Here is a 226,423-nt window from a genome sequence, read left to right on the forward strand (position 1 = left end):
CACAGATGACATGACGCCTGCCCGAACCCTTTGCTGACGGCTTGACGATTTCCAAGGGACGAAATTGTGACTTTCTTCATTTACATAGCATTAACGAGTTGACGTGTGACGAGTCAATCGTCAAGTGGGGTCGGATTAAAACTCAAAGTTCGTGAAGTTAGCTAAGCGCTCCGGAAAAGCGCACGATTCGTTGGTGCCATTCGCGACAGCTAAACTCGAAGACACTACATCTTCATGGTTCAGCTTGACGATTCAATTTTTCGCGTAGCCAAGGTTTTTCTTTCGATCCCGCGACCATCACGCCGAGCTCGCGCCTCCCCATTTGCGGGAAAATCATATTCGCTTCACATGGCATCCTTCGTCCCATTGTTGGATTGCATATCGTCGGAATTTTCCAGTTCATCCTCGATACGATAGCGTTGTTTGTCGGTTTCCGAATTGACGAGCAAGGATCCTGGGGGATCTGAGTCGATCGGGGCGTGACTTGAAACGATCCGCCAAGATCCTAGACGACGCCATACGGTCCATGACGAATCGCAGGATCAGCAGCGTACATCCATAGAAACAATTCAGAGCATTGCCCGATCTGCTCTGCTCGTTGGCCGGCGGTGTGACTGGATAGTTGGTTTGTTGAACGGCTGGCTGACTGGTGCTTGGTTGGTTGTCTGTTGCTCGACTCGCCGGCTCGGACAGCGGCTCTAACTAGCGGCTCCGAGCTTGTGCTCTGTCGATGCCAGAATGCTTGCCAGTGCCGGTGACCGTCAGCTAGGGGAAGCCGACAAGGGCATGGCCTTTATGAATGGAAGCAGACGACACGTTATCCATCCGCTGATGCCGATGGAGAAGAGAAAAGGCGACAGTTCAGAACGCGCCGCTGCTCAAGTACTTTTCAGGAGTCGCACCCTGTGGAAACGATGCGTTTCCTCAGAAATATTCATGTAGACAAATCGCCCTCCGGAGGCCGTTGATGAGAAAGGGCAGCGAAGACCCGAAGAGAGAAGAGGCTTCCTCCGAGGGAGACAAAACCCGCGAGCTCCCACGCCGTCATCGTGCCTTACCCGGCGAGCATTCTATCGAGAGCATTTCAACGTTCGATCGAAGTGACTCGGGTGCGAACGCTCGTGGAACCTATCCGCAAATTCCTCGTTATTTCGCAAATTGAATATCGCTGCGTTGAAACTCAGAATTTGTTTTCGCGACGGTTCTTCCAAGTCGCTGAATTTCGCGTTCATCTCTTGCGAAGTCGGGGCTTCTGGAATTCGATGGATCCAACTGACGAGGTCCGTTGCTCCGTCTCGATCCCTCCGTTTCCGGAGTGCGGACGAAGAGGACCGCGTCGTATTGTCCTCTGCGTGAAATTGAAACAATCGATTCGTCGAGAATGCATCCTCGAATAATGATGATGATAATAATAATTAATGAATAATTATTCTCCGGGTGGCTCGAAAATCGGACACGTTCGGAGTCCACTCGCCGTGGAAAGATTAGAAACGCGAGTGGGCGATTGACGGCCCGTCTGGGTCACTTGTTCGAGCGCTTCATTAATCAGGCTATCATAGGAATCCATACTGGTCGTTCGATGATCGTCGAGGACCGTAATGGAACCCGGGAGCCCTCCAGGGTAGCAGCCAGCGTTCGAGGTTGAACACTATTTTATTTACTGCTGGTTCAGTTGTTATTATTGTTGACACGCTGCCACGTTGAGGGTTACCTCCACTGAGCAGCTCGCGGCGCGACATAGTTCAATGCGTGGCGGCGTTTGTTCGGTGACGATATCGCAACGCTCCGAGGTCAGCGACATTTTGACCGTGCAGTGCTTTTGACACGACTCTGTGCTGGATCATCGCCAGCGTGATCGTCATCATAGCATCCGCCCGATCGGTCAGTATCAGTGTCTCCGGGGTCGCTTCCGCTAAGTAAATGAAGTTCGATCATCAGAATCGCATCTGACTAGTCATCACTGACGAAGAATTCAATCAAACACGATATCGGCACGGCTCCTGTCAGAGAAGAGCAGCGGGTACATCGACGTATCGATCGGCCGGAGAGCTTGGAGGGGGGGGGATTTCTCAGAACCGCTTGCTCGAGAGCGATGGAAATCCAATGTTTCGTCTCACTCGATTCCTCTCCTTCCAGATGGATTCCAAAGTGACGGATTGCGACGGTTAAATCGTTTTGTGAGGCATTTCGAACCAGTGATTTACGATGACAGAGAATTGCACGAACGGCATCAGCGAGTGCGTCGAAGTACGGATGTGGCTCTGCATCTGCGCTTCAAATCGCACAATAGAGTCTTCCATCTGCGGCTCAAAAGAGACACCTCAGCGTTTATGAATGACCTCTCCATCGAAGACCACGAAGGTCGAAAACTCGACGTTGACACCGACAACCTCTATTCGGGAGAAATCGTCGGTGAGAAGGAGAGTTACGTTTTCGGCAGTATCCACGATGGAGTCTTCCAGGTAAGTACGTCAGTACGCGCTGCGTATTTTCTCGATCGATCTCCGATGTCGAGCTGGAGTCCACACTCCTCGCCCGCGACTCATGATTTTACTATGTGATGCATGATGAGGATTTGATTGAAATCAGGGTCGGATCGAGTCGGAGGACAAGGAACATTATTACGTTGAGCGGGCTGCGTATCACCGACCGAAGATCCACGAGGCCGAGAGCAGTGACGGCATCAAGTCGAGCGAAAAATCAGGCGCTCAGCTGGGTCCGGAGTATCATTCCATTATGTATGCAGCTTCCAACGTCGAACTGCCTGACCACTCGAAGGACAGTCAAGGGAGTGAGTGTTTCCATCATCTCTTATTCCTTCTCCCACTCACTCATTCACTCACTCGGTTGGAGATTTCCATTGTCATGGATCGCGGCGGACAGCGACGTCGCGCTTGCGCGACGCAGCAGACTCCGAGTGGCGATCGGGAGAGACCGAGAGATAATCAAATCCGATGCATATTAACCCGAAGGAATTCTGACAGCTTGCGGCGCGACCGACGCTTCGACAAGGAAGTGGATGGAGAAGATAGCCAACTCGGCCGTGGTCGACGATCGGAAAGACGACGCCAAGAGCCAGCGCCGGAAGAGGCACGAACCCGAAATTCCGCATTTCGATGAGTTCAGGAACGAGGACGACGAGGACTTCGAGGGATCGTTGCTCCTCGACGAGCCGGGCAAGAAACGTCGTTCGGCCGCTAGGACCAGTTATGGAGTCGGCAGCCAACAGCGATACTATTACAGCGAAAGTCCACTCAACAAGTATACGCGCGCACCGCATGCTACGCTCGCTAGCAGTGCCAATCGACGCGTAAGTATTTCTTCACAGGACATGAACTACCCAGCTGTTAAATCAAGGCCTTGCCCAGTGTTATCTGTTCCAAAACTTGTCTCGAATCGAACCTTCCGAATCTCGAATTCTATCTTCCGTTTCTTTTCTGCATATTAATCACAGCACCGAAGCGATATGACGGACTTACGGGTGGATATCGGGCTCTTTTGTGGTGATAACGATGGAATGGAGCTGGTCGTTAGTCTGTCCGAGGCTGACATGAGTTCTCCGATTTTTTCCAGGTCTGCAACCTATTCGTGCAGACGGATACGTTTCTATGGGAGCACATAATGTCAACAGGCAAGGACAGCGCGAAAGCTCGCGAGGAGATATCGTCCCTGATTGCGCAACACGTAGAAGCGGCCTCCCGTATTTACAAGAACACAGACTTCAACGGAATCAAAGACATCAAATTCGCGGTTCAGAGGATTCGAATCAACGACACAACTGCCTGCCACGGCCCGAATAGATATACAAATCCGTTCTGTGCTGCGAATCTAGATGCATCGAATTTTCTCAATTTGAATTCATTGGCGAATCACGATGATTTCTGCCTCGCGTATGTCTGGACTTTCCGAGATTTTCAACACGGCACTCTCGGCCTTGCCTGGGTTGCTTCCGTAAACGGGGCGTCGGGAGGCATCTGTGAAAAATACAAAACCTACTCAGAAAACAACAATGGACGGAGCGAGAACGTACGGCGGTCTCTGAACACCGGCATCATCACGTTTCTCAACCATAACGCCAAAATCCCTCTGAAAGTTTCCGAAATCACGTTTGCTCACGAGATTGGTCACAACTTCGGCTCGCCGCACGATTTCCCGTCGCGCTGCGTCCCCGGAGGACACAACGGAAACTACATCATGTATGCATCGGCCACTCAAGGCCACCAGGCCAACAACCAGAAATTCTCAGACTGCTCAGTAGCGAATATTTCGAATGTTCTCCACGCGATCTTCAAAGGCGAGCAGAAAGACAACTGCTTCCAAGAGTACCAGGGACCATTTTGCGGGAATAAAATCGTCGAAGCCAACGAGGAGTGCGATTGCGGCTACGACGAACGGGAATGCGACGAGTCGTGCTGCTTCGCGCGGGAGAACAGCGAGCGCCAGAAAGGTTGCACCCGACGGACGTTTGCGCACTGTTCGCCGAGTGAAGGACCGTGCTGCAACCTTCGGTGTGAGTTCGAGAACTCCGGCAAACCGTGCAGACTGGAGACCGACTGCACGGAGGTGTCGTACTGCAAGGGCAACTCGGCCAGTTGTCCGGCGCCGACTCACAAGCTCAACAAGACCGAGTGCAACAACGGAACTCAGGTGTGCTGGAACGGCGAATGCTCCGGCAGCATCTGCAACAAATACAATCTCGAGGAGTGCTTCCTGGTCGAAGCCAAAACACCCGATCCCGACAAGTTGTGCGAAGTGGCATGCCAGGAGTGGAACAAGTCGGAAACGTGTCGGAGCACGTTCGAGATCGAGTCCATGCGTCACATCAGTGGCATCAAGCTTCGTCCCGGTTCTCCGTGCAATGATTTCCACGGCTATTGTGACGTATTCCAGAAGTGTCGGAACGTCGATGCCGAGGGTCCTCTCGCTCGACTCAAACGACTGTTGTTCAATAAGCAGAGCCTCCATTCAGTACGCCAGTGGGTGGCATTGAATTGGTGGGCCGTGTCGCTCATGATGGTCTCGTTGATCATCACCATGTCGTGTTTCATTCGCTGTTGCGCTGTACATACGCCGAGCTCGAATCCACGAATGCCTCCAGCGCTCCGGATAACGGATACTTTGAGGCGCCCAGGGGACACTTTCAAACGAAGGGTAAGCATCCGCAGAAGGTATATCTGAGAGCCCAAAAGCGCGACCGGGACCGAATTCCATTGTCTTGGGCGGAGCCTCTCAATGAGGTCGCTGGAAAATTGAAAAAAAAAAAAATACCAACATGTGGCTCGAGATAAGATCTCAAACATCCACAGCCGATATTCTCCCCGCTGAAAACCCGAGAGTACGTGTTGATCCTCATCCGTTCTTTCCTTTTCCAGAAACGTTACGTGCCCCCCATAGAGCAAAACGGACCTCCGCCACCTTATCCAGGTGTTGGGGGAGCGGTGGTGGCCCCCTCCGCGCCGCCAGGGCCATCGGTGGCTCCTGGAAGTGCACAGAACGTTGCACCTTCAGGGCCATCTCACGGCTACGGCCAGGGACGAGGCCACTACAACCGCTCTCAGCAACAGCAGCAGCAGCAACAGCTACAGCCACAAAATCAACAGAAGCCTCAATCGGGAGGACAGAAAAGCAAAAAGGCCAACAAAGGACATAGTGTCGAGATGCAGCTGCATCACGCCAATAATGCTAGTAGAAATCCAAGGGTGAGTTCCTGACCCTCTCCCTGGGCCGCGATCGTTCAAGATTGTCTCTCTGGAATTCCCATCATCGGTCTCCAGAAAATGGCGTCTCGAAGAAGTCCGCACAGCTGATAACTATCGTCGGTTCCGATTACAGGTATGACAGGACGCCCACCACTGTGAAGCGGTTGTGACTCAGAAACCTCCTCCCATCGGCCGTGGAAGTCACGCTCATCACGCACCGTCGGGGTTGCCGAACGGTCAACGATACAACTTGCAGTGTCAGGGCCCTCTCATTGTGAGTCTGCCTCCGCCGGTGAGCCAAAGAGATCGGCCGCCGAAAGACCGACCGAAGATCCCTGTCGTGAAGGTCGCACAGCCCTTACGACAGAGTTGGACGCAAGCCCGAGTCTCGAACAAAGAGACTCACGATAAACGCGTTCAGGTCGATCCCTCGGAGAGTTTCGAGAGAGTTCAGCCCCTGCACGTGCATGTCGGAAACCCGATGCAGCCCACAGAAGAAACGCAGAGCGAGATTTTCTGGGATTTTTAACTCGAGAGATGAAATGACGAAATTGGGGCGCGTTCTCCTGAAAAAGCGGGACTTGCGATTCGAACTCGAAGTTACCTATCCGATTAAATTATGTGAGGAGAAGAGGAACAGATGGAGCAACCGGTTCGCAGTAGTGAGGAAGGATGGAAATGGTATGGCATTAGGCTATTTGTGTATATGATCGTCGGGACGAATGCCGTCGGGGACGCTCGAGCCAAATGCTAGCGTCTGTACATCCTTATCATGTATATAAATACACAATGACGAGAGGAATCGCGTCAACAAAATACTTACAAACAACAGTATGGCGGCACAATGAACGATGCCGACTCCACAATCGAACGTATTGGGGACCGTATCACGAATCTAGTGGCAGAAACATATGTGCGGGGAGAAAAACCGGAAGGGTGTTGCAACGGCAGGACTCGGCCTTGCCTCCGTTTAGTTACTTTTTGATGCGAATTACGAGTCGCCCAGGGTCTGATCTCGAACTTAGAGCCCTGTGAACTCGGCGAATCCTATTCCGCTGTAAGATATGGGGATGCCTTCTGTATATAGTAGAACCGCGAACGAAACAATTTTCAATTCAAACTACTCCGAGAAGCATGAGGAGCATGTCTCGCAGATCGAGCAGCGTGACATCAAACGAGTTCTGGAAACTCCGTGAGCAAGGGCGAGAATGATTTACGCGTCGTCTATCGAGCGGACAGATCGGACTGTCGGAGTCAGTGTCATGCGGCATCACTGTTTGAAACGCCGGCCTCTCCCAGAGATTAGCTTTCTGGTCTAGTTGATGATAGAGAAAAGAAAAATGAGAGAATGGAGCTGTTGAGATGCAAGCGTGAACTGAGACGTAGAATGCGTAACGATGTAAGTGATTAACGTGAATGGAAATCTGTGGATTTTTTACAACAAGATAGAGAACGCCTGGATCCAACCAATGCCAAGTCATAGGCTATTGCAGAGACGATGAGGTGCATCGAATCATCGGGAGTGTTCAATAAAACTTATGTCTTGTATCTATGCTTTTTCTCTTCGACGACATACATACAGTCGGACTTCCGAAGCGAGAGTCACTGCCTACAGAACGCTAGTGTCTCGCGAGCGGCAGAGGGGTAGGGGAGGAATCGAAATTATTCGTTCGGTCAAACAAAGCACATCACAGTTTTCTCTCCAAGTCGATACAGTGCAATCTGCAGCTCATGCGCATTCTTCTCAACTCGGAAATCGCTCGGACGTTCCTTGGGCACTGTACCGATCGATTGAAGACAGAACAAGCGTGTATTCCCGTGACTTTGAATTATAAAGTCGTAAACGCCGACGAATAGTGTAACTCAAGGGCTGCGTCAGACAGTAGCTCGGAAGGCGTGCGGGAGTACGCAATGAGCTTCCCTCGACCACATAGAACGTTCGGAAAATGACCGTCGTTTCTTCCACAGCTCAGATGGATCCGGAGTCGACTGTTTAGATGGATTCCAAGTCCACCTGTTTGAATCTGGATGGATCTCCTGCTGTTTACACCTCTGACGCGAACAGGAACGAGGAAGCGGGAGCGTTCCAATGTTGAGACAGACCTACGTCTTGCGGTGTCGGAGACATGGACCTGGCAATTGACAAGATATATGGAAAAAACTTGGATGATCCGTTCGTGTGGAATAATGTTTACTCTGGACCAACTACTCCTAAGCCTTTTGCGCCACTGCTAATTCGAAACCCAGAGCCCTTCTCATCACTCAACACCGATCCCAGCTTTGGAACATTCTGGTCCTCCCGAGTAACAAACTCACTCGATGCGGCCTCCTTTCTCCCAAGCCCACCAGCAACACGAAATACCGAGCCCACAGCGAGAAGTAATCGATTCCTACGTCGCGTCGGGGCTCGTTGGAGAGAATGCACAGGAGAACCTCAATTATATCAAGTCCGCGAAAAAAAAAGTCGATTCTATCAGCTTTTTGATGTCGAAAATGGTGGATTCAAGGGAGGCTTCGATAATTTCGCTCGGAACATGTGTTATACATGTATAAACAGCTGTGTTTTTGACAGCTCTATCGGATGTCAAGATAAGTATTTGATGGATTCGGTCATGGGTACGGAATGCGTTTATTCGGAAGAATCGGAGAGCCTCCGTCTAGGTCTGTGCGATTCTGTCCCGTCTGAAACCTGGATCTCAGTATTGGAGGCTCCCCGACGAAGAGACTCAGGAAATTCAGGACGATGCTATCGACGCTCTCGGCGACTGCAAAATTGATTGAATCGTTCTTTAGTTTACTGAGTACAACGCCGTACCACAAAGCCTCGTATGTTTAGCAGCCCGCATTCCGAAAGAATCGCTATGAGTATTCGATATGGTGTCCCTCATTCCGGAGAGGGACCACAATTACTCATGATTCATCAATCGTCCCCCGTGAGGATTCTTCATGAATTCATCCGCTCTCATCGGGGGAACAACTCACTGAACTCCTTGATCTGATTCACGGCAGCATCGGCGGCTGCGGATGACAAAACAGTGCTTAGGTGTATGTATCGTCAACGTAATATCGAGGTGCCAATATCAATGAGAAAAGGACGAAAAGCGAGAGCATCACCCTGATTAGGCTTCTGATCGAGTTATCGTCGAGAGATACGCTGCGGGGAGTCTGGGCTGTCACACTGAGAGCGACGAGAAGCAGGAAAACGCAGATCGCCAGATACTTCATGCCGATGCCTTCTCAGAGGGGTTCGACTTGTGATTGCTTCAATTTCTCTGTACTCGTCGATACCCAGAGTAGTGGGCCTCTAGAGCGCTTCCATGATGAGTTCCATCGGAGAATTTTCCGTCTGGGGTTCTTCTGGGGAAATTTCAATCTCCGGCATCGTAAAACTCCATCCAATTCTGAATCAGCGATTCGAAAGAGCTCCTCAGTGAAGATTCTCCTGGCGTCGACTCACCGAGATTGTTCACTCCAGCGAAGTTGGAGAAGCTCAGTAGGTTCCCTCGACCGGGTCGGACTATTGAAAGTGATCCGTCCGCCTTCTGCAGAGTCGCTAGTGTTCCGAGTGTCATTGTTTAGATAAAGATGATACTCTTGTGTTCCGAGCTCCAGCGTCATCAGGAACGAGGAAGTAGAGCTGCAAGTTTGAAGTTTCCGGAGCCGGATTCGATATAGCCCATTCGCTCCCGGAGCCGTATCTCGATCACATCTGTTGAAACAACTCCATTCGAACCTTCGAGAATGACGGACGAGCGCTCGCGGATTCATATTCCACGACGGAGAATCCTGGGTGTCGGGCCTGACACACCGCAGGGAGTTCCTCTGATTTTTCTTTCGAACACTGGAAATGATCCTCCAGCCCCGGGCCGTAGGATTTCTAACGCGCATGCCGGCGTTCGAGTGCAGAGCCGTTTCGAGCGCAGAGCCGTTCCGAGCGCAATAGTCAATTCCCGAGAATGACCCGCTTCGATATGAGTTCGTTACGTGACTCCATCAGCACAATCATCTGGAAATCTAGAATCATCCCGCGACCAGATTCGGGAGCCTCCTCTACCAATCGATCTCCGACTATTGCCTGATAATGGCGTAAATGTAGGAGAGAGGGACAGAAGTTCTTCGATGGATCGCGTCTCTGGGAGGAGTGCTCCTCGAAGATCACGTCGAGCGAAAGGTGATCTTCCGAGCAGAATTTTCGCGGTCAGCGCGGCGTTCCTCACGCGGCATTTAATCCCCTTACGTCCCTCTGTCCCTAGTTATAGGCGTCTTCCGTGACGCGTGAATGTCGGAATGCGTGCAAAAAAATTTATTGGATAGATTTGAGAGGTCTGACGATCGACGCTGCTCGCGTCTCCTGAACCGCATATCTGGGCTCCAAATCGATTTCAACCCCTGAGTTGCTCCTGGGAGCATTCAGATAGTGACGAACAGGCTGAGGAAGGTCAGGATAACCGTTTCGATGACCTCGAGGGCTGAAAGAATCGATTGTTCTTTCTTAGTCACTGGAACTCTCGGAGCGAAACGTCGACCGCAGGGTAGATGATGGTACTCACCGAATTCCATGAGTTGATCGATGAAAGCTTCCGTGACTGCGGAGGAGAAAACTTTCTCAGATCCCAGCTAATTTCGAGAACAACGAATGAAGTCGACTTATTGTGGCTAGAGGAGAGGGGGGGGGGCGTCAGGACGTCTTACAGCGGAATCCGTCAACGATAGACCGAACAGTCTGAGCTATCATCTGAGCGTCGGCGGGCATCACACTCATGGCGATGGACAGGAGAAGGAGGCATGCCGTCAGGTACTTCATAATGCTGTGATTCTCGGAAGGATTCGAGTTGTGTCTGAACAACGCTTTCGAAAGCCTTTCTATACTCGAAGCCGATACTGTCGAATAAGGCTGAGATAATAAGGAGTTTGAGGTGCGCAAACTGGCCGCAAATTGGTACCATTGAGATAAGGAAACTAATAATGAGCTCGTTTGTGGGAATGCCGCTTCTTTATGGCAACGGACCTCGCTCGAGGCGATACACGGCACCGCAGGTTGTCGGAAATCGAGAGCGATATACGAACTTGGAGAATCGAGGTAATTCTTACCGCCTCAATACATGTGGTATTGAGGGATATCCAAGATCGGGATACGTTCCCGGGAGCCTTCTCGAGCCCTCTCGCTTCCTCACCTCGGTTCCCAATCTGTGTTCATGTCTCCTGTCCACCCGATTGCGCTGTCCGAACGTATAGCAAGTACTCACAAGGTCTCAGCGGAGCGGAGAATGATTTGAGAATGAATGCCCGGGACCGTGTCAGCACTTTCTCAGTCGAGAAATTCGAAATAACAAAATGATAAGTACTGGAATGGGAAGCGGATGATTTTCTGTTTGGATGGACGAATCCTAATTACGTACCACCTGATAACTTATTGGGCCTCTCCCCGCCTTTTGATCGGGCTTGTCGAGAGATATCATCTTGATTACGCGTTAGTCTCATGAATGAGACGGAGGTTCGGTGAAGGCTGACTCAACACGAGAGCATGAGATGACCTCAAGCTGACTCATTGTCAGGGAGAAGGAGTTGACGGGGTGACTGTTTCCAAGTCTGTTCGTGATTAGAGTGAGGTCAAGAGCCGGAGAGAGCCGGGTCAGCATCGGGCCAGTGATGAGGGCATGATTACCGAATCCGACGCGATTCCGATTGGAATGGCGTTTCTATATTCCCAATTCCGAAACCTCTCGTCGTCGGATGAAGTTGATGTATGGAATTAGAGACATCGAGAGCGATTCGAGAGGAAGGGGGCCGTGACCCCCCTCCGGAATCTTCATCCGCTGAAGCATACGAGCAAGTCACCACTTTGGACCTTTGCCCAACCCCCAAAGTCGGTCTGCCCCCCCGAACCCGAAAAATTCTGGGTACGCTCTTTGACACACCTTCTCTCGAACATGCGATCCGGTCGTATGGGTCAACCGGTCCCGAATTAGCGCTGAAGTGACAATGCTTCAATTGCAAAATCGAATCGATTATTTGTTCTACAAGCGACCCCGCCGTCGTGGTTGCCTGAATGGGAGCGGACTTTCGTGAACGGAATACGGAGAGCCCAGTGTATATCGCTCCTTCCGATACGATGGAGGACCCAAAATCTCAAAATTGGGCACCCTATAGCCTCTTCGATGGACAGCCGAGGAACAGCTCGTAGGGTGTCGTCATGTACGTCATCCTTTCAAGCAAAATACGTTCAACGCCAGTGAAAGATGTATCTGTAGCCGAAGGACAGATCATCGTCGCGAGCTGTATGGGCATGTGGGCTTTGTTGAAAGTGCGCTCACTCATCCTAAGTCTCCCGCGATAGAAATATTTGCCACGGATTCTACTGCGAGTGCCATCCCGATGTGAGGCTCCAGAAAGGAAAAATACATCCGGAAAATCCCTCGGATCGGTCTTCCTCATTTTGCATTCTTCGAGTCCCGGACTAGATCAGATACGCTGTTTCCGACTCAGTAGTTTACACGCCTCGTGTCTGCGAATGTCGTTCATTCATCTTTCAGCAACGCTTTGGGCAATTATTACTGATCCGGCATTGCCGGCGGCAGCCCTCGGCAGATACTTTCAAAATGATCAGAGCTGACATTCAAGTCTCGACTGGAGGCAACGGCTCTCGAATAAGCCGATCAAAATACCGCGATCAGCAGTAGCGCTAGGGCGCCCACCATGATGTGCGCAGCCGCGGCGGCGCCGTCTATCGCGTTAAAAGAGTAACTAAATTGTAGCAGAGAAGATTTTCTAATGATCTGACGTTCGCTGATCCGAACGATCTTGTTTTTCGAGGCGAATTCAGATTCTTTCCAGAATCGCATGGGTAAGTTCAGACAGGAAATGAGCTCTCTGTCATTCGCCAGTTTCTATTGCTCATCTGAGCTAAATTATTGGTCATTACTGAATACTCATAAGAGATTCTGCAGATGCCAGACGCAGCGCCGCGGGTAATGAGATCACTGATGCAGGCGTGCTCATCTCGAGGGGTCGTATCAGAAGAAAGTGAAGTTCCGATTCGTTCCGAACCTGAGCATTGCAAAGAATAGCGCGTCCCGGGGACATCAACGATTCGCGGCCAGGCTCATGGTGTGGAAATGGGGCGTCTGAGGGCAGCCGCACGCTTTTCGAGACTCTCGACACCGCTATAGAGCGGTTCGGGTATACGGTGAAGATGCGGAAGGTTGGGTGAGTCCCGATTGAGTCATGTTTCTGTATACTGTTCTTGCGTGTATAAGGGGTTTCTGCTCGGACTGGGACACGTCTTCTCCAAAACACGACGAAATTTTGTTCCTAAAGGTCCACAAATGGAAATACGCAGACAACGACGTTGGGAGCAGCCTAATCACGTTTTGAATCACCTATTCGGCTGTTTCTGTGCTCTTCATTTCCCCACGATCCGGGAGGCCATATGAATCACTTATGGTTCAGATCAGCTCCTACAGGAACTGCCACGTCCGGAGCGCGATGATGCCATCCAATTCTCTCCTCGCCTCGTGTTGCGATGTCCGAGATCATGTTAAATCGGAAGAGGAATCGGAAGAGCTTTGGGTGAATGAGCTGACGTGTTATCCGCTGCCGGGAAGGCACCAGTGCGGACGATCCACGAATATTTTTGTGGCCCGCCATTTGGATTCGCTCGGTGTGATGCTCGCTCTCGAGCTGGAGTCTACGCTGACGCTCCTCCGAGGAGACTGGCTTCACTCTCTCAGCGCGATACAACGATGGCATCTTTCGATTGGGGCTCGGGAGTGTTTCCTACCGTTGTGAGCTGTGCCGAACGGGATCGATGCTCCAGAGAAGCACTAGAGCCCCACAACAGGAGCTTAATGCACCAACGAGTTTCCGCCGCAGGGGTGAATTCTCCGCCTGAGGATACAGAATTGAGAGCGAGATCTGCGACGGTGTCGCGTTTCTTGAGCTCAATACCTCGTTCTGGGCTCCGGGATGAACTGAGTGACATCTTTGCTGATATTGATCCTCGAACTGTATCGCAGTATTCTGCTCCCTGGAAGGTTCTATCGTCGAATGTGATCGGAGCTTGAATGTCGAAGAACGTCTCCTGCAGGAGTAGAGCTCGAGTTCCATTGATTGAAGTAATGAAGGACCGATTGAAGTCGCATCTTGCCGCTGGGTAGCGAGATCGACGTGAGGTGTCCGGTATACGAGACTGTCCGATCTATCGCATTGGACATGGTATCGCCTACAGCGAAGCCAGAATTCAGCGACCCGCTCGTGGAGTAAGTTATGTTTAGGGTAATTTATTCATCCAAATGCATGTTCCATGTACGTCACAAGTTGACACATCAGCCTTCCATGATAGGCGCTGCGCTGTTTCGCAGACCCTCAGTCTCCTTCTCCCGTTTTTCCAGGATAGGTTTGTTTTTTCACACGATCGAGAGGTTCTACGTTCCTTCTCGGAGGCCCAATCTCGAGAGGGGATCTTCGGCCGTGTGGTATGCGTCGTTGCCTTCGAAGATAACATGCTCCACGGTCTCTTCGAATGTTTGGAATATGGGACAGGTGTCCTCGTTGGTTCTCCCCTGATTTTCGATTCCCCGGTTCTCGATTCCCCGATTTTCTTGGCCGCTGTTTCAGCGGGGTCTTTCAGCGGCCCCAAATCACCGTCACAGAACTGAATACATGCCCTGATCGGTCTCTCTATGCTATATGAACCCGATCCGTGCCATGAACTCGGGAGGCTTCGACCTTTAGAGGCATCCTCGTCCGACGTGGTTTTAATCATTTCATCTGTCAATGGTTTTTGAGTTATCTGAAGGGTCAAGTTCAGTATACAAGGTAACGAAGTCTCCGCTCTGGTCTCGCATGCTTGCGAGTACAAATCAAAACCCTCTCGGTGAACGTACCCAACGAGCGAAATTTCATTGGATTCTAGCTCATCTACCAGTTTGATGAGTCTGTCGTCGAGATTCCTATATTCATCGAAACTAGTTATTCCTCAGCCATTCTCGAAGCTTCCTTTAATTACGCTGGAGCCTTCACACTGGGGGATTTGACGATCAAGTCGTATCAACTCGGTCCAGAAAGAATGGTGAACAACAACAATATTAAGTCCGAGAAGGATAGCCGAGAATAAGGCTAAATCGGGCGGGCGGCGGATCTGCTCATTCCAATTTCCAATAGTGCATTCGAGTCATCTTTCCATGGAATGAGGAAAAAAAGCCAATCGAGTCTTTCATAAAAAGAAGCCTTGTACTGCATATCCGCCGTGATTAAAATAGAGGACTCGATCGACGAACTACATCTTATTCAGCGCTGTACTTGGGCCGAGTTGTCACATTTAGCTCTCACAAACTCATTGAACTCACATCAGGTCTTCAAACTTGGGAATGCTCATTCACTTTCAAATTGACGCTGTAATACACTGACGTCCCTCTCGACGGCGAATTCTCCATCCCGTTCGACCGGCTGTAGCTCTCTGTAGAACTGTAAGGGTCTGTGAAACCCGGACGGTATACAAGCCGTATTGAAATAAACATCAGATACAGATTCTTCTGTCACACGCAATCCTTGCGTCCTCATTCCTGAGAAGCACCTTCCCTACCAGCCCTTGACCCTCGGAGATCATCTCAACATTGTGCCGAAACTACTCTGAACCCCGGACAGCGAACTTCTGCCGACTGAGCACCTGCTCTGTGAGCTAACGCCCACTGGGATCCTCACGGATTCCCAACACATCGAAGTTTCGCCTCGGAGTTTTTATCTGACTTAACTTATCTGTCGCATCACAATGTTCTGGGCATTACAACGCTTGGGTGCTCTACCTATGTTGTACATAGAAAGGTTGCTCTCCCTTATCGACCTATGGTCGTCGCGAAGCACGTCGGAATATAGACTAAAAGATCGTGCTGCTGCGACCTATTCACGGGCACACTCAAACAAATGAGAACAGTTTCCACGAGCTCCAGGAATCGAAACGAGACTCCGTCCCAAAAAGCAGCAGGGTGCGACCGCTTGATCAGTTTCTCGACTGTCGACAAGGAGACTTTCAATTCCGAACCGGCTAGATCGAGATCTTCGAACCATGTGATGTGAGAAGTTATGAATTCGTATCGAATCGACATCGCCTCGGCTTCGAATGGGTCGGAGGGGCGACATGCGCGGAAGAATTCCGCCGACACCGTCGCCTGACAATATCTTGACGTTGGGTCCGTCGTGATGTGATTGCGGAGCTTCGCGGACAATTTTCGCAGGGCATGCTTCGCATTATCATTGTTACCCTCGTGAACGCTAGATACGTCGAGCCATTGTATGAGTACGTTCAGATCGTCCATGAGGAGATGCGATCGCATGTCGGGACCCTCATACGAGGTCAGAATCTACATCAGGAGGCAGGCTTATTTCATCAATTGGGTGATTTGAGCATTCAGATGGTGATGAACAGACTGAGGAGCTTCTAGAGGATGGGCTCGAAGATTTCGTGCACTGGAAGAATACGCCGAATCATTTTTCTCCATCTAAATCCGCCGTCTCCCTTCAAATATCGCTGAGTGATTTCCTCTGCGCGAGGAGATTCCCTGCGCAATCGGAGGATCATATTTGTAGAGTTTCTGGATCTGGTCGATTGGAGCGTCGGATCCCGCGGATGAGGGAACAATACTCATGCAAGGGCCGGCCCCTTCCGATGATTCCCAGTCGAAACGCGGGGAGCCACGGGGGGAAGAACTCGGAGACAGAAAATCTGGCATATCAGCCCGGATCGCATTGAAAATCCTCATCACAAAGTCAGACACTATCTGCGGGCATCACCGTCACAGCGACGAGGAAGGCGCAGAACGCGAAATAAATGTTGCTCCATTTCCCGGTGAGATGCGAGCTGTGGTTCCTCTACCTGTCTAAACTCTCGATGGTCTTTTTATGTCTCCAAGCGATATTGACAAATATTTCTCGGATGATAACGTGTTTTACGGGAACAGGCTTACGCAAATCGGTGCCCATAGAGATGCGGGACATAAATGATCATGAGGCACTTCGAGGGATTTCGCTTGTAAACAGTAAGGCGTCCCCTCTATTGGCGTATCATCACTGCCGTATTAATGAGTGGGGCAGCTCCGACTTCCGAAAATAGTAGCCTCCTTTCCCTCGAATCTGGAACTAGGAACAGTGCGGTGAACTTCGACCCACCCGGTGACTCCAAAGAGCGTCTCGAGGGCGGTTTCTGGGCTCCAAGTGCAGCTCGCGCCTCATCGAAAAATTTCGCCTCGAACCAGAAGTGTGAGCCCTTCCCTTGGCGTCTTATTCCGTGTTATCGTGGCGTCCGCTGCTTGTCTAATTGTGAAAAGGTGGTAGCGAGGAACTCCGATGCTATTTAGGAGTGGACGCTCCCGCATAGAGATCTTAAGCTCTCGACCCCAAATATTCATCAATGATGAGACCTCGAGTTGAGAGAGACGGAGTTCCCAGATGGATATGGGCGGACCCCAAGCAGCGAATCTGGAAGATGAAGAACGCGCGGGCTCCAGCGGCTCAGCAGTGATGCACCTGCGTTTCCAAAAACCCAGTCCTTGTGACGTTTGGTCACCGCTAAGAGCAATTCGATGGAACTCGAGTACCTAAGTGCAAAGGACATTCGTCCCATAACTAAGAGACCCGCAATCCCGCGGGTCGTAGACGAACATTACGCTTGGTATCGCTCGGAGGCTCCGCTGAGCTGAATGATGATCGTTGGACTTTTCCTCGGACTTCCCGTCGTCCTCAAAATTATGAGGTCGGGGTTGGTCCCTTCATACCCCGAGACCACCATCAAGTCGCCCCTACGAGCGTTCGAGAGGGGTCATGCTCGTAATTCGTCAGCATGCATTCCGCGAATTCCGGGAAACCTATTCTTTCGCCTCTTGCCCGTAATCCCGTCGGCTTGGGATGGTGGTCTGCTTTCTTTCGGAACCAAAGGCGGGCTTGTCGAATCGAATCCAGAGACTCCTCCCTGACCCGCCTCCGCGGCTGCATTCCGAGCGGATCGTTGTCGCGCTTAAATCCTTGGGGGCATTCGGGGGGTCCTTGGGGGTAGCGCTTGCACGCCTCGTTGAGCGGACAGACCCATGCGTTGGACTTACCTAGCATCTACAAAGAATCTCTCCGAGGGTTACAACGAGGGATATCCATGGACGATGAGAGCGGATTTACCAATTCGGGCAGTGTCGGGAGTCCCTGATGTGCCGCGACATTAGTTATGGGCGATCTCGCGATCTGGCTTTCGGCAGCAGCGTTTCTATGGATCGTCGTAAGGTTCCTCAATTGGAGCTACAAACCGCGAGCCTGGCCGCTTACAAACGTGTTTTTTCGCGTCGAAACATAGTTACGCATACTTCCTCAGTACATAAACATTGCTTTGGCGGATCCAGCCGGTGCCGGTGGCACGTTTCGGGTCTTTCTGTTGGCGAGAATCGCGCTGGGAACCTACCTATGGACTCCCAGGCTATTCTCAGAGGATCGAGCTTTCCAGGGTGAATGGATGAGGGAAGGGGAGACCCGAGTCCACCGGGGAGAGATAGAATCATCATCTGAGTAGTAAGCATAGGGAGCTTCCATGAAGCGGTGCTGGAGATTGATGCCCTCGGTCGTATGCGTCCCAGCGACATTACAGAAACGACTCGTCGCGTCGGTCCCACAACCACGAGTGTCCTACTTTCCAAGATCAGGTGAAACTGATCCACAATGGTGCGGAGGTACCTCCCAGAGATTAGACACCAGCATTCGCGGGGCCAAGCTCCGCATGTCACCGGGTTTTAGTAGCAGGTTTTGATACTTGTTAACTCGCGGTAGCCGGAATCTCAATCCTCGAAATCGCGCCCTCCCGCTGTACCTCGGTTTCTGGCCGATTCCTCCTGTTCACTGAACTTTCGCAGTTCCTACAGGCCGCCTCTGACCCGTTTCGGTGTGACGGCAATAAGTTCCGAACGGCATCTCACTGAATTTTTTGCTCCGGTCTCCAAAGCGCCTTCAACGGAGTCTCGAGGGTTTGTTTGATGCGGGATAGATATGTAGATATCCAGGCCGCCTGCGGTTCCTCCGAAACTCCGAGTCTCAGCAAGACGAGTGACGTCTTCGCCTCGATTTCCAAACGATCACTCGCGGTGAGGTCGAGAAATAGAAGACTTCGAGGGCGAAGCAGTTTCCCGAATATTGCCGGCCACCAACTTCTGAAGCAAGATTATCTCCTTTACAGGATTGAGCACGGTCCTATCAGAGGCTGGATGCGAGTTCGGGACCTCGGACGAGATCTTTTTCGAAACTTGAATCCTCCTTCTCATGAAGGAGCCTTGTTTGAAGGTCCTCTCTATGACCGCGCTTATGCACCCCACGAAGAAAATAATCGAGACGGCTTTATACAGAGCCATCATGTCACTGGTCCCGAGAACAGAACCCTCCCTGAGCTCGAGCGCGGCACCATAAATCTCCGTCAGGATTCTTTTAGGCTCAGTCCAAATATTTTCACCCTTCTTTAATGTCATTCTTGCCTTCAACTCGTATCCGTGGTCCCGAGTATTCTCCTTGAAGAAGTACGACGACTTGAGCGAGAGTAGACCATGAGTCTGCACAGTCTCAAGCGATTCGAGACGCAGCCACGGTTTCGACCACGCTGCGCGGTCTATCTTACAGAACTTGGTGGTTTTGCTGTAGGTCGCCAGGGGAATGAAGACTCGCCTCAGGAGGGAACTCACGTCCACATCGCAGTACGGGCGCTTGTCCACCAAGCCGAGACGAAATTCTTCGCGGATGAAGACGGGACTTTGCGCGAAGAAAGGTCTAGTCAAGGTTCTGGTGCGGAGGCTTTTCGGGACTTCGCCGGATGCGGCCCGAACCATTTCAGAAATCTGATCGCTCGTTTCGAGTTGAGTGAACGCAGACGTGATTTCGTTTTTATAGAGGTTCACGACCACGACTTGAAGCATGAAGTAGGTCACTATAAGCATCAGCATGCGCGAGTCGGAGCGGCGCTGCGTTTTCGGCGGCAACTTCACTTCGAAGGCCGTCAGCAGCGATAAGCATATTGAGCCAGCAAGGTTCGCAGCCGCTCTCATATCGGGGCACGTCACGAGACAACTGACGGTCGTCATCGCGAGGATGACAGCCAACCAGAGATCGAGGCTGAACACCTGCCCGAAGAGAGACGCCTGCGGGTGGTAATTCCGTACGGGAATGACACATTTCACCACCTCGGATGAAAGCGCAAAAGACGAATCGGACTCTGTCCAGTCGCTGACCAGAACCTTCGTCAACGAAACGCGAGAACTGTTCACTCTCGTCCTGAAGACGAAGAACACTGTTAAAACATCGTATGAATCAGTTTTCCGCTGGCTATGGGCGGGCCTTCTGACTTGATTTTCTAAACGATATAACTTCTCCAACTTGGCGAGTCGGCGGCTGTACCTTTCGACACCGAGCATCGCCGTTTTCCTTGATTCCAAGGGCGAGAACCTCACTCCCTCGTTCGGAGCCAGCGCTTCAGAGTGGATCATCACGAAATCCGGTTCGGTAACTTCCTGAGTCATCATTTGTCCGTTCGGCATTACGAAGACAGACGTACTGTCCGCGCATGCTGCGCTGGCTTCATCCGCACACAAAGTGAACAGGACACGGTTCGACAAGCCCTTTGGTGACCAGAAGTCCTTGGACAGATCGCATTTCAAACGAATGACGCTAATGGAACGAAGTATCAAAAGCGTCATTTTGAAGTTGCACTCGTTTTTCACCTCGTAGGTGACGAGCGACGATGAGAAAGTTGCGGGTCGGTAGTAGTCTTGCATGCAAACTGAATCTGCGAATACAGTCGTCGAAGCTTCCGGGAGCCCAAGTTCTTCCGACGCTCGAGACACGATCAGACGCGCCACAGAAGCGTTCACTCGACGATTTCCTTGGATCGGAAGAAAAGAAGTCGGCTCGGCATAGCTCAGAAGGAGGAGAAAAATGATCTCCATGTGAAAACTACCTCGGGATGCCGCGGATGATGATGGAAATCAGGGGACGCACTCATGAGCTTGCGGCTGACCTCGCTCGTACGTATGCGAAGTCTGTAGGCCGGGTAAGTCTTTGTGGAGGAATTTTCGGGCGGGCTCTACTCTAACTCCACGATCCCTCTCCCGCTCGACTGCCGCACAGTGGTCGGAAACCACGGAAAATCATAACTTCTGAACGGCTGGACCGATTTCGCTGAAATTTTTATGGTGGGTTATTGGGCCTAAAACGCAACTTTTGAGAATATAACTGGGTCTGGGTTTGACCCCGGTGACCCCGAGAATCGAAATTTTTTCACTAAATCGGCGATTGCGGCTAAACGGCTGAACCGATTTCGGATTTCTTGGTGGCGTTGGAAAGCTGAGTGAATTTCGCATCTTTTTGTCCATTGAGAGTTTGACCTATGACCTTTCGTGAGCGAGCTAGCGGCCGATTCTTAGAAGCGCCGATATCTCCACGAAAATGCTTCGTTTTTTCTCGCAAAAAACGATTCGGTGTGGAATTGGATGATCTACCCATTTCTGACGATATTACAATCATTTAGTAAAGAGGAAAAAAAATATTTTTTTTCAAGTCAAAAATCACGTTTTTTTGCAGTTTTTTCACGAAAATGCCCCACCCCTCTAGGTCCGTAGACCCACCAACATTTTTTTATGATGCCCCTTACGCCCCCGCATCCCATGAAGGTCATGTTGGGCACCCCTTCCGGGATTATCTACCTTTAAATCCGGAAAAACCCTTTAAATGGCAATTTTTCATAGAGAAAAAATTCTCAAAATTAATTTCAGGGCTAAAAATTCGCTGGATCGGCTTTATTCTTGTAGAAAACCGCGCAAATCAACTCAGAACTTCGAATTCGCCGCCAGCGACGCCATCTTTGGTGCCGCCGCGGCGGCTACATAAACACCGCGCGGGACAATCGATTCGCCATACGTGTTAGTGCTTGTGCTGTCCAACGGCCGAATACTCTTGCGATGAAGTCGTACATGCTTGTGATACCCTACGGGGATCTTATGGACTTCTTCCTATCTAATCAATTCGACCTGGACCTCATCATGGAAGATATCCAGCATGGGTACCACATGATTCATCAAGACGATTTCAAGGAGCTCCCGGGACTCATCGACGTCAACGTTCACGAGCAGATACTTCTTCAAACAATCCTGGTACTTCTTCCCGAGCTTGATTCTGCAGCGACCGGTTGCTTTCCACCTCTTCGTGAAGTTCGGCAAGATGATCTTGCTCAAGTGTGCTCTGAACTCCTTGAAATCGTCTTGATGAATCATGTGGGACCGATGCTGGATATCTTCCATGATGAGGTCCAGGTCGAATTGATTAGATAGGAAGAAGTCCATAAGATCCCCGTAGGGTATCACAAGCATGTACGACTTCATCGCAAGAGTTTCCGGCCCTTGAACTGCACAAGCACTAACACGTGTGGCGAATCGACTGTCCCGCGCGTTGTTCATGAGGCCGCCGAATGGCGCCAAAGATGGCGTCGCTGGCGGCACCAAAGATGGCGTCGCTGGCGGCGAATTCGAAGTTCTGAGTTGATTTGCGCGGTTTTCTACAAGAATAAAGCCGATCCAGCGAATTCTTAGCCCTGAAATTAATTTTAAGAATTTTTTCTCTATGAAAAATTGCCATTTAAAGGGTTTTTCCGGATTTAAAGGTAGATAATCCCGGAAGGGGTGCCCAACATGACCTTCATGGGATGCGGGGGCGTGGGGGGCATCATAAAAAAATGTTGGTGGGTCTACGGACCTAGAGGGGTGGGGCATTTTCGTGAAAAAACTGCAAAAAAACGTGATTTTTGACTTGAAAAAAAAATATTTTTTTTCGTCTTTACTAAATGATTGTAATATCGTCAGAAATGGGTAGATCATCCAATTCCACACCGAATCGTTTTTTTGCGAGAAAAAAACGAAGCATTTTTCGTGGAGATATCGGCGCTTCTAAGAATCGGCCGCTAGCTCGCTTACGAAAGGTCATAGGTCAAACTCTCAAGGGACAAAAAGATGCGAAATTCACTCAGCTTTCCAACGCCACCAAGATATCCAAAATCGGTTCTGCCGTTGAGTCGCAATCGCCGATTTAGTGAAAAAATTTCGATTCTCGGGGTCACCGGGGTCAAACCCAGACCCAGTTATATCCTCAAAAGTTGCGTTTTAGGCCCAATAACCCACCATAAAAATTTCAGCGAAATCGGTCCAGCCGTTCAGAAGTTATGATTTTCCGTGGTTTCCGACCACTGTGTGCCGCCGCGAACCCGGAGCCGGTATGCTCCGGGTCGATGTTACGTATATTGCGGACACAATTAGGCGGCCATCACGAATGCGCTCAGTCTAGACTGGATAGCGGTCAGAATCAGCTAGTTTCGGGGAAATTCCCGGGGAGAATAAAGTTAGACAACATGATCCGTCAATGATCAAGGATCGTCCTCAGGGTGAGGCGTTCAGGAGATGATCGACATCACCCCTGCACATCCCGTCCGCTTTGCTTTATTCAATCGTTGAGGCCGAGTTCCAGCCGCCAGCGCTGGTCAACTATCGCGCATCCTGTATTCACTGCGCGTTTTCCGGGCTCCGTGAAAGAGGTGTCCCGCCCGGCGCTCTCGGTTCTAGGCCGGTTCTCCCCCCGCGGCTTACACGTGCTGGAATGCCTCCGCGATTCTCATCGGAGCTGGGTGGACGTGCCCACCCTTGAACAGTACGACGTGAAGGTCCGATCTCGGAACCACGACATCATTTCTACTCGGTAATTGTCCTGTGTGCCGCGATGACACTCCGCTCGAATAACTTAATTACTTTGAGGTAAGTTGGCAGCCTCTACGGTGGCTCCCCCCTGCCCAGAGCTCATGTTCGTAAGTTCAATTTTCTCGACTTCCAATTTCACAATTCAGCAGCATAGTCTCGCCAGATGGGGAGATGGTCGAATGTGGCGAGGCCACTGGCGCATCCTACGTACATTGAGCTTAAGTAACGAGAATCGATTGGCCTCGTCGACTGTAATCCCGAATAGCCCCCTTGCGCGACATCGCTCTCTAATTTACTCCTTGCTCGCACTCTCGTCGACATTGCTGACTCCAGGTCGCTTTCAATAAGCCTCAGTCGCATCGTTAGTCTGTGCCAATTTCGGCGAGCTGCCCGGAAATCCTGTCGCTGACTCCGTATGGTTGTACCTCGCAGCGTAAATTAAATTCGCGAACGGAGCAACTTTGTTTCTCTTTGGACAGGTGTCTGTCGCGGTTCGCAATTCCCTACAGCAGACTCAAGGCTCAACCATATGTACACGCTCGAATGCTTGTATTATGAATCGCGCCGATTGCCGAGAGAGAGAGAGAGAGAGAGCATCAATCGCTATGTCTATGGAGCTCATTCTCCTCGCCTCTCTCCGGGTCCCTGCGCATTCAAATGCAAAACAATGGGATGCTGGGGCTCCGCACCAATATTATGCGCGTTGCGCGGGCATCTCGATTGGCGAAAGAAATTGATGCACGATTATTTTTCACCAATCCTTTTTGGGTCAGAAACGTTCAGATAAGCTACTGACGACCTAACTTTCCGCTAGAGTTCCATCCACACGTGGACAGTCGACGCCGGACCGCCTTCCAATGAGTCGCGTACGAGAGATTCACGCATACGAGAGACTGATCTCGATTTTTCGCCGGAATATATCTGATTCCAGAGAAGTGCCCTTTCATTGACGACGACAGTTTCCGTCAAGCGAAGTTAGAACGGGTTTCAAATCATAGGACGTTCTCGGAGCTGCACGGAAGGCGGTCGGTGCTCGCGAGAAGCGCGGCAAATCGCCTCCGGCTCCGAAAAGGGTCAAGATGACCTTGTCTTGAGTCAGCTGTCATCAACATGCTCTGAATTTGCCACGAAATACATTGTAAAAGATTGAACTGCTGAAGTGCCCAGATATTCCCGGATATCGTTCACGGCACAGAGGGAGGAGGAAGCTACAGAGCCTGACGAGACGTAAGGCACAACGTTGACGACACTGAGAACAAATGTTGCGGAGAGCATGATCGGCTGCAGACTGAAGGAAGGAGCCTTGTAGATGAAGACTCAGGAGAATCGTCGATCGTTGTGGACAAGTTTCCCGAGATATCCTGGCATCGGTGTGGGACCCCCTCGATTCGGTTATATGTAGAGGAGCGGTAAGAGAACCGAGCGTTCCAGGTCCTCGACATCCGAGATAGGGAGCTAAGCTGACCGAAAGCTCCGAATGCAGGGCCCCCCGCAAGAAGGTGCGTCTCATCAGACGGGACAGCCTTAGGCTCCGGAAAATCTGTATTCTCAGTCATCCCCACCCCACTATGCTCAAGAATTTGCATAGTCCGAAGCATCCGTCCCTGCATGGAGTAGAAGTAGAGGACCGCCAGGGCGACACTATAAGTCGAATTGATCAAATACCGATCCCTCTACCTCTTGTGTGAGAGTCGCGCGGGAAACTGAAGGAGAAATTGGTTGAGTTGCTGAAGCGGATGCTGGGAGCGCCCGTTGATACGACGCACAGTGGGGCCAAATCGAATTTTAGGTGGACAAAAGTCCATGGAATCGATCCCGGAATTTCGATCGGTTATGGGTTTGAAAATGTTCTTAAGACTCTGAAAGTCGCGGGGGAACCATGATTATCGCATTTTCCGCATCCCCCAGCCACCCTGGCACCTGCGAGGATAAAATTGATTTTTTTATTTTTACGACGATTTTCATGAATTTCTCCCCCCAATCGGTGATGCTCGGAAATGAACATACTTCGTGCCCTCGCATTGGGGGAAAATTTCGGTGACTTCCCTTTTGACCGAAAACCATTTGACCGAATCCGATCGACCAATCAATCGGATTCGGTCAATCGGTTTCGGTCGATCGGATTCGGTCAGATGGTTTTCGGTCAAAAGGACGGTAACCATTATTTCTTGCGCTCAGTTCCCACCCTGATCTCGCAATCCCGCATGATTCCGGTCAAGTCAGCCGATTCTGGACTTGCTGGGAAGACTTTTTCGCCGAGACGAAAAAGTTCGGAAATTCGTTAAGTTCTCGATGTCAGAAATGCGGTGTCCCCACGTGTCTCCCCTCTGTTTTCTTTTCTTTTGGGGAGTTTCGGACCTCTACTGGCCGCAGGAAAAAAACTGAGGCGCGAAACCCAGCGGTTCTCGAATACTGTCCAGCCAAAGTTGGGAGCTGATCTCGTGGATCGGGACTATTCTCATGTAGTTTTTCGTATCTAAATCAGCACCAGCAGTTGGGAAACATTGTCGCTCTCTTTTCGCTCGCCACTTAACCCATTCTCCTTTTTGCACGCGGAGCAGAATCCCTGCCAATTGGTCAGATTTTAATGAGTTTCGCTGGAGGACATCCTCTCGGTATTAAGGACATTGACATGGGCGGCTGAGATGAACTCGTGGCAGTGAATCGGCATCTCCGTGGCAATGAGTAAAAACGGTGCCGCTCTTCGCGGCTCCTGAGGTAGATAGAGTGATAAACAGCATCAATTGAATATACGAGATCCCCGAATTTAGAATCTCGATTCCGGAGGCTTTCGGAGCCCCGTACCACTTCTGTCGAAATGTACATACTATGGGGTCGGAACAACCGCGTCTCTTCATCATTCCTTTTTCCTCAGTATGAACGCTCCATTTATCGCTGGCTCACTCGTCCTTCTCGCTCAGCGAATTTGATGGTAACCTAGAAGGCACCTAGAAGACACCTTGTGGGAGTCTGGAGTTGACGAGGGATGATATCTGGGTGGGTAAAGGATTAAAGAGAGGAAATAGACGTTCGCGAAAGGTCATAGGATCTCGCTCATCAAAGGAGGATCTAGAGAGCCGTATTTTGTTTCAATTAGCGCTGCCTCTTATCTGCCGGGCTCACGACGGAAATCTGATCATTCTACAATTCCCAACCACCCCGACGCGTGATCTCCCGGAGCGGTCATCTGAGCGAGCTCCTGGCCCTATTTCGGATCGTCGTCTTCCATCGAGCAGGACGAATGAGCTGTACTGACTTGAGAGCCATCGTGGGCGACGGAGGAAGAACAGACTTCCCTGCCGCAGGAACATTCGTGACTGAGGCAATCTCCTCAAGATACCTTATTCTGAATCGAACACCATGATCTCCAATATTTATCGGTCAGATCGGGAGCACTCGTGGGGAATCGAACGGAGTGAGACACCAATTCATATCGGCTCGCGCGGTGAATAGCTCCATGAGGCCCAGCAATCTCTCCCGGCACCAAAAAACTTGGCCTGTCGGTGAGTCCTTCGAATTTTTACAGCTATTGGAAAAGCAGTCAGGAGATCAGCAGCATGAATTCTGTGAAGGATATCGAGGATTCTTTCGTGGGTCGGGTCCGATTGAGCTCTTGTTGATCGTGTGCGAGCAATCAATTCCTGGCTAGTCCTTTTCTCCAAGGATCGAATTTCCCTCTTTATATGCCGGGGAACAGAAATCGTGGTCGATATGAATCGGAGAAGAATTCGATCCTCCCGCGAACTCGTGGATAATTCTGGCATTTGAAATGGCTAGGAATCTCATATGCATGGTGTTTGAAAGAATACAATCAAATTTTCTTTCGCGCTAATCCTCAGAACATATCCCCCAAAGCTATTAATGGAAGACAAACATTCTGAACAACGTATCGCATCGTCGTCCCGTAATGGTGTCGCGGACCGGATCTGCGTCGGGTCGAATGCCATCTGTTCATCGTCGCATCGGATGGCATTTCAATCATGGCGAGAAAGAAACAGAGTCGATGGAAGGATAGAAATTACGATTTCACGAGTTCTCATCTTTGTCGGCATGTTTTTATCATGATTTAATCTAGCCCGACAGCTTCACCGCTCCCCACAAATGCACGAGTACTCCACTCATCGGAAGCTCTCTCATGTCTCTGAGATCGAAAATAAATTCTAGGAAAATTTCAATTATTTTTTCGGCAGACCGCGGCGAGAGTACTTGCTACGTTCAACGTGGACGCTAGAAAAGGTCCGAACCAACGGGCATGCACCTAATTATTGTCGGGCATCTTCGAAGCTTCCCATTGACGGGCATCGTTCGAAAGTCGAATCTCGAGGCATCAAGTCGAAACACACGGGCACGCATTGGGGTCGTCTGAACCATTCAGAGGCTCTTTTCTCAATTAGAGCGAATATGTTGTCGAGTGTGACCCATGGAGCAACTCCGACGGTTACCGGAGGGATACGCTGCGTGCTGCTCATATCCCGCGAGGACTTCCTCCTATATGTGTAAGAGAATTCTATATGTGTAAGAGAATTCTGTAGGGGAATCCCCCGCACCTCTGATTGACGGAAAACCGTTCGTTAGTCGAATTTTCGCACCTACGTTAGTCGAAGCAGATCCGTCAATTGAGAAGGATTCGTGCGTGATTTTCTTCATTGAGGTTGGAGTTTACATCATGTGCTTAGATGCCGACAGGAACTGCTGGCGGTCCCTGGGAATATTGGTCAGATAACCTGCATGATCCCATTGAGTGGGTCGTCCTGCTCGAGAACGAAATGCATGTTGTTCGGAACAAAATTAATTCGCGTTCCCCGTCGCTCCCGCGGACGGTACTGCTGTACGCAATAGAGCTCATCAATCTGCCACACGTCAGGATAATATTGTTTTGCCTCTCCGTGCCTGCTCAAGGGCCAGAGGGAGGACAATCAGCAACATCGTCCATCCTTCTCGGCCCCTCGATGCGAATGCGCTTCGCTCGTCAGAAATGCCCGCCACGAGCGGTGAAGGAGTGGAAACATATACAAGTAGGTACTAGGGTAAGGTTCGGTGTGTCTGACGCGACTGGAATCATGACCGGCTACTGTCCTCCAGATTCTTAATCCGCAATTGGCTGAGATTCGGAGAAAATGACGGTTGGCCCTTCCACGAGGCAAGCTGAGGAGAAGCATCTCCAGTTTTGACCAAACCCGTCCTGCTGAGACAGAAGAGCAGAAGGTGTGAAGGAGCGGATCTCCTCTCCGAGATGATGGAAAATGCGGGTGTCGAGCCCGGACTTGAACATCCCTACGCACCGGTAGTATCTGCGAGCTCTGCAAGGATTGCGGAGGACAATAGAATCGACAACAAACGCATTACGAACTCATTGACGAAGTACTCTCCGAATCGTCCTAGGTAGGTTATATCCCTGATGGCAAGGCTGAGGTGTAGGAAATGACGGTGAGTCGTTGGACGGTTATTCTCAGTCTTGGAGCGCCGCTTCTGCTCCAAGTCCTTCAGCAACATTTGTGCTTCGCGCATGAACCGCACCCCGCGGACATGGACGCGCCCTAGGTCGTGTAGTTCTCAGTATTGACCCTCAATCAAGGAGGAGCTCTCAAACTTCATGGGCTTCATGGGAAACTGCGGTGCGAAGGCCGCCAGAGAGATCCCATGTGAGCGAAGTGAACAAACAGCTTTCTGACATTCCAGCTATTGACGGAGATAACCCCAGAAGCCATCAACAGGAGCGAGGAGTTATTCAGGACTCCGGAGATGGAGTCAGAGAGCTCTGAAGACAACTCAGGAGGACGAGGAAGGTTAGACCCATTCAGAAGAGTTCAGCTGGCGAGTCGCATCCGGTGGAACAGTATTTCGGGGGAATCGAGCGGTTCCGAAAATTGCTCGAGAAACCTCTCAATCACCCTGACTGAGGGGAGTCATCTGGAGATAACACTCTGAACTACTCCCCTCCCGGTTCATCAATCGTTCGCGCAAGCTCCGCCGACAGCATGCCTGCTAGAGAGGAGGTCCAAGGAGCTGCAAACAGGCTTCAGGCTACGAGATATTCTGCCAAGCAGCTCCGTCTGGACGAGGACTCTTGTGCTTCGGCTGTGAATGTCTGTGGAAATCTGCTGCGAGACGAGGAATCATGCTCGCAAAAGACGTCCTCCGGCTTGAATGGATGCTAAGGGAGAGGCAGATGAGAGCCGATCGGGGCAGCAAATCCTCGGAAATCATCGGAGAATCTCATCTCATTGCTCCAGCCGACAGGAGTGCAATGCTTCAAAGGAAGTCCGTGTCTCCCGAACAACATTCAGCTCGAGACAGGGCTTCTTTATTCACGTTCCGTCCTCGGGAACGCGGTACTGTACAGGAATCGTTCGAGACTATATTAAATTCAAGATATTGCAACGTGGTATCCAGGTCGTTCCTTCCTTTTCGTTTTTTGGCCCGAAGGAACGCAGCTCCCGTTTTCCGCCTCGGATCTCGAGGAGCCCCTACTCTTCTGGCGATTCGTCAATCATCTGCGGAGAAGAACACTGTGAGTGAGCGACCGACCTATGATGCCGTCCTTATCAAGTATGAAGTAAATAAATCGCGGGATATCTAAATTTCGTAACCTGCGGCATTTGATGCTCTTGATGCAGCTGTGACTGCTGGTCTTCCGATGCTCTGTCCAGTGACGTCTCGTCCCCTTCTGGAGAGGGCCTGACACCTTTCGGTGATCCTGGGACCGGAGTATCCGACGATTTCTGAGTATCGGCCTCCATTTCCTGATCAGAGTCCTTCACCGAAGGACCTGAAGGAACAGGGGAGCTCGCTGGAAAAAATGCATGAAGTCTCATTCTGGATCTCAGTCGAGTCTCGAGATGATCTCTCCGTTTCTTCAAGGCGCTGAATGCGTTGGTGGGCAGCTCAGGTGGAGGGAAAAAATACTAAACGTGATCTCATCAGGGAGTTCATCCAGCCGTGGAACTCACATCTTGAAGCGTCGTTCAAGGAAGTTGTAGAATTTGCGTTGCTCAAGCTCGGTGGAGCTGGGGCGAGAGGTCTTTGTTTTCGCGCGCCATTGAAGTGGAAACAATAACAACATTTGAAAGCCAGGAACTCGAACTCTTCCTTCAGAGCCATTCCATTATGCCCTGAGCACTTTTTGCAGATGAGAGCGTATCTGGAGAGGCGTTTGAAAAAGACTTCGGTCATGTCCTCCAAATATTCGGACCTGAGTCGTCATCGAAATCGTCCGCTGTCGAGATGAGCTTACCGATTATTCGGGCCTTCACCGACGATGTAGTCGATCATTTTCTCGACAGTCCCGCGATCTTGAGGCAGAATCGGGCGAGCTGTCTTCGGTAGGTATGGACTCCGATTCGGGAGTTGCATAGAATCTGATGAGAATAATTCGTTGAATTAGTTCTCATTCCATGGGGGGAGGCGGGGAGTGATGCTCTCGCGATCGTACGACTTGGTCTGCTGCGGAAGCCGATATCTCGTCGAATCGGAATCGTATCATGATACTCACTTCGGAGGGGTGGCTGGAATTGATTATGCCGCAGAGGCGTGAAGGGTGCTGAACTCGGACCCATGGGAGTACCTCGTTGAGCTGCCATGGCTCCCATAGGGGTACCGACCGTGCGACGTCGGATATCAATACCTTCAATAGGAAAGGCTTATCAATTCTCATCCAGAGTGATTTTCCCGGTGGCCCAGACCTACGTATGACTGCAATGCGCGAGCAATAGGGAGTCATACAGACCACAGGCGTTGAGTCAGCATCGAAACACCCTCAGAAAAATAAATATCCACAAAACCACTAAATGAGATGAAGAAAAGTTATTCGATAAAGTTTCAGAGCATTCGGAAAGAAACTTTAGTCAAAGCCAACTACCATTCTCAAGCGAATTTCTTTGGGCAGCAGGGATTTTAGTCAGTGGCGTCTCACCGCTCTGTTGAAGAACCGTTTGCATCGCTCGCTGTTGCTCAGCCTGCGCTTTTCGCATCCTCGTTTCGCTGTCGAATTTTTCCAAGATCTCCTGAGCCTAAGGGAAACAATTATTCACGGCGGTCGGGGGATTGTTTTTTTCGGAACGAACGAGTAATTAAGAAAAAAATCCATCCGAGAAAAACGACCGCACCTTCTTGTATGAGATGGTTTCCTTGACTTTATCGATTAGTGATTTTTTCTCCTTTATGAGCGCGTTTAGCTCGCCTTTCTTCCGTTCGAGCCGCGAGTTGTAGTAATATTGAAGCAATTTCTTACTGCCTGTAATTAGGAGATTTTACTGAGAGCATTCGACCTAACTGGTGGAACGCTGCGAAAGTGTTCCCGCGTGAAGGGGTTTCGGATATCTTGCGCTCGGAGAAATGTAGTCTGATCTGATGTCGCGCGGACCACTCACCCATTAAGACGAATGGGGCCAGAATCACGGGAGCCAAGCAAATCAAACTCGACTCTAATGTGTGATCGAAGTAGAAATAAGCCACAACTCCTCCGATAATTATCAGACTCCAACCGTAGAACAGCATTGCGCCTGGAAAGACTAGGAATCAGTTGGCTGCACAGAAATCGTGCCGGGAAAATTCCCCCGGGAATTAGTTGGTGGAGATGAGAGTCTATTAGAGTATCACTCCCGCGGTGAAAATCGTGAGAGCGAATTCCAAGGCCAAGAGACGAGGAAGTCTCTTATTCGGGACACCCACCAATGATTTTCTTCATGGCATGCTCAGTCGCTTCGTTGAACTCATGAATCTGGAAGATCTTCTTCTCTAGGGCCTCTAATTGTTGCTCCAATGTGGGGGGCTCCTTCTGCGAACGAAAGACCAGAAGACAGATTAGAGGCATCGAATTCCATCCAATACGCCGTCATAGAGGTGGATGTTCGGACCCTCGAGAAGATTCTATTATAAATAATCTCTGGAAAGCTCGAGAGCGGCAACCGAATTTCTTCATCTAGATGTACCCTCGACTGAGCTGAAAGACTCTTCCGGTATCGCCCCGTGAGAAATATGTTAGGTTATTCCCTGACGAGTCGGGCTAATACCGCGCCGTGTGAATAGCTTCCGGCTCGGAATAGCCGAGAAATTCCCACAGGTTTCCGAGTATAGGAGCGTGGAGAAAATGAAGTTCAAGCGTTGTCCAACCTTAGACTGGCCCACGATATCGCAATAATCAACCATGCCGGTTGTGAAGTATCGATATTGGAATCGATACTGTCACACGCGACGGCATCGCGGCGTTTTCATAATATTCTCAGGCTCATCGACACCGATCTCTTGAGCCCATCAACATGGGCGTGGAAAGAGGTCACAGCTCTCAAGCCTCTCCGGTCGGTCCTCAGTGCAGAGTATTTTCGCAACAATGATGGCGAACCCTCCCCTCTAGCGATAGATCAGAAGAGGATCACGCCCGATTTTTTTCCTCTTCCGGCGACACGAGCGCAGATGGAAAATGATATTCTGGCCAGCTATAGAATGATTCACCGACCTCGGCAGGAAATCCGCAACTCGCGGCGTCTCGTCGACTATGACAGCGTCGGAGACTTTTGATCTGACAGAATCGGGACCATGAAGACCCTTCAGCCCACGGATTTTTTTTCAACTTACTCTGAACTTCGAGATAATCGCCCCCATGATGATTATCCGATCGGGCCGCGATCGGAAGTCGAGGCCAAATCCACGAGGTTTTTGCCGTCCACAGATGAAACGCGGGATCCTGTGCCTCACTGGAAACGTCAGCAGGTGCGCCGGTCGGTCTCACCTGGCGGCTGAACTTCCGAGCGGCAGCCTGTCAGATTCTTTTCGAGTGACGTACGATTGCTTGGTCGGAAGGACGAACTGAGCAAAAACGAAGGTTCACAGAGCAACGAGACACCGGATTTTTCGGTCCGCAGCAGCTCGGCTCAAAAATTCGATCCGACGTTGATTCACTTCTTAACGTAGCAGAAAGACAACAAGCACTGATGAGGAGCAGCAGTTACCGCAAAACACTGGTCCTCCTGCTGGCGGTGCTGCTGATGTAGCCGTCGGTCATCATCATGGATCGGAGAAGCGGCTGCTTGATCGTCAACACTACACTCGTACGAACAAAAGTCCACGTTTTATCGGAAGATCTCATTTTACGGAACGGATGCTCATCGACTTCAGAATCATTATCCGTTTCGGCGAGAGAGGAGCCGCTATCGAGCAGAAAAATGGATAATGACCCCAATACTCCCGGGAAATAGTCGGGGAAACTGTCCGCGCTCGCTGGTTGTGCCTTCTCGAAAACAAAGGACACACAGCGGAAGCAAGCTGTGTCTGGGTGTCGATCCATCAGATCGGAACCGCGGCTGACCACACCATCTGGGTACTTCATCTGACCGGGCCGGCATTAGTTCCTCGACGAGCCGAAGATCCACCTATTGGCCGAATGCGCTGCTTGCGTTTTTCGAACCGCGCCATCGGATCTGTATAATGGACAACGCCATCCGAAACACCTCCTTTGCAAACAAACTTGATCGGTGTCCCTCAATTTCGCTGGGGTGCCTAGCTTGTTCAGAGGGTGTCTAATTGCAATGAATTCGCTGCTGGCAACAGGGCGCTTCCTTCTCGGACAGTCGCTGTGGGCTCGAGCGGCGAATGAACCCAGGCCGAGGACGAGCGTATCGCAAAGACGTGTTACCGTTCGCCTCCGGTGACCTACTAGGTTACATGATTTTGCGCAGATCCGCATGAAACATCTTTTCCGGAGAGCGTTCAGATGTTCCATGAGACTGAAAGGTCGGAATGCGCCGATATCTCTGAGAACATCGAGGCCTACCTGGAGCCTCCAAAATTCTTCTCTAATGTCTTGCGCCGCTATAAGAAGCAAGCTCCACCTGAAATTCTACGAAGTTTCAACCCTCCAGCAGAGATCATCGTCGACAGCGTCCGGCGAACACCCGTCTGCAAGCTCTTTGCACACTGAACTTCACTCTCTGAGACAGTCTATCCGGCGCCGACCCATCGCGATTCCCCCTGTTGGTCAGGGACGTATGCGCGACGTACACCGTTCCCTCCTCTCTCGTAAAGCCGTCTCTCCATCCCGGGAAATCGCCCTTGTGATCTGGAGTCGTCAACAAATATTTTACTCGCATACAAATCGAGAAGGCGGTTCGCGGACTGTCAACCACCGAAAGGATCTCCAGCTGTAGGTGGGAAATCGTGCAACCATCAACGACCTATACCGATCAGGTCTCTCCCCGTCCCGGGGCACTATTCGAGCCGAATCTTTCGGAGTGACACAAGGCTCCGTTAGCCTAGTGCGACGTTCATCTGAGTGTATTTATCCTCCCAAGAGAGCGCGGCGCCAATATTCCAGCGATTCTACCCACTCCTGGAGCCGACCCAAGACATCATGGCTCAAGTGACGGTCCGAGAGATCAAGGTACCGAAGGACATCGACAAATGGTTGAAGAGTAGAGCTTATGACGACTATCTACAATTTGTCCTGGCGATGAATAAAGCGACTCGCGGACTGAACGCCGGGTAAGTCAGACAACGATCATGTGTGTCAGGGAGGATGAGGCTAGACGGCTACCTCGAGATCGTTTCTATCCGTGGGATTCGTCTCTGAAAGCGGCACCGAATCCATCTCTGTGCCTTGATACCTCGAACTCATCAACACTCCGGGAATTTCACGAGATCTAATAGACTACCCATAACTAAGAGGGCCATACGGAGACTTCATTTCATCGAGTCTTGAGGCTCCTCACTTAATACAATTGGGGTCGTGTGGTTCGTTATCGACAACATGATTGATGAAAGACTGGTACCCTAATCTTCCAGATCAGAGATGACCGTCAGCGAAAATGTCAATAAGCTTCTGGACCTCCTTGCGGAGCTCGACAAACTGATCGACGAGACCCCACCGATCTCACAGCCAGCGCGTTTCGGAAACGCGGCTTACAGACAATGGTATCAGAAGTTCGCAGACCGGAGAGTCGAGTCCATCGAAAAAGTGCTCCCCGAGAGCCTGAAGTCACGGGCGTCAGAGTTGGCAGCGTATTATCTGGACTCGTTTGGTGAGTGCAGGGGCGCAAACCTTACTGAATTCGAGAGCTTTCCTTTCCGGGTGGGGAATCGAGTTGTAACCGACATGAAAATGTCGCTTCCAGGTAATCAAACCCGAATCGATTATGGTACCGGTCATGAGATGAATTTCGCAGTTTTTCTCATGTGTTTGTTCAAGATCGGATTCTTCACTGAATCTGATGCCCCAGCGGTGGTTTGTAAAATCTTCACCCGGTGAGTGGGTTGGTACTTTTCAGTGAATCCCCGATCTCTACGCTAGGATCATATTCATAGCGTTTCCCTTCTCGGATTAAATCTTACGCGGGGCTCGTTCTCACAGGTACATGCGATTAGTGCGAAAGCTGCAAACCGTCTACAGGATGGAACCGGCTGGAAGTCATGGTGTGAGTAATTCTTCGATTCAGGATTCCAAGCCTGACGGTTGGCGACTCGAACCTACCCGAAATCGTCTATCTGATGCTGGACAATTCACCAGAGTGTTTTGAAACAATTCCAGGTCTGGTCACTGGACGATTATCAATTCCTCCCGTTTGTTTGGGGTTCATCACAGTTGGTCATCGATCCACCTGATAAACCTAATCCTGAGATCTCTGAGCCATGTCAGTTTCTGAACGAAGACATCCCTGAGAGGTGAGCACCAGACCGTCTGGATATGCGGCGGATGTGTCCATGAGCTCCACAATCTCCCCTAGAGAAGGAACGAGCGATAATGAAGAATATGCCTAATTCCTCCAGGTATGCCGATGACTACCTATTCATGGCCTGCATCGCCTACATCAATTCGGTAAAGAAGGGTCCTTTCTTCGAGCACTCGAACCAACTGTATAATGCCTCGGGTACCCCTTCCTGGCAAAGATTGAATGAGGGTGAGACCTTGATCAACATCGGGAATATGATGGCGTGACCACGAATCCCGTGCGCCCCTTACGTTCTCAGAATTCGTATAGAACCGGCGACGTATGTTCCCCAGACTCAAAACTCCTCCCCTCTCCCTCTCCAGGCCTCATTCGGATGTACAAGAATGAAGTACTCTGCAAGTTTCCCATAGTCCAGCACATGGTCTTCGGTGAGCTCGTTTCCGTGGACCCAGCTCCTCCCAGGTAGTGAGGCGTCCGAGGCTGCTCGATTTCAAAGCATCCTGAAGAAATTCTCCACAGATTCTCGCTTACCCCTCTTTCCCTCGAGGCGGCCGCAATCCGGCGAGGCACTCTGTCCCGTTTCGTTATTTACTGTTGATAGGTATTGGGCCGACACATGTTGGAGTTTGGCCAGGCAACAGCCACGCCAAGAATCGCCGAGCGAAGTGAGAATAAAGGAACCAAGACTTGATCCGGGAGGTCACTATTTTGCCGAAGATCATCTCGAAATCGGATATCTATGGCGAGATCCTGAGGCTAACGAAGATCAATGACAGAAAGGAATTCTCGGGAAAGGAATGCAGGATTCGATGCGGAATCTGTCAACAAAGCTTGGGATTTAGTTTATTATTCTTTTTGAATCGTCGAGCTTGGACGCCATAGCCTCCTCCTGTTTCACCAATCGGGCCATCTTCCCTTTTAGAACACCGTATCTAGCACCCTTGTGCGCGGTTCGGCCCCCGCAACTTCTCCATAGGTTTTCGTCGATTGGATTCGAGTGGGGTTCATCGCACACCGTCACCCCTTCTCCGGCCGTATCACCGATTTCTATCGATTCGCAGAAACTTGCACCGGGTCGCAATGTTGTGCCTTTGGTGAAACTTCCCATATATAGACTCTTATTGATTGAAGCTAGGTGCGCTTTGAAGGAATCCGACTCCGACGGACAACTGGTTCCCGCGTTCCTGGTTTTCTTCATCTTCTTCGTCCTTCTCTTTACCGGTTTCACTGCTCCGTCTCGGCCGGGCGCTGAACCCGCATCTCTCGTTGTGCGTTTCGTCGTCGTTTTCCTCCCCTGACTGGAATCTCCAACTACGACATTTTTGGCAGTCTGATTGAAAACTTTCGCCCACCAAGGCTCGATCAGGCTAGCTGCCGGGTTGAGGCCCAATCCATTGCGATCTAGCTGAACCTGTGGATAAATTAAAGAGTCTTGTCTAACCGGCAGGCTCTCATTTTGCCGAGATAAATCTGAACACTCAAGATGAATAACTCGAGGACCCACCTTGGGCTTGATCGCCTCCGAAATTCCTTGATTTGATTTCCCTAATCCTTCGCCTTCTTTCCAACCCATACCTTGCAGCAACGCTTTGGCGTCCATTATGCTGCGCTCGAGCTCCTGAGAGCTATTCTCCGAAGACTCGATTTAGATCTTCCAAGTTTCAGTTTGGAATTCGTAGACGAAGAACTTTTCGCGGCTGTCACCGGGTCAATGCCTGCCAGTCCCGGAGATGCGTGTTCGGAACTTTCATGGTACGATGATTCCCTCACAAATCACTTTCTAAGCCAGAAGGCGGTTTCCAGCGATCCCAGGCTGATAATGCGTTCCTCCGAGCGTAGAGGTAGCATCCGTCAAGGGCGATTTCGAAAACTTGAACTCGACATGCGTGAAAGCATGTGTTTCTCGCCTTTAGCTCTCACTCAGTGTCTCTACAGTCCATCAAGGAAGAGATTCCGTCTCTCCCTCACTCGTTTTGGCGGGAAATTCGAACCGCCCGATTCTGGAGGTATCAGGCCAGATGGACTCCGGCCGTGTCCCGCGACTTGTACTAGGAACTCTCCTCAAACTCGGGAGACAGGGAATTACTCCGGCAGCCATACAAAGCTTGTAGGGAGTCTTGATGCGCTTATCGGGAATCGTGAAGCTCGATGTCGCTTCGAGCGGGAAACCATCTTCTAAAGTTCGCTATTATTCTTAGCCCTCGGAAAGAATTCAGGGTCAAACATTCCAGAATCAGGATGATTGTCCCTCGATCGGATAATCAATTTCGATCGCGCTACTCCGCTTACGCTCGGTACCCCAACTAATCCCTGTTCTGCATTCAGCTCATAGTTTTGGGCAAGGCAGACCAGGAGTTAGGAGTGAGAGGATGCTCTCTTAATCACAATCCAGCATTCATCAGAGCTGAACATTGGACATGTTTCAGTATGTTAGCCCCGATACTGGTGCAGAGAATTTTCCAAAATGGTATATCAAGCTTCTACCCATGTGCTGAAATTTATTCTTTCCGGGAAGAATACACACTATGTTCTTATGATGTTCTTGTGATCCTCTACGGGTAACCTGTAAAGTGGTGCGCTGCTCCTCGAATCGTAATGGCTCCCGAGGATTTTGTTGATGATGACATTGAAGGCGTCTAGTCCAACATTCCTCAATAGAAGGATGAGACCTCGGCTGACCTGGAGACAGGGGAATCGGCTCGTATATACGAAAGAACTCTATGAATAGGAGTGCAGTTCCATTCGATATTGACCATAGCTCTGATGGAACTCACGTCAGATAGCGAACCGAAGACCTGCTTTATTCCGGCGATCACCTCAACCATTGATTTCCGTCCCGTCAACTGAAAATTCGGGAAGTTGATCAATACCACCTGAGATGCGGAACTTTCCGATTGTGGAGTCGAGACGGCATGCTCCGAGAACCTCTGAGCCAATGCCCCCTCACAATCGTCATAGAAAAATTCGGGGTTGAATTCGATCAGTCGATTCAACGATTGCATGATGGAAACTTTTGGCTCCCTCTTCATCATCCGACGTGTTGTCGCTTCGCAGAAATGCCTTCGGTTTCCCTCGGCGATACCATGAGTTGCTCGGGAGGAAAATTCACACCAATGCCTGACTCATATCGGACGTACCACTTCGGAAAGATCCCTCAGGCTCTCCCGGAGCTCGAAGTCTCCCTTGAACCATTTTTCTATGAGTGACCGAGGATCGTAATATTGAGATCCGTAGCTGTTCAGGAAGACCCGAGCATCATTGGTCTGCACGGGCGCGGCTTGACTGGCACACAGGGCAACGGCGGACACCGCGAGAATCATCCACAGCTTCATCCCTCAGTCTGGAGCCTCGAACGTGTGCAATCCAGCTGGCACGGAGCATGGTTTTATAATCGATGGAGGAGGCTTTGAAGGTTATCTTAAGCCGCTCCGTCTCCGTAGGGGTCTCCGGAACTGCAGCCACGGCTTTAGATTAAGCTTATCGGAAAATAGTCATTCGAATCTACGTAAGCAAGGGCATGTGCGCATTATGCACTCGCCTTCTGCGCGCATTCCCTCGGGGAAGCCCCTCTCAATCGCGAGCTCCGTTGAGGTCCGCCAGAAATCTGCGATTCCCGGGAAGGAGTCACTCCCGCAAGTATTACTCCTGTAATAATTAGGGCATTGTATCTTCTGTCTGCCTAAGCGCAACCTTCGGAGCGGTCGGATCGAAGCGCCAGGCTTTCGATCATTCCCGACGATGAATACGGAAACGTAACTTCGATTCCGCAGACTTAGTCCATAGTCGGAAATTAAAAGTTGGAAGCCTCTTATTCTGGAAAGAGCCGAAGGTTTTTTTCGCCGCGAAGCCTCCTGGGTGTGGAATCTGCAGAGGCGAGCTACCGTTTCCCTGCGTCTTTCGGCTTTCGGGATTGTCTTCTTCTCTTGATATCCGATGGCTCTTTCGAGGCCCAGAGGACCCGGGAATCGGGATAACGCTCATGTGAAGGTCTATAGAATTACTGGACCTTGCGAGAGCTTGGCGGAGAATGCAGATTGCGAGCCATCGAGGCCGATCGGCAAACTCCTAAGCGAGAACTGAAGAGGGTGGGAAGAGGCGACCTCAGCGGATAGTCGTGAAGCTCGAACATCTTGCCTCGAAAGGGTATCGAATCCATCGAATCCTTTGAAACTTTGCGTGTGCCAGTCATGACGAGAACATTGAGGTCACATTATTCCCAATTCCAGCCCCTCCGAAACCCGCAGCGAATGAGCTACTGAAAGTCATATCCGACCGTAGCGCCGGGCTCAACAGCTCGCGACCGTCATCTGAGGTCACTAGGCACTGGATATGCGCTCGCGTCACCCGGAATGAAAAGTTTAGCTCTCGTGAACCTTGAGACCATTGTCCGCATTGTTTTCGGTAGGAGGGTCGAAACTGTTCATCTAGATCTAGATCATTTCAGAGGTCGATAATCGCTGATATCGAATCGATGTTTACACAAGGTGCGCCTTGAGCTCGCCGGGACCTCCGCTGGAATCGAGGGTCGGGGAAATTCCCCAAATGTCGACGGAGATTTTTCTCTGCTAGATGACAAGGACCGCGGGTTTCGCTTCGTCGCACAGTAAGGCCTAACCCGATTTTAGGCGGCAGAAATTATTTCAGTGAGTTTTTTGAATTATTCTCGACGTACGAACTCGTATCAGTCATCAGAGGAAATTTCTGGCTCTGAGCTCCTCGGAAAGCCGCGTATAATAACTTAGCAGGTCCGGCAGGCAGAAGATTTTCGACTTTGATCCGTTTCGTCCTCTCCGCCGAGTCCGAGAAATTTTTCTCTGGTCGTCCCGCTCGAGGTGTCCCTTGAGACGCTTTCAATGGTCCCGGCTCCTCGGGCACGTCTTCTTGTGCGGGTAGCTCAGTGTAGTGCACGATGAAATCAAAGTTTTTGGTGTCGAGCGATTCAGCTTCTTTATCGAAGAAGCGTTCCGCTCTCGAATTATGTCTCCCGAGTTTCCCCTAACTCGGGACACATGCCTGCTGATCTGCTTTCTGATGTGAGATCTGTTGCTTAATTGCTCAATTTCAACATGAGCATGACTCAAAATGAGTTTCTTCAACCCATCGATGCGCTCGTTCTCCCGGGATTTGAAGATTGTCTCCGCAAATGTTCTCCGGGGCACCCAAATTCGAATATCTGAGAACAGCACGCACTCACGTTTGCCAAAACTCGCTGGCTTTTCTTTTTCGGAAATGGAAGGAAGGAGGGTGAAAGAAGATTTTCCACCCCATGAGCCGCCCGGGTCCGCCCTGGTCCATATACTTTTTTGACGGTGAAATTTCATGGAAATCAGGCTTTTTCGCAAAAACAGATGCACTCAGAAAAACTTCTGATTTGCATACTCTCGTCGAATGAGACGCTGAACGTGAAGTTTCAGACTCAATCCTACTCACGATTCGGTGTTTGCTCCTTCCTTGATCGATTCCACGGAAACTCGAGCGTCAGCACGAATCGGAAGAAAAAAGTGACAGTCCGGAGCAAAAAAAAACACCTCTTTCCAGAGTCTCTCCACAGAGATACAAGTGCTTGGTTTCCCACTGGGGTGTGTTCCAAAGGTCCCCATTCTTCCTCCAAAACGCAACGACTGAATTTTCAAGATTTTTCATTTTCAATTTCTGCCGCCTAAAATCGGGTTTGGCCACACTGTGCGTCGTCCGTTGAAATAGGTGAATGGAGTAGAGACTCCGAAGATCCTCTCTGGATCCCAATTTCTTTTCCGGAGACATCGAGCGGAAATATCGTGTGCTTACAGGACATCTCGTCAACGGAATCCTCGAGGCATCATGAGACGTTTCTCACCCAGATACATGTATCTGTGTACCTTAGTGGTTGATCCTGGGGGTTCGCCGGGATTGCTCCAGATCAAGCTGGAGCAGTTCCATCATCAGGCGTAACCGCACGAGTTTTATTATTCCAATGCAGATCCTGCAGAAATTCGTCGCGCCGCCCTGATGCAGCTGCGATAGCTGTATTTCATAAATTCATAACATAACAAAATGGCTTGACGCATTCGCGAACCGAGAGCCTTCTGACACCGGCACTCTCCATTCTTCCCAATAAGGCATCCCTTTCTCGGGAAACAAACCCAGCTTCGCAAACTCGTATCGAGGTTATTGGGATTATTTGTCAAATGTTGGCTGAAGCTGTGTCCGTTTCGGATCACGCGGCACGCGCCCCAAACCGAGGTGAGCATCTTCATGCGATTCGATCCGAGGCCAAATTCTTGACGCAGGTGGAGGGAATGGAGAGGAAAAAGACGCTCCAGTGTATCACATGTGTTTTATTCGCGCATACATTTCTTCATATCTATGCAAGGTCAGAACACACTGGTCGATCCATTCGCAGGAATTTAGAATGTGATCCGTGAGCTCGGACCCGAAACGAGGGAGGCCACCCTGTTCTCGATTCAATGGCTGATACTGATTTCCTCAAAACGGATGATCGCTGCCATACAAGATGCCTCAAAATGAAGCCCAAGAATGAATCAAGTCACCATGGTCACAATGTTCATAATCGTCACACTGTCAACTCTCAATTTAAATTTAAGTCGCAAAATCAGACCCGACGCGGGATGGATTCCCGTAGAAGATAATAAAGGACCACTGAAGAAAAACAAACTCAACATAGACTGATTCGCGGTAGATAGAAGAGAGTCTGACTGACTCATCACTTGTATTAGAATTAGAATAGAGAATCAGTCCAAAGCGAATATGCTTTCAGACGGAAGGGAAAATTCGGAAGGGCGCAGAAGGAAATTACTGATCGATCATGGCGGGCGGATGTGCTTTGGATGATTAGGTGGACTGGTGAGCATAAACTCTGGTTGGCTTCAACAAAATCCACGACCTTCGCTGCTCAACAACATGTCGTTCTGCAATTTTTTCTCTGTCGGTCCTTGCCAGCAAACTCTCATCGCTGCTCCGAAGGTCGTGTATGTTCCTAATTCCGGATTCTGAGAAGGTCGTCCGACTAAGACAGGTACGGAGTGAACACGCTATTGCCCGGAGGCGGCTGAGGGTTTTCCTTCTTCTTCTGCTGAGTCATTGGTTATCTGACTAACATCCATCAACTCAAGAACAGTGTTCCCGAGAGAGCTTTTCCCGGGTGGGGGGGAACATTTGTACCTCCATTCGAAATGGTCAGTCGGAGATGGGGGAGAACCTTCCAAGGGGTCGTTGAGTCTCGCTAACATCGTCTGTCGTTTGATCCGAGCGAGGCGTCGGAAGCATCGCATCTCGGTTTGTAAGTCGAGGCATCTCCTCCGAGTTGAGGTTCCCTTCCCGAGACTTGAATTAATATTTCGTTCCGCGGAATCTCGTTATCCAGAGACATAAATCGTAATCAACACGAGACCTTCGTTACTCGTGCTATTTTAAGTCTCCTCATGACTCGAGACGACGTTGATTTCACGGAGCTCGGAGAAAAAAAATTGAGGATCTCGCATCACATGATAGTACAGCAGAAACCGAAAGGTCTGAAATTACGGATCTGCGGCGCTAAGAATGGAACACTGGCTGCCAGGTTCATGTAGACCGGTCTCGAGTCGCATTCCGTCATCACCGTCTGGAAATAAGGGAAAAGCACATGATGACAGCACAACGTCAGCATAGAATTCGCAGCAGAGGATGGGACTGAGAAAGGGCGATTCGAAAACGTCAAAACTGTGGCAATGACTCACGTTTTCTCTTTTCAGTGTTGTGACAGCGAAAACGACATGCTCATCATCGTTGTTCCCAGGTTGCTCTTTCCGACTGGGATTGGATGTGGCTCTCGTCATAGCTGCTACTGGCGACCCTGTATCAGAGTCGATGAGGTTTCCCAGCGACACCACGATGGTACTGTTCGATCTGCAGAATCAGAATGATTATCTTCTTATTATAACGATTCACCGAGAAAATGGCAACGGGTCGGCATCGTCGGGTCTCTCGAAAGAAGTCTCTCGCAAAATCAGTAAGAACTAATGTGAAGTGCACTTACGCTGACTTATTCGATTCCACACACAACCGTAACCTCACAATCATTTATCGCTGAACACCAAAGAGACAATTCCGAAGATGGGAAAATAATAAACAACAAAGTTCTTCCACTGGTCTCCGTAGGGAAACCCCGAATTATGCAGACTATAGTAATTCAGAGGAAAATTTTCGGCCTCGATATGGCTCTCACTCAGGAACGGATGAATGGAGAAATTTAGGCGAAGAGAGCGAAAAGAATCAAGACGCTGAGAGATCTAGCATCACTCTCATCGGTGTCGCTCGACATGTCAGACGAAGGGAGTGGGGGCGGGCGGTTCCCGGGTGAACCGTAGCAGACTTGGATCGAATCCTCTCTACTGGTGAATGCAGCGATAACTTCTGTTGTGGAGGGCGGACCACATAGCTTTGGAAGCATCTTCGATGCGAACGTACTTCCGTTGGCCGCAGTCGATCTGAATATCCTCAATGCTCTTCGGAACGTTGAGGCTGGCCCAACTTGAATCGCGAGGAGAGTCCAATTGATAACGATCGGATGCGGGAGAGCATTCTGATTGGACTTCCTGGGGCTGATTGGGCAGCTTTTGCGGCAGAGGCGGCGGTGGTAGAGGTGGTGGCAGCTGGCTGATCGTTGCAGTGGTTTCCTGTGGTGCTCTCGGAGACGACTCCCCACTGTCTGGAGACGTGGCACCTTCTCCTGGAACGGGGAGGTGACAGCGTAGTAGTGAGGGTTCTGATTTTCAAAAGGATCAGAGAATCTCAAGCGTCTCGCCAAGCAACGGCGGCTGAATGAATCTGAGGTGTCGAGAACGGAAAGGGGCTCACCTAAAAAATTCCCACTTTCTCGCACGCTTTGTTTGAGAACCTCTTTGACTCCGGAGAGCCGTGAAGCTGGGGAGTCTTTCGCTGGCGTTTCCTGAACGACATCGGCATCTTTAGCAACCGTCTGGGTGGGGACAGGATGGAGAGCACTCTGCAATATCTCCTGCAAAGACATGGAGGGTACTCCAGCTGTTTTTTAATATTAGCCATGATACCCTGAGGTTGGAAACCGAGACTGTCAAACGGTTGGTCCGACTTCTTGTAAGAATGAGAAAGTTTGTCTTCTTCCGTCATCTGCCCTCGTTCGGATGAGCGGCTCGTCTGAATCCCAGTCATCAACTGCACGGAACTCACCGTTGCCATCTGATCTGCGTATTGACCGATATGTTTTTGATCGTCGGAGCAAATTTCAGTCGCGGGATCCGAATAATTGGAATTTCTTATTACGATCGGAGGCGGACGTCGTCTGTTGCTCTCGATCATAACGCCGCCCATAATCGTGCGAGCCACCTTCTCCGCATAGAGCTCCGTCGGCGTTATTCCGGAGCATCCTGGCTGATTCAAGAGCTCACCTAGAAAGCGATCCGTGTTTGAATCGCAAACACTGCCCACTGCCTCGGTCAGAGAGGAAGGAACAAAGAGAACCGGTAGATTGACTTCCAGTGGGGAGGAGGGGGAGAGGTAAGGGCGGAATCGCTGCGAGCAGATGAGCGAGTTTGCGATAGAAGTTTACCGGGCTGGATCGTCTCGGAGAGGAACGTCTGCCAATCCCTCCGAGCAAATTTTGTACTCACTGTTCTTCTCCTCCTCGACTTTCATTTGCTTCAGAGCATCGTCGATAATGCCGTTGACAGCTCGCTGAGCGAACTCTTCGATCATGGCGTCTGCCGTAATGTGTTCTGATTGTTCTACATCGACGATGGCTTCTTTGGCGATTTCCGAGATCGTTCCGAACTCTGTGAGCGATTTTAGAGGACATATATTACATCATTGCGTGTCCAGGCACGACGGCAGAAATTCTTAGCGTCAGCTCGAAAATTGCTTCTACTGACGGTAAATTCCCGGACTCGCCGCGCAGCCGGTGGCAGAGCGCCAGCACAGAGAAAACGTGACGCTGACACCATCTGGCGGATTCTGTGGCCTGCATCACGAGGATTGGATGCGCGGGCAACGGTAGTCTGTGTGGTTTGTGACGGTTCGCTTGATCGATTGCAAACAATTTCCTTTCCTCTATGGCCCAATGATCACGCTTATGGCACAGGAGATCATTCAGCCGACCTTTACGCACCGGAAATACGCTATCTGTCACATAAGGGTGATATTCGGAAAGTGCAATTGTCCCGCTATGACAAACGATTCGAGGCAGAGTGTCGGATCTCCGGGTGGAAATTGGATACTCAATGAATAAATAAATCGGTCAATCGATCAATCAATCCAGGGGAGAATTTAATCAGCCGGAATTGTTTAATAGAATAGCTGTTATTCGCTGCGACCCGCAGAGCTTCAAGTGGGGAATCGGGCCGCTACCCATACCCGACCCGAGGGTGGGTCAATGACACCGCTCAGTCACTAGTTAGCGTACTCACCGAATTCGGCTTCGTCCGACGTCGCGCTCGCTGTCGCAACGGTGAATGTATCGGTCGACGAATCTTGTTCGAGGTCCTCGGAAGAGGCCGGCGGCGTCGCTGAGTCTGAAGGTTCTGACCCCGATGCTTTCTCGAGACTCAATATAAAGTGATAGTTCTTCGGGGTGACCTTCGTGATAATGTCGCAATTATCCTGCAGGAAATAATCATGACTTACAAATTAAGCGAGCTGAAGTCAAATTAATCCGCACCTCGGACGAACATTCATTCCGCTATTTGAGGAGCTCTACGTTGCGATTCTTAAATGGAACCCGACCATGATTTCTTGGATAACTCATCTAGGATCTTAGAAAGCTTCGAACCACGGAAACCCAGCTCGGTGGGATCCCGAATGACTGATGGGAAAAAGACTCCAGATATTCGTCCCCGCAGAGCCCCGACGAGCATTTCCTTTTTCGGAAGCCATCGCCGCACAACCTTAATCCTCCGTAATCCGTTGCTCGATCCCAGATCGATATCTTCGAACAGACAACGGCTTGTCGAAGCCATTGACATGATGTTTTCGCGCCGATCGTGGGAATCCATGAAAATCCGAAGCTCATACATCTGAATGTTATGTCTCACGCTGGAGCCAGCTTCCGTTGGCCAGTTTAACGGAGAAGATGGGACAGCATAGGGAACTCACCGAAAAAAGCACCTAATTCACGAAGCTCGTGTCGAGCTCGCATATTATTATCAGCCGCTATCCTGACCCGAGCATGCAGCTTAGAACGACGAGTGAGATATGTATTGGCCGAACAGCATGTTTACCGCCAGGTCAAGGAGGCTTCGTGAACATCGACTGACCACGCTAAAGCGCACGGCTGTGTGCGATTGGAGAGGGCTACGTAAGCGTTGATAGTCAACTTTGGGCGCTCCTAGACGAACCGGAGCGAAGACCGAGATTTCGAGGTATCTGGGGATGAGCGGCGAATAGCGGCAAACTCTGACATCGTCTGAACGCATCGATCCGCATGCCGTCGAGCGCAAGTATTGGACAGACGAGAAATTCGTCATGCTCTATTGCTCCAGATTATCTCCCGCGAGCTCTCACGGGGCGCCACGCTCAAACCGCTCGCCGGACACGCTGTCCGGGACCGGATGGATTTTCACCGGCCCTCGAAAAGCGTGATTTCTTCGACATCAAGTGCGACAACGATATTCTGAATGGACTTCTGATGCCCTGTCAGTCTGTCTTAATACTTCCGAGACGGCCGAGACTCTTGTGCTCGGCTCTTGTCGGACGACCCGCCGAAGCGCACCCGTGCAAAGCGCCGCAAAACAGCCATCAGCTTTGCGTCACACCAAACTTCATTCGGCATGGGGTCAAAGATGGATCGAATTTCTGGTGAGAAATTTCCTCAACCTGTGCTTCAACCCTACATCGAGATGCTATTCCGTTAGTTGGGGTGAAATCCACCGTAGCAGCGGGCACGGGATTCCCGCAAAGCCTATCACTAAGCCCAATCGGTGAGATGCATCTTTGACCCTCAAGTATTTGGAGCAGGGCCCGGAGCGTGCACATCGGAGCTTTACTGTCGCTTTCGCGCTTCCGTAACGGTACATCCGTCACGATGGACGAACTTCCACTATTTTGGTGTTTATACAAACACAAACTCGTTATGGAACACTGCGACCGATGATCGGCAACTCGCAGTGTAGCGGCTTCTTGGCTCGCTTAGTTCACGCAACAGTTGTTTCGCGATCCGACGCGGCGGAAACCACTCGTTGAAGTTTTTAGGGGATTATTGTCGTCAGCTTTTCCGACGGAGGGAATTCCGACGGTCACGAGAAAACATATTCAACAGTCAAATGTACAGAACGAGTCGAGACACGGCAGAGCTCGAAGTTTGTGATCAATGCCGGCCCGAATTCGACGAGTTAAGCTTGAGATACATCCGTATTCGTGAGTACTTAGTCGGTTTCGCTCGGGCCGAAGGAAGACAGCTCCGGGGGAACTCGCGCTTGGTGTAGTAAGAGCTTTTATTCATTTCTCTCGTACTCCATGGTTTCCATTGACCGATCGATGCCTCGGGACAAATTACTCAAGTTCAGAGGAATATTCTGGAGAGAAGGGTTCCGCGGTTGGGGTCGTTCGTTGAGTCGTAGGGTCGAGGTTCCACAGCGAACACGCGTGTTGTGCCGAAAACAGTTTCGCAATTCTCCAAAGTTTTTCCATCTTGGAGCAGTTTCCGCTCGTAGGTGATTTTGTCTGGTTTCGCTTGCATCGAAAACTAAAGACCACTCTAGGGAAACTTCCATGGGCATCAGTCCGCCACCCAGATTTCGCTCAGTTTGCGAAAAAGCAAGCCGTGAAATCTTCCGAGCGGGTCCTTGCATTTTTCTGAGCGTGCAAGCCTTACACCAATGCTTCCAGAAATAACGAACAGAATAATGAATAGAACAGATACCACTTCACGAAACGCCTTTGAAAGCGACGAACCGAAAACATCCGTTACGTTCCACCGTATCATCTAGCGCTCCACACACTTATGTACAGATCCGGATGTCAACTCCAGCGTGGTTGCAGGGTATCGTGTCTGTGCCACGTGATGCGAGCTCGGGTTTCGAGCCTCTCGCTCGCAGCAGCGAGCTCACTGAGGGTAATCATCAACCAAATCACGGTTACTATCCAGTATACGATGCGAGCACCGACGAGGAAAATCGTCCCATTCAGAGCGAAGCGTCCGAGATCGTCGAGGAGGTACGCAACCAAATCCATGTTGAGAAACATTGCACCCGGTCACAGATGACCACCGGTAACGTCAGTCCGTCTGACCGTCCGTGTACGCCAGCGACACGTCCTCGATGGATGGATGGATGGATGGATGGATGAATGAGTCAATTGATCGAGCGAGACGGAACCCCCGGTACGGGACCGCTACCCGTTTCTGGAAGCTTCAGATTCGAAGCTCGATGCCAGCAGCGAGAAAGACTTCTGTTCGGGGGAGAGACATCCCAAGGTTGTGTCGAGAGGCAGGGTAAACGAACTTCTCGGCAGCTCAAGTGGCATTTCTTTCGCTCCCCCTCTGAAATTGTCCACCGTTCCATTCACGAAAACTTGACGGCAGAACGAGGGGCGCCAATCGTTCTGGAACTCCTCAAGGACTAGTTGACAAACTTCGCGGGATAATCAAATTGCGGATCAACAAGCATTCCACGCAAATTCAGGCAAGGGCTGAGTTCCGCTCGAGGCTCGGACGTTTTTGCTTGTCGGATTCCACGCTCGTCCCGCGGTTTCCCACCAATCCATCTCCGGCAACGAATGAGATGCGAGCTTCCGCTAGTGCTCAAGTGATGGATAGACAATTGATCTTCTGCCTTCTGTTCACTCCAAAGTAAACCGCGCGGCCTCATTGATGACAGGGAAGTGTTGGAGGCGGGGGACGTGGCTTTCTTGAGACTTTGAGACTCAAGCGGCCGACTACTCCAACGGAGCGAAAAAAACTCGGACAGACCGGAGTTGCCGGAATATTCCGGCGCGAAGGGGAAGCATGGAAGATTGAAAGGGACAGCTTTTATTCAGGCTGCCGAGGATGAGATCTGAAACTTTTGTGTGTCGGCGGAATGCTTGTAATTCCGTCAGACACATGACGACCTGTTACAAGACCCAGCCCGACCTGCTACGCGGATACATTGTTACGTCGAAGCAAAGCGCTGTCGGGAAAGTTATGCGCCCTAATGAGATCCGAGGCTGCTGATTCGAAATCTCCGAATCAGAGAGAAAAGTTGCACAAATTGATCGTCCCATCCTCGCAGGGACTAGAGCGCCGGAGCCGGGAACGCCATAGAAACGAACGAGCGAGAGCGCGCATGGGAAACATGACACGTGTACCTTGCTCTTTTATGAAATCCATCGCGATACTCTTTCGTCAAGCGCAAACGCCTTGTTTTTGCTGCGAGGTTCGGATCCTCGGAGAAAATTAAACTTCTCTGCTCCCAAGACAGCAATTCCATGCGGGAACCAATGAGGAACCCAAGGTTAGCGCTCTGTCGACTCCTCCGAGCGTATGAAGAGGCTCCTGTCACCATCGGCAAGAGCTTGAACCCATGAACGGGACGGATATAGGACGTTCTCGGTAGAAGACCCTGCGAACACAGTCTGTCCTCACCAGTCTCGATTCCGAGCGGCCGTGTACCCTGCGGGAAATTAAATCCCGAATTCTCGGAGCAGACTGCCTTCCGAGGAGCGGAGGAGGAGGGGGGGCAAAAGATCGAAGCCAGATTCCCCGACAAGCCTCAGTCTCGCGGAAGGCTCTTGATGAATCGCCTTGTCGTCGCCGGAATAACTAGCGGCTGTTCGGCGAGGTCTGATTTTCATGCAACACGCTGGGGACGGTAGTTGTGGCTAGATACGCTAAGGAGTAGCTACCGATCCCCCGTGGAGAAATCCAAAGCTCACTAGCTACCTCACTACCGTAATCGACTAAACGCTAATACGAGGCATCACGCGAGGCGCCCGCCCGACATACGAGATATGCTATCTATATACTCACGCTCTCAAGATCTACGTAATCGTTATCCAGAAATCGTCGTCGGCGGATTCTGGTGTTCCTGAATGGCCTCCGCGTCGGGGGTGCATGCGACGAAGCGTAGATAACCGGAATGTAGTCTTCTGTGGATTCAAAACAATCTCGTTAGAGGACATGCCGAGGAGCTCCTTCTGCCCATTTCTTCGTCGAGCAGCGCTGAGTTTTTTATCGTCCCAAACACATAGAGCGTGGAACAGCTGGCTGTAGCTTAATAACGTCCGAAGCAGAGAGAATCCCGACGCGACGTTCGATTCCCATTCCGGTGGGGGCACCACCTGCTGCTGCCTTCCCTCCCGGAAACTACGTTTCGAGAGCAGAGGACAACCTTGCAGGACGATTCTAAGGACCTGGGGAGCTGCCCGCCGGCTCGATTTTTCGACCATCGATATTACATAAGAGGGAGCTAAACGCGAGGCTCCCGCGCACCAGCTGCTTGCCGTTTGGGGCTCCTATTTCGCTCGAAGAAGGTTCTTGCCGACCCCCTGATACTATGTTTGGCACGTGCAGAGCCTGAGTTTTATGCAGGAGGCGCTCAAACGCAGTCATGATCGGAGCGCGTGCTTTTACGCTCCCCCAGCTGACTTGGAGAAGACGAGCGGGTGGCTTCACGCACCTCCGACGCTCAATAAGCGAGGCGGCGGCGAGTCGCATTCACTCAGATTATGTCAGACGAGGCCATAAACGAGCCACATGCAAATAGGTACCTATCGAAGACAAGCATTGTGTTCGTGTTTTATTTAAGAGCGGAAAATTGAGGTCCCTTTCCGTCAAACGCAACAAAAATCGTTCGGAGCACGCCATGAACCCTCGGCGCATCGCACGCCGACCTCTCCCCGTGTGGCTGTAAGAGCGCCCGGACAACCCCGCATTGGTTTAGTGATGCTCGAGTGGAGTCGAGACTACGAGAGGATTACGCAATCCAACTCCACGGAGAGCTCGAGTTCTCTATCTTGCTCGACCCTCGTTCCTACAGTGAGTCTCCCGCCTTCGTCTGCTCTTGCTGAGGGCTGTTAATAAGAAGAACTCACGGAGACAATGAGATCTGCGAGCACTGTCGCAGCGGGCGCAACATAGGCAACGAGAAAGGGCAACAAAGAGTTAGCAGGCTGGCAGGGTCAGTAGAGCCCGAAGTTTTCCCTGAGCACGGTGAACCGTGAAGTGACTCGAGCCTCCCCCTAAATTCCGTCAAGGTGGCGAGCTCAAGGAACTGTGCATAACCCGTGGGTTGACTGCCCAGAACGAGAGCGAGTGTTCCCCTTGGTGGAATTCTGAGAGGGAAACAGTGGCATTGGCACACATTGCTCCGATCCTATGGTCCCGGACTTTAGTCAGAGAAGCATGGGAACGGAGACTTTTCTCAAAAGAGACATTTTTCCGGCCTCGGACCTCCTGGAGAGAGCTCTGAATCGCTCGCCCTTTGCTCGGAGTGTCTGACGTGCTTCTCCCCTGGAAAATTCCATGATAGAGCCTAGAGCAAACCCCGCCAACATCGACGAACGCGTGGAGAGTACCATAGACGATAGCAGCTGCTAATCCTTGCCTACACGCGCATATTATTCATGAAATCTTCCCATAAATAATCGTTAGGGAGCGGGCCGGCGCATTTGTTGTCGCAACCTTTTGGTCCAGCGCCGTTTCCGGTGTTCGCGACGCACAACGATCGAATCGAGAGCAGACATGAGCGGCAGGGAACCGATGATCAGATACGTTCTCGAATTGGAGCTCGAGGGCCTATTTCCGAACCGGCAGACGCACAGTCCGGTTCAAAGGGAGGGAAGGCAATCGAATCCACGAAATGCTTGACGCAATTTCCTCTTGGTAACTTTGCCCCCGATTCCGTCATTGAAATATACCGGTCGATTTTCGCCGGCTCCTTTTTTGACGGATAGGTCACTCAGGTCAGAGGAACGACCATCGACCGTTTTGCGGGGATTCGTCCGTGGAGGCTCAGAGCAGCTCCTCCTCCTAGAACTATTCTAAATTGACAATTTCCATCTTTCGCCTTCCAGGTTCCGATGCCTGGTCTCGGCAGACTCTCGGAAAAAATCACATGGAGTCATCGTCAGGAGCTGCGTAACTCAGGAGTAGCTATCAGACGAGACGCGATGCTTCCCCGGGAGAAACGTCGCGATCACCAAACAAAAAGGAGGATCGTGATTATCACACAAGCGCTGAAGCTTTCATTTATCCCGGACCGTCCATCGGGGAGTGAAGGAATTCCCCGGGCGAAATTGCGACGCGCATCGCACGTTCGGGAAATTAATACACACAGCAGAGACCAATAGCGAGAGGAAGCGGCAAGGTAGCGGCAGCATCACTCGTTACCTCATTGGTCCGCATAGGGATGCTCCGAAGACTTCGTCTTCCCGGTGGACGTTCACGGGAAGATGAAGGAAGCAACATGGTGGTCAGCCATTCCACTGTTTGGTTGTTTGCTGAGCAGGCAATCGCCCGGAGACGTCTTCGGGGATTCCGAGGGGCGATTCGATATACTGGGGACCGACAGAGAGGCTGTGTTGTTTTCTCGGTCTCACTGAGTTTGGATGCGCTCCCACTCAGTCTGGTTCTCGGACGTCGCTCGAGCGTCCTCCGGACTGGATAACTGCATCAAGCTCCAGCCTCCTACTCTCAACGCGACGAGTGGGGGGAATGCTGTTTCTCCACGAATTGAATAAACTCCCGATCCGCGAGGAAGTCTGCCGCATTCGTCGGTAGGCGGTCCCATTCGGCACGGCTGCCCCGGAACCGACCGAAGAACTCATTGCGAGCGGACTCGGAGAGCTGATTGCGAGCGCTTAAAAAAGTTATTGCCAGCTCTCCGAACGAGCTGACTGCGATGACTCGGAGACCCGCTCCGAATACGAGGTTCTAATATACGAATCTATCCATCCTCGAACGGAGGATTTACGATGTGGGCAGCCTGAGCCTCCCGTAGGTTTTTATTTTTATACAAGAGGTGTCGACGGCGAGAGTGCGAGTTCATTTTGATGGAAGTAAATGTTCGCTGTCGAGAGCTTAGTCGGTCGGAGATGCAAGTTACGACTAGAAGAGGCGCCTCCGTCCCGTGGAGCTACGTCGTAGAGATCATTGCTCCATTCATCACCGCTATATTTCAATTATTACCATAACATTATGTATTTTTATTAGGATTAAGGATTCGATGCGGAATGTTTCGAGTATTCACAGAGGCCGCTCGGACCTACGCCCAAAAGAGACTCGCAATGCCCGAGAGATTCGAGAACCGAGAACCGACGGCTAATAAGAGGCGTCCATGCACCCGAGCTTGAGCTCTCATCATACCACTCGGATTGACAAACAAACCCTGGCTTCAGCGCAAGTCTGAACTACACCCAACTGCGGTGAAGTGGTACATTCACCTGTAGGGAAACCGTGCGGGGGTGGCCTGAAATCCGTATGTATTTCGAGTCGCAGCTTAACATTAGTGGTGCACCCAGAGTCGCTTGTTATTCATTGTTTCATTCCCTCCTACCAGATATTCTCAATGGAAGGAAGATACTTTGAGAGAATGAAAACCCTCAATGAGTCTCATAGAAGAATTGTTCAGAATCGCAGTCTGATGGCACATCCGTTCCCGGACGAGCCCCTGGAAAACGATTCCGAAGGGAACTGGAAATCCGTGACGATCGAAGGCCCGGCTGTGTCGATTCCTGTCTTCCCTTGCAGCCTCGAAACTCTCCCGGTGCTATGCAACAGCACGGCTCTAACGAACCTGAATCCCTTCTGTCTCCAACCCGTCTCCTACCCTGCTGAATCCAAGTCCAGGTCATCCTTCAGAAGGGATCTCGCCTGTCTTCCTTGTCGAATAAGCTGCAGCGACTTCGAATAAAAGTCCGGATGTTTTCGTCTCGTCCTTGAGGATATGTACGAGTTGAGCTGAGCTGAATGAAACGTCAAACGTTCCACGAGAAGCTTCGGGTGGGAGACACTTCGGCGGGAGCTCCTCAGCCTCCAAGTGTTACTTCGTTCAGATGAATTCCATCGGGGAGATCCGGAAACGCTCCGATCTCGAGCCTCTGCACACATTCATCTTGTCTCAGGAGCAGGGCCTAGGGGTTCATAAGAATCGGGCGCACACCGTCGATACCGCATTTGAAAAGCGTTATGCACACAAGAAAATTCAGCTCGAAAATTGGAATCGAACGGAAATATGTCAGCCCCGCAAACTCGACGGAGACCAGCTCATCTTGACGACAGGGGAAGCTCTCCGGGCGAGAATTTCGAGTGACGTTGAATCGCGCTCCGGGTGAGAGCTCCTCAAGCAGATGTATTGAATTCAGAATCTGCTTGAAGTCTTGCGCATGAGGAACGTCTGAGGAATAAGTTGGGGAGCCGACTTCGTGCACTCGAATATTAGCCGTCCTCTTTGGACGAGTTCCTCGTGCGAAGCGCTCTCGGGTACATCTACGGGGGATGAATCAATTGGAATGTCTTCAGAATCATTCTCCGAGGAAACGGTTCGCAGAATCGATACTTGGGATTTTCCTCAGAGAGGAGCGAAAGGAAACTCCCGGAATGACGCGGGCGAGCCCGTGAGAAACGAATCGAGCCTTGCATCCGCGATGAGAAAATCTCGTTATATCGATTCAATTCAGGGATGGGGTCACGAGCGCCAGGAAAGTCGAGCCATAGTCGCCGCAAGGGAGGGACGGAGAAATGCTCATTGGAAAAAGTAATTACTATTGCCGTCCGTATGTAAATGTCGTCCGCTCATATTCCCCGCGCCATCTCGACGGTCGCAGCAATTTGGTCCGCCTCGGCCCTGGGTTTCGAACCTCCCTCTTCGATGGGTTGGCGTGATGAGATGATCGAGACCACCGCGAAGGAAGGCACCGAAATCGCACGTATGACGCCGACGGAGAGCTGCAGAGGACTTCGAACTCTACCCTATCGCGAAGAGATGGTCGAGAGTCTAAACTTCAGATTCTCATAGTGCGGATGAGGCCTTTGAGGTGAGGGCTCGAGATTAAAAATAGGTACTCTTCGCACAGCTTCAGAAAAATCTTCAAATAGCGCGTCCTCCTCGGGTCCGTTGTCGACCGGGACGGTTCGGATGAATTCTCTCTCCCAATCCATATCGGGGATTCCGAAAGCCCTGCTGGTCATTGCCAAGAGACCGTTCCGAGAAAGGCATCACGGACTGCTGCAACCTAAAGTGTGACCTTCTAGCCTTTCCATGACGCTCATTGATTTTGATCTCTGAAATTTCCTCGGATCTGTTCGGTCAATTGGTCAAGCTCTCGGGCGCGGTTCCGCCCCGGACGGAGCGTAGGGTGAGACCACAGTGGAGCTGCTCTGGACGATCTATTTCGAAAGAAAAGCTTCGTTTGTTCGCGAACAGCGAATGGTTCCCGGTGAGCGTCGCTAACAAGCAGCGACCGTGACTGCCCTCCGAAGTCTAATCTCAGAAGCCGAATAAGCCGCTTCGGAGTCATGGGGCATGCGCTCCGCCTCTCGGGAATTTCACAGCGCGGATTTCCCTTTCGATTGCGGGGCATTCCACTTCCGATCGAGAGATCAAATGACGGCTCACATTGTTGCCGCGTACCGTCGCGAACGAATTGATAAATTGATGCTGAATGCGTTCCTGAGCCGACGCGCTCCAGAAGGTTCTGCCCGGTCTAATTGAGGCGTCGGCCGAAGGGAGACCCTAGTGCGGATAAGTCTTGTGGTTGCGATTCCGCCTCTCGGAAGCCTGCCCCGCCGTGGTGATCTCATTGTGCTGGATGGAGTCATCAGGGCCTGGGGGATGCTGCAGCGGAAGACAATCGTCGTGGAGAGCCATGGGCAGAACAACGACAAGGGAACATGATCCTTTGTCTCGGGCATAAGCGCGATATTGAACTTCCGAGCCCTTCCTGGCAATATCGAAAGGACGGGAATCTTTTGCTTCGGGGTCCAGGCATGATGATGATTGACCTTGCAGCGAACCCTCACAATCGTGTCTGAATGAACTCGATCGAATTGAAAATTGAGTTCCCGCCCTAAGCTCGGTAATCGTCTGCCAGAGAATCTATGAGATGTGTATCGACCCCGACCCTTCGGTCACGTCCCGCACCAAGAAACTGCCGGCCTCGTCGGTCATGCTTGTGAAGGAACTCACATCAGCTGAGCTGATAGAGAGCCGCAGCCCTTGGACGATGGATGCCAGTGGCTCTGACAACATTCAATACCCGACCACGGTATCAGACTCTTTGAAGAATGGGTCCCTGGGACCCATTCTGGGAGACAGATTTTCCTGAGTAAACTTCTCTCGCTGGAACGTCAAAGATCCTGATCTCGTCCTGGAAGTTCTCCGAATCTGCTTTACGTTCCGGAACCCAGAAAAATTGAGTCTGTCGAATGTCCAGGATGGGGAACAACCGGACGGGTTCCGTTTGAGCCGATCGTGCCTTGTTCCTCGTCACAACGAATCGACTGCGCCCGGCTCCTGCTTCAAGTCACCACAGTGTTGCGAGTGCCATCCAGGCGGTCGCTGCTTTGCAGCTGTGCTTGTCCACTTCTGTGATCCACTGGTTTATTTATGCCTTTCCTTCCCGGAGCGCTTCCCTTGGGAACAGTGGCTGGTGTTGGCCATGAATTATTCTACTGTTCTGACTGCTCTGCTACGTTTCCCCTCCACGTAATGGCGACCCCGAGACACAGTGCGCATTTGAGTTGCCCGCTATCCTCGCTAGGAGTTACGTCTCATACTCGCGTGAGTTTCTCGGCTCTCAAGCGGGTACTCGAGAGAGACATCGGAATCTCCGAGCGCTCCTTCCGATTCACCTCCCCCTTGAGCAGATCTCACTCGAAAGTACGACGCGGAATCCCTTGCCGGGAAACGTGATTGAATGTACGTCGGGGAGGCGCTATTCGTGCGAGGAAAAATTCTGCTTCGAGGAGAATCGAGTTTATATCCTTTGTATTGTTTGCGATGACAAGCTTAATGACAACAAGACTCCTTAGTTATGTTGCGGGACGAAGCGAACCGATGACAAGCAGGAGGACGATCTACTTAATGATGCAGGCGGCGCCTACGAGGACGGCTATGATATTGGCCGGGATAAGAATACATCGAGAGCATCATAAAGTACGATTTGCCGAAAGACAGCAAGAACACTGACCGCGAACAGCGGGAGGAATGGGGACTCGTTAGCCTCGGATTTCTCGCGTCGTGATTCAAAAGGAGCTGAGTCGACGAGTCCGCATCAGACGGAAGACCGTCATTATTTGAATAATAATCCCTGCAGTTCGGGGGAGATTCTTTAAGTATCGGACAATTGAGCAAGTGCTCCAATGAACTTTACTCCGAGTGGTACTGCGATGAGCTGCCCTCCTGCGAATCGCGTTCGAGCGGCTGGAATCGGAAGAACAGATCTCGACCTTTTCCGCAAATTGGACTTGAAACGAAGCTTCGAGGGGATTTAGCTTCCAGTTATTTCGCTCGCTCTTGATTTTTGTGCTCAAACGAGCTTGCCGAGTAGTGAATAGAAGTAAGCGGAAACATTGAAGAGTCTGGAGCTCCGGAAGGTGGCAAAAACGGTGCTCGACGCCTGCGGCTCAGAGACTTGATCCATGGCTCAGAGCAACGTTCAAGAAGTTTTTCATCACATGCGCTTTCCGGAACTCCACCTCTGAGATCCTTTCGCCATCGAAACGCCGCGCCGCCGCCCCGCGACTCTCCAACACAGAGATAATATCGACGCAATTTTGTTCCGAGTGCGTGAATCTCCATCGAAGCTAGAGCAGTCGGACACTATCGACGGGGCGTAAGGTACGATCTTATGACTTCCGCAACGAGAAGGAACTGAAATCGATCCTTATGCTGGGAGAGGCAATGATGTCGTCCTCTAAGCCATAGAGAGACTTTCTCGGAAGACGGCTGATTTTGAGATCACTCAATCAGCATAGCGGCGGCGGACGGAGAGATGTCGGGGGAGTATCACTAGGTTCGGGGAAATATCGGGCCGTGTCACGCGAACGAGTCCTGATTCAACTCGACTCTCGGAATTCCGCTCTCGAGACCCGTCCATCGGGAATCACTGCCCCGCGTCAGAGAATGCGATCAACTTTCCTGACAATGGGGGCTTGGATCGGAAGAAGACGTCCCACAGAACTCAGCGAAGTTTTCAAGGCCTCCGTTGAATGCCTCCGGAACGGGGCGAAAAAATTTTCATCGACGTTCTCGGAGCGCGAAAAGCCCAATCATCATCTCCTTTTCCCGTGCGGGAAGGGATTTTGTCTCGACGGAAAATATCCACCTGCTTGTTCAACTCGCTCAGTGGGTTTTCCTTCCCAGCGGCTCAGAGGGATCTTGGCGAGACAGGGCCCTGCTTCCGCCTCTTGGAGCTTGACGGAAATCCTCACCAAGAGAAATTGTCAGGGATCTACGCCTCGCCCAGGTTCCGGCCACGGGATTCGAAGACACGTCAGCAGCTGAGTGGAAACGTCGCCAATATATAACAAGCAAGTGACTGCCGTCCTTCCAACAAGAGCCTCTAGCTCGCATCGGGCTTACTGGTGCTCATCCCTCTCTGCTCTCTGCCCACACAGACCAATTAGGCCATCGAGCGCAGGACTCTACAAGGTGGTCCACTCCGTCGACGGATAGAGGATCGAGGCTCTGTGCTGGAGAAGAAGATTTCTACAGCCGAATATTCTCTCTTCGCGAACCGCCTGCGGTGGGGGGGCGAAACGGATTTCCTACCTCGAATATCGAACAGGAGGAGGCGAAATCGAGACCGTTTTGTGTGATCGAATAGTTCAGGAAATTCCACTCGATCCAGGGATCTGCCGCAGCGGAAACGCCTACAACTTTATTTTCTCCCAATCTTCCAATGAGAACAGTTCGCTCTGACTTGGGCATCTTCCATCGAGGGCCATTCAACCCAAAGAGTTAAATTGCCCCGTCTCCCTCTTGACTCCTATTTCACAAGGGAGTCGGGAGATGTGGCCAACGGTCCGCCTTATAGCCGTGTGCCCGGTGGCCTTACGACGGCTTCGAGTGGTAAATTGTGCGACCCATAAAAAAAACTCCGACCCGCGTCTCTAAGGTCCTCGGCATAGCTGGTCGACCTAGAGAGCTCCCCCGCTTCGACCTTTCCAAGGTGACATTTCGAGAACTCAGAGACCCAGAGTCCGCCGAGGACAGCCTGATTCAGGGGTGGGAGGAGCACGGGCAAGATCGCGATCCTCAGGGAAGCCTTCATATTTCGGATCGGTTTCGACCAACCCCCTGAATGGGTCCCGCATGCGTGCCCCCATGTGCGGCTAACTATCCGCGATCGGTACTGGACCAGGGCTCGGCTTCTTTCGCCTTCTCTGGGATTCGAATCAGAAGAACAGGAACGAACTCCCGAGCATACAGACGGCACTGCTCAAAGTTCAACCCCCACGCGAATTTGTTTGTTCAGCGGGTCCCTCCACGCGAGCTTCCGATCGGGAACAGATGGAACTGAACTCGGGTCGGGGTTGGCTCTTGGAGCTCCTGAATCCGCTCCAAGCGGGTTCTATCGACGGTCTTATTGGAAACGTCTACTGCCCGTTCGCTTCTACAAGAGGCTGACGCGACGCCGACGGCTCGTCCCGAGGAGAAGGAGAGACTTCACGCTTTGACAACGTTACGGATCCGCCTGCAGAGTCGTCATTGGGGGCCTGCCTCGTCGCGGTCTGTTTTCGAAGAGCTTCTCTCCACAGGTCCCTCACCATAGATATGGGAATCGATCTCATCGAGTCCTTTTCGTTCCTCTCCGATCATTCGGAGCATAACAGTCAGCCCATGGTAGATATGACTGTGAGACTAAGAGACTTTCGCATGCACATAGAGGAAACCGTCTAGATCACCGGTCCCAGAAAGTCCTAAGTAAGAGTAATCGCATTTGATTGTGAGAGACTTTCGCATGAAGCGGAAGAATGTTCGACCGGGCGCGTGGGGTCAGACTGAATCAATGACGAAGCGAGTCGAGTGACGAGATCGTCCATGTTGAATCGTCCAGAATGAAGTCGTCGTCGCAATAAAGTCTGAGGTGATTCTCTACCTCACCTCATCAAGCGGGAAAATACCTCCAGCACTACTCGCTGTCCCGTCTCATCAGAGGCCGTTTGGGGCGTTTCGAGCCGTCCCCAGACGCTCTCGCGCTAAAACGTTTTAGTTGTCATGGTAGGACGTGGCTCCCAGGACCAAGTGGCGGCCCGGAGTTTTTCCTAATCCTCCCTCATGTCTAGTTGATTCAACCTCGGGCTTTGCTCATCCGAGACGAGACATAGACTGCTGTACGTGTAGCACAAAACGATCCTTCTCGCGTGATCAGAGTGATTCTCCGCAGCGGGCGGGTTCCACAGAACCGTAGGAACTTAGAAAACCGAGTGAGAAATATCGAGTTCGCTTAATCGTGGCGAATCTCTTTCCCGGCGGAGTTCAATCAAGGCTCCCAGGATGAACCTCCCACATGACCTGCTCCCGAGCACCTGTCTCTGATGGATCTCGATCCGCACGAACAGAATTTGCTTAGAAAGGGATTTGCGGAACTCATTATGGACGTACCCATCGTGGCGCTGAGCCGCTCTCATTACTCGTCGAGAGAAGCGGAGACCTTGTTCGGCTCGGCCCGTATCGCAGAACGAGGTTTGCCAGCTTTCAATTTGGATCAGGCACCGATCGGGCCACATGTTTGGTTACGACGACCATGTAAGCAGGATCGGGTGGGAGAACTCGGCTGCTCGACAGACGTGATCCCCTCAGGCGGCGAGCTCAGGACTCAAATAGGTATTCCGAGGGAGCCGAGCCGGATAGCAGTTCTCGACGCGAATGGTCTTTCGAAATTAAATATGACGAACGCGCAGGGAAACTCCCACCGGATCTGGGGAAGTCTGCTCCGCAGGCCGTGGACGGATGGCAGTGACCTTTCCACTCGGACGGAGACAGTCCGACCGGCAGGACCGGCCACGACGTCTCATCTTTCGAAAAAGATGAGACACTGGACGTGGTGAGTAGACAACGACTGAGCTCCCAACAGAAGGCATAAGCAATCATTATTTCTCATCGAAGAAGTTCCGCAGTTTGTCGTTTCTCAGTCGGAAAAAATAGCGGATTCCAGTCATGAGATCGTATCGTTGCTTAAGTTCTACGACGGGCACATCGGCGTCGTAGCGGGAAAACTCGCTCTCCGTCACCGATACGGGAACCCGGAATCTCCGTCGAATACATCGTCCCACGTTGACAGAGACGGCAGCTTCGCTCGTACCACGAGCCGACCATGTACATAGGTCTACATCGCGACGCGCCGGCATAAGTTTCAGTGGATGCCAAGTTTATCGACACGAATCAAAAGGGAGGTTCGCGAGAGTTCGTCGACGGCGTTCCTCCCGGTGTTCCAGAGCGTGCCTGTTGGAAATGTCGAGACCCGGGAACCTACAATTTCATCCGGAAGCGAATGCTCCACGCACACCACGGAAATTCCAAGCTCGTGGTCACGGCAAGAGCGAAGTGCACGGTTTCGAAACCTTTCGCTGTTTTTCTCCATGTTGTTTCGGGTCGTAAGTACGTGAACAGAATCCGGGTTTCGCATATTCTCCTCGACTTGATATCAGGAGCGAATCAGTGTTCGTCACATCGGAATCTTTGGAAGCCCCGGTTTTTCCTCAACGTAGGTATCCGAACTGAAAGTTCAGGTCTCGGTGGCGCATTCCTGGAGCCTGTTGGAGCATTATAAATGCGCGGAGGTGGATCAGGACATTCAGAGGAGGGACTCGTAAACTGTGTGGTCGAAGCTGAGCAGTGAGCAGCGCTTTAGTATGGAAAGCACTCGATCGTAGACAGGCGCCCGGCTTGTGCCTCGTTTACACAAAGTAAGAGTTGCGCAGCTGTGCTCCACGCAACGTAGAGCAAATAACTTGAACTCTATCGAACAGCTTCAGTGGGGCCACGTGAGAGCAACGAGCACGCTATGAGTTCATGATAATTCGTGCCGGGAATTCGGACTCGATCATATTCGATAGAGACGAACACGCTGTACGAATATCTGTCCATCGATGATTATTCTTTGTTTGCCCACGGCTTTCTATCAGGCCATGGATGGGGAAGTCGGATCGTTCGAGTTTTCGCGGAAATCACGTTCATCGTCACTCGATAAGGTCTTCCGTCGGAGAGTATTGGGATCCTTCAAAGGGAATGAGATTCCGAGAATGAGAATGAAGTCTCTGAATATTTTACGGGGATCCACACGCTACAATTTTGAGGATCCCTCGTGTTCTTCGTGCCTCTAATCCGGCGCTCTTGTCCGCCAGCTAGGACTCTAATAGTGGATTCCACGTCCTTTGCTCGTCCTGCCCGGCAACACGGGAGCCGGTGTTTGATCTAATCCGTGCAGACTGGTTTCAGAGATCCAAACACCTCCCAGAAGTCTGAGGGAAACACGTTATAAGAGTTTCGAGTCCCGGGTTGCGCGGGGAACGAGGAATCAGAATCCTCCTCGTTCAAGCAAACAATTCCGCGATCGAGGTCTATTTCGATTCGGGTGTTTATTCAGCTGCAACAATCCCGAGCCCCTCGCCCTACGGGAAGAATATGACGGCTCGTTGAAGCCGTCTCGACATCGACTCCCTTCGGACAACGTTTCAACGTTGGCGAATCGGCCAATCGCTAATGCATATGTACATATCTAGACCGCTTGCTGAAGCCTTGAAGATTAGAGTTGGCGAGCGTGTTTGCGTGTGTAGGTCCGTGTGCAAGGTGTTCCTCGGTGCTCCGAGCGCAAACAAGCCACCAGCCGATCAGCCAAGCGACCAACCCGGTGCCCGGTCGTCGTTCTCTCGCTAGAGCAGCTTCGGAGTGACTAGTGGTTCAGTGGGCGCGGCGTCCCGGCTTAAACCTGAGTTCGCTTTCCTTTATTTTCGTCTAATGACTTGAGGCACTTGGACAGGATTTTTATTAGTTATGTCTGCCAGAATCGAGTTTTCGCGAAAGTCCCAACTTCCGCATTAATGGAGTCCGGTTTTTGCCCTGGCACCCGTAACTCACGCTCTCAACGAGCGTTGCACTACGCCGCTCTGTTCGGACGAAAGAAGGAGAATTGCTCCCCGTTCCTCGACTCGATCAGCTTAGCGGAAGTCAATCATGAAAATAGAGAGATAATTCGGACCCAAAGTTCAGACGAAATTCTCGTTTCACTGTTCCTCTGGTGCCTGAGCTATTAGCGAAGTGTATAATCCCATTGCACAGGGCGAACGATCGACGCCTACCTCGACCGAAGTTGACCCACCACGGCATCAAATTCCCTGACTCTTCAGCGAACTATGTACATGAGCACCGAATGGGACCAGCTTCCGCCGGCGGCGGAGTATATTATGTCCGAATAAATAGTCTCGCGTCACATTCTTCTCTACGTCGGTCGGCATGAGCTGCCGATGGGCACGAACGGAGAGGAATTGCTGAAAAAAGACGCGAAATCGAATAGAGCAGAATGGATTCACCTACTTATTTGCTCCATTGGATTCGTGTTCTGAGGCATTTGCGTACAAAAGAGATCCCGACTTCCCACCCAGTCGGGCAGACTCCCTCCGTGCCGTTCAGCTCGGAAGATTTTCCGAGTCTTTTCCCGTCTCCCTTTTCAACGTTCCTGAGTGCTGGCAAGCATGCTCTACGGACGGCTCTGGATCTGGATGGAGTCGATCCGCGTCGAAGAGTGTATGAAGCTTAAAAATTTCCGCAACAACTTCTCCCCCGCGGCGTTCCATCGTCTCGCTTGGTCGAGAGCGTGGACGCTCGGAGGCTTGCGAGTTTCTGTCGGTGGTGCGTTCGATCGGCGAAGGATTCGCTCGCAGCACTCCGAGTCGGATGTTACGACGTGATCGCTCCGACAGCTGTTAGTCCGGAAGTTCGTCCGAGAAAGAATAGGTCGAAGGTCCTCTAGTTTCCGTCGTTGATCTTGTTACCGCAATTGACAACCCTGATCGAGCTCTCCACGCTCTCAAGGAGCATTCCTATTCATCCAAATCGCGTCGTGAGCGCTGGAGTGATCGCAGTCATTCCGAAAGCTCCGAAAAACATGAACGAAAGCCTACCATCGATCGATCGACGATCCGCGCGGCGCTCGGGCAAGCCATGTAATTACGATCAGACATCGTTCTATGACATTCTTCCGTCTGTTCGTCCGTCAATTCAGAGCGTTTTGTCCGCTGATGCTCGGCACGCTTCTCTCGCGCAACGACATAACGAATTAGCAGCCATTAGATAATCGGGCTTTTCCATCTTTTTCGGTTCCCTATGGAAAAACGTATCAGGGGAGACTTGGCCGGATCGCGGCGGGAAAACCAGAGGCATCATCGATCCCTCAAGAAAGCTCGCGGCGGTCAATATGATTTTCCCCGTCCGCCTCGAAACGACCACAGAGATATTTGGGCACGGTCATATTGTTCTTGGCAGAAAAAGAAGAAAATATCGGATCATCGGCGAGAATTCAAAAGAGAAGAAGCCAAAAGTGCTCCGACGAGCGGTTGTTTGTCGGGAGCTCGCGCCGTCGAATTCTTTCCATGGTCTTGAAGTGCTCGCGAAAACTTACCAATACAAACCACACGGCCGATTTAAGAATTCACACGGATGTCTACCGAAGCGCTCCGGACAGCGGAAGTATTTCCGGTGATGAGCAATTGAACCACGACCACAGGCTAGACCCACGGTTCGAACTTGTCTCCGACTACAGTTCTCGCGGTAGGACTCACTTCCGAAGCTTGAGAAATAGCGAACTATGAGCACGACGGGAAAAACTCACACCTCACGGCGGAGCACCAAGCGGGAAAACTCCGCGCACCTCCTCCAGCGACAGCCGTCGGGATCGGAAAAGCGCGCTTGCCAGGATAACCTAGGAGTCCGGACACAACAAACTCTTCGCGCGTGGAAAGGACTCCTGAGAGAGATCCTCCGCCAACAAGAGGGAGGGTATGTCGAGGGGCACGCACGAAGGTGAGTAGCTCGAAAGTCGCTCTGTTTGTCCACTCGCCCGCACGTCTGGGGGAGGGTACGAGGCACGATTTGTTGTCCTTCACAGGTACGAAGAGGTCACGCCGTCTCGATAGTGGGCTACGCTTGTTTATTGTAGAAGCCCGGCTGATCTTCTGCCCGAATATAGTCCGTCGTCAAAGAGGCTCGGCTCTTCTGAAGCTCCGAGCGAGAGTCCGCTCTTGCGAATCCCTCCGGGGAGTCTCATGGCCCGCCATTCGGAGGTGCGCCGAGCTCTAAACGAACGAAATTCAATTTTGCATTCTCGTCGCCTCGGATGACGTTGGCCGTAACATTATTTGATTGTGACGTTGTTGAAAGCTCGGTACTCGGCAGCATATTTACCATCCGATAATAGCTCCTTTTTTTCTTTTCAAACATCCCATTTAAGCCTCCATTTGATCAAGATTATACGGAGACCCTCAGTGAAAGATCTTGACAGCCCCGTCTAGTGAGCCGATGAAAAAGAAAGTTCTTGCTCGTACGCATCGGATGAGCGTTTAGGGAACGACTTTCGTTTTTTTTCGCGCTATAAATGAAAGAATAATAATTTTAGGAGTTAGCGTTCTGATCCGCAGCATCGGCGGCGCCGTCGGTCGGAGTTTTACGTCCGACGGAGCTCTAGCTGCCGGGCCCTCATCATCGCCACAATCGTCAAGTAGCGGAGTGAGATATCCCGTGACTCCTTCCATGTGGTTTTGGCAATGAAACCGATGACTTGGACCTCGAGGCTACTCACAGTGTCCGATTTGTCCAAGGAGATTTCGGATTTTTTCCCATATGTCAATGTCTGTTATCTTCCGGCACGGCGATCTGATCGTTGCCTACGGTCGGCATACCGCCGAATGGTGAGATGGAATGCATTCTCCCGCCTCCTCCCTTGGTCAGAGCCGCTCTGAAATGCCTCCGCTCCGAAATGCACATGTTGGGTAATTTTGTAATTTTTCAGCCGTTTCAGAAGCAGATGATTACCGGAGGCGGGCGCCTATGCCAATCGGCGTGATATCGACTAATGAGATGACTCGTTCCACTTAACACAAATTGAAATCATTTCCGCCGTGTGGTCGATACTTTCGCCATCTGTATCAAAAACTGTTCGTGCCCCTGACTTCGAGCGGAAATGAAAGAATCGGGCATTGTAATTTCCTCCGAGCTATGAATGTCGCGGATTGGAAAACAAAAATTTATGATCTCAGAAACAGCAATCGCTCGTTGACCAATCCATCAATCTTCAGGCGAGACGTGCCGACGCGTATCAGCCGTCCCAGACAATGACTTCCGAAAGGGATAATCATTGGCGCAAGTGGTAACTGTCGCGCACTTCATCTATCCTCGATCATAGTTCGCCACATCAATTTATCTCGGGACGTCTCCGAAAATTGAATATTCGGAATCCGAGGCAGTCGGTCGATTGTATGCTCATCTGTCTCACTTTCGAGCAATCGGAAGTCTCCGTAAACCGGGCTTCCAGCCCCTGCCCGCATAGCGTATATTCCCCAAGCGGTTCCTCTCCTGTATTGGAGAAACTTCTCCGCTCTCACATAGAATTCGTGGGTGAAAAGGAGGAGTCGCGAGGAAGCCGAGAGGGCCTGTCAGAATCGACCGCGGAGCAAAGTACGCGTCCCACTTCGATATCCCATCCGGCGTTATCTACTCGCTTCGGCCTGAATCGACGCCGAAGGATCTGCGCGTCAGCGTTCCTTTGCCTCAGGCTCTCTCTGGGTTCGAGTTCACGGTCCGAGACTCCGAAGAGCGCTCCTGTCAGGACCGTCTCTATTCCGAAAGTCAGGTCGAACGTGGCCCATCCGGGAGTTGGGGAAGTTTCCCTCATATCCGGTCTCTTCTTGTTTTTGACCATACACTTTCCGAGCGGATCTCTCACAAGCGGATTCGAATGTACACGTAACCGGGATTTGACCCGATCAATGGTCCCTCCCTCATTGTATTATTATTATCTCCCTTCAAGCCGTCTATTCCAACGTAGCGACGCTGAGTGAGGTACTCTCTCGGCGGAGTCTTCGGTTTCCCCCGACTCGAGGTATGACACGATTTCGGACTTGAACGATTTTCGAGCGGGCGCGGACAAAACTAAGTCTGACTGGCGCAAAGGGAGCCGATGGAGGAGCGCGGAATGAAGATGAATCTAGAGAGTAATTGTCTCCGGAACGAACAGATTGGCTTCGTTCTTCACATTTCCGCCACTACACCGCCATTCACGAGCACGTCCGAAATTCTCGATTGCTGGACTCCGGCACCGAGACACATGTGGTCGTACCAATGTTCCGCACGCGCAGACGCTCTATGTTTGCCGCGATGCGTTCGCCCTCGCTCCGTTTGCAAAGCGACAAGCCTCAGCCAGGGAGGAGTGTGCGGATTAAGATACCGAGTCCGCGAGAAGCTGATTTTTTCCACTCGACGGTACAGATCCATCTATCCATCTACATTCAGTACAGACAAACAGGCGGATGAGCTAGTGACTGGCCGACGATCCGCTCCAGTAACGGTTCGAGCGTTCGGACTCTGTGACTTGTGGAAGTTCTCTGACGCACAGCCTCCTGTTGGAATTCCAGGGCGAGCGGACAACGCGACAAGGAGCACTCGCCATTTGGTGTTTTTGTGAGAAGTTCATCGAGCAAGCAGGGAAGAAAGCAAAATGTTTCGGAAGAACGCAAGAGATGCCGGTATCAAATTCAGATTCAAAAGTCAACAATCCGAAGGTGAGGTCGGTGATGAGGAGCATGAGCGCTCTCTCTCACGCGGCTTCCAACTCTTGTGCTCAGATATTCACCCACCGCATCAACAGAACGGAATCCCACGCAGACAAAGAACCTCGTGTAGTGTTACAAAGATATCGAATACAGAGAAGCAGCAACGGAGCGCGCTCAAAAATCAAATCTCAATGGGGCGATAATCCAAAAATAGCTGACCGGTGATATTCGATGGCTACCGAGAGCGGCTCGAATAACTTCCAAACAGCCCAAAGTTAGCCGACCCAGGGCGTGGAAATTCGAGTGGAGTATTTTCAATTTTTAGAATCCAAGTAGAGAGTTCACGAAGCCGCACGAGACTTCTGAAACGATTCCGTGATCAACGTTATGCAGTGGTCCTTCAGATCTATCGGAATGGAAGACTGAAGTCGGCCTAGCATATTCGACTTGAATTGACCTCCCGCACGCCTGGAGAGAGTAATTATGCCGGTGCGGTCGGGTCACACCTCGGCGACATGTTCTCTTATCGAATGATTTAATTGACCCTCGATAAATTGAAAGAGGATGGTTTAATCAATCAATCGGCAGGCGGAAGAAAACTCTGAATGAACTTATATTCCAGAGCAGCGGATCGAAGAGTCGAGAGCCGTCCTCGAGAAATATCCTCATCGACTTCCGGTAAGAGATGGAGCGATAAGACCGTTGCGAATTTAGTCATTGTTTGGCCCACAGGTCTAGTTTCCATTCGATCTCTTATCGGTGCGGATGATCCTGCATCGCAGCCGTGATAAGCGGTAATAGCCCGACTGATAGCATCAGTCAACGATCAGCACGACCTGGAGCATCTGGGAGATGTGTGCACTGATCGTTCCAAAAAAAAATCTCTCAATAGACCAACTTCCCTCCGCATACTTCTTGAGAAAAGAATCAGTAGGTGCCCCTCTGTTTCCGAATAAAGCTCCGAGCAGTGAATGTGTTGGAAAGTCCCAGAAAATCGCGGAGAATCGGGAAGTTCGCAGCCCAAGCAATAAAATCCTGAGACAATCAAGTTGGGATCGTTCCCCGTTCTTCGTACCTCGGAGACACCAAAGGCCTCGGGCCGAACAATACGTGCTGGCAAGCTGTTTGTACGTAGTTAGATGCTCTCCCTAACAAAGAGTTCTGCAGAGTAGGTGATTGTGGAGCGAGCACCCAACTCTAATCAAGTGCCTGCTATTGACAAACAGAAAGTCCTCGTACCCGACGATATTGCAGTGGCGCAATTCATGTGGATCGTTCGTAGACGCATCGCTCTCAGCCCTGAGAGGGCATTGTTCCTGTTCGTCGGCCGTGTCATGCCACCGTCCAGGTATTCGGACTCGCATTTTGACATTTGCTTTGAGCCTTCCTGTCAATATTACCTTTGGGAGCTCCGTTTCTCATAGATGTTCTCACCTCCCTCCCTGGGCGATGCTCAGACCTACCCACTGCCCGCTGTTTCGCCCCGTCAACGTTCCTCTCACCGAAGGGGTGATGATGATGAACACTTGAACGAACGTCACGTGCGGCGATCGATCCGAACAGGGATGCGCAAATGTAAACAAATCCGCGAATATATCCAATTCTCTTTCAGTATGAGCATGGGTGAGCTGTACGCCCAGTATAAGGACGACGACGGATTCCTGTATTTGACCTACAGTGGGGAAAACACCTTCGGCGCGTGAACGATCTCGGTCAGCGAGAGGAGCTCGTTTTTGGACAGATCGAAATGACTCTGTGATTTCAGCTCGACAACATGGTGTCGGCATTGATTCGTAGGAAACTCTTCGCAAGATTTACTCTGAATAAACTCGGGGAGAGACCAGGAAATGGTTTGATCGATACGGTCTGGTGTCTCGTTCTACTACACAATGTTAATTAAATGATAAGCGATGACTCCGACGCGCCTCGACCGTCTGGAAGCTCACAAATAAAATTATAGATCGTCATCAGACGATCGCATCGTGACACTCACCATTAGTTCGGCTGTCGTTAGCGCCGCCGCCGCTACTGCTGCCACCATCGCCTTGAGCCGCTTCGTCTCCTTGGCAGGCCGTCGAGTCTTCACGAAGACGTTCGGCCTGACTCTCGCTGCTTTCCTTTTTGATGTAACCGTAATAAAAGTAGACGTTTTCTTGCCCTATAGCGGGTGGAATGGCTGGCCCGTACGGAGGGGGTGGGAGTTCGCCGTTGACGATTATTCGCTCGACTTCGCTCGCTGGAATCCACAGGCCTGATGAGTCGAACGGCATGAAAGGAGAAGAGAACGCCTTTCTTAAGATCACGAGTAATAACTTCAGTAACAACACACATATCTGAGTGTGAGCCGCTGCAAAACGGGAACGCCGACTTGATGAGCACGTAGGGAATCGCCCGATCACGAACAGCAGTGCGGCGGCACCGCTGAGCCCTTTACGCCGAGACGGCCGATGTGCTACCGGATATGTACCTGATGAAATTATTATTCTACACGTTGATTGCGATTCACTGCTGATCAGTGAATCTGCTGTCAATGATATGGGCGCGGACGAAAGTATTGATATCAAAAGTTTTTTTAACCTGATCAATGATAAAAATGAACAATAATAATGATTTATTATCGTCGCTTTCGGCCTCCCGGGCGGTGAGAGGCTCTTTGAAGTGGAGCGGGCCGACAGAGCCGCTGGATCGGCACGCCGCCGAACAGAAGATCTTCCGACGTGAAATTTCCTCGGAAGATGGAGTTTGCTTTCTCTGAAGAAGCGACGCTGGAGAGCTTCCGAGATTCAGATCGAGGGAGCAAATCTCTAATTCGTTCAATATGATGGGAGATAGACGAGCTGCTCGGCTTCGAACCCGGTTGTGTAGGGTTGTGATTCTTATGAAAGCGCTCATGGAGTTTTGATCCGACCACGAAGTTTCGCTCCGGGAGAACCCCTTGATAATAATCATTACGGATCGATTTAGGTAGGTATGAGACTAGGACGAATTCAACATTGATCGAAGCTCGATTCGTTTCATCAGAGCCCACGCTGAAGCGGCCTATGCGGACCGGAGCTGACACAACAATTAGGATCAACGGGTACTTTGAAGAGATCCGCGACCAGGCTCCGATGAGATCCAAATGAGACTCCTAATATTGACACCATCGACTCCGATTCACGCACCTCAATCTCTACGCGGAACGGATCTGCGCAGAAAGAAAATAAACACTTCGCGAAGTTCGGCGAACGAGTCTGGTCTGCCCAGAAAATTTCGCTCGTCAGCGGCTTCTTCGCGAGTGCTACCGTCGACGAGCGGTGGGTCGGTCGGTTGGGTGGGTGCTTGATTCCGCTGCTGCTGCCGCCAATGTTGCTATTCAGATGCTTCGCAAGGCGTGCAACGAGCGATGCGCTGCCGTGTTCATTACTATGATGCAATCCTCAGTGTGGTTGAGAGGTTTTCGCTCATTGTTGTTTCCGGCTGGCTAGCCGTCTGTCGGTCGTCCCGCTCGTCCGTCTGTCCGCGGAAAGCTAAAACTCGACCGATACTAATCTGGCGCGGTGGCGACCGCCGAATTGAAAGCGGTGAATTTCTCGAATGGTATTCGATCCAAAGGTTCCTCCTCGTTTAATAGTCGTCTATTCATTATTCGGAATGAATCCGGCACGGCCGGCCGGCCGACCGGCGACTCGAGCGGAGATGATCGACGGCCTACCTGAGGCGCGTGTCCCCCTGAGGACGATAATGACAAGTCTGTGATGGGAATACACATAACGGTGCCCGAAGTACCTGGCTCGATGCCAACTTCGGGGACGTGGAGTAACGGAACCGAGGGTTCGCTCATAGCGGTTCATCCTCCGGAAAGCCTTAAAATCAGTCGCGCGCTATCTTAGCCTGAACTTCCGAATCTTCGCTGCGACATCACAACATTGATCCGTCCAGCGAAAGCTTCTGCCATAAAGTATGTGATCGGAGGAATTCCTCAAGAAGGACCGGCAGCGTCGACAAGCAATCTGCGGCGGCTTTGCTAGCGGGTCGACACTCGCCGCGTCTTAATCATGCACTTATGCCGCTTTCATTGAATGCCCAAGACAGGAGCGTTCGATTCGTTCGTTAGCCCCGCGCGACCGCGAAAACGGTGCATTTCCGTTCGGGCAAAAGGGAAAACGTCGCCGATGCGAGCGGCCGGCTACGACATCGGTCCATCGAATGGATCGACCGGGCGAAGGGACCAACGGATGGCGTTCGGATGGTACTACTTGATTTTTAACGTCGATCGGCACAACTGCGATCGATGTTACGGTCATTGTAGTCGCCTTAGCGGCGGTGGCAGCGGTTTCGGTAGCTGCCGCGGCGGCACCAAGAGGAGTGGTTCTGCTCTCTTGTCTTGGTTTCGTTCGAGGGAAAGTGGCACCGGGGGCTTTTGGATCGCCGGTGGTGAGGGCATCGGACCGTTAGCGTAAAATCGAGACGAAAACAACCAAATCCGAACCAGTTAGCCCCCTGTGTGGTCAAGCAGCTCTCTTCTTATCTTCGTACCGTGCTTCGCGGTGACTGCGAACGACGGGACCTGCGGTGTGCGACTCGAGGAGGTGCGCACATGGAGGAGGACCGAAGCTAGTGTTCTGTGTTCGAAATTTTCTGTTTTCTATCGTCCACTCCCCCACCCCTCGGAGGAGGATAAATCTCCTGCACAAGCCGACAGTGGTACTCCGCCACCATGTCGCTCCAACTGCTACTCTACCCATTGGATAAACTCCTCTTCTACGCTGTGAATGGAATTACTGAGCTCGTGTACCGTTTCGGTCTGGGTGGGATGGCCCAGTTCCATCTGCCTCTGTTACATGTGGCGTTCTTCGCCGTGTGCTTCATCCGACCGGAACTTCGTGATTATAACGTGCGCCGAGAACACATCGAAACGGACTATAGACACTTACGTGCGTCCTACGATTACGTCATCGTCGGAGGCGGTATATCGGGCTGTCTAGCGGCCAACCGTCTCTCGCGACACCACACCGTCCTCCTGGTGCATGGACCAGGAGCGCTGCCAAACATCGCCACGAGAGTCCCGCTTTTGAACTCATTGAATCAGGGCGAAGCTTCTCACGACTTCGAATACAAGGCCGAACCTTCGTCGATTCCGCTGCAGTGGCTCTCGGGAGGCATAACCTACAATAGCGGTAAAACTCTCGGCGGTTCATCGATTCTGGGCGCACTCATTTATTCCTTGGGAAGGAAAGCCGATTTCGCCGAGTGGGCGAGCACGTTCGGCATCCAGGGCTTCGACCACGACACCTTAACCCATTACGTCAAACGCCACACTCGGGGTCAGGGCGACACGCGAGGTTTGCCGCTCTACGGAGACAGAGGGGAGTTCCTGGTCGACTACTCAGAAACCCCCAAGTACTACACGAAATACAAGCACGCTTTTCTCAAGGCAGCGACGTACGTGACCGGAACTCGCGTCGTCAGAGACCACAACGAAGAGTGGCTGGGCTTCGGCTCGGCGCTCCAGCTCGTGGAAAAGCACTCGGGATACCTCAGCTCACCTGTGCGCGCACTGATCGAGGGCATTTCAAAAGATCAAGAGCGACGAGGCAGACTCCACATCATTCTCGAGTCCATGGTGGAGAGAATCGGAATCGTACGCAAATTCGACGGAGGTCTCGCGGCCAGAGGTGTCATCGTGAAGATGAACGACGGCCAACGGAAATATTTTTTCGCGCGGAAGAAAGTTGTGCTCGCGGCGGGTGCTGTCCGAACACCTCAGATTCTCATGCTCAGCGGCATTGGACCGATGGATGAACTGAACAAATGGCAGATTCCGGTCGTGCTCAACCGCGAGGGGGTCGGACGCAATCTGCACGATCATTACGACCTGGGAACGTCGTCGGTCATGTTCCCGAGGGGAAAAGGCTACGCGGACGTCGCGCCCACGGAACTCTTGCAGTTCTTCTTGTCTTCTACGGGGGCGATTCGCAACAGCTACGGAGTCAACTCGCTAGGCTTCTTCAAGAGCAGGAACATTTCATACAGTACTTGTCTCAGCCAGGAAACGTGCCAACCAGATTTTGAGATTTTCCTGCACACGGTCAGTGTCAATCATCCGATCGGCGGAGCAACGCTACGTGCGGCTGGAATCGGAACACCGGATCTTGAGAAGTATTACTACAGACAGGGTGGAGGTAACACCGTCGTCCAGAAAGACGGAATCCTCATGACGCCGACGCTCCTGCATCCGGTGACGCGGGGTCGCATCAAGCTGCGCGACCTCATGATCGAGTCTAATCCGAGGATTTTCCTCGACGTTCTGGACAACGAACGTGACGTCCAGATGGCCGCTGAGCTCTACCTGACCGTTAGGAAGATCGGTCTCACCGCGTTCGGTCCATTCGGCGGCCAATGGATGGACGTGCGACAAGAGGGCTGCACGGGCCCCGACGATTCGTTCGAGTACGCCCGGTGTGCGGTCAAGAGATTCTTGAAAACCGCGTGGCATCTCGCCGGTACAGCGCGCCTGGGTCACCCGAGCGACCCCCTGGCTGTTGTGGACTCGAACTTCAACCTGATCGGCGTGGAGAATCTCTCAGTCATCGACGCATCGATCATGCCAGCTCCCGTGAGCGGGCACATGCTGGCCACGATCGCCGCCTATGTCGAGAAATTCTGCGACATGGCGAATAGAGGTATTATTTAGTCTAGGGATCTCTAGGTTTCGGGGCTCTGAGAATCCCAAACAAAGGCGTCTCACGACCGAAGCTCATCTGAACTGCCATGATCAAGTAGTTATCGAATTCATGTAATTTATTATTCAAAATCAATCATCGATCATCTGTACATTGTTCGAATAAAGGAGCGCTCCCATACAACGATACACTGGCAGTCTTCCATATCTTCCTCGATCCACGAATCGATCAGCATTCGAACGTAGACATTGTTTCTCTTCTACTCCGGCACGAAGCCGTTAAACAAACCGTGAAGATATTCAACGGAATGCCTTCAGCCGTCATCCCGGTAATTGGAAAAGGAATCCTCAGTTTGCAGAATCATAGAGACTCCGTTCCCGCTGATTGAACTAAACGGATCAGCGCATTATACGGAATCGGTCGAGCGGACCGAGAAAACCACCAGAGGGATTATACTGTTATACAATACGACACTTCCGGGGAACGAATTTTCGCGGAACGAATCCCCTCGTCTACAGTGTGCGACTTCGGATGTTCTCTTCCTTCTGTTCGCTAGTTCTTTAATAATTAAGAGGCACGATAGGCCCTCGGTAAGTCTTGATCCGTCGATTTTCGGAGCATTACGTATACTTCCTAAGATACCTGATTAAGTCCAAACAGGATGAGTTTTCTGATGCCGTCTCAGACGGAAGACACATTGTTCCTTGTCGACCACCATCAGCTCGCCGCAAACCGATCGACGAGGGTTTCGCGATTTCGTGTAAGTTCTATCGAAGAACGAAGCGAAACCGTTCAACAGTTCAACGGCGTGAAGTTAAAGCGTAACGATCCGCCAAAGAGGGCGATGGGAACGTGGAAAACGCAAATTCAGGGTTAAGGAGATCCAGTGTTGTCGATCTGGCTGAGGTTCACGGCGAAGGAGCGGCGATTCCCCCAGTGGTTCACGGCGCCCCGAACGTAATCCATATATTTCTCGTTTCTGAGCGTTTCCCACCACGAAAGTAGCGGCGAGCCGGCGGGGAAGCCGGCGGGGGAGCCGACCCAAGACGGGCGCGTCCCGACTTCCGTTCGCTTCAATGAGGTCGATAACACGTTGTTACGATAAGGCGTAATTTTGATACTGTTTTCAGTTCTCGCCGCAGGTTTTCGGTCTTGTTGCTGTATCTTCGTCATTGAAGGCTTCTTGAAGTGGCGGGACATTTGTCTGCGCGTAACGGCGACGCATCCTTGGTCCGTTTTATATCGCGCGCATCGCAGCGGAACCCGTGCCCGGCCGATGATCCAATGCGATAATGCGTTATTTAATGCAAAGTACCTGAGTTACCGGCTTGGTCATCGCCAAGAAGCCGGATCGTGTCCGCCTCGCGGTGATCTGCCGACGAAGACGCGAGGGGAAGACGCAATATCAAGATACGCGACCCAGAACTGGGAGAAAGTTATGATCGCCGCGCCCGACTTCGACACTTGCAGTGTTTCGGAAGCGGCCGTTTGGTCAATGAACTTCGCTACCGAATCAACAAATGCCGCACCATTTTTTCTCCGAAAGACACTTGTCCGCGTCCCCAGGCTAGCTTGCCGGACAAGTCAGTCCCGCCAGTCAACTGTCCAATGAGCTTTCGATGCTTCAGTCCAGCGCTCGTTGGTCGGTCTGCCTGTCCGTTCGTGCATCCTTACATCGTCTATTCGCAATCCAGATCGGACCGCGATAAGAAAACTTTTTCTTTTTTTTTTTCTATTAAAGTCGAATTATGACTGTCTGACATGCGTCAGGGAGAAAAATCGAAGACGTGGACTCGATGATATTCCGGATGCCTACCTGCCAGGAATATCTCACGAGCCGTGTCCGACTTTCGTCTCCTATGACTCCCGCGAAAAAGTTAATTTTGATCCGCATTTTCAGCTCCAGGAGCATCACGATTACTGTAATGAGTGTCAGTGATTTGGAAGCGTGAGCACTATTCAGCAGTGATTGAGTCGAAGCGCGAAGCTTAACCAATTAGGCTTCCTTCTTGAAATTTCAATTGCTCCCTCAGATTGGGCCGAAGACTGCCGAGAAGCACAAGCAGCTCCTCGTCCGCCCCTTAGATGTCTGTCTGTCTGTCCCTCTCTTTCTCTTTTCATTGAAAGATACATCGACCAGTGGTATCTTTATTTCACGGAGTTGTTGAAAAGTCCGAATCAGCGCGTCACTGTCAGTCGCGATGACATAACCTTCTCTGACTTACGACTGACGATGGTACATCGAAGCGAAGAAATTTGAGAGAGGGGGTCCGTTTGCTGTCGACTATGGATTGAGATGTTCACTCGGGAGTCATACTCAATCATGGGAGAAGCTGAGAACCACAGAAGCCTGATACGGCTGAAATACTAACCGTTGACGTACACGCCCGTGGCTGGAATTGACGGGAATCCGTTTGTGCGGTGATGGGCTTGGGCATCTGAAAAAACGAGCGTCAGAAGTTAGCGAAAGCTGTAACGGGACGAAGGTCTTCCTTTTCGGGGCGACTCCGACCGCGGCCCTCAGCTTTACTGTGGGCTCCATCCGATTATTTGGGAACGCCTTTTTTTCGGCACACTGCGGCCAGAATCCGACATTGAAGGGATCCCAATCGGCCTCTGAATGGGACGTATTCGCCGGCTGTAAGCGAAGGAGGGTTTCGAATCGATAATATTCGACCCACAAAAAAATCTTGTTACACGTGTGAAAATAAAAGTTTCGTTGCTGCAGTGGTCTCCTGCGCGGGGTATTCTTCCTTTCCGTCTCGACGAGATTCTCACGCGAGCGCAAACAGCGCGAGCTTTCGGCTCCGGGAACCGCTCACGCGAATGGCAAGATCATTCCCCGAAAGGAGGAACTGATCTTTCAGACATCGTGATGAATGATATAATTCGCATCGCTGGTCAGAACACTGTCCATTTAGAGTGACTTTATTCGATCGAGGCTCCTGACGTTGTTCTCCGTGAGATGTCGCGTCGATAAACCCCCCGGAATGGGATAAGAAGAGCTTTCGAAGGCAAATTTCCGAGCTCCGGTTCAGCGATCGATGCGAACGGGAGACATGCGATCGACGCGAAAAGTATCGGCTGTGAGTATAGGGTGTGGTGCGTGGGAAAATTTCGGGTTCCGTGATCGAGTTCCGCAAAATACGATATATCGTGCTTACGATTCCCATTGTCTTCTGTCCACAATCTTTTATCTACTGAGACGTTGTGAAGGAAAACACGCCGACATCGTCTGACGAAGGGGGGGAGCTCCCTTTTCTATTTCACTTTCGTCTGAATTCCCTACGGTTTTTTCATTCCTTTGAAAAGCTCAATTCGATTTCCTGGGAGTCGTTCGAGGTAAGGACGACGTGTCGAAAGGATCGGCTGCCAAAAAGGAATGCTCGATGATCTACACCGCGGATGATAGTTATTTGATCTCAAAACTAGACCGATCCCTGCCATCGTGGATAGAAGTTCCCGATCGGAGCGTCGGGATATTCATTGGAGAACGTGGCTATCGCGTGGTCGAATATGGGGAAATGCTCGGAATAACACCCGGCGCGTTCCAGTTGGGTTTACCAGATTGACGAAGATCCTGGCACTGTCCGATGTGCAAATTAATACGCAGCCCATAAAGATAGCGGAGGGATTCCTCGATCTTTTTAACTCGCGGAATGGTCTATGGTCTATGCCAGGAACGGGCGGTTGTACAGCGGACACCTTGACGAAAAGCGGTCTAGGGAAGCGGGCGCGTTCAAATAATTGACCCCGGAATCAGTGCAGCATGATAGTAGCGGAAAATTGGTCTCTCCTTGGTCGTACCTAGCTGGATATTATATGCATGTATTTCGGAATCTGATTGAAACGGCGGAGATTTTGTATTTTCGGAATAATCGTGTGGAGGATGCCTCCCTCCAAATCTTCAAGAGCCCTCTACTTTGGGATCCGCGCGGTGCCGCAGCTCCGCGAAGGGCAGAGCCTCGGATACCTCCACGGGGGTACCTCGACTCGGGTCAGAGTTCCCGGAAGATGGGCAATCGTTCCGCAGCTCTAGTCCGGGACTTTCTCCGGAGCTGCGGGAAATGGGACGAGGGAGCACTATTCGCTTATTTCAATGCATTTACTTAATCAGCCGTGGAATTTTCCGCCTTGAAATGGCTCATGAATCACAAACTCAGCATTGGGAATCATCTGCATAATCTATTAGATAATTTTCTTATAGACAAAACTCAGCAAAGACTTCGGAGGGATATCTGCCTTTCGGGGCCCAGATCGGCGGGTTGATGGCATGTCGCTCGCCAGTGGCCAATATCGAGGCAATGATTCAGATATTTTGAACTGGCGCTCCCCCTCGAAAACGCGGCATCTGGCTAGCGTTTTCTGACGGTTTTGCTCCGCTTTTTACCCTCAAGTCCCGATGTGCAGCCTAGAGGACTCGCATGTTAGCATGAACTGTACCTACAATGCGGAATCTAGCATTCGTGACATATTCCAGGACTGTACGATTTGGAGTCGACGTGACCATTCGCCGAACAGAGAAAGGTGAGTGATTCTCACGGCAGCGAACTGAGGAACTCGGGGTGCCGAAGAACCGAGCGCCGAGGGAGAGCTTATTGGGAACATCGCCATTTCGCCTGAGGCTCTATGATTCGCGAGGAAAAGAAGCTCGTCAGATGAAAGATTGCCGAGGGCATTCACAGTGGATGATTTCTATTGAAGAAAAGAAATCGGAAGCCTCATCAGAGATGTACCGCTTTCTAAAATCTTTGCCCGCTAACTCACCTGCTCCGTCCGATGACTTCGAGCGCCCTAGGCTCTTTTGGTAATTGACGAAACTTTCATGCTTCCGATTATTGTAGTAAGCCCCTTGTGCAGAATTACTGTTGTTATACCGCTGCTGACGCTGGTAATGCTGATGCGGAACGTTTCTGTTATCTGTGCCGTTGCTCTGATTATCTCGGTGCCGATTGTACACCGGAGCACCGGTTCTGCCATGGAAACTTTCGTTTAGATCCTCATCGTGCAAATCAGCAGTATCTTCCGATGTTGTGGACGAAGAGATGTCGAACACATCCTCTGGAATACAATAAAGAGTGATAGAATGTAATTTCTGAGTCCAGAAATCTAAGGGACGTCCGGATGTCCGCCATGGATAAAATAAACCAATTCGCCGGAAAAGGTGATCTATCGGAAAGAAACTCAAACCAGTTGGAGCAGAGCCAAAAACAGCCGAAATCCTCCCATGCAGTCTACGCGGTGGCCGCTGGGAGCCGCTCGGTTCTCGGCCGCAGGATGCAAAACTTTGATATACCAAAACTTTTGTTTTATTGCCAGTTGTCTAAACGTCGCGGAAGCAGACCGCACCGTATCGTGTGCTGGGTTATTACGCTACATAGCGTTGGGTCGCTACGGAAAGTAATGTCAGCTTCGTACCGTTTCCGAAAGTGAGAGCCGAGGAGTGACAGAACTATTTCTTCGTTTTTCCACCCGAAGGACGACATTATCCGTAGACGATGAGTCAGTCTCCCGGATCTGATGTCCTGATATCCGCCGGAATCGATCAAACCGAAGCTTTCCGGAAAGAGCATCAGTGTAGTCGAGGAAAAAGAAAATTCTGGGCTCCGAAGTTCATGCACGTTCAGCTATGCTTGGGATTTCCCTCGAATGCGGGTCTCGATCAGCTCCGCGTAGCCGAAAGCCGACGCTGCCCTTGTGTGGTCAATGAGTGAGTCCATCCGACTCAGAAATGACGCTTAATAGCAGGCAGCGGATATATGCTTTCACCGGAACGTGAGCTCATACATACATCACCTCTGAGCACCTAATTGTGCGAGCTCTCCCTGAGTTATGTTTGCCCTCTTCTATGTAGAAACCCCGCAGAGGACGCTCTCGAAGCAGCAGCGCCTCTGGAAGAAACGGCAGCGGCTACAGCAGAACGAGCATCGTTAATTCGAGGGAGAGACAAGTCACGGTCAGGAAGCCAAACCTATAAAACAAACCAACAGGTTCTCGCGTGCCCGGCATGCTAAGCGCTCTCTCGCGAAGATTTTCGGAACCCTGGGCTCTCATCGGTACCTCTCGAGCGGGTCGAACTGCAGCAACGACAGATGACGATCACGGGTCGTCAATTCTCGTTTGATTGTTTTGACGACTCGTCAGGTGATTATCTTTCGTCGTTCGAACGTTTCCTTCTGAGACGAGTGAATCTCACTTCATGCAGATGCCACTCGGTAACAGGAACCGCGACAGCAAGCGCTGATCGCCGATGGAAACAACAAATTGACTGAGCATTGGGAGCGGATTGGTCCAGATCGAATCAGTTCCTGGATCGTGTGTTATTCTTTTTCTTTTGTTGACAGCTTCTACTTTACACTCGTCCGCTCACATGACGGATTCGACAGGTTTGTTCCCATTCTTCGCGAAAACCCCTTGCCTTGTTCATACATCAATGGCCGTGATCAACGAAATCCTGTTCTACTTCCGAGTTCTCGTCGATTCGTCCTTTCCCCCTTTAATTTGACAACATCCACGTCTCGATGTAACGTTCCGTCCGGGATGGACCGCATATCCTTCCAAAAAGCCATCAACGATATGCGGCGGAGGGACGGCTGCAATTAAAGGCCACAAAGAAGACATATGCTCTGATTGCATCGCGCTGCCGGTCACCGATGTGAAGACGCGCAGCCTGCCCTGCCGCCGACTCGTTAACGGAACGATCCTGAACCATCAAATCCACGGTAACAGTATTCGTTCAGGAGAGCGAAAAACAGATGAGGTTATTTGTGTAGGGAATCTGAGCGGACATGCTAAATTTAAAAAGAATCGCTATTAATAGAAAGCGACAATAAGGGTCCTTCTTGTCCGGGCATGTCCTGACGTCGACAAAAGCTTCCTTCTAGCTTATAGTCGTCGGCTCACTCTATTCTCGAGTCTTCTTCGATTCTACCATTGCTCCCTCTCGCACTCGCTGCCTCGACCGCCCTCTCCCCTGTGAGAAATTATGTCCGAGTGATTGGACAAGGTTTTTTCGTTTCCCAGGATGAATACATGAGGCGACACCTTTTTTTGTGTTCTGAACTCGGAAACGCTTCATAAACCGATCCCTTCCTCGAACGAGAACATCAATCAGCTGCGCGAGCAGGTTTTTGCCTGATTACGTCGCCGAGGCGGACAGATCACACGCGACTCCGCAGCGATGCCTGATGGGCTAGGTGAGAGTCGAAAAAATCAAACAAATCGAAAAATCTCTAATTCCTTCGGAGACAGAAAAATTAGCTAGGCGCTCGATGTGGCAAAGCTGCCGAGTTCCGATTCAGACAGAAGCCCACCCCGATCAAGGTCGAGATGTCGAGAAGCTCTCGAGTCAACGCGCGAGACCCTCGAAGGTCCTCTACCTCCAGAGAGCTTCCTCTAACTTCCATTTCGACTTTCCACCCCTACCTCCATTCACGCAAATTCTCAGCAATCGGGTGGGGTTTTGGATTGTATTTCCCTGCGAAACAGCTCCCCGTTCACTTTCACTGATTTATGTGGCGATCGGGGTTCGAAATAAGGCTCAATCCGTTTATGTATTGACCGAGCGTTCGTAAATGTAGACGGCAGCCGAAGAGCTCACCGGCTGCCGATGCTACCGGCGCATCGCTAGCGAGAGGACACTCAATGACATGCGAGATGCCATCGTTGCTCGTGCCGTTGTCACCAAAACGACCACAACCGTAGCCGCCGACGATGCCGCTGTGAGCAATGGGACAGTGCGAAGTCGATGGCCGGATAGGCTGTCCTGGGACAAGCTCTAATTAGTAGAGTAAACTCGGTTGTTGTCAAAAGTGAAAGGGTGATATTTGGATTCCGGAAGGTCTTGGTCTGCCCGGAAATCCCGGTCCTTGTCTCTGGGTGAAGTTCCAGGAACTCCTGAGTCCCCGAAAACTCTAGACTTGGTACAGAATCTTGATCTGGCTCAAAGTCCACAAGGCGGGCTCTCGATAAAATGCTCCGAATTCCCCCTTCTCTTTGGAAGAAGGCCCGAGCCGAGCAGTCTCTCAGCAGTTATCCAGGCCGGGCCGGAGCCGATACGTCCATAATTAAGCATAAGTATCGTGGAAAATTCACTCCCGAAAGCTCCAGAGCCCGAAGGAAGGAAGCATTCCTCCTGCATCAAAACAGACAAGGATCGCTGATCGACGATGCCGATATCGCTCGTGTGCTCCATTGCTGATGACGCGCGATCTCGCTTCTCCGTCAAAGGTTCGTAGCCGAGACCGCAATGTCATCCTCAGGCGGTAGATGACAATGTTCGGTTAAGAATTCGTTCTCAACGCTACTCAAGGCTGACTTCACTAATATCACGGGTCGCCGTCATCGCCAGCTTCGGCATGAATCAAATTGCTGCTCAAGGGAAGCCATTCGAAGACAAAACACATGTCGATCTTATCTTATCGCCGCATACGAACATGGGACAGACACAGAATTCGTCTAATCACATTTTTATCAGGAATCATCGCTCGTCACCTAAGAGGATGGATCGCGAGAAATGTTTGGCATCCCTCACGTGAGCGGTCTCGTGAAATCGATCCGAAAGTGCTTGCCCTCCAAACGTCTAGAAGAACCATAATCGTTTGGTGCATCCTGTAGAGCGGATCAGCAGTCCATGATTTCATGGATTCGGACAGAGTACGACATGTACCGATTTTTCTTGGGTTCTCCGCGAGCCCGTTGAATGGACCTCCGCGCGATTCGGCAAACAGCGAGAGCTTGACTTTCGGTGCGCGATCCTTGAGCACGACCCACGTGGTCGCCCGTTCGTTCGACCGAGCGACGGACCGGCTCGCCGTTGAGGGGTCTCTAGCAACTCACCGATCTCTACAGGCTTCCAGCGAATCCTCCGAGTCTTGTTCTTGCCTCCCATCTGTATTGTGAACTCAGAATTGGAGCGAACTTGCAAACACTCGCGGAGATGATGGAAAACGAAAGAGAGTACACAGTCGGAGCACCACAAACACTCACACACCGGAGTCACAAAGTCAGAGAAGCGTTGCTGAGCCTAGTGGCCGTCTATTCAATATATCCAGCTGCCTGCCTAACCGCTTGCCTGGCCGTTGGTCGCTAGGGTGGAGGTTCACTCTCTTGACGACTGGCGCCTGGCTGTTGGCTGGCTGCTTGGTACGTTCCTTCGATTCGCGCACAGTCTGAAGAGAAGCTGCAGAGGAGGCGACCTGGAGGCGAGTGGAGAAAGAGCGAAACCAAACAAAAGGCCTCATGGATTTCTAAAGATAAAGCTCTTGATAATTTCACGGTCTTCCGCCGCGACGCTGATTGACACAGCCGAAAGATGTGAATGCAGGTGATGTTTGATGCTTCGCCACAGAGATCGAGAGAATCGGTGCGACACGAAAGCTCCAGAAACTCATTCTTCGGGTCAACTCCAGTTAGCCCTCCATCTGCTACGAACGACTCCAGGTCCAATCGTATTCGTTTAGCTTTTCTGCTGCGGAGATTCCGAAATCCTCCGACGGGGAAGCCGGCCACAAAGCATTCCTCCAGGGATTGGACTCGACTCAAAGGCCGGATCTTCATCGTAATCATTCGAATTAAAGGAAGAAATTAAGGATTCCGGTCCCGGAGATAGTGTGCTGCTTTCGGATTCTAGCAGTTCGAATATTCAAGCTTCGAATCCGAGCTATATTCTAACAACACTCCAGGTATGTCAGATGTGTTCGCGACGGTACCGATATTGGGAGCCGCGACAGCCATCCCCGAGTTTGGCTTGGAAAAGATTCCATGTCTCAACCCGTCGATCCGAGGAACCGCGAGAGATGTGAGTCAACAAAGATTGGGAGTCTCCCCGTGCTCTTCCACGGATACGTCAGCGGACGGAGTATCGTTCCGCCTTCCTTCCCCCCTTAGACATCTATTTTCTTGAAGATTACCATCCTGCATCGCGCCTCTCCTCCCGTCGAGGCTGTAAAAAACTTACGAATAACAAACGAGCTCGGCAATCGGGAACTCCGCTCACCTCCTCTCCCGTCTGAACTTGACCGAGGGCCAAGGTCCACGAAAGTCGATTCGTCAGAACGATCTGGGAATGTCGCGAGGGATTTTGAATTTCAAGCTCCCGTCTTCCGAGAGTGACCTTCTTCACCTCCAGGCTCGGGCTCTGAACGGACCTGCGAGCCCTAGGCGCCTGGAAATTCAAACTCAGCCCTCAAGTCCGGCGAGCGAAGACCCCACCGCTCGTTGAGGAAAATAAAATATCATCGGTCAGTTTAGGGAACGCTGAGCTCGCTCGAACGGAAGACCATGTGAAATCATCAGGTCAACCCCGTTAGGTCTCCGATCAGATCCATGACAGCCTCATTTAACGGACCCCAACGGAGGCCTATCGGTCGAAATGTCCGGAGCGACGTGAAGTTACGATGTTCCATGTGTTTCTGCCCTCTGATATTCGGAAAATAGAGTCTCCGACGGAAAGAACAGCGTAAATCGCCGGGAGAGAGCCAAAGCTGTTGTAGAAGTTCACAATGTGATTGTCGGAGGCTTCCAGGAAGATACGGAAATTGATTCGAGCGTCAGATAAGATCTGGGGAGTCAGATTTAGGCATCGGATCCTCTGAAGTCTGCCATGAGTCATCATGTTCCTCGATTTGATCAAGGTGTGATCGCACGGAATGGATTTGGACTCTCTTCGGCCTCTCAGAATCGGCTTTCCACATCACTATCCCGGCCATATAGAACTCGCCGAATGTTCGACATTTCGAAATGCACAACATCCTTGCGAGTCATTCCACTTCGAGCACTTCGAGCTCTCCATCTCAGGCGAATCTTCGACCAGATCGATGGCGACCACTAGGATGGATATACTCATCTACGTCTTGGAAACGATGATGCCCGAGGAAGTGAAGAAGCTGTATGCCGCGGAGGAACGGCACCGGGAGGCGCTGAGAGTCAAGACTGTGAAGCTAGAACCAGTCGGTAAAGAGTCGGATAGCAGCTCGATCGATACATCAGTTCGACCCGTGCGACAGAGCTCTCGGATACGGCAAAGGAAAATAATTGCCGCCCTGAAGCAGCAGTGCAAGAAGGACGACGGAGCAAATAAGAGATACCTCAATCAGTGTCGGGAACGGCGGTGAAACGAATCATACGGCCGGATCTGGAGAGCTTCATCTTATCGCCCGCATGGCAGAGGGATCTGAGGCGATACCAGCTGCAGAGTCGTTCGAATCGGGTTGTCAATAAACTGGTCTCCTGCAGACGAGCCGACCTCGAAAACTGTTGTCTTTAACTTCCCGATGGGGGAGAATTCGAAAGATGGATCGAGATAATCGCAAGATCGTGCCGTTTCGAATTTCGAATCGATAATGGGAACTCTATCGGTTGAGAGCTTCGAGTGTACTCCTGCAGCCAATGAATGAGAAATGATCTGTGTTGGAGTAAAACCGTTCTCCCCTTTATTACATACCGGGTTGGAGCTCAGCCGACATCCTTGCGACTTCCCCACATGCCCTACAAACATTCTCAGTAGCTCGGGATAACATGGGATCTTGCTCGGACACTAGCTTCGTGGGGTCCGGACTCTTTGGCAACGAGTTGTCCTGAGAGTGTCGTCCAAGTACTTCCACATTAAAATTCGCTGACCACGGCTCTTCAAAAAATATCGTCCACAACTAAAGCTTCACAACAGAGCACCCGAGTCATGGGAGAATAAAGTGCCTTGATCGATGGTCCGGACGTATTGAGTCGTTAAATGAGATTTCCCGGGACTCCGCTATTTTCGAAGTTGGTTGTTGCTGGTGCCGGCTCGAACTCCGTCGAGCTTATCGAAGTGCTTCTTGGCGTTCCGGATGTTCAGAAGAACAGATTCCGAAGCTGCGAAATGAATGAAAGAGAGCGACTTGGACGCTTTCCTGCCATCCTCGTTCATGCAACTCACCGGGTGGAGAACGGAGATGATATAGAGTACTCCGAAAATAATCTTCGAGAACTTCAGCAATACTCACGCGTGCTCGTATCCGACATGATGACCATGACGTATGTGTTCTGGGTAAACATTTCAATGAACGCCGCGAAAGATGAATTTCGTACTTCCATTGAGTGGAATTGAGACGCCAGCTTCGAACAGCTCAGCTTGAATTGCTTGATGATGTTCGATACCTGGAGAGCATTGGGCATCAGAGCATTGATACGAAACCTGAGTAGTTCGAATTCGCATGTGAACGCAGGAGATCAATCTGGTGGAGCCTCTGATTTCATGATCTCACCTTCTCGAATCTGTGGATATCTTGATGCTCCCTTTGTTGTTGATGAGAAATTATCTGAGAAATTCCAAGACGACTTGACTCAGGGTCCTGCTTAGGCTTCTGTTATCTCCAATCGGAGTACATCCTACTCATCTTCTAGGAACCAAAAAATCGGTCGCGGAGATACATGTAGAACTCACTAAGAACGTAGCTTTCTCGAACAAGAGGACCTCATCGGCGTTGATGATCTGAGTGAATTTGTTGAGACTTCTCTCGAGTTTCTCTACGTTGGGTACTAGCGTATAGACGATCGAGGACCAGGCCTGCAAAGAGAAATAATTTTCATCCACGCACGTGACTCCGATTCGCGGATCAACGTGTAACGGTACAGATCTCGCTCCGGAGCGGACTTCAGTATCATTCGGAAATCGTCGGAAACTCACCTTATACAGAGTCTCATCCCAGATTGATGTTGGGAAACAAATAGGTTCTATAGGTCGGGACAAATTTTTCAATGTCGAAACTCTGCCATCAAAAACCTGCAGAATAGATCATGAACGGTGAGACGCAGTTCTCGAGCACTTGACCGCACGCATTCGAGACCCACACCTGTCGAGCTTCACACTTACACTCTGTCGATCTTTCTCCGAAATTAAATCCATTTTGTGCACAAGACAAAAAACTTTCGCCGACGGGCTGTTCGACAGAATCGCTTCGAGACAGCTCTGGTAATATTCATGATCCTGGAATCGCGGAAATCCGAGAATGTCACCGAAATACTTCCCGCAGTTTCCTGTGATCCTCATGATGGGATGTTCCACTCATCAGGGATCCTGTATGAATCTAGAATCGCATCGCCGAAATTCTCACCTTCTCACACTCCATGGAGGATACATCGAATACGTATATGAGAACCTGAGGAAGGAATTTCGGGTTTACCGCGAACCGACCTGATTGACTTGAGTCGTGGAGCGGATTCGGAGGGACTCACCTCAACACTCGAGAAAATCGTGTCGCGTTGAGCTTGGAAGTAATTCTCCATGAAGACTTCCTGCCCTCCACAATCCCAGAGGTTCAAAACTAAGTTCCCCAGAAACCGCACATGAGCGTGTTCGACGTCGACTGCAAGGCAGACATACTTCAGGCGACTCTTCTACGAGGAACGTTCCTTTGATTTCAAAGATTCACTCAAGCGAGTATCACTTTCGACCCCCGGCTCACTCACTCGTTGGTCCCAGACGTCTCGTGTCCCTTGCGATATAGTTGGCGAATATGATGGATCGCATGCTGGTCTTCCCAGACCCCGACTTCCCCATGAGGAGAACCTGCAGGATTCAAGGATCAGGATAAGCATGAGCTTCACGATCGGAGGGAAAACGGGAAGCCTCCCTCCTCGAAATCTCTTCTTCTGATGCTTTCCGAAATTTATGCATCACGAGAATTCAGAAACATTTATCGCCGCCACGGATTGTCCTGCCTTCTCTCCGGAGCTCCGAGGCCTTCAGCGAGAATGGGATCCTCCGACCTCCCTCATGGAATCAGGCTAAAGCCGGATTCGACTGGGAAGTCGTATCTCGAGCGTTCGATCTGTCAACTCAGTTTCCAGACACTGGTCAATTTCGAGATAGACGACGCTCGTGATTCGACATGCTCAGAGTCACTTACCTTCTTCTTCATCTCGGAAGCAGGGGACCGTTGACTATCAGAGATTTGGATCGAGTTCTATAACATCGAAGTTCTTATAAAATTTCGAACTCTCATACGCCTTCCACCGAGCAGAATCACATGGCACTAAATGCCGAGCGGTCCGAATAAGACCGCCATTCGGAAGGGGTGTCTTGTACCAAGAGTCTCGATTCAGGGAGCACTGCCGGACCCGGCTCCTCGCTGTAAGCGACGAAAGGGTCTAGTAGCGATTCTTCTCGGGTCGATAATTAATCGAGGGAGCGGGAACTTCAGCTCGATCGGGGCTTCGGCTTGACGAGTTTTGGATTGCCGATGAACTCATAGGTTAGGCATTCATTCATCCCGTCCGACTCCAAATTCGAGATTTGGTCGAGCTCTCGTGTATCGCGATTCGATCGAGCGCTTCAGAGCTGAATGAATAACCGATACATTTATTGCTGGAAACTCTCGCTTGCGCATCGCGGAAGCGTGAAACGAGTCGATGTACCCCCTATAACTGTGTATTTCGCGCGGGTTCGCGCGAGAGAAGGGGGAGAACATCCCCTTTCATCCGACACCCAGGCATCTGGAGCTTACGATACTCCGAGAAGGAGAGCGATCACGAATTCAGGTCGCTCGATTGGATGGGCACATCGAATCCGCGCAGGACTAGATATGATTGCAAGAATTTGGGCAGCTTGCATCGAAGGATCAAAAATACCGAACATTCTCTGGGTTCTCTCTCTAACTCCGCGCGACAGCCAATCTGGATTGCGATCCTCCGATCCCGAGCTCCTGTCGAACCTCAGAGCTCGATGTCTTCTCGAAATTCTGGGAGGAGAAGTTTCCCGTAGTCTGAGTGAGAGAAACTCCTGGTTTCGCGAAATCTCCTACTCGTGACGAGCAAACGAGTTAGCGGTTCGGGAGGTCCCTCGCCGCATTAGCGAGGGGCCTTTCCGTAAATTCTCTTTCAGCGAGATAAATAATATGATCGAGAGTTACATCATAGAGATGCGAGGCACGGCTCTCACGAACCTCCAGAGCCTCGGTACGGATATGGCTACGATCGGGGAGCGTTCGGGGTGAGTCCTTATTGATACCCGAGCGTCTCCTCTGCTGTCTGCCCTTCTTCTCTAATTCGACTCATTCATAAGAAGACGCAAGTGAATCGGACGGAACATTCACTCTTCGGTTGAATCAAGTTCTCAAAAGTTCGAAGTGCGCGCTCGCCCCGCTTGTCTGCTCTCACGCTCCGAGTAGAGAGACCGTCGCCAGAAGAGCCGTCTAAAATACATACTGCACACTGAGTGGCTGCGGCCGACCAGACACACTACTTACTGACTGGACACCGCAGCGCCGTCTGGCCGATCACTTTGGAACCTCTTAGAGAAGACACTCCGTGTTTGCAGCCAGTCGGTGGTCTATCGGTCAAAGGGGAATCCAGAGAACAGCGAATCTAGTTTGTCACGAGTCTAGTCTTATTGTGTGTGAGTGATTTTTCTGTTGATAGCGGAAAAACCGTAGGCATCATGTTGAGAAGTGGCTCCCGACTCACCAAGGCTTTGATCTCGCGGAAACTCGAGGTTAGTGCGTTTTTTCGAAGGTCGTCTCTTTCTCTACGATCAGGTGATTGGCCGTCCCTCCCTATTCTGATTGTCAGAGTAACACCTCTGTCATCCATATTTGACGCGCTTAGCCCGTACGGAAATCGGTGGGGAGGTTCTGAATTTTGAGGGGACCAGAATGGCGATGATCAACCGGGCTGTAAAGCGACCGGGGTCTCCGACTCTCCGTGACGGTGCATGTATCCGGTGCAGTGTCTCCACATACGACCGTCACAGTGGCTTCCTTCATTGTTTCTCTATAATCCCAGTCTAATGTCAGCATTCAATACATAAGGTTATGGACCGGAGACTCTGTCATCTGTTGATACCCGCGCTGTCCTGAGCTCTGAATTCAGTGACCTTCCGTAATGAGCCATTGGAACAGCGACAACCGATGGCCCTCGCGCGAAATTCCCATAACCGCGCGCCCGGTGGCGATACCGTCGGATATCTTTCAATTGGTTAGAACAGAACGCTTCGCGATGTTCTCGACTATCGATAGTACCAAGGTGATATTCGAGTGTTTGGATGCTCTCCAGCCTTGGCCTTGTTGAAGCTTAGCAAAGATTCAGGAACTCCTTTCGTGAACGAGCGGGCGCTGCGCGCTTCATGCAGCCTGCGACTTTTGGTGCGGTCTGAGGAAACAAGACTCTAATCGGTCCTGTGTGAGGACGAATTTCTGAAGTTTGAATGTAGCATCTCACAAAACGAGAGATTTCTCTGCTGAGACTCAAGTCGGGTATTTGATCCGTTCACATCGTCGCGTATGCCGTCACAGACCGAAATGACAAAATATTATGGCATCATATAATACATAGCTGAGCTCTCTGGGAACGACACTATGACTCAAACCGGGTCGATCACACCGGTGGAGCTCCCAAAGCTGTACGACCCTGGAAAGGGTTGCTTCCGCTTCTACGACATAATTGCTTTCTGGATAGTGATCCTTGAACTCGTTCAGTGAGGGGTGTGAGACATGAGCGGGACGCTCATATCGCTGAATACCGTACTCGTTGTCCCAAGTCATTGAATGAGTAGACGCCCCCCGCTCCCTGCGCGCCTCTCCGTCGCAAGCTCTCTGACCCAAAATCTGATTCGGCGGATTCTTTTGAAGATTTGGCGATCCGGAAAGTATCGGGGTGCCGGCTCTAAAGTCTGATTCCACCCCACAGAACGAAGCGGTATGCATCGCCTCCACGCGCCAGCTGAATCTGCTAGAGAGCGACTCGATGAGCATTTTGAAGGAAAATGGCGTCAAGGTCCCCAAGTGAGTATCTTAACCTTCGCTCGAGTTTCTATCGGATGAGTATCAGTATCGCCCAAGATGCTTCTGGGGTCTCATCAATCGACTTGCTCCGGGACGGAAGGGACTGTTTTAGTCGACGAGAACTTCGACCCGGCATAGAAATTACGTCACGCGACTCTTACGATGCCTTACACGTCAGATAACGTCCTTGCATGAAACGTGAGCTCGAAGTATGATTCCCCATGGTATGGGACGAGGGTTTTTGGCGCGGAGCCGGACCTCAGACTCATGCGGGACGGTTTCTCCAGAGCCAGTCATACATCGTCATGCCGTCAGCGGTATAGGAATTAGATCTGGGGCAGGGGCTAACGGTCAGACCCGTCTAATCGAGGTTCCACGGGCGGCTCGTCACTGAATTCGGGCCATGTCTCTGAAGATCTTCCCCAAGCTGCCGTATAGCTTTTCCTCTGATCTTCTAATCTCTTCTCATGGAGATCCCGGAGCTTTGGTGGAGGGGAGCGAGTCGTTCACGTCTTCGATCGCCCATACTTGATTGATTCGAGTCCGAAAAAATTCAGAAAACTAATCTCTCACGGATTCCAGCTTCGGAGTGGCCACCACTGCATTGGAAGCCCGTAAGATCGCCGAATCTTTGAAGGCGAAGGACTTTGTTATCAAAGCCCTCGTGCTCACGGGAGGCCGAGGTAAAGGACACTTCGATTCTGGACTTAAGGTTCGTGTTCTCATCCCACTCGATCGGTCGCGAGATCCTTGCGAGCTCTTAGTTTTCTAGTCCAGCAGATCGAGGCGATCCTCGGATCCACGAGATCATCCAATGATATTTTCTCGTCAATCGACAGGGTGGAGTTCGGACCGTTTTCACCCCCGAAGAAGCTGAAAAGCTCTCTGCTCAGATGATAGGTCACAAACTCATCACGAAACAAACCGGCGAAAAAGGAATTCTAGTCAATAAGGCAAGTACTGTCGTGTCGTGCCGCTGAGCGAGAATGTATCTCTGGCCGATCGGAAGTCTTGTTGGGGCTCCCTGTTTTGAACTGGGCTTACCGATTGCAGGTCATGGTGAGCGAACGTCTCTACAACCGCCGAGAATATTATTTCGCCATCATGATGGAACGTAGCGTAAACGGACCCATGATTGTCGCCTCGTCTCAAGGAGGTGTCAATATCGAGGAGGTCGCGAAAGAGAACCCTGACGCCATCCTAACACTGCCTCTGAAATATGGAATCAAGAAAGATGAGGTTCGCGACTTCTGCCATCGGCTCGGCTTCGAAGGCCAAAGTCTAGAAGAAGCTGTCGTCATGGTTGAGAAGCTTTACGACGTCTTCTGCAAATATGACGCAACCATGATCGAGATCAACCCGATGGTGGAAGACAACAATGGAACTGTTTACTGCCTCGATGCGAAATGCCGCTTCGATGACAACGCAGAGTACCGACAAAAGGTATGTTGATGACTTGACCGCCAGTCGGGACCGAAGCTGTATGGGTCGAATCCAGGCATACGCCGGAATGTCCCAGGAGGGTAATCACTTGACTGATTTTCCAGGTCTTGTTCGGTCTTCGTGATTGGGGGCAGCAGGATCCCCGCGAGAAGCAAGCGGCCGACTCAAATCTCAACTTCATTCCTCTCGATGGAGACATCGGGTGTCTAGTCAATGGAGCTGGACTCGCCATGGCAACGATGGACATCATCAAACTGCATGGGGGCAGTCCTGCAAATTTCCTCGACGTGGGTGGAGGCGCCACCGCCCAACAGGTAATAGACTATTTCCAATCCTGAGGAGTTCCCCATTGTACCGACGAATGCCTGTGAGCATAACTTGGACGGACCTCTTACTCGATCCTGAGCGGAATCCCTAAATTTTGCTTCCAGGTCACCGAGGCTTTTAAACTCATCACCAGCGACGAAAAGGTGCAAGCCATCCTCGTGAACATTTTCGGAGGAATCATGCGCTGTGACGTGATTGCAGAGGGAGTCATCAAAGCCGCTGAGACTTTGCAACTGAGAATACCGATTGTTTGCCGGCTTCAAGGCACCCAGGTAGAGTTTTGCCTCCGCGTCTATCCCATGGGGACTTTCGTATCCGAGCACCACGGCAGATTTCTGATGTTGCCCTTTATTCCAGGTCGACGATGCCAAGGCTCTGATAGCTGCCTCGAAATTGAAGATCATCGCATGTGACAATTTGGATGAAGCTGCCAAGATGGCTGTCAAGCTTTCCCAGATCGTCGGACTTGCTAGGAGCGCCGAGATCGACGTCAAATTCGAATTGCCCTTGTAGGTAGTGAGAATGAAGTTTCGAGTCGAAAGGACTCGAGACAACCAAACGAATGAGTCTCGATGCCTACAGGAATACAGAACTGGTGTTCCAAGGGTGACCGCTCTGCAGAGCGAGATTCATCATCGAAGCTCCGTCTCAATTTTCATCTCGAAGTACCATGGATGCATTGGAGGTTCCCAAAGGATTGCGAACACGTTTTACACTTTTCAATAGTGAGAGTTGTCGACTGTCGTTTTTCGAGAATGCATCTGGAAGTGTCAGGCCGTGAAGCGTCGTTAAAGTTTCCGTTGTGGTCTTCAGAATTTCCCGCGCACTCCATATCGTCGATAATTCGTTCCTGGTCTGCGATATGACGCATCTGTTACTATTACAGTTATCGAGCGTTGAAACCAAATATTTAAAAACAAAAACAAGTCCTGCAGATGATAAGAAAGACAATTTTTTCTCGATGTGTTTTCCAGTGAATGACAATAAATGAGGCTAATGCTGCTTGAAGAAAAACGACCTGTATGCTGTTTTTACTCATTCGATGATCGCTGATCTGTAGGGTTGTGCATTCTACGCATTTACGTGCATATATGCACATCTCAACGGCTTCAGGATCTTCACATATGCTGCAATTCCAGGCTTGTCCCGCATTTCGAGCGTTTTCCACGGCTTCTCCGTGCTTGTTGCCTTCCTCTCGTGAATCAATGGAAAGATGGGACTGATGCCTCGTCAATGGAACGGGTCATCAGTTTTCATGCATATTTTCCTGCATATCTCACTCTTTTTCGTGCTTAAAACGCACAGGCCCAGTGATCAGTCTTGACGAGTAAGGAAGGAATCGAAGAGCAGAAATATGCCCACAACAGATGACAGGGAAGGAGAATATATCGGGGGCTTTTATTAATTCTCCACCGACGAACCATTTACAAAAGTTTCGCATCTCAGAGTTTGAAGAGCGAAGTATCGATCACCAAAGGCACGGATACACCAGCGTGGCATCGATATTGGAAAAAACAACTATGTCTCCTTCGCAACTAGATTCTGAATTAACTTGGAGCGTCTCTCGAACTAGCGCTGCAATACGCGACAGCCCATTTCAGATTTGTCAGCATGAATTTCAGCGCCTTCGTCCATTCTTCCTCGGTGTTGAGCTGGTACTTGATCGAGAAAGCCTTCTCGGAATTGTTATCACGAATTTTCCCATCCAACATGCTGTACGGAAGACTGAAGTTTTTGTTGCGCTGCTCCACTTCCTGCTTGAACTGAGACAAACACTCCAAGAAGGCCACCATGCCCAAATCAAACTTGACGTCGTATATGAAACGCAGACCCCCCGTGTGATATAGCGGTAGTTTCTCAGTTCCTTTCTCACTGACCACCTCGATATATGATCTGTCTCCGAAGGGCACCAAGCGATGCTTCCCAAAGGAGAAACTCAGCCGTTTTGCCAGTGAGTTCATCAGGAGCACGGTCTGTCCCCACGCAATGTTGATCTCCTTCCAATCGACTGGGATATCGGGGAGTTTCCCTAGTCGGAATCCGTTGATGGTCCCGAAGTGACCGTCGTGCCATATGTGGAACGTCGCGTTGAAGACATTCGTCTTCGCCAACAGATCAAGCTGAGCCTGTGCGTACGCTAATTGATTTTCGACGGAGATTTTCTCATCGCTGGCGCAAATCCACTGACGTTTGAGATCCATGTATTCCTTGAAATGTTTCTTCTCGTCTTCTTCCAGCCGTTTCTTATCCTGCAAGAGTAGGTCTCGCTTGTGAAAGACAGCGGCGCGCTCGCTCTCAACTTTGTGGAGGGTCTCGATCAGTTCCTTCTCCTCGGCCTGGAGTTTGGCGAGATCCGCTCGTAGATCTTCGATGCTCTCCTCGTCGTTGTCGCTCCTCTCGCTGAGGTATCTCTTGTAGTCTTTCACCTGCGGAGACCGGGTTCACGTTTAATTCACATGCATTGGCGAGGATGACGAGACCCGGCTGAGCTGATTCAGAAATGATAAAGAGGGGTTGGACTCACTTCGCTCTCGGCCGTGCTGAGTTCTTTCTCCATGTGGTCTATTAACGTATCGGTACATTCTTCGCACAGAGGATGCTCCACTTCTGATTGGTCGGTGAGGACGTCGAATAAGCGAGCTGTCATCTCAAAATGTTGCGAAAATTTACCTGGTTCCTTATGTACATTGTCTCCTACCACGACGGTGTAATTTTCGCTCTCGACCACTCGCAGGGGTGCCGTCAGCTTTCTACAAACAGTGTCGTCATCCGTGGACGGCTCGGGCAATACCAGCGGCTCATCCTGCGACGAGGGCTTCAGAAGAACAACGGGAGCTGCGATTTCTGTACATAATCGAGCGTCAACAGTCCGGAACGATTCGTCCAATTTCAGTGGCATCGAACAACGCTGGCAAGTGAAGCTGACGTCGGTCGTTTGCGATGCCTCAGCCATTTTGACCGGATTGCGAGAATATGCTGTTTGGCGAACTCTATTGAGCAGGCTCGAGACCCTAGCTCTAGAATCGTATGACGTTTCTTAAGCGATTCTCCAACAGATATTCCAGATCGCTTCGAACGAGACTCTCAGCTCGGTAGTCCGGCGCGAGAGCTTCAACGACGTGTTCGGGTGAAAACTCTGAGCTCCTGTTGCTCTTCAGACAGACCGTCGCATCACCGACTTCCACAAAATAATAAGTCAGATCGGCTTTCGAGGTCCTGACGAAGTCGGTCAGCAAACTCTGAGCTTTGCGAAGGTTTATGCCCAGCTCGGCGGATAGATTCTTCGCAGTAACTGTGTCTCCGCCGTCGACCACTTTGGACTCGATGTAATGTAGGAAGGCGGCGTCTTTCATCGGAGTTTCAGCCACATATCTGTGGGAAGGACACCAGAGCTTGAATTAAAGACCTCTCCATAACCATGGCTGGGGAAAATCAGAGACTACTCCCCGCGTCTATTTTCCTCTACGGTACTTTCACTCTAATGCGAGCTCGAATATTAAGGAAATATCTACGACTCATGAACTCATCTGGATTATCTGCGGAACCCCCATTCAACGGTTTCATGGATAAAAATATCGGGTACTTACAGTCGAAGATCAGTTGAAATTTCTCGTCTCTACAGCTGACGCAAGTACTCCTCTGATGTTTATGAAGATGCCTTGTCGAGGTCATGGAGGTACACTCTCTCGGCGTCTAGAGCTCAAGCATGCCTGCTTATTCCGAGAACCAACTCCGCATTTCTAACCCCCAAGCGGTTTCAAGATAGAGATTCGATACAGATACGATTGTTTGTCAAACTTGATCAAAACAGCAGGACCTAGAGAGGAGTTATCCCAGACATGCCCCAATATACTCCCGTATCCGGTACCGCTCACAGACTCCGCACGCGGGTTCGGCGACTCGACGTCCCAGACCCCGAAACTCTCTCAGACCTTCTCTGAGCGATTGACTGTGATAGCGGGTCCGAAAGTCCGGAGAGTACGGGTATCGATCGGTGAGATCACTCTCGGTGCGGGGCGAAGTAGTATGCGCGCTTCATACGGGGATATATCCAGAATCTTGAACTTCCGACGGGCAATAAGCCAGGCGAGGACTCCGCGAGAACCTATCCGATATCCTCCGCCTCCGACCCTCCGTGTCGGTCCGCCGGCTGAATTCTATCAACGTCCACTCCCCCTGCCCTCTGTCAGAGCTGCCGTCGTGCGTCATCGCGTCCTTTCCTTATTCTCCTGATTTGGATTCTCTCTACCGACCTCCAACTTCTTGTCAGACCCAAGAAACCCGAACCCAGATTCCAGGAATATTAACTCGTAAAGCAGTACTCGTCCCGATCCTGTATACCCGCACCAGCATTCAAAGACATGTGGCGTTCGCTTGCTACTGACCGATAGATTTTGGGATCTCATTTGCGCGGCTTATGGCACGCTACGGTACTCGCGGAGGACCTTGCGCTGGCAAGGGTTTCTCGATAACTTTTCCCGATCTGTTTGTCGGAACGGTTTTGGATTTCTCCGATATTGTTTTGCATCTTTGGTGCGGCTACGAGCCCCAAACGCAGCGTCGGAGCGCAGAGGGCTGGGAAGGAATTCTGTTGGGCAACCGCCGCGCCGTAGGCTCTCGCAGAGGAACTCAGCTGCTCAAGCAATGTCTCTGATATTCCGAACCCCAGGTTCACCTCGCTCTCGAAAATCGAGTTCGCCAGATATGATTTCCGAGAACGGCGAGAACGGAGGCCTAGAGAGCCCTGGAGATTTTAGGGCCCCTCTCTGTGACAGAGAAAACAATTTTCCACTGTCCAAGTTTGACGGAGAGAACGTCTGTGACTTCACGCTGGGGACCGAGCGATCTGATCGGTTGTGCGTGAATCGGACGATCGGCAGACACGGCATGTCCGGCTATTCTGTCTTTGATGGCGGACGGATATGTCGAGCAGTTATTTCGCCTTGTATTGAAGATTCATTCACGGTGGGGTCGGTCCGATGTCTTGAATACATGAATATGAAGCAGGGAAATGCGAAGCCGATCGCAAAACGTCCTTGAAGACTTGCCCTCGATGCTCATCATGGAATATGATACATATCGATCCGCTGCCGAAGTTTCGACGGATCCGAGTGTTCGGATGAACGAGTGGCATGGAACTCTGTAGCAGTTCGAGTACAGGACGCTATCATCGCCATTAATGGCATGCATTGCCGTGACGGTCTAATGGGCTCTCTCATTGATACTCTGTTCTATATGGGTTCTATATGGTTGTAGATTGCATCTTCGACACCTCTCAGCACGTTCGACATTTATCTATTTTACAATCAGAGCACCGAACGCCTTCTTTTCTGTTGCCTGAGAGAATAATTTTCGAACCTATACGGCTCGGTCGTTGCCTCGGCAAGTACGGCGGTGATTCCAATGCAAAAGCTCAGGTGGCTAAATATTTTTCGAAGTACGAAAAGCTACACAAGGTCCTGCTGAAGCTTCATGCTCGCCAACGGGTCAGCGTCACGCGGCAGACGTCTCGCTGCTCTCCAGATAGACAGGTTCTCACAAGAGGTTTCTAAATCCATTTGGGACGAGGTTCAAGCCCTCTGACTATCACACCCGTCATGAGCGACCTACTGTTCTGTGAGCGGAGAGTTCCGGTAGGCTGCTGCACTGATTCAGTCGGTTATCATACGAAGGCAGCGAGCGAGTGCATTTCATGGGAATTATTCGACTCGTCAGATATCTCTTGTCAGACACATTGTGAGCCTTTCTTAATTCGGGAGGCGAGACCTAAGGATGTCTTCTCTATCGACTGTGACTCGGCTCCGGCACTGATAATGTTCGTGGAATTCTTGGATCGATCCTCGAACGTCTCTAGAGCTCATTGTTATTGATAGAATTCGCATCTGAGCCGGCGGACCCTGCAGAGAGTAGGTCCGAGGTAATCTGAATCCAATGATGTGGATGACTGATCGTTACTTGATCTCGAGATGATTGCAGACATGCATATTATGTACTGGAATATTGGGCAGGAATGATCCCTCCGGAGGCGTCGCCGCGGCGAATGCGGCCCGCAATCTCGCTGAGGACATCTGATGCTGCCCGGGCCGTCATGTGCTTCAGCAGCTCTCAGAACTGACGTTCCAGATGAACTATCTCAAGTTCGAGGTTTTCCCATTCTCAGCAGATTTCAATCTATCGGATGAATTCCTTCGCCTCGCGATCGTCCAGGTGGGTTGGATGAGAGAACCTGAACACCAAACTCCTCATTCTTCAAAATGCTCTTCGGCGATGTAGAACATCGGAATTGCCGCCCTCTTTCAGATGTTCTACCATATAGAACATAGATGTATTATTAGATGTATATATTTCCAATGGAAATTAGTTCTTTCCTCGGGGCCCGTATCGCTTGAACATTCGCAGTCTATCGAAATTTGAATGGAGAGTGGAAACGAGCTCGAAGAAAGACCGGTCGCTCTAAGCCAAAGCTCTCCGATGATTCAGGTCGATCCATTCATAGACAAGAAGCGGATTCAAAACTCCGTGAAGATGTACGGGGCGCTCTCGCAGGCAGCGTCTGCGATTCAAGCCATGACCAAGCACAGGTCAGAGTGACGTAGACGCTCTCCGAAAGTTCTATCGTGAACGCTCGTCGTGGAAAACAGAGTTAAGTTTTTGCTCTCTGCAGATTAGCCGTCGTTTCCGTTGATGACGTTCCTTTCGGAATAAAATTGGAAAACGGAACCTTCCTAGGAATCATGGGAATGTTCCAGCGAGGAGTGAGGAACTTCATTCAGACTATGTATCCCGAAGCCCCTCCATTAATGGGTTTTCCTTATCCCAAGCACCCTGAATGAACACTTTCCACCATTCATATTCAGGAAATCGACGTCTTCATGGGTCCTGCTCTGCAAAATAACGACCGTTTCCCGATCGTGGAATCTTCGGTCCTCTCCGTCTCCACATACAATCTTTTGACGTGGTCCCCTGGAAAGGTCTGGTTCCCTCTCTGATCTATGGGATGTCACCACCTTGGGACTCTCCACCGGGGAGTCTCCAGTCAGATTGAAATCCTCCTGTCTGAGCTCCCTGGTTTCATAGATGATAGATCCCTTCAACTTCGTGTCAGCCTTCGATGCAGAAGTTTGGGCTTCCCTGATGATCACTTCCTTGCTGCTCGTGCTCTTCAGCTGGGTCGTTGACAGGTAGGACTCCCCATGGAAAATTATTCTCCTGAGCCCCAGGTGAAAATTATGATCGGCTTGGGGTGCTCTCTTCGGGCTCATTGGGGAGTCAGATGCCCCAAAGCGACACGGGAACATGCCGCTCTCCCCAGGTACATGACGCCTTGGAGGACGGAGCCTCAACTGTCCTTGTCGTTCTACATGTGGGAGTTTTTCACGTACTTCTTTCCTGAATGTAAGCGAGAGCCCTTTAGAATCCTCCGGTTGGAGGACAGAGTCCAACGCTCCTTGGACTTTCCGACGTACGTGCTTGAATTGCAGGCTCGAACGCACAACGAGCGAGCTGGTTCAGAATGTGTCAGATAGCTTTTTGGATCGCTTTCTCTACTCTCTTCATGATAAACCTGAGCAGCGCTCTCACCTCAGCAATGACGATCAAGGACGCAGGAGATACTGTGACGGAGTACGCCGACATCCTTCGATTTCCTAGAGCTCAGATTTTCGCTGAAGCACAATCGTGGCTGACGCAGATCTTCACGGTGAGAGCACGTCTTGAGAAAACCTACTACGAATTTAATACGTCTTGTCGAAGCGAGAAAGTGTCTCATCAGATATAGAAGAACGTATTCTGAGAATTCTTCACGCTTCCACTTTCTTTGGTTCCAGCACCCTCAGAATGAGCTCTATCGGAAACTTAGTTCAAGACTGAGTCCTGTCCGCGGACTTCTGAGGAACAGAAGTAGGGCACACCAGGCTGTTGTCGCAACAGAAGCCAAGCAAGGAGTGATCGTTGCGAGTCCGACACTGTGTAAAGCTCTCATCCTGAACGAAAAAATGGCAACGGGGAGGTGCCCAAGCGTGGCGATATCATCCGGGAGTGCGGGTCTGATGAGCGGTTCCGTATTCATTTCTCGAAGACTACCGAGGAATCTACGTTCTATGATTAATAAGGGGTTAGTTGCCCGCCGGTTTTCCCGACTCGGTCCAGGACGCAAGCAAAATACACAAATACCAGTCCATATATTTCATGCTTAAGTAGAGGCGGCTCTTGTGGAATAATACATGAGTTTACCGGAGCCGGCGCCATACGTTTGTGTGATGAACCGGGCGATTGGATTGAAAGTTCTTCATGCATTGACTGGGAGATTTTCAGGACGGACTAGGGGAAAATCGTATGTTCGCTCCACAATCACGAAATCCATTCCAGGGTGTTGATATCATCAGAAGCGTTCCTCCTCCAACAACACATCAAGTGGACTCTCAGAGACGTGGAAGAATGCCTCCGACATTCGAATGCAGAGGATTGGCAGAAAATAGAGTCGCTTTCAATGACCGATACACAAGGATGTTTTTTCTTGTGGTCGATAGGCTTATCCGCGGCGACGGCGGTGTTCGCCATCGAGAAAATCTCGAAGCAATCGGAGTGAGGAACGATTCACTGCGGAACTCTCAGACCCCACCTCCTGAAGGACACATCGCGCCTCAGTTCAGATCGGGAAGTCTTTGTTTGAACACTGAACACCATAAAAGACCATTCCATAATATAATTCATCATATCTCGATCTCTACAGAACGACCAGGGACCGTTCTGAGCGGACCGAGCCGAAACGCGACGCGGGGCGGCGACTCGGTCGCCCCCGGATCCAGCTTCGCCTGTGTTTGCGGGGTTCATGAGTTCTCCGCCGGCGCACGGAGAAATGTGGAGCGGAGCCGGGGAGATGCCGAGCCCGGGTCGTATCGAGGCGTCCGTATGATATCGGTCGCGAAATCGAAGATCAGCGAGACGGTCGCGAAATCGGTGAGACGGACGCGATGGTTTGAAATTACCGTGATATTTTGTGTGTTCATAATTCGACGCTTGAAGAATGACCCGTGAAGAATTCATCGTAGACCTTGTTCCTCTGACGCGGCATGGGAAAGAGCCCCGGACCTGCATCGAAGGGCCTTTTTGAACCTTAATGCGATGCAGGAATAGTGTATTCCTTGTTGGAGAAATGCAATGAATGATTCCTCAACTTAAAAACCCGTAGATTCAAATCCTCTCTATATATAAAAGACTAAATAAAGGGCATTGGTCAATTCAATGAATGCTTGTTCCCCGAACGATTGCGACCTCCTGTCCTGAGTATGAGATCATAAGAAATGGACTACGGCGTTCTTTCCGTGTCAACCTGAAGACTGGAGGATAGACCGCCTGAGGAATCTCGAGCCCCACGTCTCCCCGCGAGGGAGGAACCCAGACAAGTAATCTTGCTAGAGCCGTGTGACAGAAATCCGAGAGAATGCCGCCGACAGGATTCAATGGATCTGGAGAACCCGCTGAACTCAGTATCGTGTACGTAAGCACTGAGAGACTCGTTGTGAGGTGCATCTCGGGGCGCCCTCCCGTTAGTGCTCTCATTCGAGGGATCCTCTTTGATCGATCAATTGATGTTGTCCCGCGGCAGAAAGCGCAGTGTTGCTGGCCGAGGGATCATCCAATATCCATCGTCGCTTCGCCGAGACTGAATTGATGCAAGTCACGATGAACATTAGCGTTGGCGACAGGGTGTCGGTTCCGAGTCCATTCTCCATCGCTAGCTATCTAGTATGGCTATAATGGACCCCGTAGTCTTCCCGTATCAAACCAACTTAAATGCAACGGATAAACTCCTGCGTTTCGCTGCAACAAATGTAAGCACGTTCTCCCGGTGTTTCCGGTCCAGATAGATTCGAAAACCAGCTCCGGGAGAATATAGCGAACATCAGCGCGCGTTCCTTTCCTAGCTCCCGCCCTTCCTTCATGTGGAACGATTAGGGAACCGTATCCTACTCAGGGGATCCTCCAAAGGATTCGCTGAATCATTCGCAGCTCTCCTCGGTTGCAAGTGAGTTTGTCGGAGATATCGATATCTTATTCGTGGACGGTGAACCAATAGACAATTTACAGTGTCACGGTCGTCCTCGCCGGGAATCTCGAGCACGGGATTCGTCTCGAGAATGGAACATTCACCGGTATCATGGGAGAATTCCAAAAAAGGGTGAGTTTCTTTTCGCAAGCTCCCCATTTAGTTCCCCCTCTTCGGTACGCGGAGACATTCGTTCCCGAGATTTCCCCTTCGCCTTTAGCGCGTGGATGTATTTTTGGGACCCGCCATCATGAATGAAGAAAGATTCGACTTGGTCGAACCTTTGACTATGACTGTCTCATCCTACCGATTCCTGACGTGGAGACCTCTGAAGGCAAGGATCTGAAACCGATTCTCGACATCATGTGGAGATTTGAGGCGCCTGATTCCCCATGTTGAATGCCATGAGCTATGACCGTAGAACTAAGAGGGATAGTGTCGTATCAGATACCCGACGTTGTTCCCAGGTCGTACATCCCTTCTGTACTCTATCTGCCTTCTCAGTCGGGGTTTGGTCGGCTATACTGATCACAATACTTCTCCTGGCTGTGTTTTGCTGCGTCATTGACAGGTAATGGTTGTCTCATCTCTTTATCAAATCGCCCACGAAGAGTTCCACTGTCCGAAAATTCCGTCTCCTCCCGCGCAGATATTTCACTTCGCCGTGTCATTCGTCGGAGCGATGCTTGCCAGCATCTTTGTTCCACTTCGTATGGACCTTCTTCGAACGACTCTTCCCCCGAGGTCAGTCCTGTCTTTAGATCGTGAAAGATTTCCAAAACTCCGCTCTTCCTGGGGAGTGAAGTGGGAGGGTGGAAGATTCCATGGGGAAGATCTCTTATCAATCACACTAAATCCAGACGCGTACCCGCGCCAAGATGACTGGTTCCGTATTTCTCTGGCGACCTACCTCATGACTTTCTCGGTCGTCCTCATGAATTACTTGAGCAGCAAGCTGACGTCCATTATGACCATGAGGGACACCGAGGATTTCGTAAAAAATTTGCAAGATATCAAGCGGTTCCCAGACGTTGGGATCTATGCTGAAGCGGAGTCCTCTTTCGCGCGGATGCTCACGGTGCGTCCCTACGCTTTCCGAGATGAAGAGAATCAGGGAGCGATCCAGGTCGTGAAGGTACCGATTATTCGATTATCCATTTCAGGACCCAAAAAGTGATATCCTCCGCGAATTGAGTCCGAGACTTATTGAAGTAAAAGGCATATTCAGACCAAACCCCGCTCTCTTTAGGATGGTGACCGAGGTCCAAGATAGGGAGAAAGTTATAATTTGCACATTTGAGCTCAGTGAGGCGTTGATTATACGTGCGGGAAATAATTCTGGAACTTGTCCGCAAGTGATGACGACGACCGAAAGCTCCGGCATGACCGCCAGTTCGATTCTCGTGTCGCGTGAGTTGCCGTTAGAGGTGCGCGAGAAGTTGAGATCCGTGTAAGTGCTAAGCGACCGCGATCGGGTATCTGTTTCAATCCGGCAATGCGATTCATTTTGCATTCTATTGCAGAGCATTGCTAGCTCGGGAAGCATCTATGCATCAGAAGATGACGGAGTACATATTGAGAGCTAAAGAAAAGTGCGACGCGAATAACAAAATCGATGCCCTCAAGGATATCGGACGCGGCAAGCTCCGAGACTTTCTTGGTCGTGTTGTGATTTTCACCATCGGCATAGCAGTCTCAGTCGGAGCTCTGGTATCCGAGATAGCTTCCAGAGGATTTCATAATTATTCATGACACGGTGAAAGAAATTCATCGACAGGAGTCGGTTCCTCCCCGGCGAGAACTTTCTCCTTTTCCGTGACGATGTTCGGCCCCTGCCACGAAAGATTTCCTGACCAACGGGAGACAAGACCCCCTTCATCGTTCAATGGGATCGGATCGCAGCGATCATCTTATCTTCGACGGAATCCACTGATGACGAGAGGGCTCAGTGAGATGTGAGATTGCGAACAGTTTGCACTTCCGGCAAAGTTGAATCCGTTTAGAAGAGCAACGGCCCTCTGGTTTATGATATGACACCACATACTGCTGCTGTGATTGTACATACTTAGCTCCTCCTGCAGTTCTGAGAAAATTAATAAAGATTCGCGCGTCTCAGAAATTGGGAGCATCAGGCTGATTCCGTGATTTCCGGGGTCTCGTTCAGTAGGTACATCTTCCCTCCTTTGAGTATGACTCGCTGGAGGAAGGGAGAAGATGGACTTATCTTTAATTGAGCAACGCGATGGAAACAGACTAAAATGCATGAATCAAGGCTATTCTGTCGCTGAATAATTTGTCGCCCGCGTACCGGTATACCAACGAAAGGAATCCATGAGGGAGGTTCATGTCTCTCCGGCAGTTCGGAGTGATGGTAGATACTAATGCAAGAGTCTTACATACGAGCGTGTCAAGGGTGACCGATTTCGTGACCAATCGGGGACGGCATTAACGACCATCGTTGATAAACGATCGAGGACCCTGATGAGCTGACGGCCGGAACGACCGAATCTAGCTCACGGAAATGTATTTCCCTGCACGAATAATTGGCGAGCTATGGGAGGGATTTCTTCGATCCTCTCCAAATGAAGTCCCGATTCCGAAAGAGGACCGACCGAGAGTGGGTCGAGTGAATGTCCGAAAAAACAACCCTAGAACGGTACAGGACCTTCGGAATGGTGCGAGGGAATATCGAGCACAAACGTGATTTTGAGAGACACTCGTTTCCTAGCCGATGCTAGGGCGGGTGGTTAATAGGCCAGGACATACAGGTCTCAGCTTGGAAACATCGGAGCGATCTAATCGAGGTGCGGTTGAAAAGATGAGACACAGGAGCATGTGATCCTCAAATGCGAAGACCCTGGAAGCTGAGGGTATCATACGGGAAAGACCGCGCTTTCGCGAATAAAGCCCTGCAGAGATGACATCCGACGCAGAAGCATTGTAGGAAGACTTGACGGCCCAGACAGACGAATCGCAAAGCCGCGATTGTCTACGACCAGCTTGGCCATCGCCCCTAGGGTCTCTCCCAATATTCGAAATGTCATTGTAGATGAGGGAGGTTTAATTAAGAGTCACTCATCAATCGATGGACCTGATGTAGTGGAAACTCCCTCGATATCACCCCTCGTCTCTCGATCGATCGGACGTCTACGGGTCGAGATGGGCTTTCTCAGTTCCCACTACCCGCCGAAAGATCTTATTGTGAACGCTCCGGATGGAGTTCCACTTCTTGACTCCGTCACGGTGAGGATCGAGTTGATCACTACTCCGAAGGAAAGTCTGCCGCCCGGATGACAAGAGCATCCTGGGCGCTACGGACTTTGGGTACGGATTCCCTGCATTAGTGGCGACATCCGCGGAAGACATCCCCGACGCTATACGACTCGAAGATGGAATGTCCACTGGATTGATGAGGATGACTCAGGACGGGGCGAGTCCCACCCGATGCTCGGCCGAGGCGAATGAGCTCGAATGACCCGAAATTTCTAGCTGAGCGGCATTCGTGTGACCCACCCTGAGGCGCCATTGTGTCTGTCGGAGCGACCCTCCGAGGCTGCTCCTAGATGGGAAGCTCGAGACGCTATTCTCCGAGAGATAATCTTCCAGCAAAGAGAAAGCGGTGGGAGCTAATTGAGTCCCAAGTCGCAGGGAATGGACCTTTTCTGAGGACTCTGCATTGTGACTTATATATTCTTACATGCCTCTCCTCTTTGAGTGAGTACGTGAGCGGCAGCTCGGAGGAGACTGATTGTCGTGGTTCTAACAATCAAGAGATTGAATCGGAACTGTTGCTCGGCCACCTTCCCCCGGTCCACTTCTGTCCGGAAATGCGGCTCTGGGCTCATCGTCAGGGCTGTTTTGTCGCGGAGAAAAATCGCCGAAATCGCGACACAATCGCGGTGGATTCACGGGAAACCGCGAAAAACCACATAAACTGCTCGGAATCGCGGGAAATGTCAATTTTCACTCGAAATTGCTTGGAAGAGCGGCTCTCCAGAACAACCATGCTTGGCGAGCTCCTCCCTCGTCGCGGATCTTTATCTAGCTGTATTTCCAAACTCGGGACAGAACTCGAGCGTTAACTGAGAGCTCTGCGGGCCCCGTGGAGTTTCGGAGCTCATTCGATAGCCGTAACTCAATTCATTGATCGAAATACGTTTCCCGTCATTCCCCGAGAAAAGGGGAATCTATGATAAAATCTGAGAATGACGAAAATCGCGGAGTTCGCTGAATACTGACGAAAATCACGGTTTCCGCGACTTCCGCGATTTTCTTACAGCCCTACTCACCGTATATGCATGCGTGTGGCGTTCCTGGCCTCCACGATGATCTATGAAGACTCCATCGACACTTACAAAGGAGACATCCTGCTATTACCGAATGACCAAATCTATGGCGAGCGTGCGTCGAGTCTCACCCGAATATTTACCCTGAGTTTTGTAAAAATCTCCGGTCAGCTTGATTGTGAGAGGTTCAACCTCCTGCGCGGATGATCGCTACTGGAAATCGGCTCGAATATATGGCTCTATGACTATCGTGAAATTTACAGACATTTATGTACCGTGACCCGTGACCACCTCGCTCAACCGACCTATATACACCAGTTTCTTACTGCAAGCGAGCGGCTTCGGATTCTATTCTATAGTATCATGATAATTCACTGATTTTGTCGTAAAACCGACTGTATGAATTTCGAGCCCGGATGCCTGAGCTTCGTCGTTGGCTTCGTCGTCCCAAAGCAAGGATCACAGTCATCAGCGTTCGACGGAGTCTCGTCTGCTACCTCACAGAATCTTCCCTAGTGGAACTGGGAAGGTCCTGGTGCCGTGGCTTACTGATCATTCCATGGAGCAGAGTCAAGGAGGCTGAGAATCCTCCACCGCGCAGAAGTCCGGCTCCCAACCCGCCCGTTCGCAAGAAAATGCATGATTGAACGGAAGAGATAAATACGTATCGACACTTAGCAGCCGCACTTGTTGTTTTTCGAATCACGGCTTGTGGGAAGAGGCTGTTCGCGCCAAAACTTGCCAGTGTTTGTGCTGCTCTGTCTGGAATCGAGTTTTCCATCTCGTCAAGTAGGAACGCTGGAACAGATCTTCCGATGGCTCCGAAGCACGCGGCGATGCTCTCCTGCGGAGCTCTTGCGGTGAGTCAGATTCGGAATTAGAGCCTCCGCAAGACACCGGAGTGACTCTGCCGAAGCATGAAAGTGCTCTGCTGGAAAGAAAAGGAGTGTGTTCAGAATGATGCGTGACTGAAACCTTCATTCTTAATCGCTTTCAGAAAATGCAAAAGGAAGAAGAAGTCAAGGAGCCGATCCTGCAGGTCGTGGTGAGTATTGGTCCTGGGACGGAAGCAGGCAGGATCTTCGGGTGGTTCCCTCAGACGACTCACTTGGAGTTCTGAGGCACCTTGTTCTGTTGGCGGGCCCTCAACATAGATGTCCAGGGGAATTTCCAATCGATTCATGCTTACTATCATCTCAACTCCTACTGCGAGACCTCGGCGACTTCTTCTTCAATGCTCGGACTTCGTCATCTTTGATTAATCGATGAGCGCTTAGATCTGGTGCGATCCTGACACTGACCGAGGAGCTACCATTTCTCTTTCAGGATCTAAAGCCGGTGAAGGACTGCCGCTTGAGAGCTTATCTCTGGGATGGTGTTGAACAGTTCAATTGTGAGTGAATTCTGCGGTTACCACAAATTCGATGAGTTCGCCCAATCTTGGTCATGAGTTGCGCTATTGACACCATATTGCAGATGGCATGATTTCATCTCAAGCGATACCCCCCATTCAAGACAAGCTCAAGCCGAACTGTCTCATCAAAGTGAAGACATTCAGCCTCACGATCACAAAAGACAGGTCAGCCTTACACATCTATGTAGTTTGGGCGAATGTGACATGCGGAGCACGGAATCGACTCTCTCGGTTGTCGGTCGATAATCTATACGGGAGTCTAATGAATCTCTCTCCTCCGCAGACCCATAATAATTTTGATGGAGTGCGAAGTTGTTGCTCTAGCCGAAGATGTCGGCGACGAGCTCTTGAAACCGACAGAAAGTCAGAAGAGAGGTAATTTCTTACAATTCAATATCGAGGTGGCGGGTGATATGACTGGCAGTATTCTCAGACAGTCACGTGACTGACCCAGTCCTTGCAGAGAACTCGAACAGCTCGCAAAGCAATCAATCAACACCTGCGAAAGTACCACGAGTCCTGTCCCAGGGGAGCCCGTCGTCCAGGATGAATATCACACCCATCATCGCGCTGAATCCCTTCCAAAGTCGGTGCACGATTCGCGGTCGCGTCACAAGCAAGGGAGATATCAAAACATGGGAGAAGGCGAGCAGCCGTGGGAAATTATTCTCGTTTGAAGTTCTGGATGACAGCGGCGAGATTCGCATCACAGCCTTCAACGAGCAGTGCGACAAATTCTACGACTACATCGAGGTCAAAAAAGTATTTTACATCTCCGGATTCCAATGCAAATCGGCAAACAAACAATTTAGGACGACCAACAACGAGTACGAGCTCACTCTCGGGAAATTCTCGAATGTGGAGCTCTGCACAGAGGTGTGCGATGATCTTCCGGAGCAGGTTTTCTCTTTTGTGAAGATTTCTGATATCGAGACCATGCCCGACGATCAGATTATCGACGTTTGCGGAATCCTCAAAGGCGTCGGCGACATCCAAACGATCAATCGGAAATCTGACGGCAAACCATTCACGAAGCGCGAGGCCTTCATAGTGGATACCTCCAACAAGGTCGTCTCGCTCACCCTCTGGAATGACGCGATCAGTAAAATTGATCGTACGGATCACCCAGTCGTCCTGATCTCGAAAGCGCGGATCTCAACATTCAATGGCGGTTTGAGCATCGCCACCAGCACGGGATCGTCTGTAGAAATCGATCCCGACATCGACCGTGCCAGGGAGCTCCGAGCCTGGTGGAAGAATGAAGGCGAACGCCAGGAATTCGAAAGCCTCCGGGGTTCCGGTGGAACATCCGACTACTCCGCGGAATATGTGGATTTCGAGGCTATGACCAAACGTGGCGAGCACTTATCGGGAGTTACCGACAAGCCGCTGTATCTCTGGAACCGTGCCACTATAACGATGTTCAACAAAGAAACCTCCATGTACAAGGCGTGCCCCAATGAGAACTGCATGAAGAAAGCTCAGGATCAAGGCGATGGAAATTACTCCTGTGAGAAATGCGCAACGTCTGGACCGAATTTCAAATGGAGGCTTGTCCTGAAAATGGCCGTGGCGGATGCAACGAAACAGCTTTGGTGCACGGCTTTCAATGAGGTAGGGCAGTTTTCACCATACAGGTTGTCTGAGGTGTTCTCCGCATATGCTCTACAACCGAATCGGAGCATGAAGACGAAGAAGCCGTCGTGCGTTCCGAAACCGATGTTTTCCGATGAGATATAAATCCATCGCTTCCCTCCGCAGAAAGCTGAACAGATACTCGGGGTGACTGCCGCCACACTCGGCGATTATTCCGAGAACAATCCTGACGAGATGGACAAGATTTTCGCCGATGCTATGTTCAAACAATTCCACTTCAAGTTTAGAGGTCGGATGGAGGTTTACCAGGTGAGTGATTCCGTAGGCTCCCCATCGACAAGCGAGCGTCAGCTCCTCAAAATTCCTAAACAGCGCCCGATAACCATTTCCTTCCTCCCCAGGATGAACGTCGCTTCAATACAGCGGTTATCGACGTGAAAGAAGTCAAACTCGTTGACGACTGCCGTCATTTGGCGAACGATATCGGCGCTTTGGCAAAGTTCCTGTGAACGGAATGGATACCCGCGGAACTCCTCGAATGAAGGTGGTGCTGGACTCCTCCTCTTCACATGATATCCAATCGAAGTTCAGATGATAGCCTCAGGAATTCTATATTTCCGATAATCGTCGCATTTGTGAACCCAATACTGTACAATAAACGATTTGAGAGCTCCCTCAGAGCCAGCTTTGAAGCACAGAGATGGCGAACGAAAATTTCTGTGGAGCTACGTTTCTAAATTGAGTAAATTGCCCCTATCGCCGAAGTTTTGTGAATGTGGACGCGATTTGAGAGAAAGTCCCCTGCTTCTCCCCATTACGATATTCTGTGCTGTTACATGATCATTCCGATAGTGGAGTTATTTGAGAGAATAAACACGCTTGACCCTCTCGTCTAATTTAATTTTATTGTCATCCTTTTTATCCTCTTCCAGTCGCTGTGTATTGACTCATCATGGAATTCAGTATGTTGGCTATATTCAAGCTATGACTCTATGCTACGGTAAAGATACCCATGAGTATACCCGTTGATTGGGCTGTATTCTCCTCGAACCGACTCGCATTTTCCTGCTTTTTTAAGGCCCTAATTGGCGCTCCCTGACCGTCAATAATTTATTTTAGTCTTCGTTCTCGATCGCCTATCTGTCTTGAACACTAGAGGAATCTAGGATACGTAGGCAGCGTGTACACGTCGATGAGAGGGAAGCTGCGACGATTCGGAGTAAGTTGACGTGAAATTTCAGGAAGCCGAGGCCGGGTCGAGATTCGAAATCACCGGCGATCTGAACTCACGCACGCAGACTAGTGATTCTTACATTCATCGCTAATAACGGAAACGCTTTTATCTGATCTCTCATGGAGTGCATTTAGCTTCGTGAGTGAAATGATGAACAGAACGTTATAAATATGAACATGGAATCAGATTCACATCGAGGTCGGCGTCATATAGTCCTACCTCTCATTACGGAGAAATTTCACCTGCGTAAACGATGTGAGTCGCCTCATACCATCGGGGCTTAGCTTCTCCCTCGGGAACCGAATCCGAGTCACGTAAAATTCACGTCACTTATCGCGGAGGGTGGCCGAAAAACCGCTCTCGAGTCTAACAGCATTCTCGCTTGTAAGGATAAGGGCTTGGCCCTCCCTCGATCCCGTGCGGGGTTCTCACCGTGAAGTCTTCAATTTTGAGCTACTCAATCAGTCAATCTTCGAGTCTAGGTCTACACATGAGTTGACGAAAATGATACTGGATCACCGCATTCACCATCGTCTATATAAATTCCAATGACCCAAACTCCATCAAAATCTCACTAGTCCCTTGGTTTTCCAAGGCAGCGTCGACATCTCACTTTTCTTTTTTTCACTGCTGACTCTTGAGGGAACTGCCCCCGTCTTGCCTAACTTCGAATCTCCCGTCTCTCAAGCAATACTTCGCGTCGGAATTCCTGATAGAAGACTCGAGTTTCTGTTCGCTGACGAGCTTACTAACTATCCCGATCTCGATGGGGCTCAGATGAGTCAGGAACTCCGATACGCTAAGCAGCTCGTATGACATAGAGGAGAGGAGTAGCATCAAAGGTCTATAGATCTCGAAGAAGAGAATATAACAACATTGGTCAATCAACGTAGGGCACTGAGGTAACCGGTTTTCACCTGAACAGCATGAGAACTATTTATAACCGAATTCGGCTCGCTCGCGATCTCTCCACTCGTCATTGACTCGTCCCAAAGACGACGAATCCATCAGCTACATAAGTTTCTCACTGGATACTCCCATAGAATTCGAGGAATGAGTTCCCGGTCTCTTGAATCAACCATCTCCGCACTATTCCCCGTGCCGTCTTGTGTCTCTGTAAGTTGGTTGGCGACTCCATCAAGAGAATGGAACGTCGCTCCATAACGAATGCAATCTGAAGCTAACGTACAGTCAGTAGCGTATCCACCTCGGGGCTGTATGGGCTACTATAGCCCCCCTCCCCCAGGACATTGTTTCTTCATGGTAAAGTTTAGGAGCGGGTCGCCATATTGGATTCTTACGGATCGGAAACCAGCCCCCCCCCCTCCCAGGAAAAATTCTGCGTACGCTCCTGCGTACAGTCCAGTCAACCACAGTGCAAGTCATTGCTGGAATCGTATCACTGCTGCATGGGATACCTTTCGCTACATCGGAGAGCCGAAAGCGACCTCCCGATGCAGAACGAACGGCCTCGGATGCATGTCCCGGCTCATAATCGAGGTGTCATCGCCTTCCTTATCGAGAAATTCGCTGGATAAGATAGGGGTGATTGATTCCGGTCTCCAAGATCGGATCAAGCCTGGTGAAGCGTTCTGCTCCGGTTAATCTTCGTCCCGTAATTACATTCGTGTGACACATTGGTTTTGGGCAGCATTCTTGTGAATTACGGGTTGCTTGAAGAACAGATGCTTCCACTGCACCACACGTGTGTATGGTCTCATTAGTTTTGGGCAAGAATATGTACAACAAAAATGCCTAATTAGTAGTAGTTGAGAATCTGGAACCTCAGTTTATGATGCGCGTAATCTCACTATGCGTCCCTCTCGCAGTCCGAGGAATGGGTAAATGGATGAGTTGTTTGTCATTGAAATTCTTTTCCCGTAATCAGAGAGTGAATTCAGCTTCTCGTAACTGTCGCCGCGCTCGTCAATGCCGTCATAAGACGTGAGGGGGATGGAGAGGAGTGCGCGGTCGACAAATATCTCACTTTTGAATCTCACTATAGGTTTCGAGACTTCTCAGGGCACGGCTAGGTATCCGCCCTGAGTTTGTGACTTAGTATCGGCAGCTTGTTGAGTCGGTTGATTTCCCAGGTTTTGCTTCGACAAAGAGCGAGCCATCGGACTTGAAGGGACCCCATGAGGAGCCAGATGAGCGGCTCCCGCGGCGCCTTCGGCGGGGTGGTCGGTTTCGAACGCCATGAACCCGTTTTGTTCGCCCTGACCGGTCGCTGTATAATGGGTCGAAATGAAGGCCGCTAGAACGATCAGGCAGCACAGGGAATACCCAAGAAATGTCATTTGAGTCCCTGGAAAGAGCGGGGTCAATTATCGAACGCATCGGCATCGGCGAGAAAATACGAACCGAAGCAGTCCGGAACCGCTCTCAGCTAATTCAAGATAAAGTCCCATCCCTCTCATGCTTCGATGAGCCTTTCAAGTTTGAGCTCTACTCACCATATTGGGTGATGATGAAGCCCCCGATGACAGCGCCGCTCGCTCGGCCGAATCCGTGGTGAAGTCCTTGGAGGACTCCAGTCGCGGATGTTCGGAGACCCGTGGGAGTCGCGGCTCCGACGTACGACACACACGCTGCCCAGACCGCAGAATGCGTTACACCCTGAAGGAGCTCGAACGGGAGAATCAACCAGGGATTCGATACGTACGCCAAATAGAGAAATCGGAGAACGTTCCCGGTCAAACCGAAACACAAGACTTTCTGATGACCCCACTTGCGAATGAATTTATAGCTGAAGAAAAACGCCCCGATTTCAGAAATGTGGTTCACAACGGAAGCGAGACCGAACAAAGTGGGAGTTCCGTCTAAATCCTGCAAATGCCAGAAAAGGAAAGTGAACACAAGCCCGATCCCGAAACCCATACACCAGGCGGCCAGCAGGAATGTCGCATAACGCGGAGTGGCAACGGTGTGTAGAACGGACATGATTTGCGGCAGGTGTCGCATATGGTGAGCGAAGACGTTGCTCTGAAACATCGAGAACAGCCCGATCAAAGTTATGAGACTCAGTGGAGGTGTCCACGTTGCGAATCTGCCCAATCCTTGGCTTAGGTCGTTTTAATCGATTGGAGGGTCCCTATCCGTCTCTAGAGAGGTGAAGCTCACTTTAGCTGGTTCCGGTTCCGCATGCTGTTGGTCAGTAGTGATCTGATCGGCGGTCGGTATTCCTGGAGCGATATCCTCAATCGTGATCTCATTAGAGAAACCCCTCTGAGAATTTTTCACTTTGACGCTGCCTGCTCTGAGCTGTTTCATTTGGACGTCGGATTGATCCCCTTGTTCTGCAGGGAATAGAAAATCGTACTTTTCATCCTGGGCCGCTCCCCCATAACCTACAAGCGACAAGGAGCAGTTTCTGATCATGTTCACTGGATCGCTCGCGGAAAGGAAAGGGACAATTCTTACCTGGGTTCTCAGATTCGTAGTCAAAGCGGAACTGAGTGGCCACAACGAAGGCGCAACCCATGAGGACGCTGAACGTGGCGAAGCACACGTTGTAGTTGCGCTCTCGGTCGGAGGGCTTTGCGCAAGGATGGGCCGAGAACGACGTGGAACGATCCAACGCGATTCCCAAGAATAACATGGCGACAGCCCATCCGATCGATCCGAACATCCTCTGTCGTCCATAATCGTCGGGTCGGTCCGCCAGATAAGTCAGCGTAACCTGGAATTTCGATTTCGGATTTAGTCATTCCCGGTCCACAACAGAAGGAGGGGTCTCGAAGCTCCTTCTGACCCCGGTGCTCTCGGTCGCTGCGCCGTCCATGCCTTCTCGACGTAATCGGTCAGCGAACACTTGCGTTCAGCTCGAGAGATCCATAGAAGTTCCGAGATGCTCACTTGAGCTCCGCAAAAAGCGAGTAATTTTTGTCAACACCCCTCGTCAGCCGCGAGGTTCTAGAGACAGAAGGGCTCCGGCTCCGGGGAGCTTCTCAGTCTCTTTGATGTTTTTCGGCAACGAGGCAAATCTCGAGGAATCCCGACGAGATGGGCATAAACAAATTAGACGCCTGCTCTCCAAACGCAGGTTTTTCCTTTGAAGTTGCGGCGAGTCCGAAGACCCCGCTGGAGTCCGGGGAGCGGAGCGGGCCGCGAATCAGAAAAAAAAAGAAGAGCTCGGCTTGCGGAGGCATCCAGAGGTTTCCGACAGACGGTCGCGTCGTGCGAGCCATACAGATGGCCAGCTTATGTTTGTGCTCGTTCAAGGTCTCTAGAGAGACTGAAACTCGGGCGGCTGCAGACGTGGCATGTCGTTTCAGGATAAAATAGCATATCAAATATTATTTGCCATGCCTGTGTTTCCCGGAGAGAGCTATTTCGAGCCGAGAGAGCAAACCGAGCTCGTTGAGGCGAACAAACATCAAGTGGCCTCGCATTCCGAGAGGTATTTCTTCCTGTCTAATGTTACCTTTCCGATCGCACTCGCATTCGACACAATGGATATCGATGCGGGCAAGGAGGCCACGAGATCTTCCGCGGGGAACACTTCCGGCCTTCCGGAAAGGTCGACCGGCTCGGAGCTCCGGAGAAATAGAGTAAGGCCTCTCGGGGGAACTTTGAAAGGTGGGCGGGTCATTCGACCGACAGAAAGAATAGGGCGAAGTCGGATGCACTCACCGAGTCGGCCAGTGTGATGGCTGGTGAAGAGAAGAACTCGCCGAGGATCACCAGAAGTATCATGAGGAAGAAAGCCGCCTGCACGTCCTCTAGACGGTAGACAACAGAAGAGAATGGGGGCGAAACATAAGTTTCATGCTTCTCCTTATTGTAGTTGAGCGTGTACTCCACGGTATTGGGCGATTTGCCGATCACGTAATTCGGTGGGAGCTGCTGCGCGGGTCGTCGCCGGTTGTGCAGAGGAGTACGAGCTCCTTGGGGCGGAGGAGGACCTGGTCTGCGATGGTTCCAATGCTGAGGAGGACCTCCCCGCTTGTCTCTCGGACGAGGTTCCTCTCCCGTGTATGTAGAGTCCTAGAGCGAGAGAAGAGGATAAAAAGGAACTCCGAACCAACCAATCTAGCTACACACCACAACCTACGTAAGCGTGGGCTCACGGTGATCTGTGCATTCATCGATCAGACCCCGATCACAATAGACTGATCGACCCGGAATCGACTGTTCGAAACCACAAATTATGACTCAGGATCTGGTTCTGCATCGGCAGCATCGATGTGTCAGTGTGGCTGATGAGGGAATATCACTCCCTCGGTTTGATCTTGAGCGGAAGCAGGAGCCTGAGTAACGACCTCAACGATTTGATGGTCGAATCATTGTCCGTAGGAGGCACAAGGGGAAAGCAGAAGCAGACCGCGGGCGCTTCTCGGCATTATCGCATCCTCCAGGCGAATCCTCCGTTTTCTCCCCGCTACTCCACCGCTTGATCATCTGGGCAATCTCATTCAGGCATCGTCACTTGTTGAATCAAAGGGCGGCCGACAAATGAATCAAAACCGGGAGAAGACCTCTCGCTTCCCCAATCGTGTTTACGGCCGGAAAAAGCCGACCCATTTTCTCTAGACTGTCGCACGCGAAATAATGAGCTCGGACTTCTCCGGGCGAGATACGAACATGAATAGCGAGGGCGTAAACTTCTACGAAGGTGTTTCACTGACGTTTTTTCGACGGAGCTGCGGAATTACAAATCTGGAAGCTGACTGTCCGAACAATGCTTCGATGGCTCCATTGTTCATTAAAGGCAAAAGCCGTGATTGTTGAATTGACCATGCTTCAGGTGCACGTCGGAGGTCACATCCGGATATACCTGACAGTAATCTCCGGGAGAATCCCCCAGGAGGGATCTCGATCGGAGAAGCCCGCCAGCAAACTTCGCCAGGAATCATCGGCGAGAGCTTGGTGAAAGCTCGCGGGTGGACTCAGTTCGAGCTGTATTTCTAATGGCTTCGTGAAGAATATGTTCTACTCACCACAAGATCCTCAACATCGGGGTCGTCATTCAGCCAGAAAGTAGTCATTGTTTCCCTTTTGGGTCGAATATTGACAGCTTCGGTCTCGGACAAGTCGATTTCATTCGTGTTGGGTGGGTAGAGTAAATGGTGGGTTCTATTGAATGTGATACACGACGTCGCGGCGGGCTGCACAACATTGAACGACATCGTGAACAGGAGCCACGATGCCAGGGAACAGAGTAGAATCATTTTACCCTTTCTGTATTTTTCGGCGACCCCGGCCCAGAACGGTGAAGACAGGTATTCGATGAGTGGTCTTATCCCTGAAGGAGAAAGAGGGAGAGACGTTGGTAGCACGACTTCTCGAGAAACCTTTCAGAATACTTCCCTCAGTCTGTTCCTGAACCACCGGGTCACGGAATATTCGGGATGGGGGGGGGATCAATGCGTCCCGCCCTGTAGAATGTGCGATCGGTGAAAAGAGTAATCCCGTAATCGTCCCACCAGAGAAGCTTTGGAGCGGGTCAAAGGAAATAACTCGGGGTCCCTGACATTGCCCCATGACACCTCCACCCCCTCATGACTTCCCCGTCGGAGACCCGATTCTGCCATTTGAGAAAACGATAAATCAAACGCATTCCCTTACCCATTAGGATGCCACACTGCAGCGCGTTCATTCCCAGTTGCTTGAAGTAGACGCCGAGCAGGGGGAAAAGGGAACCGAAAGCCGCGAAGAAGAAGAGATAGAACAGCTTTGACACTAGTAATTCGCGGCTGTCCCTTAGAATCGGTGCCATCCATTGCTTCAGGAGTCCCGCGATACCCGACGGTGCATCCTGAGCAGCAGTCTGTGCTGCACCGTATTGCGTTTGCTGCTGGCTCAGGGGAGGCGTCTGAGTGTCTCCAAGTTGCTGCTGCAGCGGTTGCTGCTGCTGCTGGTACACTGGCTCCATTTGGATCTGACGGATTCTCACTGTTTCGGAGAGTTTGCGTCCGAGGGCTCGTTCACCTGAACGCGCACTCGATATCGAATCTCACTATAGGTCCCTCCACCACAATCTCACTATTGTGGCCAGGCGATATTTTTCGTCAGCGATGCGAAGCACCTCCAACAAGTGGTAGAGTTTCGTGTCTAAGGCATCGGGGTGAAGCACTCGGTGTCTAACTGCTTTCCATCGGTAGAATCCTCATCGTGAGCAGAGCGAAGAGTAGCTTCCGACGTCAATTTAATCTCACTAGTTTCGTTGTATCGCTCCCCCAATGCAAATGCTCGCGCCTTCCTTCACAACCTTCGGCTCCTCAACGGGGTCATTCTAGGGCATCTGCCCACAATCCTGTGAATGAAAATAACACTTTCTCAGGGAACATCATAGCCGGAGCGGAAGCTGCCCAATGCCTAGAGACAAACGTGCATCGAACGTCGTTGGCGCTCGACCTCGCTGAGGTTCAAGGCGTTCGCAATCCCGACTCCTTCAGAAGTTTGAAGTCTCCCGGCGCCTCCTGATCGATTCTGGAAACCGTTCGGATTCCGGGGAGGTTCTCGCCATCTCCAGCGAGGAAATTCGGCCGCTCTGATCGCCATTCAAAAACTACATCAGGTAAACTCACCCGAGACATTGTGCTCAATGATGCTGTGAGCTCCTTCAGAGCTGCGGCTGAGGTTCGCGCACGCGCGAGGGTCCCCGTACCGTAACTCTCATCCCCACGTTTGACACCCTTTCAGCGCGCCATGTTTGACGAGCTTTTGAAGAGCGAAATGCAAATTCTAGGTTGTCTCCAGGAAGGGATTCCTCGAATATGATTGCGATCTCGGGCGGTCTGAACTCCGCCTCTTCCCGACAAACAGAAAAGGTTGTTTCGTTTTACAAAGCAAAATCGTCAATGATAATATTTCTCGCCGCCCATGTGGACTGCCTCGTCGCGATCTCCGTCGCGTGCACTCGGCTCATAGATAGGGTTTTATATGCGCGAGCGTCACGCTCCGATCGCTAGAAACAGGGGATGTTTCGCGCAACTCGTCTCCATCGAGCGAGCGAGAAAGAGAAAGGAGGATAGATTTTGACAGCGGTGGCAGCCCGGCTTTCCGTGTGTTAGGCGAATTTCTTCTGAGATTTAATCAGCTGGAATTAGGAATGGGGATTGAGAGCGTTGGGCGAGTCAACAAATGGTGCTTTAAAATCTTGTGGACCGCGAGTTTCTGATCTCTCCGTCCCGTGCTCTAGGATTCGGGACGCTGATGGAGCGAGAATACACACCGCTCAGTCCGCACTGTGCGCGAGCACTGTCGGACAAAATCTACGAGCGGCGAAAGGCGGCTTCGCTCGAGATAGAAAAGTAGGTGGATCTCTGACAGCTCTAGCTGCCTGTCAGGTGATCGACTGGCAGAGTTTGGGTCGAGGATTTAGAGACGTAACATAGACGCAGCCCTATTGATATACTGACGGGATTGATGAGTTATCTCGTTGTTCGAAATCGGATAGAATCCGTTAATCGACTCAATTTCCGATGAAGCCCAAAGGATAATAGGGGAGCGTGACGGGGCCCTGAATCCCATCCCCTCAATGGGAGTTCTCTGAACAGTCAGAGGAGGAGTAGCTTTCGAACCAGAACGAGGACGTCACGTGTTCTCGCAAACATTCGTGGCGACGTTAGCCGGCACGCGATCGTCGCCCTGGAGATACGGATCCCCAGAGTGATGAGTCTGGTTGCCGCTGCGATTCCTAAACGGTCCGGGAACGATTCTAGGTCTACAAAAGAGTTCTTGACGCGCAACAATACCCCGCCTATACGCAAAATGCTGAAAATCCTCGGTCAAGATTTCGCACTCTCGCCGAACTCGAACTCCCGAAAAGGTGGACTCCTCGGCATATCCGCGGTGGCCATACAACTCAAACATCGATGCCCGGAATTTTTAGACGAAATGATAACCCCTGTGCTCGCTTGTCTCAGCGATCCGGATCACAGAGTCAAGTGAGTCCAGTCCTCGATGATAGATTCGCTCTCTTGAGGCTTCATTCAATTTTCTCCGCAAGAAACGTCAATCTTACCAACCGCAAACCTCAGGTACCATGCGTGCGAGTCGCTTTACAACATCGTAAAAGTGGCGCGAGGTGGATGTCTGCCTTACTTCACGCACATTTTCGATGCCTTGGCTCGCCTAGCGACAGATCAAGAGGGCTCGGTGAGATCAGGTGCCGAAGCCCTGGATCGCCTCATGAAGGACATAGTTTCGGAGAGTCCGGCCTTCGATTTGGTATCGTTCATGACCATGCTCAGAGAACGCATAATGACGCAGAGCACTGCGGCCCGCCAATTCCTCGTCGGATGGGTGAGTTCCTCGATTCGATCCCGTGTGGGCGAATATTAATTTTCGCCTTTTTCATTCCTTCATTGATTCATTCAGCCTGGGACTAATTCCGAAGAAGTTGTCTCAAGCTCGGAATTCCGGATTTCTAGATCTCCGCCATGAACTCTATGCCAGACATCGACATGTTGGTTTTCCTGCCGGAGATCCTCCATGGGTTATTCGAGATACTGGCGGATCCGGCACTCCAACGGAACTGTCAGAGTACCCTGGACAGCTTTCTCGAGACAATCAAGAAGAATCCACAGAGCACAAGGTATCAACGAGAACCTCCGACCATGCTGCGGAAAATCGCCAATCGAGAAGAATCTCGCTGAGCGCAGATTTTCTTTGTTCAAGCTTCGTCGATATGACAGCGACCCTCATCGACCACTCCCAGTCCAGCGTGGAAGTTGTTCAACTTACGGCTCTCCAGTGGCTCGAGCAATTCGTGACGTTGAGCGGCCGAAGTCTCCTGCCCCTGACTTCGGGAATTCTCACTGCCGTTCTCCCCACGCTCCCTAACAGATACGGTAATCCATGTCTACCTCTGCCCCGGAGCTCTGACACTGTTTCATGCGATTCAGGTCGAAGTCAAAGGATGTTCCCCGTGAGAGCACCGCGCGGACTCTGGAAAATTTCGACGTTTTGCAGAAAGTCAGCGAGAGATCTCCAGATGCGCTACGAACATAAACGAGAGAATGCTCGAACTGGTGACCGCCGAGGGCGAGGACTTCGACGCAGATCTCGGACCTGTGATTTCTGTTCTCCGAGAGTTCCTCGACCACGACTCCACGCAGACTCGCATGGCAGTGCTCCGTTGGATTTTGCATCTGTACTGCAAGCTCCCTGCTAAGATGCAAAATCATATGGACGCGGTCTTTCCGATATTGCTCAATGTAAGCTCTCGGTGACGATGATTGCTGGTCCGGTATTCATTCGATTGGTGCAGGGACCCAAAACTTCGATGCGTTTCAGGTACTCTCGGACGAGGCCGATGAGGTTGTGTTACTCGATTTGGAAGTGCTCTCGGAGATGTCTAAAAAAGAAACGACGAACGATGAGAAAGACTACTTTCAACAATTCATGAACTCTTTGCTCGATCTCTTCAGGAACGATCAGAAGTGAGTACGAACTGCGAGCTCCAGCTCCCTGAGACTGTCATGGTGCTCGGACCCGGACTCGTCCACGATGCTCTTCATTCATTGTACTCACTCATTGCACCCAATACGCAGGTTGCTCGAGAGACGCGGCTCATTCATCATACGACAGTTGTGTGTTTTCTTGCCGCCCGAGGACATCTATCGCTCTATGGGAATACTCCTCGAGAAAGAAGAAGATCTCCGTTTCAGTGAGCACATGGTGAAAACTCTGAACACCATTTTGCTCACAACTTCGGAATTGTTCTCACTGCGAACATCTCTGAAGCAACTAGATACGGAAGTGAGTCCGCATCAGATTTCCAGACGGAAGCGTGCATTCACATCGAAGCTATGTAGTGATCGTATCTCGGGAGGATTTCCGCTGAGCACCTCTCTGATTTTCTCAAACTCTCTTACAGCCGAGGAAAGAGCTTTTTGTCTGTCTGTACAGAGTCTGGTGTCATCATCCGCTGGCTGTCGTTTCTTTGTGTCTATTGTCACAGCATTACACACACGCGTGTGAGCTGCTCCAAAGATTCGCTGAAATCGAAGTCACTTCAGACTTTCTTGTCGAAGTCGACAAACTGGTTCAGCTCGTGGAGTCTCCAATTTTCACGTGTGAGTTCCTTAACAAAACTTTCGTCCACTGTCCACACTCGTGCTCTCGAGCGAGATCCCAACATTGCATCTCTTTTTATCGAAATTCTTCTTTCCACAAGTTCTCCGACTTCAGCTTCTCGAGCCGGAAAAAAATCAAGATCTCGTGAAAGCTTTATATGGTCTGCTGATGCTCTTGCCGCAGAGCGAGGCTTTCCTCCTGCTCCGGACCCGGCTCATGTGCATACCGAATCAGAACTTGACTTCGCGGTCTTTCAAGGGGGAACCTCCAAGGTGAGATGGAACTGGGATTCGCGCAGATTTGAACCGGACCGGCACACTCGATACCAGGAGACATGTGAAGCTACGAAATCGCGCTTTTCGATTTCAGCTCGGAGGGCGGTCCGGATTTCAAAGAATTATTGTCGATATTCGAGGGAATTCAACAGCGGAAGAAGGAAAGGGAATCGAGGCGCCAGAAGCACAAACTTAGTCACAAACTCCTCGCACCATGAGGCGACGATTGGGACCAATATCTCAGTCTCCCCTTTTTGGTCCATTCAAATCCGCAAGAGACTTCTCTGTGATTCTTCTCTCCTCTGCCCGAGAATAAATCCCGATGATCTGACTCTACCGATGCCGATCGGCGGCAGCATAGGCGGAAGTCTGCCGTCATCATTCTTAAGACTCGGTCTTTTATGTCGAGAAAAAGGGCTATGTGGGAAGGCTGCCTTGAGCCCCGCTAATGTATGTTTAGAACAATGAATAAATTGGACAATGTGACACAGTCTTTGGGACTCCGATAGTTTTTTCTCTGTCGAGAAGGAGAAAGTCGAATTTTTCAACTGGTGACTTCTTCACAATTTCACAAGTCTCGAGCATCGCGCACGTCCGTCAAGTCCAAGAATGCATTCATCCGATCAACGGCGGGAAGCAGCTGACTTCTGTCTTCTCTGGCGATTCGACTTCGAACAGAATCCCTGGCTTGCGAAATCCGTAAATCCCTCTTCAGTCCTTCTTCTGCACCTCGACGAGACTCGCAATGAGTCTAGGAAGAGCCTACGTGTCTCTCCTCAACCTGGAAGTTCCCCCCAGTTCCTAGGTCGGTCGTTCAAGCGTGTGGATGTGAGAATCTTGTCGATTTGCTTGAAACTTGAGAGATCTCATTGGTGACGATCAATGTTCATCTCGTTCTTCTCGTTCCCATTGAATGAACCTGTACTCTAATAATTGCTATGAGCTGATAGTTCCGCAATGTCAGTCGACCGTTTTCGTTTGCTGAATGATTTGAAGCTCCAGCTCCGAAAGGAGTTCTCCGAAATCACGGCCACTTCGGCTACCAATGTTTTCCCCGAATCCTCGGAGTCCTTCAACGGCCTGGATCCACAACATCAATTCATGGTATGGCTCTCAGCCTTACGGACGTGAAAATATTCGTGGGGAGCGAAAAGAAAGGAATCAGAAGCGCCGTCCATGTTCTCCTCCACAGATCCTGGCTTATATGGAGGCGCGTTTCCATCTGCTCGAGGCTCTCTCCTTGATGAGTACAGTGAGTGGGAGAGCTTGTTCTAGCTCAGGATCGATCTATTTCAATTCAGAATAACCTTAAGCTCCATCGAGAATTATGTCCTTCAAGCTCGTGAAACGCAGACTACGGCTGGAAGATGTCGACTTCATTCTGGAGAACGGCAGCCTCCCGATCGTGACCCACCATGACGTCCAAGCGGTCTGTCCATGCGCGGTATTCATCGAAGAATTTATGGCAATTTTGAGTGATTCTGCTCCGACGTATGTATCCTCTGAACTCTCGATCGCTAACGAAGGTGACTCGTTTGCTCTGATAGGCTCGGAAGCCACCTGACGTGCGCAGCGGTACTGTGATATCTGGTCTCGCGGGGATACTCAACAGGATCAGACCTTTGGTGAAGAACATCATCAACGATCACCCGAGACGATTGAATCTGTACGCCTACCGTTTGACACAGGTGGCGTTCAAAGGTGAAAATTCTATGCCTGATTTCGTGTATGTATCTCTTGGGTGATTATCCGCAGTCCATGACCTCCTGTGCTCAATTCACTCGGGATGCTCCATTCCAATCTGTGAATCCATCTAGGTCGCATACGGGAACGAATGATTCGCATGGAGAGGGCTGTGTTCGGTCTGATCCTCGGGAGGCATTTCAAGAAAGAGGCATCGCACAAGTGTCCTAGGATCGTTCAATGGTTGGCGATCACTTCCAAGGTGCTTAGGCGACCGCTCGTGTCAAGATATAAATTATTGGATCCTCCAGACAGCGATGGGGAGAGAGACAGAGATATATGTATGTATTCAGAGTATTTTCGTCACGATTTGAGCAAGAGGAAAATCCGTGTTCCAGGACATTCTGGAATCTCACTTGGGGCAATTATCTATTTGCGACCAACTCCGTCTTAAATACATCATCGATCTATCCGAGCGATGGTCGCGGATTTTCGGAGTTCGAGCTGAGAATTTCAAAGTCCACTTCAGCGTTTTTCCGCAGTCGCTACGTGAGGATTCTGTCGGATCGACTCTGAGGAAGGGCATGGTCAGTACAGAGGTACCCATGACGAGGAAAAATAATTCAAAATCACAATCTGAGGAGGGATCACAGACAGCTGACGAAGGGGGGAGCGGGGAGGCGGTGGGGGGTAACGAGCTCTGCATCTTCATGATAAATTCCGAATTCAAATATTGACGTTTTTTTTTTCGTTGTTCAGATTTCACTCGGAGCCGCTGACGTCGCAAAGGTCTGTGAAGAACTTTTCGAACAACTTCTCCTCCTCATGAGTCGGGTTCGTGTTCTCGTCCCGGATAAATCTTCATTAGGATGTTTCGCATCAGAAGTAGAGCTATTCGTCATTCCGCCGAATTTGCATTTTCCAGCTGATTCGCCCTGCGCCAGAGCAGCGATCTGAATTGCTGGAGGTCTCTTTGAGACACGCACAAGGAAGAGTCAAAAAGGTGGGGCTCACAAAAAAGGCGGGGATACCGGAAGACGGATGAAAACGCCTCAATCTCATATCGATCTCCCATCACTAGTTCATAGAATCTTCGGAGCAGAGATTCAACATCGATTCAGTCGTTCAGCTGTGGAAGGACTTACCGCTCCTGCCACCCTGTATATGTGAGCTTCTCTGATTTTCGAAAATCACTGCGATACGACGCCGATATCTCTCGGCGGAACGACACCCGACTTCTCGTCGATGCTCCGAGATTTTCTACGACTAGCCCTCCTTCCCATTCACAGATGCGCTCATCGCGCGTCTGAAGCGTGACAAACGCCTCCCAAACAACGATCGTTACAGGCTCTTGATTTTTCTCAAGAATGCAAGATTGCCGATACTTGAAGTTGAGAAATTTTTCCGGAACATCTACAACACCAACGGTGAGCGATCAAGTCGAGCCAACCTAGTGTATGGATTCGATTTTCGCTCTCATCCCATTCAAGTTTGACGCTCTATTCCCGTGTGCAGTCGATACGTCTTCACAATGGACCACGATCAGGGCTGGCCATCTTCGAAGGGTCTACAGGAATGAGAAAAGTAGTCAGCTCCGTTGCGCCAAGTTCGACAGGTTGTGTTCTGAGCTCAGATGGTTCAAGGGTAGATATCATAATAAATTCGCGATCGAGCGACTCGGTTCGAGTTGGCGGGACTTTACCGCGATTCCTTCGTCTCTCGAAGATATTGCGTGTGGCAACGCGGGAGCGACTACGATACGAGGAAAGTCCTCGTGAAGATTCGCAAGGGACAACAGGACAATCGGGAGACCGGTCTTTGGTGTTCCGGGGAGGATTTCCAGAACCTGCTCAAATCTCCGGGAAGTGTGTCGAACGCTGACTCAGCAAGGTTGATCGAATGGAATTCACTTCTGCTCTACGAATACCTTCCACGAGCATCTTGTTGGGGGCTGCGAGGGGCTCTGGTTGATCCAACTGATATCATCTGCTGATTTCCAGGTCTCTTTGTGCAACACTCGGATGCTTCCAAGGATCTGAGGTACCATTCTATTCACCGCTGGGATACTATTTCAACACGAAGGCCCTCTCAATTCGAAGCTCCAAGGCGGATTATCGAAGCGGTGAGCTTTGGGTGAAAATATTCCTCTCCGGGGGAATCGGACTCTATATTCTCGAGATGACGGAAGCTGGAGCGCGCTAGTCGATAAGCTCACGCTCTGCGACGAGAAGCCCAGAAATGGATTAAGAGCTGATTTCTATTTCAGATTCATCCTCAGAAGATTCTCTGTCTTGGTGAACCTGAAGACCCAGATCGGAATCTTCATCGCGCGATGACTTTTCGGCAATTCATTAAATTTCCTCTCAACCCTCTGATGACGCATCGGGTCTCCTCGAGTCGATCAGCTCCTGTATTCTGCCTATATGAGCCAGTTTAGAGATCCGCCGCGAGGATGCCGACCTCGTTGAAGTTTTTCTGCAACGTCCTAATTCTCTGATTCTCTGGATTACAACCGGGGACGAGGATCCGGGTTCATTTTCGATCTGCATAAAATTTTCGAATTTTGCATGAACGAGGAAAATAAACCATCCAAACGGGTCAGTTCGAATACGTTTTATCGGGACAACATCAAGTCTACCAAGCAGCTACATGTACAGCCCGCGGAACTCGTACCACCGTCGAGATTTTTGTCATGTTCGTGTCTCAAGTCTTCGATTCCGCTTTCACAAACACTCGATAAATAGAAACACACTAATAATCGATTGAAGATATGCAGCTGCCTCTGGACATCTCCGATCATTGCTTTTTGAAAAAAGACAGAAGCGACGCCTGCCCCCGCGCGGGTGTCAGGGCTACAGACGCTGGTTTGGCCGTAGATTTATTCTTGACTGGAGGTTCACTCTCTGGTTCGCTGTCTGTTTCGCTAACCATTTCCTTGACGGTCTTGGTTTCGAGGAAACCATCTTCACTCTCGAAGGTATGCGTTACCTCCTTGAGTACTCGACGCCTCCGTTTTTTATGCTCTTCTTGACCGTTAGGCTTATGGTTCTGGGCGTTCGATTTCGTCTCGGAGTCGGACGGTGAATCTTTGCCGGATACTGCGTGCTTTTCCGCTTCATTCTTTGAAGTCCTCACCTTCGAGGATGGTTTCGGATCGATCTGCTTGCTAGCTTCCGCGTCCGATTTGCGATCTCGGCTCGGCTTGAGGTTTTTTTTCTTCGTTTTCTTCGCGGTTCTTTCCGGGCTCCCGGACGTCTGTGTATCCATTCGGTCGTCTGTCCCGTCCTCGGGCGCGTTTGTCTCAGATTTGTTTCCATCGCCTCCGCTAGCTTCACTGTCACTGTCCAGAATAGCGACACGTTTCAACTTCTTCGCTTTACTGCGAGACGGTTTCTTGATCGATTCCTCATCGCTGCTACCCTCGTCTCGCTTGCGTTTATTTTCGGTGGACAAGCGTTGACTTTTTGAAGCTTCTCCCTTACCCGAGGCAGATCGCTCTGTTCGGTCGATTCCGGTCTCTGCCGTCGAGACCACTTTGTTCGACTTTTTGTCCACGGCAGACCCATCTCTCACTGCCTTCTTCTGTACCGCCGATTCGGCTTTCGGAGATTTCTTCGGCTCGGCTTTCACATTCCCTGAATCCTTCTTCTGCTCAGCCCTTGCTCCCGTTATCTCCCCATCCTTCTTGCCAGGAGCTTTCTTCCCTGCTTCGGGTGAATCAGCAGCAGGAGGAGCTTCCTTTTTGATAAGTTCCTTGTCATTTCCGTTGGATTTCCCTTTCGGCTCTTCGGCCTTTGGTTTCTTCTGGAACATACTCGTGAGTGTTTTTTTCTCCGTTGGGGATTTCTTGGGAGCCGTCGTGTTGTTCTGCGCAGTTTTGCTGCTGAAGAACTCAGTGGTGGTAGCTTTCTTCTCGGCCTTTAACTCGCTCAAGCCGCAGCTCTGCCCGAGTTTCCTCGGAACTGCTTCTGACTTGATGACCGAGCGAGGTCGATTCTGTAGCAGGGACAGGTATCGGGAGTTTCGCTCGCTGATTGAGAGATTCCCCTCGGGAAGTTTTTGATAGCCATGAGAAGACCAGATCGAAGCGCTGGGTGGAATCAGCTGTTTCTGGTCTTCGGACGATTTCGACTCATGCAGGTGAAGCTCGAAATTTCCATCGATCTCACCGCTTGTCACCGAGAGAACGGCGATCCGAGGGAAAGATCGTTTCACTGTGGTCACACTGATATTCAATTCTGCGGCGATGGATGCAACATTGCACAGGTCTTTGATTTCTTTCACCTTCTCAACGACAGTCTCGTCTGGGGCAGTCATAGCTGAGCAAGCTTCGAGCCGGAATCGATGTCGCTCCGCGGTCTTCGAGGAATCCTCGGAATTCAAGCTCGGCGAACCGATCAGATTGGTCAGAGATTCCGTCCGAATCACCGCAGCTCGTCCCTGATGAGTTTCGCGGTAGAACGAAGCAGCCCTTGGCGCCTCCTGGATGGCGCGCTCCGGAGAGATCGGGCGGCAACTTTCGAAAACTCTTCCCTAGGGGATGTGCTCATCCGCTCGAGCTCACCGAGTCGATTATGAGCTTCCCTCAACCTCGAGCGTCTGGGAGAGGCTATTCTCGATGAAGCCGGATGTGCACTTGCAGCCGACGAGTGACTGATCCGGAATGCGGCCGCCCTAAGCGAAGAAGAGCGTCTGCGAGCAGAAGAGCATGCCGGGTGGCGGGAGCGCAACAACAATAGATCCTTCTTTCCCCCTCGGTGTTCGAATTTCGATATTTTCTCGAGGAACATTCGAATTCCTCCATTGGCTCTGGTTCCATATCTGTTTTGTGGACTATCCTTGTTCGATTGTGGGAATACGAGTTTCTCTATCAAGGTGAGCAATCTCATCAGACGTCAGACATCAAAGAGATGCAGGCCTGGAACTAGCGCCTGATCATGCCAAGTGACATGGATCACGCATTCGAATGGCGGACAGATTAGAGTGTCTGTGATTCCGCCGAAGAATTCGTGAGACTTCATTCTGAATGACTCTAAGAGAGTGTCACTCTCAATTTCCAGATGGTCAGCTGGGCGCAAATTCAATCACAGCTCCGTGATCAGAGTAATCCAGTTGTTTTCTTCGACATCACGATAGGAACTACCGTAGGTTTCGGGTACCTTTATCCTCGCGGATTTGCGGGACTTGCAGGAAATTCGATTGCGTGGGAAAAATTCCGGATCAAGCATTTCCGAAGTTCCACCTCGACTCTCTATTGTCATGGATTTTTTCCAGGAGGTTGGTCGAATGATCATCGAATTATACGCAGATGTGGTGCCGAAGACAGTCGAAAATTTCAGACAGTTCTGCACCGGTGAATACAGAAGAGACGGTGTACCGCAAGGCTACAAGGGATGTGGATTCCATCGAGTTATCAAGGACTTCATGATCCAGGGCGGCGACTTCGTCAATGTGAGTCCTATCTCTGAATGACCCCCCGTTCGGAAGAACGGCTCACGTATCCATCCGGTTGTGGATACGTTTTTTCTCTTGAAAAGAACAAGCTCCGCTTCGCATTGCAGAACGATGGTACGGGAATTATGAGCATTTACTCCGGTGTGAAATTCGCCGATGAAAACTTCACGCTAAAACACGATTCAGCTGGTCTCTTGTCCATGGTATGAATTTTCAGCTCCCTCCTTTTGTGACGTCCTCTTCCGATGAAGAATTGTTCCGTCGGTCTCAAACATTATCTTATGCTCGCGAGAATATTTCAGGCAAACAGCGGGAAGGACTCGAATGGCTGTCAGTTCTTCATAACGTGTGCGAAGTCTGATTTCTTGGACGGCAAGCACGTAGTTTTCGGTGAGTCCTCCTTCGCCAGCAATCAGCCTCGTCCCGTTGCACATTCCTGGCGGGGAGCTTAAGCGAAATTCTGAATATTTCTATTTCTCCCTGCTACCAGGTCGAGTGATCGATGGTCTGCTCGTGATGCGAAAAATTGAGAACGTTCCAACTGGAGCCAACAACAAACCTAAAATACCGGTTTTCATCTCACAATCCGGTCAGATGTAATGGCATCCGGGTCGGACCCTCCAGCGGAGGCGGACTCATCGATCCTCGCCAAGAAAGACGGATCGTCCGATCCCCCTTGTATTTTTGTCCATATCGATACAATACTGATCTGTCAAATAAAACCTGCGCGCGATGAAATGAAAATCCCCACTCCAGATCGAGAAGCAGTGATAATTCAGTGACAGTTCGTTTGTTGCAGTTTTTATTGAATCAATCAGTTAGCTCATACATATAAAGTTCTATCCATTCGAAATATTCATGTTTCGCATTTATTCCGGATCCGGATATGTACAACCTCCGCCTTGCACCGCCATACAATCAAGGAGGATATAATCCTCAATTACACATTGCCGGGCGGAAGATCCTTGATTATCACTGTGTCGCTCGTGAGTTGCAAACTTTCCGTGAACCTCGAGAGGTCGAGCGATTCCGGGGGAAAGTTTTCCCGATAGCTTGAGGTCCGACAAACCTACCGCGGAATACGACCTTCAGATCGTAAATTCACTTCTCTGCTGTGGCTTTCATGTCGTGATATCGGTTCACGTGGTCGTTCATGTAATCACGTCTAGGCGATGAATATTCGCACTTCGCGCATCGATAAGGTTTGCTATTGTGAGATCGCAGGTGACGCGCGAGATGAGTCTTGTCCAAAAATGTTTTTCCGCATAATTGGCAAATGTGGTTCCGGTCTTGAGGGTGAGCCCGAATATGAGCTTCCATCACGCTGCACGACCCGGACTTGAATTCGCAGCCGAGAGGGCAAGACATCGTTCTCCGAAGGTGAATCCTACGATGCATCGCTAGGTGATGCTCGTAGCGAGTTCGGAACGCGCATCGGTCGCACTTCAGATACCGCTCCCCTTGGTGGATGCGCATATGGGAGTCCAGAGCGATTTTCACCGCGAAAGCTCTGCGGCAATGCTCACAGGCGTAGGGTTTCTCGATGTTATGCGACTTGCAGTGCTCAACGAGCTGAGCCTTGAACCGACATCGGTACGAGCAGAGATCACACGTAAACGGCCGATCAGTCAGATGTTTGCGACGGTGGCGGACAAGACTGGAAATTCTCTCCGTTTTCACATCACAGACGTCGCAGCGGTACGGAGGGCTCCTCGGAAAATGAACTTTCTTCAAGTGGTCGGTGAATTGGCGCTTCCAGAAGCAGACGAAGCCGCAGAGAGAGCACTTGTAACTGATCTGCTTGAGGTGGACCTTCACTGAAACGTGAAAGCTCCAATTATTCCAATTTATTCAGGATGGGAAGGGGTTCGCCGGGGAAGTTGAAAGAAAAATGGCCAGCATACCCGTGTGGTGGTAGATGAGGGCCGTTCTCAGTTTTCCGCGGGCTACGAAGGAGCATTTCCCACATTGAAGAGCGTCTGCGGTCTCGTTCGAGCCAACAACAGCTGCTTCATCGTCGGAGTCGTTCGAGTCTCCACCGAGCTCCTCAACAAGAGCGGAACCGTTTGAAGGATTGGTATCTGCAAGTCACGGCTTTGACATCATTGATCGATCGTATCTAAATCTACGAGGAATAGACGCCTGAACAGTCCAGTTTTCTTGGGAACTCACCATCGTCACTGTTGTCTTCGTCGTCGACGGAATCCGTTCCGTCTTTGGAGTCGTCTTGTCGCGCGATCGAATCTATTGCGGCATTCACTGCCATCGTTTCCAACTTCATCCGAGCAGCGATTGGGTCGAACTCCGGGGCGGTCAGACTCCTGTTGTTTTTCAGCTCTTCGAAAACACCCAGGATTATAGGTAGGAGCTCATTGGCCTGTATCCGCTTGGCCGCTTGGGAGAGAATCTGTTCGGCGATCGAATCGTTCCACTCGACGAAAGTCATTAGGATCCGGAGAAACTTGACGCGTTTCTCAAACCGGAGACAAACCCAGGAGACGATCAAACTGGCAAGACTTGCATCGTGGGGAATGCTGAGTCTGTGGTCTTGGAGGAGCTCTTCTAATTTGTGGAATTCCAGGTAAAGTAGATTCGGCCGAATTCGTTCGAAGTTGTTCTCGATGAAAGTGCAGGCCGCTTGATGAAGGTCCGGAACATAGAGTTTGATTGCTGTGTCCCGAAAACACAGAGCGTTATCGCTCGACAGCGAACCGATGAGGATTTCGGCAATGAATGATTTCATTCTGAACAATAAGAGGAAGTTGGCGATTTGAAGAACCTCGAGTGCGTTCGCGGGTTCGACCAGTATGGATCCGGTATAGAAGTAATTGAGAACGCTCTGGAACGACTTGGATCCTATCGGACTGAGGGGGATGACCAAGTGCTCGGTCGAAACCCGATGTGATTTGAGGACTGACTCGAAATATGGACTCGATGCGGCTAGGACGAGTTTGTGTGCGTGATACTCTTCATTGTTGATCACCAGCGTTACATCACAGAACTTTCCCGTTTCACGAAACTTCTTGAATTTGTCCAAAATTTCCCGCGGCAATTGCTCATCTTTGAATAGAACTGGCTTGAAGCCCATCATTGCAGCCGCAGTGATCGCTAGCCGCTGCAGCGACAGCTGCAGTCGCACCAGCAGCTACGAAAACAACGTCCAACTACGTATCGAGATTCGGAACTCGGAAGGTCCGAAGGAGCGCAAGGGCGGTCGCCAGACTCCCGCTGCCCTCACCAGGTTTCGCCCCTCGCTGGTTCGCCCAGGCGCCAACATATCCCGCCCGCTGTCCGATTCCCGATAGCGGAGGAAGTACCGCACTCTGAAGTTCTGTCGGGTGTTTGGGTCAGGGAACGAAGGCGAGAAAACGTCTGCCAGGGATTGTCGAGCAGTCAAATCCCTCTGAGGAATTCTCAGTGTCGTCCACGACGAAGGCATCCGCGAAGGTTTTCATATGCCTGATTATAAATGTGCTCATGCTCACCGCATGAGCCGGGACCTCGACACGTTTTTCTGACAGGATAAAAAAGTAACCGGTGCGGTGGTCTCCGACGTAATTTATCCTTCCTACGCATTATTGCGTCGTCGGACCTGGTGTCGTGCGTGCGTCAGAAATGAGGTCTAAAAGCTACAAGAGTACAATATAGTACAATTTAACTTCATCCTCCATTCACTAAAATATTTTATTAGATCAACGATTTCAAATTTCAAATGTGCACGCTGAATCCGTACTTTCAGCATTACTGACAGGATGCGCTACGGAATCGTCGCATCGATTTCCGGACAAGGGGCGCTCGGACAGACAGCGACGATCTTATGGTAGGTTGATTCGAGCACTTCAATGTCGTTGAGCGAGGCTTCCTCGTAGACGATATGTCCCTTGTCGAACCGACGGCTCTCCTCTTTGACGGCGATGGGAACGATGTCAAGCGAACCTTTTTTCCTCCCAATCACATATATTCCGCCGGGGAATTCGCCTCCCACCTCGGAGTTCAAGGAAAGGAGAGTTCTGCCGTCCGTCTCATTCACGGTGACCCAACTCAGCGCTTTCTGCGCAGCACCGAAGTTGTCTATCAGCACCTCGATGTGATCCCGTTCTTCGTGCCAGTCTCCCTCGAAGAAAAAGCGGCACACGCCATTCCGGAGAGTACCCGGGATGATGTGGTCGCTCCGTTTGACGCGACCGATGTTGATCGAGCCGTTCGAATCGGTGAAACTGACAGCGTTGTCAGTGATACTTCTCGTTGAAGGGACCCAACTCAGGTAGCACGTGCGTGATTCTACTTGAAAGAGGGTGCTTTTGCGAGGGGACGCCATTCTTCCGACCTCTCACCGCGTCACTCGAATTATTCGAAAATCAGATATCTTCCGCACTCGAGTCGACAGAACGCCACCGATCCACCGCTGACTCCATCCACGGCAGGGAGTGCCAGTGCAAGCGCGCGTTCAATGCCATGAGTCATTCCTCGACTCACGAAAGTAAAGGCTCAGGCGCGGGAATTATTCAGTCGAGCACTCGCGATGCCAGCGCCCCCGCCGGGAAGGTTCGGCCCGATAATTTGCGAAAGGGTTTCGCTTTCTTGCAGCAGATGTCTGACCGGCTTCGAGTTCTCAAGCTGAGGCAGGACAAGAACTGCGAAGTTTGAGGTCACTCGTCGACTCGATTTCCCATCGGCCCTATCGACCTTGACTCCCATGGCGGAATGGCATTCCGTGCCCGAGTCGGAAGAGGCATCGCTCAAGAAGAGTTCATCATCTCTTGATTTATTCTATCCGCCGGCTCTGTGGAGGGATCCCGTCATTCGATGTTGACGATAGAGCGTCGAGTCGCGAGTCATACAAAGTCGCGCCAGGTCGATACGTCACTGATATTCGGAGTTCCGCGCGCTATTCAGACTCTCTCCCCTCCAGCTGTTGAGAAAAACAAGAAGGGGAAAACCGGCTGACTGAGGGACGGAACTGCGCTGCGATTACTAGTTCCAAGCTCTTGCTAGAAAAATCCCCGAGCGGTCCCCGAGTCTCAGAGGTAGATGGGGACAACGCAGTTGCGGATCGGACAGACTTCAAGCGGAGTGATGCTCATTGCAAAGGAACAGATCGTCTGAGATCCGTAGAGTTAAATCTGTTCGAGCAACAGAAACAAGACGCGAGCTTCGAGCGGACGTTACGTGATGAGCAATCAAGACGTTCATTTTGTTCGAATTCGACTTCAACTTGAAGCGGGCTGCGAGCTGACACCGGACATCGACTACAGCTCTGAGAAAGTGAGTCCAGGCCGAGTTGTTGAAGGATTTCGGAATGGATGTTGTTCGATGAATGCATCCGACTCCGATAATCACTTCGGACTTGCTTTCATTTATAGAGTCGACGAGACGAGCTCCAGACCATCGGTCTGCCACGATTGCAACTGAAAAAAACTGACCCGACGAAAGCTGCGATCGAGCGGAGAGGCCGGCGACAGTTCCAGGGAATAGAAATCGAAACCGTGAGTCGACATTCCGTTCGGATGAGCTCCATGCTCAGCGTTCGAAGAGACGAAGAACGAAAAAAAAACATTTCCCTCCATGACATCGGTGAATGTTTCGTCTCTAACCGTTTCCCCACTCTTTTCGAAGGTCCCCACCGAGATGGCCGGGAGTGAATCGAAAGATTCTGGAGGCGACACGGAATCCATTTATTTCTTCAGTGGAAACCACTGTGTTGAAATGACAAAAGGGATTATTCATCTATTCAAGGAAGACAAAAAGACTCCGATCGACAGGTTGGTAAATTATTGAGCCAGTCCCGCTTACTTACTGGGAGCCTTAGAGCGAATTCTCTTTCCTCGGTAAAGCCTCGAGATTGCGGGAAAGGAGACCCAAGCTCCGGTTAAACACGCTCCTCAATTGATTTCAGCTCAAATCGGTCGCTCATGCTCTGCATGTTGGCCGTGCCGACCTACGTCCCTCTGCACGACTTGCTTCAGTTCATGTCACCCTTCTCGCCCCAAATAGAACACATACGAGTGATACGGGACTCGAAACCCAGTGCTTACATGGTTTTGCTCAAGTTCCGGTCTCAGAAGGCGACAGACGAATTCTTCGGGAGTTTCAACGGAAAAGCTTTCAATTCGATCGAGGGTGATATCTGTCATTTGGTCTACGTAGCTAAGGTGAGCTCTCTCCGCTTCCAACGAAAGGAGAGAAGCTTCGACAGGGAATTCGGGTTGAGGTCGAGATTCTTCGCCGACCGGGCCCATCTCGCATCGCTGAGGATTCGGGATGCCCGGATATACACACATATATCGAATACAGAGATCATAACGCAATGTTGAATCGATGCTCTCGTTGGCGAGTCCGGATGGGTCTCTCAAAATAGGCTCAACTTCCCCAGGTAGAGGTGATCAAAGGAGAAGACGACGAGAGGAGTGCAGATGTTCCTCTGACCGGTCATACTGAGCTCCCCACGTGTCCGGTTTGCTTGGAGAGGATGGACGAGAGTATCGAAGGCATTCTCACGATCTTGTGCAATCACTCGTTCCACGATGTCTGTCTGGCGAAATGGCAAGGAGATTCGACATGTCCGGTTTGCAGGTACGGACTCTTTGACCGTCGTCAGAGACAACTTCCGGATGGATAATCCAGAGCTTCACCCATTATATAATACGATCTCCCGCGGCAGGTATACTCAGACACCTCAGCAAGACGCTGGAAACTGTTGTCAGACTTGCGGAGCTACAGAGAACCTGTGGATTTGTTTGGTTTGCGGCCACATCGGTTGCGGACGTTATGTGTCGGGACACGCCCATACGCACTTCACTGAAACGGCGCACACGTACGCTATGCAAGTCGAGAACGGTTCCGTTTGGGATTACGCTGGCGATAACTACGTGCATAGACTGGTGCAGAACAAAACAGATGGTTGGTGTGACGGCGATATCGTTTCAACCTGTTATTAGCAATTGATCGCGATATCGCTATTCCTGCTCTGACGGTCATCGATGCTCAACTCCTTGACCTTCTCGCCAGGCAAGCTGGTTCAATTGGAGACGCAGAGCGAAGGCATGGACGAGAAAGTGGACTCCGTTCAATTGGAATACACGTACATGCTGACCTCGCAGCTGGAGAAGCAGAGACGCTTCTTCGAGGACGCACTAGAGCAACAGGCGAAGGACACGCTCCGACAGATCAACGAACTCAAAGAGAAGACGAGAATAGCTATCGATGAGAGAAAGGAGCTCGAAAGCAAGATGACACAGGTGTGTATCTACGACTCTATTCTGCTCGGAATATCTGAGAACAACTTTTGCACGAAATCGGTCCGGCCAGAATTTTTCTCATCGAGCTGAGGCAATTCATCTCTCTGAGTGAGACGAGCGTTCAACGACCTTGAATGTGAGCAGAAATAATAACTTTCGGGGCTCTCCCGACTCATCGGATCTAATTATTGCCATCAGGTGACGAAGGAGCGTGACTCGCTACGGAAGAAGCTGGACACGGTGTCCTCACAGTGTACGAAACTTAAGAAGGATCTCGCCGAAGAAAAAGAGTTGAGTTCCTGTCTGCTGCAGGATCAGCGGAAGTGGCAAACGAGGATGGATCAGATTTCTTCACAGATGTCGAAGTCGAAAGATGAATCCGACGCAAGGGTACTTATTTTGAAATTCGAGTTTTCCCCCAGCAAGAACCGGATATCATGAGACGCCTTACTCCTTGACATCCCTTCGCTATGAGCAGCCCAAGATACTTAGACAATGCCCGCCATGCCGCGCGTTTGGCGTGCCATCCGACCATCTGATTTTTTGCGCCAGATGGTCGGAAGTGGTCGCATTCTGGCCGGCTTTCGAATTATTCAACTAGGTAGTTTGACGCGCTCCTCTATTTTAGTTCTCAATTTGTCGACCGGTTTTCAGATTCGGGATCTCGAGGAGCAGCTGCGCGATGTGATGTTCTTCCTGGAAGCAAAGTCGAAGATCGACAAGCAGCCCGACGAGCTTCGTGAGGAACTGCAGGAAGCCAGTATCGTCGTACCCAGGAGTCCGGCTCCGGAGGGTCCGGGGGCGCGAGCTCGGAGCCGCAAAAAGAAATAATATCTTCGTTGTGGCTTTTTAAATCGAGTCTCATCGGACTTCGCCTTGTTGAGAGTTCAGGGAAGAACAGATGAACCATGTGAAAAATACTGTATTGATTTCTGTTGTATATTATTATTTACAGACACTTGACAATATGGAAAGGGGGATAGGGTGTTCGAAGAATATATTTAATGAGAGAAAACCCTATTCAAAGATTTCACGGTGGTTCAAAAACGTCAACTCGAGGGAGCGTCAATCGCATTTCCTCTCTGGATAGTATATACAATTGCAGAATAAAACGTGAAATGCAAGCGATGTCCTCACTGGTCAATGTCATGAATCACGGCTGCCTCGTGGAGCTCATCTGGCTGAGATAGTTGCCCGGTCAATGGATTTCCTCCCAATCATACTTCTGATCGTCGATTGCTGAACACTTCGCCAGGAACAGTCGATCTCGATCGATCTGAAGGCACCGGATGACGCCGTCTCGGGTGTGCTTCATCTGCTTGGTGTTCGGATCGTAGGTCCAAGGACCGTTTACAGTTCCTAATTTGCAGTAAGTGAGAAACATGTTCTCTTTGTTGGCATCGACGCACCGCTCGCCGACTCCTAGTTGGCCCTCTTCGTTCAGCCGGAACAGCTGATTGCCGCCCCCACCGTGACAGCCGGAGACACCTACATTCGTCGGTGGATGCGCTCGCATCGAGTCGAGACAACCGTCTTCAGATACAGGTTTTATGTGGCCCCAACGATTGTTGCGTGGAAGATAGGGGAAATGTTTGAGGACGTCGTAGGCGATCTCCTTCATGAACCACGAGAACGGCCGGCACTGAAGGCGTTTACGGAGTTCTAGCTGCTGCGTGAGGTTACCCGCGTCGTAGTCGCGTGCCATCGGCTCTCTGGTATAGAAGTACTCCTTGTACTCGTCGAACCAGACCTCGACGACGCGCTTGTAGTTTATGACGATCAGGGGACCTTTGCGTTTCTTGCCCAGATCACCAAACGAGTACGGCATGAAGCCACGGTAAACGTGACCGACACGCGAACAGGGCACCCAGAGAATCTGACCTCCACACTGCCAGAGCTTGAACGACAGCTCAAAGTTTTCGCCTCCCCACACGAGCAGCCCCGGGTCATAGCCCCCGAGCTCCAGGAAATACTCGCGGTTCATGGCGAATAAGCCACCGGCATGGGTCGGTGACTTGTACGGCTCCGAATGCTTCGTCCTGCGCTTAACTTCCTCTTCGGGTATCTCAATTTCCTTGTACAGCATGCCCCATTCGAAGATGCCTCGGAAATGCTGTTTTCCGTGGTAGACGGGACGATACTCGAAATTTTCGTGGTCGATTCCGTCGATTACGGGTACAGTCATCGTTTTCGGGTTCGCTTTGATCGGAGCGAGAAGAGGCGGGAGCCAGTTGGCTCCAACCTCACAATGCGCGTCCAGGAATAGAATAACCTCCCCCGTCGCCACTTCGGCTCCGTAGGATCTCGAACGTATCAGACCTTGACGTGATTTGTTCCGGACGAGTCGAACGAGTCCTTTAGGGAAATTTCGAGCGATATAATTTTCTAACTCTTCTCTGAGGTTGAGCTTATCGCTGAAGTCGTCCACGAGAACGACTTCGTGCAGGAATTGTCGCGGGCTTCGATTGATCACAGAGTGCACGGTCCGCATGAGCACGGAGAGACCCTCATTGTGGAACACGACGATCACTGATGTTCCCGGCAGGTCTTCGGGGTAATGCCAGTACTTGCACTCGTCGAGTCGCAAGTCCGGAATGGTTCGATTCGGGGAAATTTCATTCGACACAACCATGTTCATGCCATATTGATTCTTGAGCTTCTGCTGCTCGACCGATCTCCCACTGATGACATACGCGGCGCCACCTTCTCCAGGACCCACTTTCTTGGGCATGGACATCTCGAAGTTGCCCAGAACATCGTCGCGGAAAACAGGCAGCTCGTTCGGGTTTCCCTTGAACTTCACCGGCTCCGGAATCTCGGGAGCATCGACTGCGGCGACATCATTTTGGAGCGACTGGGCGAAGTCAGGCCGCACGAACTTAGGCGGCTCGGGGTTGGGGAAGAAGAAAACAACGACGAAGAATAGACAGGCGATTATCAATAGCGAAACTTTGACGAAGCGACCGAGTCTCGGCGTCATGCTGTTGACACGTCACAACGATTGGAAACCGCATGTAGCTAGTCTCTATGGTCTCCTCTCGAACTTCGCACAAGTCAACGAGGCAGCTGGATAAAGTTGACACTGAGGACGTTCCCCCCTCCGCGGATGACTTCGAAGAGTTCCGTCGATACAGGTGTCACTTCGAATTTCTCGATCACTCAGCTGACTTCCCCCTCGCTAGTATCCGAGTCACGGCAGAGATCTTATCGTGAAGATGTGCCGCTGCGAAATTCGTAGAGAAAGAGAGGAAATTTCGGTAATGGAGAGGGAGCACCATACAGCATTGCTTTTTTAACAGCTCCAACGCCGCCGCCGTCAAAAGCCCGTCTGTTTGCGTTTATCCCCGTCGTCGCACACCACAGCCGCCACCATGGACATCATTCGTGGATCGTGGACAGTTGTCCTGCAGACGATGGCAGCTGGCATACAGCCGGCAGGCGGCGCGGAGCGTTTCCGTACCGCTCAGAAGATGTACTAAAGGATGGCATACACCTCAGTGAGCTTTGCCGTCCCCTCTAGATCGTCGGCATCTGTGATTGAAACACGCTCCCGTGGCAATCAGTCCCCCGAGATTGCGTGCCGATTATAGAGAATGGCACACTCTCTTTCTTCTGAGTGAGAGGAGTGTGCGTATCCCGCCAGGAAAGCCCACACATGCGAAATCGATCGCGTGCGTGTTGTTTACAAATCTTTGCCGGGAAATCTCCGACATCCGTATCTATGCAGGTCGAGAATTCTGGACTCTGAACGGCTCGCGTCGATTGCCGTGGATCCTTACGCGGATCTCCGGCGATTCCCGATGGAGAGCTCATAGGGACGTCGCGTCGGTACGCTCGATCATCTCGGCTCATCGGAAACCACTGCCAACCGTCAAATGTCGGACAATTAATTGAACTAGCCTTTGAGCCTTCAAAGCTAGGTAGATGCCCCGCCCCTCTGACTTATCCTGTCGAACCCCCAACGTCTGAGTTCCCGAATGAGACGTATAATCATCACAATTGTCAAGATTCGGAATGACTCAAGGAGAAGGACGACACTCGAGATGGCTCGGGCGGTCAGTAGGCGAATGAAGGCCGTATTAGATCACTCTTACTTAGTTAGCCAAAGCAGCCGAGATGGGACCATTGAGTTAGAAAAAAACGATTGCGGAGAACGACCTTTCCGTCACGCGAACGCTTTGACGAAACGGATTGAGCTCGTTAGACGAGCTCTTACTGTGTTGGAAGAGTCTGGCTGCGGGAACAGGAGAGGAGATCAGGGTAGGAACCTTTCTTAAAAGGACTGAATTCCGGAGATTGAGTCTTTTTTTCTTCTGACGAAGAATTTTCGATAGGGAGAAGAGCATCATCCCTCGTTTCTCAGTACACTCTTGCGTGTAGAGGAGTCGACCATAGCGAAATAGTTTCCTCACGAAGCCGGGTCAAGAGCTGGCCTTATCCGAATAGGGAAGTCCTATCGACGTGGTCTTCTCTTCTTCGGCATCTGAACAAAGTGGAGAAAGAAATTTCCGTTCCGGGTATCGGGACGAAAACTCATACTTCATCCTCCTCCTGATCCTTCCTCACAGGAGGCTTCGATTCCAGCACAATCAAGGACGACAGCTATTCTCGAAGATTCCTGAAAAATTAATCGACACCAATGCGATCAGCGACCTCATCATTCGAATTGGTAGAATTAATAATCAAGAACCGAATGGGAATCCCGACAAGAACCAAAGTTTTGGATTGTCGAATCAGAAGCGATTAATTACTTCATCAAGTTCCCGCTTCACTTCACGACACATGAAGGGATCGAAGAGCCCGCACTGATCGGAGTCGAAATATCCGAGGTGTTGAACGCTCTCAGAGCTAACCCCGTAGGCTCCGAAGGGTGAATAGGACTCGAAAACCATTTAGTGAGCCTCAAAAGTGTTTGCTGCGTGCATGCTGTGAGGAAAATCCCCGTCCCGGTCTCCGCCTAAGTTGGCTCCGGCTGTTCCATGAACACAGCCCAGGACGATATTCGGATAACAACAACAATGACTGGTCCGAGCTTGATGAGGGTCTGAGTATCGAAGAGGGTTTCCGGGGAATTACGGAGGACCGGAGGAAGGCGGACTTTGCTGGGCGTGGAACGAGGCCCGAGAGAATTGAGGTCTGACAGAGATCTTTTGTCACACAAGACAAGAGTTGCGTTTGCAAAGCCGATGCGACGCTTGCTCGCCTCTGCGGTTGCTTCGTGTACTGCCGTTACTCTCTTTTCCGAAATCTAGAATTGCACCCGAATGAACCTTTACAACACCCGTCTCGGGGATGCGACGATTCCATAGGCCAGCCGCGCACCGCTCAACTTCTGAGGTTCGCCACCAGTTACCCTTGCGGGAAAGGGTCTTCCGGTCCCGGGTGTGCTCCCAACTCCGAGACCGCCAACCATCCGAAGGCTCGGGGTCGTCGACTCGTTCGGGCTCCAGGTACCCATTTTTAATCTATGATATCCGCATGCGCATCTGCTAATGGTTCGCCTATGTGTAGCGGCTGTTTCTGATCTCCGTCTTTCCATTCGCTTAGTGCTCTCTTGGAAGTTCCTTACAATACGATTCGAGCCTGGAAGCAGGGAATTCTCATCGCTCGATTACTAAATGCTTTCAACGAATTCCGTCGACTAGCAGCAATGCATATTGACGCTTCTCGGGCGAAAGTTTTGATTCTCATTGAGTTTGATCTCGACTCTCTTATCTGCAGCAAGCCATGGGAATCTCGGTCAGACCGACGAGCATCGAATACGAGAAGACATGGAATCGGGCTCAATTGAACAACATACCGGGAACAAAAAGTTACGATGAGGCAATGAGATCCATCTCTCGAAAGAATGGCTCTGAATTTTGAACCGCGGACTGCGAATGTCACTGAGCTAGCACTCAGTTTTCATGGCTGAACAAAACTTCTGGGATATCTGAAACCTTGGACGGTCTCAGCCCCGGACTTCCGGTCAGGAAACGCCTGAGAAAATCATTCTCCTTCCGCCTCTCTATCCTATCCTATGGCTCTTCTTGTTGCAGCTGTGGCGAAGGACCGCCCGATGTCTGAAAGATCCTCAGGGAAGATCATCGATATCACTGTGTCCCTCCGAAACACTTGAGTTCCCTTTTCTCTTAGATCCTATGCTCCCATCTCCTCCAACAGCAGCCGCTTGAATCGGCATGCGCATGCTTGAGCGGTATCTCGCCGTCACGTAGGGACACTCCTTCTAGTTTGAAATCCGTTCGTGCTTGAACCTCGGCGCCGTTCCGCTTAGCAGACAGCAGGCGTAGAGGGCGAGGAGGACCTGCGGAGGAAAGAGGAAAGAAATTTTGTTCCGCTCGCCGCTGCGACTGCGGTAAAGTGAGGTTGTTCTGCAGTGTGTGGCGATCCGGCTTTTGCATTTCTCCAGTGCTCTCCGTGCTTCTTTACTGGTTCTTTGGCTTGGATAGAATCGACTGGGTCGGAAGAATGTCCGGGGATAAAGAGCAGGAAGAAATCCCCATCGACAATGGCCTGGAAGAAGATTCGCTCGCTGCGTCTGCGGAGAAAACGTGAGTTGACGAGACAGCTCCGTCGAGTATTGCGATGCCCGGCGGCTCCCGAAAGCCCCCTGTAATTGCTCGAGCATTTTCGTATACTACGAGGGGCAGAATCTGTCGACGTTCGACGCATGCTCGGATGTCCAGAGGCATTCCTGCCGCATGTACGTACTGAACAGAATTATGAAGTGACATTCCCTCTTGAAATCGCCGGCGATCTCGTCGGAGACCGCGGATCCCTCTCAAGACGGAAGTGATGGGACGAGGTATTTTCTGTAAATTCAAGGACAGCAGTATTGACGTTTTCGACGTAGACATTTGAAATCTGCGGATCACAATCCTCTCATGCCATCTTCTGAGAGATATCGATTGCCGCAAAGAAAAGGCGTGCGGGAAGTATCGCGGGAGCATCGATAATAAATGATAACGAAACTAGACCGAATCCAGCTCTGGTGGATAGAAATCATTCTATTTATCGCCATTCGAAGCGATTGGGAATGGTCTTCTCAAAGGGTCGAAACAGATGGTCGATGTGCTTCTGGATTCCGCTGAGAGAAAATTAATCTCTTTTCGGACTCCGGAGAAGTGTTCTGAGCCGTCGCACCACAGAGGAGGAACGCACGCGAAATGTCAGGATTGAGATCGACTTCTAGGACAGCTAGTGTGAGCTTAGGAGTACCAGGCTCTGCGGTCAGACTTTCTATGAATAGTGATTGAGACTCCTCACGTTACAGCTCGTCGAAAGCTTCAGTGGATGAGGATCAAATTGAGAATCTGAAGAAAACCATGGAGCTTCTACGCATGAATCTTGCCGCCCCCTCTGGTCCGGCAAAGAGTATGGCACAGGTCAGTCCGAGATTTTTTTCCAAAGTATCGGCAGCCGAATTCCGATCTGGCTACGGTTGATTTCCGAGATAGTAGTCCGTGATCGAACAAGGCCCGCGGGAAGTAGATGTCGCTATAACGCATGCATCGGAAGCAGAGAGGCACCGAGTAGCAGAGCCTCGCACAGCGAATAGGATAGACCTACATAGCCTCCGATACTTATGGCAGATGATTTCCGGAGGTTTTGGAACCGAAATCCCATTAATGGCACCTCATGGGAGAGAAATACACCGTTTCTCCGTTTGCAGGCGTCCGTGAAAAAATACGATTTTTGGAACACTCAACCGGTACCGAAACTCGATGAAACCATCACCACGAATGAACCGATAGAGAGCAACATATCGAAAGACCAGATACGGAAGGAGCCTTATACTCTGCCCGCCGCTGTGAGTACCCCAATATCCGTGGGTATTCTGGCCCCCGAAGAAGCCTGAACACCTAAATCACACCCGGTGAAATTCTTGACAATTGACAGTTCAAATGGGATGATGTCGATCTGAACAACGACGACCAGCTGAAAGAGCTGTATCAGCTACTGAACGAGAATTACGTGGAAGATGACGACAACATGTTCCGCTTCGACTATGCTCCGGAGTTTCTCAAATGGGCACTGATGCCTCCGGGATGGCTACCCTCTTGGCATGTCGGGGTTAGGGTAGAGAAAAGCAACAAACTCGGTAAGTAATATCTAACGGCTGAGACTTGACAAGCTTATTCGAGCCTAAATCGTGAACTCAGCAAGATTTGTTCTGATTTGCAGTTGGATTCATATCGGCTGTTCCTGCACATATCCGCATTCAAGACAAAACCGTAAAAATGTCGGAAGTGAATTTTCTCTGTGTTCACAAGAAGTTGAGAGCGAAACGTGTGGCTCCCGTATTGATCCGGGAGATCACTCGGCGTTGTAACATCCAGGGGGTTTTCCAAGCGGCTTATACGGCGGGTGTCGTCTTACCCAAGCCTGTGGGCATATGCAGGTGAGTTCTCGACGCGATTTTCGTTTTCTTCGGATGTGTGGCTCGATTAGGAATATCAACGCTGAATATCATCGCTGTTCCAGATACTGGCATCGGTCACTGAATCCGAAGAAGTTAATAGACGTCAAATTTTCGCATCTCACGCGGAACATGACGATGCAAAGAACGCTCAAGCTATATAAATTACCCGATCAGCCAAAAATCGCGGGTTTCCGGTGAGCTCTTCGAGATGTTGATTCCGAAAAACCGCTGGCCATATCCGCATTGAAATCACATGAATCAAGTGAATTGTTGCTTGCAGGAAGTTCAACCCGAAAACGGACGCTAAACAAGCATTCAACTTGTTGAATGAATATCTCAATAAATTCGCGTTAGTCCCAATCTTCACACAGAAAGAGTTCATTCACTGGTTCACACCGAGAGACGGAGTCGTCGAAAGTTTCGTCGTAGCATCGAAAGCCGGAACGGTAAGCCCATGACTGAAGGTCTTTCAAGCCTGTGATTTTTCGGTTGATAACTCGGAGGCTGATCGGTCGTTGGGTTCCGCTGCCTTTCCTGCTAGATGAAGTGTTCTCTAGTCAAAGTTCTCAATCCCCCGTAGGTGACTGATTTCGTGTCATTCTACTCCTTGCCATCTTCTGTGATGCATCATCCGGTCCATTCAACTCTACAAGCTGCTTATTCTTTCTACGCGGTGGCGAATTCCGTGACTCTGTGCGAACTCATGAATGACGCTCTCATTGTTGCCAAGAACGTATGTATCTCGGCGATACGAGCGGTGCGGAATACCTATCAGCCCGTATGATCCACGAATTCCGAATCTACAGATCTTAAGTTCTTTCGACGATTTTCAGCGCGGTTACGATGTTTTCAACGCTTTAGACATGATGGAAAATAAGAGCTTCCTTGAGGAGCTCAAGTTTGGAGTGGGCGACGGGAACCTCCAATATTATTTGTACAATTGGAGATGCCCACCGATGAAGCCAGAAGAGGTCTGTATCAGCTTGTGGGTTCCTCCCTCGACGATACTGCCAGATCGTACCATCTATTGCTCTCATTCTGAACCATGACTCGTTTCCTCCTACAGATCGGCCTCGTGCTGCAATAAATCTACTGGGTACTCGGGTTTTCGCCTTCTCCCGCTCCTAAGCCCATCTCGGAGTCAAGGATCGGGTATTATAAAAATCGTGGCTTCGCTCATGGTTTCTCGAGAGCAAAGTTTACGTTGAGGATTATGAAACCAACATAATGAATAAATCATTATACCTTAGCCAGTGCACTCGATATAATCCCAACTGATAAGGTCCGACAGGATTGGGCAGCCGATCGCGGTCAATAATGTGAGCATCTAGTTTTGCATCAGGTTTATTGGGTAAATTGAATTACGATTCCTCAAGAGCGATGCTCTGTAGCATTCGGAAACGGTTCTATCTCCGAGACGTGGCAGCGCTTCGTGGAGTGTACATTGGCGCGTATAATATACAAACTTGATCGAACGCACTCAATTGGTTCTCAGTCTCGAATTCAGGTGTATATATTTCTCTAATATGTACCATATAAATTTATTATTCCTCACCCTAGTCATTCACGAGGATCCATAACTTCGATTCGCACGCCGAATTTCGAACGTCGGTGACTAATTCCGGAAGAGAAAATCAATACTCAAGGGACATTCTGTATCCCAGACACGATAATCCAGCTCGTGCTGTCATTTACACTCGCACACGATAAACTCAACCCGAGTTTGTTCAAACTCGAAATTCACTGTCCCATCGTTTTTACTCTGTCAATTAACTAGTCAACTAACTAACACTCGGATGATCCTCTCAGTCAATCTACTTCATCTTGCAATTCATCAACTCGATCCACTCTCAAGGTCAGGATGCGAGGAAATGGTTCTCGTCAGGGGAGAGTCCTGTTCCTTTCGCATGATTCCCGCTCCATTCGTGACAGCTTAATCTATTTGCTTGTGGAGGCAGTGTTAGGAAGGCTCGGTTGCATATACTTGGAGAAGAATTTCTTCGGGGCCAAAAACTGAAGTCTGCGCGCGTTCGTGTAAAGTTCAGAAGAAGAGATCAGGCCGAATTCGAGCAGATTGGCTAGATGCAACAAAAAGTTGCCGTACAGATGTTGCGCCATGATCGCGGTGCCGTGCTTTTCCACGAACGTGCTCACAGCATGCGGGATATGGCAGTCGGCCACGGTCCCCAGTCGCATAACGTGGAGGTTCCATAGCTTCATGAGGACTTTCTCCCCTTCGTTCACATCGGTGAAATCGTCGATCATTTTTTGAGTCGTCTCCCTGAGCCACGGGGGATCGTTCTCGCGTTCGCTGTCGTAATCGAACTCTTCAGGTTTGATAGGAATACAAGTATGTGAGTGATAATACGCCCGGTTGTGTCCGACCGTCGCGCCCATCTTCAGCCCGTTATGCAGAAGAATTCCCAGCTCTTCTGGATAATCTTGGAGGAACTCGGACAGGGTTGGCAGTGGTCTCTGGGGCCGACAGACCATGAAGTAGGTGACCGGAGTACGTCTCAAGGGTAACTGGACACCGTTCACCGGTCGGCGGATGAGCCGTTGGGGATTGCCCACGTAACTTCCGTCGAAGGAATCGTTGACCGAAACGTCAATCCGTGCCCCGCCCGTGTATGGAGTGTAATTGAAATTGAATCGTGAGTGGCATAATTTCAGATGTTTCAGAAGTGAGTACAGTCGACGGCAGTCCACGAAACACCACGGACAGCGGAGATCGCCGCGAGCTTCAGTTATTTGTCGGCTGTTATTTTGGAAAATGAATTGGTAGTAAACTCTCGTCTGTCGCCTCTCTTGCATAGGTGCCGGAACCGAGGGTTCTTTTTTGATGAAGCGAGTCTCCCGCATGTTCTCACCGAGCCAAACGATGTTAATGTTGAGGGTGGGAATTTTTTCTGTAGCTGCTTTCGTGCATTTGGCTTTCGAGAACGGCACCCAATCAGTCGAGGTAATGTCTTGTGGCAAATTATCCCTAAAGAAGATCTTGTAGTCGCCCTCGGCCAATTGACAGTCTCCGGCTTCATCGTAGATGGTGAGCTCGCCCGCCAGCGTGTACGAAACGCATTTCCTTTTCGGGCTACTTTCCAACGAAGATTCGGTGTCCGTCGCTTCGGAGTCAGACAGATCTTCGGAATCGACTGAATTTTTCCCGGACATTTTGGAAGGATGCGGTTGGGTGAGCGCGACGACGAAGAGAAGCGAGAAAGTGCATTGTTTCGAAGGGTCTTGGAAGGAATAGAAAGCTTCCTCAGGTATGACGACCTCCCCGAGGAATCCATCTTGGTTGCGTTGTATGTAGCAGGAATGCGTGAAGACCTGCAATCGGAAAGCCGCTTTAGAATCGGACGGTTCTCTTGGACACGGATGGTGCACTAAGAATTGCGTCGATCGCTCCGTACGGGTACGTCTACCGCAATGCCGTCCGAGGATCGGGCTCTCAAATCGACCACAAACCTTTGCTACGTGTCCGTTTTTAGAGTTGTTAGATCTCACAACCGCCATATTCAGCTCGATCCTGTCTTGAATTGACGTGTAGTCTTGGACCCCAGCAACTTGTAGCTTCAGAGAGCCGTGCGTCGGCCTCCTCCTCTTGACGACTTTGTCGAGAAGGTAGTCGACTTTGAAGGTCTCCCGGTGCTCCCGCGATGACGGTCCAATGTGAGACGATTTGGGCATGTACGTCAGAGTTCGCTGGAGGAATAGCGGCTGCAAGCGGATCAGTTCCGTGAGAAAATGCGATGGATCTGAATTTGACGCTGTATGAATGGATATGGAGCTCGCAGTGGCGAAACATCTCCTGGACCACGGGCTTTGACCCGGCCTGCTCGAAAGAACAGAACTCTGGGACTGGAACTGTTCCTACTACATCTAATGTCGCAGCGCTCCCTTCCCAAGAGCGCCGCGTTTGTTGGAATAAATCGGCTCGGGTCATTTCCGACTCAGCCCTGGCAGACCGAAAGTCCTCTCGACTCTCGATCAGCACAGGCATCAAGCTGTCAAGGAGCGTTTCCGAATAACGGCGTTTTGTTCGCGTAGTTTTACCCGTTGCAAATCATTCGGGGGAATGAGGCTGGTAGGGGAGACGATCCCCGATTCATCCCTCGGCGCTCTAACGGGAACTCAATACGATCAGTCATGAGATTCCCCCGGAAATACGAGAGAGATCTCGAGCGGATGCGAATCGTAGCGAAGAGTCTCAGGGTTCTGGGTCATCATCCCAAATCATCCTGCGATCTCGAGATGACAAGACACAGACAGAATATTCCCGCATAGATTTAGCATAGAAAAGCGCTGAAAAAGATTCGCTTCTCCGCTCGATGATCTTCACCGACCAGCCCGAATGATATGTTCTCACCCGTATTCCGTCTTATAGTCAGATCAAAAGCGTCGTATCGGGACTGGTTCCCGATGACGTACCTAACCCATTTGGCGCCCGGAGCAGAGGACGGAAATGCGCCCCTTTGTGTCGAGTTTTTCCGTTATCTGCGCTCAGCTGGTGTGGACAAACATCTCGGTTCCGCGCCCTTCCGAAGTCGGCACCCGGGCCTCGCGTACCGGTCCCCGCTCCTGAGGGAGCGAAACTCGCTCGAGGTTCCGGTGGGGCAAGGGTCCCAGAGAGGGTCAGAGTCTAAATCTTGAATCCAAATCTAGAGTTCAGGGAGCTGTCCGGTCAAGTTCACCTTGGATAGTTTCAAAGTAGTCGAGAGGGTATCGGAGCTCCTTCACCGATTCGAGACGATCTCCAATAATTCGTCGAGAACATGCTCGGAATGCATTCGACGTCCCCAAGAGAACGTTGAGAAGAGACATGGAATCGAGAGTGCCACCGCATGCGAAATCCCATCGGTATCGGAAAGCATCCGGAAAAAAATTCATTATGGGAATCCGCAGCGATTGATTCGCAACGCTCGCGATGGCCGCCGTCGGAGCTCGCTTCGGTCCTGACGTGTTCATCGAAACTCGCTCCTCTATAGAATGTTTCGTCAAATGAGACAGGTGATCCCCATTACTCTATTAGACATTAGCTCATCAGCAGCATCAAGTTCCTTGCACAAATCACAGCTATATCGATTCCATGTCCACGCTGCCGTGAATGGCGTTGCGAAAGAACATAATATTCATACATAGAATGGCTCAACGCGATGGTCCGACGAACACTTGCACACTTCCCTGTCCCACTTCACTATCCAGCTTCACCACGACGAAGGTCGTTATAGTCGAGCAGAAATGCCCTTGAGTCGTGCCAAGTAACCACTACTTTTCTCGCGCAGCCTGTTCGACGCGAGCAACGAAGAATCGGACAGACATAATGATGGACTTTGGCGTTTTCTTCGGAAATAGAAGCAATTTAACTCCCGAGAGACACGAAAATCCCCTAAACCGGCGATACTTATTCTGGTATTAGTTTGCCTCTGTGGAAAGTAGGAGACGCGACAATCTACCTCTCGTACCGCAGGAGATATCGACCAGCTCATTCAGAGATATTCTTCCTACGCGTCAGGGACGGTATTCTGCGCAACATGGAGCGCTCTGCCATTCGAACTCACCAGATGTGCATGCCTGGTTCGTAGAAATCTGTAGATCTGTGTTGGTTCTGAAAATATGGAACCCTCCATGAGAACTTCCGCTGATAATGTCACAGTTCACACTCAGACAAGCTCGCGCGCCGGAAACTCCCGATGGATCGCACTCCAACTGCAATCCTGGGATTGCGCGCGTTCCAAAAGCGAGCAAAGTCCAATGGGCGGATTAGCGCCAAAGCCGTAGCGGCTGGAGCGCAAGCCCAGAACCGAGGGTTCAGAAATTATCGGAGAACTCACTTTCGAAGGCTTGGAGGAATAGTTGGTGCTCCGTGTACTGGTCGGGGATCTTGGCCACTTTCTCGGAGGCCTTCGCCCCGGTCAAAGATTTCTCCCGTTTCGGACGCATTTCGCCTCCTGCAGCGAGTGTCCTCACGGCTCACCATAAACTGATTCCTTCGATTTGACGGTGGGACGAATCGTACACAAAGCGACGTCTGGAGCTACCAGGCATTGAGCCGTTCGCCGTCTGGGAGGGATTCGGGCAGCTCTAGGTATATGTCAGATGCAGCTAGCCGTTCGCTGCCGCGGCGAAAAGCAAACCTCAGAACAAACCTCCCATCCCTTCCGCCGCCGCCACCACCACTACTACCAATACCATCACACCATCAACAGAGTACCAAGCAGTCCGCAGCCGATTCGCAGACATTTGATTGAAAGTAAACAACCGCGGACCATGCACTAGACATGAATTTCGGTTCGTACGCTCGTCTTCTTTGTTCGGCGCATTCTCGTACGCTTTTAGGTATGCGGAGGATAGCGTTCAATTTCACGCTTGTTGAGTTTATAGGAAAAACGTACAAAAAGAACGTAGTGGGGTAGAACTCCACAGGAAAAGGAAAAGGAAGCTGTCAATGGGGGAGGGTAGAGACAGTAGGTGATGATCTTTGCTGAACTTTTGGCTGCGATCGGGCGGTCTCTTCCGCATCTTTTCGGCTCGGATAGCTAGTTTTGGGCCGACTCCAGCCGATTGGAGACAGGCGAGGAGCTCGCTACGCGTTGTGAGTTCAAAAGCCGACCCCAAATCGAACATTATTATGTCGAAAATGTCACCGTCGTTGATGAGCTTTGCCAGTTCGTTCTGGTAGACCAGCATGAGACCATTGAGAACAGCATGAGCCCTATAGGCGTACTGGACGTCGCATTTCAAATAATGTGCCTCGGCGTTCCGCCAGATGGTCTCAACAATGACACTTTCCAATAACTTACAGCTTGCACAGGTGAGTGAGACGTTCCGTTCCTTCGCTGGGTTTGTTTTGTCCGCCTCCTTGTACACCGGAACAGTGGCGTCCACAGGATCTCTCTTGAAGGGGGAGGAGGGGGGTTTGTTCGGGTCCTCGCATGGTGCTGATTTCCGACATGACGACTCGCTCCTATACTTCAGAACTCAGAACTCTCAATCTGGGAGGGGGCTATAGCCCGGTTGTCACCCTTCTGCGGACGCGCCTGCACCAGGACAACGATAGGGACGAACCGGAACAACGATAGGGACGAACCGGGACAACGATAGGGACGAACCGGGACAAAGAGAATAATCGTATACCATTCGATAGTTGGTGCTTCGTGGAATTCCTCGTGTTCTTGATGATTGATGACAGCTTCGCATCGCCTGGTCATAGACATGATCGAGGCTCGGCAATCTCCCACCGGGGTACTGTACCAAGCTCGCTGAACTCCGGTCCAGACGCTGTGCTTGTTCGAGATTCTTTCCCGCACCGAATTCCTCTTCAGTTCCGCCCAGAGGTTTTCAATCGGGTTCAGATCTGGCGATTGCGACGGCCATTTCAGCACGGACACGATTGTACTCGAATCATTCGCGGACTAAATTTCGATGTATGCTTGGGATCGTTTTACTCCTGGAACAACCAATCCTCCCTCATCGTCTCCCGAGCGGAGGGTAACATTTACATTACTCCTACCCATTACCCCTTCCATCTCCAGCTCCCTCCACTCCTATTTCCATTTCGCGTCGCTCCCCCGCATTTTTCACTCGTCCCCCACCTCCCCTTCCGAGCTCAAGTTGGGATTCCTGCCGCATTTTCGGAAGTCTCTGCCATCGTCTAACTACTCGGTGCGCGATTTCCTCGCCTGGCAAAAATGGTCGCCGAGGTCACGGGGAACCGAATCACCCCGGATCCATGTCGCACTTTGGACTTGAGAATCATCGTCCAGAATTTAGGTATCAAACAAGAGTAGACTAATTCGAGAAATTCGAGATCGTAGGATTTTTCAGGATCGATAACTTTTTCTCGAATTCCCAGATCTGAGCGCTGTTCTCGCAGATGGGTCAATTAGGACTCGGTACGCTCCGAGAACAGGTGATTTATTATAAAGAGGATCTGACGATGCACTACTAATATTGAATCGGCTTGGATTTTGGAAATTGAATCAATTGCTCTTTCTTCCTACAACTTTCCTCGCGGATCACTGTGTACACTTTTCCGTATTCGTCCCGACGATTCAACTTCTCGATCCACTTCCGCGTGATGCTGTGGATCAGCGGCAGCCGATCCGTATCGCAGACGAATCAGAATATTCGACAATAAATATGCTTAATGAATAAAAACCGTGTTTCGATAGCGACTCAAAACATTGGCGAACATAGTGGAAGGAACGACCAATACTGAGGTCTTGATCCTCTTCATCAAAAACCGGCCGTCAGATTGTTACAAAGTGCTCAGTCTGAGAGGGTCCCGAAAATTTTCAAAGCTTTTCCGGAGTCTTCCAGATCATTCCATGAACTTCTGAGCATTTTCGAGGGCGCCCGAATTCCGAATATGCTCGCGGCTCGGAGCTCGGAGCCATTTGGAGGGAGTTAGGCTCCGATACCTAAAGCGGATAATGTATTCGTTCTCGTATGTTTCAATATAATTTCCGCCCTGATTGGAGTAGGCGCTCCTTCGAGCTTCCGGCACGGAGAGATGAGAATTTCTGTTTCTCCGGGAAAGAACACACCCTCGAAAAACCGGCAACCGAGTCGATACCTTCGACGATGCCGTCGGAAGTCGGAATGCAGCTCCGCCGCCCTTCCGAAATCCGAGAGAGTCACTGATGACTTCTGCGTGGAGCCCGTTCAGATGGTCCTCTTCCGTCAACCATATTCGCTGCTCTAAACGACTCTTGGAGATCTTCAATCGCTGTCTTCGGTCTCATCTTCGTCGCTGTCAACGTATTTGCTTTTCCGCTTCTTTTTCGGCATCTCTCTCCGGGGGGTTTTCGTTTTTCTCGGTTTCTTTTCAGTCTCCTCGTCGTCGTCATCGTCGTCGAGCAGCTTGTCTCCATTCTTTCCAGCGTGTTCTCTCGCTTTTGTGAACACGGACTGCATGATAATCGAATCCTCGTAAATTAGCGAACCGTCGACGTTGTACTTCTGAGCGTTCGAGCACAGAAGCATGAAGTCCTCTTCGAGATCATCCAGGGACCTGCAACATATCACAACTCGTATACAACCCCGAATATAACGAATCTCGACTACGGGACAAGGAATCCTCGATGGAATCGGAAACTCGTTTTTCGTCACACGGATTGCAGGTGTAGACTCTGAACTCAGAACCCTGGGGAGAATTCAGAGGAAGAATTTCGGGAGTCGCGGAACGCTCGCCGATCACGACGGAAACTATTGGGCGGATTTACTTACTTGTAATAGTCTTCCTTGATGCGTTTCTGCATCTTGTTCAGGTCGATGGGTTTCTTGATGATCTCGTAGTAGTCGGGAAGATCCCTTCTGGGGGGCAATTGCATGAAGCTTTCACTGAGCACGCGGTCGTCTTCGTCTTTATAACTGATGACTGTGTTGAGAATAGTTTTTATTTGTCGTTTGAGAAGAGGACTGATGCTGCTCTTCTCGTCCTTATTCGCTCCACGGCTTTTGCGGGGTCTTTTCCTCGAGGTCGACGCTTCGTCTTCGTCCTCGGATTCGACCTTTCTCCGTTTCTTGCGGCCAGGACGGCCCGAAGATGGGCCGGGCTCATCGTCGAAGTCTTCAACAGAGCCATCTTCGATGGCCTTGAGGAACTGTTTTTCAGTTAAGGCATCGGAATAATCGACTTCTTTGCGAGCCCTTGAGCCTCTGCCGAAGACCCGGTCGTCTTCGTCGTCATGGGTCAACTTTTCGACCTCTTCGTCGTTCAGGACTAGCCACTGCGGCAACTCGTTCTCTTCCATCATGCGAGGCTTGCGCGGGATAACTTTGGCTTCTTCTCGCCGCCTGTCCAGATCCATCTTCTGGAACATGTTAAACTCGTCCTCAGATCGAGCGATCATCTGATTGATGGTTTCGTCGTCGGGAACCTCGTTCTCCTCTTCTTCCTCCTCGTTCTCATCCTGGAGAATGGCTTGCAGGAACTGACGACGCTCACTCCCGGTGGATTTCTGATCGAACATACCAGCCTGGATAACTTTCTCGTCAAGGTTCAACTTGTACTTGGCCGCGGCCAAGATACGTTCTTCCACGGAATTCACGGTGACGAGTCGAAGAACTCTGACTTCGTTCTTCTGACCGATACGATGGGCTCGATCTTGGGCCTGCAGATCTTGATGGGGATTCCAATCGGAATCGAAAATGACCACCGTATCTGCTGTCTGCAAGTTCAACCCAAGACCTCCTGCTCTTGTTGACAGAAGGAACAGGAAATACGGCGATTCGGGAGCGTTGAACTTCGCCAACAATTGACCACGATCTTCTGATTTGGTGGTTCCGTCGAGACGGAGGTAGGAGAACTCTCGGAAACTGAGGTAATCCTCCAGGACTGTCATGCAAGATGTCATTTGACAGAAGACCAGCACTCTGTGGTTGGTCGCTCTGAACTTCGGCAGTATCCGGTCGAGTAGTTCGAATTTTCCAGCGACGCGATAAAGATCCGGACCCGTGATTGGCTGTCCGGAACCGTTGCCGATGTGCTCCGCGAACGACTCTTCGATGTGCGAGAACATGAACGGATGATTACAGATTTTTCGCAGTTGCATGATAGTGTTCATGAGCGTCTTCATGCCGCCCTTGCCCTTCTTATCTTTCTCGGAACCATCCGTGAGCAGAATTCCCTTCTGCATGTGTTTGTAGAGCAGTCTCTGCAACGCGGACATGTCGCACTTGACAACGTACTCGACCTTGTCGGGGAGTTGGTGTTCGACTTCCTTCTTCAGTCTTCGGAGAAGGAAAGGTCGAAGAACTTTGTGAAGACGACGGATGATGAGGATCGTCTCTTCTTCGTTGAGCTCGACTTTCTCACCGGTTGTGGCGAACGGAGCGTTGAACCACTGCTCGAAGGTGTTACAACATTTGAAAATCGACGGTAGCAAGAAATTCAATAAGGCCCACAACTCGGGTAGCTTGTTCTGCAGAGGGGTTCCTGTCAGGAGCAATCGATGAGGCGCAGTGTAATGCGTGTTCAGGACCTGGGTCAGTTTGCAGTGATGGTTCTTCATTCTGTGACCCTCGTCGATGATCATGTACTTCCATTTTATTTTCGAGAGCGTCGCTTTGTCCTTGATGACGTACTCGTAGGTTGTCAACAGCACGTTGAACTTGCCGTTCCGGAGCTGTGCTTGCAACGAACGACGCAGATTCGGGGAGCCCTTGTAAGCAACTTTGAAAACGCTCGGAGCCCACCGATCGAACTCGAGCTGCCAGTTGGAGAGGGTGGAGAGCGGAACAATGACGAGGTAAGGTCCATTGACTTTCTTCTTCTCCATGAGATAGGTGATCAGCGATATCGTCTGAATGGTCTTCCCGAGACCCATTTCATCGGCAAGGATACCGTTGAGGTTGTTGTTGTACAAGGAGACCAGCCATTCGAGACCCGCGACCTGATACTCTTTCAGGCGACCGAACACGAGGAGACTCGATTGCTCGGTGACCGGCTCGTGAATGGCGTGCGCGATGTTGTAGTAGTTCTGGATCTGCGCGGCGGAATTTTTCTCGTATTCGTCGTCGTCTTTGGTGACCGTGACCGGTGCAGGTTCGACCGGAGTTTCGTCGACGGGTTCTGAAACTTGTTGAACTCCGTCGTCGTCGGACGAATCGTCCGTTTCGGCGTCTCGCGGGGCGGCTTCCCACCCCGGATGAGCCTCGAGCCAGGTGTCGATTTCGGTTGCCAAAGGCGCATCTGTTCCACTAAGTTCGGTGCCCGTCGCGGTTTCGATGACGCGCACCCGAACTTCTTGGTTCTGGTCGTCCTTGCCGTCGATGCTCTCCATCTTGGGCTTCTTGGGTTTCTTTAGTTTTTTGAGTTCTTTCTTGTGTTGTACCACCATTTTGGTCAAGTTGTTGATGTACTCGTCGGTCTGCGTCAGCAAGAAAGCCAGACGTTTATCTTTCTTCTGATCGATAAGTTTTCTGTAACCCTCTTCGTCTTCTGCCATCAGACGACGCATACGTTCTTTCTCGAGCCGCTCCTGCTCCTTCTTCTGCTCGCGTTCCGTGTTCTGGTGGTAAGTGATGATCGCCTTATTGATTTTAGATATTTTCTGCTGAACGTTATTCTTATGGAACTCCTTGAAATCCTTCGCGTGCTGAAGGACAGCGGTGAGGTACTCTTGGTGCTTCTGCTTCTTGCGCTTCTCTTGCTCCAATTTCTGCTGTTTCTCGAGCTTTTCGGTGATTCGCGCCTCTCGAAGACCTTGACGCTTCGTTCTTTTGTACAGTTTTGGGTTCAGAGCGGTCTCGAGGGTCGTGTCCTTCCTCATGCATGCTGTCACTTCTGTCCTGAGCTGACGTTGGAAGTTAAGCAGCCTTAGGGCACGGAGCTCGATAAGAGCCTTGACTTTGAGGTCTTCCGGAATCGAGACCGCGGGGATTCGTTTCAGCTCGTTGATTCTGCGGGAAAAAGAAACAGGCGGCTTCATCTTACATCCTCAAGACAATGGTCGGGATCTGGGAAATCCGCATGAACGATCGGGGTGAGGATCCTCGAACTGAGAGAGCTATTTACCTGTGAGCGATGCGTTGCGTTATTCGGTTTTCTCTTTCCTTGAGGAGCTCGAGAGGATCAAGACCTTGCGGCTTGGCGAGCGGAGTTATCCTATTCTGTTTTGGAACCGGCGGTTTCGGCGGTCCCACGCCGGGTCCACCCTGGGACCGCAGAGCCTGCTGACTGAGGTGATCCGGGATCGGCATATTCCGGGCCAACAGACGGTACACTTGAATCTGGGCCCGTAGTTGGGTTTGTTGAAATTGACTTAGCGTTCCCAGAGGCGCCGGCTTCTCCTCTTTCGTCTCTGGAGCTCCATTTTTGTCCCTGTCGTCCGTCATCGGCGTATTGGGAGAATTCGGCCCCGTGGCTGAGGGTGGCCCGACACTCGGAGGTCCTGCCTCCGGAGCGGGCGACACAGCCGGAGCTGCCATTCCGCCTGGAACACTAAAAATCATTCTTCGGTCAGGCATCTATCGATCTTATCCGGACCGATCAGAGTATCCGGCGTCGATCCCCGTTGCATCGAAACGACATTGGATGCTTCTCGATGACCGGAATGCTCGAGACGATTTCTTCTCCAGGCGGCCAGGTATGGGATTCCTCCGCCGGTAGGTGTATGCCTCCTCTGAATGACCATTTGTCTCGACTGATGGAGCACCCGTTCTCCACGACATGTAGTTTAAAATCTCGGAAGTATTCTGAGGCACATTCGAGGCAGTCTGCGGCTATCAAGGCCAAACTCTCTGGGGCAATATCAAGCCAAGTGCGGAGAGTCGATTAAGCAGCAAGCCTGAACTGGTTACAAGGTAATGACTTGAAATCAAATCAAATCCCGTCCCGAGCGACGACCCATTGCGACGAAGGGTAAACCATTGGCGGCTCTGTCGCTTTGGGGCGAAAACTGTCATTCCTCGCGACTTCGGTCTCACTATCTAGCGCAAAGCTTGGCCACTAATAGGAAGCTCACCTTGGGAAACTAAAAACACAAGGACACCGAGTACTTCCACGGAAAAAACACACCGATAATCGACTCGCTGTAGGTTCAGCTCAGAGTTTCAAAATGGCGGCGCTTCGTAAACAGTCATTTTGATGTGGCTCACAACAACGCGGCTGTGGCGGCATCGGCGGCGGCGGGGTTCCCGCTGCATCAGCGCTTAGACTGTGGCGAGCACGCCAATGATGACATTGATCCGTACCGGCAGTTTCAAACGACGAATCTGGAATCGGGCGCTTCTTGGGCTCTTCTCCGATCTCGAAGACTGACAATGAGAGTTCGATTGACTGATTATTATTGATAGTATCGGAATCGTTCAACGCTGGACTTCTCTCCGCTTAGCCTCAGGGAAATTCGATTCAGAGAATCTTCGGGACAGGGGACCCGAAGAGCCTCGGAGTTTTCATTTCAATTATTTCTTATTTCTTATTCATCAACTTTCATCAACATCATAATTCTTTGTAATGGGATAGATTCATGGGAGGTGCATGTGGCGGTCGCGCAGTCCCGGACCGCATAATATGGGGTACTTGACTTAGCACGAGAGCAGATAAACTATGAGCAGATGAACTTTACGCTTGGATATTGGGTCGCTGGCAATTTTCCTAACATCGTATGGCAGGCGGTTCCGGAGCTCGCCAAGTTGATATCAGGGAGATGTACGAGAGAACTGAGAAGAAACGGACGGTCGCTTGATGATATAGGTACATTCTAGCTGCTCTACCGGATTCCGATACCCCAGGGGAGGGGAGAGAAGGCAGAGGGAAGAGGTGGGGGCGTCGAATCCAGGGGAACGCAAGGCAGGACATACGGTGAGTAAAAAGATTGTGTTAAGAGCGAGTAGGTCTTGGACAGATGGGGAATGAGGGTACGGGGAGTTCGACTGAGGGCAGCACGGAGCCCGTTTCCTCGGGCGACAAGAATTGGCTGGAGGACAGAGGTGGAAGGAGGTGCGCACCAAACCGATAGGGAGTAAAGAACCGAGCTGTCTATGAGAGCACGGTAGACACGAAGGAGCGTAAGACGGCCGAAACATCTCGGGTTTCGGTATTTGAAGCCTCAAGGGAGGTTCAATCCCGAGAATGTCCGGGATAGGGAAGCCGAGGGTCATCGGGGTTTTGTCCACGAGGCCCGAAGGAAGATTCGATCCCAAGAATCTTCGGAAATGGGAACCAGAAAGTTTTCGGAGTTTTCATCACACATCGAGGTGCACAGTTCACAAGGGGATTTGATCCCGAGAATCTACGGAATGGTAAGCCCGAAAATTATCGGAGTTAAGTCCACAGAGCCCAAAGGAGGATTATTATTCTTTTTTTCGAGAAGACAGACTTCAACAATTAAATCCCGAGAATCTCCGGAATAGGGGAGCCGAGGATCATCGAACTTCTAACCTCCACAAAGCCCGAAGGAAGATCCGATTCCAAGTATCTCTGGAGTAGGGGAGCCGCGGATCATCGGGGATTTCTACCCGAGTCCACTGAAGGATTCAATCCCGAGAATGATCTGAGGAGCTATGTGGCCATAAGTCCAAATTCGATTCCGTGGAGACCCAGCTTACCCTTTCCACGAAGAAAACCTAACTCTTTAATCCAACCGTCTCTTTCGACGACGAAACGTTACTCCCTCCATCTCCATTTTAGGCGCGTGCCTTTCCTCAAATCTTAGCTGGCACTATCACATAGCAAGCATGGTCAAGTCAGCTTCTAAAAAACTGGGATTTCTCTTCAGAGCCAGACATTATTTTTCTCCCTCTCACCTCCTTTAGCTCTACAAAACCCAAATCCGTCCCTCTCTTGGGTCTCGGGTACAGCCCTTATCTGGGGTGAAGCCGCTCCTCCATTCCTCTCTACTCTGGACTCTATTAAAAAACGTGCTATCCGTCTCATCGGTGATGTCGGTGCCATATCCTTTACTCCCGAATCTTTATCCTCTCGTCGTAAGGTTACTGACCTCTGCCTGTTTTATCGATACTTCCATGGGAAATGCTCAGATGAAATCTCTTCCCTCGTTCCTCGTATTTCGGTCCTATTTCGCCCGTGTAACCAGGAAGGATACCAAGCAGCACCCTTACCCTGTCCGGCTTTTCTCCAATCGCACTGCTGATTTTGCCTCCACATTTTTCCTCCGCACATCCCGTCCATGGGGTGCCCTCCCCCCTCATGACTTACCTTCGACGTATGATCCTGAACTCATCAAATCCAATACTATCCGCTCTCATCCTTCAAGTAAAGAGCCTAAGGTTTTTTTCAGTGGGTATCATATACATGAGCCCCACACTCCAGTTGGATTTTCCACTTCTGTGGGTAGTGCCCCAGTGAACTTTCTCCCTGTGGCTCTTCTACCTTTCCCTTTCACCTCCTCCTCAGTCCCCCCTTCTCGCGCTCGCAGTTCCTCTTGAGAATTATAGGGTCACCCCTTTGCGAGCAGCTCCACCACAAAAAAAAGTTCGATAATCCTTGGGTTCCTTACTCCACAGATTCTTGGTGTCGAATATATCTAAGGAGCTATGTGGCCATAAGACCGATAATTCCCGGGTTCCTCACTCAACAGATTCTTGGAGACGAATATTCCTGGGGAGCCATGAGGCCATAAGTCCGATAATTCTCAGGCTCCTTACTCCGCAGATTCTTGAGTCGAATCTTTCTAAGGTCCTGTGTGGACATGAGACCGATAGTTCTCAGGTCCCTCACTCGACAGATTCTTGGAGTCGAATACTTCTAAGGAGCTATGTTGTATGTATCAATATTCGATGTTCGGAATTATCAGTACATTCTCTGTTCAAACAACAGCAACATCGCTCTGGTTCGACCTAGATATCGTTCCCATGTCAACGAGCGCTGATTCAATTGGAAAGTTCTCGATACCATCACCAACGAGTCGGAATATTCGTAAGGGAATTCGGATTGCTCTGGAGACATCAGAAGCCATAGCCGAGTCTGAGTTGTCGTACTAAGCTTGAATAAAAGTCTGTAAAACCTCCGAGGGCTAATGAATGCGTGTCTTCATTCGAGATACCCGAGTGAGGACGCGACGTCCGAAATTCTCTCCCTCTCGTCCCACAAAGTGTTGTGATCGAACAGATCAGATCGACCAGACAGCGACTCAGTCGACATCACTGAGGCACGCTCGACAACCAGCGTGGTTATGAGATCATTTGAGCTGACCCGATGTTGCCTGACAACCTTTAGGGTGTCGAACGGCCACTGGATATTGATTGATCGTCCGCACGAGCGGGATCTCTGCGAGATATTTGAGACGCACCCCATTGAACGTATGAATCACGGAGATGCGACGGCTCGAAGCCGTGGGAGGGATCCACATCTCGTGGTCTGTAATCGATGATTATCCTGCGACGTTGGGTCAAGAGGCGAATACGCGCCTTCCTGCTCGAGCGTTCTTTTGATCATCGGAGTTTGTAGCATGGGGCATGTCCGATTCTGTTCCGGAAGTGACCTCCCAAGAGCTGTTCGATCAATGAAGAGTGCGCATCTAATTGTAAGTGTTATAGAAGCTTATCCGAAGATAGTCCGTCCGCGAATCGATTGGAAGTTCGCTCGCACTGTTGCGTGGAAATAGACATCGAGTCCCATGCAGCACATGATTATCATCATTTCCACGGGGACCATACCTCCCAGAAGACGAGGAACTAATTGTAAGTCTTAGAAAGTCGGAGGAGAGTTTCCAAAGAAGAAAAAGAAGAAGAAGAGTTGCCGTGTAAGAGGAAAGGTGCACTGTCGAGGGAGGGTGCCCATTCAAATAGCGATCCGTCCGTACTTGCACAGGCGATACAAGAGTTTTCGCTGAAGGGTAAGAAATGAGGTATTCCGATTGGGAACAGAGTTTGCGACACGCAGATTTTTTACGAGATGTATTCTCTAGATGTACCTGCCATCGCTTCGTTCCTCACGCAATGTCCCCCTTCCAGGCCGCTACTCTGAGTACGATATCCGCTCAGCAGCATCGGCGAAATTCGCGCGCCTGTCGAGCGACCGTCTGCCCTGACTTCGTTATTCACCGGCACAAAGATTCATTCGAAAAGGCTAATATGGCGTCATTGTCCTCCATGATAATAATCACGCACAAATTCTGATCCCATTGGGACGCGGGACGGAAATCTTTCTGCGAAAGAGAAGGAAGACGATTGGAAAGACTCAGTTCCGAGCTCCAATCGTCCATCGTGTGGTCACCTATTAAAAGCCTGGCAGCGGTTTCGCGCCGCCACCATTACAACAAGCTTCAGAACCCAGACACGCACCGCTGTCAAGAAGAGGGAGAGGGCGGCCTCTTCACACACCACCACAGTAGTAGTCGTCGTCGGAGAGCATCGCACCGGAAGAAGCGAGCCAAGCAGGCAGGGAGATCGTCGGACGGACGGACCGACTTTTGGCCGAGCAAGCGAGTGAGCGAGCGAGCGACGGACAGGCAGGATCGGGCTATTGAGGCGTCTTTACATTATTACTATCGACGCGCTGAGAGTCATTGCGACCGACGCTCTCTGGCGGCGCAACAAACCCGAGTGTTTTCGACCGTGCGTCGTCGCCGTCGCAGCGACTCGAAGTCGAAATAGCTTCGCACAGTGTAAGTCCGAGAGCATTCTATCCCCCCAAACGAGAAAACTCGTCATGATCCGTATTTATCGTTGTTTCCGCTGCTAGATGTGCTCATCGGGGTTGTTTTTCTCGGACGTAAACCACACCTCACAACGTAGTGACTGTTGCAGGATTCCGAGTGCTATGGTCGACTACATTCAACTGCTGGATGAACTTCGTAAGTTTTCCTCCCGGAATCGAATGCGGCGTGATTCGTACTGAGTTAGTGAGCGGTCCCCGTTGGGTTTGTTGGATGTGGCTTCTCGGTCCGGTGGTGTTACAGAAGCTCGTGTGTCAGAGAAAAAAGGTGTAGATAGAAAGGTACACAGAAAGTTATCAATTACCAGACGGCGTTCAGACATGGTGTCCCTCCCAACATTGAGCATCTGAGCTCATCAGGATTCGATTAGGGGAGAGCCGAGAGGATTCAGTTCTGCTTGCTCCCTCACGAGGGACTGGAGGGAATTCGTTGAAAGCTCCGAACCGACCGAATCCCCCTTTTTCCCGAATTGGAGGAAGACCTCCCGTAGGCGTAGGGTTTCTTAAGAGCGAATCGCTCCCCGGATCCCATTCAGAGTTGAATGAAATCAGGGGAGGGGGGTGCGAGGGAACTGAGGGGGAGAAGAGGGGGGATGTTTCCGTCTTTCTCCTTCCTGCGAAACGCTTCCGCGAGCCGAATGTTGACACGCTAAGGTTGTAGCTTATTCCGTTGTCTCGTTGCAGAGTGACGGACTCCGAAATCCGAGGGACCAGCAGCACCCTGTCTTCTCCAGCCGCGAGTTGCGCCCCTTGTTTCGCGCTAAATTCTCTCCCCAAAATCCCCGATCGGGGGCGCCATGTCTGACGCACATACCTCATCCGACGAAGATGATCTTTATGACGAAGGGGATTACTATTCCCAATCGGCGGATATCGAATCGGAAGCGACCGAAGCCGACATTGAAGCGTATCATTTCGAATGTGTCACACCCGAAGATGTCGACAAGTTGTTTGCAACCGCCGTCAATGATCTCACGGACAAGTTAATACTCCAAGAAGCCGGGGTGGCGAGGATGCTGTTGCACCATTTCCAGTGGAATTGCCAAGAGGTTGTGGAACGTTACAAAAAGAATCCCGCGCAGACGTTGGCGCTAGCACGAATCCGCAGCATCACCGTATCCCCCGACAACAACAACGCTCATTTCTGCCAGACGTGTTTCCAAAATTTACGCTCCGGCGAGTTCCGGTCGCTCGACTGCGGCCATCAGTTCTGCGCCGATTGCTGGACAGCGTTCCTCGAGGTCCAGATCGGTCAGGGCCGCTCAACGGAAATCGCCTGCATGAGCCAAGGCTGCGACATCCTCGCGCCGATGGAGTTCGTACTGCAGCTGATCGCACCGAAAAGCGCACTGCTCGAGGCCCGATACCTACAGTTCTGTCGGAACGATTGGATCCGCACCCATCCCCAGTTGCGCTTCTGTCCCGGTAGGAACTGTCAGGCCGTGATTCGGGTCGAGCAGATCCTAGCTAAACGCGTCAAGTGCTCGTTTTGTCAAACACAATTTTGCTGCCGCTGCGGAGGTGACTACCACGCGCCGGCGGACTGCGAAACGATCAAGAAATGGATCACCAAGTGCGCCGACGACTCCGAGACGGCGAACTACATCTCGGCCCACACGAAGGACTGTCCCATGTGTCACGTGTGCATCGAGAAGAACGGAGGCTGTAACCACATGCAGTGCTCGGGCTGCAAGTACGATTTCTGTTGGATGTGCCTCGGCGACTGGAAGACGCACGGCAGTCAGTATTACGAATGCAGTCGGTACAAGGAGAATCCCAACATTGCGAACGAGTCAGTCAACGCGCAAGCCCGAGAAGCACTCAAGAAGTACTTATTCTACTTCGAGCGGTGGGAGAACCACGCCAAGTCACTTCGGCTCGAAGAAGTCATGAGAGAGAAAATCCAGAACCGCATCAACCAAAAAGTCATGGCCAAGGAAGGGACCTGGATCGATTGGCAGTACTTACTCGACGCCGCGGCCCTTTTGGCCAAGTGTCGGTACACCTTGCAGTACACTTATCCCTACGCCTATTTCCTCGACCCCGGACCGCGGAAGGAGCTTTTCGAGTATCAACAAGCGACCCTCGAGGCTGAAATCGAGAACCTCAGCTGGAAACTCGAGCGCGCGGAAACGACCCAGCGGGGAGAGCTCGGAAACCAGATGGTCATCGCGGAGAAGCGGAGAAGTATTCTGCTCAAAGACTTCCTCAGTCCATGATTTGTGATCTGAAAATAACAAAACAGACGCTACGATCGCACCTATCTAGTCATAACTCAGAACTCAGAACGAGCCACGGTCGCGAATCGACCGCCGCAAGTAAACAATCAGTCGATCTATCTATCTATCTACCTCTTGGCCGGCCAGGCAGTCGGGCCTGTCGACGGGGAGGCAGCAGGACAGGCAGACGCAGCGTCCACCTGTCCGTCGTATGATCTGCAAGAGCGATCCAGTCAAACTCCGCCGAACATCGAGAGTCAATTTTTCCCGAGTCGAACGATTCCCCCTCTGAACTCTCGGCGTGCGGCTCCTACGATCTAATTGCCGACTCAGTACACTTCTGCTGAGATCCATCAACTTCTTGTTTAGAAACGCAGCTTTTTATACTACAAACGGAAGATTTGTGTAAATTGAGGAATGGTCGCTCTCGAGCCATATAAATGTCCTCGGTTCGAAGCAAACGATTATGACAGTCTTGTGTAAATTAAACAATTTGTTCAAATAAAGAGTATACGGACGCGTGTAAGCGCCGAATCGGATTCCACAACCAAAAGCTCTTCACTCTGTAGGCTGGTCGTTGCTCGTCTGACATGGCGGGAGAGCATCGCATGGCAATTTGGCTTGAAACGATGCAAATCGAATTTTCACCGCATGCCCTCCAGAATGGTGCACGTAGTTCGTTCAGGGACGCACGCTATCAATTCTCGCTCGTTTCCTTGCAGGAACTCAAGATTTCGATTCCATCCGGTTCGCCTCATACCGGATGGCTTGCAAAATACGTTACATACAACGAAGATTTTACTGTGAGTTTCTCGAAAGCTGAGGTCTCCCCCCGGTCTACGACGACTGGTTCCGCCGTGGCCTCTCCCGAGAAAATCTGTCGCAAATCAACGATTTCTGTACCTACATTATTTCAGTTAATCAAATCGATATATGGCATATTATCGAAGCTATACGAGAGCAATCGCTCAATCAAGTGACACCGGAGGACCCCGTGGATTTGTCGCGCATTGGTGCCCTCCTAACAACGCTCTATGCACAGGTCAGGAATCGAGAAAATCGCCGAAACCCCGTCGTCCGCCTTGACCATCGATAGAAGGGACGATGTACATACGTATGATGATCTTTCCAGCTTAACAAACGAGTACCAGCAGCAGATAGGGTCGACACGACAATCGTGTCATCCTCTGTATTGAGTTGGCTCAGAGCCACGTTCCCGTTGGCTCCGACGCTTTCGCCAGACGACCCAATCGCACGAACGGGCGCTATCTCAGCGCTGAACGTCAAAGTTTTCATCGCCATGCTTTCCTGTGGGAAAACCGTCGACGTATATCGCTGTGAGTCCCCACCGCGACTGAACGAGTCTATGATTATAGAGTTCGAGGTGACAGATTCGGAATTTCGAGAGAGAGGTATATATTTGTGTTTCAGACATTTTCTCTCTGATCGCGGACTCCAGTGGCTGGCTGCTGCCGTCGCGATTGGTCTTGTTCCTGAAAGCCGCCTTGTGCATTCCGGAATCTCTCCTCGAAAGCCCTTCTTTCGCCTTCGTCGACTCACTACCCGCCCAACTTTTTCCGCCAGAACGGAAGTTCACGATAAACAATTTCCTGCAAGTGGTACTCAGCGACCCGGGTCCACAGTGCTTGCTGTGGTTCCCTCTCATAGCGAAGATCAGCGCGGTCGAAGACGTTATGCACCCCGTAACCTGCGACGGCTGCAGGTCGCCTTATATTTACGGTTTCCGATACAAATGCCAACGCTGCTACAATTATCATCTTTGCCAAGATTGCTTCTGGAAGGGCAAGACGTCGAACCAGCATTCCTTGCAACATCAATGCAAAGAATACGCCTCTTACGTAAGTCCTCTCCAGAGTCCGGAATTTTCCTTGGTAGCGTCCGGATCCCGGCCCATTCCGAGCTCAACTTGACTGTCCTTTGCTCCCGCCGATTCCAGAAACCACCCTCGAAACAATTGGGACATTCTCTGCGCAAATCATTTCGATGTGTTCCCGATAAGAGGGACGCAATTCCTCGGGTTGTGGATCGTCCCGCCGCAACTCTGAACCTCGCACACATAGTGCCACCGATAGAAGGTGCTGCTACTTTGGGCAGGACTGGCACGCTCTACAGCCAAGGCCATTCTTTAGTCCGCGGGTGAGTTCTCAGCTTGGGGCACCTTCCGTCGGACGAAGCCCTCAATCTGTCCGAGAACTCCCATAAATTTCGCTCTTTCAGGGGAAGTCTCCCCCGAGGACTCTATTCGAGCTACGATTCAATTGTCGAGCCCTCATTCATTTCTGACGAATCGCCGGACGAAGAACATTCGCTGATCGCGCGATATTCGCGGCGGTTAGGCGATGCGTCGTCTAACTCCTCTGGACCAATGTACACTTCACTCGGGAACCTTCACATGAGACCAATGAGCATTGTGAGTGTGGAATATTTCCCTTGTTTCCATGGAGCCCCTGTGCGAACCCAACGGTTGCTATCCAAGAGATTCCCTTGCGCGATAGATCATTCACTCGGAGATACATCGTCCGTTAGGAAAAATTAACGTTATTTTATTGTTCAAACTCAGTCAATGATGGATCAGAGCAGACGGATGTTTGATGAACAATCCCGAATCGACAGTTTCGATGAGAAACAAGCCCTCGTGGCTAAGCTTGAAACGAGAAACCGGGAGATGATGAAAGAAATTATGAGACTCCGGAGAGAGGTCAGCTTTTGCTTGATTTGTGTCGCAAGATCTGCCGTAATTGTACGGTCTCAATACCAGATTTTCTTCCTCCCACCGTGAATTAGGTTGACGGAGAATTCCGTCAGGAGCTGGCGGACTCTGGAGATACAGGAACAGCGGCTGGGGGCGCGTCCGAATTGGAGCTGCTGAAAAACGCAAAGGGGACCTTGAAGAACAGCTCGGTCGGCTGCAGAGCTCGCGTCGTGACCTCATCGATCACCTCGATGAGTTGATGCAGATGTTGAGGGTGAGTCATGCGCCATGAGGGAAGTCGGCCTATACCGGAGTTGCTGGGCTTATTTCCTCTGACTCTGACACATTGTCGCCGTCTTATGCTAGACGGCGAGGAAGCTGATCCGATATCGGAGCGAGCATGAGCAGAGTGGCTTTGAAGCTTATTCGTTCAGAGTTGATTGTGAGTTTGCTTAATTATTTTAGCCGTGACTTAGTTTGTGTCGATCCAATGCATGTACTTCCGAACATCTTCGAGACCCGTAAGTGAAGCATTCGCACGATTTTTCTGCGCCAGAGAACAAAGAATGTGACGGAATGAATATATATACTCACAAAAAGGTCGGGAAAGACCTTGGAGCTTAGAATACATCCATATATCACCGGAGGCTAGGCATCGGTTAGATGAGAATATCCTGAATTTTTGCTCCGCAGTTCCAGGACCCTCGGAGTGGTTCGCCTGGATCGTCGATGACATCTCATTCGTCACCCAGCTCCCCCGGTCTATGGCATCGTGCATATGATTACTCTGGAAACTACTTCTGAGACTTTGGAGACTTCTTCAATCGATATCGTGACGGGACAGCGTCTCGGGAATCTGATCGGGAAGGTTCAGATCCGCGGTTCGGCATCTCGTTCATCAACAGTCGATAGTGCCACGGCTGGCAGAGAAGAAGGGAGGAAAATCGAATTCCGCAAATTTCGTGTCCATCGTATTGGCAATGGTGGAGGCCGATCTACAAATCTACGATTGAATCGCCTACAAAGAGTTTCCGCCGACGCCCCTCCGGGAACTTTGCCAACGAGGGGTTCTAGGCAAGAACGGACCAAGAGCCTCTTGCCGTTGATGCGCGCAAGGCTGGAAGTCACATTCCACGAAAGAAGACCATTCAATAACTACTCGAGATCGTCGAACCAATAGAGAAGGGTCATCAGCGTGACTCTCTCCGTACTTCGGAGCCGCCAAATTTTCTGAGAATGTCTCTCCCATGAGCATGGTTCCGTTCTCGTGCTTTCAATGTACCTTTTCTATAATTTCTCACTGTGATGCGACATTATATGATCGATTGTGGATTAGGAAGAGATGCTGATCAGTACGAACCCGACGATCGGGGCCCTGATATCTCGGTATAATTGATAACCAGGATTTATAACATGACTACCAGAACTAATATAACTTAGAGTGCATATACAGCAATTTTCGCAATAACACTACGCAAATCGACGTCCTCGTATGATTGGCTTTGTGACATGAATGAGTGCAATGGATGCAAGGCGAGAGCTTTACGACTGGTACCGAGTGACCCCATGTATGTTTCGAGGACCACAAGGATCGATCGCGATGGATGGAGTTCGATCAGTGAGCCCGGAGGTTTCGACTCGTCGAGTCAACGTCAACAGCATCGTGAAATCTGTGCATTTTCCTGAAGTTGCTGCAACGAAACGCCGCTATGCTCAACGCTAAGATGATATCTTGTGGAATGAAAGACAGGTCTCGAATGAATTTTCTGATGGATATGTGATGCCAATTCGATTTGACAGTCAGGAGCGTGATTCGTTTGCACATATAATATATGGATAAGAGACGAGAGTGCAATGTCTATCAGACTGGAAAACAAAGACGAATAGAGGGAACGTTTTTTCCCCTCGGGACCGTATTCACCTCGGAAAGTTTTACAATAATAAAATTTTCCCCTCCGGAAAGGAAGGCTCTTGTCTTTGCTTCGACTGAACGAAAGCATAGAAGCAGATGGTGTCGACCAAGAGGTGCAGCTCGAATGCTGGCTTGCTGCAAACGAAGAATAACTTCGATATATATATGTATCGTGCATGGTATTCGTCCGAGAGTATTTGTAGGCGAAGATCGATTCCGATCGGTCCCTCTTGTGTTCGGTAGCTTCAAGATCGGACATGTCGGTGGTCTCCGATATCCGACGAGGGCTTTTATCATGAGGATCCCTCTGGAGTTTTGAATTAGCTCCGTCGATGCTGACGATGCCCAGGAGAGAGCTTGAATGGATTGAGCTCTGAGATCTGCCGAAGGGCAGTAGCATGAGGTGGCAAAGTGCCGCCCGGGGCGCATCCCGGGAATGGCGCCCCTTCTCAAGAATTCGATCCACGGATTCCATTCCACTCGCGAAATCTTTGTGGAATTTCCCGTTTTTTTTCAGTTTCCGTGTACTATAGTTGCGCCCCTGAAACTTGTCGGACAAATGGCGCCCGAGGCGGTCCGCCCACTCCGCCTCCCCGCCTTAAAAGCGCCACTGCCGGAGAGCAACTCGCGCGCTATCCGATCCGGCTTGGACTGCTCGTGGTAAATCTAGGCGAGAGCTATCACCAACATCGGCGACGCTTGTGAGTGTTTAGGGTGGATTGCTTCACCTAGGAGTGCGTCTCTTATTTTTTATTTCAGAATCGAGTCGGCTATGGGACTCTCGGCTGCCCTCGCTCATTTTTCGACTTCTCCGAAACAACAGATCGACGCCGTCAGCGACTGTCCAGAGCGTTCGAGGCTTGTTGTGTAGCAGGTAGCAGGGGAGACTCGCATAGCTGGAGGCGATGAGAGTTAATTGTCGTTTCAAGTCACCAGTTGCTAGCAAGTCCGTAGACTTCTGGATGGTGGCGGCCTCGTCAGTCTTAAGCGCAGGATACATCCGATGGGCCCAGTGCAAAATCAATGGAGCCTCGCTCTCGGCTCAGGGAGTTGGACATCCGCGACTTCCGGTATTGACCCGGTGTAAGCCGCATACAAAAATCGCAAAATGTCAGGAGCGAACGTGGGATAGGTGAAATATCGCGAAAAAGCCGAGGAAGGCATTCATGGCATCTAGCCCGGGGCTCTAAGCCCTGATGATCACCCCGCGCACATTTTTACGCACATCCCATAGACTTTGTATACGTACAATTGTACGCCGTACACAGCGTACAGGCGTACAGACCGAACCTCATCTTTTCTTACGCCCTCCTTCTGCGAGAAGAGCTCGCTGCGCCTTTTCGCCCGAAGCAGAGATCATCATCATCATGCTAAGAGCGGCTATGCATGCATGAATCGGAGACCGGAATGAGCTTCAGATCTTGCGCAACATTCTCTCTCGTCCCCGAGGCACGAAAATCCGAAGCGGGGCATCCGATCGCTGAACGTACGGACCGCAATCTAGATTTAGGCAGCCCTCGATCGGTCCGAGATTTCGTCGCTCAGCCCAGCACAAGATGTGAACTTGTCTCGAGAAAAGCGCGCATGCGTGGTACTTACCCTCACCGGATCTGTGGTACGGAGTTTGTTTCTAACGGGCGTTTGAAAACGGCGGGTTCCCAAATCCCTCCTTGTTGTGGAAGGAATATACTGCCGAGGTTTCGACAAGTTTCCCGCGGTCAAATATTTAGCTCATCCTAATCAAATTGAAGTATGTGCGACTCTCAGACTCCGTGACTGCATGCGTCCGAAATTTCGGCCCGATGAGGACAGTTCTCCTCTCTAGGAACGTTACTCGTCTTGGCACTAGATGGAATTAGCTTCCCGCTGATATCGAAGACCCTTGCGGCTCCAACCTCGAAGGAGGTCTTCCGCACAAATCGATATGGCGTGAAGCACCATAATTCCTCTGCCCCGTAATCAGGAGTTCTTATTCCTACTTCTCTCCGCTACAGTCTCGACCCAGCCCCTCTGCAGGCTTCAAAGTGGGTTCGCCAGCGCTCGACTTGTGCTTCAGGAGAAGATGCTTTGAGAGGCAAGAATCCCCCAGTTCGTCAGGCACCAAAGGTTCGTTGGGAGGATTCCCGTCCATCTGATCAGCATGCAGACTCTACACGGTCCGACCGGCGACACTTCCTTATCTACGTGAAGTCCGCGAGCTCGAAACTCGCATGAAGTCCCTCTTTGTTCTTCTCCTGACGGACATCAGGCCCCGCTCTTGTGGCTTGTCGCTTGAAATCCACATGTGTCAAGGAAGTCGTTGACGAGTTCCGTCAGGCGACTCGGATGATCGTTTACAACGAAGTGACTATGCTCGCCATGGAGAATTGCATACAAACTTTTGGTTTGTCCCTCGAATAATCAGATCATCAGCTACAAGCTCTGGGGAGAATTCTTGTTCGGGCTCGGGTACCATCTGGTCCGAATGCGAGAAGAGCCGTCTTGATCCGACGGCTCGAACGCTTGCGCAGAGGCTTCAAATCTTAGAGCTCCGGATTAATGACGGCTGGTTTATTTCAGGACTCGCTCGTCGGAGTCGGGTAGACTCAGGCCGCGAAATGAGTCAATTACATGTGAATATCCTCAAGCTCCTGCAGGTGAGAAACAATCTATCGTGGGGTACCCCATCCAGACCTCCAAGGGCCTCATCCGGTGGAAAACCATGGATGTATTTGCTTAGGAGAGTAAAGACTGATGAATGAACAGAATTCTGATTCTCTCTCTAATGCAGGAGAAGAAAAATGTGAAGATATCGATCACGAAAGCTAAGAAGCTCAGGGACGCGTTAAAGAAGCTCCATGAGGAAACAACAGGTTGTGGACAAGAAAGCTCCACATATTTCGCGGTCTCTCTGCAGCAACAGCAGCAGGTACTACCCGAAACCCATACAGGGTAGATAATAATCGAGCCCCGAATCGAGGACGAGGTAAAATCGATTCCCTTTCCGTAGGAGACATCATCTCTAACAAACGCGCCCGTCCCACATTTCCTGGAGTCGGTGACTAAATACATCCTCGAGAATCATGCGACACAGGCAAGAGCTTAAAGTGATGCGATGCTTTTTCTCCGCCTTGGCTTCGAAGATATCTACGGGGTTCCGCGACCTGCCATGTCGATTATAGCATGAGCTCGGAAACATGCAGACGTTCGTGCTGGGCTCCGTCCTCCGTCTACACACACCGCTCCCAGGAGCGCAGTCCATTCATAACGAGCCGGGATTGATAGAAGAATTATCTCACTCCGCAGGAAGGTCTCCTGCGTAAAAACGGAAATGAACGGCGAGCGAGTCGCCTGAAAGATCTCATGGAAGAGAATGGTGCGCAGATACCCCAGGGCGAGTACTCCGTTCACGATGTCACCTGCGTGCTGAAACGGTAGGCCTCGAGCTCTGTTCGAATGAAATAATACGTGGAGGCGCCTCCGCTCATCGATTTCGAATCTTTCGGCTCGCAGGTGGTTGAGATGCCTCCCGGAGCCCGTGGTGCCTCGATTGCTGCACGACGTTTTCGCTAAATGCGTAGAGTTGGAGTCTTCCCATCATCATCGAACTCAAGCTCTCTTACTCTCGTGTTTGCTTCTCCCAACATTCCATCTCAACACCTTGAAACACGTAGCGGTATTCCTTCAGGTAAGTTTCTCCTGGATTCTCTTCCCCTCTCATTTCCGAGAGGGCAAAGAACTTCAGTGTTGTTCCGTACACCCGGAGGATGGCAAGAATCTCCTCCCACAGGAAATTGCGAAGAACGATAATTGCAACAAAATGACAAGCGCTAATTTGGCGAAAGTGTTGGCACCGTCACTCATGCCGAGGATCGTCAAGGTCGAGACGGATCCGGAATTAGCCAAGAAATTCAGTGATCTCTCAACGGTGGCCATTCAGGTGACTTTGCGACCGCTACAGTAAAGTAAAAGAATCAGAATCCGCCTACATAAGGATATCGGTTCGGCGCGACGGTATTTTGAAACCATTTCCGCGGATGCTGCTGCAGGTACTCATCGACAATGCGTCACTGATAGGGGTCCTACCCCCTGAGTATGAGGCTTTACGTGAATCGAAGAGCAAAGAATTGCTTTCGGAAGATGATCTCAGCGACCACGAAACGGAACGACACTCGAGAAAGAAACTCTTCACCTTCTTGAAGTCGAAGGTGAGTCTCGATCGGGAGTTCATCGAGCAGGGGAATTCCGGAATGTACCGCAAATTCTTATTTCGAGAGTACGATCCTGAGGGAATCCTCCCCACAGGGCACAGCAGGCCATCGCGCTTCGGTCCTCCGGACGCCACAGCTCCAATCGAAGCGCATGCAGATCAGCAAACTCGTCCCCCAATCGTGTCCTCCAAAGATGTCGAAGGTAAGTCTCGAGCTGTCTCGGGATTTTTAAGTCGGATTCGGAGCTCTGATACCCCCTCGAACGTGCTCGAACCAAGAGTTTTCCTATTTCTATTCCCTTGCCCCCGCTTCACAGGCTAAGAAAAACACTCCGCCCCCGCATAAACTCCACGAAATCGTCAGGAACTCGAACAACAGTGCTGTTTTGCGAACGCTCCAGAATCCGTTCAGTAGTCCTCCGTTACAGAACGAGGTACTGTACTCGACGAAGAAATCAAAATAGGGGGCTCATTTTATTCTAATTTCGTTCTCGAATGTGATTCAGATACTCTCAATGCAATTAGCGAGCGACCGCGTGAATAATCGCTCGACTCTTCCGTAGTTCGGATAGGAAAATGGTTTCACTGATCATGATATCGGCAGACTCATGCACTTGTATACTCCCGTTTCACGACGATTTCCCCCTCACTAGTTCTCTCGTTACAACATCGCCGTTGACGTTTGAATGATGTAATTCTCAGAGCCCCATGGAGCTCGTTTAAGATAATGCGCGACTTTAATTAATAAAACCATCGCATCGCGTTTGACAAACGTTTCATTCTTCGTCAACTCGATGTTGTCCAAGCTCTAGCCTAGGCTCCCCGTGCGTGTTCTCGATAGCTTAGCTCTTCTCGGTAGCTTAGCTCCCCTCGATGATCTCTCTGCGTTCGTCCCGAGACCTTTCGTTTGCCTATGGTCCGGGGTTTCTATGCCTGAGTTCTCAAGCTCAATTGGGAGCGGATCTTTCAGGCCGAGGCTGAGCAGCCCACTCCCGAGACAACGACCCGAGTGACGCGTTCAAATTCGCGGAAGATTAACGAGGACGTTAGTAAACTCCTGAACAGGTGGGTCTCTTTCCTCGGAGCTCTTCTTGGCTCGCTCCAGCCCCGGATTGAGATTCAGGCAGCGAATATCTTATCGAACTTCTGTGTGCTCTCCCGAACAGGCGTGAAGCTGGATCGGCAGTCGTGAGAGAAAGTCGTCGCCGACTGGAACGGAACAATGCCTCTATCCGATCTCTACCTGCTCACAGCAGTCAAGTCATGACACGACAGCAACGTCAGAGAACTTCCGTGCGGAGGTGAGAACGCTGGGTTTATTGATCCTCTCCGATCATCATATCCACATTCTCAGTATGAATCAGATGACCCTGGTGCAGGGACGAGGTCTCTAGCAGCTCGACATTCACCCGACGATTCCACGATCGACCGAAAACATCATAATTGCTTGAATCGTCTTCCCGCTTTAGGGCCGCGACAGTCAGAGCTGCGATGAAGTACAGCTACACGCAAACAGTGAACAAGAGAGATGCGGGGTGCGTGATCATGAATCCCCGGTCGGAATACGGGGGTTTTTCATTTGCGCTCCATGTATATGTAGATTGCTGACGATCGCTGAGGAGTGACTGTGACACCAACCATTCGCAGGGGTTCACCGTCGACTTCGGCTAAGACGTCGACGAAAGCTGCCCCTCGAGGGAGTCTTGCAGTCAGGTGCTCTCCCCGGAAACCTCCGAGACTCTCAAGACAGAACGACGCCGCAGGGAGAGGGCTCTCCACGCTTCCTCAGCTAACGATACCAGCTTCTTCTCAGAGTGAAGAGATTTTCATTAATCCGAAAGAAGATGTCCGCGGAGCGGAGAAAGTCCAGCTTCCGAATGTCACGCCCATGGAGACCTCAGAGCCTTCGGATGTGAGTGAATTTCGCTCGCGGGATGGCAGTTTCGTTTGTGGATATGAAGTTCGCTTCGGAATAGGTCTCTACGTAGATATCATCATTCTTCATTCTTCAGGTCGACGTTGCCACGGATATCGTTGCGGCGAGCATCGGGAAGTTGTCGATGACTCAACAGCAATCTCCGCGCCGTTTGAGCCGCACAAGCAGCGGAAGTCGGAAATCGCGGTGCGACGAAGTTCAGAAAATGCAGACTTCCACAACCGACTTGGATGAGATCGATGGGCTGGCGTCCGGAGATAAATCAGAAGATGACGAGGACGATTTCATTCTTCGGATTGTCGACGATGAACAGAGTGCATCTCAAGTGAGTCTCCACGGCGTTTCCCCTCCTTCTTATCACAATGACTCTGCCGCATGGGACTCGAGCGAGGTCGGGCCATCCCGGTTCTTGAAGGCGGTCCGAGAATCCCTGGTGATTTCGCCTGGTGAAGATTTTTTGGGGACCCGACTTGTGGTCCGATCCTATGTATGGCCCCCTCAACCGATGATCTCGATGGGCGGAGTCTGTTTCTCTGCCTGCCTTCTCTGTCTCTCTCATCACCTGGAAGTACAATCTAAATCACAACTCTCCAGGCTAATCTGGACTCCGCGCGGGGCTCAAAAGGAGACGCCGAGTGGAAACCAGCTGATAATTCGGGAACCTGCGTCGACTCAGAAGATGAGGGTCATAACTTCGTTAATGCTGAGGTGTTCATGCGGAGACTGAACGAGTTCAAACCGCCAGAGGTAATTTCCCCGTTTCTACCATTGAAATTGCGGAGCGTCCCCGAGATTTCGGTATTTCTCGCTCTTAGTGTTCCCGAAGTCAGACTGAGAATCGACTGCTTTCAGAGCAATCGAATGCCTTTCACACCGACCGCGCAGTCATCGGACACTCCTATCAGATCCGGTGTCAGAAGTCCAACGTCCGCAAGAGAGTCTGTCATCGCTATCCGGTTCGTATGCAGCGCTCAGCCGGCAACACGAATATCGCAGAGAACAAAGAGCTACAATAACATGGTAAAACTGGACTACGAGCGATAATTAGATCGAAAATCATATGAATGATGATTACAGGACAAGTCGCGCGGGCTTCGTGCGTCGGAATGTGCGAGAGATCGAAAGTACTTTCGCCACGCCGGTGGGATGTGCCGTGCGAACCCGACGTCAGAATACGCCGGGTCCGTCGGGTGCTCTGCGGTGAGTCTCCTCCCATATTCTGAAGAAGCTCAATGCGATGGCGAGTAAGAACCGAGGCTCAGACGAACCCGAGCTCAATTCGCTTCCGATTCCAGTTTGAATTTAGCGAACAACAACGATTTGACTCCGATCACCGAAAGAACTTCCTTGACTCGTAACACCGTCGCTCGCAGACCCTTGACTCCTGCCAATGCCAAACGTACGGTCCGTGCGAAAAACCCCGGAGCAAAAGGAGAGCTCCGCGAGACGATGACCCCTGCGACCGAGACCATCGATATCTAGCCCTAAAAATTCCCGGGAAAACTATCATTCATTCAGTCCATTTGAGAAGTGATACCTATTTTTCTGAGTCTTCTAATTGCGTTTCGAAAAATTGTCCTCATTCGAAGCCTATCGAAGCGATACAATGATTCCGAATCAGCGAATGGGTTTCGTCCACGCTCAGCTGACTCATATATTTGAATAAAGTTCACATTAATCTAAGCGTAAGCCAATATCATGCGTCCTGTGATTATCGTGCCGACCCGCTGCTCGATTAAGAGAGCGTTGCCAGCCATGGCAACTAAGGCAGTTCAAGCGTTGTTGACCGATGAGTGAGAAAACCTTCTTCGGATTCAAATTTCGCGCTCATTTGGTATCAACTCGCAGCGCCGATAGCCACGATGGAAGCATTGACGGGGAGCGATTGCACAGGAGAACTGCCAGCTCCGGAGTACCAACCAATCAATTCCTTAGGTTAGCCTCTTCTTGCATGAGCCGTCAATCAGAGGGACGTGTTCCTTACCCTGCCGCTTGCAAGATCGGGTGCCCTAAGGTTCCGCAGACCGCGTGCGCCCTTTGTTGAAGGGGAATCCCGTCCCTTGCGACTCCAACGTGAAGGTCTCTTATTCGATAAGAGTGTTTACAGCCGGCCTTCAGGGTGGAGCGGGGTAGACCGCCGGGATTTCTTGAGGAATTGATATTCTTACTCAGCAGGGCTCCTAGAGGGATCCTCCCTTAGCAAGAGAGGAGCTTCCCGAGAACCCGAGAGACAATGGTGAATGCCGAGACGAAAATAATCATTATATTCGAGGGACGAAGGTACAACGTGACCGATTATCTCAAGAACCATCCGGGAGGCCCCGAAGCTCTCAAGAAGTTCCATGAGAAGGATGCGACGGAATTCATCAGGAAGCAGGAAGCTCATACGAAAGTTGCTCGCTTCATCAGAACGAAACTCGCAGAAATGGAAGAGACTGCCGACACATGATGCCTCAGTGGTTTTTTAGTATTTCGCGCCGGTAGAGATCTTTGAAAGCCGGAATAAATATTTTTGATAAATTGTTGACAAGATAGTTCGAAGGTCTCGCAATCTATTGCGAGATAAATTCTAATTTAGGCTAAATAAATTCTAAGTTCTAAAGGCTCAAACACCTCTCGTTTCATCCGCTCCGCTCCGTTTCCTGTTTGGAACCGCTTCGAACTCTCCCTGCCTGCCTTTTGAGCCAATGCATCCATGGAGATCCCCAAAGGGTGTCTCTGACTAGGATCATCGAATCCGAGAGGGGTTTTCCGTTACCACTGCCATCTGGAAGCGGGGTACGGTAGTCCAGGTGTTCCTGTAGCCACGATCGTTCGTTGTGGGAGACGCCGAAACCGGGACCTTGGCACGGCGGAAGCGGAAGATGATAAGAGAAGAAGTTCTACCGCGAACATCTGGTGATGTTCCATGTTCCAGGCGTCCTCGGTTTTCGTCGTTCAAGCGAATCCTTGCAGATCACCCACAATCAGACCGGAATTCAACGCGATGAAGTTCCCCTGGAGAAGAGGACCAAAGCCGAGAAATCCGGGATCAGATGAGAAAAATAGATGAGCTCGCTTCTCGAGCGCGAGGGTCTTCTGCGAATTGCCCCCAACCACTGCGGTACTCATGCGAGGAGAGAGGGTCCTAAATGATGCATTGGACCGAAATTGTGTTGGAACAATATTTTTTTTTAATGTAGCTCACATTTCGGTGAATAGAGAAAGACAACATGGATATCGCGACTTGCGACCACAAAAACCAACTCCGAAGAAACGATTAGTCAACTAGTTCACTCCAGCTGGATGAAGAAGCCTCGCGTTCGGTCAAAAGTGCCTTATCTCGGTGTCGGCATTCTCTGACAACGACAAGAAAGCATCGGCGTAAGGGAAGTCGACGTCACACAGCACAAACTCGAGGTCTTGGAACAGCTCCTTGTCGATTGCAACGACATTCAGATCCGGGTAGAGAGACTTCTGTAAGTTCTTGACCAGGTGGGCCTTCCCCTCGGCGAGAACAGCCATGCCCAACTGAACCCACATTATCCGAGCATCTTGCCCGCTCGTAGCCGAAGTGAGGTAAATGCGGAAAAACATACGGCACGACCCACAGCTCATCCGATCCTGGTCGCCATGCCTCAGATGTCGCTCCATCTGACGAATCTCCAAACGAACCAGATTCGCGACGAACCACTCGACGCGACGGAACTCCGTAGCGGCGAAGAACAGAACAATTTTCTGCTGAGATTCCGTTTCCGAGTGATGTTGAAGATACGCCATGACAGCCCCGGCAGATTTCGGAGTTATGAGCAGCATCATCGAGGAGTATCTCGAGTATTTGAGGAAATTCACGCTTTTGAAAGGACCTTTGATCCGAGCCTTCAGGTTCGAAGATACTTGCATCAGGGTCGCATGCGGCCAATCGGATCGATTGGGGTCGTTGTCGCTGTCGGAGGACAGGATCAGAGTATTCCTCTGCCGCAGCTTCTGAGTGACCCCGTCGTCCGGTCCCTGGGTTCTCTTGACGGTCCGACTCTCGCGGCGTACGTCGTCGTCGTCCTTCAGCACATTCCAGCTGCCCTGTCCATTCATGATTCTCTTCAGGTGTTGCCTCAAAATCTTAGTTTGCCAATGACCTTCGTGCAGGAGAAGCTTCAGACTCGATTTGTCAGAAGGCGAGGAGATGATCCACGCGGGAACGATGCTGCTCACGGCTACCTGGTTCACGATGAGGAAGTAGACGTCGCCCAGTTCGAATTCCAAATGTTTGCCGCTCGTTGTCAAGATGAGTCCCCCGCTGGTCGAGCTAATGTAGGCGTGGAGGCTCTGGATCGTTTCGTCGATATTCCAAAACCGGTAGCTATCGACAGCGTACGTCACGATCAGAGGAACAGCCCACTTCAGGAACGACTCCTCTTGCAGCAAATGCGTCGCGATGAAAACGTTCAGGTTCGGCTCTCCGACGTCGAACGCATAGTGGACGAGTCTGTTTCGGATACCTGGGACTCTCACGAGCAGAGTGATCCCTATCATGAAGATCTTCGTCACTGATGCAACATGGTTGAGCATCCGACTCTCGAACAGAAATGTCCCCAGAGTCGAGTACGTCGATGTAACGTTTCGACGGTCCACCCGAGAGCTCAGGAGTCCGTATTCGACTGCGCACAGAACACTTATGGAGAAGCCGACCATCCAGAGGACCAAACGGACGTCTTCACGGCTCAGATAAGCGCATAGAGGCTTCTGACAGAGCGCAACTTTGACGAACTTCAGAGTGAGCAGAGATGCGAGGAACAGGTGGAAATTCAACAGCTCCGTGACAACGCTCTTGGCTATGTTGTATTCCTCGCTCTCCAGCTGAGGGACCGTCCCGGCGCCGCTCGAGATCTCGGGAACCCGATGAGTCTCGTTCAGCTTGAGCAGGGAGGACTTCCATAGTTCGAAGTGGCGTTTTTCACAAGCGTTCCTCGTGGCTGTCGGATTCGAACGTGCGTGTAGCCACACAGCCGCTGTGAGCAGAGCTATCGCGGAGAAATACAACACGACGACGAAAACGAAAAACGATTTCGACGCCGAAGACCGCGGTCGAGAAATACTCGGATAACGGTTGATGTGTTTAGTCGTGTTCAGGGGAACCTTCGGCTCTAGAAATAGCGCCAAGTACAGGATGTCTCCGATTCTTCTATCGAGGCTGTTCCACTGTCTGATAATTTCGCGGACGGATTCGACTCTATAGCCTCCAGGACGTCTGCCTTTGAGAATGGTTTCGACAAGTCGATGAAGCTCCACTTCACCGATCTGGAAATCGATCTGCTGCAGGGCGACCGCAATGATGTTCTCGAAGTCCTCGAATGAAATGTTACCCCGACCGTCGCTGTAGAAGTTCAGAATATCTTTGATCCGATCTTCGCGCGGTCGGCCTGACAGCTTCATGAGGACATCCAGGAACTGGTGGTAGTCGAGGCCTCGGTTTTCGAAACCTCCTCTGAAATGCTCGTCGTAAAGTTTTCTCTGAACCTCCAATTTGAGCGGATATCTGATAGCTTTCGAGAACGCCTTGAAATTCATGAATCCTCTCGTGTCGGCTGTCGCTAGGTTGAAGCCTTTCCTCAATCTCCTATGGTTTCCGGAACCCTGCGGAGGGTTCGAGACGAGAACTGTGATCTGGTTTAGAATTTCCATTCTGAGAACGTCGATATTCTAATATCACATCCGTGCTCTTACATCCGAGCGTGGGATTCGGAACGGATCTAGCCGCTCAAACTCTGCAAACATAGATGGCATCAGTACCGATAATAATAATTATAAAAATAATAGACCGGTCACTCGTTCCAGGAGAAGTCCCTGATATGAGATTGCGAGGAGAAACTCCAGGGTCACGACTGCGCTTCGAAACAACTCTACTCATCGCAATTTCTGATGCCTGAGCACTCTGGGCTCCTCACATTGACCGTTGATCCTCAATCTAGGCTTCAGAGTAGCCTTGGCATCTGGGACTTGAGTAGCTCTCGCGTGGCTCAAGTTTGACGGGGAGATTCCACCATAACGAGAAGAACATGGAGAGCAGACGAGTCCCGCACTGAGATTGTTGACCAAGTGGACGAATGTTGTATACAAAAAACTCAGTGCACGTACATATGGCCTCATATTTCGAAGAGTGCAATGGGTTCCAGTACGACGCTCTGACGTACTTTAGAAGATATAGGCGTAGATGAAAACATCGCGAGAACGGAAATGACAAGTTCGAGTCTCGAAGCGGGGGCGAAATTTGAGCCGAGCGAATTCGAGTTATCCTGAGGGATTCTGTAGCCGGACCTGACTCGACTCATGTTCCGAGCGTTCTCCATCTTCAATCTCAACCACGACTCCTTGGGACAGAATCGGATGGGTTACCTGCGTAGCGCGCCGACTAAAATCAGGTTTCAGATCGACGCTGACGGAGTCAGACCACGTTATTGTCTGCGCAGGGCCTACTCGTGAACTCATGAGCGGAGTCTACATGAGTAAATCGATCACCTGAACATATTGAGGCAAGAACGATTCTTGGTGTGTTTGCGGCTTGTCGGACATCACTCGGTCCCGCGCGACTTATCGACCTCGGAACTACTCATTTGCTCTCTTACATTTCGAAGAGTGCGAAGCACATGACCTGGGTGAGCTCTTTGGGAAATCGATGTGCCACAATCCAAACTGCGACGAGCGTACCTTCCCTCAGGCTGCTCGTTCCACCTCAAGTGCAGTTCAAAGCGAGAGCAAGCTCAGGAGCGGCTGTGCGCGAATCCGTGGTTTCTAGATAACGATGATCACACTTGCCATACCTGACCCCCGCAGCATATCTCGATTTCTCTCCAAATCAATGAAGTAGTCGAGGCTTCAGAGGCTCAGACTTTATCGGACTTTTGTGAATGATAATAAGCAGCACATCCAACCCATCGACAGTCATGCTTAAGAGATTTCGAAACAGAAACCCTGGCTCATCTTACGCCTCTGTCCTTGGTAGATTTGTAGAATCGCCACGATCACGAGGCAGAGGCTGTCAGTTCCAAGTTAGAGGTCGAACTTCCTCCCGTAGATTTGGGGAATGCACTCGACGGCTTCCATGACTACGGTGCCAGTTCACAACCCGGAGTCGGCCGTGCTACTCTTCTACCGTCAAGGGGAAAGTCATCGCTCATAGCGTCATTGATTGAGAAAACCCCATATGAGAGCATCTTCGTTTCTGCCACTCTCCGGAGCAGACTATTCGCTCAACAGCGATTGAGAATCTCGAATCTCTTCGCCATCCACGGGGAGGGGGATCCACCAGCGGAGAGTCCGTTCCCCGAGAGAGACATCGCAATTTCCGGCTTCCTCGGGTGGATTTCAGCGGTTCTACTGGGAGATTCGGCAAGGTGATTTTCCTGGAGCTCCTCCAGGATTCCCTCGGAGTCGCTCGATCAGTCATGGGGACGGAGCGTAAGCCTCGGAGTTTTCCTCCAGATCGTCTCAGCTCACGTCAGGAGATTTTTCTTCCGTGGACAGTTTTTCCTTTGTTTCGAGAAGCGAGAACGGGTTGTGGCCAGTGCTCGCAGCTGAGCCGTTCAGACGAAATCCATGCATAGAACGTCATCTCCGAAAGCCGCTGCGACGCAGAAAATCAAGACCGAACGGAGAGAGGCAACCATTAAACAACAAAGACGACTGCGTCTCAGTCCGTCGTCAGCAGTCAGCACTAATGCCGGGGCCCGTGTTTGCGCCGTCCCTCCGCCTGCTCGGTCGGAGCGAGCGATCGCTCGGGTAGCGAACAGTCGCACAAAACAACACGAGCTTACTCGACAGGGGCCGAGTCGTGCGAACGTCGCCGGCCGGCCAGCGGGCGGACCGGCAGCTATGCCGGTCGGACGGGCGTCTCGCTCGAGCCAGGCGTTAGAGTCTTCTCTCTTGTTTGTGACGGCGTGCGTCGCACCATCCGACGTCATCCAAGGCTACTCGTGGCTTCCCCAAGTGCGCAGGAGAATGCCGCCCGGCCGGCCGGCATCCGTCGATGCCTATGGAGGTCCGTCACTTAACCCAGCAGCCCGCGCGGTCACGCATTCGCTCATTGAGAGAAAGGCCACGTAGTTGGATAAAGAGCTCGTACATGAAATATTTACTTGACTGTTCCATGAGATTAGGAGCAAGGTCTCGCTCCAGACTGGTGATTCGTAGTCATCCGGTTTACGACTGTGGTGAATATTATCTGGGAACGAATGACATTTGGACAATCAGTCTGAGTATTGGATGAATATGGAAGAGCATGAGATGAGAAGCCAAAACAAGAGGAGCGAATCGCGACAGAGGTCGATATTCGATGTTTTCTTCAGCGGTCTCAAGGAGGCCGCGGCAAGTTTCGTTTTCAGAGATGATCTCCAGAGGCGAGTCAGCGAGTCGGTCAGACCGCGCACTTCCATTATAGTGTTTCCGTCATTAGAAGACGCGCCAGGGGGAGTCTCCTATGCGGAATATTCCACTGCGCTCTCAGGATTAGCTTCCTATGAAGTTTCCGGATGAGATTCCCGCATGCTCCCGATTCGGACATTCTCAGGATGGACGGAAAGCCGGGCGATTCTATTCCGGGAAAGACTTGCAAGCTGATGTTCGATGGTGCGGCCCATTACAGAGCCTCAGCTCATCGATTCGTTTCACGATTTGCAACATCTGAATCAAAGACTTCTTTCCTCATTCTTCTTTCGTGTCCTTCATCGCTCGAAATACATATTCATCATTCAGGCAGGACCTGGGGGAATAAAGAGGAGGGATTCGCCTTTATGACAAGGATGTCATGCGGACTCGAAGTCGAATTTTCCAGTTTCCGCGAAGTCTCATTTTGAGGTCCGCAACGGAAGGTTCCCCTTGAGCTCATTTCCAGGGCGGTAGTAGGGATTTATGGCCTTACGCTGTATCCTTGGCGTGATGTTCCCGAGACTAATCAATCGAACTCAACTACGACAATCAAACAGGTTATCGCTCATGATAGTCAGAGATTCCCATTGGAAACCAGTGCGTGTAGCGACGAGCGCTGCGAGCCCTCCTTCGACCCGTTATCGGGAAAGGCTCGACGAGCTGGCTGGAAATTGCGAGTAGATTTGGGTGCCTTCCAAGAATAGAAGAAGGAAGAAAGAGATTTGCGAGCGCGGCGCCTCCTAACGGAACGGCCACGTGCTCGCTCTCCAGACCACGCCGAAGTGGGTCCCGGAATGTCAAAACCAATGGCGTCGCTGAGCGACCCACGATAAGCAATGATTCTCCGACCACGCCACCACGATCACCCGCAGCCCAAGCGACAGCTACTGAATCGATGGAATCGTTCAGCCCGTGGAGCGCACCGATGAATTTATATTATCGAAAGCCGGACGCTGCGAACTTCGTGCTTTTCAAGGCCCGAGCAATCATCACTGGAGAGCACCTCGACAGATCCCAGATGAAGTTCCTCATATGAATAAACAGATGCTCTGAATTTTTCTGTGCGAAGAATTCGGTGCGTGGCAAACAACAAGACTATTTATTTTTTCTGAATTTTTCCTCTCCTCCTCAACTACGGCCTTGACTCGAATGGCGGTGCCGCCGCTTCGGTGGAGGTGGTACATACTTCTGTGGACGACGCTGTTGGTTGGCTCGGGCTGTTTTCGCTGTTGACGACTCGTTTCTGCGTCGTTGCAGCAGAACCAACGACGGCAGCATCACTGAAATCTGGTTCTGCATCAAGTCACTTCTTAAAACTCTCGACGCCTTTCTGTTTTACGTAGTTCTCGTTCTCCGTCGTATCCGACAATAACAACGATTACTCGGGAGTCAGTCAAGAGCTTCTCCCAAAGGAGCTCGGCGGATATCTGTTGGGCGGCATCTATCTCGATCAACGTCACAGAGAATTAAGCATTTCCAATTTCGAGTCCCGCGTCGCAGGTGTCCGTTGAAAGAAATTACGGTGCCCAAGAATGCTTGTTTCATTCTGCGGTGGGAACAATCACGTCTCGTGACGATCGGCCGTTCCCGAGAGATGAACAAGGTTCGCACTGCTGCTGTCCGACTCTTTGAGGGGATCCGGACCACCACTAATGCGATGTTCCGAGGTTATCGGCATCCTCGGAGTCATGACAGAGGGAGTGAATCTACCGAACGGAGAAGCGAAGTTGGCGAGCCTGATGATCGGATCCCGGGCTCCAGTTCCGCCGAGGCTCGTCCTTTTCGGTGTCTTCCCATTGGCCCGTTCCTCCGAACCGTCGTTGCCGAGGATCTTCGGCGAATTTCCGTCAAATCCGTAAGGAGCTCTGTCCTATCGACGGTCGAAGCTCCCGACACATCCCCACAGAGTTGAAGGGATCGCAGAAGATTGCCTCCGACGTAGGTATTTCCTGGTTGATTCGCCCCTCGCCAGGATTTCCATGAGCATTGAGTTGAGGGGCTTCCCAACTTTCTTTCGAAAGATCGGTAAACATCCATGTCCCGCTCGTCATATGAACCTTCAATCACGGAGCGAGAATGGCAATGCTCATCAAGTTCTCGTAGATAACGCAGCATGTGCGACGAGGTCCGCCAGACGGGTCTGAGACGATCGAATCCATATTCCTCGGTCTGCTCTGAATATGAGAGCGGGCAATGCTCTAATGCAGCATATCCGAAGCTGGGGGGACGCAACTCCAAGGGGACATTCGGGATAAATCTATGGGACATGCGGAGTATATTTCCAGAATCTCCGACCGACCCGATATTATGTTTCGAGAAGATCATCTGTATTCTTATAGCCGTATTCTGAGGAAGAACAGCCATGTTGTGCTATGTTTCTGAGAAATCTATATATTCTCAGATATCCGATGATTTTTTTGAGGAACGCGAGCGTTTTCCATGAGGCTGTATGAAGTCGGGTGTGAGAAAACTCCAGGAACCGCTGCTCTAACGTCTCTCTGTCCCGCTTCGACGCTCGGAGAGTGGATAACAATGCGATTACGCTCGAGACGCCGCTAGAATACTCCATCGAGGGTGCTGCGCGGTCAATCGCTGACTACCATCTGGCTAGCACTATCGAGAGCAGGCTTGCCCGGTGCAGCATTCACGGAGGCGTTGTGTATCATGGTTATCAATTCGATTTTTGATTCGTTTACTGAATAGAAATCTAAGCTTATTGACGGTGAAACGCGGACAAAGCCTCCCAGAATATCATCCGGCTGTTTCCTGTTTACGGCCGTCTTAACTTATGATGGATAAACGATAGATAGATAGACGGACAGACAGACGGACGTGCCACTGAAGCCTAGCGACTCGATCGACAGACGTTCGCTAGACGGGCCGCAGTGCAAAGGACACCCGAGACTTTATTTTCGAGGAGTTCCTCCACGGCTCGTGTTACGAGACTATCTCGACCCGATACGAGAGCGGTCACAGCTACTCGAGCGAGCCAAGAACTACTTTCGGGAGCATCTATATTGGACCGTGATCATGATAAATCACGAGACACCTGCGTCTGCAGTACTCGGACTACCGATTTTCCCGAGGTAGCAGAGGTCGCAGGAGTACTTCCCGATCAGTTTCGCGACCTCTAGTGCGCGGGAATGTTCAGAAAGGAGGATCGCCGGGGAACCGGGATTCGTGGAAAGTCTCCGAATCATTTCCCGGTTTCGATTCCTTGGTCTCCATCAAGCCGATGTCCGAGCTCCCGACGATCCCAAACCTTATCTAATCACCAGGTCGATAATAATTCAATCCCTTGATTATTCTAAGGGAAATTTCAATTCCACTAATTTGCATCAAAAAAGGGTCAAGTCGTGTTTTGAGAATCTGGAAAGAGCGTGCGTTTCCGATCAAGTTTTCAGCTTGAAGCGCTTCCGTACTCCAATGTCGACGGGTGAGCGTTCGCAGCCGACGGGAGCGGCAGTCGTGTGTCTCGACGAAAACATCGCAGTTAACGTCGAGTCGTGTCGTTCTCGGAAAACAGAATGCAAATCCGATCAGCATTACGATCAGGAGGCAGGAGCTCTCGCGCCCACCCGTGTCATGCTTGTTTGTTCGCTGGCTCGCCGACCGGTGGCGGACCGGGTGACCCGGGCGCCCGTCTGCTCGTCTGCCTGCTTGCCCGCCTCCCTGTCAGGTTGGTTGGCTCACTCGCTCCTTCCTTCTTTTGCTTCTACCGAGCCGGCTGCAACTAACAATGTCGATTGCTTTGCATAGACCGCGCGGAGCGTGACAACGTACGTGTTGCTGCGTGATGGCGAATATCACGGAGTCTGTCTGCTCAATGGAGCCATCTACGTATTCGTAGATAGATCATGGGCATCAGCATGCATCAAGGCGAGCTTTCCTCGCCGATGCGGTCGACCCGAAAGCAACGATCGGAAAAGGGAGTCGCACTTTTTTTCCGCCACCGCCTTCTACACCTGGCAACCTTGCGAATGGCAGCAATCGGTCACAGACTGAATTTCGTTTCCATCAAATTCTCTTCGAAGCTTCTGCTCCCCGTGATCGGCAGATTCATACCGAGGATGATCGAATATTTGTGGCTCGAAGCATTCATCCTGAAAAGATCGTCAAGACATCCAGTGCGACTCTTCGGCGAACCACTTCTCGGAGCTGCTTGTAGACAGATTACTCGTTACAAGGTTCCAACGGCGAGCCCCCTCGAGAAACAATCGCCCTCGTCGTTGACGACCGACCGCGAGTCATCATCCGTTAAACGACTTTGCAGCTTCTCCCGCAAAACACGCAGCAGGATAGACAATCGAAGGTTTCAAACCTTCCGGAGCGGCAGCTTGCACGAGATAGCTCATTGTTCGGCAGACAGCACTCACAACAGCTGATATGCTCCAAAGTACGTGACGCATCCTTATCGTCATAAGAGCCGTCGGTGGCAAAAGCGGTCTCCTTTGACAAGCGGCATTTTTTTTTCTCGAGTGCCGGCTGCAATTGGACTGCCTGGCTCGACGATCGAATCGGAGCGATAACTCGTCGCGATCCATGTGCACGCGTCCTGTGGTAATCTGAGAAAACATCCACCTGGATCGACGACTCAAGCAGCAGAGAGTACCCGATAATTCGGTGCAGAACCTCGTCCATTGCACTTCCACATTCTGAAGAATTCGAGAACAAACTTGAGGTGCTCTTCTCACGGAACCTCACTATTCAGGTTCACGGATGGCAACGTGTAGAGTCGACGAGACCGATGCTCCGAGCTCTTTCTCGCACTTCGCCGAAATTTCCTCACCCGAGAAGTCCCGCCGCGGACTGTCCGACCTCGGTGAGATAATCGTTCCGCTTGGAGTTTTCGCGTCTTCGGGGAGAACTTGATCTCGCTCGAGCTCCTTAGCGAATCTCGATTTGGAGAGCTTCAACGCGATCGGTGTGCTCAGTCTCAGATCACAGTGAGCGAATAACTTCTGTCGAGCTTACGAGCCACGTCGAGGTCCTTACCGGACGAAATGCCTGGCGTTCCCGCTCTTTTCTACATTTCGAAGATGTGAACCTGGTGCCGACAGTTGCGGAAGCGAAGCGACTCATCGCGGGCCACGTTTCGGCGTTGTTTCGTTCCACCATTGTATCGCTTTGAATCGTGATGACTTCGAATCGCTTCTAGATGAGCATCGGCGTCGCATTCACGGGGGCGTTCAATTCAAGATGGGAAAAATAAGTCAACGAACAGAACAATTAACGTTGACTTTCGGTTGCGGCCTTCACATCAGTCGACAGTTCGCGTCGTTTTTTTTCTCGTTTCTTTCCAGCGACTCGAACGACCGATTTTCCTTGAGTTTTCCTGCCCGCAGAGCTCGAATCGATCCCACCTCGAGCCTCGTCGAGGGGTCGAGTCGATCGCGGAAGCCTGAGCATCGCCCTATCACAGCGCGGTGCCTTGCAATGATTTTCACAGAGTCATCCGCCTCAAACGATAATATGATCCGTTACTTTGAAAAGTCTAAATTTCCAAAATAAAAGCCTCGCATTTCCAAAATCCGCATCCGGATCAAATGGTCACTCATACATTACTCGATTCCGAGTCGGATCCTCAGAGATTATGTCTGACGGGAGACACGCGCCTAAAAGCTTCAATCGAGAAAAATATCTCGAAGAAATTCGCGCCGCCGTAGATCTGCGCGTCCGTGAAACCTGAGTTTGCCCGGAAGGACAGCACTGCGGAAGTGTATACACGTATCGCTTCGCGGTCAATGCTTCCGTATGCTCCCTGTATTTTTCGTAAACATCTCCGAAAGACCGGCGTCGCCCTTGAAGAGCATTTTACGGTGAGTGGAGATTTTCATTACGGGGACCCGCGGAGAAACTCATCCGGAGCTCCCCCAGTCAGAATCCCGGAGTTCCGTCACGTTCCAGCGACAGGATCCCCCTTTTGACTCCGAGCCCGCATCCCGCTCTCTCATCCCCCCTCCCCGCTTTTCGGTCACATCGGACACAGTCTTCCATTGTGGACCTGGATATTCTGAAAAGACGACTTATCGAAGAAGTCATGGAAATATAGAAATGATGATCGACAACGACCGCGTGTGGGGTTTGGTGGACGGCCGTCAAACAGGTCGGATCTCAGGTCGGAGTGGGAACACGATGATACTATTCAAACAAGGTGTGTTCAGACGAAACATTAGTTCAGCTCGCTGGTAGGTGATCATAGACCCGTAGTTTGTGGGTCAACGATGGGCCTTCAGAAGATACAATGGTAACACAAGGATGCAGAAGCGAGCGTTGACGTTGCAGCCACTTTTACCATCGCCGGTTCCAGGATGTCGACGGTCATGCGGCGAGCGGCTTCATGTTGAACGGTGGCGTTACGCTTGGCTCTGCGGAAAAATGGCTCCGTTCGCAGCTCTGCGGAGCCGCCGCCGCCGCCGCGAGCATGGCGGTGCGCTGCCACTTCCAACAAACGACACTTTTCACTTGTCGTTCGCTAAACGGGGAAAATATCATATCACGACAGCAGCGCCGCCATTGTCTGTTTTCAGTTCCTGTCGGATTTCGCGGGGGTTATAATAATTCTTCTCTCCCCTCCCCGCTTGGCTCGCATCGGATTTCAACTTGGTGGGATCTGAGCGGACTGCTATCACCGGCTTCTTCGCCCGTCGCGGATTCCGACGGTGATCGATCCGTCGACGGAGCGCTCGCTTGACTGATTCGGAAACACGCTGCTGCTCATATGTCGATACCGTGCAAGATACGCTTCCCTTCAAGGAATTCCTGTCAAGCCGATATCCTGTAGAGGAAATGACGGGACGTCCATTCTTATATGTACAATGCAGTAATTCGAATTATCTCATTACGTTCCCGGAATGGTTGATGTGATGTCTCTTCGGACGACACGCTGGATCTTCGATCCTGTCGACTTCATCTAGGATGAGGGCACGTCACCTTCAGTCAAACCGGAGTCGAACAGCTCCTCTCGATGACGCGTTCACCTCTCGGGATACCCGTGGACAGACGTCTGGAAAATAAATTCGTTGCGCCGAGCGCCAATTCACCGAGAAGAGAAAAAAAATTGGATTTTCTTGACGCTATCATGCGAGCCACGCCTCCAACCAGAAGTGAATGCAAGCCAGTCGCCTACTACCACTGCTGCTGCCGCTACAAGCAGCTGAGACGAATGAACGGACGGACGGACAAACGAACGAAGAACCCGTTCGCCAGCTTCCTTTGTGCAGTGGGAAAAAGCTCGCGTCAGAGAGGAGCTATATAGAAATTATGGGGAAACTGGAGGAGTTCAGTCCCGGATACTTTTTGCTCCCCGAGACAAACGAAACATCAACCGAACGCAGCCATGTGAGACCTTATACGGAAGCGCGACAGCCGTCAAAAATACTGTTGACTTTCGAATATTTTCGCCTAATGTCGTCAGTCAGTCAGTCAGTCGAACGAACGAACGGACCGGCACGGCGGGCGGGTGGCGATTGTATATCTCTCAGAAAAGAAAACGACACGACTTGGAAGCAATCAACAAGTGTTCGTCAAGAAAGCCCGACACTCAAAGCTATGATCCCCTGTGACTCTGGATAATGATGGAAACGGCGGCGATGATGACAATCACGACGTCGACGACGTCGATGATTATGATGAAGATAATAATATGGAAGTCGAACAAGCGAGCTCCGTGTATGATTTCCAAATATCGTTGTTCCATTGTCATGCAACCGAAGGATAATACTTTTGAAATGTCCACTCAGGTTCCCGCAGAGGCGGATCTAACAAGGTGGAATAGATGGAAGATTTAGGAATGGATGAATGAATGAGGAATAAACGACAAATAGAAATGTTCATCCATTCTGATCTTTTACCGTAGATTTGAGCCGCTAAGTCTATCGAGTTGTTCCCAATGGAGCTTTGCGTCGACGGATGGCATTGGAGGCACCGATCGAAACAGTTGCGGGAACAATGGCACTCCGAGCATCCGATGCGATTCCGGAGAGATGTCGCTGGAATTCGCCCGAAAAGCTGAAAAAAGATGAGTTCCTGCTGAAAAATAGCTGTAATCTTGGGCGAATCGAACGAGACCTTGTCTATCCCCGACACTGAGGCTGTGATCCGCCCGACTCCTCGTCATATGTCGAAGGCTCCGAAATTTCTTCCCGGCCGATGACGCGTCATACAGGGACAGACGAATATCCAAATCAGGAGCAATAGTCCTCCCGGCGCTAAAGTGGATTCATTCATCGACGTTTTGCTGATATTCTAAGCTCCGATTGCTTCCCATGGATATCAAAGGACGTCAAGGAAGCCGACGCCATCGGTGTGACCGCCATATATTCCTGCGAGACGAAGTTCGTGTCGCTGAAGCGACACCCCGTGATCCGAGAAGAAGTAGTACGGTTCCTTCTTCAACAGCGCATTATTTATTGTAATGCTCCGGACTTGCTCTTTCCGTCCTGTTGTTTATGTTGACGCCGCAAGCTCCGTCCATTTGTAGCTTGGACACTTCGCCGAACGCTGCCTGTTGTTCAGCAGCGGTCGACCAACCAGCGAGGAGCCGGTTGGTCCCCCGACCGACCGTCTTCTCGTTCGTCAGTCGATTCCTTCGGTCGTCCGTCGGTTGGGTGTCTTGGTCTGTCTTGTAAAAGAGAATCAGCTTCAGCATTGTTCCACCAGCGGACAGCCGTTGCAGTTCCTTGATGAAGAAGCATCGCGGAAGGTCTGACTCCTCATTTCTGTGTTGTCGACGACAACCCACCGTTCCCGATCTCCGCTCCTTCCTTCTGACGGTAGAAGAAGAAGCATAGACTTTTTTTGTTTTCGCTTTGCGCATTTGCAGGCTAATGCGGGCCCTGTGTCAACGTCCGCCGAAGACCGGGGCAGCTTTCACGGCACGAGCTTGCCTGGCGTCATGAGTACGACTGTTGATCGTTCCGACTCTGGATCGAAGCGAGCGGAAAGCGATCCGGGCTAGGACGTCCCATGGGTTCAGACACCGGGTGACTCCCAACGACTGGGGCGGATATCTACGTCACGCTGACATTTCATTACTCCGCTCACTGCAACCAGGGTTGCAGAATTTTCGGTTGGCGAAGTCCACGATTCCGCTTCTCCTCTGCGATTGCGCTTCGGGACCCCACGGGATTCGAGAGAGAGGAGAGACGAAGAGAATGCATCGTTCCCTGCAGGACACGATTGGGTGAGGTGTTTGCCCGCAATCACGAGTCTTCGCTTCTGTGAGACGTCTGGGTCCATGCAACGTGACCTGGAACGCCGAGACCCACCCCTTGCCTCCGAGGATGAATATTCCACTGGAACCCCTTCGCCTCTACCGACTAGCCGCGGAAACAGTGATGTGAAACAAGCCTACCAACCGAATGACCACGTCTGACTTGCGGGCTGACTGACTGACTGCCAACTGACCAACGCTTTGAGAAACCGTTCCGATGGGCGGCAGACGTGGAAGCGGCAGAAAATACGGAAAAGCTCTGGGAAGAGGAAACTGGGAGGAGAAGAAGACGGACAAGAAATAGCCAGCCGAACTGGGATGTGTAGATCGACCGACCGGCCGGCCGACCGTTCATCCGACCAACCGATCGCCCGTCCGTCCATTTGTCCGACTGACGGAGCAAGCAAGCCAGAGCAGCGAGTGGTGCGTGGTGTGGTGGTGGACGATCGACTGAAGGCCGATTCAAATGCTTGCCTCCGAAAAGTCCGTCTGTCCGTCCCCTGGTGGTCGTCGGCTGATCCTGCGTGGCGGTGGCTGCGGCCGCAGAAACGAATCAAACACGCACGCATCAAGCCAAAGCGGCGAAACGCCTGCTCTGTTGATTTTGTTGGATGCCGCATCTAGTCCTGAAGCGCTCGTTTTGCTGCTGGCAGTCGCTGCTTCCAAATCATTCAAAATGAAGACTCCTGGAATGAATGTTCCTCTCATGGGAACGGCGAGAATCGGTCGGTCCCTGACGCAGACGTGGAATATGATTTTTCTGAAACGCGATTCCAGTCGCGTAGCGCATCGGATGGGAACAGAGCCTTGCTCAAGAGATGTGTTTTCGCGTCGACGAGCCCGCATTGATCAGCGGATCGCAATCGTCGGCAAGACGTCAAGCATCCCATTACGCCTTCCAGCATTCGCGTACACCGGTCGATTGAGGTAGCTTCGAGCGTGTCCCGCGTGCGCGAGCTCCCGACCCCCACTCATTCCCCTGCAGAGCTATGGTGACCATCATTGATTGAATCCGGTGAATTATTATATGGTCGGAACATATCTACCTCGTGAGAATAAATAATAATCCTCTTTCGACAGTCGATGTATGATATGAGAATCATCATGTTCTGACGTTCAGGAGAGAGAGGGCAGAGCCATAATCTCCCGGATTCATGTTCCCATCGGACCATCTTAGGGTTGAGACTCGGGGTTCGGGGGAGGCCCTTTCGTATTCGGATCTAGTTTCGAGCCCGGAGCCGGTCCGCTTAGGATCCTGGTTCGGCTCCGCGATGTCTTCAGCGACCACAGGCATCGAGTCGGGATGACAATCAGACGGTTTATCTTCCGACTTTGTGATCTCTGATTCTGACCAGAGAACTGCATCAAGATCGTCAAGAAAGGAAGTCACAGAGCGCATCAGACTGTGCTTCCATTAGCTCTGGTAGAGAAAATTCGTGGAACTGAGAGGACACCTAATCAGAAACACAAAGAAAGTCCGTCGCTCGCTGGCTTGATGACACCGAACGATCACCACAAGCACCAAAACTACGCGAAATGCTGCGAGGGAGCGAGACTCTTGATAGGAAAGTTTCCTCGAAAGCAAAAAATATCGCTCGGCGGACGTGTTCGTGTTCACGTTTCAGTCGACGACTCCTTTCTTGAATCTCACGCTCAGTTACATTCGAACCTGGAATGCTTACCTGCAGAACAATGATTCCGTTGCCGCCGCTACCGAATCATAGCATCTTGATGATTGCTTCGAAACTTTTCCTGTTTGACTTTTCAGAATAAATTCAGCTATTAATTTTCTGGAGTGGAGTTCCGTGCGAAAATTAAAAGACCGCTTTGCCCTGAACAACAAGTGCCTTCGAAGGTCCCAGCGACCCTTGAGAGACGGTTATGATCATTTAATGATTGCACTTTCGCGTATTGGAATAGTAGTAAATATGATGATGAATATTATAATTACATCCGTTCCCATGAGGGCAGAAATTCCCCACCAAGCCGTTGTGCGCGTTCATTTTGCATCTCGAAGCGTTTCAAATTCGGATGCATTCGAAGACGTTCCGTGCGTGTGCTATATCGATTTAAGGCTACCAGAAGAGATACGACCAACATCAAGAGGCTTACAGGGCGACGCGTCACGGCCCTCGACCCGCAGTCTCGATAGATGCCAGCCTAGCTCGGTGAACGAGCGAGCGAGATGCGGCTAGAGCGACGGACAAGAGAAAACGACCGGAACTTTTTCGAGTCGCCGAGCCAGTCGTTCGAGAGGACCTACTGGCTGGCCACATCGCCCATTTTCAAGGATGCGGAATTTCCGCTCGAGTAGAGTCGGGTGGCGTCTCCAATCCATAGAATCTCCGGTGAGCACGGCCGATCTCCGATACGAGCCGACGGTCATGTGTGTCGCCGAGGACGTATAATACATCCTCGAATGAGAATAATCCACAAACCCGATTTCGCATGGAGGGTCTCCGCAAGAGAGCGAAGTTCGACGCGTGTGTGAGCGGGACGTCTGGCCAGGATGAGATTTTTTCTTCTGAACTGAATCTCTAACGATAGAAGACTCCGGATGCAGATGGGAAACTCATGGGTGCCACTGTCCATTAGGGGAGGGGAGGATCTCACCCAGAACTTCGACTTTGCTCAAATTCACGCGGTACTGAGGAGCTTCCGTGGAGAAGAGAGTCGTACCCGCGTCCTCCTTCCACTCCAAGACCCATTCTGCTGCTAGAGCGTCTAGATCCCGCACGGCATTACTGGGACGCTCAGGTGCTCATGCGACCGCCGAACGAGACTGCGGAAATACATTTCTGACCACTGGGTCCCATTTTGATATTATCAGGCTTATTTTTCGAGGATATGAATCCGACTGACACTATCGTCAGATCCATCCGAAGAGCCCTGCTCCGGACGAGGAAGACTCCGGAGTAGATGCTGTGAGATTCAATCTGCAAGCACAATAACTCGCCCTCAATCGAGCTTGAGCTGAGTATTTCTCGGTCCCTAGAATCAGGAATTCCTCACATCCTGACGAGACGCTCTCGCTCGGTCGACCGATGTGATACGAGGCACCCTAGCGCCCCGTATGGGATACCTTCCGTTCCCCAGCGGTTCTCGAGCCGCACGGCGCACCGAACCCTCCTCGAACCAGGATTCAGTAGGTGATTTCTGGAGCTTGAGCAGAAGCGAAGATCTGCGGAAATTTCCCCCCGCGAAAAATCGGGGGCTCGTCTACTTCCTGTGGAGAAACACAAAGTCGGGAGCAAAAAACTGGTGGCATTCCCCCTCCTCGCTCTTACCCACTAGGTATGCCGCTGTATAGAATATTTCGAGAGATGGGCGCGGAGCGAATGAAAGGATCAGGAACGAGCCGAATGTATAAGAACGATCGGGGCAGGTACCGAAGTTTCCGGCTGTCGATCGTATCCGAACATTGTATCCGACTCGAAGTTGATCACCCTTCGGTCGAGAGGACCGAGCCGAAGAGAAGATCTTTCGGCATCAACCGACAGAATGCTTTCCTAGACAAGCAAGGATTGAACGTTTCCAGCGCGAGCCGGAAAGTTATTCCTGCATAAACCCCCCTAACGAGAACTACGGAGGCGGTGGTCGTCGCCACGGTTCGAATGCTTCTTTGTCTCTTGTCAATGTGCCATCGTTCGTCCGTCCATCCACCTATCGCTTCGTTGGGTCATTCGTCGGTTGCGAAGCTACCTAGTCAGTAATACTACTTCTAGTTCGTTGTTCGGCGAACTCAGCTATCCATGCTTTCGCCGCAAGTCTAATGAGACGCTTTTGAAATGCTCGAAGAGGAGCGCGTGATGGGAAAACGGGAATAGACGGTTCATGTAGTTTGTTGTAACTTGTGTAGTTGGTGCTCCTCGTTGTCTTGCCGAACATCGTTGTTGTTGTTGACGTTCTCCTCATTGTCCATCATGCGGTTCCTCTAGGAAAGAGCCGCTGTCAGTCATGAAGCAGGCGAGCGTCGCTCGGTCGCTTGAGCCATCGAGCGAGCGGAGCGACGATGCTTGAGGAGAGAAAGCCTAGCGGAATCGCTGTCTACAAGCTCACGTACGCCACATCAGCCTGCGGAACAACCAACGCTCGGTGGACAACGGAGCTGGCGAATCGACCGGAGGCGACCAGACAAGTAAACAACAAAAAATACAAAACACCGGCAGCGCATAGCCCGATACAGCGTTTGGTAAACTGTGACAACTGGATGTCAAGGTAGCGCTTCCTGTCAAAAGGTTCGCTGAGCCGGACTGTGAGAGGAAATATATCCCGCAACCCTATCGATTCCCTACCTGCCGCGTCTGATTCGAGAGGAACCCAATCCTCCCCGGGGCTGTCTTTCGGAAAATGAGCATGAGCTGGAATAGCATTATGATTTATGATTTCTGGCCGTCAGATGCTCTCCAGGATGTAGTACTGGATCGCCGTCCAACTGGGTGCGCTCCGACTTTCTACCTAAGGGAGATTCTCTGAGAACAAATCTTTTCGAGTACCTCATTCTCCGATGAATCCTGATCGGGGAATGTTCAAATGTGGGTGCTGGATAGAGCCCGAAGATTGTGATTTCGACAGAGGGACATCGATGCTGAGGACTCGGTTCTGAAGAGGAGGAATTACGGTTAATTCCACTGAAGGCAAGATTCGGCAGAGCTCTCTGACGCCTTGAAGAGCCAGTTTCTGGTCCTGACTTCCGATGTGCGTTCGGATGAAGTAGAAGATCGGAACCGCCGAGAATCCACGTGATTCTAGAATCTTCGAGTCGTGTCCCGGAGGTCGATTCCGCTCTGTAGGCAGAAGATCGGCGTCCACCAGTGACGGATTCATTCACAACTTTCTAGCGGAAGATCATGAGGAAGGCGATATCTCTTCTTTCAGGGGATCGATGACAGTCGACTTAGAACGGAAACTCGAGATTTCGAATGACGTCCTGCTGTGCGCCGATCAAGTGATTTAGTCAGCATGGGTTTTAAGCAATCTTCGCTTGAGCCTCGCGAGGAGCACTCCCCATACTCCACGGGACCCTGATAGGACATCCGTGCATACTAGAACGAGGAATCTTCCGGTTTGGCCATGGGAATCGTCCATCGCCTCTGTCGATGGCACGACGACCGAGATCATCGACGTTCAACTCACGATCTCAGTCGTCATTCTCCGGCTCGGCTTTCACATCATTCATCGCCCGACTCCAGCGTTGGTTGCGAGCTCGAGCTGGGATCAAAACAAGTTTCAACTCTTCTTGTTGTTGTTTTCAAAATGAAGCAGAGTCATCGTTCTCGTTGTTGTTGTTGCTGCTGCTGCTGCTGCTGATGTGGTCGCCGCCGCCACCGCCATCGTTGTTGTTGTTGCCGACGTCGACGACGACGACGATGATCCCCACAGCGAAGCACAAAGAGCACCAGAACCGGTTGTCTGTCGCTTAGCTGTTCGGCAGAGCTGGTTGTTGGTTGGTGCGTCGTTCCGTGGGGCCCCACCAGCTGGTGGAAGCGACGGAGAGAAAAAGCCTTGATGGCCGACTTCTCCTATATTCTGCTCAGCCGCTGAAGACGCTCAGCTGGTCGTTCAGTCAGTCAGTCGGTCGGTCGGTCGGCTCGATGCTTGCTTGCTTTCTCGGTTCTACTCACTGACTGACTGACTTAGCTTCTGTTTGTTAGGCGAACCGATTTGAAGTTAGGTCTAGGGAGGAAGTTGTGCAAGGTATGAGTCGAGCATCTGTATATGGCTCTGGCTTCCCCCATTTCAGTCAAAACGAATGCCGGGATTCTGATAGGAATGTGATCGAATCCGGATACGGGAAGCTGCTCACGGGTCCCGTGCACCACCATGACAGCGATTCCTTCCCCCGAAGGTGGGGTTCTGAAGGGTTCAACAGTCACAGGGGCTCACGATCCGAATCTTTCAATTTCTGAGTGAATCGACAAATCTCATTTGAACATGGCACGTCTACCCCATTTGTAAAATAATGATGATTCACTCGGCTTATAGCTAAGTTTCTCTCCTCAGCTCAGGATCCGGACTGTGAGTTGTCGTAATCTGGAAACCTTAGTCGTCGTACGTGAGCCGGCGTCCACATCAGTTACGAAACGAGTCTCGATTCCGATTTTGAAGCAAAACGTGATCGAAGAATAAGTCATTCGAGCCAATTTCATTAATCTCCCTATCTGGTACCGATTTCCCGGTTTCTGACGCGAGCGAATGACCAAGGAAGCAATGGAGCGAATGGAGAAAACGACCCATAGAGGTAATATGGAAGATGCCCCCGCTTCTGGGCGTTGGGAAATTTTGCCAGCGGTCCGTTTTTTTCGGAAGAGTGTTCTTCGACTCCCAGCCCATCCTCAGCGCAGTGAGAAAATCTGAATACGCATTCGAATGCCTCCGGAATTGAATGACACCGGTACCGTCCTGATCCTGGTATACTCCAATGATTTCATCTCTCCACTCGCTTCCTCGATTAGAGGAGTCGCATTGCTTCCTGCTTCCGAATGAGCGATCTCAGCGTCTCGAGTGCGCTTTTCGTGGTGCTTTCGGTGGCATACGCCGGTACTGCGCCACTCGGACGGACGACACGTACCCTCCCTGCTCGCTCTCCGAGCGTAACGGGACTCAGGAGCGAGCAGGTTCGAGCACCCTGAAGAATACGGAATCGTGCTACATATGAAAATAGAGGAAACCATTCCTGCTCGGAGCCAGAATCCTCCCGCAGCTGACGGAATTTCACAACAGATGACTGTGGATTTTTAGCTCCGAGAAAAGAAGAGGCCTCGAGAAGTTATAGTCACCGAGAACGAGTCAGCAAATCACCTAGCGACCGAGCCGACGACCGATTCGGCCAACCAGCGAACCCGTCGGACGATCTTGGGGATGTGGAAACAGAGCGAGCCTGGGGCTCGATTCTCGGTCTCTTTAAAGCCTGAACCCCATTGGTTCGAAGCGCTAGGTATTCAAACAACAAGTCCGGAGAGATGCCGAAGAAAACAGCGAGGGTGGATCGCCTCAAGAGGAGCGAAGGCCGTTGCTTTCTTTAGTCGCTCGACAATGCACCATATTAAAGTCTCTGAGACTGCTATCCGACCGACCGACCGTCCGTCCGTCCGCCCGTGTGTCGTAAGGGAGGCCTCTCCAGTACAATACTTCGTCAACGGCATAGATTAAAAGACAAGTGTCCTGAAACTCGAAGCTGTGAGCCCTTGTACACGGAATAGTCCCACGGACTGATGAAAAACGCATATCATATGAAACCGAGGGGACGGACGTTTACTCGTAGGCTCTCCGCATCGCCGGCGACGCGGGTGAGAAGGAAGAAAATAAAAGTGAAATGCTCCCGTATCGTACGGACGGCTGAGCAAGCGTCGCGTCCCCTCCGGGCTCCACCGGTGTCCGTCCACCTAATGCACAACGACCGATTCGGAATTGTGTTGAACTCGACCGGAGGCCCCAACGAGGCCGGGGCCGGAATTTGCCATCGTCATGGGGAGGCTCGGGAACACTCTGTCCTAGAAGTGGGACTAGGGAATCGCAATTTTCCGACCGAATGCCTACTCTCTTCTTGAGAGGAATTATAAGCGAGCGAGTACTAACTAAGATTAAGCGATCCGGAGCGCTCTTGAGTGGATCGCCCCAGTGGAGAATTCATGACCTTCGAAACTGACTCGCTCATCGTAGTCCAGCGGAGGGAATCATGTACGGTTCACCATTTGTTGATTAAATGATTTATGCGTTTTTTTTTCTGTTCCATGTTCGACTCCATCGGACTGGGCCTCAGGAAACGCACGGATCCGTGAGAATCATCGGATGGGCTCAAGTTAATCCAGCTGTTTGAATATGTACGTACGATACCGCTGCTATAAACAAACTACGAATCGATTGATTTCGGTGCTACTGCTAGTCATGAACGAATCCGGGTGCTCGCTGCTCCCTGACGCCGCGCCGTCATCTTCGGAGCCGTTCAACGGCGGTATCATTCCGAGTTTACTGTGAGGGATTGAGGACGTTCAACGTGAAACAATCACGTGGAATGCTCCATATGCATAGTATGCATGAGCGTTACGTGTTGCCTTGCAGTCGAATGGAGGACGATGCGCGTGACACCTGTTTGTCCCACAAGAGCAATTCTTTCAGGGGAAATTCAAGTCAGCTGGCTGTCGATGACAATGCCAATCGGCTGCTCACCGAGGCAAGGCGGATCAGTAAGCGAGTGCAGCTCGAGGATTGAGATCACAGAATCGGTCCTGATCGTCAACTCAGTCGCTAGCACCTCGAATTGCCGCCGTGTTTCAGTCAGCAGCACGGCATCAGGACGGAAATTTTTTCCAATGGAACGCGGGATACGGAATCGAACGCTAGCTGGAGCTCTTGGTCTCATCGGGAACACTTCTCCATATTTTGGCTTTTTCGTGGACGCTAGCGAAGAGTCCCCGTGGGCTATGAGGAGCGATTTTTTCTCTCTTTCGTACTGTAATTCGTAAACAGCTATTAGCATGAGTCCGGGACTTTTTCGACCGTCAGCGACGCCCACGTACCAGCGAAAACTCAACGCCGCGAGCATCGCAGGGGACAAAACTCTCATACGGAACCGGTGTCGCATGGGCTAGAGCCGCTTTTGACATGAGAAGCTTTCAAGCTCTTCATTTTCAGAGCGGCGATCCCTGATGCGGCGTAAGGGGTGAAAGTATGAGCGGGTCAGTCGGTGCGAATTATTCGTGTCGGTTCTTCCTCATCTGCGCTTGGAGCCATCGGACCTCCCCTGAACCCCAGCGTAATCTCCGATTTCTCGGGCTTAGAAGGGACTTGGAATGGTGCAGGAAATTGTGACCGTGGTCCCAGTCGAGTGGACTCCTCTGACATCCAGGAGACTGTGATCCGAGGTATCGCTGTCTCATCCCGCACCCCTGTGCTCAGCTCATCTTTCCCTAGAGATTCGCTATGGTGGAAAACTCGAGCCGGTAGCGACGCGGTCTCTGGTATCGTTTACATAGCGACAGTCAAGGGGATTATTCCGATGTAGTATCCGATTGAACGGTGCCAGAATGTTCTCCTGTTTCATGAGGGAAAGTCGAGCTGGAACTCGACGAGTGAGCTGGAACTGCTGCTGTCATCCAGTAGATGCGGTGCATGTGACGGCTCTGAGCCGACGCTGCGTTCCACTCCAAGGGGCCCAGTTGTTTGTAAGAATCAGAGCCGATAGTCGAGATCTATTCTGAGCGTTCGCAGCGCAAGTCTCGGCGGCGGCTCAGTCCGCTGGCTGAAATTAAAGAGCTCTCCTTAATTACAATGTGGAAGAAGCGGAGTCTCGTTGAGGAAAAGCGCATTTTCCCCGCTCGGGTGGAGCGCTACATTCGGCTGCGATGAGGCAACGCATACGAGATCTCTGGATTTATTTTCATCCGGTCAAAACATTCCCGCGGTATCTCCAAGATGCGTCGTCCGGTCGTTCAGAAAGCACGAAAAGTGTCGAAAAAGAGCTCGGGCTTCCTTCCGGCTGCCTGACGACTCTCCCGTGAAGCTAAGGGTGTTCTCCGCCGAGATGTTTCGATGGTTCATTTTTCCTTTGTATTCGAGCTGGGCCTTTATACTCCTGGTCATCTTGAAGGTTGTCGCCTTTTCCGTCAATCTCTCGATCTCTTATCGTTCATTCAAAGCGCGCTCGCTCTCAGACGGCTTGAGACGGTTCGTTGGTCGTGATCTATCTAGGAGCCAAGTTTAGCGGTAGTTCAAAACGACAAGGTTTTTCCGGCGACGGATCTCTCTCCTCGCAGAGGCAGGCAATCGGTCTACCCGCGAGAGCTCAAAGACGGGAATTACCCCGAGAGCCGACACGAGAACTCGCAAGTTGTTCTTCCTGAATCAACGCAACCGACATATCTGATCACTCGGATTTCCAGTTCTGGGCTTGCTTGCTGGGGCGCAAGTCCCGGGAAGGAAAAACACAGACTCTCCCGAGATGCTAGCGATCCGCCCGACCGAAGCGATCTAAGTTGAATATATCGTGCACAGAATCGAAACCAGGATGTTCGATGAGGGTCAATGGATTCAGAACTACTTCTGGGGCCTTGTAGAATTCGGTGGAATTCTGTTGAAACCAGTAGCGACGCCGCGTTCGAGCCTTGGGTCTTGAGATTTGCTTGAGACTTCCCTCCGCTTCAGAGGGGTGACTCACGCAGGGTTCCCGCACACGCGAGTCTTCCGGCGAGGCAGCGACCACAGACGAGTCAGTCCCATCGATGTTGCATTGTGAGACTCGAGTGTTGTGCGTCGTCGCTAGCTCTCAAGGTCACACCCTGGCAACCCTTTTAGCGGATCTGCGTCTTGGGATCTACGTAGAGGGATCTTGGCGGCGCTTCTCGTCTCCGCGATTCATATTGTTGTCCATCGCCGAATATTCGCCGGACACGCGAAATATCGAAGTCACTCCGCCATGCGATTGACGACTCCCAGAGGGGCAGACTTTGGAGAGGGTATCCATTTCGAGCGACTTAACGTTCGCTTGGCACCGCATGCGTCGTGGGCAGCAAGTGAGGCGCGCCGGACCATTTTCCAGGTTCTAGCATTATCGACGGCCGAGATATGGAACCTCACCGTGGAAGGAACTTCGATCATCTCTGTTTTCTCAGTTAGACCATGACGAAACCCCAACATTCAGCATTGGTCGATGAACTTGAGCTTTCGGCCCCGAGGGCGACTCGGTGTCACCGCAAACTTGATCAAAACGACCCAAAGGCCGCATCATCGAGGTCATTGACGATGGCCAGGACGAGTGCGCGCTCTTTCAAAGCGGAAACGGTCCGTTGTCGAAGACGATGCCGTTGCTTCCTCAATCGTCGTACTACTTCCACTGAAAATTCGGACACGGGAAGGACTAACGGTACAGCAACCGGAAAGCTCCAGAAATTCGCTTCCCTTCGGTCTTCTTCATCGACAATGATTCATCGATGGATATCCGGAAGCATAAGAACAAAGGGAACTTTCGAAAAATTCACAACCGCTTTCGGTGGAGACATCAATTGATAGCGCGGAGCTTTTCGCTTAGGAGCTCCAATGATAGGATTGGAGACGCTCTCCGCGGATCCATTCGACGGTTAAGGTACACGTTTTCTCGAATCATCGGAACCTACAAGTTATTCGTCAACGAGGATTATCCAGCAAGCGATGCCGATTACAATCGAGCCCCGATGGACATCCGCCTAAACAATTTCGCTTTCTCGCAGGAGATCCCCTGGGGACTCCCTAGAGAGTCTCCTGGCCGTCTAACGAGCGCTCGCTGACTAACTTAGAAAGATAACGTTCGCCAAAATGGTGCCACTGTCAGAATCGTCCCTCCACTCCTCCCGGTGCCGGATACCCGGTCGATGAGACTGATCTCTAGATTCCCACGCGAACTCATCACGGGAAGTCCTTCGAGCTCCCGATGATTCGCAGAAGGCGGTTGGACCATCCTGTCATCGCGGAACAGGGACATCCCGAATCGGCATATTCAACTCTGACTGCGCTCCAAAGAGGAAAACAAAAGATGAGCGTCAGAGTACGCGGGTTGGCAAAGCCATGCGGCTTTGAGCTGTTGCTGAGTCGTGAGTAATGTTATCTCGTGGCCCGTTCAGATAGATGCAGGAACAGATGTTCGCCGCAGAATATTCTGCGCTCCAGCCAGATACAAGAGTGCCACAAACAACAGAAGAATCATAAGAAGGTGTCAAGGAACCGGAACTAAAGGTACAGAAAGCGTCGTCTACGCCAGAACTCGCCACTCGAAGCTCATTTCTGGCTGTATTTCCTGATGGGCTTTCGGCTTCACCGCTGAAAATACGGCACGTGATGAGGCATGAATACACAAGTGGTCCTCTCCTTGTTCCTCATTCGGTCACTTAAGTTTCGCAAGCAAAATACAGAGAGAAACATCTGTTCATCCATCATCATCATCATTCCTGTGGATAATATCGTACAATGAGTAATTCGAGCTGCTCGTGTCACAGAACCTCCTGAAATTCGCTGTTGTCTCGCTTTTCTCGCATGAAGTTGGGTGTCGCAGCCTTCGCCCAAATCTTGCAGTCTTTCAGATATTTCTCCCTGTCTTTCGATTTCAGACCCCGCTTTCGATGATTGACGAAATATCGAAGGTCACGCGATCGAATTCGAAGTCATAGCTTGCTTTTCTGCCGTTGCCGCCGACTCGTCGCTGATCACTCCTGGCTTGTCGGTCCGGTTTCCCGCGGGAGATTTCATTATTCGAACGCTTAGGAGCAGTATCGCACATAGCGTTGACGATACGAAGCAGCTCGGACGGAGCATTCCGAGGAAGTAAATTCCCCTCGAATTGTAGCACGAGCAGACGCCTAATCGCTGGCTGACTGAATTAAGAGTAGAGTGAAACGTTTCCGCTGGTTGAGTCGCGCCCGCTCGCGGCCCGTCCAGCTCAAGAGGATGGATGCCCCGGCGCTGGTCAGAAGAACCAGTTTTTGGGTAGCGTCTGAAACCTCTCCCGTACACCGGGGAGATGGAACGACCGGCGAAGCCGACGACCGAGGGGGAAAACATGATTCTTGATCGGGAAGAGTTTCTGGATGGGTTATCGTTCGAAGCGTCGGGATGACGACGGGAACGAAGAGCTGCGTCGGGATGTCACGAATAAACTTGACCCAGTTCTTCGAGGCGACCTGCTCTTCCAGATCCCCCGGAGCCCCTCGCGGTCACGCGAGGAAAGATTCCGATCGCTCGACGAACCTTCAGGAGCACCGAACTTACTCGAACTCCCGTGGGACATTCCATAGGGATAGATCACAAATGGACTTTCGATAGGACTAGCTCAGAAAAGGGACGCGAATCGGTTGAACGAAGATGGGAAACGTTTACATCGGAGCTGCCGACGTCACAGCGCGTCTTTCGCTTTCGGGAAAAATATTCAACTTCCACGGCGGTTCCCCCTCGGGTTTGGGCCGGAGTTCTTCTCCAAGAGCCATGGGTTACGGCCCTGCTCAGTTCAACGCACCAAGAATTGCTGCAGAAGACGTTGCCGCTTCAGCTGCAGCAGAAGTTGCAGCAGAGCCTCCATTACTCGCCGAAATGAACGGCAGAGCTACTTCGCCGCCGATTGTGGAAGACAAGAAAGAGGCTGGGAAGTCAGATTTTCCATCAAGATCTTCAGCGGAATTCATAGATCCTTCAATTTCCTCCTCCTGGAAGGGCCACCTTTCAAAGGAGAAGTCTTCCCGACTCAAAAGCAGAAGGCGTCGGATAGAAGAACATCCACCTTCCGACACCCGGTTCGGAGCTCGCAATCTGGATCCAAGACGGACGAGCATCGGAGAGACTCAGTTCGACTCCGAATGAGTATTCCACTGAGGGAGCGAAAGCACGCGGGAATGGTGGGGACTTCCTGTTTTCTTCTGGCGCGTAAGATTCACCCTGGACTTCCACGTGCGACGGCGACTTAACGCTCGAATGGCGAGAGCTTGGTCTGTTCAAAAGGATCAGCGTTTACCCCTTTGTCGTTCCAGAAGTCCACCAGACGTGAACCGAATCATGAGCGTCGCCGGCTGAAGAAAGGAAACACAGAGGGAACCTGGAGAAAAATAAGTTTTTCCCTCCCCGTGGAAGGAACTCACCGAAAGTGAGGCTGAAATGGTATTTTTGTCGTTCTCGACGACTTCTTTCGCTTAGTTAGTGCTACGGACTGCTCCTTCAGACGTCGAGCTTCACTCTTGCGGAGCATCCTGCTGAAAATCGAGGAAGTAATCTGGCGTGGTATTGGATCAGCTGTTTTCAAACTCCCGGGAACGATTAATTCGAAGCTCCAGGATGCTTCCGAGATTCCCATCGGAGAGCTTTTCCTCTGCATCAGAGATCTCGGCCTCAAAGTTTCCTCTGACGGAGTAACACGATAGATCCCCGGGCGTCGGTCGAGATCCAAAGCCCTTCGAGAACCGCTGAATCGCTTCCGAGTCACATCCTCGGAGAAGACGAAATAAGAAGAGGAGCATTTTTAAAAGAATAGAGTCCATGGGTCCCCGCAGCGGGAACATTGAAGAGGATCTCCCAGGTCGGAAGTCGGCGATAATATCGTCTCGGTTGGGGTGCGCGACATAGCGACGAATCTCAAAAAAATATTGCTCTGAACAGCTTTCCTGTCAAGCTCCAAGCAGACGCAGAACTCTGCTTAAGTCGAGACGGTGTGTCTCGAATGCCTCGTCTGTTCTGCCGCACCGTCTACTCGATGTCAACGCAAGGCTCTTTCGTCTTTACATCGTCAGTCAAGGCTCAACACTCAGGATTTCATTATTCCAATGCTCAGCCCGCAGCCAACTGATCATTAACGTGAACAGAGCGTGGGCAGAGTTTCGCCCGTGTCGAAACATCAAAAGTTTTCGACACGAACAACAATCGACATTCAGTGCTTTCGTTGATTGAGACTCCCACGGAGGCTATGTCAAAAGTCCAAGCCCCTTCGGATCTCTGAACCCCAGAACCTGAAGACGGAAGATCTACAGGTTTTGAATCTTTCGTTTACGCCAAATATTACAGGTGAAAATCCCGAGGAATCAAGCCGTTCCGGGTCCTCCCCTGGAACGGTGGATGGAGGTTGTGCATCGCAGAAGCTTCTCTGGAGAATCCCCGGAGACTTCTCATTTGGACCCAGAAGCGATTCACTGTGTATCGCATACCGTGGTCTATGATGTAGCATGTAGTCATGAGCGAACATCGTTCAATTTCTCTTTCTTTCCTTTCTAGCGATGACGACGATCGCTCGCTCGCTCGGTCGACGACGCCGGCGTTTCTCGGGCCAGGGTCGGTCAGTGCATCGTTAAAGCCGGCAGCTGGATGGCTTGCTGACTGACTGACTGGAAGTCAGTGCTGTTGGCCACGCGGCGATTGGCTGTGCTGAGCTAGCTAGCTAGCTACCTGGGTTGGGCAGCCGAACGGACGTTGCCAATGCTCGTTGTCGACGTAGCTTACCACAAAACAGCGAGCCACATTGCAGATCTATGCAACTTGGCTTGAACACTGTTCATCACCGGCGCTTGACTAGCCGGCCATATAGCCGGGCGGTGGCGGCAACAATGGCGGCTTTTGCGCGACGGTCGACACAAAAGCTCTCGGTTGGCATCGGACCATGTTCCCATTTGATTCTCGTCCGGTCACAACGCATGCAACTACTTACTGTTAGTTCAGCTAGTGCATGGCGTCAACTCACATATATTTAGCGGGACCACGATTAGTTAAGCGAACGACTTAACGAGAAATGTAGAGATCATAGAGGATGCTGGAAAGCAAGCGAGACTCCAGCCCCGAGGTTCGGAAACCAGTTGGCTTCGAGAGCTTGCGGAACTTTTGATATACTAAGACGGAGATGAGCTTCTAGGTTCTTAGGCTCGGCGATCGAGCGCCCAAGTGTCCCTTGAGATCCTCCTTCAGCACCGGAGCACCAGGATCGAGGAAACCTCAAGATGTTCCTGAAAAAATCGCCGGGAGAGCTGGACCCCCGGATCCCGATCCCTACGTCTGCGAGTCGTGACTAGGGATGTCAGCGGTTCTAGAGCCGCGGTTCTGGAACCGCGAGAACCGCAGATTTTCTGCGATTCCAGAACCGCAAGAACCGCTCTTTTTTGCGGTTCTAGAACCGCAAGAACCGCTTCGGGCAGAAGCTGATTTCGGGACCGGATCAAGAGCGACATTTTCGTAAGTATTGGTACGCAGGCCTATGGATATATCGATGGTCTTCGACGTATCAGCCGGGGATCCTTCGCGGCGCGCAGAGCGAGGCTACGTGCACCCGAAGTGCGAAGAGATACGTTGGCGAGAGCGGGGAAAAGTGTTTGGCAGCTGCCTTTGTTTGTTGTGGGTCGTGGAGGCCACCAGTGGTTCCCTGCTTGAGATTGAGAAACCGTCGGACGCATCGGATTAGTCCCGATAAACCTAGGGAAGACATCGTTCGAGAATTTCACGTGAAAAGTAGATGTTGCGAACAATAGCAAGTTCTGAGTTTGTGCCTTTCAAGGATGGAAATCGTGAATAAAGACGATCATCGTCTCCATCCTATAGCATCTCTTCCTTTCGAATTTGATAAGTACTGCGATTCGATAGCTCCGTGACGTCGATCAGGACGGGGTTGAGGCCTCTAACTCCTCTATCTCCTCACTTCGTGCCGCAAGATTTTATCGGCTGTTCCGCCAACCTCGGTCCGGCCGGAGAGGTAGGCTCATAAGGTAAGAGCGCGATTTTAGTATTGTTCGCCTGCTATTAGGAGAGAACCACGCGAGGCTGAGACCGAGCACGCTGGACTGCGGAAAGCATACGAATACGAAGGCTTGTGAAATGTGCGGAAGGAATCAAGTTCGGGCCGAATAGTGTGGCTTGAATCGTCATGAAATTCATTGAAAGAGACTTCATCCTAGGAGCGATACATTTTGCTATTCATTCACGCACGGACATCTCCTCTGAGGAGGCGAGAGCGTCGAAAATTTGCTGAGAAACAGTAGAAACCATTTGGTAGCTGAATCGCGGTTCTTTGCGGTTTTTAACCGCGGTTCTCCTGGCGCGGTTCTCAGAGAACCGCGAACCGCGGTTCGCAAAACACGCGGTTCTTTGACATGCCTAGTCGTGACCCATTGCCTGCTTCCCCATGCATCATGAATCATGAAGTATGTGAATTTTCTTGATCGAAAATCACCATCGTCTTCAGGAATCATCGACGATTTCCATGCGAAATGGATAAATACATAATTGATTGAAAACAGGTGGGTTGTAAAGTGTTCATCCGTATCACCGTGCCTCTGAGGCCTGGTTTAATTGTACATTTTATTTGCAATCCATTTCCAGTTCAGTTTTGTTACGGTCCAGTTCATCAAAACGTACAAGAAGGAGGAGTAGAAGTAGAAGAAATAACAGTGGAACAATCGAACGACCATCATATGCGTAACGTTTTGAGCTGATTTTTCCCTTGAGCCAGAACTCGTTCTAAAATTAGCCGAGTAGGCAATTCACACGGACCAATCGGTAAATCAATGGGAATTTCAATCGGATATCGTAGCAAATACAGAGCTCGGAAAGGAAACTATTCCGCGTTTCTCGTTGGCGTCCTCATGTTCAGCTGTTGTGGAAATCCGCCGCGTCGTCATCGTCTGTGAGGAGGTGGTTTCGTTTTTCGATGCGCCCTCCGTCAAAAGGCGACGGAGTCAAGCATTCAGGTTGGCGTTACACAAAAAAATAACATAACTAACACAGGAGGCGCTCTCACGAGCGACCCCTTTTCGCCCTCTTACATTCTAGGTATGCTCACCGCTGCTCCCATGAAATTCCGTCTGTTCAACTCTAACAAAATCATCGCCATCTACGCAAATATCCAGCAGCATCACCTCCTCGGTAATTAAGGCTGTCCGATAATACAGTATCGATGCTAATCCATGCTCGAGAACCCTACATCTCCTTCATCATCATCGTCGTCACCTCCTGCCGAATTCTCTCCCATCGTCATCATCGTATCGTAGTGGTAATGATAATCATCTTAACCATGGAGTCAACCGCTCGTTGACCAACAAAATCCCGGAGCCTTACATCCGTAATAATTCAACGACGTCGAACGTAAAGTCCGAATGAAAAGAAGAAGAAAGAGGAAAAAAAAGTAAAACGGAACTGTCTCATCGACTACATCGGGTACAGTATTGCTCTTAGCGCCAAAGACGGACAACGTTTCTTTGCGGGTCGGGTACATTTTTTTGTAGCTCGGGCTTTTGTCGTTTTCTCTGTGTTTCTGACATCATGTTCGCCGCCGTCGTCTCCTCATCTCTCTCTCCGGTCGAGTTTCTCACTTTGTTTGTTTTTTGTGTTTTTAGAAATTTTCGTAAACAAATATCCTTGCGTCTCGTAGCATCATCTCATCTGTATATGAAAAATATGAAATATCATTCTCGCTGCTGCGTAAACTTCATCATCATCATCTGCTCTCTGCGTGTGAATATAGCTCTGTTCGTCGTTTGACTGTTCCGTGTGTTACGCCTCGCGTCGCGCCCTTCCTGGACCCTGATCGAACTCTGCCTCCCTCAAGAAATCTCTCGACTGGGTGAAAGTTGGGATATAGTGTTTTGACTCGGTTCAAGCGAACCATCAGAAGTATTTCTCGCATTTTAATCATTCCATATGAACTAGATTTGTTCAATAAATGAGGCCTGAGTTCGGACAAGAGAGGCAGGGAACAGCGATGGCGACAACGTCGAGGGAAGGCACGACTAGTCGTGGGTTTGAGATGTCACCAGTTTCGAATGGCTGCCTTCGTTCTACTCATCGAGAAAAAAAAACACATCTCCCATCGACCGTTTCACGCCGGTCTAGGGAGCGTTTGAGCCTATTCTCGATCCAAATGAAGACTCTGGATATCGTGATCCTCATCACCGTTCTCTCCATTATTTTGTGGTGGAGGTGGAAATGTTTTCCTTCTCTCTCCTCCTCTCGTTCTCGTTGCTGAAATTCCACTCGGAACTGACGTTGTGGTTGCTCATTGCGAACTTTGAAACGATGCCTCATCATCGTCAGGCATCAATATTGGCGAAACATCTCAAGAGACGTCGCTCGCGACCGGAGCCACCGCGACCCATCGGTCCCCCGACCGCGGTCCGTATCCGAGCTGCGATAGTCATCGCTGTCATGACGACAGCGACACCTATCGCAATCGAAGCCATCTCAGTCGCTCAACCGACTGTGGGAGCGGTGAGTTCCGGTCGCGAACTCGGAGGGCTCGAGAACGAGGGGCAGGAGAGAGAAGGAAAAAGCTGATGAGACGGATGAAAATAGACAATTCGTCCATCTCGGGCTGGCCAATAACCGGGGCTGTTCCGTCCTTATTGTGTCAAAGCTATCATGGCCGCCGCACCCTACCACCACCGCGGCTTACCCGACCTTACCACCGGCGGTATGCTTCGCTCGCTCTACCTAATTGATAACCACCTTTCGAGGGCTTTCAGCAACACCCTCACTCCTCTCGCCCGCTGGATGAGACTCCAAACGGAGAATGTCTTTCACATGCGCCTTCCGCCGGGGCCCTCGCAGGAGCTTTCGCATAGAAACCCTTCTCTCATTTTCTTCCGTTTGTTTCCGTCTCGCATTCCTTGCCTGCTGCATTCCTTGTTGCTGTTGATGTGCTTCGCTTCTTTATCACTCGATGCGTTCGAAAGAGTTCGGTCGCTGTACTTTAATTGTCCATCACTCGAGTTTCTCTTTTTTGTCGTATGCACGTTTTTTTTCTCCTTTCTGTCGGAAGAGGAGCAAAATTTTCCACCACAATGTACGTTTTTGCCGATCGTTCGTCCACGCAGGATGCTATCGCAGTTCCTTGTATGATTCACATTTTTCTTTTCAATCTCCATCATCAGTCCTTGCTTGGTGCTTCACTGTTCGCCGGTTAGGCAGCTTCGTCAGGTTGTCCTTTTCTTGTCCAGATTTCGCTCGGTTTCGTCGGAGGAAGATTATTTCACTTGTCCGGTCGTTCCGTCCGTCGTGGATTCATGTAACGTAGGAACTGCTGCACTGAGACGAGAATTTCCGGGAGGGGGAGGAAAAGTCGAGACGAATATATCGACCGAACAACAAGTGGTTGTCGACAGCAGCAGCGACGACGACGGCGGCGACGAAATCTTCTGCTTGACCCGTAGCGAAGTGACTGCCTGTTGCTGGACGAAATCCAAGAGCACTCGAAGTTTTTTTCCCCGGTGGGCATTGATGCTCGTGTCCGTCTGTTACCTTTCTCTCACACTGTGCTTTTCTTTGAGAAAAAGAGATTTGTTGCATATTTCCACTCGATTGTGTCACCATTCGGACGAGCGAGCACCATTGCCTTGAACGCCAATCAAGTCGACGGAAGATGAGAATTCAACCGAATTGCTCAAGCAGTCAGTCAGTCAGGCAGACAGGCAGCGGTGACCGCAGTGTCGCCGTCACCGCTGCTGTTGATATGACGTTGATGAGTTGTTGTTGTGGCGGTAGGAGTAGCAGTGTTGTGGCCGTCGTTATTGCTGTCGCTGTTGTTGCTCTCGTCGAGTCTTTTGGCGTCGATGTCGAAGAGTACTATAACTAGAGTTGGAACATCCTGCGTGGACTGAATGCGGCTATCACAGTTAAACTGGAGGGGTTGCCGTGGCGGAATCACCGTTGCTTCCCAGAGAAAGGGATTTGAGACGACGACGTCTCGCCAAAGCTGAGTCGCCCGGAGGAGATAAGTCCATGATACATGGCTCCGGCGAAGACGATGGCGGAGTTTCTTCGGCACTTCGGACCGCTTCGAGGGCGGCCGAAACCTCTTCGTTGAGGGTCTGATGGTGAGTTACCAAGCGCTTCATGGCATTGGCGGCATCGGCGAAATTTTGAAGATGATTGGCCGAATTGTTGCGTCGCATCACCGATGGGGTCTCGAGAGCTGTTGTCGGTCCACCTCGGGCGACCCATGCCTGTTTGAGGACGACGTCAGCTGTGAAACGGCGCTTGACGTCTTTCACCAATAGGTTGCGGATGAGATCTTTGGCATCTTCGGAGATGGCGTTCCACTCGCGTTCGGGAAACTCGTAGTAGCCGTCACGGATGCTGTCAAATAGCTTCTCTTGACAGTGCGAACAAAATTCACCTCTTTCCCAGCCGCAGCCGCTTCCGCAGCTTCCGTAAAATGGCGGATAGCCGCAAAGCAGCATGTAGGCAATGACGCCCAAACTCCAGAGATCACATCTCTTGTCATAATAAACGGCTTGACCAATGAACGCGCCCACCACTTCCGGTGCCATGTACTCCGCAGAGCCTACGGGCGTCAAAAGCTCAGGGGTCGATACGGGACTAGACTCTTGCAGTATAACGCCTGATCCTAAATCAAAATCGCAAATTTTCACGGGGCTGACAGAGTTCGGGGAGGCGCACAAAATGTTTTCGGGCTTGAGATCTCGATGGGCGATGCCCTTCTGATGAAGGAACTGCAGTGCCGAAGCGAGTTGGGCGACTACTTCGGATGCTTCTCGTTCAGTGAAGTGCACCTTCTCCTGAATGTGCTTCAGAAGAGGTCCTCCATTCATTTTCTCGAATATAAGGTAGAAACGATCGTTGTCCTCGTGGAAGTCCAACAGCTGGATGATATTCGGATGACCGGAGCATTCGCGCAATGTCTCCACTTCGCGAAACACCCTCTGCCTCGAATGTCCGGGAACGTCTTTGATGATGACTTTGACAGCGACTTCGCGGCCCGTGTTCCGCTCAATGGCCGAGAGCACTTGAGCGTAGGAACCCTCACCGAGAAATTCGCCCGTTAGTTGATAGAGATCATGGAAGTTTTTCTCGGTGAAACTGTAGCCGGATCGCTTTTTCTTCTTCCTTTGAGTTCGACCGCTCGTCACAGGAGAAGTTGGGAAGTCTCCGAGCGCGTCGGCGTCCGCTTCGATTCCTGAAGAACCAGATCCGGAAACCTTCGACTGTTGGCTCAAACCCGTATCCGCCGAGATCTTCAGTCTGGCTTCGCAGTCTCCGATCAACACGGAGAGGTCAGCTGTAAGCAACAAAACACCCCGATCAGTCATAGAGAATTTCGTGGCCGGTTCGTATTTGTCATCGGCGGCATTTCATACCCGAATACCTAGCAGCCGTACAACAATCTTGATTCATGGAATAAAGTGAGAGATCACCGAGCGAATAGATAGGATCGACGGGAGCGTCTCGCTTTTCGAGTCTCTTTTAGTAGACAATTTGATCGCCACGGGACAACCGATAGCGAGTGCCCCGAATCGTCGGTCGGAGGTCTATCCAGCCAGCCCATAGGTAGCTGTTGCCATGCGGAGAAGCTTTCACAGCCGAGCGCGATATTTTCGCTCTCATTGATCTTAATCCGAGTCTACTACATCGGCGATAACGATACCGGAATCGACCCTGATGAGTAGTATTGTCTGTCACAGAAACGAAGTCAAGGATCGATGCGCTGGCTGCGCACAAGCTTCGAACGATGTATTCATCGAGCTGTTGCCCTCAAGCAGCAGCGGCAGCAGAGTCTACGAAAGCGCTCGCACGTAGCAACTATCTCAAGATGACCCGTCAGCTGGCAGAAGTCAAATCAAAGATTAGTTCTCGAAAGACTCCGTTGCTCCATTGAAAGCTCGCACCTTGACGGGGCACGATGTTTCAGTCACGGTTGAACAGCTGCAGCAGCCTGAAGGCCCTGAAGTCGAATCGAGAGCATAAGCGCCCCAAATCGAGAAATGTTCACATATACAGAGCCGCTGCCTGACGGACACTCGTTCCGGCGGCAATCACCCCCACCCCTCCCCCTCTTCCCGAAATCTCATGGTCCATGGTTTCATTGATCTCTATGAGAGCCAAAGTCGTGACACCGATCCGCGGGATTCCCGAATTCGCAAGGCGTCTTCTCTAAAATCAGAACACTTTTCCTTTGCTGTCCATGCTACTCAGCCACCGAAGCTTCATCCATCGATGGCATCAGCAGCTGGCTGAGTTTCCATTCACTTCCGTGGTGGGAAGCAGGAATCGGGCAAGCAGCAAACGCTGCTACGGCTCGTCCAGCAGCTGATCAAACGGACGCTTGAATCGTCGAACTCGTCGTCGTCGCCGTCGTCACGGCCAATCTGCGCTGGTAGTGAGACCAGAGCGCTCGAGCCCAGAACAGTTAGTCCCATGCAGGAATCGATGCATGGCAACAACGCCCGTACACCTTCCGAGGCCGTATCATCGACAGCAGAGAGACCGGCTTTGGCTTTTAGCCTCTTCTCCGGCCGGAGGACACACAGACACCCAGAGTCAGCCAGTGTATGCGCAGTCTGCGCAATGGGAGTCCGTTGACTTTTCCAAAATGGACGCCGATGCCTAATTTCGCATGAAGCGATTTCTATTCGCCGATCGAAGAAAGTCTGAAAATTGACGACGCGGGAGATACTTGAGAAATCATCTCGAAAATGAGCATTCGAGAGACTTCTGCGCGACAACGCTACTCCACTGTCGACAGCAACCCGGCAGCCACAGAGGGAGAAGGGTGACTATGGCCGACTGGCTGGCTAGCGTAGCGACGCTAGCCGACCAGCTATAGCGACCGAGCAAGCATCTGGCGACTGCGCCGCTAACAACAAAATGCTTTTCCTCAGACTTTCATGTTTCACTATCGCTCTCCGACACGATTTTGCGGAGGTGCACGGCACGTCATCGAGGTACTGTCACAAAGACCGCGATTGGGGTATCGCCCGCAAGTAGCAAGTCATGTTGCGTCCGAGGCTGTTCCTTGTCTCTTTCTGTGTGAGCGTAAGCGCTGTTTACGACGGCGACGCTTCAACCTTCGATTTGGTTTCTTCAATAGCGACGACGAGCATCGGTTAACCGATAGAGAAACAATAGCTAGCCTAGGCATTTCAAATGAGCCGCAAACAACTTACCCTGCGATGACGGCAGAACAGGCGAGCTTGGCAGCGAGCTCAGATTCAGTTCGACGGATTCGATGGCACAAGGCCTTCGGGGTTCCGACCTGCCAGGAATGGCAACAGGCTCGCTGATTTTCATCATGTTGCTGCAGCAGATGCAATAGTTGCTCCTCGGTTTTCTGTTGTCGGTTAGTCAGTTCGTCTGTCTGTCTATCAGTCCGTTCGTTCGTTCGTCCGTCAACGAGAGGACGATTCGGAAGTTCGAGGTTGAAGCCGTTGAGGAGACGACTTATCTGAGTATCCACAATTCGCAGAATCAACAATTGATGGCACTTCACTGCTGGAGGATCTTCTTCTGACACGGTCACGTTTCCAGTCGTCGCCACGCCGGTTAAATATGAGATCGGATGCTGTTGGCTCTCGTTTTGTGCCCAGTTGCTATCGGATATGCTGTTGGTAGCATGTACAACGTTGTGAAGAATGCGCTCCTCAGGCCGGTGGTTGGGCACTGAGGGTGTCGATGTTGTCGATTTCTTCTCTGCCGCACTCAGGATGGAATCGGTGCTTGAAGCCTACGCTGCCCCTCAGGGCCGACGGCAGCCTCACTGCAACACAAAATGGCTAAAACGCGACTTCCCTGAACTTTCACATTGGCGACACGAAGCCGTCATCAAGACGACTCGGTTTTATAGTGGACCCTTTCGCCTCTCGCTCAACACCTCTCTCCGGCTGACTTACCCTCGGAAGGGACCGGCGTCCAACCAATCAGCGCGCGACGAATATAAACAAAAACCTCATAGGCTCCTCCTCTTCAAGGACAGCTGACAGAAAAAACTCACTTTTCTCACTCGTTTCATTTGTTCTGCAGTATCGTATCGAATATCCCGCGAGCCATTAGATCTTCGAGACGACTCCCGAATCGACGCGACATGACAGAAATCGCAGCAACGGGAATTTCGGGAAATTTTCCTCGCGGAAACCCAGAGAGACCGGCTGTGTTCGCCGCCGCCGCTACACATCGGACCATGCAGAGAGAAGCTCGCGGAGAAACGGGGAGAGCGGTCGAGAGAGCTGAAACCCTGTAACTGCGCAGCAACAGAGACGCCGAGAACATTCGAGACGCTTAGGTCGATATTCGGGAATTCGGGTTAGATCTGTCGCGTTGGACATGAGGGACACGCGATCGAGTACCCCAAGGAATGTCCCATTGTTTCATCATAAATTACAATTGCGCCTTGGCTTATTCAAGAGTAACCGGCTGGCTGTCGTCAGCAAGCAGATGATGATATTATGATGATGACGACGCCGGAGGAGAAGAGCAGACGACACGGGGCTCTTTGTCAAGCCATCCGTTTCGGACGGTTGCCACCACCGAAAACTGTTGTCGATCTACCCTCGAGTAGGGGGCCAACAGTGCGCGAATTCTCGCTCGATGGGATTCCGACTGTCGTCGATCGAGTTTCCGTAGCCTGCTCCCTATAGAAGGCTCCGGATCACAAGTCCGAGGAATGACAGACAGATGATGAGAAACTCTTGATTCACCTTCGCTCACTGTCGGCGCTGTCTCGCTTCAAATCAGAGAGAATCCCGAAGTAGATGGTCGTGCTCTCTCTGGTGAACCGAATCGCTCATTGCGGAGACGCTATGCACGTTCCCCATCCGGAGTAGGTCTACATTTTTCCAAGCGCTCACTCGAACCCCAGAGTCACGGTCCTTTTTCTCTTTCTGACATCGTAGAAGAGCCCCCGGGGGAAGGTTTTCTGTTCAGCAGTCACCACGAGAGTCCCGCCCCGTCCAGGGAGCATCCAGGAAATCGATCTTGGGCTCTTGCTCCACATCCTGACCGAATCCGGAGTTCTTATCATGCTCGAGTTTCCAGGAGTTCCTCGTCGGGGAAAGAGAGCGGCGGCGATATATGCAAACGGTGAAGTGAAAAGACTCCGGAGAGTTGTCTGTATGAGGGGGCGACTGACGACGATACATCCCATGGAGAAGGTGCCGCATTGATCTCGAATGCTGATGGGCTGACCTCTTCCTGGTGAAGAATAACTCGGATTGAAGCTCCAGGAAAAAGTTGGAAGACGGAGGATCAACGTGGCTATGACTACCTGGACCATTTCCATGGCTTATTGTCTGTAAGACCATGTCATGGCTTCAGACAGCGAGATCAATCTTGGTCGATGTCATTACCAAGAATCGTCCGCAGACTGGGGACTCCCTGATGCTTTTAATGTGGTCAGCTCACCAATCAACGCCGGCCCTCATCTTCTCAGAACTTTTGATATGCGTCGCATTAGCATGTCAGCGGTCAGGTCGCCGTTGAAACTCCGGAATTCTCGCCCCGGCTCTGAGTTCCTCGAACTATCATTGAAGAATTGAAGACAGAGGTGAAACCTCTAGATTTTGATTATAAATCTACTCAGTTCAGGGTGACCTGAAGAGAGCATCGGGACCTTTTGCTTGAATCATCCGATGGAACATCGCTGTATTATGCAGACAATTCGATCTTTCCTTGCGGAGCTGCGCAATATCATCGGGAAAGTGGCTCAAATCGTCGCTCATTATGGCACCACTGTCGAGGAAATGACGAGGCGAAAGTAGCGGAACAATCCGAAATTCGAGGGTCTATTAAGAGAACCCTTCCACCAACGCTACATCCGGCACGAAACGTTAAAGCGACGGTCTATCGGTAGCGTTTTCTTCTTCTAGATCGTATATAATTATTCTAAGGTTCCGATTTCTTTCTCCTGCCAGGGGTGAACGACCGGAGGATTCTAGGAGAATCGTTCTCCCTTGTTCCCCCACCCCGGTGTCCTGCTGCCGTCCTCCTCAGTAATCTATGGGATTCTAATTTTTCCTCCCACAGGAGCAACGCGAGAGCCTACGTTACTGGTTCCCTAAGATTTTTGATGGAACTCCCCTCCGTGGGAATTCTGTACAATTGATGAATGGGCTCGGCGGCGATTTTCGGACTCCAAGGCGTTCCGTGTGGGGGGGGCGAACAGATCCCTGTATGGGTTCTCTGAGCGGGACATAAGCTGCGATGAGCAAGAAAACGGGCGACCGCTTCGGACCTGGGCTCGGCCCGACCGGCGGCGCCAGGCCGTCACTCAGCGTTTTTTCTCAAACCTCGAGAAACCAAAATCCTCTGCTCCGTGAACCGAGTCGATCTCGAAAAATTTCAGTTCTTCCAGACCATTCGATCCGGCCGACCTGCTTCCCCGAGCGACGCAAGCAGCCGGAGATCCCAAGGGAAGTCGGGAGATGGGGGGTGGTCCGTCGCATAACTTCCAGCTCAATTGATGCGATTAGTCTGAATCAAGAAATCCAGACTCGATCCGAATGATCGGCAAGACAAAATCGTGTGATGAATGGTCACGCGTTTCGCCAAGATACTGCACACTCGGCATTCGGATTTTCCCGCTTCATCTGAGTGTATTTCCATCCGCTAGACAACTTTTCCCGAAGGAGTCTCATCCATCTCCGAGACCTGACGGCGATGAGTCCTCTTGATTGCAGCGGCAATCGTGCGGCGAGACCTCGGACTCTTAAGCGAAATCATTGATCTTTTCGAGGGGACGACTTTCCTCTTTTGCGAGGAGTGATTGTTATTTGATTGCCGGGAGAAACTTCCAAATGAGCCAGCATGTGGAGGGGCGTCCATCGAGATAGCTGGTTTGAGCGTGTTTTCAGCTCTAGTTTTCCCGTAGCGCAAGAAATAGTCGGCGATCCTCTCCTCAAGCTTGTCTACTACTGAACTGACTACGGGAATGATACCAGAATGGCCGTACAGTAGAATGTCACGAGAAGCGGGAAAATTCTCGACAATGGCTCTCGCACAACAGATTAAAGCAGGATTGAAACTGTCCGGCAATTTCTTCCACCGGCTTGACGAATAGACTGCTCGAATTGGTAAGGTCCAGGATCGAACAGCTGTTCTGAAAGAGCATTCCAACCATCAGACATCCCGTGACTCATGCTCAGAAGAAACCCTGGAGACCGCTCACTTCGATTAGCCCGAGAGGAGGCACATCCGGGTATGCTGGAGCAGGTTCCCGTGTACAGGCTTGACATCGAAGCCTCTCGATTGAATTCCTCGATCTGAAATACGAATTCGAGGAGCAAGTACCTGCTCCCATTTATTCGGATGCTTACCTCGCTCGAACAATACAACGTCTATTCTGGCGGAAAACTCGATCATAGTGCTGTAGCGACGCCGACGGATGCACATGCTCTAACAGAGAGCCTTGTTGCTAGGTTGTCCGGGTTTCTTGAACCATATGACTCATACACCGAGAACGATGGGTTGATTTCACGGCGAATCCTCGTTCCCGATTGCTTGCTCAGTCCAGCCGTCCTAGCTCTTGGCTCCAAGCGAAACTCTACCTGGAACTGCAGAGTTCGTTTCTCTTGCGAGAAGAAAATAGTTGAGTTTTCACGGATGGAATGAAACGAGATCTTTTATACCTCGAACGCATTGAGTCCTCTCGGCTCGAAGACCATATCGAGTGTTTCTTATAGTGCCGTAAAACAACCGATTCGGTGGCTTGAGCAGATATGGCGACCGAAACTCGAGCTTTCCCATGCTCGAAAACGAAGATTTTACGATGCTTTGAGCTTATCAATGAATGATCGCAGTAGGTCATTCAAGTTCATAAGATGCAATTGCCGGCGTGGTCAACGTCGCTGAGGGAAATTCGATTGCCGTAATTGCGGCTCTCGAGCGTTTCCAATCGCGAACATTTGCGAATACATAGAGGGGAACCATCTCCAGCGAGAGGACTCTCTCGTTAGTCAAACACGCGTTTATGACCTCTGAGGTAAAATTGGTAGGAGGCCGACCGCTTCGGTCACTCGCTCACTCGCTCGGCCGCACGATCGCTTGTTTGCTTGGTCTACGTGACGAGAGTTGTTTTGAGTCGGTGGATGGAAGGCTGACTGGCTGGCTGGCTGAGTGGACTGATGTTACTTTGCGGACCGAGCTGTTTTTGATCAATCGAAACTACTGTTCTCGACGTTGCTGTCGCGCGAGACGGCTCCGTAGCAAATCAAGGCACGAGTCGGTCAGCCATGCTCGAACAGAACGATGACTTTCCCTTCTTGAAAAGCCACCAATATTTCCCTAGATTGCGACGCTGACTCTAAGAATGTTTCGGGTCTGGCTGAGTGGAATGGATGGATGCAGCAGAACCATAGAACTTGAGCGGCGTCACAAGGCTTGGGCTTTAAAGTTTCGAGAACTTTCTGGGCCGGAATCCGTTCCGGTGAACCACCGACGCCTTGAGCCATCCCATTCGTTCCTACGGCGAAACATTGGCAGCATGACTGCAAGTCTTCCTTGGGAGTTCCTTCCTTGGGGGGCAAATTTTCCTCCTCCTCTTTGGAAGGTCCAGTCGCGTGGTATGATACAGAGCGTCGTTTCCAAGCGGAGAATTTCTGTCAACGGTTTCGCTACGCTGTCGCGGTCAGAAGGTCCGTCTCACGCTAGCACTGCGTCAGAGAACTTATCAGTCGAGCTTTTGATGAATTTACCTAGAATGTCATCTAAATATAAGCAATCATCCGGAGACGGTCCAGCTGGTTCGACGGATGTCGTTTCGACTTCGGAACGCCTTGCTGTTATAGATGGTCTTCAATGTCATCCCCAGAGATGATATTTTTCTGTTCGAGCTAACCACCGCTCGGATGCTCGGCTGGCTCGCTAGCCGGCTATTTTGGAATTGTTTAGTCAAATTGTCTGAGCGAGTAGCTCGACGAGGGGCCCTTGTTGACGCCTCAGAAAAGTACCGGGCCGTAGATCGACTCGCGCACACCGAATTGCCGTCGTCCAACAACTCGAAACCCAGCTGTGTTCTCTTCTTTTATTCGGGGGCAACATCTAATACGCGCACCTATACGCTCAGGTGTTTGGCTTTGACAGGAGAGATCGTTATTCAGTGCTGTCATTGGTTGCTGGTTCGCTCAGACGATACTTTCTTTGGTTGAGCTGACCTCTTCTCTCGCTGGATAGATAGCTTCTCGAGCGATCAGCGCTTCATCAAAGCAGAAGATTGCATCACCTTTCACTTATACGACTGGTTTCGCTTTTCCTACCGACTCAAGCTCGAGGGGTCCGCTCGAAGTTACAGCGTCGAGAGCCCCCTCGTCACGGATCCATTTCTCCTGGAGACGACGAATGGTGTCGAGCGGAAGGAGAAATCCCCTTCCAGATTGAGGGTGAACGTTCGTTGAGCTAGCCGCTCTCGTCCGTCGCGTAGACTAGGCAGACAGCTGTGGACGTTATTGTGACCCCTTGGCCTGGATTCGTCGGTGGACCACGTATCAAGGAGCACGTCAGTTCCGTCCGACGGTCTGCCAGACTGACTCAGTGACCGACTGAGAGGATGCCGCTCGGTACAAAGGAAACTCAAGCAACACCTTCCGCCCTAGTGCGCCGCTGGGCGCTCGTCTGACTGTTGGAGAAGAATAGCTCGGTGCTCGGTAACCGATCGACTGAGCGAGCCTGTCCCATCGTGACGTCGGAGTTCTATCTCGACGGAGTGTCTCATTTTCGAGCCGCTGATGAGCCTCGATCGGAGCTCATCAGAGAGTCACCGACAGGCGATCGTTCGATATCCGGAAGGAGCTGGACGGAATAATCTCAGTCGGCCTAATGCTTGGTAGAAATTTTACTTCCGTGAACATTCTGACTGAGCGTGGAAGCGATCAGTAGTTGGTCTGGAGTTCTCCTCCGCGCTCGGGCCTCGTGATCGGTAACCGCGCGATTCGCCGCTGCTGTGGCTCTCAAGGTCAACGAGGCATGCACCGTTTACCGATTATCCGGAGAGAAAGAGAATTATCCATTCCCGAGAGCGACGAAACTCCGATGCAGATACGAGCGTACTGCAGCCGCCGTCATCGGCCACGTTCTTTTCCACAATACGCTCAAAGTTCGGAGGGGACGAGGCGGATGTAGTTCCCTCGAGAACACGTCGCTCCTTCAACGTTGCGCCCGCTGCTGTCTCTAGATCGGTCCGGGCGTTGGAGAATTTCGATGACGTCGTACTCGACAACATCATTGTCGTGGATATCGTCTCGGTCGTTCGATCTGCCTGACTCAAGTTCAAGAGAGCTCTTCCCGGTCGAATCAGGGGGAAAATCTCGCGATCGGTATCGCTTTAAAGATGAAGAGTGCAGCCTCTCATCGACGATCGGCCGAGTGGCGGATTTTAGGAGTTCTCGCTGTTCGGTTTTGCCTTACCTCAGGTGACACACTCGCACGAGGCCCTGGAAGGGCGGGTCTCACTTCGAGCTGATCGAGGCGGAGATAGGGTTTCGCTCAACGTCATGCAGTCTCTGAGCGGAGTCACGGTCGGTGATTGCTCATTGTCTCGAGGCGAATGCGAGCGGAAACTTCGTGCGTGGGGGGGGGGAAATCACTGACAGTATCCTGAGCAACAATTTCCAAGATTCTCGTTTTCTCACCGACCAGCTCAGGAATTCATTGCCTTATATTCTATCCAATTAGCCCGCTAACACAATGTCAGTCCCCCCGAGAGCCATCCCTGCTAGACTCATCATGAACATTATCGTATGCGACTTGCTGACCGAGTGTAATAATCTCCGCTCTTGCCGGCAATGTACGGTCGGGGGAATCCGTTGGCGGGAGGACCAAGTCTCCCACACGACCCGGAG

General features: G+C 51.0%; 26 protein-coding genes and 3 long non-coding RNA genes across 29 annotated transcripts in view; 13 read left to right on the plus strand and 16 right to left on the minus strand.

Moving 5' to 3' along the window:
• The window catches only part of kuz (zinc-dependent metalloprotease kuz), an 11,733-nt gene extending 5,895 nt beyond the window's left edge, over positions 1–5,838 (plus strand). Inside the window, exons 2-7 of the mRNA XM_029111176.1 lie at positions 2,137–2,462; positions 2,590–2,791; positions 2,985–3,310; positions 3,574–5,151; positions 5,373–5,699; positions 5,833–5,838. Of these exons, the coding sequence (XP_028967009.1) occupies positions 2,137–2,462; positions 2,590–2,791; positions 2,985–3,310; positions 3,574–5,151; positions 5,373–5,699; positions 5,833–5,838 (2,765 nt within the window). The remainder of the gene's footprint in view (positions 1–2,136; positions 2,463–2,589; positions 2,792–2,984; positions 3,311–3,573; positions 5,152–5,372; positions 5,700–5,832) is intronic.
• A 2,462-nt stretch (positions 5,839–8,300) lies between these two features.
• Positions 8,301–9,227, minus strand: LOC108864137 (uncharacterized). Its single transcript, XR_001951172.1, has 2 exons — positions 9,157–9,227; positions 8,301–9,056 (listed from the first exon to the last, which is right to left on the minus strand). It is a non-coding gene; the product is annotated as an uncharacterized LOC108864137 (long non-coding RNA).
• A 766-nt stretch (positions 9,228–9,993) lies between these two features.
• LOC100902166 (uncharacterized) lies at positions 9,994–10,990 on the minus strand. The gene is made up of 4 exons (XR_145438.2): positions 10,946–10,990; positions 10,392–10,580; positions 10,250–10,285; positions 9,994–10,168 (listed from the first exon to the last, which is right to left on the minus strand). It is a non-coding gene; the product is annotated as an uncharacterized LOC100902166 (long non-coding RNA).
• Positions 10,991–29,716: 18,726 nt separating this feature from the next.
• Positions 29,717–33,425, minus strand: Lnpk (zinc-ribbon metal-binding protein lunapark). Its single transcript, XM_003742333.2, has 10 exons — positions 33,023–33,425; positions 32,120–32,225; positions 31,819–31,950; positions 31,555–31,682; positions 31,362–31,458; positions 30,942–31,073; positions 30,684–30,807; positions 30,400–30,590; positions 30,040–30,239; positions 29,717–29,943 (listed from the first exon to the last, which is right to left on the minus strand). Exons 1-10 carry the CDS (start codon positions 33,047–33,049, stop codon positions 29,917–29,919), a joined length of 1,164 nt encoding a protein of 387 aa, XP_003742381.1. The 5' UTR covers positions 33,050–33,425; the 3' UTR covers positions 29,717–29,916.
• A 936-nt stretch (positions 33,426–34,361) lies between these two features.
• On the plus strand, positions 34,362–36,794 carry Ptpa (Phosphotyrosyl phosphatase activator). Its single transcript, XM_003742334.2, has 7 exons — positions 34,362–34,924; positions 35,225–35,460; positions 35,554–35,683; positions 35,790–35,853; positions 35,967–36,100; positions 36,206–36,336; positions 36,471–36,794. The coding sequence occupies exons 1-7, from the start codon at positions 34,794–34,796 to the stop codon at positions 36,572–36,574; spliced, it is 930 nt and encodes a 309-aa protein (XP_003742382.1). The 5' UTR covers positions 34,362–34,793; the 3' UTR covers positions 36,575–36,794.
• A 152-nt stretch (positions 36,795–36,946) lies between these two features.
• Positions 36,947–38,010, minus strand: LOC100904610 (G patch domain-containing protein 4). Its single transcript, XM_003742347.2, has 2 exons — positions 37,613–38,010; positions 36,947–37,519 (listed from the first exon to the last, which is right to left on the minus strand). The coding sequence occupies exons 1-2, from the start codon at positions 37,706–37,708 to the stop codon at positions 36,947–36,949; spliced, it is 669 nt and encodes a 222-aa protein (XP_003742395.1). The 5' UTR covers positions 37,709–38,010.
• Positions 38,011–38,576: 566 nt separating this feature from the next.
• LOC100902783 (uncharacterized) lies at positions 38,577–39,473 on the minus strand. Its single transcript, XR_001951171.1, has 3 exons — positions 39,246–39,473; positions 38,883–38,951; positions 38,577–38,787 (listed from the first exon to the last, which is right to left on the minus strand). It is a non-coding gene; the product is annotated as an uncharacterized LOC100902783 (long non-coding RNA).
• A 4,115-nt stretch (positions 39,474–43,588) lies between these two features.
• LOC108864135 (uncharacterized) lies at positions 43,589–44,260 on the minus strand. The gene is made up of 3 exons (XM_018639139.1): positions 44,123–44,260; positions 43,824–43,992; positions 43,589–43,708 (listed from the first exon to the last, which is right to left on the minus strand). The coding sequence occupies exons 1-3, from the start codon at positions 44,164–44,166 to the stop codon at positions 43,589–43,591; spliced, it is 333 nt and encodes a 110-aa protein (XP_018494655.1). The 5' UTR covers positions 44,167–44,260.
• Positions 44,261–44,474: 214 nt separating this feature from the next.
• LOC108864136 (uncharacterized) lies at positions 44,475–49,299 on the minus strand. Its single transcript, XM_018639140.1, has 6 exons — positions 49,189–49,299; positions 46,527–46,719; positions 45,735–45,896; positions 45,295–45,512; positions 44,944–45,103; positions 44,475–44,815 (listed from the first exon to the last, which is right to left on the minus strand). Exons 1-6 carry the CDS (start codon positions 49,297–49,299, stop codon positions 44,475–44,477), a joined length of 1,185 nt encoding a protein of 394 aa, XP_018494656.1.
• A 19,080-nt stretch (positions 49,300–68,379) lies between these two features.
• LOC100904756 (gamma-aminobutyric acid receptor-associated protein-like 2) lies at positions 68,380–70,662 on the plus strand. The gene is made up of 5 exons (XM_003742348.2): positions 68,380–68,510; positions 68,663–68,809; positions 69,423–69,478; positions 69,973–70,148; positions 70,413–70,662. The coding sequence occupies exons 2-5, from the start codon at positions 68,746–68,748 to the stop codon at positions 70,501–70,503; spliced, it is 387 nt and encodes a 128-aa protein (XP_003742396.1). The 5' UTR covers positions 68,380–68,510; positions 68,663–68,745; the 3' UTR covers positions 70,504–70,662.
• Positions 70,663–73,435: 2,773 nt separating this feature from the next.
• Positions 73,436–75,645, plus strand: LOC100904898 (oxygen-dependent choline dehydrogenase). The gene has a single exon (XM_003742349.2). The coding sequence runs from the start codon at positions 73,500–73,502 to the stop codon at positions 75,474–75,476; it is 1,977 nt and encodes a 658-aa protein (XP_003742397.1). The 5' UTR covers positions 73,436–73,499; the 3' UTR covers positions 75,477–75,645.
• An 11,229-nt stretch (positions 75,646–86,874) lies between these two features.
• RagA-B (Ras-related GTP binding A/B) lies at positions 86,875–89,486 on the minus strand. Its single transcript, XM_003742338.2, has 10 exons — positions 89,352–89,486; positions 88,912–89,011; positions 88,678–88,808; positions 88,557–88,601; positions 88,316–88,429; positions 88,130–88,225; positions 87,887–88,009; positions 87,708–87,761; positions 87,447–87,600; positions 86,875–87,315 (listed from the first exon to the last, which is right to left on the minus strand). The coding sequence occupies exons 1-10, from the start codon at positions 89,361–89,363 to the stop codon at positions 87,215–87,217; spliced, it is 930 nt and encodes a 309-aa protein (XP_003742386.1). The 5' UTR covers positions 89,364–89,486; the 3' UTR covers positions 86,875–87,214.
• A 1,235-nt stretch (positions 89,487–90,721) lies between these two features.
• Positions 90,722–95,006, plus strand: ScsbetaA (Succinyl-coenzyme A synthetase beta subunit, ADP-forming). Its single transcript, XM_003742337.1, has 8 exons — positions 90,722–90,934; positions 92,128–92,222; positions 92,805–92,934; positions 93,062–93,175; positions 93,276–93,665; positions 93,770–93,979; positions 94,097–94,264; positions 94,350–95,006. The coding sequence occupies exons 1-8, from the start codon at positions 90,881–90,883 to the stop codon at positions 94,503–94,505; spliced, it is 1,317 nt and encodes a 438-aa protein (XP_003742385.1). The 5' UTR covers positions 90,722–90,880; the 3' UTR covers positions 94,506–95,006.
• A 533-nt stretch (positions 95,007–95,539) lies between these two features.
• On the minus strand, positions 95,540–97,810 carry Atg6 (Beclin-1-like Atg6). The gene is made up of 3 exons (XM_003742350.2): positions 97,580–97,810; positions 96,517–97,364; positions 95,540–96,418 (listed from the first exon to the last, which is right to left on the minus strand). The coding sequence occupies exons 2-3, from the start codon at positions 96,943–96,945 to the stop codon at positions 95,540–95,542; spliced, it is 1,308 nt and encodes a 435-aa protein (XP_003742398.1). The 5' UTR covers positions 96,946–97,364; positions 97,580–97,810.
• A 2,305-nt stretch (positions 97,811–100,115) lies between these two features.
• LOC100905185 (uncharacterized) lies at positions 100,116–102,579 on the plus strand. The gene is made up of 9 exons (XM_003742351.1): positions 100,116–100,199; positions 100,473–100,573; positions 100,657–100,747; positions 100,850–100,963; positions 101,070–101,173; positions 101,305–101,387; positions 101,474–101,691; positions 101,819–102,000; positions 102,360–102,579. Exons 1-9 carry the CDS (start codon positions 100,116–100,118, stop codon positions 102,577–102,579), a joined length of 1,197 nt encoding a protein of 398 aa, XP_003742399.1.
• Positions 102,580–109,082: 6,503 nt separating this feature from the next.
• On the plus strand, positions 109,083–112,237 carry LOC100905478 (replication protein A 70 kDa DNA-binding subunit). Its single transcript, XM_018639141.1, has 8 exons — positions 109,083–109,186; positions 109,324–109,371; positions 109,653–109,719; positions 109,803–109,905; positions 110,024–110,115; positions 110,195–111,354; positions 111,502–111,645; positions 111,738–112,237. The coding sequence occupies exons 1-8, from the start codon at positions 109,142–109,144 to the stop codon at positions 111,843–111,845; spliced, it is 1,767 nt and encodes a 588-aa protein (XP_018494657.1). The 5' UTR covers positions 109,083–109,141; the 3' UTR covers positions 111,846–112,237.
• A 2,351-nt stretch (positions 112,238–114,588) lies between these two features.
• Positions 114,589–119,447, minus strand: jef (major facilitator superfamily domain-containing protein 6 jef). Its single transcript, XM_029111177.1, has 7 exons — positions 119,141–119,447; positions 118,513–118,817; positions 117,206–117,559; positions 116,009–116,252; positions 115,694–115,893; positions 115,027–115,555; positions 114,589–114,878 (listed from the first exon to the last, which is right to left on the minus strand). Exons 1-7 carry the CDS (start codon positions 119,445–119,447, stop codon positions 114,589–114,591), a joined length of 2,229 nt encoding a protein of 742 aa, XP_028967010.1.
• Positions 119,448–120,613: 1,166 nt separating this feature from the next.
• LOC100905768 (protein VAC14 homolog) lies at positions 120,614–124,299 on the plus strand. The gene is made up of 11 exons (XM_029111172.1): positions 120,614–120,828; positions 121,240–121,464; positions 121,558–121,822; positions 121,951–122,114; positions 122,198–122,424; positions 122,492–122,736; positions 122,816–122,961; positions 123,073–123,280; positions 123,399–123,597; positions 123,699–123,870; positions 123,968–124,299. Exons 1-11 carry the CDS (start codon positions 120,731–120,733, stop codon positions 124,089–124,091), a joined length of 2,073 nt encoding a protein of 690 aa, XP_028967005.1. The 5' UTR covers positions 120,614–120,730; the 3' UTR covers positions 124,092–124,299.
• A 531-nt stretch (positions 124,300–124,830) lies between these two features.
• LOC100905914 (uncharacterized) lies at positions 124,831–128,024 on the plus strand. The gene is made up of 14 exons (XM_029111178.1): positions 124,831–124,977; positions 125,066–125,125; positions 125,213–125,278; positions 125,421–125,574; positions 125,691–125,818; positions 125,955–126,143; positions 126,316–126,390; positions 126,482–126,559; positions 126,638–126,722; positions 126,846–126,983; positions 127,072–127,171; positions 127,282–127,446; positions 127,557–127,678; positions 127,823–128,024. Exons 1-14 carry the CDS (start codon positions 124,831–124,833, stop codon positions 127,852–127,854), a joined length of 1,539 nt encoding a protein of 512 aa, XP_028967011.1. The 3' UTR covers positions 127,855–128,024.
• A 138-nt stretch (positions 128,025–128,162) lies between these two features.
• LOC100906061 (nucleolar and coiled-body phosphoprotein 1-like) lies at positions 128,163–130,180 on the minus strand. Its single transcript, XM_003742357.2, has one exon. The coding sequence runs from the start codon at positions 129,871–129,873 to the stop codon at positions 128,353–128,355; it is 1,521 nt and encodes a 506-aa protein (XP_003742405.1). The 5' UTR covers positions 129,874–130,180; the 3' UTR covers positions 128,163–128,352.
• Positions 130,181–130,458: 278 nt separating this feature from the next.
• Positions 130,459–131,770, plus strand: LOC100903604 (peptidyl-prolyl cis-trans isomerase H). Its single transcript, XM_003742341.1, has 5 exons — positions 130,459–130,700; positions 130,831–131,007; positions 131,118–131,213; positions 131,313–131,400; positions 131,501–131,770. Exons 1-5 carry the CDS (start codon positions 130,617–130,619, stop codon positions 131,608–131,610), a joined length of 555 nt encoding a protein of 184 aa, XP_003742389.1. The 5' UTR covers positions 130,459–130,616; the 3' UTR covers positions 131,611–131,770.
• Positions 131,771–131,915: 145 nt separating this feature from the next.
• Positions 131,916–135,328, minus strand: LOC100906206 (myoneurin). The gene is made up of 4 exons (XM_003742358.3): positions 135,296–135,328; positions 133,183–134,065; positions 132,915–133,091; positions 131,916–132,827 (listed from the first exon to the last, which is right to left on the minus strand). Exons 1-4 carry the CDS (start codon positions 135,326–135,328, stop codon positions 132,112–132,114), a joined length of 1,809 nt encoding a protein of 602 aa, XP_003742406.2. The 3' UTR covers positions 131,916–132,111.
• Positions 135,329–136,683: 1,355 nt separating this feature from the next.
• Positions 136,684–139,160, plus strand: LOC100906350 (BRCA1-associated protein). The gene is made up of 7 exons (XM_018639158.1): positions 136,684–136,772; positions 136,907–137,162; positions 137,384–137,583; positions 137,672–137,910; positions 138,019–138,248; positions 138,447–138,638; positions 138,903–139,160. Exons 1-7 carry the CDS (start codon positions 136,717–136,719, stop codon positions 139,077–139,079), a joined length of 1,350 nt encoding a protein of 449 aa, XP_018494674.1. The 5' UTR covers positions 136,684–136,716; the 3' UTR covers positions 139,080–139,160.
• A 286-nt stretch (positions 139,161–139,446) lies between these two features.
• LOC100906496 (N-acetylgalactosaminyltransferase 7) lies at positions 139,447–141,572 on the minus strand. The gene has a single exon (XM_029111175.1). It carries the CDS (start codon positions 141,226–141,228, stop codon positions 139,447–139,449), a length of 1,782 nt encoding a protein of 593 aa, XP_028967008.1. The 5' UTR covers positions 141,229–141,572.
• Positions 141,573–144,600: 3,028 nt separating this feature from the next.
• On the plus strand, positions 144,601–147,919 carry Nmt (N-myristoyl transferase). The gene is made up of 10 exons (XM_003742343.2): positions 144,601–144,799; positions 145,522–145,633; positions 145,921–146,058; positions 146,148–146,349; positions 146,433–146,649; positions 146,733–146,864; positions 146,951–147,116; positions 147,251–147,403; positions 147,504–147,641; positions 147,737–147,919. Exons 1-10 carry the CDS (start codon positions 144,717–144,719, stop codon positions 147,755–147,757), a joined length of 1,362 nt encoding a protein of 453 aa, XP_003742391.1. The 5' UTR covers positions 144,601–144,716; the 3' UTR covers positions 147,758–147,919.
• An 87-nt stretch (positions 147,920–148,006) lies between these two features.
• On the minus strand, positions 148,007–152,706 carry Su(z)12 (Polycomb protein Su(z)12). Its single transcript, XM_003742361.2, has 4 exons — positions 152,505–152,706; positions 152,232–152,278; positions 150,139–150,390; positions 148,007–150,000 (listed from the first exon to the last, which is right to left on the minus strand). Exons 1-4 carry the CDS (start codon positions 152,611–152,613, stop codon positions 148,609–148,611), a joined length of 1,800 nt encoding a protein of 599 aa, XP_003742409.2. The 5' UTR covers positions 152,614–152,706; the 3' UTR covers positions 148,007–148,608.
• A 2,233-nt stretch (positions 152,707–154,939) lies between these two features.
• On the minus strand, positions 154,940–159,498 carry brm (ATP-dependent helicase brm). Its single transcript, XM_018639157.2, has 3 exons — positions 159,194–159,498; positions 155,902–159,078; positions 154,940–155,686 (listed from the first exon to the last, which is right to left on the minus strand). Exons 1-3 carry the CDS (start codon positions 159,376–159,378, stop codon positions 155,395–155,397), a joined length of 3,654 nt encoding a protein of 1,217 aa, XP_018494673.2. The 5' UTR covers positions 159,379–159,498; the 3' UTR covers positions 154,940–155,394.
• Positions 159,499–164,708: 5,210 nt separating this feature from the next.
• ari-2 (E3 ubiquitin-protein ligase ari-2) lies at positions 164,709–167,367 on the plus strand. Its single transcript, XM_003742363.2, has 3 exons — positions 164,709–164,747; positions 164,890–164,936; positions 165,482–167,367. The coding sequence occupies exon 3, from the start codon at positions 165,595–165,597 to the stop codon at positions 167,014–167,016; it is 1,422 nt and encodes a 473-aa protein (XP_003742411.1). The 5' UTR covers positions 164,709–164,747; positions 164,890–164,936; positions 165,482–165,594; the 3' UTR covers positions 167,017–167,367.
• A 47,842-nt stretch (positions 167,368–215,209) lies between these two features.
• Positions 215,210–222,311, minus strand: LOC100907368 (MAP kinase-interacting serine/threonine-protein kinase 1-like). Its single transcript, XM_018639147.1, has 3 exons — positions 222,270–222,311; positions 218,275–218,374; positions 215,210–216,879 (listed from the first exon to the last, which is right to left on the minus strand). The coding sequence occupies exons 1-3, from the start codon at positions 222,309–222,311 to the stop codon at positions 215,474–215,476; spliced, it is 1,548 nt and encodes a 515-aa protein (XP_018494663.1). The 3' UTR covers positions 215,210–215,473.
• Positions 222,312–226,423: the final 4,112 nt, after the last annotated feature.

The sequence above is a fragment of the Galendromus occidentalis genome, unplaced genomic scaffold (genome assembly GCF_000255335.2).
Source record: "Galendromus occidentalis unplaced genomic scaffold, Mocc_1.1 scf7180000077383, whole genome shotgun sequence".
NCBI lineage: Eukaryota > Metazoa > Arthropoda > Arachnida > Mesostigmata > Phytoseiidae > Galendromus > Galendromus occidentalis.

Bases quoted from the DNA above. Each gene is read 5' to 3' on its own strand.
- LOC100906206 (XM_003742358.3), bottom strand. From the start codon at position 135,328: ATGGCGTCCCCTCGCAAAAGCACCCTCTTTCAA. The intron at 134,066-135,295 runs GTAGAATCACGC...TTCAAAGATGAG, and splicing joins GCAAAAGCACCCTCTTTCAA to CAATTGCCGCGGGAAATTTT. The intron at 132,828-132,914 runs GTATGCTGGCCA...TTCACGTTTCAG, and splicing joins CCTCATCTACCACCACACGG to TGAAGGTCCACCTCAAGCAG.
- LOC100904756 (XM_003742348.2), top strand. From the start codon at position 68,746: ATGTTTCGGAAGAACGCAAGAGATGCCGGTATCAAATTCAGATTCAAA. The intron at 69,479-69,972 runs GTAAGAGATGGA...TCTGCAGAGTAG, and splicing joins AATATCCTCATCGACTTCCG to GTGATTGTGGAGCGAGCACC. The intron at 70,149-70,412 runs GTATTCGGACTC...ATTCTCTTTCAG, and splicing joins CGTGTCATGCCACCGTCCAG to TATGAGCATGGGTGAGCTGT.
- Lnpk (XM_003742333.2), bottom strand. From the start codon at position 33,049: ATGGGGGCGATTATCTCGAAGTTCAGA. The intron at 32,226-33,022 runs GTAAGTTGAAAA...TTTCGTTCGCAG, and splicing joins CGATTATCTCGAAGTTCAGA to AAGGAGCCCCCCACATTGGA. The intron at 30,240-30,399 runs GTGAGTTCCACG...CATTTTTTCCAG, and splicing joins CTTGAACGACGCTTCAAGAT to CGAGCTCCCCTGTTCCTTCA.
- LOC100905185 (XM_003742351.1), top strand. From the start codon at position 100,116: ATGAACTATCTCAAGTTCGAGGTTTTCCCATTCTCAGCAGATTTCAAT. The intron at 100,574-100,656 runs GTCAGAGTGACG...TGCTCTCTGCAG, and splicing joins CAAGCCATGACCAAGCACAG to ATTAGCCGTCGTTTCCGTTG. The intron at 101,388-101,473 runs GTAAGCGAGAGC...CTTGAATTGCAG, and splicing joins CACGTACTTCTTTCCTGAAT to GCTCGAACGCACAACGAGCG.
- ari-2 (XM_003742363.2), top strand. From the start codon at position 165,595: ATGTCTGACGCACATACCTCATCCGACGAAGATGATCTTTATGACGAA.
- LOC100907368 (XM_018639147.1), bottom strand. From the start codon at position 222,311: ATGATTTCGCTTAAGAGTCCGAGGTCTCGCCGCACGATTGCC. The intron at 218,375-222,269 runs GCTGCAATCAAG...AGTCGGCCATAG, and splicing joins GGTCTCGCCGCACGATTGCC to TCACCCTTCTCCCTCTGTGG. The intron at 216,880-218,274 runs GTATCTCCCGCG...TGTTGCTTACAG, and splicing joins TTTTCGAGATGATTTCTCAA to CTGACCTCTCCGTGTTGATC.
- LOC100906061 (XM_003742357.2), bottom strand. From the start codon at position 129,873: ATGACTGCCCCAGACGAGACTGTCGTTGAGAAGGTGAAAGAAATCAAA.
- LOC108864136 (XM_018639140.1), bottom strand. From the start codon at position 49,299: ATGTTTCTCAACATGGATTTGGTTGCGTACCTCCTCGACGATCTCGGA. The intron at 45,897-46,526 runs GTGAGTACGCTA...AATCGCTCACAG, and splicing joins GTCGGACGAAGCCGAATTCG to AGTTCGGAACGATCTCGGAA. The intron at 44,816-44,943 runs GTGAGCCCCTTT...TCCCCGTTCCAG, and splicing joins AGAAAGTGGGAATTTTTTAG to GAGAAGGTGCCACGTCTCCA.
- LOC100906350 (XM_018639158.1), top strand. From the start codon at position 136,717: ATGACAAAAGGGATTATTCATCTATTCAAGGAAGACAAAAAGACTCCG. The intron at 137,163-137,383 runs GTGAGCTCTCTC...CAACTTCCCCAG, and splicing joins ATTTGGTCTACGTAGCTAAG to GTAGAGGTGATCAAAGGAGA. The intron at 137,584-137,671 runs GTACGGACTCTT...CTCCCGCGGCAG, and splicing joins TCGACATGTCCGGTTTGCAG to GTATACTCAGACACCTCAGC.
- LOC100905768 (XM_029111172.1), top strand. From the start codon at position 120,731: ATGGAGCGAGAATACACACCGCTCAGTCCGCACTGTGCGCGAGCACTG. The intron at 122,115-122,197 runs GTATCAACGAGA...TCTTTGTTCAAG, and splicing joins AAGAATCCACAGAGCACAAG to CTTCGTCGATATGACAGCGA. The intron at 122,737-122,815 runs GTAAGCTCTCGG...GATGCGTTTCAG, and splicing joins TCTTTCCGATATTGCTCAAT to GTACTCTCGGACGAGGCCGA.
- LOC100904898 (XM_003742349.2), top strand. From the start codon at position 73,500: ATGTCGCTCCAACTGCTACTCTACCCATTGGATAAACTCCTCTTCTAC.
- jef (XM_029111177.1), bottom strand. From the start codon at position 119,447: ATGGAGCCAGTGTACCAGCAGCAGCAGCAACCGCTGCAGCAGCAACTT. The intron at 118,818-119,140 runs GTAAGGGAATGC...TTTCTCCTTCAG, and splicing joins GCAGTGTGGCATCCTAATGG to GGATAAGACCACTCATCGAA. The intron at 115,556-115,693 runs GTGAGCTTCACC...TCGATGTTTCAG, and splicing joins CGGAACCGGAACCAGCTAAA to AGCAACGTCTTCGCTCACCA.
- RagA-B (XM_003742338.2), bottom strand. The intron at 88,430-88,556 runs GTGAGAATTTCG...CCGCGATTCCAG, and splicing joins CCTCCATGGAGTGTGAGAAG to GATCATGAATATTACCAGAG. The intron at 88,010-88,129 runs GTGAGTTTCCGA...TTCTCTTTGCAG, and splicing joins GGGATGAGACTCTGTATAAG to GCCTGGTCCTCGATCGTCTA.
- ScsbetaA (XM_003742337.1), top strand. From the start codon at position 90,881: ATGTTGAGAAGTGGCTCCCGACTCACCAAGGCTTTGATCTCGCGGAAA. The intron at 93,666-93,769 runs GTATGTTGATGA...CTGATTTTCCAG, and splicing joins ACGCAGAGTACCGACAAAAG to GTCTTGTTCGGTCTTCGTGA. The intron at 94,265-94,349 runs GTAGAGTTTTGC...CCTTTATTCCAG, and splicing joins GCCGGCTTCAAGGCACCCAG to GTCGACGATGCCAAGGCTCT.
- LOC100905914 (XM_029111178.1), top strand. From the start codon at position 124,831: ATGTCAGTCGACCGTTTTCGTTTGCTGAATGATTTGAAGCTCCAGCTC. The intron at 125,819-125,954 runs GTGCTTAGGCGA...TCCGTGTTCCAG, and splicing joins GGTTGGCGATCACTTCCAAG to GACATTCTGGAATCTCACTT. The intron at 126,391-126,481 runs GTTCGTGTTCTC...TGCATTTTCCAG, and splicing joins TTCTCCTCCTCATGAGTCGG to CTGATTCGCCCTGCGCCAGA.
- LOC100903604 (XM_003742341.1), top strand. From the start codon at position 130,617: ATGGTCAGCTGGGCGCAAATTCAATCACAGCTCCGTGATCAGAGTAAT. The intron at 130,701-130,830 runs GTAGGTTTCGGG...GATTTTTTCCAG, and splicing joins ACATCACGATAGGAACTACC to GAGGTTGGTCGAATGATCAT. The intron at 131,214-131,312 runs GTATGAATTTTC...AGAATATTTCAG, and splicing joins CAGCTGGTCTCTTGTCCATG to GCAAACAGCGGGAAGGACTC.
- Atg6 (XM_003742350.2), bottom strand. From the start codon at position 96,945: ATGGCTGAGGCATCGCAAACGACCGACGTCAGCTTCACTTGCCAGCGT. The intron at 96,419-96,516 runs GTGAGTCCAACC...CGGTCTCCGCAG, and splicing joins TCAGCACGGCCGAGAGCGAA to GTGAAAGACTACAAGAGATA.
- brm (XM_018639157.2), bottom strand. From the start codon at position 159,378: ATGCCGATCCCGGATCACCTCAGTCAGCAGGCTCTGCGGTCCCAGGGT. The intron at 159,079-159,193 runs GTAAATAGCTCT...TTTTTCCCGCAG, and splicing joins ACGCAACGCATCGCTCACAG to AATCAACGAGCTGAAACGAA. The intron at 155,687-155,901 runs GTAAGTAAATCC...GATATGTTGCAG, and splicing joins ATCAAGGAAGACTATTACAA to GTCCCTGGATGATCTCGAAG.
- LOC100905478 (XM_018639141.1), top strand. From the start codon at position 109,142: ATGGCTCCGAAGCACGCGGCGATGCTCTCCTGCGGAGCTCTTGCG. The intron at 109,720-109,802 runs GTGAGTGAATTC...ACCATATTGCAG, and splicing joins TGGTGTTGAACAGTTCAATT to ATGGCATGATTTCATCTCAA. The intron at 111,355-111,501 runs GTAGGGCAGTTT...TTCCCTCCGCAG, and splicing joins GGTGCACGGCTTTCAATGAG to AAAGCTGAACAGATACTCGG.
- LOC100906496 (XM_029111175.1), bottom strand. From the start codon at position 141,228: ATGACGCCGAGACTCGGTCGCTTCGTCAAAGTTTCGCTATTGATAATC.
- Ptpa (XM_003742334.2), top strand. From the start codon at position 34,794: ATGGCTCAAGTGACGGTCCGAGAGATCAAGGTACCGAAGGACATCGAC. The intron at 34,925-35,224 runs GTAAGTCAGACA...CTAATCTTCCAG, and splicing joins ACTCGCGGACTGAACGCCGG to ATCAGAGATGACCGTCAGCG. The intron at 36,101-36,205 runs GTGAGCACCAGA...TAATTCCTCCAG, and splicing joins AACGAAGACATCCCTGAGAG to GTATGCCGATGACTACCTAT.
- LOC100904610 (XM_003742347.2), bottom strand. From the start codon at position 37,708: ATGGACGCCAAAGCGTTGCTGCAAGGTATGGGTTGGAAAGAAGGCGAA. The intron at 37,520-37,612 runs GTGGGTCCTCGA...ATTTATCCACAG, and splicing joins CGGAGGCGATCAAGCCCAAG to GTTCAGCTAGATCGCAATGG.
- LOC108864135 (XM_018639139.1), bottom strand. From the start codon at position 44,166: ATGATTGTGAGGTTACGGTTGTGTGTGGAATCGAATAAGTCAGC. The intron at 43,993-44,122 runs GTAAGTGCACTT...CTGATTCTGCAG, and splicing joins GTGGAATCGAATAAGTCAGC to ATCGAACAGTACCATCGTGG. The intron at 43,709-43,823 runs GTGAGTCATTGC...CCTTATTTCCAG, and splicing joins CAACACTGAAAAGAGAAAAC to ACGGTGATGACGGAATGCGA.
- Nmt (XM_003742343.2), top strand. From the start codon at position 144,717: ATGTCCGGGGATAAAGAGCAGGAAGAAATCCCCATCGACAATGGCCTG. The intron at 146,059-146,147 runs GTGAGTACCCCA...GACAATTGACAG, and splicing joins CTTATACTCTGCCCGCCGCT to TTCAAATGGGATGATGTCGA. The intron at 147,117-147,250 runs GTAAGCCCATGA...AATCCCCCGTAG, and splicing joins TAGCATCGAAAGCCGGAACG to GTGACTGATTTCGTGTCATT.